The sequence below is a fragment of the Ochotona curzoniae genome, unplaced genomic scaffold (assembly GCF_017591425.1).
Source record: "Ochotona curzoniae isolate NIBS_2020 unplaced genomic scaffold, NIBS_Ocur_1.0 scaffold_3890, whole genome shotgun sequence".
NCBI lineage: Eukaryota > Metazoa > Chordata > Mammalia > Lagomorpha > Ochotonidae > Ochotona > Ochotona curzoniae.
The window spans coordinates 8,477,422-8,765,779 of NW_024467115.1; positions in this window are offsets into that span (position 1 = coordinate 8,477,422).

The following is a 288,358-nucleotide window of genomic DNA, read 5'->3' on the forward strand; positions in this document are numbered from 1 at the left end:
TTCTGTTTCATACCCAAAATGACTATAACAACTAGAGTTATGCTTAAAGGAAGCCAGGATCCAGGAGCTTCTTCCATGTCTCCCACATGTGTGCAGGAGCCCATCACTTGCACATATTTTGCTACTTTCCTATGAGCATTAGCAGGGAGCTGGATCACAAGTAAAGCAACCAGAACTCAGACTGGTGCTCATATGGGATGCTGGCACTGCAGGTGGAGGCTTAACTTGCTACATCATAGTGTTGTACCACGGACATATATACATATATACACATGTGTGTATATACAAATATATGTGTATGTATATACATATTTAAGATTTATCCACTTTTATTAGAAAGACAGATCAGACCCATGGATAGGAGAAACAGAAAAATCCTCTATCCACTGGTTCACTCCGCATATGGCTGTGATGGCTGGAACTGAGACAATCTGAAGCTAGGAGCCAACAGCCTCTCCCAGGTGTCTCACATGGGTACAGGGTCCCAAAGCTTTGGTCCATCCTCAATTGTTTTTTTCTGGCCACAAGCAGAGAACTGAGTGGGAAGTGGAGCAGTTGGGTTACCAATCTGTAGAAAATGAGACTGTAAAATAGCTGATTCCAATTTGCTGATTACCCATAATGATAAATTCTCATTGAAATGCTACTGCATGCCGTGTAGCAGTTTCATTTCTGACAAAAATGAGCATAACAACAGAACAAGACAAAATATCTTAACATGCTTTACAAATGTACACTTTAATACATTCTCAAAATGTTTTAATAATGTGGAAATGAGTGCCAGTTGGAATTTTGGCTGCTCCACTTCTGATCTTGCTTCCTGCTAATACATTTGGGAAAGCAAGGTGTGATGGTCTGAGTCCTTGGAACCTTCAACTGACGTAGACCATCAGCCTGGAATTCCAGGCTCCAGCTGCTGCCTGGTGCAGACTTGGGTGATGTATTCCTATTTATTTTTATTGGAAAGTCAGATATACAGAGAGGAGGAGAGACAGAGAGGAAGATCTTCCATCCAATGATACACTCCCCAAGTCTCCGCAACACTGCGCCATTCTGAAGCTGGGAACCCGGAACCTCTTCCAGGTGTTCCACGCGGGTGCACGGTCCCAAGGCTTTGGGCCATCCCCAACTGCTTTCCCAGGACACAAGAAGGGAGCTGAATGGGAAGTGGAGCTGCCGGATTAGAACCAGCGCCCATATGGGATCCTGGTGCGTACAAGACGAGGACTTTAGCCCCTAGGCCATGGTGGTGGGCCCTACACTATTTCTTCCAATAGCTATCACTCATGGTCATAGTAACCACTGTGTCAGTAAAAGAATGCGCTAAGTGTCACTTTGGAGATTGTGAAGAGAAACTATTGCTCCTGTCCATTACCCCATCATTGCCTAGCATAAGTTATTGACAAGTATTTATTTTAATCTGTCTCTGATTCTAGTAGCAATCTCAGGGTCCTTCTTTTCTTCTTTTTGACTTCCTTCTTGATTTACTGTAATAAAAACCAATGTTGCACTGCCTAATACAATTAGAAAAAAGGTAAACTTGAATAATTAAATTTATAAAAATTTGTGTTCTTATGTTCTATCTTTATGTTAAAGCAAAAAGCCAATTACAGTTTTTTGCACTCTTTTCTTTCTCATCCTAGAACATCTCTTCCCTCAAATGGCAGTAATAACCTTGAGCAGGGAGCAATTTTTGCACTGGAGCCTGTTAAAATTAGGCAATTGGATACACACAACACAGGATCTTAAAGTCTGACTTGGTCACAAATTCTAAACAGATCAATAAATGCATCCTAAGTTTTGTAACAGAGATTTTCAGTATTTGACATCAGCTGCTCAAAATTAGCAGAGTATTGCTAATGCCCAGGAGAAACCAGGACATGACTTGGAGAAAAAAATTAGAATTCCCAAACAACAGAAAAGTAGGAAAGGACTTTTCTTAGTGGTATTACATTGTATTTTGTATCACAAGAGAATGGTAATTTAAGTAAAGGATAATTTAATTAAGGCGGTAATTTCAGTAAAGAAGTGAACAGGGGGCCCGGCGCGGTGGCGCAAGTGGTTAAAGGTCCTCGCCTTGCACGCCCGGGATCCCATATGGGCGCCGGTTCTAATCCCGGCGGCCCCACTTCCCTTCCAGCTCCCTGCCTGTGGCCTGGGAAAGCAGTTGAGGACGGCCCAAAGCTTTGGGAACCTGCATCCGCGTGGGAGACCCGGAAGAGGCTCCTGGCTTTGGATTGGCATAGTATCGGCCCGTTGCGCTCACTTGGGGAGTGAATCATCGGACGGAAGATCTTCCTCTCTGTCTCTCCTCTCTGTATATCCGCCTTTCCAATGAAAAAATAATAAAAATAAATCTTTAAAAAAAAAAAGAAGTGAACAGGACATGTTGAAAAAATGAGCATAATTTTTGTCACTGAAAATATCTATTGCGACATGAATTGATATGGAGCACATTACTGAACTAAAAAGGTAAAAATTACATATATTCCAAGCTTGAAACCCTTCTGGGTTTAAGAAGTTGGGAAATCTTATTGTTTCCTATTTCAACAGTCTTGGCAGCCTGGAAGATAATGGAATGCAATGCCAATCTAACTAGCTCAGATAATTTGCTAAAACAAGGAAGTGAAGTGGCAAGTGAGGTTAAAAACGAGAAAAAAAAAAAATGGAGACGGTTTAATCTATCTAAGTTTTGGTTGATATTAGTGGAGGACAAAGGCAATGAAGTCAAAGTGAAATGAATCAATCACAAAAATGTCCTCTCTTATATTAGGAAAACAGTATGGAAAGTGTAACTTCAATAATCCAATCCATACTGTTTTTATTGTTGTTTGTTTGTTTGTTTTGGCTGTATCCCATGTGTTTTAATGTTTTTTTATTTCAGTTTTATTTATTCCAAATAATTTCTTTTCTCTTGTTGAATTCATTGCTGGCTCATGGATCACATGATGGCATAATTTTTCCCAAAAGACTTTTGTGTTTCCTTTTTGTCACTCATGTGTTGGTTACTCAGTGGTACATTTTTTTCATGGTGCTGTAATTTGTTGTTGATGTTTTTGTTATTGTTGTGGCTGTTCTAACTCATACCACTTGTTGACTTTGTTTTATGGCTTCTAAATTATGGAAATGTGAAGTGATGGAATACTGGGGTCTGTCATATACAGATGTGAAGGTATAATGGAACATGCAACCCTGTTTCCAGATGAAAGATGGATTCCCAATGAAACTGTTGGACATGTGTAGACAATGGGATGGTGGACTGTCTGACATTGTCTGTATCAACAATGTTGGGTTACATTTAAATGAGAGACTGATAGAATTATGATTCCTTATAAAGGACTACACCATTGGAGTAAAATGGGGAAAATATGTCAGGAGGTGAAAGTTTGCGGGGGGGAATCCCAGCCTATACAAAACTGTACCACATAATTAAAAATATATTTTTATATATGTATTTATATTTTATATAATTATTTATATAAATTTCTGTATATATAAAGAAAACAAATGAGAGAAAATCAGAAAGATGAAGGGAATAAGAAAAAGTAAGAACTTGATTCTATTGCAGTAAGAATGCTCTCAGTTGGCCTCCTGGGCATGTACCTGGAAGTTTAGTGAAAGAAGACTTTCAAATTGATTAAATTGACTAATTTTACATTAGCGTAAAGCAATAATTTCCCTTCTCCCAAGAAAACAATATATACAGGAATAGCTCTGGTCCCATGTGTATCTTAAATGAAAAGAAAATGCATTTTCCTCACTTTTTACAGGTGAGTCAAGCATGGATTTTTAAAGAGTGCCTAGAGTTAGGATGATTAATAACTGGTCCGTGGCAGGTACTGATAATGAGTGGAGATTTAGTCATAGGTGATCTTGATCTTCAGCCTTCCATTGCTTGGTCTTTCTATTACATCATGTTAGTTTATTGTTAATGGTTTCAACAATATTCCAAACTCCAATTCCCACCTCTCTGTTGCAAGAATAAGTCAGATATAATTTTTAACTTCATTGGTAGGTTATTGTTATAGTGTTTGCTTTTTAGAATAAAGAAAAGAAATGAAGGCAAGCATGAAAAAATAGATAGTGCTAAAGAAACAAATGTCAAACATAAGGAATACAGGTAAAAAGATGGAAATATGCAGAATACAGATCATCTGAAATGAATTATTCCTACTTTACTTCAAGAAGAGCACTCAGAGTATCTGCCTTGGATTTAAAAAAATAGGATATGGATTATTAATGCAGAGTCAATTCCAGTTATTTGGTGGAGGCTTTCTGGAAGACTGTGTTGAGAAAAGTAAGCGACACATGTTAAGATTAGCAGGATAATGTATCTGATTGATTGGCAATGTCTTTGGTGGCCATGGAGATAAATGCAAAATTATGAGTATCACAACTCTTCTCAACTACGATTTATTATAATTTGTGTAATCGCTTTTACATCATTCAGTGAATTTTCTTGTTTAGCTGAGGACTAGGACATAGTAAACAATCTATGTATTTTTCGATTAGCTTCTTTTTAAAATAATGTTTCTCATAGTAAGAGCTGAGTAGATATTTTATGAGAAACATATGTAGCAATCAAAGATTATAAGTTACAATGATAGGAAGGCACAATAGAAAAAAAGACTATTATCCATGAAGTATATCTCTATGTAGATATATTGGCTGGAAATGGAAAGGAAGAGAGATCCCTGATACCAAGGAATTAAGATTGACATCCCCTACCACTAAGTGGTCAGATGAAAAACACCATTTAATTATAGTATTTCAGAAAAGTTCAATGCAGTGTACATTTTGAAAGTTTTGGGGGTTGAAGTCAATTAAAAAGTACAAGAGAAAGAGGTTAAACCTGTGGTTGATGTGGTTGTAACATTCAGTGGCATGTGGGTCACATTTTTGGGTGGAAGAAACCATCATCCAAGCTTAGCATTCACTGGAACTTGTGGCTTTGAGATCTGAACCCAGCCTCAACTTCTTGGTGCTGTGTATTTGCTTTTTGTTTTATTTCCCAGCAGTAAAACATGTGTGCATGGTTGAGTGTGTGTTTGTGCAAGTGTATAGATTCTAAAATATATAAAAGTCATTACCAAGATAATTTGGGGTATATATTTTAATATGTTTTAAACATCTGAAAGTAAATAAATTAGCAACAAAATGTTAATATTCCATTAGAATATATGAATATTTATCAATTTAAAGGGAAGATACTTAGAAAAAGATAGTCCATTTTTTATCCAAACCGAAACATTTATAAGCAAATAGGTCACAAATATTAAAAAATTTTTCAAACTGTGAGCCAAATCAAAAGCTTGCATTATTTTCCAATATTCAGAATTCTTGGGATCCCCAAGCAATAGACCATAAAACCACTGCTGCTTAGAGAAGAAAATTTTAGATCTCTGATTCTTGCTCTTGTTCATTCATCAAACTGTACTGAAATCTGTTTTGGGTTGGAAAATATATAGGGCCACCATGCAAGTTCTTGAAGCCACCTGGGAGAAATGATTAAAATCATGTGGCTCAGCTCTTCAAAACATGTAGACAAATTGATATGACTATCCCTTGGGAAGAAAACAAATCTACAAGAATGATGATTTGCAAGTGTTTTGGGTGTTGCTGGATTTTCAGTGTGTATTCTGTAGTGCAGCCAGATCTTCTCATCTGAAGGTTTGTAGTGTTAACCTACGGGGGACCTGAGACAAACGTGTAGAATATGGACACCATTTGTCTGTAGCTTTATGAGAGCGTTTCCCTTTTAAAAGTAAGCCTCTGGCTTTTTCACTCTGCCCATTGTATTACTTTACATTTAAAAAACAGCATTTCCACTTAATATGGTAAAGAAGAAATAGTCTGGGCATCAGGATTAGGCAACTGATTCTAATATCTACTAACTGAATTTAATAAAATTATACCTGGTACATGGTATAGATGACTATTTATTAAATAAGGAAATGGATGAATGAGCAAAAGAAATTAACCTCTCCTATCTGCAATTGTTTTCATAAAAGTGAGATGCTAATTTCTAATTAGATGTGAAAAGTTTGAACTTTCATATAATCTGATATAATATTAGTTTTTAGGTCTTGTTGTTTTGATCTTACAGCTTCAGACCATTTGTGTAAAAGTTCTAAAGAGGAATAAAATGTCTCTCAGTATCTGCTGAATTTTTATGTCATGGGGCCAGATCACTAGGCATGTGGTACAAAGGACAAAGAATGAATTCTCTTTTCCTGGCTAAAGGATCTTGACAAAACTGTGATAAATTAAAGCATACATTAGACTTTGTTGTACAGGAAAGTTAAGAATTCACACTTAGAATGGCTCCTTGCCAGAGTTTAGGATGCTCAGTATCATTCTTCTGTGCCATTGTGACATCAAGCTACTAAGATATCCTGAGAAGTAGGGAATTTGGAGTTTTGCAATCTTACTTTTGAACTTCATAGCATTCTATAGAATCCACAATTAAGATTAACAAAGAAGAAGTGTGCTTTGGTCTCTATAGGCACTGCATAGACCAATTTCTGCCTATTTCTGACTTCCCTAGAATACAGGTATCCATTTCAGAAGCTTGCAAGAGAGTTCTGAAGAACTTAGAGCATGCTTGATACTACAGAGCTTCAAGGGAGTAATTATATCCCGGCAGGTTATTATTTAGTAATATATTGCCATGGGAGTTTAGGAAGCATATGTCTGCCTTATATGTTCTGCATATAACAAATGAACATCAATATTATTGATATCATTTTTAACATGACTGCTTTCTGGTTTTTCAGCTTCTACATGCCCCTGTGGTTCCATTTTCTGAATTTTACTGCTGTCTCTCCATCTGAGATTTTCAATTAGTCCTTTACTTGGATTCTAAGGACTTTCTGTCTGGCTTTAAAGTCTCTTTTTCATCCAATTTTATCAATTCTTGTCAGCCCAACTTATAATTACAGTACTTAACAGCAAATGTCTGCAATAAGTAATTCCCTCTTATCCACTGTTGTAAAATTTGGAGATCTAATTTCATGATCTCTAAGAGCTTGTGATGAACCTTTCTAAAAGATCTGCTTATGTTGAATTATACAGCCACTAGAATAAAAATAATGTCTGCTGAAATAAGAGACTTTTGTGACTTACAAGAACATGGTTTGACAGATGTTTGGTGCAGTTATTAGGAGACCACTTGGGAAGCTAGCATCTCACATTGTGCCCAGGTTCAATTCCTGGCTCTACTACTGTTGCTACATTTTTTTTTTACAAAAGCATACTTCCACAAGGTCTCTTTCTGCCATTATAGGAAACCTGTATTGAGATACAGGTTCATCGTTTTGACCTGGCCAACCCCTGGCTGTTGCAGCTATTTTGAGGAGTAAGCCAGCAAATGGAAGATCATTCTCTGTATCATTTTCTGTCTCTTTGCCTTTAAATAAATGAAAATGATACAATGCAGAATATGCTAGTGTGTTTAAATAAAGGGCAAGCACTCAGAAAGAGGGCTTGATCACAACTACACACATGGAAAAGAAATGACCATCATATGCATATGCAGGTCAGCAACATCTGCCCAAAGACAGTCCAAAGAACAAGAAACTGGCCATCCACTCTATCGTATCCTATTTCACAATGTCAGAAATGTGGCTAAGGCATAAAGGAATGCAGATGTGACCCATGATAAATGATCACGTTCTTAATGCCATCCTTTCAGTGAGATGGACACATTCTCTTAACATTTAAACAATGGACAGAGGTAATTCTGCTAGCTTGTGGCCATCCTCACCAATCAAGTTTGTATAGTAAGAATGTGGAGAGAGCACATTGTCATTAAGACTTTCCCATCCCTGTTAAAAGGATTGCTCCTGGGAACTCAACAAATGTTTGTTATTTAACTTCCTTTTTTTTTTTTTTTTTTTTTTTGATCACTTTTACTTGACAGCCCGAATAGCCCAGCTTTCCTCAGGCATCTAAGATTTTGCTTGTGCTCTTAAGCTCCCTTTAGAAGATGGTGAACCTCCACACTGATCACCAATTACCATTCTCCATCTAGTGGCAATCTTAGTCTGAGAGATGGAAGGACAATCTTGGTAGCCCTCAAGAAAGCTCCTAATCCATGCATTTGGTACAAAGCATGCCTGCTACCTCTTAAACCCTTTCTTCTTTTGTGTGTACTTTAGTGTGCCGCTGCGATAACAAGCTCGGGGCTAGCTGAGTAATAAGACAGATACGAGGCTGAAAATGCATACAACATCATTGATGGTATTTTTTCTGATTGCCTGACATTGATAGTATTATGATCCCCTAAACTCAATAATCCTGGAATTACTGTGTCTTGGTGTTAAAACACATGGCATTGGGCCCGGCGGTGTGGCCTAATGGCTAAAGTCCTTGCCTTGAATGTGCCAGGATCCCATATGGGCGCTGGTTCTAATCCCAGCAGCTCTACTTCCCATCCGGCTCTCTGCTTGTGGCCTGGGAAAGCAGTTGGGGACGGCCCAAAGCTTTGGGACCCTACGTCAGCCGTTGCGCTCACTTGGGGAGTGAATCATCGGACGGAAGATCTTCCTCTCTGTCTCTCACATGGCATTAGTTTGGGGCTTCTTTTTTTTTTTTGTTACTTGCTCTCATAGTTAAAACAACATAGCATTAACGTGAAAGCACAGGCTTTGCTAGGTAAACAGAGAAGGATTGTCCAGATCCTTAGGCCCTGGCTACTGACATGGAAAACTAGGTTTCTAGGTTCAGTCTAAACAAGACCCTTCCATTGGAGCCATTTGGCCTGTGAGCTAGCAAATGTGTGCTCTTTCTTTCTCTCTCTATCTCTTCTGCCAATCTCTCTATCTCTGTTTCTATCGCTGGCTCTCCACCCCTTCCCACCCATCCCTCTTTAGGTACTCTGTCAGAAGTTACTAACTAAATCTTTATAATGTATAGTTTGTTTTTAAAAGACTTTATTTACTTTGTATTTTATTTTATTTCCATTAAATGAACACATTTCATGTATTTCACAATATTGATTTAAGAAAGCAGTAATATTTCTCACTCTACCCTCCCTCCTGCCCATGTTTCCCACCTACCCTTTTGCTTCCCTTTAATTATAATTTTCACAGTGTCATACTTTCAGTTCACTTTGCAACTATAAGCTAAGCATTCTATTAGATAAAAAATCAAACAAAATCAAGAAAAAACCCTCTGTTCCTCAAGAGAATAGATAAGGGCTGTAAACAGTAATCAAAGCTTACTGTTACAGGCTATACCTTTTTGGTATGATGTGTAGTGCTTAACGTAAATCAAGGAAAACGTATTTGTCTTTTGCAGATTGGCCTACTTGATTAAGGATAATGCTTCCTAGTTGCATTCATTTTGTTGCAAAAGACATGATTCCATTCTGTTCTATGGAACAATATTCCATAGTGTATACACACTACATTTTTTTAATCTAGCCATCCATTGATGGACATCTGGATTGAGTAGATGTCTTAGCTAGTGTGAATTGAGCTCTTATAAACACAGGTGTACAAATAACTCTCTCTTGTACTTCCACTTCATTTGGATACATTCCCAAGCATAGGATAGCTGGTTTGTATTGGTAGATCTATTTCTGCAATCTCTTGCTTTTGTGGAATTCCAGCCCTACCGATTATTTAATGCTGTGTGAGTGTGATCATTGCTGTCTCAGTTTCCTTATGAGTTTTGTATACAGATTAAGACAGTCAATGCAAAGAAAAGAACTTGGAATTTTGACTACAAGCTTGCAATAAATATTGTGGGAGAGAAAAATGTGACAGAAATAAATTTGATTATTACACTTCCAGGCATTTGTGCTACAAGAAGAAGAAGAAAAATGTGCCAATGTACATATCCTAATTTCTCCTTGTATTTTTTCATTTTCAAGGACTAAGCTGGCATTTTGATATCTATCTCAATGTTACATATATTGAAGTTAACATGATTTATAGTCACAAGGTCTGATAATGTGCTGACAATGACAGTAATGTGTTCTGAGCCTTTAAACTGGCAGACCAGATAATCTAGCTGAGCTGCCATTGGTTACTTGTTTCCAAAGACCTCTCTGTTGGCCCATACCGCCTCCAATGAAGTATTCACTAACCTCTAGTAAAATGAGAACATATGGCATAACATTTCCAAAGCCAATTTTTGAATTTAAGGAATGCTCTGTAGTTTGAGATCACATATGCACATTTTTGTTTTCAGATTAGTGTTATTAAATTTGTTTTACTTTATCAAAATACCAAATCCAAAGTCTTTGCATAGCCCTTCCTAGCTGATCACTATCCAATATATTTCCTGTCTACCATTCAAACAAGACTCATTGTATTCACCAGTATTTGTTTGATCAGAACCTTCACATTCTGTCAAATTCTCGGAGGCTCCATGTTTTATGTAACCCTGCCATCTCTGTTAAATCTTTGTTGCCATCATGCCAAACACCAAAAATACCATCAAAGCTCAATGCTGCTGGGTGAAAGGATTGCTCTTCTCAACTAATGTACATGCTGCAGTTTTCCATTGACCGTTCTTTGAATCATTCGAAAGAAGAAATCAAATTGGGAAATTTTCCTCTCCTTTGTGTTTCTTTCTGGAATAGCCTCATAGCATCATTTTGGAGGCTGTTCGTTTGGGTTTAAATTCTAGCCTACATGATGGGCTCAAATGTCTTCTCTCCTGTCACTGACTGAAGTGACCCACTGGGTCAAGTTTCTCCTGCCTGGGTTGTTCTGTACCAGGGGGAATTCCTTCAGGACTTTATATTAAGATTCTGGCAAAACCATTTCACCAGTGTTACCTACCAGAATGTCTAAAATGAGCAGTAGATGTAGTGTGAATATTTTTCTAAAAGGTGCAAATGTCTTTGCACCAGGCCTGTCTTATTGATTTGACAAATCTACCAAACTTCAGCCAATAGACATAACAGGGCAGGTACAAATCTGGGTAAGTCAGTACTATCTTCATTTAGATCATTTTGCATAGAAATAGTGCCTGAAGTCCCAACACCTGGTTCTTTTGAATTTTCCCTGGGTAAATTACTCAGTTTGTCTAGACTATGGTGATTTTATACAGAAAATGAGGATTACAGACCTTACTGCCTATGTAAATTAAATAAATTATTATTTATTAGGGTATATATGTGGGAAATCCTTCACACATGGCAGATATTACGATTGTAATTACTAACTTGCCATATGTCCTCCTAGGAGAGGAGCCTATGGACATGCCTGATTGACTTAAAATGTCCTGTGAGAGTATTCTCTGACACCATTACTTTTAAAGAAACATATAATGCCTTCAAAGAGAAGCTGTTATAATTAACTATGTAGGACTACTATACTTATTTTAAATTTTACCCTGAGGAATTTCTAGACTATAACAAATAGAAGAAATTTCGGAATACAACACATACATAATTCAATCAATTAGTTATAATAGCGGCTTCACTATACTAGAGGCATAAAATTGGTAACAGCATTACATCAGATGATGGGATATTGTAAGCTAATAGAATGGAAAATTATCCCCATCCTTTTTTTGCCTTCTAACCCTTCAAGTGGCAACAAAGTTCAAATGCCGTCTCACACTGCAGCTTTAGTTCAAGTCATGGCTCAGTCTCAGAGAAACAGGACTGACAAATCCAGATGTCCATTAGTCATGGAACCATGGAGACAGACCCCACTGGTCAGTTTGTAAGCTGGAGGCAGCTCATGAAATTGTCTTGCCACCATGTAGATAAACAAAGCATATGTATGTACTATTCATTTTGAACTGAAGATAGACTGTGTCTGCTAATTTGAAAGTCAAACAAATTTAAGAGTGAAAGAAAAGAAAATACAAACCTCAAGAACATAAGGAAGGTAGACTGTAATGTAGAAGAAAGTCTGATTTTTGTGGGAGTGTTACTGTCTTTGATTATTGTATGGGTGGACCCACACTGACTACAATTATGTCTAGTATTTTACACCAGCAGATTGGACTAGCCAGAGGCTTGGAACCTTGTGGATTTGTGGCTCTTCAGATGTGCTTCTGTATTGGAATGTGCTTATGTTTGCTTTTATTTGTTTTTAATAATAATTTAAAAAAAAACTTAAAGAAGAGTTTCTGCCTTGTTAGATTTTCTTTGGAATCCCAGAAAGGGTTCTTGAGGGCTCTGTGGCTCTTTTGTGATGATAAACCAAAGCTTTGAACTTGTCCCAGTTGGAATTCCAGACACTAAAAAGACCAACTTTAATTATTATTATTGTTTTCTTCAGAACTGAGCCCCTTTCTGATTTTCAGGTTTACACTAATAGTCTTCTAAACACTATTTTCTCAACTAAGCTAGGACTAGAAAACAAAGCTGTGAAAACTCACAATGAGGTTTCAGAAATGCCAAGGTTTAGCGTCTCCATGGAGTGACCTGTGGCATGGGAGATTTTACCGGAGGGAAGCATCAATAAAAACAGGGTGTGTCATGAATGAAAAGTTTCACAAAGTTACTGACAAGATTATTACCCTTGGGAATATGGGAGCTGAGATAAGCAAGGATTTTTGTGAGAAAAAAAAAAATGCATTACAATGTCTGAGTCTCCAAAGTGAAACAAATTCAGACTCATAGAAACTTAGATTTATAAGATTTTCAAATCCAACCTTAATCTTTAAAAGAACTACCTAAGCAATATTCCAAATAGATTACTGACTTCTGATGTCCATCAAAAACTGTCAATCTGCTACCTGGCAAACTCTGAGAAACTCACCAAAAGAAGTTTTCATGGAAAAAATTTATTTGCAGCACATCAGACGTGGAGAATAAGTTCCAAAGCTGGACCTTCATGAGCAGAAGAAATTGATATATTTCATTGTAAGGGGGGGGGAATGAATATGTAAGAGGAGAGGTTCTTCATATTCACATGTAGGAACTGGGGAAAGTCCACACAGGCATGGTTCAGAAGTGTGTATCATCTGTAAATATGTATGGTTAGCAATGCTTAAGCTATTTCTAGAGTAGAGATTTTATTATTAATATAAAATGAAGGATGATTTTTGGATATTTCTTATTTTAAAAAAAAACAAGGCAGAATGATAAGGAAAGAGCAAGTGCCATAGACATCCTCCATTCCTGATTTCTATCTCCTAACTATTATGATGACCAGGGTTAGGAAAGCAGAAGCTAAAAGCCACAAATTCTATCCATATCTATGGTATGAGTGGCAGAGGTCCCCACACTTGAACCATCATCTCCTGCTTTCCGAGGTACATTGTTTAGAGTGGAGCTGCACCACAAGCAGAGAGGTTGGAATTCTGATATTGGATACTGCAAGTAGTTGCTTTACCTGGTGTGTTATTCTACTGCCCTCCATCTGGACACATTGGGACCCATCTAGGGTAAGGTTGCTCTTGTAATAGACTGTGGACCAGTTCAGGTGCCTAATGATTGCATCTCTCACTGAAATATGAGTGAGAACACAAAAGACAACTGTGAAGAACATCAGCTATTTTATGGGTTTGAAATGCAAATGAAGCACACAATAAAGAGTAATGTTTTGCTTCTGATTCAATTGCGCGCAAAAGTAGTGAAGATGGTTCAAGTACTTGGGCCCTTGCCACCTGTGCAGAAGACCTAATAAGGTTCCAGATTCCTGGTTTTCCATGTCTGACTATTGCAGCCATTTTGGAGTGAACTAGGAGATGGAAACTATCCCTGATTCTTTGTATAAATTAGACTTTAAAATAAAAAAAGAAAAATCTTGAAGAAATAAGGAAAGAGAGACAAAAAGAAGAAAGAAAGAAAGAGAACAAGAAAAAGAGAAAGAGAGAGAAAAAAGAAAAAGAAAGAAAATAAGTGAAAGAAATGAAGGAAGGAAGAAAAGAAGAGTTTGACAGAACATTTTAGTTCACAGTGCCTCAAACATGATCGAAACTTTGCCCCACTAATCATAGTTGTGTCTTACGAAGTCATTCCTTCTTTCATGTTAATGCCTGGGAATTAATGAACATAGTAATTATTTTGAAACATTTCCTAAGTTTTCTTCTTGTCAAGAATCCTAAATTTATCCAATAATTCCTGTTTTCTAAATTGAATTAACCCAACATAGCATTTATTGAATCTGACCATTAACCACCCTCTGTGATTGGATCCCAGAATATATAGGTGATCTATGATTTCTAATCAAAGGAGGGGGGGGCAGGGAGGGAGAAAGGAGGGCATGGTGGAAAAAGTGGGGATAGAACGGGAAGTATTGCACTGCTCTAAATCTGCATTATGAAATAGTTTAAGCGTTTTCACTTTATATAAATGCCTTTTTGAAAAGCTGATTTTAAAAAAGAACCTATATGTGACAGGGAAAGTGAGTGACATGCAGTCTTACCAATGTATTATATTCTAATCCATAACTAGGTGATTTGCCTGAGGAATTTTAGAAACCTCTAAGAAATTGCTTTTTCCCCCAAAAAAATCAAGGTCAAGTATGTCATGGAAAACAAAGGACTTATGTAGAGCCCATTGATATGAAAAGCAAGTTGCATTAGCAGAAATGAGTACAAATATTATTACACTCCCTATCATAACCTGAACCCACCAGTGTTGTATCAGACATTTAGGGAGTGAACCAGCAAATGGAGGGTGTGTGTGTGTGTCAGAGAAAGAGAGAGAGAGACTTTATCTTTCAAGTACATAGAAGAAACACATTTATTAAAACAAACAAAAAACTGGGACCAGTGTGATGGCAGCAATAGATTACGATGCTGCTGGCACCAGTTGCAACCCACATCAGAGTGTTTCCTGTCATCCTGGCTACCATACTTTCCATCTAGCTCCCCCTGCAAGGTTACATGGGAAGTCAATATGAGGAACCAAGTACATAATCCTATCATCCAGGAGGAGATCCAGACAGAATTCCTGGCCCTTGCTTCCTTCTGACCTAGTCTTGGATGTTGGAATCATTAGGGAGAGTGAATAAACAGATGAAAGGTAGTCCGCGTGCTCTCTCTCAATCTCTCTCAGTCTCCCTCCATGTAACCCTGCTTTTCAGATAAATGTTTAAAAACTGTGACTCTTGTGGATGATTACTGAAATTGAGATTGCTTACTTCATAGAATTTATGAATGTTATTCATACACAATTGTCTATATTATATCATAGAATCAGATTAAAAATGATAAATACCAGGATTTAAAATTAAGATATTGCAAGAAATAAACATGAAACATCTTCATTAACTCATTAAACCCATTATTTTGTGTGTTTTTGCTGATCATCCAACTTACCAGACTTTCTGGACTCCAGGGATGTCCATTGAGTAGCCACGGACTCTTACCATCTCTTTTAGCTGTTAAATAACTTGGCCATTAATTTAGACCTAAAAATAACTCAAACTTAGGACCATCATAAAAATTTGTTGGCAGTTACAAAACAACACAAATGAGAAATTATGTTACATTATTAGCCTTTATAAGATGTGAAAAATGTGTTTTCTGAAACTAGAAGACAAACTTAGGAGACTTTTGTGGATGAAAACGATGCAACTTATTGGAAGCCATCAATGGGAAATTGAGCTGGAAGAAGAACAGACAGAAGCGAAGTTAGAGTCTTTGTTAAATGAAAGTACACTGCTTATTAGTCTGCATGATATAAATCTTTTTGAAGGGAAGTAAGTTCACAAAAATAGGACAATGTCTCTTGTTCTTGAGACCATGAGAAAAGAAAAAAAAAATGAAAGTGTAATTCTATCAAATGACTGGTGAGTACAATAGGCAAATGATATTCTGCTAAAAGAAGCAATGGATTCCATCGCGATGGTGGTAACACTGAAGGAAAATTCACAGTGAACAAGAACAGATAAACAGTTTTAAAATAAGCCTTTAAAAATCACTTTATGTAAAAGAAACCATAGAGAAGTATTTCTGATTTCCATTATTCTGTTACTTCTTCTAAGGTGAAAATGTCTTATAGGCATTTCTTACAGCTAATTGAAGTGATGTGCTTGCCAAACCAGAAGAGGAGAAAAGAATAACTCCTAGGGAGAGAGAAGGAGGGGGAGGAGGAGAAGGTGTGAAGGGTGTTGAAGTAAAGGAATGCTGTTTTGGCATCTCTTCCACATCAGTGACAGCAGGTGCCACAGAGGAAAAGACAACCAAATAAAAAGCGAGGAAACCAGGAGAGCAGACACAAAGAGGGAAGCAGATCCCCCTGCCCTGGGTCTCATTAATCTTGTCAAAAATACTTGCTGTTGAGAAATGCTAATCTCACTACCCAAAGTAGCCTCCCTCACAAGAATGTTTTAAAGGTCTGGTGTATCTAATGACCGAGCCATTTAATAAATTACTTACTTATGTTACTATAAAAGCCAGTTCAGCAGCTGTAACCTCCATGTAAAGCACTAAATCCTTTTACCTGACTTTCTAAAGGTTCCTCTAAATCATATTTAGTGACAGAGTGAGGTACACAGGAATCAGGATTTAGTGGCAGGGCATACTTCATGCTGTTTCGGGTAGGTCAGGAAGTCTGACTTGGATTTCTTCCCAGTAACCTGATCTAGGTGAATCAGCAGGTTATAAATGAAGTCAGTTTCTAAGATCTCCTGACTTTCTTTCACTACCAGGAACTTTGTAAGAAGTTGGTGAGAAACAGAAAAAGACAAAGAGATAATAAATACCTTTGACCAATATTACAAAGTCATGATTTCTCTTTTCCTGAAACAAATGAAATGGAGCATCATTTTGTACATACTAAATACTTGTATAGATTCATAATATTTTATTCCCATTGTCAGACCAAAACAAAAAGCTTGAATGACTGGGAAGTGTCTCAGAACTTGCATGCCTTTTCAAATCAACAAAGTGTAAGAGCAGATTGTGAGTTCCTCAAGGATAGGCTCTAAGGCTCACCTATTTTTCTGACTCATAGTATAAAAAAAAAGTCTGTAACACATTAAATCACAACAGAAAAATAAGTAAGAAAGGCAAATGAGGGCAACAAAAATGTATTGAAGATCTTTTCTTTCCAGTCTATTGCTATGCACAGCATCAGTTTGTTCTCACAGTAACTGTTGCATGGATGAAGAAATTCCATCCACAAGGTCACAATAGCAAAACTAATATTAGTTTTTTTTATTTCAACTTTGATTTGAAATCTTGAGCTGTTGTCTCTGGAAGGATATTTGAATATAACAAACCAGTCTGTGTCCTTTCATCATGTCTTACTGATAATTGTCTTAGGGTCCTACGTAGAGCATAGGTTTGGATCAATTCATGGAGTATTGTAAAGTTTCCTTTTCATTAATTATCAGCTAAAAGGCTTAAATTGTCACAGTATGGTAAGTCTAAAACCTGTATTTATAAAAGTCACAAGGTTGTCTCAAGCCCCATGGGTGTCACTGCCCTTCATTGTAAAAAATATAAAAGTACTTGCTTGTTTGAACATCATGGGCACATTGGGATTATCCAACTTTGTGGGATAGCATAGAAAAATAATATGAAATACAAAGCAACTTTCTCATCATATTAAAATAGCATTCCAATAACAGCTCATAGATATTATAATAAATCTCCATAGGCTAGTTTATATAATGCATGCAAAGCAGCTCACAGCCCAGGGTTTAAGTGTAATGCTCATGGTAATTCTATTATCATAATTATGATTAAGATTCTTGAGCTCCTATTGTCAAAAGTCTACTAGCTTCAGACCACATGGTGTTAACATTTGTTCCTATTTTTTTCTAATAGTGATAATTTCATTATTTCTATTTAGTATTCTGTGAATGTTACTAGGCAGTTAACAAATGTAAGCTGTAGATTGTAATAAAGTTACTGCCGTTACAATGTTCAACTTGGATGTTTATAAATAGCTTGGGAATGATGACCCTGTTTGTGGCAAAACTCTAATGGAAGTGCAGCTTCTGTATGCTTACTTTTCAACCCGCTTAAATCTTCTTGAAAAACAGAATATAGAAAACTGTAGAACCACAATTTTACAATAAAGTGCCACGTTTATGCATTACCTTTGTCTTAACCACTTTCGGGAATATTCACTCTTGATCTCTCCTGAAATGTCTGATTTTATTTTTTATATTTGTTGTGCATCTGTGATGAGGACAGGCAGGTAGAGGTTAGGTTCTGTGGTATCCAGAGGCTGGAAACTGAATCCCCCAGGTTGTTGCAGTGCAGGTGTGGTGCAGACAGCCAAGACCTCCACATTTCCTCACTGTGCCCTAAACATGACCTTAACTCTGGGATGTCACTGTGAGATGCTGTTGCTAGCTGTGTGGGAATAAGCAGCAGGGATCTATCGGACTGCTCCCGCCCGTGTATTCACAATTCCAGTCTTTCCTAGTTGACCTAGAGCCTCTCAAGTTTTAGAAAGGTCTGAGTGCCCATCAAATTCACTCTTTGCATTCACTACATGAAGCAGCAGAAAAATGAATCAGATTCATACTCTTCTTTCCAGTCAATCTTCAAGTATTTTGGAAAGAATTATTTTCATCCAAAATACTTATCCAGCCACATTTTGACATTTACTTCTCTTTCTTTATTCTTATAAACCCATAAATAAATATAAAAACATGTATGTGAGTATATATATTGAAGACTATTCAAGTGAATAAAAAATGGGATTAGAAAATAAGGTGCCCTTACCACAAATTTTTTGAAGTACCTTAATGTATGTGTATATATAAGAAACAGTCAAGCTGAAACAATGGCCTGTCACCCCAACATACTGAATTTCTCTTGCATTGCTTAATCATTTTTCATTATTCCATGTATTTGCCAATTATAAATCCGATTGTGATAATAAAGCATCTTTTTGACTTCTTTAAAGAGTGCACATTCTTTTCTCCATTTAAGATAAATGTAAATGCTTATGTAATGCCTAGGCTTTGTGAAATTTAGGCAGAAAAATATTTTCAGTTTTTCCCTTCTCTGTATTTCAGGATAAAATGACAGAGATTGACCAAACCAGGAGCTGTCAATGTTTAATGAATGCAATTTCCTTTAGTAATATTTATTGAAACAACACAGGAAGGTCTTATTCTTTTTAAAAGATGGCATGTAAATTTAGTTTTAAAAAGTATTTTTCAAAGATTTAATTAAATTCAAGTCTCATGTGGTATAATTTAATTTTTATGTAATGCCCCCTCTTCTTAGCAAAGAAGGTACCATTTTAGGGAAAGAGCTAGTTGTCAAACGATGTTTTCTGTGATAAGACTCCAATATGCCTGTGAACTCCCTGCAACTCCCTCTTCGTTTTTTTGGATAGCTGAGTGCTAAAAGCGGGAATGAAGGGACAAGACCTCTGGTGGATTTAATGTGCTTCTTAGAGAATCAACAACAGCAGGCAATGATTTGGCAGAGATAAAGTCATTCCCCATTGATCTCTGCTCATGGGTACGTCCCCAGAAATATGACCAAAGAACAAGAATTCCAATTATAGAGCTGTGTCAATGCCATCACTTTGCAGAATAATCACACACAAAATTGAAATATGTGTTAGCTTGTTTTGAAAATTCTAATAAGCATTTGGGTAAGCTGTTAGCAAATCATAGATTTCAGGACAGTACAATTTATATATTTGGAAAAGGTGAGCTTTTATCTTATTTTCAAAAGCTTGGCAGCTGGTTTAGCAATCATCAGAACACTTGGTGTTACACATAGTGATATGTTTTGGTTTGGGCTTCCTGGGCTACAAAGGAGGTATCCAGAAGCTGAAGTACTTTGTAACAGACTTGCATGAACAAAACAACACTTCTCTTACCATGGGCACCAGGTAAACATGTATTTTTTCATCTTTTCGTTTCCTTCATTATATGTTCTCTCTAGACAGATATTTTCATTAGTAACTACATTTCAAACTTTCTACCAAGAGTCAAGCCTAAATCATTCCTCTTTAAATACATGTGATTGATACCTAATGCGTAGGTATGGGCCAATATGATCCAATGGTGCTATTAAGAAATTGTTTTGCTCATATTAAGTAAGAAAAAGCAAGACAATATTGGTTGTGCCAGATCAAGTTTTGGTTGGTATGTGCTTATCCTTTATATAACAAGTATATTTTATAAGAAAAAAAACACAGGGGAAATATTTTTATTTATTTTATTAGTTGTACAAAAGCCATGTTGGCAACGGAAGAACCAATAAACCAAAATTGCCCCATGTGGTTCTTATTATGGAATCAAATAGTAATGTAAAATGCAAACACACACCAATCATAACCCCATCTGGCTGAAATAACAGGAAAATGTGGCTCCACTTTCATTAATAAAAGGAAGCATACATTTCATAATGTGTTCAGATCTGGCTCTAAAGTCACTTTCACTTAACGGCAGCATTTGGTGCCACTGAAGAGGCACCGTATCTACTGATATGGGTTAATGTGATCTACACGGCTTAGAGATAGTAGTCCGTTCTGACTGTTGCAGTAGCATGAACAGAGCACTAAGAGACTAGAGCAACATGTATTTGACTTTTGGTAGCCAGATGACACTGATTTAATCATCGTTCTGGCTTACATAGGCCTTCTGATTGCCATGAAAACAAATCTAAGTTCTGAAACCAAAAGTAGTGCATAAATAAACACTTTCTCACTCCCTTCAGTGCTGCCTTCAGGTTATCTCTAAGGACATACGAGTGTGGCTGATATCCACAGACAATATGTACTCATTTGGGGATTATTCAGCAACACAGCATATAGTATGTCATTCTACGGATGCCAAAGAGTGACAATTTGACCTGCAAGGCATTGATGTGTAAGGATACTAGTTTTTTACTAGGGACAAGAAAACAGCACTCAGAGTCAAGGTTGCTTCTTTCTGTGGAAACTTGCTTTTTAAAGCTGATTTTTTTTTGATAATTTGCATTTAGGGTCTTTTGGTTAAAAACATGTTTGTGAATAAATGGCTAAATGATCATTTTATCCAGAGTTTAGCTATAATACAATCATTTTCCTGCCATGAATTTGTCCTAGAGAGAAGATGAAATGATAAGTTAGTTCTTGATATATTGTTCTAAATTACTCTGAAATTTATGTATGACGTGGATTAATTTGATAGGAAAACAAAGTAAAGGACTCAAGTTAAACTAGTATTCTTGATTTGTAAACCTATTAAATAAGTAAGTTTTATGAAAATCTGTTTAAAATACAGAGTCAATACACAAAAAGAACTGATATTTATTGAACTTTTAAGCATTGACTATGTGATGCTTAACATAATGTCTGTAAGGAACAAAATGAAGAATTTAAACACTAGTAATAACTAATGTAAAAATCCACCCACTTATGTTAAATAATTATTTGCAAACTATTTAAGAGAATATTAACGCATAGAACATATAATATATGTAATTTCTCTCAATTAGTGGCAAAAAACAAAGAGAGAGGGAAATAAATAGCAAAATAAAATAGTATCTTATTGGAGTATTTTATCTCCAGAAGCAAATTATCTAATACAATCAACAAAAGTTTTATCTGCCATTAAAAACAACACATATGAATAAAATATTCATTTTTGAAAAATTAATAAAATGTTTTAGCAACATCCACATGTATTGAATGTATTCAGAATCTATATTTTTGGACCTACTTATTTGGTAAATTAATATTGAACCAAACACTTTACTGGACTGAAATAGCCCAATCAATGGATACTGACAACTCACAGCAGATGATGCTAGATCTGTTCCTTTTTTTTTGTTTTTAAGATTTATTTATTTTTATTGGAAAATCAGATTGACAGAGAGAGGGAGATACAGAAAGATCTTCTGTCAGCTGATTCACTCCCCAAGTAGCAATGGCCAGAACCAAACATATCTGAAGCCAGGATCCAGGAGCTTCTTCCAGGTCTCCCACATGCATACAGAATCTTAAGGCATTGGGTCATCCTCAACTGCTGTCCCAGGCCACAAGCACAAAGCTGGATGTGAAGTAGAACAACTGAGACATGAACCAACTCCCTTACTGGATCCTGGCACATGCAAGTTGAGGACTTTAGCCACTGGGCTACCACACCATGTCCTAGATCTGTTCTTCTAAAGATCAAGGATTAACTCCTAATTTGGTGATAAAATTGTGTTTGCCTTTTTGGAGCCTTAAGATGTCAGGAACTACTGGGGACCTTATAAAGTAACTTTACTGGCTCCCATCAGGATTTTTATTCTCCCTTAGTACAAGCTATAGATTTTTAAAAAGCCATTGAGATTCTAGTTTTGGCATTAAGAGGCCCCAAACTTAGTTTTGCTCCTAATAACTATGATGTCATACACCATTACCTTTAAAACCCTAATGAGAGATGAAGCATGCTGATTTTTGCTTTCTATCTTAGTAAAGTGTGGGTCACAGAATTCTCACATATGTTTTTCAGGATTTATTTATTTTTATTGAAATGGCACATTTAGAGAGAAGGAGAGACAAAGATCTTCCTTCTGCTGATTCACTCACCAAATAACCTTAAAAATCATTGATGAGTCAAACCAAAGCCAGAATCTGGAGCTTCTTCTGGGTCTCCCACATGGATGCAGAGTCCCAAAGACTTGGACCAACCTCCACCGCATTACCAGAGCATAAGCAGAGAACAGGATTGGGAAACAGAACAGCTGGAACATGAACCGGTGCTCATATGGGATGCTGGTACTTGCAGGTTGTGTGTTAGCCTGTTATACTACCAGACATGTCCCTACTTTTTGCATATTTTTAGAAAGAATAAATGAACAAATATCTCTAAGCCTAATTTTCCTTATAAAATATTGATGCCTATAGTGATAGAGAGTAAAATGATACTGTATGTGAGGCATGTGGCAATACTTAGATGGGGTTTTAAAAAAACTGTTTGAAATATTTAGACAAAGAGAGAGAGAGAGAGACAGGGAGAGAGAAAGCTCAATTTTGTATTAACTGGTTCATGGTACAGATGACAACAGCCAGTGTTAGGCCAGTAAAAGTCAAGAATCATGCATTCCTTCCAAATTCTCCACGTGCATGTTAGGCACCAAATCACTTGGGCCATCTTCCACTGCCTTCCTAACATCCTAGCATCACCAGCAATACACTGGACAGGGAGTGAACAAGACTCAGATTGGCACTCTTCAATGAGATGCTGGTGTCATAAAGAGTGACTTAATCCACTGAGCCACTACACCATTCAACATAAGTGGGTTTTTTTAAAAGGCTTGATACTTACTTGCTTAATTGGTCATCCATTTATGTACAAAATAGTTTTATCTGATGTATTCCTTGTTTCTACCTAACGATTTTATGTACTAAATGTCTAGGAGTCTTTGAAACACAATTCAAACAGGAATGCTTCCAAATAATTGGGGAGAGATGTACAACTCAACTTTTTCATTGCTAGGGACATTTTTTCCTCTTGAGATGCGGTGACTACATCATGTACATCCGCATGAGTAAGAGAACAGAGTAGGATGGAAAGGAAAAATTGGTCATTTTCATTTTGCATTACAGAGAAGCTCACAACCACAGAAAGAAGAGAGGAACATAGAGGCATTTTGTGAGGGAGGTCAGTAACATTACAGACATTGAGAGAGAAGCAAGTCAAAGCTATCCCTGCAAAACTCATCTGCCTGGAACTGATGGCTTTATCACAGCAAGAACAGAGGGCCCATGCTTTCTTGACCAACTTTGGGCACTGCACATGTGTGTGGCTCTGAGCACTCTGTGTGGAGGGGCCACACTTCCTCCTCTGAATGGCATTGCTTCTGTTTTTGAAACCCCAACTACAGCAGCATACTGCCTGGCTAAGCCACTATAAAGGAAAAGCAGAACCCGTGCTAGTCTGTCAGCACTGTGTTTCCATCTACAATGTTTATTTCTCTAAATCTTTTAACAATTAAAATACTCTCAATTAGTATACAAGTATCTTTACAATTTGCTATATTCTTTCAACTTGCAGTGTAACATTATTTATTTTAACTTCACTTTACTCTTGATGTGGTGCATGTATACAATTGACCACAGAACCTGTTATAACATTTAACAGCACGCTTCCTTCCTTTCTCAAGCTATTTTCAATCACATGTTTTACATTTTCGTTGGATTTAGATATGTTTTCAGCAGATAGACAGTAAAACAAACAGAAATAAATTGATTTAGGTAAACAGTGAGGATGTAACATGAGGCAAAAGTTCAATTTGCACTTTTCATGTTTCTCTTATCCTTTTTTTTTTCTTAGCCAAAGAATACAATGTTCATTTTCACAGATTTAAATAATCTCAATAGGTGATGAGCATACTGTGACAGTCTGGTTTTCCTTTCATTTGAAGTAGTGTTTTCCTCTTTTGTCTGAATTACCACATTATTATAAAATCTTTTTAACAAAGGTTGTGTGTGGAAGTGGATGTAGGCCATACTACAAAATATTCTGTTTATTTAAAATACAAAGCCTAACTATCAACACCACCAACAAAAAAAATCTTTATTAAAAACAAGTGAAGAGTAAGTAAACTAAAAAGGCCTTTTAAAACTTTATTTAATTTTTGTTTAACATCTCATGTACTGAGTATTCATTTGGGTCATATCAAAGGCTGATTCCATTTCTAAATGCCCATCAAAAATGGCATGGAACTCAATATGATCATTAGTTATTCCAAATAATCTATTATAAAGTGTTTTAAGCAAATAGAAAAGTGGTAGATAAAATTGGACGAAGATGCCTCCCCTAAGATCTCCATGTTTGAAATCATTTGTATTCAAAGATATATGGTTAAAGCTATAGAATGCCCTTGTATATGAATATTTGGATGTTTTGCAAGTTCATCCATTCTCAACAAATACAAATTGAAGGATTTACTTTCTCCATTACACTTGGGGGAACATAGACCAGAAAAAGGTTAAGAGGCTTGTAAAAACATGCAGGTGCCATCATGAAACCCGAGGTGTGACCAAACCAAACCACGACAGACATTCTGTTTAGTATTGCCCACTCACCACTGGACACTTCATAAGGAATCCTTTACAGCAGAAGGATGAAAGAGTGACAAGGAAAGAAAATCAGCTCAGCTGGAATTCTACCTTTTCTAGTATTACCTCCTTTACTTATATTGAAGTCCTTAGTAAAGTAGAAGCTCTGTACATTAAGTTCTAGGGTTGTGCATAGCAAAAACTACTGAGGTTTCATACTTACAAACTCTGAGGTCAGAAGTGGAATAGTGGTATATAGAGTCAAAAATAAGCCTCAGGAAGGGGAGAGAGCATCTTAAAGATCTGAGTGTCAGCAAGCAGAAAATATTTGGCCAGAAGATTCAGAGAATGAAATAATGAAAAGAGAAGAGGAAATAATAATCTTTCCCCATCCTCACACCTATTTCTGAAGTTCCTTCTGAATCAATCCTTCATTTATTTTGAAATGTGGAAGCAGCTCTCCAATGGATTAACCAAGGCACATAGTTTTTCAAATGAAGATTAAATGCCTAATAAAATGGGAATGCTAATTATTTCTGCTATAATACAAACTCCTGTGTGTTAATACATCAATATGAATCAAGATCAATAAAAATGCAGATTATGGCCCAGCTTTGTTGCATAGTTAGTAAATTCCAAGCTGGTATCCCATATGTGCTTGAGCTTATGTCCAGCTTCTCCACTTATAATCCACCTCTCTGCTGAGTCTATGGAAAGCTGTGGAAAATGACCCGTGTGTTCAAGCTCCTGTCAACCCACATGGGAGACCTGGATGAAATTCTTGGCCTTGGTTGCAACCTGGCTCAGCTACTTCAGCCATGTGGGAAGTGAACCAGCAGATGCAAGATTCTCTCTCATCCTCTCTCTCTCTCTCTTCTGTCATTCCCTCTCTCTGTAATTCCGACTTTCAAATGGAATTACAAAGATAGAAGGAGAGACATCTGCTACTTGGTTGGAGTAACAGACAGAGAGGAAGAAGCAGGATAAGACAGTAGGATATAGAGACATCTTCCAACCACTTGTTTACTCTCCAGTGACCTCAATGTCCGGAGCTGAGTGGATCATAAACAGGAGCCAAGAGCTTCTTCTAAGTCTCCCGTGTAGGTGCAGGTACCCAAGGGCTTGAGTCATCCTCTTCTGCTTTCCCAGGCCATAAGCAGATTGTTGGATCAAAAGTAAAGCAGCTGGGCTACGAATTGGGAACCACATTGGATGTAGGTGCCACAGGAGGTGGCTTAGCTTACTATACCATGGTGCCAGTCTCTGTAAGTAAATCTTTAAATAATAACAATAATAATAATAAGAAGAAGAAGAATGAAATTATATACAAAACAACATAATTTCAATAAATAGGTTAAGGCCCTGTAGCTTAATAATAACGGCAATAATTTTCAGGGTTTATGTATGTGCCAGTCACTATTTTAAATGCAATCAAATGGAGCCAAGTCTTTTAATGCTTAGAACAGTCATATGAATTAGAAATTTCCATTATGCTGTTTTTTATCAGGAAGAAAATGAAGTTCTAGAAGCATTAGTGACTTATTTAAGAGCTCATAGACAGCCTCAGAATCGTCATTGGGGATCAGGTTATTTGGCTCCAGAAGCTGCTCTTTAACCCATGACACCAAACATATCCTATGTTGCTAGACTGAAAAATGAGAATCCTAAATGTAGCCCAATTTTAGAATATCTTTTTTAGAATATCTTTTTTAGAATATCTTTTCCTAACTATATAGTTCATCTACATTGCTTAGAGGCAGTATATTTTTTTCAAACTCATGGTTTTCTCTGGCCACTGGCCGTTGCATTTCATTTTGATAGTCCTGCTAAACCTTGATTTTCCATCTCTTCAGTCAGGAGCTGAATTTCTGTTTCAGCCTCAAAGGTAACAAAGGCTTAGCATATGTTCTTCCAAAGATCTATCTAGTTTCATGAATTAGTAAATAAATGAATGGGTGACTTACACACAAAATAGCAAAATGTTTATAAACCCAGTTGGACATATTTTTCTGGGATCAGAGCTTTCACTGAAATGAACTCTATAAGGAGGTCATGTAGGGAAATTACAGCAGTGTAAGTACGGAGCTGGAGTAGGAGTGTACGTTAGAAGAGTTAGGGGAGTTATTATCCGAGAGCATTATTTCTCTACCTATGAAATCAGAGCAATATTATGATTCTATAAACTGTAAGGAAATTTTAAAATCCTCAAAGCATTGTATTTCTGCCACCTGATTTTACTTGGGCATGTGAATATGAAGTCTTTCTTCTCTGTCACTCTCAACCTTTCTGGCTTGCTCCCTTTTTCCTTCAGAGAAGAAAAAATATTCCCAAAGGTACATTATTTCTCAGAATCTCTCACAGCTGAAATTGTTTACCACAAAGAAACCCCAAACCAAGTAGTGACATATCCCTTGTAAAGTATTCACAAGCCATTCAACCAACATTAAAACTGCAAACTGTGTCTTTGCTCATCGGGGGATATTGCAATGATTAAATAGATGTCTATGAAGTTCAGGGGGTGAAAGCAATATTACCTCATTATCAAAGCTGGATATTTTTCTTCAAATAATGGGTAATGAGAGAGCCATCTTTGGTCCTTGCTGTGCATGTGGAAATCTCTTGGACATCAATGGAAACTTTGCATGAAGAGCTGAACATGAACTGTTCCTTTTGCTTAGTTATTTATTTGATTTATTAAATCTTCTTGAGCCTCTGGAGACAGAAATATAACTACAAATAATATGAACGTTCATCAATCTCAGTGTCTTTCCCAATCTCACAGTTGGGATTCTCCATATCAATCAGACAAAAGCTTGGATTTAGCTCAGCTTATTAATGAAACTAGTATTCTCATTTTGCAGTCCTAAACAGAATTACGTTTGTTAACACATTTTCTCTCTGATCACTCTCCAAAATGCCTCAGGTTTTCTAATGTTTATTTTGTTTTTCTAATTCCTTTTCTGCTTTTAAGGGTCAATTGCACTACAAAATGAGGAAGGGATGATGGAGTCTTTTTTTCATCAAGACTAAGCCTTAAATCTATTTTCCTTTGGAAAGTATGACCCAGGGCACTAAGCAAAACTAGCAGAGAGAGACATGCTAGAAAATGCCCTTTGTCACATACATCCAGATTACTTCCATAGACAAGGTTATTAGCCTTAGGTCTATTGAAACAGAAAGCATTGGCTACCAAAGAGTCAGTTGCCTATCTAACACTTCTTCAACCAAGATCTGACATTTCCAAAACATTTAGAGAAAAGTCAGCTTTATGGGCACGCCATCTGTGGAGTTAAACAGATTCCATGCTTAACAGGGCTCTGTGGTTGATTTAATGTTTTGATGTTCACAGTCCTGAAAGTCCTAATAATTTTTGAATAAGAGGCCTTGCGTTTTCATTTTGCACTGGGCCCTCTAACTTGGATAGCCAGCTCTGTTTAACCATATAATCTACTTGAGAAATTTTAGTGATGTTATAGATGTCCATTTTATTTCTAAACCAAAGTTCATTAAAACATAAAAGCAAATGAGTGTGTCATTCTGTGATCCATATTTGCAAAGTTGATTACTAGATCAAGTTCTTGATATACAGCATAGCCTTGGAACGTGAGATTTCATAATTAGTTTTCTATTAAAAGAAGAAATTAAAGCTGCTGAATCTTTTTATAAGCAATTCACTTGTCTCTTATGTTTATTTGAGAGTTTCTGAAACAGCAGGCCTCCTATCTATGCTTTATTACCCAAGTGTTTTCAACAGCTAGGGCTTGGTTGGGCTAGGCTGAAACCAGGAGCCAAGAACTCATTCTGGGTCTTTCATGTGGGTAGAAGGGATCCAACTCCTTTAGCCATCACCTGCTGCCTTGCAGAGAACACATTACCAGAAGTTGAAATCAGGGGTGGAACCCGGATGCAAAGGCATTCTGACATGGAGTGTGAATACTTCAAGGAGCATTTTAACTGTAGCCTTAATCAAAACACTTAAAATGTCTGAGATGCAGGATGGGTTTGATTAAAACTACATAAGTAGCAAATGTTGGGGTCAGAACTTGAACCACAACTCCAGCTTCTGATGCCCAACTCCTTTCTGTATGGCACACAAGTCCATGAGTGTTTGCCTTCAATTCAAGTTGTGACACAGATTCTTGAAAGATACCTTGCTGCAGGTTTAGTCTCTGGGGTTTGGGAAAGTCTTGGGATAGATTTTATCTGCCAACATTTCAAATGTCAAAGGGGAATCTAATTGATCTGAGTGTGATTTCCTACGTGTGAGAGGATATTTTCAAACCACGATAGAACTGGATATCTCAGAGTCGGTTTTCTTTGTTTTAAACATCACTGTATGAATGTTCTTTTGGACAATGGAGGCTGTGCCTTGAATCCTCAGAACACTTTATACACAGTGAGTCATCAGAAAAACATTTATCAAAAGAGGCTCCCTCTTTTCTCTGCTGAGGTCAGCTTTAATGGTGTTTTACTTTTCTCATACTGTTTTAAAAAAGGTAATTTCAAATTTTCATCTTGTAATCATCCCTTTTCAAAAAGAGATTTCTTTCAACCTGGCCAGTTGTTTCATGTCATCAGTTTCCTTTCTCATTAAAAGACATTGTCAGCATGCGATCATCTGAACAGAAAGAAACCCCTACCAAAGCTCGTTCTTTTTATTTTTTTCTCTACTCTTGAGAATAATATTTTTTAGTGTTGGCTGCCCTTATAACAACATCCTTAGATTTTTTTGTCTTTACCTCGAAAATCTTAGTCTTATTTCTCTTTCAAAATTTAATTTAAATACATTCGTACAATAAATGTTTGATATAGTTCACTTAGCTACTGTTATGCTAATCGTGTCTTCTGTCAAAATTCAACTTGGTCCTTTTTAGTGTTTTAAAGATGCATTTATTTTTTTTTTTAAGATTTGTTTTATTTTTATTGCCAAGTCAGATACACATAGAAGAGGAGAGAGAGAGAAAGATCTTCCATCCAATGATTCACTCCCCAAGAGACCGCTGTAGTGGCTGGTGCTGTGCCAGTTCGAAGCCAGGAGCCGGGAACTCTTCCAGATCTCCCACTCAGGGTGCAGGGTCCCAAAGCTTTGCGCTGTCCACAACTGCTTTCCCAGGCCACAGGCAGGGAGCTGGATGGGAAGTGGAGCAGCCGCGATTAGACACAGTGCTCATATGGGATCCTGGTTTGGTAAAGGCGAGGACTTCAGCCACTAGGCCATCATGCCAGGACCCAAGATGTGTATATTTTTATTGCAAGGTTAGACATATAGAGAAGAGAAAAGACAGAGAGGAAAATCATCTGTCCGATGATTTACTCCCCAAGTGACCACAACAGTAAGAACTGTGTTGATCTGAAGCCAGGAGCCAGGAACTTGTTCCAGGTCTCCCACGCAGATGCAAGACCCTAAGGTTTTAGGCCTTCCTCGACTGCTTTCTCAGAACACAGTCAGGGAGCTGGATGGGAAGCAGAGCAGCTGGGATTATGACCGGCGCCCAAATGCGATCCTGGTGATATGTTCAAGGCGAGGACTTTTGCTGCTAGGCCACTGCGCTGGGCCCCAACTTGGTCTTTTTGAAGAGTGAACAATACAGTGAAAAGGCAAAATACAATCACCAATATGAACATCATAAGGAATATAGAATTAAGTGTGACTTCATTAAAAAAATCTTACACTAGTAAATAATCATTGATAAAATAAATAGTCTTTAAAATATTTGCTCTCATTTATCTTCAGCTAATTATATTGTGGGGGTTCAACAAATGGCTTTGAACTCACAAACACGTTATAGTTTTCCTTTCTGTTTGCTTTCAACCATGTTTAAGAATTGATTTAAATACATGAACAAATGAATCCATAGAAAACAAAGAAAGTAAGAGTTACTCAAGATTTTTATTGGGTGAAAGCTACATACTTTTCTAAAAAATGGAGACAGAGAGGAAGAAAGAGGGAGAGAGAAAGAGAATGTGGTAACAGGACAAAGAGTCTTATCCACCTATTTATAACAAGCAGGGATGCCTCAACCAGGGCTGTGTCAAGACCATGGCCAAGGGTAAGAACGGTAAACTAAATCTAGGTCTTCTGTGGAGGTGACAGCAACTCCATTTACTGAGCTGTCAGCACTTCCTCTAAGGATCTGTGTTGATGGAAACCTGGAGTGAAGAATGAGAGCTGGGAATTGTACCCAGGCATTTCGGCGTGGAAGCGTCTGTAGCTATTAAACAGTGGTTTGAATCATTGTCTTGGATTTTCAGTGTATAAGAAAGTTATTATTTTCCCACTGAGCAAAGAATACAATAATTTGTAGTTAAATGCGTGAACCATTCTTCAAGAAGATACAATCAGCATCCTATCCCCTTTCTTAAAAGAAAAAAACAAAACAGAAAATGGAGTGTACTGTAATACAGACACGCAATATTCGTAACTTTTTTGGAGTCCACCCATCTGTTTCATCATTTCATGCCTTGTTGTTTCATTTGCTCCTCATTCATGAGAACATAGGATCCAAAAGTAATACAAGTTTAGTTTCTGGATTATTAAGTATATGGAAAGTCTTACTGAAGGTCAATAGACAAAGAAAACATCACTTGCTAGACCATGGGATATCATCAGAGGTCTGGCTTTGAAACCAAGCTTATGCTTGTCCTTTGAATTTAGGGCTGGGATAAGTGTTCTGAAATCGTATATTCTTTACACAATGTGCTTTCCAAATACATACAGATAATAAGTATAAGTTTCCTTTTAAAAGTCGGCTTGGTTGGGCCTGTCATGGTCGCCTAGTGGCCAATGTTCTTGCCTTGCACGTGCCAGGATCCCATTTGGGCACCGGTTCTCATCCTGGCAGCTCCACTTCCCATCCCGCTCCCTGCTTGTGGCCTGGAAAAGTGGTTAAGGACTGCCCCAAACCTTGGGATCCTGAGCCTGCATGGAAGACTCAGAAGAAGCTCCTGGCTCCTGGCTTCAGATTAGCTCAGCTCCAGCCGTAGCCGCCACTTGGGGAGTGAATCATGCAAAGAAGATATTCCTTTCTGTCTCTCCTCCTTTTTGTATATCTGCTTTTCCAATAAAAATAAATAAATCTTTTTCAAAAATTGTGGCTTAGTTAAGGGTTTTCATTATCTAGTGAGCACTAGGAATGGATTCTTTGTAAGTGACAGTAAATCAATGGGTGTGAGTATTAACAATGGCCAAGTTTGTGGGCACTCATCTTCCAGTGAACAAATATATCATAAATTGATGCCTATCCATGTGAACTTGGATATCATTCGACCATTACACCTCCAACTTTCCTCTATCCAGTGGTGATGAGAATTCATCACATACGGCCATTGTGAGAATTACATGAGAACTTTTCAGAAAACTTGTGGAAAAACTGGAATTAAAGGATGTTTACTTTGTCACCCCAAAATTTCAAAATCCATTCATGAGGATGTATTGAAAAAGTGGAAATGTATTTTATGAAAAATTGTGTATGAATTCCAAGTTTTATTACTAAAATAAATGCCTTTAATTCCATTTACATGCATTAAAATAACTTCATATACGTAATTATGCTTCTAAAATCTTTAGATAAATTCATAACAAAGGGTGTGAACTTAATAAATTCTGTAACCTAAATCACTTCTGTGACACTGACCTGTTAGTTCAATAGTTTGACAGATTCATTCCTTCCCTAAGATAAGCGAGTTAATCAAGGTTGTGGAGAAGCTCTCTGCCTTATACCATCATGAGTCTTGTTTTTTGTTTTTTTAAGATTTGTTTTGAAAGGCAGGATTACAGAGAGAGCAGGAGAGACAGGTAGAGAGAAAGTGATTCACTTCAAAAAGGGCTGCAATGGTGAAGGTTGGGCCTGTCTGAACTCAGAAACCAGGAGTTCGTTCTGGGTCTCCCACACTGGCACAAGGGTCAAAAACCTGGGCCATCCTCCTCTGATTTCCCAGGTGCATTAGAAAGGAGCTGGATCAAAAGTGGAACAGTGATGACTCTCACTGGCACTTAGGGAAATTACTATTGCAAGTGGCAGCTTCATCCTCTGTGCCACAGTGCCATCCCTGAACAATATACTTCTGATGTATTTAAGCAGGAATATTCTGTCTGTGATCTGAAATTTAAGTGGCAGTTCCAATAACTGTCACGAGAAGTTTTGTTGCTTTTAGCTGCCAGTTGATTCTGAGCTCTTCTCTTCCTCATCTTCACAGCTGCATTTCCAGCCAGGTCTTTCTTCTTCCCCTCAAATTCCCAAAGGCATGGTGCATGAATGCACTACATGACAAGTTTGGGACCATGCCCTTTAAGAGGCAGATAAATTGGCATACACAATCCAGGGGTCATAGTTGTAAAGGCAACACTGATTTGCTCCTGGAAGCCATTCAAAGGGTTCCAGAGCCTATCCGCAAAGACTGTGACATTGTTGTGCCACATTAAACGCCAGCCTGTGCACTCTTAATGTGTTTCGCAACTTCAGAAACAACCAAAACCTCAACTGCTTCCAGGCTTTTAATTTCCTTTTGTAACCATTGTTAACTGACTCTTCAATGCAGAATTAAAAGCTAACCCTCAATCTTACTCACCCTGCTAGATCCTCTCTACTCTGTCTAGTGCCACTTCCAACACCCGTTTGAAAAATAGCCCTTTATGCCTCGTTTCTGAGCAGAGAGCACATTCTTTTGGGTAGATTCTCTCAGTATGATATGATCTGTCGCTGTGGTCAACCCCAAGGTCAAGCCTGCCAGAGGACTCAGCTGTGATTGGAGCCATGGGAGAATCCGAACGGTTTGATGGATCATTGTCCCCAAGTGTACCTTGCTGCAGTCAGGGACTTCCTCTCAAGTAGAATCAAGCCATGCTATCTCTCAAAGAGTCTATATGCCTTCCTTCTCCAGAGAACAAAAAGAGGAAAGTGATATTTTGCCCCAAATTAATGCTAGCTGTACTGTAGCTGTAACATGCATTCTGCTCATCCAAGCAAGAGAATACAACTGTCTGTAAGCCAAAATGCTGCTTCATAATATTTATATTGACTATTCTTCCCATTTAATCAATGTGTCCCTCCTTTCTCATAGCAGTCCTACACTATCCCCTGTATGTACAGAAATTTCACAAGTTCCCCAAAATCTCAGTGGACCTTTCCTATCCAAGTTGTCTTCCATGTCTCTGACTCATGGTTTTCTGAACTGGCTTCATTTCCCCCCACCCCCTTATTTACTCTTGTTCTGATTTGAAAGAAAAAAAGAGAGAGAGGGAGAGAGGACTTGCATCAACTGGTTCACTCCCTGTCACTCACAACAAGCACGTGTCACAAGTGGTGGCAGAGACCCAAGTACTCCAATGCAGGTTCTCATCAACAGAAGACTGGACTGCAAGATGAGGCCGAACAAAAACCTCATCCAAGGTACTCTATAGGATATTGGCTTTCCAAGCAACAACTTAATCTGTTGCACTAAACTTGCTCAAAAACTGGTTTATATCAAAAAGGATTTTTTTTGGGGGGGTCAATATCTCAGGGCTTTGCTGTGGTGACTGGTTATTCAGAAAATCTAAACTGGGTCACACTGTGAACAACTATGCATTTCACAGATTCACTATGGAACATTTGCATTTCTCATAATTAATCATGGAGATAAAATATTATATTCTGAATTCTAGAGATATTCAAGGAATTCAAAAGAAAATTATAGGGCATGGAAATAAACGCATCACAGAGATAGACTGTACTATACTGTGGCTGCTGACAAAAGACCAATTTCAGACATTTGAGAATGGCAGGGGATATGATAGAATTAAAGTGCTGGTTTAAATAAGATCTGAAGCTAAAATTTCATATTTTAAAAATGACAGTGCTACTTTTTAATACCATAAAAAATAAAATTTTGTAAAATTCTATCTGAGATTTAACAATTAGCAACTTTGGGAGTTCTTATGTCTGACTTAAGTGCAGGGGATTGAGTGTGTGATAATTTGGAAGGAAAAGGTGTTAAGGGTTTATCCTATTGGCTTAAAGATTATGATGAAATGTGGAATAGAGGAAAAGTCATGGGCTATTGAGGTAGACAGCTTGAGACAGAATTCCCATGCAGTTTACAATAAACCAGGTCTTATACAGGGAACATATTTTCTCTGAATATGATTCCTTATTTGTAATAAGGGACAATTGTCATATATAACTTGGAAGACTTTTAAGATTTTGTATGCAAAGGGCCAAGTACTTTTTTTTTTACCCACTGCAAACATAATAACAGTAGCTCTTACTTTTCTCACTACATCTCTATAAACAAACCCTGCATTGGGAGCAATCAGAGTTGTTAGAAAGTACCTGAACTACTCAAGAATTCTAACTAGTCTTTTTAATAGTTTCAGAATCATTAATTAACATAACAGAATCATAACTCTATGCAGTTATTTTAGGCAACTAGAAATTCATCTTTGCAGTTGCACCTGTACTTGGCACAACTCACTGCATTTAGTAGATAGTGAACAAACGTTTGCTAAGCTAATATGTTGGCAGTACCCATGCAATGTACAGGCTAACTGTTGCTTTAACCAGAGCACCCATAAGCCTCAAACCAATGTGGTATGCCTGAGTAGTAAAAGTCATAGGGAAACATCAGGTTTTTATTTTCAGTGAAGAAATATGTTTGCATGCATGTGTATGTGTAAAACTAAAATGTTCTGGCATAAAGCAAATATCCAAGGGGCAAACTATGAGAAGGTTATTTATTTATTATAAGTTATGGATGAGTTCTCAGGGCTCCCTCATAGCATGACCATGTGTTAGAACTATGATGAAAAAAGGTCTGAATGAACATGTGGGAACAACAGGGCTGGTCCTGGTCAGTCTGCACATGTTTCTTAACTATCCTTGTTGGGGGCAAGAAGGTGATTTCTTGCAAGCCTATGTCTTCCATTGCTGTACAGTATTGCAGGCCTGACTGTCATATTTGAATATTAAATTAGTGAAGGCAGAATCTACACAATACCAATGGTATTAGTCATGTCTGCTGGGGCATCCAATACCAGATGTCACTTTTCTGATCTCTCAGGCTGAGCCTTCACTGTTTCTGGCACATCACAGTTCGCATCTGAGTACAATTTAAGTTGTAACAATGCAATCAGCATGCCTAACTCTTTTTTTTTTTTTTTTAGCTCTGCTCCTGCTATTTTGGGACTGAAGCTATGAAGTTCCTTTGCCTACTAATCTAGGAAGTTAGAGATTATTTCCTTAGGTTTCCTTCCCCCATTTCTTTTGAGAGAATCAGAGAGTCTGTTCTCTGCTGTTTTACAAACATTCATTTATAAGATTCACAGCAACATTGCAAATAATCATTCTCCAATAGAAAGTAATAATTTATGTTGGGAGAGGAGAAAAGAGTTTTGATACCACTCATTTTTGCACCTGTGTACTTCCTGGGAGGGAAGAACTGATTTAAAAAAAAATGAATGTGTGCCATGAATTGTTTGTGCTTATTTTCAAGATTTGCTTAAAGTATTATAATTGAGAAACCACCCATCTGCTCTACCTCTTAAATTGAGTCTAATTCGAAAATAGGAAAGGGACATGAATGCAGATCTTCTCATAATTTGTAAACATTAAGCAATAAAGCTGAAACGAATAATGTCAAGCCCAGAAGTGTTAAGTATAGTGTGTGGACTGTACTATACAATGCACTATTTTTTCCAGAACCATGCATTTCAAAAAGAAAAGGCAGGGGAAAAAAACATTTTCACTCTCACTGAAAGGTCAAAGATAAATTCTTCTATGTAATTGATGGTAAGGTTATGGAAATCATAGCATTTCTGCCTTCCGTTTTTACCTAACTGCTCTATTAAAGTCCTTCTGGAACACCCAATGTCTTCCATATCCCAGGTTCACCCAGTAACATTTGCAAGGTCCATTAGTTCTACTGTAGCTCTCTGGTTCTGCGCTGGTCTTCTCTTGGAAGCCATGTCAGCATATAGTCATTTCACTATGGAGCTCTTTCTATCTGAGGGTTCTGGAAAGTCTCTGTTTCTGTTTTAGTTATTCTCATCAGACCTAACTCTCTATTCCAACATCTGCTGCTGAAATAGTCCCTTTGCCTGAGTCTTAGGAAGACACAATGGGACCTTTCCAATTGGGTTACGTGAGGAGAGTTTAATAAGAGAACATTCTAAAAACATGTTGGCATGATTTGAGAAACCACAGGAGAGTACATAATACTCTGCAGTGTGTAGCAGCTCAGTGCTGTTAACATCGGATGGGAAAAGGAAGGAAGAGGTGGGAAGGTGACTTTTGACTGTGGAGAAACAGAGGACAATGTGAAAGGGATGCTCAACAGATACTGACACTTGAGAAACTAACATAGCATTTGTCAAGTCAATAAAAAGGCAGTCAGGTTGTGGTTAAATAATTCAACTTTTCCAAAGTAGCTGAATCTAACAGCCAGCTTCTTTTTCTTTTTCCAGCAGGGAAAAAAAAAGTGGGGGGTTAGTTGGTATAAATAGAATAGATAGGTAAAAACCAACTAAAGCTGTTTTACACACTTCTTTAACATCCTTCATCTCTTCATACAGTTTCAATGGAGTTCTGCTTCTGGTTAGAATGTTGAAGAATATGAAACATCTTCATTGGCACCAAAACAAGAATCACCGGATGAGTTCCACATTCCTACTAATGAGGAGCTCTAGACACAAAGTACCCAAAAATAACTGAAGTTTAATAAAACCTTTAAAAAGATGGAAGAACAAACATCAGAGTATTGGTGAGGTTGGAAGCAGTTAACAGAAACAAAATAGGCTTTGCTCAAGTGAAAAACTGGGGCAACCTACCCCAAATCTATGGACTGCCAACTGGACTTGATTTGGAGGAAGCGGCAAATTTAGAGATTATTTTGCCAAATGGCAATCTCTCAGAGCTGCACTATGCGACACTTTGGTAATGTGGAACTACCCTTCAAAGCCTTTACTTCTGTAAAACTCATAGCATCACAGGTTTCCAGCTCTCTGGAGATTTGCATTCTAAAACTATTCAGTTGTGTAGTTTTGCAGTCGCATTATGTGTCATATTTTACATCAAGTTGTCATGAAATCTTTGTTTCCGTATCAGGCAGTGTGGGAGACTTGTAGTTTGAAAGTGAAGCAGGTCTTGCAGCTTTTAGGTTTGGCAGTGTTTGTTCTTAAAGCTGTCCTGGAGAAAGAGGACTGATATCACTTTGAAAGCATCGAATCTTAGAGCAAAATGAAGCATAATCAAATATTCATACAAGACCCCATCTAATTCAAAGTCTGATAAGATCAACAACATTTTGCTTTCTTGCTATGCAGAAAGCTAGAAATGGAATGAAAAGCAAAGGAGGCATCATATTAGGATTGTGGTGCTAAAGTACTGGTACCATAGAGTAATTAAATTCAACCATCTCCCAAAATAGCTAAATACATGCCAAGGTGAAAGTCATTAGCCTTTTAAACTATTTGTCCAAAGAAGGAAGCATGTTTCTAACCAAGAAACTAAAATTTCAGACAATATATGTCCTAAAACAATATGATCTATATAGGTGTACAAGATTTTTTAAACTACTACTACTCCCACTATTTTTAGACATAATATCCAACATATACTAGAATATTTAAGACCTTTTTTGAAATTTAATTATTTTTATTTGAAAAATAGACTTTATAAGAGAGAAAAGGGAGAGACAGAGAGAGAAGCCTTTTATCCAGGGGTTGATTCCCCAAATAGGCCACCGTGTCCAGAGCTTGGCTTGTCCAGAGCTCCTTTGTGATCTTCCACTTGGGTACAGAAGCCACCCTCTGCTATTTTCCCACCATAAGCAGAGAGCTGGATCAGAAGTGGAACAATACTGCAAGCCAAAGGTGAATCGCTGCTGGTCTGGATGAATTATCTGCCTGATTTATTGTTGGATTTGTTGGCTACTATTTTTCTTATTAAAAAGTCAGATATACAGATATGAGACAGAGAGGAAGATCCTCTGTCTGCTGATTCACTCCTCAGGTAACTACAACTGCCAGTGATGTGCCAATCTGAAGCCAGGAGCCAGGCACCTCCTCCAGGTTTCCCATGGTGGTACAGGATTCCAAGGCTTTGGGCCATCCTCGAATGCTTTTCCAGGCCACAAGCAGAGATCTGGATGGGAAACAGGGCTGCTAGGATTAGAGCTGGTATCCATATGGGATCCTGGCATGTGCAAAGTGAGGACTTTAGCCACTAGGCTACTGCACCTGGCCCAGCTAGTATTTTGTTGAGAATTTTTCCATCTATGTTTGTCAGGGTTAACAGCCTGTAGTCTTCTTCATCTGTTGTGTCTCTTTTTGGCTTTGGTATTAAGGTGGTACTTGGTATTGACGTGGTATTGGCCTCCAGAAGAGTTTGGTGGATTGTCTTCCTTTCTATTGTTTAGAAAGCTTGTGGAAGAATGGGATAAGTTCTTCTGAAACATTTGGTGGAATTCAACAGTGAAATGTTCTGGTCCTGGGCTTTTCTTTATTGGGAGAGAATTAAGTACTGATTCAATCTCTCTCCTGGATATATGTCAACTTAGATTTTAATTTATGATTGAGTTTTGTTATGTGCATCCACAAATATATCTATTTCTTCTAGATTTGCAGATGTGTTGGCATATAGTTGCTTGTTATAGTTCATGACTATTCTATGTCTGTCAGTTGCTGTCTATAGATCCAACAAATGCTGTTGGAATCATCGAATATCATTTTGCTCAACTGAGAAACAAGACCCCTCACCTTTTACCTTATGAAAGAATTGGCTCTAAATGAATCAAAGAACTAAATCTGCACCTAGAAACCATCAAAGTATTAGAAGAAAACATGGAAAGAACTCAGCAAGACATAAGCATCGGTACGGGCTTCTTTGAAGTCACCCGGAGCACAAGCAATCAAAACCAAAGTAAATAAATGGACTTCATTGAACTAACTCATATATGTAGAGGAGGAGGAAAGGCAGAGAGGATGATCTTCTATCCAAAGATTGAGTGCAAAGGTCAGAGCTATGCTGATCGGAAGCCAGAAGCCAGGAACTTCCTCCAGGTCTTCTATGTGGATACAGAATCCCAAGTGTTTGGCCCATCCTGAAACTGCTTTCCCAGGCAAGAAGCAGGGAGCTGCATGGGAAGCCAAGATGCTGAAACTAGAACCAGTGTCCATATGTGATCCTGGCAGCACATTCAAGGTGAGGACTTTAGATGCTAGGCTACCATGGCTGACCTGCTAATAGGTTTCTATACTGCAAATAAAACAATCAACCAAGTGAAGAGGCACTCAACCAGAGTGGGAGAATAATCTTCACATGCTCCTTAACAGTTAAGGACTAATATTCAGCATCCACAAAGAGCTTCAGATACTCAGCAAGTACAAAATTAATAATCTTCTGGAGAATCAAGATGGCGGAATTGGGTAAGGACACATTTAAACAAAGACTGCAAACAAAGAGCCATGTACCAACTACAATAAGTGTAATCAAACTGTAGACCTGTGAGTGATACAGCTTAGAAAACTACTCCAAGGAGAAGAATCTGATAACCAGAAGTACAATAACCAAGAGCAAAAGAAGAGAAAAAGGCACTATGAATATTACTGAAGAGGCCTTGCAAAGGAGCAAAATATTTGTCAACCTCAGAGCTGACTGAGGAAGACATCAAGAAAATGAGGGATACAAAACTGAACACACTTGTTATAAAGCTTCTTATCAACATAGAGAAGCAAGTAAAGTAGTTGAAGGAATTTAAGGAATATGTTACAGAAAATAGCATAAATGAATCAAATGAAAGTTGATATATCAGAAATGAAGAATACAGTGGAGCAAATTCAAAATAGAATGAAGGAGGCAGAAGAAAGAATCTCAGAATTGGAAGATATTTCCTGTCACCAGGGGGAAGCAAACAAAAAGCTGGAAGCAGAGCTGAGTCAAGCTAAAAAAGAAAAAAAGAAAAAAAAGTATAAAAGAATTGAAAGACACTACTAACGGCCTAAAATAAGAGTTACAGGAGTCCCAGAATGTACAAAAGGAGAAGTTGGGTTACCAATGTGTTGAATTAACTAATAAGGGAAAATCTCCCTAATCTAGAGAAAGAATTGGGAAACAAGATCCAGGAAGGGCACAGAACTCCCAACACGCTTGACTAAAAGCACTCTTCACCAAGACACGTGATTATCAAACTCTCTTCAGTTGAACATAAGGAAAAGACCCTTAAATGTGCATGTGAAAAAAAATCAACTGACATATAAAGGAATGCCAATTAAACTCACAGGAGACCTCTCACAGGAAACTCTACAGGCCAGAAGACAATGCAGTGACATATTCCAGATTATAAAAGAAAAAGATTTTCTGCCCAGGATAATGTACCCAACAAAACTTTCCTTTGTGCTTGAAAATGAAATAAAAATCTTCCACAGTAAAGAAAGGTTAAAAGAATATGCCTTTTCCAAACCTGCCGTACGTATGATACTTAAGATGCTCTCTTGACAGAGAAAAGGAATAGCACCTATCAAAACCAAAGAAAATGTGAAGAACATAACAGTAAAATAACAACAGAGGGTTAAATCAATGAACAACCTGTTGCCAAAATGGCAGGACCAAATTACCACCCATTCATAATAACCCTAAATGTAAGTGGCTTAAACTCATCAAGCATCATAGATTAGTAGACTGAATCAAAATAACAAAACCCATCTATTTGTTGGCTGCAGGAGACACATCTCACCAACAAAGATCAGCAGAAATTATATCTCATAGATTTAGATTTTTTTTTGTTAGTTTCCTCTCTTCAAAACACTTTCTTCTAATTAAATACTTCAATGACTCAGAGTAGCATCATTTTCTTCAAGCAAGTTCTTGATTTTCTTTTTTCATTTCTTCAGCAACATATCAGTTCATTCAGTAACATGTTATTTAACTTCATGGCATTGTAAATTTTTTTATTTTTCTTCCTATTGTTGACTTTGCATTGTGGCTTTTCATTTAAGGTGATATATAATAATTGTAATGGACACTGTCATACCCAGATGTGAAGACACAATGCAATATGCATCTCTACTTCCAGAGAAAAAAAAAATGGATTCTCAATGAAACTGTTTACTGTATCTTGACAATAGGATGCTGAACTCTTAGCCATTGTCCTTTCCCATAATGATGGACATATGACTGTTTATGAAGAACTGTACTATAATAATAATATAGCAGAACTCAGTGAGGGGAGAGTAGTTTTGGGAGGAGGTAAGGGAAATATCAGGGCCTATTGTACTGTATCATAAGATGATGATGATGATGATAATAAGAAGAAGAGGAGGAAAAAAATTGTAGAAAAAAGAAATAATCTTGTGAGGAAATGAATAGGCATTTTTCAAGACAACAGATTCAGATGACTAATGGACATTAAAAAATCCTTAGGCTTAATAGCAATTAGGGAAATGCAAATAAAAACAGCAAGGAGGTTTCACATAACTTTAGTGAGAATAGCCTCCATTCAGAAATCTATTAACAATATCTGCTGGCAAGGGTGTGGAGAAACAAGTACCTTGCAAGATAGGGTGGGGGATCAAAGTTGGAACTAAGTACGGACCAGAGAAAGCTCCTCTCCTGAGTCCCGAAGGAAGTTTACTATTCCTCTGTTTCTGAGGACCTCTCAGGGCTCCTGCAATGACCATCATGGTTACTCCAGAGTCCCCCAAAATTAGAACAGATAGACAGAGACCAATAATGAAAGCTTAGAACAGACAGGAAACAATCAGCTTGAACTCCCATATACCTTACTAGGTAGGACACCAGGATTAGTTACTCCTCACTAAGGTATTGAAGATTTCTCTGCACATCCCTCATAAAACTGTTCTATTCCTCAATTGCTAACATATGGCATGTTTGAGTTATAAGCCTGTTTGGACTATCCTAAAATTTGCCAAGTTCAGTAAAAATCGCACTTCAATACTACAAACTGTTAAATATAAAAATGAAAATAAACACAAGACAGCTAAATAGTACCCTGTAACCATTTTAAGTTGTATAGCAGCCAGTTGTGGATAAACTAAAATTGAAATGTCAATGAAGTAGTCACAGGATGTGGTTAAGAACTTGCATTATCTAACATACTGGTCACTCAATATCATATCAATTAACTTCGTGATGTTGTAAATTGTTGTTGAAGTTGTGTAGTGCCTTTTCATTGGAGGGGATGATATTTTGCCAGCTCTACTTTCAGACCAGGGATGGTCTCCCAATGAAACTGTTGAATTTATCTGGACAATAAGATACTGGATTCTCTGAATGGCCCATGCCTGCAATGAAGGAATCATGACTGGACATGAACTGTACTACTGTAACAAAATGGAGGAATCCAATATGGGGGGAGGGCTTTGTGGAGGGCTGAGGGGAATCCCAGAGCCTATGAAACTGTGTCATAAAATGAAATTGAAAAAAAAAAAAAAGGAAAAAGTGCCTTACTCCACAGTTGATGGATGTGGAGACTAGTTCATTCACTATGGGAGTCAATATGAAGAGTGCTCAGACAACTGAAAATGGATCTACTGTATGCAACAGCTATCCCACTCCTGAGAATATATCCAAAGGAGGCGAAATCAGTATATGATAATGTGAACTGAAACTCTTTCTTGCAGCACAATGACTAAAGAAAGGGTGATAACATTCGCTCTATGGAATACTACTCAGTAATAAACAAGAATGAAAATCTATCATTTGCAAGAAAAGGGTTCCACCTGGGGAATGCTATGCTCAGTGAAATAAGTCAATCCCCCAAAGGACAAATAGGATATTTTCTTTCTGATGTAATGCAACACTCATGCAAAATGCCAAGCAAATAGATATACAGGTGAACATGTATATGCATATGTTCTCATAAATTAAATGCATAATGGAGACTAGCATACCACAAAGTGATGACACATTACAGTGTGCATCTCTGCTCCTGAATGAAAGGAGAATACCATGTGAAACAGTTAAATATACCATGATAATATGATACTAGATCTTCCACCTTTTTATACCTACTATGCCATGATACATTTAAATATTAAAAAGTTAAACTCTTAACTATTATTAAAGAAATATACTGCTGTGATAATATGGGAGGAAATGATGAGAGTAGAAAATGGGAAATGCTAAAGGGGAGGGGAAACAGGGTATTGCAATACTACAAAACTGTATCATGGAAAATATAAAAATACAGAGGAAGGTCTGGGCCTTGGGGTTAGGGGCGGCTTGCAACTCCCTACAGTGTGACAGCTGTGGGAGGTGCCCCTGCTGGGCTGGATCCAAGGCTGGGGACTCAGGCCAAAGTCATTGCTGAGAGGCAGTGAACAAGTCTTTGGCTTTCTCCAGGCCCAAGAGAGATCTTCCCCCCAGGGTGAATATACCATGAGGGAAACTTGGAAACTGGATTAAAGTCCTAGCTCCACCCTGCTGGTAAACCTTGTAGCAGGCCATGTCTGGGAGGGGTCCAGGCCTTGGGGTTGGGGGTGGCTTGCAACTCCCTACAGTGTGGCGGCTTTGGGAGGTACCCCTGCTGGGCTGGATCCAAGGCTGGAGACTCAGGCCAAAGTCACTGCCAGAAGGCAATGAATGCGTCCTTGGCTTTGGGCAGCCAGTGCATCAAATGGTGCTAGGTTCTGCCTGCTTGCCACCCAACAGCAAGCTCTGTGGTTTTTATGATATGAAATTGCTGCTTAGGTACATCCATGAATAAGGCCAGTTTTTTCTAAAGATTTATTTTTATTATGTTTTTATTGGAAAGGCGGATATACAGAGAGGAGAGACAGAGAGGAAGATCTTCCGTCCGATGATTCACTCCCCAAGTGAGAGCAATGGCTGGTACTATGCCAATCCGAAGCCAGGAGCCTCTTCCGGGTCTCCCACGCGGGTGCAGGTTCCCAAAGCTTTGGGCCGTCCTCAACTGCCTTCCCGGGCCACAGGCAGGGAGCTGGAAGGGAAGCGGGGCTGCTGGGATAGAACCGGCGCCCATAGGGGATCCTGGGCGTGCAAGGCGAGGACCTTAACCACTTGTGCCACCGCGCCGGGCCCAAGGCCAGTTTTAATGTAGGTGATAGATGAATTCTGGGTGATTCGCAGTAACAGAGTCATGAAACTTTTGGGCAAGCATGAGGACTGAGACCTGATGGTTTGGAAGAGAGTGTCCATAAGATCTATTTGGGCCAGACTGATTCACTAGCTAAATTAGGAATCCTAAGATGGGCTGTTAGCATAGAGCATCACTGGCAGCCACACATCAGTCCACACCAAAGCTGTGGATGGTGCCTGTCTGGCAGGGCTAGGTACCAGTACTTGACTGGGTGGTGCAATAGTGGACTCTTCTCATTTGGCAGGGTCAAGACACTGGCCATCACGTGAGAGAACTTGGTGTGGGGGGTAAAGTCTGTGCGGGAAGTGTGGGCCAAACCCTGTGGAAATACAAGTCCTGTAGGTTAGCTCGCGAGCTGGGGTGGCGAAGGGCTAAGCTAGGAGTGACCATGGCACCTGCCATCACTTATGAGCAAAGGAACCGATGGCAATCTGGGCAAGTCAAGGCAGCGCCACCTGAAGGTGCATCCTAAAATAGGATGTGGGGTGGACCGAGCTGCAACTGGAAGGGGGCGGACTGGGACTGGGAATGGGTGGGAGGCTGGGTGGGGCTTTTCCCTTTGTTTATCCCCTGACCCCAGATACAAGGAAAAATGATATTAGTGTGGAAACAATGATGTGACCCACTTTCTTGTAGATCTTGACCCTTTGTACCCTAATCAACTAAGTAAGTTTATTTAAATAAATAAATAAATATACGGAGGAGGAAGAGGAGGAGCAATGGGATGAGAGGAGAATAAGAAGAGGAAAAGGAGGAGAAAAGGAAGCAATGGAGAAAAACAGGAGGTGAGAAGAAGTAGTAGAGTAGTAGCCAGGACATACACTGGCACCTATCTCAGATGCCAGCACTAAAAGGCAGATTACCTTGGTATGGTCACCGTAACAGCACCAAAGGGATTTTTAAAAATAATCATTTATTTGAAAGTCAAAGTTGCACAGAGAGAGCCAATGACAGAAAGACAGAGTTCTTCCATTTGCTGGTTCGCTGCCCAAATGATACAACAAAGAATGGGGCAGGCCAAGGCCAGAAGATCTGAGCTTTTTCCAAAATTCCCATGTGGCTGCAGGGACCCAAGCTTTTGGGCCATTTTCCTCTGATTTCCTAGGTACGTCGACAGGGAGTTGAATTGGAAGTGGAGCATCTGGTCTCAATTTAATGGTCATATGGTGTTTCTTGCAATGCCGCTGTGTTAATTCCCCGATACAACATTCACATAGCTTGAAAATATGATTGGTTTTGTAATTCATAGAGCAATCATAAAAGTGGAGCTACGGCAATAGTAGAAATCAAGTTAGAAATTATAGAGATCAAATATAATATTAGAAAAGTAATACAAAAAATAAGATGGGAAAGTAAGAAAAGACAAAAGGGAGTACAAACAGAATAATAAAGTCACTGTGATTGCCTTTTCTACACACGAAGTGTAATGGCTTAAACACTGGGGTGAGAGTTGCAGTACACCTTGTCAGGCTGTGCTGGTGATGCCTGCATCGTGTGTCAGAGTGCCAGGTGGAGTTCCAGCTGCTCTGCTTGGAACTCAACTTTTCCTGAGACAGAGAGTTATCAGGTAATGATCCAAGGACTTAGTTTCTAGCCACTCAAAGGGCAGACCTAGACTGAGATCCTGGATCCTGGCTTGGGCCTGGCCTAGCCCTGGCTGCTATGGGCATTTAAAGAGTGAAAAGTGATGGAAGATCTCTGTTTCTCTCTGTCTTTTACTCACCCAGCATTTTAAACAATTAAATCTTATTTTTTGAAAAAAAAAATGGATTATGTATTATAAATAAAGATTGAAATTGTCAGTTTCTGAAACATCCATTATGTTATAGGATTTTTCCCATTTTATCAGAAATGCAACAATTTTTTTTTTCTTTTTATTGACTGCATTGTATTATGTGACACAGATTTATAGGCACTGGGATTCCTCCCGCCCCTCCCTATACCCTCCCTCCATGGTGAGAAATGCAACAATTTTTACAATTTTTTCAAATTTCTATTTGGGGTGAAGTTATTAATTAAGATGTTATTTGTTATATCTGCTTCACACATCAGAGCAGCTGAGTTTAAAAATCTACTTTGGTTTGAAACTCTCACTTCTTACTGATATGCATTCTAGGAAGCAACAGGTGGTGATCAAGTACTTACGTCCCTGTACTCACAGAAGAGAGTTGGATTGGCTTGCTGACTCACTGCTTCCGTCTGACCCAGTTCTTGCTATTGCAATCATTTGGGGACTGAACCAGAAGATGTGAGATCTCATTCTCTCTCACCCCTACTCCTTCACCCTCCGATGGATAAAACATTATTAAGAACCAAAGTTACATTCGTAGAAGAATTAAAGAAATACATGTTCTCTCTGCTATAAGACAGGCTTCATGTAAAATACAGGGTCAAAAGTTATATAGTTAAGCATGTATATACATGTATTTATCTAGAGGTTCTGTATAATGGGGCAAGTATACTATGATGTGGAGATACACTGCACTATGCATCTCTACTTCTGAATAAAAGATGGACTCCCAGTTAAATTGTTACATGTATCACCCTTAAAATGCTGTGCTTTATGCTATTATGTACACCTGCAATGTCAGGATACACTTAAATAGCAGAATTATGAAGTTGTGATTATTGTTGAGGAATCAAACTCTTTTTACAATGTAGGAGAAATCAGTAGGGAGGGGTGGTAAAGGTGCAAGGGAGAATCCCTGAGCTTAAGGAACTGTATCATAAAAAATAAAGAATTAAAAAAAGAGAGTTTGACTAAATCAATATATACACAATAATTAAGACATAAAGGCATGAATAATTTAAAGAAGTTACTCTCTATAATTTTGATTCAAAAAGTCAATGTGATTTCTCACCAAAGATACAGCATACTTTTGGCTTAACATTGACATACTGGAGTGGAAATTTATTTAGAAATACAACGAACCTGGATGATATAACAGTGGAAAAAAAAGAAAAGTCAGAAGATTAATCATCTGATTTGAAGACTTAACATAGAGCTAACTATTTAGGATACTATGATAATCACATAAGAATAGACATGTCAATGCAATGGGATAAAGACAGGGTCCCAAAATAAAGTCATATGTATGGCTCATTTATTACTTTTTTGGAAAAGGAAACAGATAATGTAGTCACAGAAACAGTTGCCTTTCTTTTAAGCTTGTTTAGAAGTTGAAGGGATCACAGATGCATATGGTATATTTTGGGGGGGTGGAGTAGTTCAGGAGGGAATCAGTGGGAGAGAAAGTAATGTTTCTACCTTCCATTCTGCGCCTATGGGAGCAGATGGATCGCCGCTCCATGTTGCCAGTGTTCATATAATCTTAGGAGGATGGAACAAGAAATCACTCCCCTTCCTAAGATCCTGGTGAGGGGAAGTAAATCCTGGGGAAGCGATCACTTGGTTGAAAGGCTGATGGGATCTGCAAAAAAAGAACAGAGGGAGTATGGCTTCTAGCTTGTAACCCTAACCTACCTACCTATCCGTCCATTTCATTCCCTTGAGACATCTAATGTATGCCTCTCATGAGTAGGAGAACTTACACTCAGTGACAATGGCTGTGCTCCTCATATTTTTTTTTTATCATTACTCTAAAATGTTGGCTTCCCTAAATAGAAGTCAGCAATGTAGGTGGTCTAATTATAGAACCTCTATGCTGAGGCCAGATCACACATCCATAAGATCTGGTCCCTCAGATCAGAGACTCTAACATGTCTGAGGTCAACGTGAGATGAAAAGATAGGCTGCTTGCACTCATTAAAAGCTACTATAATGGGCTTCCCTTCACAGCAGATACTGTGACCTGGTTCAGAGGGCCCAAGTGTACCAGCTTTTTTGCCACCTGCCCAGCCTAATCCAAGCCATAGAGTGGCTGTAGAAGCGTGGCCCAGGGTGGCACATAGTAGCAGCCCACTAGGTCTCCTGCCTGGCTTTTCACCAGCTCTGGTGAAGGAGACCCTCTAGGCCTCCTTGCCTGGCTTGGTCTGCTTTCAGCCACAGCTCAGAAATAATAGTCTTGGAACAATGGTTTCAAGGAAGTAATAGCTTTTCAATGAAGAGTACTAAAAAACATATTCATTTTTTTTTTAAAAAAAGAATTTCAACATATTTCTCTTATTTGTCATTAACAAGAAATACATATGGATCCAAAAGTATGAAACATAAATGGCAAATAAGGACATGAAAAGTTGCTTAACACTGTCATCAAGTAATACATTTATAACTGAATGCTCACACATGCATCTAATATATAACCCGTAAGAGTGAAAAAAATGTGTATTTTTAGAGAATGGTTTGAACATTTTTTATAGTATTAAGGAAGAACTTATTCCATAATTTAGTAATTTCATTTCAAATATTCATTTATAATTGCCAAAATCTAGAATCATCCAAATATCCATTAGCAGGTGGATGAATCAACAATAGGGATTTATTTATAATTAATGGTGCATTCTTATTGAAAATCAAGTGAGATTAGGTTGTCTTGGCTCTACTTCAAGTCTTATTCATTTACAAACCCAGATAAATGGGCTAGAGTAAATTCATAGAAGGAGGTATTTCAGGAAAAAATGTATGGCTGAGGCGAGCCTAATGGACCTTGCTCAGTTAGAAAAACTAGTGTTCTGGGTCCTACTCACTGTACAACAAAGGCATTTTATGGCTTTTCAACAGAAATTTTATAAAAGTGTGGCTTCAAAAAACAGAAGGTATGCTAGCAGATGGTGCCTGCTACATCATACTGAGGAAATGACCTTTAAGATTTTCTTTCAGCTCCATTCCAAACTTAGAAAAATATCTGCCTTGAGTAGATCATTATTTATCTCAGATTTGAAAAGAGTTTCTGACCCATGCAAGGAACGATGTGTAAGAAACTCTAGACAACATAATATATGTCTATTCCTTCTTTGAATATTTATTTATTTTTATTGGAAAGGAAGATTTACAGAAAGAAAGAGAGACAAAAGAGAAAGATCTTACATCTGTTGACTCACTCCCCAAATGGCCACAATGACCAGAGCTTAGCTCATCCAAAGCTGGGAGATGAAAGCCTCCCTCGAGAATCCCACATGGGAGCAGGATCTTACAGCTTTGGAGCATCTTCTGCTGCTGCCCAAGGCTACAAGCAGGGAGTAGCAAGAGAAATGGAGAAGCCGGGACATGCACCTGCACTGCCCATATGGGATTCCGGCACTTGAAGGTAGAGAATTATCCAACTGAGCCCGTATGTCAGACTGTATGGGTTCAAATGTTATCTCTTCCTGAAATCCAACTCTAAGCCTCTTTCTAGACTCCTCTTTGAGAATATCAGCTGAGCACTATGCATCTCTGCATACACACCCTGATGTCCGAAAGGATTCAAGCTATTTAGGCCAACACCTGTTTCTCTTCTCGGGTCGCTTAAAAGAGAAACCCAGTTACCAAAACCAGAAATCCCTGATCATTCCTTGCATGTAACTTCTCTCCCATATCCAAATCCAATCAGTCACCAAATTCTAATAATCCTATCTCCACAGTAGCTCTGAATGTTTCCTTTATCTAATCTCATTTAGTCTGCTGCCCGCATTTCTAGGCAAGACTAAATAATTGCTCTTGTTCTCCCACCTTCACTCTCTCCCCAGCACCCTCCCTTATTTTCAGTTTGCAGCTAAGGCTGTTTCCCAGACTGTAACACTACCATGTTAATCCTCTTTGAGAAAACTGTTGCCCTAAGGATAAATTCAATTGTTTAACTACACCTTTCCTGATTTGGCTTCTGATGTTCTTTAAACTATCTTTCGTTTTGAGCTCAGAGTCCCAGGATTTTGCTTTCTAGAAGCAGCGAACAACTTTCACCAATTAGTTGAACCTTGATTTTGGCTTTGGGCTCTTTCGTATGCCTTCTGGAGCCCACATTCTTTCATCCTAAGCAGTGCTGTGACTCAAGAAGACAGAATGATGTGTTTCTCATGGGCTGGTAAAACCAGTCAACCACTTTTATGATTATGGAATGCCATTTTTATGTATAACTATATATATTTGAACAATTCAGTTATACCAAGAAGTCTACAGTTCACCTTTTTTTATAACATTGCCATTTTCTCTGCTCTAAATTAGAAGAAACAGTGAAAATGGAAATCATTTTTTGAGTTTAGTCTAGAAACTCTGCTTATAAATAATTTATACCACAATGGTGAGTAATTTCAAAAAATACACTAGGAAAATTCCATCTTTGTTAGAAATACAGTGAGAACTAAATACACTTAAGTCCCATTGACTAGAATTTGTTCATTTTTTCATGCTGACCAAATTTGCTTTTCAGCTATAGTCTAAAATACCCAGCCAGCTTTTCTATTAGTGTCAATCACAGGAGAAATCAGTGAATTAATGTTGCTAGATCCAATACTATTTATTGCCGGAAATTCTACAAAACTTCTGCCTTAATAGTGTACCAGTAAAATGGCATACATGGAGAGAAATAGATGTTTTTTATTAAATTAAAAGCATATTAATATTTGTGTCCCAAAAGTTGAACCTTTAGTATATATTAAAAAATATATTTAGCTTTAAATAAAGTACATTTAGCCATTTCCCTATTATTTTAGTTTTTTTTTAAAGATTTATTTTTTTATTATTTTTTTATTGGAAAGGCAGATATACAGAGAGGAGAGACAGAGAGGAAGATCTTCCGTCCGATGATTCACTCCCCAAGTGAGCACAACGGCCGGTACTATGCCAATCCGAAGCCAGGAGCCTCTTCCAGGTCTCCCACGCGGGTGCAGGTTCCCAAAGCTTTGGGCTGTCCTCGACTGCTTTCCCGGGCCACAGGCAGGGAGTTGGAAGGGAAGCGGGGCTGCCGGGATTAGAACCGGCGCCCATATGGGATCCCAGGCCTGCAAGGCGAGGACCTTAACCACTTGCGCCACTGCGCCGGGCCCAAGGCCAGTTTTAGTTTTTTTGAGATCATTTCCAAATTTGGATATCCATTTTGGTTTTGTTATATTATATACAAATTTCCAAATGTTTTTTCCTTGCAAAAAAAAATATCATAATATTATCATATTGTTGTGCCCTGGGAAAGCAGTTGAGGACAGTCCAAAGCCTTCGGACCATGACCCACACAGGAGATCCAGAAGAAGCTCCTGGCTCCTGGCTTCAGATCAGCTCAAATCTGGTTGTTGTGGCCACTTGGGGAGTGAATCAGCAGATCTTCCTCTCTGTCTCTCCTCTTCTCTGTATGCCTGACTTCAAAAAAAAAAAAAAAAAAAAAAACAACCTTCAATTGTTAGGTAGCTTTCTGTGCTTCAAATTGTTAAAGAAAATGATTACAGGTGGCTAAGCATCAGCACCAGATTCCAATAACCTTTCAAATTGCAACTCCAATATTAAGTATAGTAACATTCAAGTACATAGCTAGTGTATCATCAGTGCCAAACACAACCACAACTCCCAGTGCACAGCTGACCCTCCCCTAGGTCATCATGAATTAAGGCAGTGATGCCAGGCCTTCAAACCACCACGAAGCTTTGGACTGGTGGGATGCTGTTGTTAGCCACTGAAACCTAGATCCAAAGAGAAAATTTGCTCCCATTTGAACACAAGGGTGGTTTAGTCGGCCACCCTGAGACCCCGTTTTTAAGGCTACAATTAGTTTCCAAATGACCAAAAATAAAAATGTGATGATTTTCAGTTTAAAGATTATAATTCCCTTTAATATTTGACCTTCATCTGTTCTTATTAAGCATAGAGAAACAGCCAGATAGCATGATTAACAATTGTTGAGTGTGGTATCTAGGAATAAAATGGTACACTATGCTATGCTTTGGAGAAAGCAGTATAATAATATACTTCCCATGTCAGCTATATCATAAAATTAGACTTACTGGTTATATGTTATTGCAGATATTTTGGTTGTAGTAACTCAAATTCAATAAAAAATGATGAGTTATTCTTAGCCTTTGGACAAAACTATACGGAATTTAATTTGTACCAGTCAAATGAAGACACAAAATGTTCTTGGGGAAAATTCTGCTATATTATACAAACATGCAACTCTCACTGACATATCTTTGGAAATCCATTCAAGCGGGGAGAGGGGGGATTGGCTAGGAGTCAGTGTTGATAACACTACTGGAATGAAGTAGAGTGTTCACAATTTGACATAATAATCTTAATTGTCTCTAGGCCTTCATTTCCTCCCTAAAGGTCAATATTTTCATTTTTGCAACTTTTGGCTAAGAGCATTGGCAAATATAGGGAAAGGAGGAAATTTGATAGACAAGAGGCCATTTGAAATGAATTTTAAATTACTTTTGATGGTTAGCACATGACCTCCCACAGTCATCAGAACTGGAGGCCAAGGTGACTTTCAGTAAATGGAATAGGGTATTTTTTTTTTGCTTCCTGAAAAGTCAGGATTATGTGACCTTATTAATTGATCTCATTACAGAGCTACTGACAGACAGACATATTGGTGGCTGCCAGTAGGTATGCGAGTTAAAATTTGTTGGACGAGGAAGGAATAATAGATGAAGTGGGGAAGCAGAGTGATGAACGGGCCCCTCGCACAGAGACCAGCTGGGAGGGGGCAGGTCATGTCCATTACTGCTAAGCTGACAAAGATATGAGTGTCAGCAGTGGGAAAGGTGGCATCCATCAATCAGCTTCTTCATTATGGCATAGCCTTGTGGTCTGTGGGTGAAAGAAGGAGGCCAGTCATCCCATTTTCCTCAGGTGGCAAATCTCAGCAGAGTTTATCATTCACATTTCCAGAAGGGAGAAGAATGTACGTTTCCTTATCTACCTTTAGTTATTATGTCTACTCTAAGGAAAACTCGACTGGTGGTTTAATGTCTTAAATTTTATTTTCAAGTGTTTTTATTTTGAGTAAAATATTACATGAATGTCATCTTTCATAATGTAAAGCAGCGACATTGTAAACTTTTCTAAGTGGACTCGAGAGTCTCTTATGACGCTATGACTCTGTGCCAGGCGAGTGGGATAGAGGGACTTTTAGAAAGTCAGCTTCTTGAGATTAGGGCCGAACTGGAGTGTAATGCCCAAATATTTAAAAAAGAAGGCATTAAGATGGGCATTGGTGTAGTAGCTAACATGCCACTAGGGATGCCCACGTTCCATTTTAGAGACTCAAGTCTTGGCTTTGCTCCCAATTTCATCTTTTTGCTAAACCACACCCTGGCAGGTACCAGGTGATAGCTCAAATACTTGGCTCCTTTACAATCCAGGTGAGAGACTCAGATTGAGTTCCAGGCTTCTGACTTATTGAGCCCCAACTGTCTCTCTCTCTCTCATACACACACACACACACACACACACACACACACACACACACACACATCTTTCAAATAGAGAAAATAAAAAAAATATCCAAAATAGAGGGCATGTGGCAAATATTAAATGGAATATATCAAAATCATAAGAAATATTTCAGCATGTTGTTAAAGATCAAGCACATGTACTTTCTGACATTGCACTTGGTATCTCTTGTTGCTTTTTCAGGTGCTCTTTTTGCTAGGTGTACCTACTGAAAACACAAAGGCAGCAAGGCAAGAAACAGCAGCAAATCAAAGATTTGGCTCTTGAAATAGTTACTAGCTATACAAGGGATGAGGAGTTTCCATGAAGTCTCAAATTCCAGTGAGGACATGATGAAATTGAGGGAATCAGCGGGATGTTTTTCTTTTGGGGAATATATCCTTTTATCAGGTATAATACTGAGAGACTGGTTATCTCTGCTTAGATTTCTTGAAGACAGAATGCACTCTATTTTAGTACACAGCACATGTCTGGAAGGCAGTGATTTAATTAATGTTGAACAAATAAGGTTACATTTTTGTTGTTTTGATTCATAGGTCTTTCTAGTGAAGTGTGGTTTCTAGGAAGCTATTTTATTTTCTCCATATTTTAGGGGAGAAAATGTGTTAATAGAGGGGCAGATACTTGGCTCAGCAATTCCAATGCCACTTGAAAAATTCTTGTCCAATATCTGGGTGCCTAGTTGGAGTCCTGGTGCCTTACTTGCTATCCAGCTTCTGCTAATGTGCATCCCGGAAGATATGAGCTGACAGCTCAAGCACTTGAGTCCATAGCACCGGGGAACTTTTGGCCTTCTAATTTCTTACTACCCCAGCTCTGGCAATTGTAGGCAGTGGAGAGTGAATCCCAAGACATAAGATCTCTTTCTATCTCCCTTGTATATAAAATGGGGGAAAAAAATACAGAGAAAGAAACATGACTGTAGAAGACTAGAAAACTAATATAAATATAATTGTATTTGAATTTTTTCTATAATTCTTTTTAAGAGACACACATTGCCATTTTAAATAGCAACATTTTAAGTGAAAATGTGGTCACATAGATGTTAGAACTTTTTTAGAAATTAGTACAGAAATTGGTTGACTCTAAGAAATAACTACTCTAAAAAAATAACTAAGCAATAAATGTGAAGGTGGGTGTTATTGAGTGGAAGTTTCTTTTGACTCTTACTGACTTGAAGTTTAAGTATTTTAGATTCTAGTTATATTTCCATCTATCTTCTATTTGGGGATTTATAATATGCATCACCCATATTAAATACATAGTAAGTATTTTTTAGGTTGTTGGGAACATTTTTCTCAAATGTACATGGCTTGAAAATAAGTTCTCTTTTAAGCTATTCTGCTATATACTAACATAATAGAAACCACTCAACTAGCTTGCATGTACTAAAATACATAGGAAGTACAACAGATTCTTTGGAATAGTTAGAATTCCTCACATCTGAAAATGTATTCCTGTTTAAAATGTAGGGTACACTTGTTCCATGCATGTAAGTTTCACTTCAGTGACTTACTGCTGATTTCAGTTAACTTGCTCAGGTAGAAGTTTTCCATTTAATAATGATGGGTTTGAAAAAACAAATGAATTTTAGTTTAAAAGAGACTCACTGATAATCGTGTTGAGGGAGAAGATAAGTGATGAGGGGCTTCCACTGCCGTTGAGTACTACCGAACTGCATGTTCTGTAGTGTATCCTTAGCAGGTGAATTCACATGCTTTTATCTGTTTCTTGAGAATCTACATGGATGTTAACATAGTTAATGTGTTGAAGTGATTACCATAGTGTCTGGAACAGTTCTTATTCATGCATACTAATGGCTTTATTCTTGCTGTCACTGTTAATTTTGTTGTCATTACAGTTTAGCTTCTAAATAGCTCAAATGTATTTAGTGTTTTTTATTATAATTATTCCATAAAAAGTATATTTGATGGAAATTTTCTTTTCATATTTCTCCATTCCTTCAATTTTCGCTCCGTTTTTCACTCCTTCCTTCCTTTCCCCTTTCTTCCTTCCTTGTTTCCTTTTGTATATCCATATAATCAACAGATTCTTAAAATAGTTATTATATGAAAATTCAAAAGTCTCTTTAGGTAGGGCAAATAAAAATTAAATATTGAAGGATTCATTGTCTGCAAACACTGCAGTCTTTCCAAACCCTGGAAATACTATCTTGTGAATGAGCGCTATGTACAACACTAGTATCTTGTACTCCTGAGAGTACTGTTTGCATTGAGGATTTTGACCATAGTGTAAAACTCCATGACTGGTTGACAGTAGGACTTCTCTCAGTTTTTCTACTGACCTATAAGAGCACCCACTTTCTTAATTCCTGAAATAAGTAGTAGCATTTTTCAAACATGCATGTGCTTCTCCTAATATATATAAGATATTGACATAATGGTATGCATTACAATAAGCTTGCTGTCCTCTGTGTTGGAGGCGTGTGTCAGTCCTTGCCAAGGAATCCTTGTCTCCCTCTCAAATTCAATTTGACCACAATTATTTTAGTGTTTATTGATCTTTAAATAACATAAATGTGAAAATGTAGAATATCTTTCCCCAAGTAGTTCAGCTCTCAATGTCTAGAATTGGAAAAAAAATAGAATATGGAAAAGAAAGCTTAAACGCAATCTGAATTATTTTCGAAAAAGTTTTTGGCTTGGCAAAAAGCTAAATGTTTGTTGCCAACTCTCTTTCCTCATAATTAAAAAAGAAAAAGCATGAGTGTTTCAAGGGAAATTTAATCCACATGCTTCGGATTCATTTGCACTTAAATTGTCAAACAATTTTGTATTCATAAGCCTTTATCTTCTTCCCTCCTCCAAAGGTTGAGTTTTTCCAAGAGTACAGAAACACTCGAAAACTCAAGAATGAAATGAGTTTTAAATTCAGAAACCAGGAACATGCAAATATGTGTATATCTCACTTGCTCTTGGGAAATGAAAATACTTTGGTGCTTTTGATCTTGACTCCAGGTTTCAATGCAGATATTCCCTTGCCATGGAAATAAATGTTCTTTTCTTCCAAGAAAAGTACTTTTGGAGTTCAAAGTAGACAGTAGAAAATGTTAAATGATCATTGAAACAGGAATATTCCAATTATTTAAATTATATGTAAATGTGATCATTGGTAATACTACAGTCACAGTCATATTTTGTATCCCCATATTTAAATATTATGATTTCCACAATTGAATTCATTCGCAATTATCTTTTAGACATGAACTTAACAACATAAAAAGTAAGGTTGCCATTGCCCATTTCCCCCAAAAGTAATGTAAGACACACATTTTAAAAATCCTCATTCAAGACTGAAAATCTCCCAGAAATTCTCATATTCTCATATTGCTCATAAAAATATATACAATTCAGTTCAGATATTGAATATTCACTGAAATGGAATATCCCATTTTAGAACACAAAGAACTTTCCTTTTTATGGGAAAGCTACAATAGTTACTCCCATTTGAATTTCTGGGGAAGTACTAATTCCAAACACTTCCTCCTTTATCATGAGATCAAACCATTTGGATGGCTAATTATCATGTACTCAGTAAAACTCAATCTGTTGTGTTAATTAGTAATGTAAACACATTTTAAAAGTGTGGAGACAAAGCAGAACTAGACAACTGGGTAGGTGAGAAAAGATCAAAGATCCTTCCTTATAAATTGTGAAGGTAATTAGTGTTTGTCTTGTAGTTCTTCTCAAGGGGGTCTTTCAAACCCAAGCTTGGGAAATCTTGCTTAGGAAAGAGGAAGCTTTGCAAAAACAAATCTTGTCAATCTACCACACCTAACTTGAAATTAGTAGAGTGAGAGAAACAGATACACCCAAAAGAGGAAATAATAAGAAAATAATAATGAATTCATCTTGAGGAACCCCTACTCTTCTTAGAGAGAGTGAGAGAAAATTACTGCAAAGAATTTGACAACACAGCTTTTTTTTTAATGCAACCCTTTCTCCACCACCCAAGGCTGACCATATTTAACTTCATTTGAAAATAATCAGGGCATTAAAATGTCTATCTCAAAAACATTACAGCTCAGTTTTAGGAAGATGCCCTATACCCAACAACATTTTCACATGTAATTCACAACACAATGCGTCTTTTCTAATTAGAAGGAACATGCATGTGGACAGGGAGCTCTACTTTCTAAGGTTCTTTTCAATGACTGACTAACCAAATACAAGGATGAGTGGGTAGAAGCATTCTAAACATTTTTAGAAACAGGTTGATGTAATACAACATTGTTCTATTAGTTAAATATTACATACACATGTGAAGCCGTTTATGTCTACTTTATAGACTCTATTTCCATTTAAGTATATGTGATTACTATTATCTACCTTTTGGGGTTATGTCCAGACTGCAGAAGAGTTATATAAGCTTCCCAGCAACATGGCGGTTACTTAATAAATGACTGAGGTCCATAAATTGCAAGGAGTGTTATCACCACTTTCTCACCGTATTGCTATATGCCAAGTAATATTAAAATTATTGAGGGTAGGCACAGTGGCTAACCTAGTGAAGACACTCCATGGACCACCTGTATTTCAGATCAGCCCACTTCCTGCCAATCCATCTCCTGTGAAGCAGCAAAAGGCAGCCCTAAGCTCTCTGGCCCAGACCACCCATGTTGGAAGTCCTGGTGAAGTTGTGGGCTCCTGGCTCCAGCCTGATTCAGCTTTGGTGTTGTGGGCATTTAGGAGAGAATCAAATTATGTATGTGTTTCTCTCTGTCACTCTTCCTTTCAAATAGAAAAGGTAATTAAAATAAAATAAATGTCTTTGTCATGCACCATTTAAAAAAATACAGCCCAAGATTTAGTATCCTTTTTCTTTCATCATTGTTTTGTTTTTCAAGTTTTATTCATATTGTTGTATTTTTCATTGTGTGTTCTTGGATATTAGTCACCTCAACTAAATCAAGCAGATGAAATAAAAATGATGATTACCATATTGTAACAGTGAAAATAATAGTTTCTAGTATTATCCTTTAAGTTTCCACTGACATTCCCACTCCTTTTTAAAATTACAACTTATTCTCTTCCACTTCTAAGCTTGCTTGTCATATCGGTAGGGGCAAATGTTTTCATTCTGAGTAATTAATGATTCGAATGGAACTATCCACTTTACCCAGAGTATTCAAGTAAGATTTCCCATGCTTGTAGCTTGGTGGAGATGGATCTGTTACAGATCTCTAATGGGATTTGTGTTAGTTTCAACTATATATTTTAATGTAAGGTTGCATTGTAAATGACAGTCTCATCCTGAAATGTCCCCCATGAAACTCAGGAGTGTAGAAAAACAGGAGGCAATAAAATAAACCAAGAAGTGATTCTTTTAACATGGCGTTCTTCTGGCTGGATTATCTGGCATTGGACCTGTTTTACAAATTTCTAGTTATTACATAATGGGTATGTTAAAGTTTTTTGTATTTATTATAGAAGCTGTTAGAATAAAAATAAGTGAGATGAATAATTTGTAATGATTTGTAATTTGTAATGATGATAATCTGTAATCTCACTATATGTTTTTTTCTGCCACTCAAACATATTCATTATCCCAAAATGTAGTATAATACATATGGACAGTAGTTTGAAGTCTCCTTTCCTCTTTATAACTTGAATAAAGTAAGAATATACTTCTTGTCACTAAGCAGAGAAGCATCATCTTAATGATCTCATTAGATGGATGGAACACTGTCTATTAAAATAACCTTTGCTTAGTACATGTGATGGAAAAGCTACATATTTGAGCAAAAATCAAAATATAGTATTTGTGGCAAATAAAACAAATTAATAATTTTAGTTTTGTTCTTACCAACTAACTACTTTGAAAATCCCTAACGTTTGTTATTTTTCCTCTTCTCCCAGATAAACATTGTAAATAAAAACACATACAAGCTATAGGCGCATCTTGCAGCAACTTTGAACTCCAGGAAAGCCTGCTTTGTCTTGTTCAACATTTTCTCCCTTAACGCTCAGCACATTATTACTAGAATATTAGTTCTTCATTAAACAACACACAAATGAAGTTATATTGCAGTTTTGTCAGGTTATTTTGCCATTATGGAAATAAATGAATTGATGTTACTTCTGTTTAGCCCCTATCTGCTACGTAGCAGTGTTCTTTAGCACATGGGCCACCTGGATCAGACTGCCATGATGGGGAGTCTTAGAGCTCTTGGGCTATCCCCTAGACCACAGATATAGAATATCAAAATTTAGGAAAGTCTAAGAATTACTATTAAATGGGACCAACAACCCTCTGAGTTGCATGGAGCAGGACAAGATGGGTAAATGTCTTATGAGCGGTACGTATGAGTCTAGTCTGGTCTCTGTTTTCTGAAAGGCAGTAGCATTCCTTTCATGGTTAGAGAATGGTAAACATCCAGGGAGACCAAAGACATCAAGTTTGAAGGTCAGTTCTGTTAAGTGTGGAAGCAATTTCACTCGGGTAATATTAATCAAGAGAAGAAAAATGAGAGGCAACCTACGTTTATAAGTTTCTTTACACTCTTAGGCTCTCTTTGTATTTGTAATATCGTTTGAGACGCCAATGAAAGTTATTAAACTATTCGCTGATTATGAACAAGAAGTTAATACATTAAGGATGTTTTCTTTTATGCTTCTGATACATTTAAAAATGCACCAGTTTGCTTAAATGTTGTTCCATCTTACAAATGTGCTAATCACATCACTGCCTAATCAACCTGACAGACACAAAAACCAATCTTATTAATTTTTTTTGAAGGAAGATGTGAAAATTAATATGGCATTTGGTGCTGTTGGTTCCAATTAAAATCAATATCTGTTCTGATTTGTGCCTCTGGTCTCTATGACAGCAAGGGGGCTGGCTAAGGGAATACATCTGCTCCTCTCCCCAAAGGGGCTCCAAACAAGTGAATGACCTGCAGTGTTTATTATTAAGTTTTCAAAGGGAAAGTTGTTTTGGTCTAATTGAAGCAATAATATGAGAGAGGTTATTTCTGGTCAGTTCCCTGCTGTTTTCACTCTGGAGAATATATTCCAGGTGTTCACCGCACTGCACAGCAGTGGCGTGCTGCCTTCCCTTGAGGTTAGTCCTGCTAGTGCCAGCGGAGCAATAAACTCCTGTTAGTAGTTCTAGCCAGTTGGGACCTCTCAGAGACACTTTTTTTTTTAAAGTTAAATTCATAGTAAACCAGATGGTTAATAACCTTATTCATTTTCAAAAGGTCCAATTATCATGGAATAAAGCAAGATTTTATAAATCTCTAATACATTCAAGAATAATTTACTGTATTTCCCTGTGATGCTTATGTTGCTTTGCTGTACCTTTCAAATAAATATTGTTTTCTTTTACATTTAGGTTAATAAATGGCTCCGTTCGAAGAAATACTGAGAAAAAATATAATCTCTGTAATCAAAGTATTGGTCATTATTTATACTTAAGCATTTACTTTATTTCTTTGGTATTGAAAAGATATTCTAGTTCCATGATTTTCACATCTCCTTCACAGACCACAAAAAAATAAATGTAAATAAAAACTGAGGATAATAGTTAATCATGTAGACTTTAAAACTGAACTTGGGATATAAGAGCAAATGTTCACAATGTAATATTTGGCTGTGATTTCTATTATTAAAGAGTTAGGATGGTCACAAACAAGAGGATGAGGATTTGACTTCTTCATTTACTACTCAGCAAAGACATGTCATGAATATATACAATTATTTTAAGCAATTTCCCTCAAAATTACAAAAGTAAAAGCCATATGTAATTTAGTGGAAGTTCATCTTGATTTTAAGAATTGTGTGTTATAGTCCCTTAAAAATAGTAGAACTTCTATGAAATTTTCAGGCATTCCATAGTGGCGATGACAGGAACAAAAGATTATTTCACAGCTGAAATTCAACTTTCTCCCTGCTGCAGCAGAATTTTGGATTTTGATTTTGCTTATTTTCATGTGTGAACCTAATATGAACCCTCAGACCAAAATAGTCACATTATGAACATGGGCTGAATTTCAGGCTAATCAGGGGAAATGCCTGGGGAGGGTGGTGGTAGTGATGTCGGCTGCTCACCCGCTTAATCACGCCGACTTTGTGAGTGCAGGATACTCTCGGAGGCTGAGTGGTAGCGATCTCTCAGTTCACATTCCCAGATGGGAGTCAAAGGTCTAACACCTAAGGTCCTCTAAGGAGGAGCCCTTGGTTGGAATAACTTCGTCTTTCCAGAAGGAGAATAATTAGCAGCACCCAGTGTCAAGGGCGTTGTATTTAGAAAGCACTTGGGTTCTTTGGATGATGTTCAAAATCTTCTGCAGAGGGATTACTGCTGCCTTTCACTGACTTCACAGAGAGAGCAGAAACTGCTCCGGAGACTGCGTGTCAGGCAAGGGAAGCTGACATGTGCATTCCTCTCATTATTCTTTCCCTACCCCTCCAAATACCACACACATAGCAACGCTCAATTAGAGGAGAGCAGGTGAGGCGCCCAGATTAACACAAGAGGGTCCTGGTGGAATTCCTGAGGGTAGGCTGGAAATGAATTGGGGATGGATTGGAAATGGGGATGAAGAGGGAAGGCACAGACTGCCTGAATGGAACAGCAAGTCTCACAACATCGTTTAATAAACATGAAAGTTTGAGTTTACCAAAGATTTAAATTCTCCAACAGGAAACAATACACCAGCATGCTGCCACCCTAAGTGTTGCCAAATACTATTTTTGTGATATTATGGTCTCCATTTGAGGAGATTTTTTTTCCAAACAAAGATAAATAGATTATTGGTGTAGCTCAAATGTTTAAGACAATGGAAAGTAGAAAACATTATTCAATTTTTAGGGTAGGGACCATTGTTATTGGAATATGCTTAATACTGTTTAGCTTATAAAAACTGCACTCATATTGCAAAGCTATTTGTCTGCTAGTACTTAATAGTCATAAAGGAGCTGATGGTGTGATAAGAAGGAAAGTATCTGTTACTCCTTTTGACCTTTGTAAAACCTCACAGCAGGTGACAGAGCAACCCAAGCACTCACTGCCAATCTTAATAGACATTACTGCTGAAACTTCACGATGTAATGTCAAAGTCATTGAACTTTTGAAGCTAGCATCTATTGTTCATGTCAACAAGGTAACTAGGAAAATCATAAAATCAGCTGTTGAGCGCATGCTGTTCTATGTTTTCACGTGGACTTACATCAAGAAAACCATGTATTAGATAAAAACTTGCAGGTTTATTTGAAAGGTCATTTATTTTGCGCTGAGGCACCATAATTTTAACAATAAGACAAAGATAAAATGCATGCAATACTGATTATAAGTTATCTACTTAATTGTTGTTAGAATGCTCTTCAAGATCATACAAAAACCCTGTGCAGTAATGAGCTTCAATGATCACTTTACTGGAAACATTTCAAAGAGATTTATAGTTAATTGACAGAAGGTGAGACAAAAGCTAATTTACAGTATTGTTCTTCAAAACAAGAAAGGTGACTTTGAAGTATTTGTTTACTTACAACCCTCCTATAAAGCAAGGCGAATTATTTCTTTTTTCAAATAAGGTAACTGAGTCATAAAATGATTTTTTTTATTCAGTATTAAATGAGAAGCTTTGATCTCTTTTGTTTAAAACAGTTGTTTAATTATAATGTTTTAAAGAAACTTCTATCATTGGAATAGTTTTCTGAACAAAAACCAAATGGTCTTAATAAAACGATAACTCCTGAAAGCATTTTCCCCTACAAAAATGAACTAGTTTAGTGATCAGAAAATGTTGGGTGTACAATTTTATCAAGTTAATATCTGTAGTTACTATTGTTTTTGGCTGATGGGGATATGGGTGACAAAGGCAGCCTCAATCATTGTAGATAAATTTGAAACCAAGGTTGAGAATAAGAATCCACTTACCATCACAGAAACTGTCTTACAATAGATACACAGGATGTCAATATCATTTTTGTATCAGCTATAAGTAATAGTACTTCACGTTCGTACATTGACCAAATAGTTTAAAAATTTTTAAATATATCTTAGAATTCTAAGACCATGGAGACCAAGTGGTCAGAACACTTGATTTTACAAAGAAAGAAGCTGAAATTCTTAAAGTCAACTGTCTTTTCCAAAGTCATGGAGACTCAGGGTGAAAGGCCAGGCAGCTTGGGTTGCTTTACTTCATAACTCAATGCTTCTTGATAGATGTACCTTATTTGATCCTCATGACAGCCATCGGATATTGGAACGGCTGTCTACACTGGCTTTGTGAACAGGAGTACGGCTGTTAGGAAGCTGCTTCTCCTATCAAAGCTTAAGAACAAAACTTTGGTTTGAGACCTCTTTTTGTCTGAGGCTCTTGTGCTATTTCAGTGATCACCAATTAGATCTCTTGAAGATCTATGAAGTCAAAGTTGTGTGTGCTCACTTGTAAGCTCCAATTGCAAGAGATCATCATGCTGCCGGTCTTAGGGGTAAAAGTGGATGGGAAAAGTTGTTTTGATTATGACTTTCTCAGACCCTAAACCTGAAGCGATCATTCTGACATGAAGCCAGCATTCTGATATGAAGCCATTAACACTGCAGCTAGTTTTATTCAATCTTTTACTGCATTATTTACTTTGTTTCTCAACTATTTAACTTATTTATATTTTCTGGCCCTGGGAGCTTTCTTATTACTTTCAACAAAAATCTTAAGATATTCTCTCTGATAGTCTATTTATCTTACTAGTTTCCCTTCATTTATTCATTTAGTAAACATTTATTATGTTCTTTAAAGCACTCACAGGAGGCTCTCATGAAGAGGAAAAATAACAACAGAGAACCTGAGACATAAACCACATAAACCTAGGAGAACAGCGAGCTGAAGGAAATATGGCAGGTCTGTGCTTGGCATGTAGAAAGACAGACAAAAAATATGGGAAAGTGTAAGTGACAGCCGAGGAAATCAAAAGCTATTTGTCCTTACATGGCTTTAGGTGATCTATTGGAGGAGTCATTGAAGCAGTCACAAAAAAAGGAGAAAAAGTTGTATTGCAAAAATACCTCTTTTGACCACTTTGTAACAATAAATTGGAGGGGCCAAGAGCAGAAAAAGCAAGATTATTTAGGATACCATTGAGAAAATCTGTTGATAGGATTACTGCTTGCATTGAATTCTTTCCAAAATCATGTTTGGATCTAAGACTATTTACTCTGGTGTCATTTCACATTCTCATAAAGACAGCAATAGAGAATCACCCTATCATTCTGAAGGCAGAACTTCCTAGAAATGCAGTGTGTTGCAGGATAAAGTGCACAGGCTGCAAAGAAAGAGCAATTTGTTCGTGTATGCAGTTTTCACACACATATTGAACGGTTACATTTCATCTAAGTTGCTTCACACAGTCCTTCCTAAGAATGAGGATCTTAATACCCATTTCCCTGAAATGTTACAAAGAATAAACAAAAAACTTTATGGAATATGTATTCCAAATACCTAAGTATGCATCTCTAAATCATTAAGTAAGATACTTAAGTCATTATCTCCCACAAAATGATGCCTTGCTTTGAAAGAATTATGTGCATATTAGCATCTTCAAGATAGTTATTCAAGTTATCTTTATTACAAATGTTTTAGTGACATACACAGCTTGTTGCAGCTGATGGTCTTAGTACTGTAACTTTGAAAGCAATTATTTACTTCCTTCCAGTTTCAACTCTGGAATAAGCAGAATTCTTACTGTCTTTACACATAGCTGTTCTAGCAACATTTATCAACCTAGAAAAGTGACTTTCTTTTGCTAAGCTGTTGGTCAGTTAAGCTGGAAGACAGGAGAGACTGCCCTAACACAGCTGTTGCCTCTAAGAGGAGCAGAATTCACTGGGGAGAATACCTTTTTTTAAAGATTTATTTTTATTATTTTTTTATTGGAAAGGCAGATATACAGAGAGGAGAGACAGAGAGGAAGATCTTCCGTCCGATGATTCATTCCCCAAGTGAGCGCAACGGGTCGATGCTATGCCGATTCGAAGCCAGGAGCCTCTTCTGGGTCTCCCACGCGGGTGCAGGGACCCAAAGCTTTGGGCTGTCCTCGACTGCTTTCCCAGGCCACAGGCAGGGAGCTGGAAGGGAAGCGGGGCTGCTGGGATAGAACCGGCGCCCATATGGGATCCTAGGCGTGCAAGGCGAGGACCTTAACCACTTGCGCCACCGCGCCGGGCCCGGGGAGAATACCTTTTTAGAACGATTTTGTGACAGTTCAAGCGCTCTGTGCATTCTCTCTAAACCACTCTTATGCAGTCCCACATGAACCAGAAACATGAGTGAACCTTATCTATCTTATCTCACAGAGCAGTTCAAATACAAATTCAGATGATGAATCTACAATCTATTATGAAATGAAAGAAAATTCATCTTCAGAAGAAACCTGAATGAAGAGATGATAAAATCAGGCTCTATTGGCTTTCCACAATGCTTTCTTTATCCCTTGGGTGAGTTAGGTTCCTTTGTCATCAAGACACTGTCCTTCAGTTGCTGTCCCTAGCGCCTGCAAACCCAAAGCCACAGCCCAGGCTGGACTAGACCTGGATCCCCTCAGAGCTCATTAACGTTAAAACCGGGTTTGTTTACCTAAAATCCTCTTTTCTACTTTCTAATACAATGGTTCTATTACTTGCTATGTGATTTTAACTGAACCGTTAAAAGATAGCGGTGGCAAAAAACTATAAACAGCATGCATGGAAGGGAAGAGATTATCTCTCTAATATGAGTTCCACTAGAAATAAAAGACTTCAAGGAACAAAGAGCGAAAGTTTGTTCCAGGTATCGATTGGCAACAACTTCATGTGAAGGCTACACAATTTATTGGTTATTCAGTAATTAAAACTAGACTGAACATCTACATTTGGAGTGGGGAACTTTCATTTCAACAAAAAATAAAGCATATGTTATAACTTATAATTAGCATGAGAAAATAAAAATATGCACTGAACTTCAGTTCATAGCAAATATTTTATTAAGAAACAATGAAAGCATTCATTAGGGAATAAATTATTTCTCTTATTTTCCAAATGAGAAATATTTTTCCCTAAGTATCAAAAATATTGAGAGAATAAATTTTATACTCATGCTAAATAGATGCTACTTAATTAAAGTACGCATATATAAGCTGAGTCCTTTCCATGTGCAATACTGGGATTATGACCTGGGACACAAAATAATCTCTACCCCAAAGAATTCCAGTTTCTGACTGGTTGAGACAAAGCCTATAATGAATTAAGAAAAAATATGTAGACAAATTAACTACAAGGAAAAATAAAGTGAAAGGATCAGGGTTCACAGGTTTTAAGACAGCACCATGCAAATGCCTCATTAAAGTTATAAGACAGCATGGACTATCCCAAAATCTACCGAGTTCAGTAAAAATTATGCTTCAACACTACAAACTACTAAATACAAAAATGAAAATAGACACGAAACAGCTGAATAGTATCCTATAGCCATTTTAAGGTGTATAGCAGCTAATTGTGTACATACTAAAATTGAAATGTCAATGAAGTAATCACAGGATGTGGGTAAGAACTTGCATGTTCTAATCGTATTGGCCACTCAATACCATGTCAATTAACTCCATAAGGTTGAAAACCGTTGTTGATGTTATGTTGTAGCCTTTAATGGGTCGTGGCAATACTCTGCCAGCTCTGCCTTCAGACCAGAGATGGTTTCCCCAAGAAACTGTTGAATTTATCTGGACAATAAGATGCTGGACACTAGGCAAAGTACGTGCTTGCAATGAAAGAATTATGTCCGGATTTGAACTATAATACTGCAATAAGGTGGAGGAATTCACCATGGGAGGAGGGTAGAGGGAGGGGTTGGGGAATCCTAGAGCCTATGAAACTGAGTCAGAAAATCAGGGGTTAAAAAAAAAAAAGCAGTCATGGATGGAACTCATGGGAGGCTCTTACTGAGCTGCATAAAATATTCTTCTGTTGGAAGCAAATGAGATATTCCTGATTAACGGATAACACAAATCAAGCTGTACAGTTGTGAAAGATCCTTAATTTGTTTTAGGAATGAAGAGAGTACACAGGGATAGCCAGATATATAGTCGATGGGAAGATAAAATAAGAAAAGTTTAGATCATAGCCTGGAGGTATCTGGATGCCCTCTAAAGAGTCAGGATTCAATCCTATAGAAACTTGGAAAACTATTTTGGATTCGAGTGTGTCCACTTCATTAAGAAGAGATTGTGAGAACTAAAGATGAACTCATCTTCTAGGGAAAATGTAATTTGACATGTTCTCTCTAGATGATGACGTGTAGAATTTTCTTTCTTTTCTGTATGTGTCCCACCACCTTCTCTTAGTTGTTCCTTCTTCTCAAAATTTCAAACTGAATTTAATAGTCTTCCCTGACATTATTTCTGACATTATTTCCTGACATTATTTCTGTTCTCAAAAGTGATAGAAATAACATTGACATAGTATGCTTCCAATGTCCGGATACACTTACCATCTTGCCCTATAAAAGCACTGCACTTGTTGCACAGCCCCTGTTTTCGGTATGGCTCATTTATTTTTCCACTGACAGGATATTCTACTTCTTGTTCTCACTACTTCTTGTTCTTTTGGTTCTTGATCTGAAATAAAACAGTCCCTAAATTTACATTTCTTCTGCCCAACTACAGTTCAGTATTCAGGAGTTTTGTTGTTGATTATCAGACTTTTTCTGCCAAACCATGCCCACAATCCAGTGCCCACTAACGGCATCAACCTAGCCAGGGCATCACTAGCCCCTCTTCTCACTTCCCACCCTCCAAGGCCAGGGCGCCAAATTTTCCTCACTGAATCCCTTATCAGTAATCAAAGTCTTGTGATCTGTGAGGAGAAGGATCTTGTTGCCAGTCTTCTCCTCACTTATAATTGCGCCCCAGTCATATTGTTAGGTGTTATATGATTATATCCATAGTGAATCTTTATAACTGGGAGGGTTCTCTGATCAAATGTATTATCTCTTGTCAAGTCTTAAGTGTCTCCTACTTTTTGCATTTCCTAATTATTGTTAGAAAGTATAGCATCCATATAAAAGAGTCAGTGTAACTCTAGAATTGAAAACTGGAAAGTTATTTCAAAGCTAATTAGCAAAGTAAGAATTTTGTAGTACCTGAATTAATAGGATGATCAAAGGGTATTTGGTCTGCTTCTAGGCTTGAGCGTATCAGCAGTTTAATTCTTTTCCATTAGCTCGAACAGGGAAGTAAACATCTGCCCTTCTCTGTCCTATAACAGGCTCTGTGTCGAGGTGACTTATTTTTCCTCCTGTTCTGTCATCACCTTGTTCCCAGCCAGAGTTCAAATTGTACTTAATCATGGAACATGCCAGGAATGCAAACAGGAAGAAAAGGAAAGCAGGTCAATTGATTGTTGATTGGTCTGTTGGCTAATCTCACAGGAAAAAAGATCTCCCATACTTTTTCAGGGATCTAATTATGCAACCAAAATTAGGATAAGAAAAGGGGGCAAGGGAGTCATGAAAAATTATCCTCTCTAGGAAATAAAGCTGAAGGACAATTTTTTAAAGGTTTTAATCTTAATTGCATTGTCTCCCTCCCACTGCTAACTGCTGATTTTACAATCTGAAATTCCACAGCAGTTAATTAAGCATATTTCCTAATTCAGGCAAGGGGAGGTTATGGGTTCCCTTCCGATGCTCTTGAATGGAGATTTCCTAGGGGTGATGCCGTGGAACCTGTGTTCTTGGTAAGTTCTGCAGCTAATACAAATGATAGTTATGGTAGGAAGCAATGAAACAGTTCAGAAGCATCACAGTTATATTCCTGTATAACATATATTGCTATCAATAATAGCTTCTTAGTGTGCTTGAGGTGCTCTAGCAAAATACCAAAACAATTACTAACAGCACAAATTTATTTCTCGCAGTTCTGGAGATGGAGAAGTCAAACATGCAGACAGTAGCTGATTCACTCCACTGAGGGGCCACTGCCTGGTGTGTAAGCAGCCACCTCTTGCTGTGACCTCTCATGGCAGCAGGAGGGAGGAAGAGGGGGCTCTGAAATTTCATTTCTAGGCACACAGATCCTGTCCCGTGGGCTGTGCCAAATCCTTCAGCAAAAGTTCCACCTTATAACACCATCACCTTGGAAGTTGAGAGTTCAACATATGAATTTGATGGCGTGGGAGGGCACAAAGATAATAATAATTTATAACACTTCCTTTTTAGATTTTTTTTTTTTAGAATCAGGATGTGCCTTACAGATGAGTCAATTGTGCTGTTGTTTTGTTTTCCAGTTACAATTTCCATTTCTCAGGACAAAATGAAACAATTAGATAATCTGAATGAGGTTCATTTGGTAAGAAAAATTACTGAAAAATATGTGAGGCTCTAGTGAAGGAGCAGTAAATAGAATTTCCAAATATTTGCAAGATTCAGAAGAACAATTTTATTCTTCTTTAAATTAATGAGCTCTTAAACCTACATTCTTACACTAAACAGTTCTTGTAACACTTATGATTTATACATTCGTGACTTATTTTATAGCATAGCCAGAAACCCCAACTGTGCCTCAATGAAAATGTCAATAATATTACTATGATGTACTGATTTTTATAATTTCTAAAATTTGAAGCTAATAAAATATAAAGCTGGAAAGTCTTGATAACAGTTGCAGAGGACCCTGAGCTTATTTGCTGATGGTCCTCACCAGATGTGAAAGTGGTACGGTTAGCCAGGCAGCAGTGGCAGTGAAAGGAAGAGATCTGATGACAGAATTGTTCCATAGGCTGTGTCCTGTTTCATAGGCTGTGCCTTGAACACCAGGGAAGGATTCTACTTCATAGCATGTCCAGTTGAGTTATTTAGGGCAAGACCATAACATCAAAGAACATGAAGCCTTAGTCCTCCAGACTAGGCCATAAAGCATACACTTTGAAAAAAGAAAAAAAAAAATCTTCCCACAGGTTGGACCCATGATTTAAAGAAATCTGTAACCTTCATGCTTAAAAAGCCCAATAAGTTACATAGATTACCTCCCATCGTATCTTAAGACTCCCAAGCAAATGCAAACCAAACAAGATGCATGTCAATTTCAGAGGTCACCAGAAGGACATCTAATGCATGCCAAATTATCTCATTGTGACTTTTCACAGCCTTTGCCACAGGTAAATTTCCCATCTATTTAAATGCTTTGCTGAAAAATGAGGGTTTGTTTTCTTTTTAATTTTCCCTTGAGAGAATAGGAAAACAGCTGTGAAGTTACCTGTAATGGTATTTATGACTGTGTTATTTTCTATTGCAAGACTCTGCAAAAGAGCTTCAGAGATCCATCTCAATTCAGGTTTTCTTCCTTTTAGTTTTTGTGGAACTGAATGGTTAGACATGTAGGAGTATTCATTCTATATTTAAGTTTCATTTATCTAAACTTTGAAATAGCAGCAACAGGATTAAGTATTAAATAAAATGAAAATAAAATTTGTATTAAGATATAATTATTCATGCTAATAGTGAAATGTGGTGCCCAACCATTAGGCCATAGACCCATCTGTTGAACATTTGAATTTCTTCTTGGGTAGGAAGAGTTTCTAGCCAAATTGCTTTTGTCATTTTGAAATGCAGTAAACAGATTAGTCATTAGCATTACGTCTTGTCTTTTTCTCGCAATTTTCTCATTCCTGTGGTTTTGCATTTTTTTTCTCATTTTCTCTGATAATTATGACACCTAACTTGCATCTTACCATTACTGAAAAATGTATTCGTTGCTTCCCCTTCTACTGTATGCTTTTAAGAGACTTACTTACAGATCCTTTTACTCTTGTAAAATACTGCCTAAAACTAGCATATTGATAAACACTGAATATAAAATAATAATGTTTTTTAAGCAGTTAGGACAGAGGGAAGGCTGAGTTTAAGTTGTTCCCTGAGTCAGGAATGAGCCCAGCCAAGTGTTAGCTGTTTTCCACAAACTCAAGATGCCAGACACAGCAAGTGAGCTGTGAGCTCACAGCAAGTGAGGCCTGTATTTCAGCGAGGGATGGGGCAGAGAGAAAGTGAGAGCACAGCTGAGAGATAGAGCAAATAGAGACGGAGATAACCAAAGGGTTAGCTGGAGGAGAGAGAGGACAGCAGGAAGAAGAATCTTTACAGCCTAGAGGTAGGTCTGGAGAGTGCCAGATCTAGGATTGGCAGCTGCAGCCTTAAAGACCCCAGAATTAATGCCTCAGGGGTTTGGTGCAGCACACAGTTTAAACCTGCAGGTCACTAAACTTAATTAGGCCAGAGGGCCTTATGGGGTTGAGAGCTAGGAGGTTTACGGTAGTGCTGGTTAACCAGGTATTCAAGGGTACTGAGATATAGGGGATTTAAGGCAGCACGGGGGCAGCAGTCATTGAAAGCATTCAAGGTGACATTGAGAGTCCAGATTGGTGGGGTCACTGCTTGAGTCACCCCTTACAACCAGAACCTTCAGCTTGCTACTGGAGGGAGCACACAGAAATTCTCCCAGCTTTCTCACGAAGTGGATGTAGAAGCTCCACCTTTTCCCTTTATGGTTGAATTAGTTTGGAGGGGATAGCTGGGGATGGGGAGGAGTACCGGAGGGGGTCGGGGGTGGGGGAGAATACGGACAGATGGGAGATCTTTATCTCCTTGAGTAATGGGATTCTATGAGGTCAAAGAACCACAACTCCAGGCAGAGTGGTTGGACACCAACAACACATACTGGAGGGCCCGGTTTGAGTTTCAGCTACTTTGTTTCTGATTCAGCTTCCTGCTAATATTCACCCTGGAGGCACAGATACTGGCTGCCATCCACCACGTGGGAGGCTCAGATGAAGTTTCTGCCTCCAATCTCCAGTCTGGTGCAATCTTGGTCGTTGTGGGCATTTGAGGAATGGATCAGCAGATCGGAAATTTCCCTTTGTAGCTCTCTACCTTTACAATAAAATTAAAATAAACATTAAAAACAACAACAACAAAAAAAAAAACCAACAAGCCTACAGTTCAGATCCTTACAGTCTAGCAAATTTCAGATTGCCTATGAAGGGATATGAAACTACCTGAACTCAACAATGAGTTGTTTGTGGGTCATCAGAGAAGCTGCTTGTGGTCATTTTAAGTTTGGTTCTAAGGTTTCCAGGGCGAGTCAGGGGATGATAGCAGCTTGCTCTGGGTGACAAGCTGCCTGGGAGAGCTTATGCTAACTCCCCTCTTGTGAATTTTTACCCAGTGTGAAATTGGTGGTTCAATTTTGATAATCTAAAGAATGGTTTCAAATGAATGGGGTGCTAGATTTTCTAATAGCCCTGCCGAAACACAAAAGGCCATCCTGCTATACTGTGACATTTTTTTTTCCCTCCTCCAAATGGTAACTTAGGAAGTGAGCCATAAACTCTATGTGCACAAGTGTACCATAAAAGGCCCATTAACTAAGGTGCAAGTGAAATGGATCTGACTACCATGTGTCTAGCATGCCATCACAAAAGGTGCCACTTAATAGCATTCCTGACATCACCTTGAACCCCCAATGAAAAGGGAAAATGAGAAGAAGTTGGGGGGGGGGTAGGTTTTATTCTCCCCACCCTTAGCAAATCAAGGAGCATTTTGTCTAAAGGAAAGCAGTCGGGAATGAAAAAGCAACAACATGATATATTTTGGTCTCCTTCCAGAATCAGTGAGCATTGAGGGTTCTAGCCAAAATGTAAGAAACTGTATCTGAAATGGTGGAAAAGCAGGGATTGTGCCAGCCCTTACCCACAAAGTTACTTAAGATGAGGATGAGGAGTTCCTAAATGATTGGCACAGTGAGTTGCCTTTATCAATTAAAGGTTAGAGAGCACACTGGATACGCCTGGTCATTGTATCTAGTGCCAGAAAGGCAGCATTTCACATGGGAGAGAGTTTAAGGTCTGTGAAGCACAGCTAATGAAAAAGGAGCTTTACATACAAGATGTTGGGTCCAATGTGCCGGAGAGCAATCTTTGGCCCTAAGCCCAGGCCAGCCATGGATGATGTGTCAGTCATCACGTAATTTGCTGATTATCAATGGTTATCTCTCCTCCAGGTTAAACGGCACCTGATTTGAAGTGATACTGCAATGATAGTGAGTGCTTTTCACCCTCTGGACAGTTGCTATGAAATGACGCATTTGAAGACACACAATCCTGTTCCAAGGGCATTAACTGTGTCCCATTTGACAGCAAATTTATTTTTTCCCTTTGATATCCTGTTATTTTCACCCCCCCACAGGGATACAAAGGGGGAGAAATGTGGAACACATCAAGAAGAAAATATACAATACATCTGAAATCACGTCTCTGTGCTCCATGAAACAGGGTGGAACTGTAAAAGGGTAGGTAACTGCACTTTTAAGTTTAACAAAATCAATTAAGTATATGTTTCCCCTTTCTTTCAGGTCACTCGAATAGATAATTTTTTTGGAACACACATTACTTCTTTTAAGTAACAATTACTCATTAGGATCACTTCCTCAAAGTGGGGTGAAATTTATGACCCTGAACGTGACTTTTCTCCTTCATTGTTGCATTACATTCAACATGCATTTAAGGACATTACAAATAAATTAAAAGCAAATTTTTAAATATTCTTTTCCCTTCTCTTTTTTCTTATATTTCTGTTGTTATTGTTATTCTTAACAAATTTGGGATTTATTTAGATCATACAAAACTTATGGACAAACTTTCTTGGTGTGGGCAGTGTTGTGTACGCCCCAGTGAAACCAATGTTGAAACCAATGTAAGTTTCATTTCGAGTTCATACCCAGACTGCTTAGAAATGATCTCAGATAAAACTTAACTAGCTTTTTCAATCTAAATGAAAAATTTGAGAACCTGCAAGATTAAAGTCAAACTTTTGACTCAAATAGTGGATTGAATGTGCCTTTACATAGAGATATGTAGAGAACAGAAAATTCATTCAAAGTCTATGAAAGGATACACAGAAATTAAACAAAAGCAACAGGACAAAATCCTTGAAACAAGAAAGCAGGTGACAGAAAGGTAATGGACATCAAGTCGTTTTTGGGAAACCACATTGGTGAAAGCAGAAACAGTTGAATTTATCTTTCAGAACTACCCAAAGCTGAGGGACTGGTGGGATCAAGCTCTCCTGGCAAGAAGATCATGCAGAGGATGAAACAATAGTCAACAGGTCCACCATCTCCAAAGATGTTTCACTTATTGAAAAATATCAAATAAATGAATGCTTTGACGAGAGAACTAGAATAAGAGCTGAGAAGTCTTGCTCAGTACTGGATTTTAATCACTATGCATTTAGATATTGTATCTGTGTGTGTGAGAGAGAGAAGAGTCTTAATTACTAATGAAAAATTAATCATAACATTTTAGAAGTCATCATGTGCTATGAGTAAGTTATACAAAAATAAAGGAATTCATATTCAAATGTTTAGATGTTTGAAAAACAGATTTTGGGGGTTATATATATTGTCATAATATGTGCTATATACATATATGTATATACACACTATGCATACATATAATACATATATGCTTATACATGATATGCATACTTATATACATAATACATATGTGTATACATATATATAGGTATTATTATTATTATTATTATTATGGGATTGATTTGGGACTGTTTGTTTCCTGGATCTTGGTGCTCTAGAAGAGCTCGTTTACATGATGGCAGAGGGAACTGATAACTGCACAGCCAGCTACAAATGGAGGTTTAGTGTGAGATAAAGTTTGAGAAAAGAGCCAGTTCTAGCTTGGCATTCCCTAGTTTCCAGTGCTGTAATTCTAAAATGAAGATGGAAGAAGAATGCATCTTTCACACTGGAGAATTTATTTAATGTCCTCATCAAAGACACTGACTATGGGAGGAAACTAACTAGTTATTGATAACATTATTTTTGTTTTCTCAAGAATGTATTTATTTTTATGGGAAAGGCAGATCAGACTAATGGAGAGACGGAGAAACAGAAATATCTTCTGTCTGCTGGTTCACTCCCCAAATGACCACAAAGGTGAAAGATGAGCTGATCCAAAGCCAGGAGCCAGAATATTCTTACGGTCTCTCATGCTGGAGAAGGGCCCCAAGGCTTTGGGACATCCTCTACTGCTTTCCCAGGCCACAAACAGGGAGCTGGATGGCAAGTGGGGCAGCTAGTTCATGAACCGGGGCCCATATGGGATCCTGGCACTTTCAAGATGAGGATTAAGCCATTGAGCCATTGCGTCGGGCTCTATAGAATTATTTTCGAAGCAAAGTATTTAATATTCATAAACCAAAGAGTATTCCAGGGAAAACTGTTATGAAACTATATATATATTCTTTTTTTTTTTAAGGGGGGAAAAAAATTTTTTTTTTATTTGACAATCCTTACAAATTTAATTGGGGTAAAAAGGGTCAAGGTCTAAAGGGGGATATAGAGGAAGAAGCCCCACCCAGTCTCCCGCCCACCCCAAGTCCCGGGTGTGGGGCGCGCTCCGAGATACTCGATCAAGTGGTTCCAATAGTTCACCATTCATGGGTCGTTGCCAGTCTCGCCACCCCAATCATGATGTGGTCATTGAAGAGTTCATTGATTGACACAGTCCCTTCTAGGGTCTCCGTTTGCCCAGTCTCTGCTGCCAACAGATGGCTGAGGTTGTTGCTTGATTTGTCCTGTCTTTCCCTGGTTAGGACTCCGAGTCCGGTGTCTCGAATGGGAAGATCCTCGAAGAAATTTTGAGGTATTCCCAGTCCAGATTCCTGCTGTTTTAGTAGCATAGGGCCCGTCACAGTCCACTGCCCCGGTCAGCTGGTGGCTGCAGTTGCTGGGCCGGTTCTGTCTCCACCCGTGTCCTCTTGCAGTCCCGCCTGGTTCCACCCTGGACGCATTTGTCCCTCGCACGTACCAGTAGGAGTTGCAGCCCAGTCAGGGCGGCCCACAGTAGCCTCAACCAGGCCCACCTCCTACCCTGGCTTGCCGGTATATATGGCATACTAGCCCAGTCTGTCCCCAGTACCCTTCTGTTCATATTCTTGCCAACAGGTGTTGCCACCTACTTCCATCTAACTATCTCCTCCTACCGTCCCTAACGGATATTGTTGGGTGTCTGTCTAGCCACCCCAGCCCCTGTCCTAGTTCCCATGCCCTCTCATGGGAGGTGATGACCCACGAGGGAGGAACCCACTATTTCCCTCCCAGGTCGCTCCCATTCCAGTTATGCCCTCTCCATTTGGCCCTGTGGTTCAACTCAACGTGTCTAACCCTTTGTACCAGCTTCCGCCAACTGGTGCTACAACTAAGCCCCAACAACCCTCACCAACTCTGATTGTAGCTTGCTCCAGTGGGAATAGTCAGCCCAGCCTGGTTTACACCCAATCTGGTCCCCATGAGGTGTACAGGCGCTGTGTCCCTGCCTGGTCTAGTCTACTCCCCACCCAGCTCCCGTTCCTCAGTGTAATTTGCTGTTCAGCTAGGGAACCTCCCCTTTTTCTCCTGTCAGCTCTGCCGCCTCCTTTCCTGGTTCTCACATGTGTTGGTTGGGTGCTGCGGCTGCATCCGGCTCAGGCTACCTCACCTTGGCATTCCAGCTTGTGTGTTGCTTTTGTTACGACCGGACCTGGTTCGACCCACACTCTGTTCTGGCGGTCAGATTTACCAGTGGATGACATGAACAGATTCAGCCTGGTCTGCCCCCGACCCATGCCAAATGCATGCCAGTGGGACTCTTTCTATGACCTCTTGGCTGTTGCCTTGCATGTTCCTTGCGCTGACCTGCAGGGTCTGTGTCCTGCCAGAGGAGTTGCCTGAGCTCCTCCATCAGAACCCCTCCATGTGCCAGGTTTCGCGCATATCAGTGGAAACTATATATATATTCTACTACACTCTGGGCATAACCAAATTCTGGGATTTTGAAAGTGAATACATAAAAAGAAGTAGGTAAAAAGGGGTTTGGAGGGTTGGGGGAGGAAAAGCACCGACAAATGATCATGAGAGGATGTGAACAGCAAAACTGCTTGATGAGAACATGGTCTTCCTGGAGAAGCTGTGGTCTCAAGAGAAACCTGGGCAACATCAGGGAAGGGAAAAGATTTGTATTTGTGTGTGTAAGGAGTGAGGAATGGGGGCAGAGGAGGGGTAGTGATCAAACACAGGTGTGCAAAAAGATTCAGAGCCTAGACCTACAACTGCCACTTGTACACTGCGTTAATCATGTTTCGTAGACGATTACACTTTGCAAATCTTACACAGTGTGATTACCCATAACATCTGGTCTAGATACTCAGATAAATTCCTGCAGTCCCAGTTTAATTAGTAATAGCATATTCCACACTTTTCATATGCCTTGGTGAGAATAATAAATTATATGATGACCATAGTTCTAGGGTACTTACAGTAAAAAAAAAAAAAAATGAAGTAAAATTAGGAAATAATGAGTGGCAAGGTTAAGTTAAAAGAGGTAAAATTTCTACCAAAGATGACTTAAAAGAAATTCTGTGAGTCTTTTTGATAAGAACCAAGAAATAAAACAATGAATCATGAGTTCATGAAAACAACATGTTCTAAGCAAATATTAAAGTGCCAATTAAAAGTCAGTGATAGTGATCTAGTTATAATTAATTGCATGTTTTACTACACTGCATCTTACTCCAGGAAACACTCCTAGAACAATTGTTATAACTACTAATTTCTTAAATATAAATTGCTTTAATTTTTTAAGTTGAGATTTCAGCTTATTGATACCACATAGAATAAGGAATCAAAAGTCTTAAACAAAAATATTGCTATTATTTTTTGCATAATATTCATTATAGTCATGGATAATTTATATGTTAGCTGTATCTCATACTGCAGGACTAATAGAGAAAAAAAGAAAGGTTCTTTTTTCTCATTTTTAAAAAGATGTTTGATGATGTTTACATAATTGATCAGGGTAGGAAGGTTTGAGAGTTAGGGGAAATGGGTGAGACCATTGTTTCCAATTTTTTTTTCCCTCCTCCTGTGCCTGGGTGAAGCACAGATTTTAAGGGGAGAAGCCACACAAAGCCTCCCTACTGCTTCAACCGATATACGGGGAACAGCCACCTGGATGCCATCCCAGGGTCCCTGATGTGCAGGATGCTCCAACGGTTCTGCTTAAGTGGTTGAATAGTTCTGCAATAAATCTAAGGATGAGAAAATCCTTCCAAATTCAACTGGCTGACATAGTCCAACTTAGAGTCGCCATCCACCCAGATATTTGCTGTCATTACTTGGCTGGAGAAGTTGACCAATGTGTTATGTCCTCCTTCCTCTGCTATGATACCAGATGTCTTCTGCAGGCTCCAATAGACTACCATATCCTCCATGTGCACCTGGGTATGCCTTCCACTGTTCTATCTAAGCCACTGAGGAGGCCTAACTCTGACACAAACACTCCGTTGTCAGACCACAGCTCCTGCAATTCACCCCATGATTGGGCTTCTGTGTCTAGTGATTCAGTTGGAGGAATCCCCAACTGAGGTAATCCTAGTCCTGACTTTTATTTGTATGTGGTCTGGCTCAGTTAATCCACCACATCAGCCTATGCATAGACTTGGGTAATTGTAATTGCTGGGTCAGTTCTGTCTCCAGCCCCATCTCTCACGCAAACCAATGGATGCTGTGGCACAGACCAACCCAGCCCACTGCACACTTGAACCTCATGTACACCAGCAGGAACTATAGCCTAATTGGAGCAACCCCCAACAACCCCCAACAGATCCATCCCCCAGCCCTGGTTCCTGTGCTTGCCAGTATGTGCAACAGACTGGTCCAGTCAGTCCCACATCCCATTCAGCTTTCATACAGAACAATGGGTGTTGGAGCCTAGTTCAATGCAACCTACTACACAGCCCAAATTTATGCTGGCAGGTGCCACCACCTATCTAGTCAGGCCCAGCTCATGCTGGTGGGCGCTGCCTAAACAACCCCATCCAGCGCCCATCCTAATCTGATCTGTTCTGCACCCCATCCTGTTTCTCAAATCTGCCATTAGTTGTTATGAACTAGCCTAGCCTTGCCTGTGCCTACACCGGACCCACAGGTATGCCAGTGGGAAATATAACCTGGCCTGGTCTGGGTTGCTCCCTGCTTTAGTTCTAGCACCCACCTGCAGGTATCACATGGTAACAGAGGAGTTCAAGAGGGATTACCTTTTAAAGTCTTTGGTTAGGATCAAAATTCTAATTATATAGCAGTCAACTCAGATAAATCGATAAAGTAAAAGATTACTCCCAGATATATCAATTGTTACATTATACTGTGAACTTTAGTCAAAATTTCCTCGGCTGTTAAAGTATTCATGGAAGGGTAATCTGCTCAACCTGGTTCATTATCAATCTTCAACATTATCAATAATGGAAATTAAAAATGCCTAATCCAAAGAAATCTCTCAGATCTTGACAAATGAAGACAATTGTTTACCAGAGTTCTATACCATCAACTTATTATAAAATCTTTTCCGTGTTAAAGGGAACAGTTTTTGACAGAAATCCAAATTCATACTGATATTTTAATACGTCAAAGTGCATTTTTTTCTTTGCTAATTTCTTGTTTGCAGTTTGTAAGCAGCGTCAGAATCAGAGGTGCCAAAAATCTTTATAAAAAAAATGTTCATTATGAAGTCCAAGCCAGGTCCAGTCAGAAAGAGCCAGAAATTTCTAGGCCAAGGCTGAAGATTTAAAAGGTTCAGATAGTTCGGATAAGCTTTGGATAAGCAGCCAAATTCTGGAAGCATATCTGAACTTCCTCCAAATCACAAACCTTTGGAGGTTTACTTCTACTTAGTCCAAAGCCACTGGAATAGATGACAGCTTCTTCGTAACTTTACATGAGCAATAATGAGTATGAGATTATCTGAGGCGCCAAGTCACGCCATCCCCTCATTGTTTGGATAATAAAGTTCAGAAGTACTGAGGATAATCTCACTAGCGAGACAGAAACCAACTTTTACTTATCATCCTTGTGTTCACTTCCTTTTTAGCTAATTAAACCTTCAGTCTTCCCAGGAAATAAAATTTTGCAACCTCCATCATAGTTGGCTTGTTGGCGTTGTATGTATCTTTCCCAGTTTGTCTGCAAAAACAGGAAAAGAGAGGTGCCACTGTGAAGACTCAGAAAAACAAGCTATCTTTTAAGTTAAAACATTTTTTTCATTTGCACGTGTCCAAGGATAGCTGTGGCACTGATTGCAAAGAACGCCTAGATCTTTTCTGGAGACTTTGGAGAAAAGGAGAGGAGAAAAGGGAGCCTGATAGAAGATGAGAAAGAATTTTTAAGAACTACAGGGCAAACATTTCTATGGATCCAGTACGGGGTCCTTCGCATCACTGTAGGCAAGCCTCCACAAAGCGAGAGTAGGAGGCTGCAGAGCAAACAGACAACATTAAAGCAAACCTGTTTTCAAGATTTAATTATATCCAAGACAAAAGGGAGTATTTTTTTTCTCATCACCTTCCTGTGGAATTGGAATCCATGATCATGGGTAGCACCAACATACTATTTCTGGTTCACTCAAACATAATGAATGAGGAGTAATGAAGAAAATATGCATGAGTTATTTATATACTCATCTTTATTGCAGCTCAACTCACAATACCTAAGATATAGAATGAATCCGGATGTCCATCAGTGGATGACTGGCCAAAGAAAATGTGACATCGATACACAAGAAATACTATTCAGTCATGAAAACAATTAAATCTTATCTTTTGCAAAAAAAAAAAAAAAAAAGGATGCAACTGGAAACATTTATGCTTGGTGAAATAAATCAGTCCCCAAAAGGACAATTACATATGCTTTTCCTGATGTGTGTTAGCTAATACACATAGTACCCCAAAATCATTTAGCCTAGAAGACTGAAATTACCATTTAAGACTTGACTGTTGTTTATAGCCTTTCTCTATACTCTTGGGAAACAATTTTTTTCTACTTGCTATTTGCTTAATTCTTTACATAATGAATGCTAAGTCTGTGGTTGTGAAGCAAATTGGAAGTATACCATTGTAAAAATCAGAAAAAAAAAAAAAAAAGAAAGAAAAAGAAATGAGGAAAGATCAAGGTGAGCAGGGAGTGTGGACAGCACTGAGGATCAGGAATGACTGTGCTCCTTTGCTCAATACCGATAAATAAATAAAGAAGAAGAAATGAATCATGGGATGAAGACTTTGATGCAGCATTATGAATCCTGTTTCAAAAACAGCCTGTAGCATCATTCTGCTTACTATATTTCTAAAGAAGTATGAGTGGAAAAAGTGAGAAAACTAGATTTATAGACACATTTTCATACAATTAGCACATTTAATCTATCACTTAGAATTTTACATATGGAATCTAGTAGGGAATTGACAAATGTTATACAAGATAACAAACTGCCAAGCAATGTGCTAATGAAACAGATTGAGTGGGAATAAAGGAGTGGAATAAATAAGCTAAAATTAGAAAGGAACTCAGCTGGATGAGAACATTCCTGTTTTCCTGCACTTTTAAAGCCCTGTAATTTCTGGCTGATTATTCTATACAATACTAAGGATTTGTTATATTTTTGGCCCATTATGTGCCTAAAATCATTTGGTTAATAGTATTTAAGTCTACAAACAATGGCATCTTGGAATATAAGAAAAGTATATCTTGTGTAATAAATAGATTTCAGAAAAGTAGGAAACCAGCTTACTATAAATTGAATAGCAACAAATTGATATTTGAAAGAAGCTTTTAGAAAATTCTATTATAGACTAAGTACTTCTTTGTGGCATGCCCAATTGTGTCTTGATATTCCTCTTACTTTTGATAAGTCTAATCCTTTAGAATTTGGGCTTATAAAGAATGTGATAAAATTTAATGGGTGTAAAATATAAGCATTATTATATTATTGTAGATTTAAGAACACAGTTTAATATTATTGAGAAAAAAAACATTCATTTAAGAAATTAAACCTAGGGCCCGGCGCAGTGGCGCAAGTGGTTAAGGTCCTCGCCTTGCACACCCGGGATCCCATATGGGCGCCGGTTCTATCCCGGGCAGCCCTGCTTCCCATCCAGCTCCCTGCCTGTGGCCCGGGAAGGCAGTCGAGGACAGCCCAAAGACTTGGGACCCTGCACCTACATGGGGGACCTGGAAGAGGCTCCTGGCTTCGGATCGGCATAGCATTGACCGTTGCGGCCGCTGGGGGAGTGAATCATCGGACGGAAGATCTTCCTCTCTGTCTCTCCTCTCTGTATATCTGCCTTTCCAATAAAAATAAATCTTTAAAAAAAAAAAGAAATTAAGCCTAAAATTTAGAGTATAAGACCACAAGATAATATTAAATTTTATTAGGAATGTGTAATAATGAGAATTTATTGAGGGACTCTGTAACACACCAATTTGTGAGGTGAGCTGATAAGTAATAATTGGATTTTAGATAAACATCAAAATTGGAAGATGACAAATTTCAGATTTGGCCAATGCATTGCAATAACTATAATAATTAAATATCAGAGATATTTATGTCTTAATAATAATATGTAGGTTAGGAAATTTTGGTGCTTAGAAAGTTAGTGAAATTTTTTTTTTGTAAATTCAACTTCATATTTTTAAGTTATGATACACATATGCCATTGTAATATTTTTTAGAATTTATTGCAATTTTAGCTGGACTATTTCTAGAAGGTACTAAGTTTTTTATGACTGGCAGAGCAAGAGAGAGTCGGTTTTCTTTTCAGTTTATGTATTCACTTTTTATTTATTACAATGATAGAGTGACAATAAGAAAGGGAGAGAATGAGGGAGATATCCAGGGTTTCACTTCCTAAATGTCCACAACATCCACAGCCAGAAACCAAGGCTGCCATTTGGGTCCCCTGTGTGGGTGACAGGGATCCAGGTAGTTCACCCATCACCTGCTGTTTTCCCACAATGCTCCCTAGGAGGATGCTGGATGGCAAGCAGAGGCAGGGCTATTGAAGGCTGTGGTGTCCCGAACCAAAGCTTAACCTTCTAATCTCAACTCCAATTAAGATCTTTTTATTTTTATAATTCACAACAGATAATATGATTAACAAGAGTATGGAAAGTGAGATTGAATATCAGAGGCCTTTTTCAAAGGAGTGCCTTCATTGTTTGGAAAATTCTAATAACAGTAACAGTCGTTGCCACAATGAAATGGAGGCGTTCCCATTCAGTTTCCCAATCTCCCGAGGAACATTCTGGTTCCCTGCACTACCCTCAGCTCCCAGGCAGCAATTCATGAGCTAGAGAATGCTAAATGTGAACCTCTTACTGAATTTGTCTCTCCACAGTAATGGGAATTTCAGATAAAGTAATAAGAGTCAATAATAGGTCCTCATTTTGCTCTAATTTCCCGTAACAGTCGCAAGGTGATGGAGACATTTCAGTTTCCAGGAAGAGGCACAGGAAGAGAGAGGTCAAAGGGAGAACAGGTTGCTGTTCTTTTTGAGTTACAGCACAGGAAGTGGATAGGATCACATGAGGCTGCCTCTGCCTGTCAAATTATTTAATGTTCAAGCTGAAGAAAACGTATAATGTGATTCAACCCATTCATTTTACAGCTTATTCAATGGAGGCCTAGAGAAGTTAAGCAATGTTTTTGCAGAGCCAAAAGAGATACGTTATTCACTAAGGATAGAACCCATGTCCCTGAAACTTGTGCTTCTACATCATCTAAAATGTATTCCTGGCCTACCTTTTAGGAGATAAGGATATCTAGAAAAACTTCTTACTGGTCAACTCCTTATAATTTTTAACAAGTTCAGATTGCTGGTAGCATTTAGTGACAGTGCTATTTTACTGTGTACATTTTGAGTAATAGCTACCCTCCTACACAAGTGTGTTTTTATTTTACTTTGCTTTAGATTATTTGTGAACCAGAAAAACAGAGGGAAGGATAGTGATACTTTTTGTTCAATGATAAGGTCAGCATCACATAATTCATTTAGTATTCAATTAAATTGATTTTCTATTAAGGAAATGATTACAAAAGATGAAGTTATTTTATTATAATTAAGTTATTTGCATTGTTGAACAGTGTATATGTATCATGTGTGATTATAATTATTTGATTTATATAGTATATTTGGATCATTTTTGACTTAAAAATGAATAAACACATACTAAGATACAATTGATAAAAATCCGTGAATAAACTTCTATGCGGAGAAGTATATAAAGGCTAGAATGTTAAGATGCAAACTTATTTCTCCCTATTTTTTCTCTGTTTCTTACTCTAGCGAAAGTTTATTCAGCTGTTTTTGATGTTATAAACTACTCTTTCTAACCATCTGTTGAGTTTTTTCTTTTATAATAATAGACTGATCCTGTACACACAACATTTGGATATATAATTATTTTGACTTCTTGCTGATTACATATAAAGAGAACTTGGGCTTCAAATTCAATGAGCATATCAGGAATATTGACTCTCACCATCCACCCGACTGTGATGTGAATTTCTTGTGACTGTTTTCTTTACCCTTTCTGTGCAGACAGCATCATTCCCTAAATGCACCATTGACGAACCAAGTGCCAATGAACCCAGCAGTGAACTGACAGTCACTTAAGCAGCACATGATCCAAAGATGTTTGAAGAATGCCAAATGCTTCTTTTTTCAACGAGCTCATTTCATCCAAGGGGGAAAATAATTTCATTTAAAGATTTATGTTTATGAACATGTTATGAATGTTCTGGATGTTCCCTGTAATGTTTTTGCGAAAGATACAGCTGTGTTTTCAAGAATGATGAACCAAACCGGCTGGCCAAGGAGACCGCTCGGTCCTTAGTGGGCAGATTTGAGGGATGCAAGGAATTGGCTGAACCCAGGAGAGGAATTACATTGGCTTGGCAGTGCAATCTGCTGATCTTCCACCTGACAGGGCTCTAGAGTGCTCCTCTTTTTTTCAGAATGCTTCCTCTCAACTCCCCGGACCTGCTATGCGTCCCCTCCCCCAGATGGGTAGGGAAAATAGACCAGCTGCTTGGGATAATAATCAGGAAAATCATTCCTAGGAGCCCTTCCCAACAGTTCAGGTTGGAGGCCAACCACCTGAAAAGGTTTCTAGCCAAGAAGCACTCCTCACACTCTCTGGTGACTTGCTCTCTGGAGCTGGTTGAGAGCAGAAGGCCAAGAACAGCAGAAGGCTGTCCCGGGGAGAGGGAGTGATGGACTCCATGGAAGGAGGCTGAAAGAAGACTTAGGCTTCTACAATGAATTTCTCTCCCTTCATAGGGTTTAAGTAGTTAGCTGCCATTTTAGTAGAAATGGTTATGATGTCACTGGACTAGTCTCCTGATTTTAATTTTTAGATATTTCCTAACTTGATTAACTTGCATGGTTAAAGCACGCAGTTAAGTAAACAGAATAAGTCAATGCCTAGAAGGATCTGTCAGTATTCTCCAGAGATCTTTGTATTTATGTGGCTGGAGCCAGCATCTGCAAATCTGGCCTAGTTATACCAAGCGATTGTTAGAATAACAGAAAAAGATGGTCAGATATTCAGCATATGAAATTCGCTATCTTGAATTAAATAGCTTGGTATCTTTCTGATGGCAGGTGACTTAGCTTAGATTTCCCCCAAAAACAGATCCAGAGAGAATAGCATTTGTGTGTGTTGGTAGTTAAAAAAAAAATGGTGAAGAATGAAAATAAAAAAGAAATTTATTTTAGTGCAAATAAATTTGAAATCGATGCACTTTTTTCACAATACACATTCCCCATGAATATTTTTTGAAGATACTTTTGAAATAGATTATTTTGGCAAATGATCACAAGGAATAGGAGTGGTCAAATGGGGAGAAAAAGGAGACAACTTATGAGCTAATTAACAAGCTGATAACTCCTGTGCCTCTACCTACTGGTGATCTGAAGATCTTACATGCCAGAAAGTCTTGAAGAATGAAATTCAAAACTGGCTGGGGAGCAGAATGATTTATTTATTCACTACTTGCACAGTGCAAGGTAATGGACTGGGTCATCAGGTTTTCATTGGTTAGGGTCTTCAGGTTTACATGCACAGAAGTGCTGAGAAGTTCATCAGATATTTTATAAAGTAGAGAAGTCCTGGAGGAAAGACAAAGGAGTATGCTGCAGATGCATGCGCTGTCTGACTATAGCCTTGTGCCAGAACGCGCTCAGCAATGTCTGATGTTCAAATGTGCATCCACAGTGTGAGAGGTGGTACAGGAAGTGTCACCAAACAATGAGTCCCGCATTACCTGGTGAACAGATCCACAGTTCATGAATCCTACCCCCTGAGTTTGATTGCTGTGTGCCTTTTCCTTTCTTCTCAGACACACATTTATTACCTCCGGCTCTACATTCTATCCTGACTTTTAAATCTGAATTTTTAATGTCAGTTGGAAAATAAAATTAATCATAAAACCATCCCTCAGCTGACTACCACCAAATCCATCACTTCTCTCTTCCAGGATTCCTATACTCCATGTCTGTCTCTGGGTGAGTTTCTGTTCTCTGTTTCATTGCTTCTTCATTTATACACTGGATCTCTTTTCTATCACCTATTGGAAGTCTTTACCCTTGTGTTCTCTTTCCAACATCATTTTTTCCCTTGAGAATTGGATTATCCTTATCTGTGTACAAACATACCATAAAATTTACAACATCTATAATAACACCAACCTTCCATATCCTTGTGTCTTTACCTAAATAGTGGACTAATTCTCTTTGCATTAAAGCTCATTTTTACATGCCTGCTGTCCTTAAGGTTTTTATTTAGCTTCAATATCATCTTGAGATTTTCCTGAACACAACTACCAAAATTCTACATACACTTACCTATGTTTATGTTTTAGATAACTCTTCCTCAAGTTATTATTATGTTTGTTCTTATTACTCCCGTATACAAACGCTTATGTATTTGTTTACTCTTTTCCATCATAATAAGAAAACTGCGTAATAAAGCCATAAATGGAGGGTACTGTGTTCATTATATCTGGAATAACTGGTACCTACAACAATAAACAATAGAGGAACATTATTTATATACTTTGATCAAAGAAATGGGTCAAGAGCAAGCTTCACTGAAAGTATTGCAAGTTTTCATGGTAGTAATCTATTAGAGGCAGTCAACATACTCAACAGCTTCTTTTATAAAAATGTATCTATTTGCTGAAACTATGCATTTCTATAAATAGAAAAAATAGACCTTTAAATTGTCATACATATTTTATTCTTTTATTTATATGTGATTAGAGAAAAAAAGCACATACAACTAGTTGAGTTTTTTAAAATTTATTTTTATTGCATATTGCAAAGTCACATATACAGAGAGACTGGGAGGGCTGTTCCTCTGAAGTTGCCTAGGATATCACTTTTATGCTGTAATCACGGCTTCTCAAAGTTTTATTTCCGATCAGCACCACTGTTTCCTCTTCTACCTCTAACTCCTGTTTAGGTCTAGTGGTGGACAATCTCTAAACCTTGTCCTTACTCAGAATATTTTGCTCATCTGCCCTCTCATTAATGTTTGAGAAATTCTGACCAGCATTTTCCTCTTAAAAATACTATTTATATTTTCATGTGAAAGACAGAAAGACAGAGACATTCATTAATTCACTCCCTATGCACCATAAAAATGAGGGCTGTGCTAGATTCCAGCCAGGAACCCACAACTCAATCCAATCTCCTATTTAATTGGTAGGGAGACTCAAGACCTTTGACTTCTATCTTCTGTCTCCCAGTGTGCATGATAACTGGTAGAAAAGCCAGGAGTTGAATGAGATGCTCTGATATGGGATGCAGGCATCTAAATGAGCATCACAACCACTGGAACAAACATCTGCCCCAATGAGTAGTCTTTCTTATCACCAAAAATAATAAGATCCAAGAGCTAAAGAAGTGAATGGGAGAAAGAACATCAATACTTTTAACTCGCTTTAGTTTTGAGTACTCAGACCAACTTAATTAGCTAGAAGGGGCTCCGTTTGCTTTTAATGTTGGCGTTGGCTAGTCCTCACTGAAGTCTAGGGTCAAAGCTCCTGATTGGGCGGATCCTCTAGTTCAAAGGTCCCTCAGTGACTTCATGGGAACAGCGGAAGAATGGCATGCTTGCACGTTTGATTTCATTTTGCATGTGAGCCTATCATCATCCAATTTTGACACGGATTGTATCTAACAGATGGTACTCCACTTTGACATAAGTAGATAAAAACCCTAGGAAAAAACAGTATTTGTATCAACAGAGAAACCGATAAATTTCAGTTCATTACATTGGTCATTTATTTGCTGAATTCTGTACTGAGCAAATATTAATTGAATCCTTATATATCTGAATCACTGTGATAAACACTGAATATAGAAGATCTTACAATATCAAACCCATCCAAACCAGATTGACATTACTCAAATAATTGTCAATTAAGGCATTTATGCTAAAGTCATTTATTACATCAGATTGCCTAAATTGGACTGGATAGGAAGTGCTCAAGAAAGGATTTTGTGAGGGACCAAGCAGGGGAACAAAATCAAAGAGAGCAGTGCTTGCAACAGCGGGGTATTATTAAGGAAGAGGAAGGAGATGCAAGAAGAGAATGGGGGGCGGAGGGGAAAGGATAAAAATGAGGCTGTACAAACATGATGAGGCAGATCAAGCAGGATTTTAGACTGTTTAGAATTTGTGATTTATCTGAGAATTCACTGTATGTTCAAAACTATGAGGGAAGGGAAGCAATAGTGTGTGTTTTTGAAGTTATAAATACAATGAGATTTTGCGGTACTTATCTCAAAAAAGGACAATTTAGATGATAAGATCAAGACAGGGAAATATTTTTTAAATGTCCTAAAAATAGAAATGTAAAATAGATTAAGATATATGAACACTTCCAAAACCTTAAGGACATTTCTGTGACATAAAATATGTGACAGTTTATTCATGCTGCTGTGCTTGAACATTATGATTGCTTCCATTTGTGATTATTCTAAACAATGGTATTACCAAAACTTTTTCTATGTTTTCAGGTACAACAGAGCAGCCATTTTTCAAGAATGTGTTCCTAGGAATTGAGATTCTGGGTAATATGTTTGTATAAGAAATTTTCAAAAGTTCATGAAAAATGCTTTTTGAGTTTTTATATATAGTATTTGAAAGAGAGAAAAGGAGCTGGAAGAAGATAAAGACAGGGTAGAGAGAGAGGCATAGAGGATGAAGAGAGAGAGAGACCATCTGGTAGTCTGATATGTCACTCTTCCAGGGTGGGCCAGGCCATCAGGTGGGCTCACTGAGTTTGGCCATCTGAGCGGCAAGGATCAGTTACATGGACTATCACCTACTTTCTCCCAGAATGTGCAAAACAAAAGGAAGTAAAACACAGAAAATAATTGCAAGTGATATAGATGTTATCCTTATAATACATATCTCAATAGGCAAGCACCAAAAAAGGAAAAACAAATAATCTTACTTAAAATAGGCAAAGGGCTGAGTAGAATTTAGTGTCTTTCAAGTAATGGCCAGGTATTTGAAAAAGTGGTCAACATCAGTACTCCCTAGGAACATTCAGATCAAAGCAAATATATGTATATATATATATATATATACTATTATATACCTATTATCAAAAGGACAAAAAAATAGCAAACTGAAGTGGTTATAGGGAAAATAAAACTTCTATAAACTATGGAAATGTGTAGTCTATAATGGATAACAATATGTAGATTACTCAGATTGAAAAAAAAATAATACCTTATGATCAGTAACCCTACTTTCAGGTATCCCTCCAATGGAAATGAAATTGGATTCTTAACAAAATATCTTCTAGCCCTTATTTATTGTAACATTATTCACAATAGCCCAAATATGGAAGCTACTGAATATTCCATTAATGGATTAAAGGGGAAAGAACATATTATTTAAATAATATTCAATGGAATATTACTCCTATATAAAAAAGAATTATGATCATTTACAATGGAACTGTTTAATTTCGGAGACTGTATGTTAAGAGATAAGAACCAGATACAGAGTGATGGGTACATGTGGAATCACAAATGGTTAAATTCATAAAAGTGCAGAGCAGAGTAGGGCTAAAGGATAGGGAAGTTGGGAAGATATTGATAAAATAACACATTTTATCAATTTTATGAATTTTCAGTTGTGGAATGAATACATTCAGGGACTCTAATGTACATTATGGTAATTATTAAATGAAAGAGCACAGAAGATGAAAAAGGTGTCATGGCCCCAATAAACAGATGATGATGCTTTTTGGGGACCACGATGTTCTTTCATTGCTTTGGGACCTGGTAATCACAAGAAGAAATACAAGTACTATTTTTGGCCAGTTGGTAAGGGTTGCCCGTTACAAGCGAGGCTGACTTAGGCTTCTCACAGCATGGGAATGACCTTAATATCTGCAGGTCTTCAGAAGTGTTAAGTCAACATCTGCGTTAGAGAGTGCCAGGCCATTCCCATACAGAGTAACAATGATATCAATTTTCACTGGTCAAAACACAGTTCCAGTCTCTTTTTTGAAGTAACATAAAGAGGAAAATTTGATTTTGAAATCTTGAAATTTATTTTGGCTTTAATCTACTCTGGTTTTAGCAATAAAATTGGAATTTACTCTGATTTCAAGGCTCCCAATCCGCACACCCCTCCTCCTACTTAGCCACAATTAAAATTCTAGCCAGCTGCCCACTCTAATTATTACCTTATTCAGCACAGTAATCTCTTTGGTTTTTACAAAGATTTTTACCTTGATGTGGTATCCAGGATGCCACAAGTGTCTAGCTTATTACATTTGGTGACATTTGTAAACTATATGATTCAGTAGAAATGGTTCAACTGTGCTTTTCATAGGATTAACTTTATGAGTTCATTCTCTTCCCCTCAAGAGCTGGGACTTCGTGGGACTTTCTCCTTTCCGCCAGTTCATTCCTTCTTTGAAAAGACAGGGGCTTGCTCACTTGAGATTGCACTTCTTTCATAAAGAATGCGCGAATGTACTTAAATCTTGCCATGGATGTGGCACAGGACAAGCAATACATGAGTGCTTATGACTCCGATGAGAACTGTGATTTCCAGTGAGCCCTTTGTTGCTCTGTACATGATCCAGGGACAAGAAAGCTTCAGCAACAAGCATGCACTAGTTTTGTGACTTTCTTCCTTAGTCAAACCATGGATGTTCTCAGATTTTATTCCAAGCATTTTTTCTGTATCTCATTTGAGGAAGTTTTAGATTAGCTGAAAATATGTGTAAACAACTTTGATTTTTTTTTTCTGTAATTAGTGTAATTTTTGCACTCACTGTTCCACTGGTTTAAGATAAAAAGTCTGTACATCAGTGAGCTGTTAGGAGATAATGTTGTTCATAAGTTTTCTCATTAAAAACAAGTTTCAAACAACAAATGAATTACAATAACAATATAAGCCGAAGATGTCTCACAAGTCGATTTAATGGCAAAATTGCAGTATATCTTTCATTTACAACATACAAAAGTTTCTGGCTGCTTTTCTTGTTTCACTTCTGTTAAGTCCTTTAAAAAACACTTCTGTAGAACTATGTCTCTTTGCTGACTGGTAACTTTAGCTGTCAAGATACACCAGTCTCTTCTTATGATTTGGGATAATATCTTATTCTCTCTTACGTTTAGAAACTTATGATTGGAGAAATGGCTCAAATTCGGGGACTTTTGCGTACAAGCAAGAAATAATCAACTTCAAAAGCACCTTTCCATTTAAGGTGTAAGGGAAACCATCAGGGTTTGTTCTGCTGTTTCCTGGCATGTTTATTGTCCCAATTAATTTCTAAGAGTGTGAGGTCCTAACAGCAGGGATTAAACAAGGCATTTTCGAACTAAATTTTTGAGTCAGGGTCTTTTATTTTACTTTGTTTTATTTTGGGGGAGAGAAGAGAAGGAGCTTGGAAATGAAATCTATGTTGCTCTGGGGATGGTTTTTTTCCCCGAAACAATTTCACATAAGCCTACTTTATTAAAACCCCCCCACACACATTCACCTCTGGTTTAATTGCCACTAAAATAATCATCTGGCAACTCAAGAGTGGGCGGTATCGAGGGTCACCAGACCCCCAGGGAATGCAATAGAGCAATAGCATGGCACTTTACCAACAGTGACCACGTTTTTTTTCCTCTTCTTCCCATCACACCTTCTTTTCCCTTTCCTCACTGTCCTCCTGACACCTTACGACTATGTTCCCCAGAATTTCTACCGACAGTTCATTAAAACTTTACCAAGTCACCAAGGTTTTGGAAAAAAAAAATAAATTTTTAATCTTCTTTTATTTCCCAGAATGAGCCTGACCAAAGCATTCCTTTAATCCTCTGTATGAACTTTTTTTTTATGGGACCACACAGCACATTTCCCCTGAGATCCTATCTCTTGTTTGTCCTCCCATATTTTTCAAGATAATCTTTTAATCTGATTTACCCCTCACTCTTTTTTCCATTTTTTTCCATCACCTCCTTCCCAAATTCTTTTCTTTGCTAGAGTGAGTCTCTCTCCCCAGGTTGTCATCATGCTTTGCTGATTCTGGACAGGGGATGGAATGGAGGGGATATAGAGCTACAGAACAAAGATTTGACATAGGACTCATGGGTATTACCAGAAGGACTAGGAATGGCAAGAAGTCAGAGTATATTGCCAGAATAAACAAAGTATGAACCCTGGAAAATGCATTTTATGAAAAAAAAACTCTGAACATGTTTCAAAAATGTTTGCACCAAAATAAACTTATCTTTTAATTCAGTTCTCACAAATTTTCTAACATGCCCTTGTAAAGGTATATGAGGACTAGATTAAGACAGTTCAGGAAGTTAGCAGCAGGCAGGACTTTGAATAGCCCTAAGAAGTCAGTATCTAAGTGGTATGAGCCTTGGGTAGTTACTAGTATAGACAGGAAATGTTAGAGTGTGATCCAATCTCAGACCATGGCCGTTCGTGTAACGGTTTTCCCGTGAATGAATGGGTTGTCATAGATCTCAAAAACCAGCTAACAGAACTTTAAAAAGGAACGTGGTTCTGTTTCCTTGCTCCACACTCCTCTACTAACAGTCTCTCCAACTCATCTAAACGGATAGAAACCAACAATTCTGTATTCACTCAACGCCCTGCCAGTAACAGTTACCTTTTTTGGCTATACATAATCTGGAAATGTGCTATACATTTAAGTTTATGCCACTATTTTCAGTATTTCTCTATTTCCTGTATATTTTCATGGAGAAATGTTTTTTTAAGAGAATCATTTCTGAACTATCTTTATAGCTCCTCGCCAGAGATGGCAAAATGAGTCATTTACGCAGCACTGCCTCCTTAGGATCCTCCTGCAGTAACTATTCTTTCAAGCAAGACGCGTTTCCTGTGAAGCTCTGGCTTTCCCTCGGCCTTCTAATAGGCTGTCCAGGAAACTCAACTGATTCTGACCAGAGAGGCACTAAGCTGACACATTGACCACCCCGGCACACCGTTCAGCACAGCCGGGGAAGGTACGTGTTCCTCATGGTGACATCAGCTACCCTAAGAGTTTGGAGAGAAATTTCTCACTTTCTGTACCAGAAATATGGAAAGATCAACTGGGTGAAAGAAAAAAGCAGAAGCAAAGGTATTTCTGGCTTGCTTTTGAAAATGGGTACTATTGCTAATCCGGATCGTTACAAACACCTGAGATGTCAATTTTTCTTTCTAATGAACTGAATCCTTAGAAAGCAAGCTTCTCTCTCGTGGAATGGTCCCAGCACTCCACCAAGCTGCCTTCTATGCTGACTTCCACACAGAGAGGTTTTGCTGATGTGGATGGACCACTGTGGCCTAGGGACAAAACCAAGACTTCTCGTTTGGTATAGAGCTGTAGATCAGATTGAAAGATGTAACAGCAGAATGTCAGCATGTTGGTCACATTACTCCACCTCTTCCCTCACGCTTTCTAATTACACTGCAGGTGTCCCACTTGACATCGCTCAGTCTAAGAGTTGACATAGCACAGAAAACAGACTGATTTCTTTTAAGTTCAAAAATATACAAACTGAGGCTCAGAAAGATAGCAGATGATTTCAATCTCGGGTGCTGATTTTCAATGGAACTAATCAGTACAGACAATTTGGATACAGCAACGCCTGGTTTAGAAGACTGTGGGAAAGGAGCATTAGTGCATGCGTTCAAACATACATGCATGTGCACCTATTCTTTGTGTGCCAGAAGTGATTTAAAGAAGTTATTGGGTGCCCAGCACATTGGCCTAGTGGCTAAAGTCCTTCTCTTACATGAGCCAGGATCCCATTTGGGTGCCGGTTCGTATTCAGGTGGCCTAACTTCCTATCCAGCTCCCTGCTTGTGACCTGGGAAAGCAGTCAAGGACGGCCCAAAGCCTTGGGACCCTGCACCCATATGGAAGACATGGAAGAAGCTCCTGGCTTCTGGCCTCGGGTCAGCTCAGCTCTGCCATTGTAGTCATTTGGGGAGTGAATCATTGGACGGAAGATCTTCCTCTGTCCCTCCTCCTCTCTGTATATCTGACTTCCCAATAAAAATGAATAACTCTTAAGAAAAGAAAAAAGAAGTTATGGGTGGGCAGGAGGAAAACAGTAACTTTAGTTACAGAATTTCAAATGGCTATGTTGTTTTGCTGTTGTATCTTCCTGTAGGTGGCAGCACTAACAAGGCTGGGGTGAGAGAAGAAAGGCTATGATTCAGAGCCTGAAGAATTTCAGTGGCCAGATTTAGACTCCCAGACCCACAGAATGGAAAGGGACTAAATATAATTTCATCTATGATAATTATTTTTATATTTAGCAATAAAAATTTTACTGATAAACACGGTGAATATAGCAGTGTTAAGCAAAACACACCAAATCACTGAATAGCACCTAAACATTCAGATTTTAGAATGAATTAAGTAGTACTAAAAATAGCACTGAAATTAGAATTGGATTTGATAAAAATTTAATGACCATTAATAATGAAATTGTAAACTTGTGATCCTGGCCATGAAATTCATATATATATTTAAAAGGCAGAGAGAAAGAGATATGTGATTCATTGATTCACTCCCCAAATGAGTGTGACCGTGGTGGTTGGGTCAGAAGTCAAGAACTTAATCTGATTTCACATAGGTGCATGGGGTGCAAGTCCTTGGGTCATTATTAACTGCTTTTCTGGGCATATTAGCAATGAGTCAGATCAGAAGTGAACATCTAAAACACGAAGTGGTAGTTATATGAAATCTACAATGCGGGTGATAGTTAATCTTTGGGTCAGAACTGTGGCACTATGAAACTAATTTAATATTAGTAAAATTAAATATTACAATTCAGTTTTAAAATAAAATTTAAAAATCGTTGGAGAGTTTTTTTATCTACCATGTAAAGTTCTGATTATCTGCAGTCTATCGTCAAGCAGAGGGAGTCGCATCACAGCAAACCTTTGACATTTTGCTCATCCTCCCAATAAGTAACAAGTGTGGGTGTTTTCTTCATTTACATACTTGGAAACAGAAAGTGGAATATATCACCAAAATGCAAATAACAGCTAAGAAATCGGCACTGAGGTGTAAATTCTGATGCCTAGAGACAGTTCTGTACTCATTTGCTCTCACCCCTGCCTACTCCACTAGAAGCGTAGTAAGGATGCTCGATTGAATTGATGAGTTTTAATATTTCCAGATATCCTTAATCCAGATAATCCTCCCCAATTCCACAATTGCACCTTTTCTGTACTCAAATCACGTTTTGTTTTTTTTTTTTTAAATTATTATTCACAAGGCTTCAAGGAGGAATCGCTATTTCCATATGAAGTTACTGTGAATGGTACTAATGACCGTCTTGATTACTTACTGGCCTCTAAGGGGAAGGGATACCTTCACTTTACCACTAACTTGCCATTACTTACTTTATTTAGTCTTTTAGGTGATTGTTTTCTCATCTGGTAAAAGCTGAACATCTACACTGCTCAGGGTTACTGAGAGGAATTTATTTTTCATATTAGATAACTGATCACCTCCTATTTCCCATCAAATAGAGAAATTCCATGAATTTCTACCCATTACCCTTTCTAGAACAACAATAAAAAAAAAACTATACACTACGCAGTTGAACTATGTTGATGCATACTCAATCTGTAGGAATTTTGAGTCTGAATACCCTCAAAGAAAGCATTTTTGTGGTATTTCTTCTGGAAATATTTCAAGACTGAGCAATGTGGTAATATTTCTTTTTGAAATACTACATTTTTCTTTCACTTGTGGCAGAAGGAAATCATGAGAAAACTGGCTCTCTGAAAAGACGCCTCTTCTCTCTGGCAATGTTTCTGCAGGCAAGTCAGGAAATGAACAGGTAATTATGCTTTGTAGAGGTGCTCTACGCTCACCCATTCTTTTGACCGATGAAACATAAAGTGCCTTGATTAATTAATTCAGCCAACACACTTTGAAATTGGTAGATTATATAATAGAGCTCTAACATTCCCAGCATTTTGTCAGTCCTGGGAATAGCTACAGCAGTGTCCACCATTCAAGTAGTTGGCGACTTTGAACAAGATTTATTTTGATTGTTCCTTTAGTGGGCGAGCTATGGAGCAGGCAACTGTTAGGTATTTGAATTATGGTAAATTGTTTATACCTTATAACAACCTGCCAAACAATTATTCAACCTTACCTCACAGAGGGTCAAGGATCTTGATATGCCTGGCTCAGTTGCTTCATAGAATGAGAACTATGCTTGGACTCTTGACCACTTGGGAGATCTGGATGAAGCTTCTGGCTCCTGCCCTCATCCTGGCATAGTTTTCGCCACTGCAACCATTCTGGAAGTGAATAAGCAGATGAAAGATCTCTTTGTAACTCTTTCAAATAAATTAACAAATTAAAAAAAAAAAAAACTTGTGACAATCACAATAATCTATAAAGTACCTGTGGTAGACCACATGCAGCATGATTTTTAAAAAAATACAAAATTTAAGTTAGATGGTAATAAAAAACAAGGTGTAATTGCTTTCCATTTAGGGTTGAACCAGCATGTCTGTAGACCTGGTATTAAATTTATAAGGATAGAGAGAGAACAAAAAAGATACTCTTACCTGTACTAAAAATGAAACTTAAGGTTCCTTTTCTTTTTCTTTTTAAAAAAGATTTATTTATTTTTATTGGAAAGGCAGATATACAGAGAGGAGAAGAGACAGAGGAAGATCTTCTGTCCAATGATTCACTCCCTAGGTGAGTGCAACGGCTAGTGCTGTGCCAATCCGAAGCCAGGAACCAGGAGCTTCTTCCATGTCTCCCACATGGGTGCAGGGTCCCAAAGCTTTGGGCTGTCCTTGACTGCTTTCCCAGGTTACAAGCAGGGAGCTGGCTACGAAGTGGGGCTGCCAGGATTAGAACCGGTGGCCACATGGGATCCTGCCGCATTCAAGACTAGAACTTTAGCCACTGGGCCACCATACTGGGCCCCAAGCTTCCTTTTCAAGGTAAGATTTATTTACTCTTACTTAAAAGATAGGTTCAACTACAGAAATATTTAAAAGTCATCGCTAAGACACTAAAGAATATTTTGAAGAGGAAAAGAGCCAAGGTTTGAGTGCCACAGACCAGCCTTTGTCCCCTTCAGTCTTTGCTGAAAAACATGTGAACTAGATGCCCCGTTGGAGCAGCAGAGCATCCATAGGATGAAAATGTTAGAGGGCTCCTGGTCCAGTGTTTGATTTTTCTTCCTTGTTTCCTAAATTTAATAGCTTCACATTTATGTTCTTCGGCTTCTTTTGGCCTAAGCATTGCTGTGCTTCACTTTGTATTACGGAGGAAACTGTCCAGAAATCCTCAGCCAAAATCCACTCTGAACATCTTCTCAGGTTTGCAAAGCTGTGTCTAACTTGCAGTTCAATCATTAATATCCTATGTTAAGTTCAAATTCACACTAATCTTCATTTACAAACTTAGAAGTTTCATAACTGAAGTTATTTTATGTACACATTGTCAAACTTCTGAAACACGTAACAATACAGAATAAACTGTGAGATATCAAAATAAGGGATACCATATTGGAGATTTATATTTGGCCCTAAGATCAGCCAAATCAATAATCAGAAAGTTAGACTTTAAGTGGACAAAAAGGTATTCCTCCAAACATTTATGATTTCTTGTGTATCAGACATTGCATATGTCATCCCATTTAATCTTTTCATTAACTAAAAGGGAAAATATTACAATACTGTTACCGGCAATCAAAACTAAATAATTTATCCAGCTCATACTGTTGATGGATACGAAATTTATATGCAAGTCTTTTGGTCTCCCTTTATGGCTCTGTAAATGTGGCTCAGAAGAAAAAAAGAGTAACCAAAAACACAATTTCTTTTTTTTTTTTTTCTTTTTTTTTAAAAAAGATTTATTTCATTATTTTTATTGGAAAGGCAGATATACAGAGAGGAGAAACAGAGAGGAAGATCTTCCATTTGATGATTCACTCCCCAAGTGAGCGCAACGGTCCATGCTATGTTGATCTGAAGCCAGGAGCCTCTTCCGGGTCTCCCACGCGGGTGCAGGGTCCCAAAGCTTTGGGCCGTCCTCGACTGCTTTCCCAGGCCACAGGCAGGGAGCTGGAAGAGAAGCGGGGCTGCCGGGATTAGAACCGGCGCCCATATGGGATCCCGGGTGTGCAAGGCGAGGACCTTAACCACTGCGCCATTGTGCCAGGCCCAAGAAAAATTTCTAAGACATCCTCTAACAAGTTATAAACGCACCAAAAGATATAAACGCAAAAAGATATAAACGCACCGTGGTGTGGAGGTCCCATTTTCCGCCTTGCAGATCCTCCCAGAGTCACTTTCTTTTTCACTTCATAGTTTGTATATAAATCCAAGAGAAGGTGTCAGTTTTTAAGGCATAATATTGACAAGTATATGAGAATGTCCCCAGGACAGTAGAATATATAGTAAAGTCATTTTGAAAATCATATGCAAATAAGATGTTTCTTATAAAAATTACATTGTTTTCAGCTGATTTTGTTAATAGTCAACCACTTCTGAGGCTATACCCCTAGATTTCTTTGATGTTGTTTGTTAAAAATTATTTTATTCTCGTTGTCAGCTGGATTACACCGTCAGAATTTCTTTAGTGAGGGAGGAATAAGTGGACAGATTGCAATACTTTATACTTTGTGTAAAGCACGAAGTAAAGGTTTTTATTTATTTTTTTCCTATTCTTTCCTCTGTAAGGGCTTTGCCTCACTGTGCAATAACCTCCAGTACTGTTATGTGCTTTGGGGTCACTAAAAGAGCAGCTAACCATTTGACACAGTGTTTGGATTCTCGCCCCCACACAACAGACCCTCATTACCAAACTGTTAATCACTGCCCAAGAAACAAGTCCCGTGACAGCTCTCAAACCCCGACCCCAGCTAGATCTTTCCACACTTGGTATCAAATTGCATTGTAATTACAACACTGGGACTGAGTAGTTTAATTGCACGAAAGCGATGGGAGGCCTTTGTTTTTCAGCTTGCATTTCCACGTATTTTAAATTACTCAGTACATGTATGTACATCCTCATTAATTTTGAAGTGTATCCTCGCAGATGCACACATACGTTAAACTCGCACCTGAAACCTCGATCTCTTGGAGTTAAAATTGCATTCCTGGGAGCTCCAAACAGCCAGTCTGAGTGTGCCTTTGCTGTTAGAGCAGTGGCACAACAACCTATTTAACAGAAAATTTTGTGTCATCAACAGTTATTTTATCTGACACCAAACAGCCCACCCACCCAGTGCACTCACGGAAATCATGCAGTGCGTTGATCATGTGAAAATAGCCAAAAACTAGGGAGGTAGAAAATAACTTAACGTAACAACCTGCCTGGATAATTTCAGTGTTTCTGGCAGATTTTTATTTTCTAAAGTTCAGATTTTCTAAAACTTCAAGCTTTATTAAAAATATAGCTTACTCTAGCAAAAATATGAAAACTAAAGAAAATAACGTGAAAAGGTCACTGTGTAATAGTCATTTATTAGAATAGTCATATGGGGAATTCCTTTTTTACTAGATTTAATTTATTTCCTTTATTTTTATTCCATCATATTGAAGGCATTCGGTGCAACATGAAATTGATTACATTATACTATTTAATGTTCACCAAACCATCTTGAATCTATATTCATATGTGTGGAATATTAATATATAAATACGTATATATAAAACAGTAATGTCTGGTGATGATCAGTGCTGGGTTCAGTGGTTGTATTGCTGTAGATATTGCAGCTCTCTCATCAGTGGTACTAATCAAGAGCCTGTTGATAGGAAATGACAGACTTTAAGTCAGGCAGACTTAATATTAAAATCTAACAGAACGTGCTGCCTGCAGGTGCAGTGGGAATGGGAGCTCAACACGACCTCTAAGTGTTTCTCTCACTTTCTCCAACGCCCTCAGTTTCACCTGGCTTTCCACTGTAGCTGGTTGTCTCTCTGGAGCAGGCATGATGTGAGCAAGGTGTGAGCAAGATGTATCCTGGCAGTGGTAGAGCATTTCTTTCTTCCACTGCCAGTCCCTGAAAAGGACTTGACCTCTTGATACACATGCTGTCATCCAAACCGTGGTTCTGTGCTAGATAATTCAGAGCAACCAATGTCTCAGACTCCGAGAAAGGCTTACTCCTATAGCTCTTGGCAAGTGTCAATGATTGCAGTCTTGGCAAGACACTAGGAGCTGGAGGAGAGACTGTTTCTACAATAAGCACAACTGACATCTTCCCCCCCTACTCACTCCCTGCCATTGCCAACCACTGAGGAATTAACATCATGGCTAGTACTAAATATGAAGTCTACAAATTGAGAAGATTCCCATTTTTTGTACTGTGTTTTCCTATTCATTTTCATCACAAAAATGTAGCTGGAATCAAGTCAATTTTCTTAGCATCCCTAAAACTCACTATCTTTATCCTTCCCTGTAGTGTGCATTCAATTTTTATTCTCCATTCTCTGAGTATTAAATGAATATGCTTTTTTAAATCCAAATATTCAAATCACTTGTTAAGATCTCTCATCTACTAATTCACTCTTTACATGGCCACCATGGCCAGAGTTGAGTCTATATGAAGCCAGGAGCTACAAGCCTGTTCTGGATCTTCCTCACATATGCAGAGTCCTGTGGATTCGGACCATCCTCTGCTACTTTCCCAGATCACAAGCAGGGATCTGGATGGGAAGTGGAGCAGCCAGGATATGAAATGGCACCCAAATGTGATTCTGGTGCTTGGAGGCAGAAGATTAGCTAGCTGAACCATTGCACAGGACCCAAGTCACATGTATTTCTTTAAAGAAACAATTCAAGCTTTCATCCAATATAATCCCTTACACAGCTAGTTATAAGTATGCTTATAATTTTTCTTCTCTCTTATAATACTGTATTAAAATGTATTTATATGTCTTTTGTGCCCAGAATAATATATATATATATATATTTGTTTACATCTAGATAGGGGAAAGAGAATGAATATTCAAATCTGACTTTAAGGATTTGAGAACTACCACAAATTGTCTTGGATTTACCCATCTTAGTTCCAGAGAAGTGTTTGGTAACCATCAGTGTGGCAAACTAACCACGTAGGACAAAATGAAATCAGTAACAATATTACTTAAGACATCCAATGCTGAAGTGAATAGACAGTAAAGAGTCAAACACAAAAAGAAATTTAAAAATTTTTATGACTTATTAAATATACGACAGCAACTGTCCAAACAGTTTTGAAAAGCAAATTTTCTGAGATATAATTTAAAACATTTTTCAAACAGAAGTTGTAGCATCATTAGTTACCAGATTGCTTTTGCTTCTGGTTCAATTGCATTAATCCTTAAAGTAATGAACAGAGCCTTTTAGCCCTAAGTATCCATGAACTGTTTAGATTCTAATAATTAAAGACAATCTTCAAAGAAGAAAAATATTATATAATGTTTACTTTCATTCTCTCAGTTTAAAAAAGAGGCAAAAAAAAAAAGGAAAAAAAAAAAACCCTCAGTGAATTAGCATAAAATTCAGTAGTAAAAGAACCCCTATCACTTGCCCTAAGTCTCTTCCTCTTACATCAAGCTGACATCTCACGTGGCATGTTACTCTCACAGATTGTTCTACTCTATTTTTAACTTAATGGTTTTGTTCACTAACAGTTATTGGTAAATAATGAACCTTGTACAACTTGAAGTATCTAGGTACTAGTCCTAGTTCTGATTCCCATTCCATCTTCCTGCTCCTGCTCACTCTAGCAGGCAGCAGGTCGTGGCCCAAGTAATTGAGTCATTACGTCCATGTGGAAGACCTGAACTGAATTCCCAGTTCCCGGCATCAGCCCAGTCACACTCTGGAATTTTAATGTAAAGAAATGAGACCAAACTAGGTTCTTATGGTCCACAAGGGACAGAAATTATCTTAGCCTTTGGTCATAGGAGGAGAATTTTTGAAACATAATGACAATAACAGTCATGTTTATTTTTTAAAATGTGAGATCATTTTTTTCTTTTGTTAATATAATAAGCAAGTATTGTTATTAGCTTCACCATATATAAGTAAAAATGGAGGCTTAAATTCATTGAGTTATGCCTCATGCTATTACTAATTATCATAAATGTTTGGATTTTAAGTAGATTTTTTTAAATCCATATCAGATTTCCAGCCCATTCCTTATGAAATATTCTCAAAACATATTACAGAAACGTACATGAAGTCACCCTTTATAAAGTGAATAAATTTATCTTTATGTTTGCAGCAATAGAATGCTTTTATGTTCATTATCTCATTTGACATCCACAGTAATTTCATGAATTAGACAAGAGAATTATGATGATTTTCATTTCATTAACAAAGAGACAGGAACAGAAAGGAAGACTGATTTAATGAAGGTCACATGATAGCTGTTTGACAAAAATGGATTGACCATCAATTTTCTTATTCAAAACTCAGCAATTGAGGCTGCTAGGAAGGGCGAGTTATGAGTTGAGCTTATCATCTTCCAAATACTGGTGTTTTTCCTCAAGCAATCCTAGAAAAAAAAAAAAGTTTTAAGAAAATCAGGCATCACAGGCACTTGGAGATGGCCAGAACTCTGGCAAGTTTCAGATAATGTCCAGACAATCAGTCCAATAGTTAAATATTTGTTCCACAATGGCTTAAACATGCACGTGAATTAGGCAGACTAAACCAACAACATTTGCTTAATCAGCACTTTTAAACTCCTGCCTTGTAGAGATGTTGTTTGGAGGATTAAAATCTGCCTTTCCCTTTGAGGATTTACTCTATATAATAGAGATGGCTGGAAGCCATTAAAGCAAAAACAATCTGTGTATCCTCAAGGCAGAATAAAAATGTAAGTTCATTTTAAGCATAACACTGTATGAAGCTATGCCGTGCTTTTTTTGATTAATCTCCATGTGTATGTTCATTTTGAACAATGTTAGATGACAGTAGCTTTTCATTTAGCAAATTAATTTCTGCTTTATTTCAGTGGGGATAGAAAGTATTAAAATTTGCCCTCTTGTGAGACCTTTCCATTTATAGAGGCTCTGTTTCCAAGAAAAGTCTAATTTGGAATTATGTACAATAGATATTCTGGTTCTAAAACACAACACTTCTGTTTCAACCAGATCTCTTGAATGTTTCAGATGTGTGGTAGCCATGATTTTATTGAAAACAATTAAAGATTGAGTTTTAAAAATATTTCCATGAAAAGAGGGAAGTATGGTTTTACAGTTGCTTTTAAAACAGGATGCAGAACCAACAATGTAATACAGAATTTTATAAATTTTCTTCAAATGTTGGTCTTAATGTTGAGTTGATGGCAAAGGGTTGGAGGGTAGATGGGGTTGTTGGCATAAAAGAAGGCTGTTGCAAACTTCTGTGTACGTGGTAGTTTTATTTCCCTGGAGAATTCTCAAAAACTTTGTTTCTGGAGCTAAACTACAATTTCCACATTGTAAATAATCCTTGTTTTGTTAAAGCTTAAATTATTTTTATTAGTTGTTCACCTGGGATATAAACAAAATTCAAATTAAAACTATCAGATAAGCAAAACAGCTGTTACAATGAGGATTTTTTGTTTTTTTTGGTCCTTTCTATGCATGCTGTCTCCAGTCCTTCCCAGCTAGCATTTCTTTTATTTAATCTCTCTTTCACTTCTCCTTTGCTTTATTAAAAAATAAAATGGCAGTATTCTGAATTATAAGAGATACTGAGCAGAAATCCGTTTCCCAACACAGGATGGTATTTCTGATGCATACTAGCGTAAGTTTGTTTGAAGATCTTTGAAATCAACGTCCCATATAGATGTAAGATCAAGTCCCAAGTGCTCCACTTTCAACTCAGCTCTCTGCTAATGTGTCTGGAAAGCAGCGGAGGATGGCCCAAAATGAAGTTCTTGTTCCTGGCTTTGGCGTGGGCTAGCTTTGGCCATTGTTGTGGTTTACCAAAAATTCTTATTGTGTTTATGAAGGAATACCCACCAATAAAATCCTGGTAAACAGTTATGCAAACATTTATTGTGTATAATAATCGAATTTCTTAAGTAGGATGGCACATATTTGATTATAAGCAACTGGAAATACCCACAAAATTTATATTATTGCAATTATTATATTTTATGATGACTATTAATGTCTCAGTTCAACCTGGATACTAAAATGGTTAGGTAACTGTATACCCCCTCCAAAATTATGTAAATATTTAAGTGCTTTTATCTTCACATCTTATCAGGAAGAGCACTTATCAGAGATACTCTATCTCGTAGTCGTATTACAATACGACTAACAAGGAAACTATGAAGAAATGGTTCTGACTCATTTCCTGAAGACCCCATGTAATTTATCTGTCACACACATTGGAAGGAGCATTCATCATCGCCTGCTGCTTTGTGATCTGCTGTAGGTGTAAGGGGCCTCAGTTCTGTGGGGGAGCATGGGTTCAACAACTCTTTCCTAGTACAAAATTTGGTAGTTCCAAGATTTTAAATATAGCTAAATGTGTATCTTAAAATACTTTGCTTGATATATTTCTATGTAATAATTGATAAATGTTAATAAGATTTAATTAATAAATGTAAGCATCAGTAATAAAGAACAGGTCTCTATATAAAACAATCCCACATTTTTACTGCAGGCTAGTTCTGCTGATGTGTGTCTCTGGTCAGGTCAAACTCCAAAATTAATTGGAAATGAATGACCAAGCTTATGATTTCTCAGAAAATCACATTCCAGAAATAAAATACAAAAACTTTTCCTCTGAAAATACTGAATTTGCACATCTATAAAAAGGTTATAAAAATATTTTAACAGTATTGTGAATGTTACCTGGTTTTAAATGTGACAGGTAAAAGATTCATCTGGTTGGGCTAGTGTTGGGGCATGATAGAGTCTCTGAATAGGGAGATAGGCATCCCATACAGGCAGTGGTTCATGTCCCAGTTACTCTACTTCTGATCCAACTCTCTGCTAATATCAGAAGAAGCAATAGATGGCCCAGCTCCTTGTCTGTTCCCCCACCCCAGCGTGTCTGTGGGAGACCTGAATGAAGTTTTTCTTTGTTTAGACCTGGCCACACCTGGGCCATTGCAGCCATTTAAGGACTAAATCTGTGGATGGAAGATCTCTCTTTGTCACTATAACCCTGACTTTCAAATAAATTAAAAAAAGAAATCTTATAAGAGACACTTATGCACGCAAGTCTTTACGATCCCAGAGCTGACCTTCCAGTTGGAATTCTAAGGTGCAATCTTGACTAACCCACTTGCTGGGTCAAATCAACATGAGAGAGCTGGCCAAACATTTTCTTCTTGCATTCCTAAAATAGTTTGAGGTAACCTCTAGAGATCCAGTATCTGAGTCTTCAGACTGTCTTGGGAGCGGGAAAAGGAAGTCAGAACAAAGTCATACATATTCCAATGCAAAAGTAAATAAACATGGTTTTAAGGGTGAAAAAAAAAAAGATGATAGACAAGAACAAATATGCCCTTAGAACTATAATGGGTTTGGTTTTAAAAGCTTTAAGGCAACAAGGGATTTTATATCAAGATGTGACAAATTCCTCACAGATGGGAAAAGATATAAAAATGCCGCTATGTAAGCATTCATTGTAACCAGAAAGGACTTTCTCACAAAATGACCATACACACTGTGTGGTGAATGATAAAACAAATAGATAGCTCCTGAAGAATACACTGCTGTATTCATCTAGAGACCAAAGCCACCAGTATAATCTCCTTAGTGCAAAATATATATATATATATATCTTGGTTTCAGAATGCCTACACAGATATATTTTATTCATCTGTTTGTGGGAATAAATTTCCACACTCATACTCTCGAGACAGGAGACTTGGGCACTCACCCAGATAGCCCTATCTGCTTCTCCTTGGAACTGCAACTTCCTTAGATGACCATACCCTGCACCTCCTGGGGAGCACTCCATGGTGTTCCTCATTCATTCTTCCTGCCATGCCTCAATGGCTAATTAGGATGATTGCCTTGTTTCTTGTAACTGCAGTAGTAGACCTTACTTTATCTCCCTGCTTATTGCCAGGTCATTCAGCCCCACAGGAGGGCAACAGATATCACACAAAATTGGAGATAAATATATGACAAAAAAAAAAAAAAACAATTCTCAAAAACCTCTGAGAACAATGGACATTAAGAAAAGAACAAATTACCTGTGAGGGTCACTAGGCACCATTCAGTGCTATTTGCAGAGCACTGGCTCAGAGACCAGCTAGTTGATATAAACGCCATTATTATTCTTCAATGAGCATGGACATTAAAGTTTATGAACTGAAAATTACAAAAATGTTTGCTTTTCATCACTGATAGCAATCATGATTGGATTTTGTATATTTTTTATTTTGTCTAGATGTTTGGTCACACACAGTTTATCTTCAACCTTCTATCACTATCCTCAGTGAAAAGTTAAGGAGTGGTATGGAATCCAAGGTTAAAAAAAAATGAAATGTAAAAAACACAAAGCTGAGGACATGAACACTTGAAAAGAATTGACTCAAAGAGGATCAGTCTGATTAGGATGAGACTAGGAGAGAATCCATGTCAAAAATCTAACCACTGGAGAGAGACAGAAATTGAATGGTTGAAAAAGTCTTATGAAAAAGTAAGTTAATTTTTGGAAATTTGAGAAACTTTAATAAGCCTTTAATAAATATGTCACATTGTCACTTACACTTTCTTACGTTTCTACATTTAATATTTTGAAAACAGAATCTGTATACCAGCAAACATCTTCAAATATATAAGAAATTAATGGATTGAAATAGTTCATTTTCAGAGTACAAGATATGTATTCCCATGGCCAGCATGATAGCTTAGCTACAAGTGCCAGCATCCTGAGTGGGTGCTGGTTCGTGTCCTGCTTGTTTCACTTCCCTTCCAGCTCCCAGCTCATGGCCTGAGAAAGCAGTGCAAGTTGGCCCATGTACTGAGCACTGGTGCACTCGTGTTGGAAGCCCTGATCAGATCAGATCAGATCGGCTGTGGCTCTTGTGGCCTTTTGGGGAGTCAACCAATGGATGGAAGTTCTCTCTGTCCCTCCTTTTCCCCACAAATCTGCCTTTCCAATAAAAATAAATGCATCTTTAAACAGACACCAGATATGTATTCCCTTCTTACTGAAAGGGATAGATTACAGTTTAAAATTTGCAAAAGCCACACATGCATATGTATAATGATATCAATACTATGTTCAAAGTTCATAAAATCAGATGCTACTGTGTCGTCAATCATTTCTCTCCCTCCTTTACACAGAGTCCTTTGCTTTTTCCAAATGCTTACCACTTTGAGTCAACAAGTACTGAAACACTCAAGTATTCTATGAGGCTGTTTCAAAATTTCCATAGTTATTTTGACTTGAATAATATCTATATATGGAACTCACATGTGACTAAGCCTTGAAAATGCCATGTCTAATTCTCTGTCAATACATTTGTTTGGTGATAGCCCCAAAGCTGGCTGCTGCATTTCAATCAACTCGTATCTCTTACCCTTTTCCTCTAGTAAAAGACTGTCCTTACCACATGTTCTACATGTAAACAGTTTAAAACTATTGAGCTCACATCTTTTCAAAAGTGCTATCCTGGATACAAGTATAGGTGAGTGGCTTTTGACTCCTGGCTACTGTGTCAGTCCGCTCGGGAGTGTCTTTCATCTACCCATATCACAACATCTATTATAGTATATTCTAGTTAGACATCTATATAAATTCTTAGATATTTGAAGATGTTTACTGGCTGCTTGGGGAGTGAACAAGCAGATGGAACATCTTTCTCTCTGTCTCTCTGCATCTCTCCCTTTCTCTCTCTAACTTTTTCAAATAAAAAATCAATAATAAATCTTAGGAAAAAACCATGCCACTTGGGATGCCGGTGTCCCATATTAGAGTGCATAGGTCTAAGTCTAAGGTTTCACAGTTCCAGCTTCCTGCCCATGTGTTTCCTGGGAGGCAGCAGATGACTGCTCAAGATGACAGATGCCTGCTAGTTCCTGGCTTCAACCTCTCTCCCCTGCCATTGTGCTTACTTGCCAGAGTGAACCAACAGATTAGCATTCACTCTAATTCCTTTCCATTCTCCTTCTCTCTCATCCTCTCTCTCCCTTTCAAATAAAATGGAAATAAATAATAAATTCCCATTCCATTTAAATTGCAGTACACTAGAGACCCAGCAGAACTAAATGACACTACTCTCCCAAAGTTGTCTACTACATTTTTCCACTATAGACAAAATGCAAAAATAATAATAATAATAACAATTGATAACCTGGTATTTCTCTAGTCTCTCCCAAGTCTGTTGTATCTTTTATTGGAAAAAGAAGAGAACAATCAAATTCTTCCTTGACCCTGTCAAGAACTCATAAATTGAGGCAAATTTAGTTTTTCTCAAGTTCCAAGTATGTCTGCTTAATAAAATGGAAAGAATGAATTCTGAGCTATTGAACAAAAATCTTGTTATTTTTTAGTGATCTTCAATGTTTATGAACCCTCTCTGTTAATGCTCTTCTGAAGTACTAAATCAAGCACAAATTACCAGATGTATGACTCAAGGAGTGCTATAAAGTATCTGATAATCAATCAAATCCTTTTGAGCCCTAAACATGCTTCTCCCAAAAAACAAACACATTTTATTATTGTTAAAATTTCCACTTGTAGTTTACTGATGATTTTTATTTCTCATGCATGAAAACAAACTAATGATTGTTTTTGATTTTATATCTCATTAAACTGGAAGAATTTTTACTTTTCTGCTTAAGTTTAGAGTCCATTTAGAAGAATTTCTCTGTATTTTGCCAAAAGAACATTGGGGAACTGCTATTTCTAATTAGATAAATATTTATTCAAAACTTTCCCCCACATTAAAAATTCCCAATCTTTCTGAGACTAGAAAATGACCTTGACTTCATTTTGTGTTCTATTTATATTTGAGCCTCTCCTGGAGCTTTTGATATTATCATGGACACACGCCAAGTTAATCATGTCAGTATTTCTAAGAGCAACCAGTAAATAGGTATTGATGAAACAAGACTTGGGGGCAGAGGGATATTATGACCCAAGGAGAATGAGAAGTAAAACTTCATTTTTCTTTCATCTTAATTGATAACATTTTCCACTTCAGTGTTTCACAGAAATCTATTTCCTAGTTTCCAAGTCAAAACATTCTAGCTCCTTCCCATACATGTGTGAGCACCTTACGCTATGGCCCTCTTTGGTTTAGATACTAACCTGTTAGTGTGTTCTGGGAGGAAAAACTATTCTTTGTTTTCAAGAGGTTTGTTCTCAAACAGTAATAACATCTAGGGATGGTCAAACCATCCCGTTTTGAAAATAAGAAACAAATATTTAACAATGATCACTAAGAGTATTGGCAAGGGCATTTATTTCACTGATTAATGAGAGATATTCATGAAACTGGCCCTTTTTAATTTTGTTTCTCCCTTTTTTTGTGAAGACATGAAACTATAGCAGCAATCTTGTGACTACTTAGCAAATTTAGTAGATGGATAATAAGGTAAAATGCTGAGAGATGAAGGAAAGAATGAAAAATCTGAGTCACTGCTACAACTCTGCAGTGGCCTGGCTTCAGAATCCCTCCTCCAAAAATTATTGTTACATGAGTTGCATTGAACATACTTTAATACAAAATTCCTATAGTTTTAGAAAGTGAAAAGTTTAAAAATTAAAGATACTTTAAATCTTGCTTTGGTTGAAAATGGAAACTAATTATCCTGATGTTATCTGGCATGCAGTTGAATATTGCTTGAGTTGATGACAAGAACCATCAAGATGTTTCAATTATTAGTTGCCCTTAAGCTTGGACAAAGTTGAGATACCTCATCAGGGAAATGCGTAGTTGAATCAGGTATGTCCCATGACCTTGTTATCCTCATAATTCTAAGCACTGTCCATGTGGGTTCTCCTACTCATGTAAACACATCATACTATATAAGTTAAGAAGAAATTAAGATGAGTTTTTCTTGATATATATTTTTTATCAAGTAACTCAAGACTGCAAAAACAACACAAAATTTAAAATGACATAAACCATATTAGGGTGAATTCTTATGAGAAAGCAGATATTTTTAACCTTTTTTTTTCCTTTTATTGGAGCTTCTTTTCAAAATCAGTAGTAAAAGTATTGGGGTATTTCACAATTTTCCTTTTGGTAAAATACGTATTCAAACTACTTTAAAACAGTGTTCTAGGGCTCAGATCCTGTGATAAGCAGCCTGTTTGAATGCCTTCAGTCCATACCAGAGTAGATTGTTTTAGTTCTGATTGGTCAACTCCTAAGCCAACCTGTGCTATTGCACATTTGGGAAGGCAGCAGATAGTGCTGCAAGTTTTGTGCTCCTGGCTTTAGCCCCAGCACTTGTGGACACATGTGGAGTGCACCAGAAGGTGGAAGCTGTCACTTTCTGTCTCTCTGTTTCAAATAAACTTTTAAAAAATAGCAATGTACAGGATAAAACAACAGCATTTTTAAAAATTGAGGTTCCAATCATTTCCAATATTAATTCTCAACTATAATGAGTAGAATACCTAAGCTTTTTGTTACTTATTTGAGAAGTAGAGAGATGATGAGAGTCCATTTCATCTGCTTGTTCACTCTCCAAATGCTCCTGAAATAGCCAGGGTTGGATCTGCACCAATGAGGAACCAGAATGCAACCTACATCTCCCACATGGGTAGCAAGAACGCAATGAGTAGCTGTCACTACTTCCTCCTAGGATCGTCATTAGCAAGAACCGGATGTTAAATAGTAGAATACCCTGATGTAGGATGTGGGCTGCCTACTTCTTTTTGCTAAAATGTCTATTTGTTTGAGTAACTGACACAGACCAGAGTAGAGACCAATAATAGTTAAAGAGATCTTACATCTGCTGGTTCACTTTCAAAATACCCTCAAATAGGTAAGCCCTGGGAGCTGGGAACCAAATCTAGGACTTCAAAATGCATGGCAGGGACTCAATTACTTGAGTTTCAACCTGCTGTCTCCCAGGTGTGCAGCAGTACAGTGCTAGGTTTAACAGCAGAAGCAAGGTTAAAACTTATGTACTCCAATAAGTGCAGTTAGCCACCTGAGTAACACCTTAACCACTAGATAAAATACTCTTCAAACCTATAATCTTCAATTTAAAGTTAGTTTACAGATATCCTTAAAACCTGATTTATTGCATTAGTTATTCAAAAGTTTGGGATATTAGGTTATTTCAAATGCTTTATTTGTTTTTTAAAGATTTACTTATTTTTATTACAATATTAGATGTACAGAGAGGAGGAGAGACAGAGAGAAAAGATCTTCCCTCTGATAATTCACTCCCAAGTGACTGCAATGGTGGGAGCAGAGCCAATCCAAAGCCGGAACCTGGAGCCTCTTCCAGATTTCCCACATATATATAGGATCACTAAGCTTTGGGCCATCCTCGCCTGCTTTCCCAGGAGACATGCATGGAACTGGATGGGAAGTGGGGCTGCCAGGATTAGAACTGGCATCCATATGGGATCCCGGCACATACAAGGCAAGGGCTTTAGCCACTAGGTTATTGCACCAGGCCCAAATGCTTTATTTTTGTAAACATAATTACTGTAACCAAACCAACTATATAAATATCCTTTAAATATATATTTTTGTCTCATAATTCTGTTTTTAATTTTTTCAGTTTTGAATAATAATACTAAAAGGAGAAAGGTTATAGTTGGGACTCTAAAATCTGATATACAACAAATATGTGAAACATCTCTCCCACTGTGATTGAAATTATATCATGCAGTGACATTTGTTCTTTGGCTGAACTGACAAAGATTTGGTTTTGATACAATATTTCTTTGAGGTTGTCTTGGTTTACTAATACTAAGTACATGTTATCAGAAAAAATGTAGATGCAGAACTCAACATGAAATTCAGTGACCCTCTGAAAAAATGAATGATAGGCATTCTGTTGCCTGAGTGACATGTGGAATTCTTCTTAGAAAACGTCTGACTGATTATTTTATACATAGGATATCTTTAGAACTCACATTACCTTGTAGGGTCTAGTCTCATTGCCAATGCTGACTTTCCCTATAGGAATGGCATTCAAAATTTAAGAACAAAAGAGAAGTGCATTTCATGTTCTTTTTAAATGACAAAGAAAAAGTGATGAATACCAAACAAGCAGGAAACAATTAGAACAAAGAGATCAATATACTTTTGTCTTTCAAGTCCAATAAATAATCTTATCACATACATAAGTCAATCCTCAAACTCAATTAAAATTTGTTCAGGGGTAGGAATATGCTAGTCAGATGTGGGATGTTGAATAATGATTTTTAAATCGAGCTGGTTATCTACCCACTTTGAAATGTTGAAACACATAATATGGGAAGAATTAAAATCCATAGGGCAAGATGGTAGAATAAGGTGAGGACAGGTTAAAATGAAAGGAGAAGGATTAGCCAAGAAAGAGCAGAGAGACTGTAATCCTGGGAAATAGAAGACAGCCGGCCAACTGCAGACAGCAGAGGGACACCTGGAGACCTGTAGGTGTGAGGAAGTAGCAGAGACAATGACACAGTGCTGCAGTGAACAGATACTCCAGCAGCAGTTGAGCTCCACTGAGGCAGGGTCTAAAAGGTAGATCACTGGGAACTCAGGAGGTGAGCCCACTGTAAAACCGTGGGTCTTGTTGATATTTAAATCCAATCATGAGCAGAAGCAAAGTGGCAAAGCCCTAGTGCATGGATGTGGGGATAGGGTGGATTTCAGGCCCAAATCCCATCCAGTGCCACATTGGGTACCATTTTGACTTCTGTGGTAAAGGCTCTGAGCATGGCACACAACAGTTTACTATACCTGCACTGAGCCAGGGAAAAACAAACTCCTGAATCAACACATTGCACTGGTCCTATCAGGTGAATAACACTGACTTGGCATCCCAGGAGTTGCAGCTAAAATGTATCTGGGTTGCCCCCAACAGACACCATGGGCAGCTCTGTGATTGAGGTTAAAGTCACAATGGGTATCTCCCTAATTGCAGATAGTGCTGGACCTGAAATTGGCAGAAAGGCTGAGCGAACAATGCTATGGCTCACATGGGGTAGAGAGTGGTGACCTGGGAGCCAGCGCTCCAGAGGCTATTACAGAGGTGTAGTGCAGGAGTTCAGGACTAAAACTCACTCAGGGGAGTGGCATAGTGACGACAAATAAACCGGGAACTTAAAGGGATCAGTGAAATCAACCTATAGACTTGTGGGCGACACCGCTGAAAAATCAGCCTCAAGCAGAGAAACCTGCTCATCAGAGTTGCGATGGCCAGAAACGAAAGAGACATAGGCGCAATGAATGAAGTCACAGACACCTCCCTTGCAAAGAAACAAGATTATGTCAACTTCAGAGTCAACTGAGGAAGATGAGAAAGTGTTGGATAAAGAATTTTTTTAAACTTGTCGCAAAAACTCCTTAAAAGTGATGAGAAGCATACACAGGAGTTCAAGGAATATGTTATACAGGAAATAGCAACATTGAAACCAAATCATACTGAATTACTAGAAATAAAGAATGCAATAGAGCAAATTTAAAAATTCAGTAGATTCACGGAGCATTCCACATTGAAAAAAATTTTAAAAATTTAAATTTCAGTGGATAGCCTCAATGAGTGAGGTAGAAAAAAGAATCTCAGAACTGAAAGATAATTTTTGCAATGACACTGCAACAATCAAAAAGCTGGAAGAGAAACTGAATCAAGCTAAGGAAAACATCCAAGCATTAAGGAACACCATAAAAAAAAAAGCTAGGCATAAAAGTTATGGGAGTTTTAGAAGGTGCAGAAAGAGAAAGTGGGTTAAAAAATGTTTCAATGAAATAATATTTGAGAAATTTCCTAAAATGGAGAAAGAATTGGTAAACAAAATATATAAGGGACACAGAACTTCAAATGGAGTTGAGCAGAAGCAATCCTTGCCACAACAAATAATAGTCAAGCTCTCTTTGGCTGAAAATAAATAAAAGATATTTAGATATGTACATAAGAAAAGTCAATTAACTTATAGAGGAATGCTGATCAAACTCCCTGCTACCTCTCACGGGAAACCCTATAGGCCAGAAAAGAATGTAGTGACATATTTGAGATCCTAAAAAGAAAACGTCATCAGGCCAGAATAACATTCAGCAAAGCTTCTCTTTGTCTTTGAAAATGAAAGAAAATATTTCCAAAACAAACACAATCTGAAAAATTTTGCCTCTACCAGACTTGCCCCATAAATGTTGCTTCACAATGTGCTACAGAGAAGAAATAAAATAGCACATGCCAACTCCAAAGGAAAAACATGTATAACATATCAATAAAATCACAAAGAAAACCTAAGTTATAGAGGGGACCTATCGCTCAAATGAAAGGATCAAATCACTACCTATTGATATTAATCCTGAAAGTAAATGCCTTAAACACATCAATCAAAAGACTTAGATATGCAGATCGGATTAAAAAGTGAGATCCATCTATTTATTTCCTACAGGAAACACATCTTACCAACAAGCATATGTGGGAAAACTGGAAGTAAAAAATAGAAAAAGATATTACAGGATAATGTAAAGGAAAAATATGCTGGTGTAGTCATTCTAATACCAGATAACATGGACTTCAATGTTAAAAGCATTAAGAAAGCTAAAGAAGGACACCACGTAATGATCAGGGGACCCAAGCAGCAGGGACAAATTATCATAATAAACGTATGCCCACTAAAACCAGGGAACTCAGCTGCATGAAACAAATATTAATGATTTAAAGGGAGAAATAAACTCCAATATACGAATAATGGGGGATCTTAACATCCCACTAATCTCAATGGGCAAATTGATCGGTCAGAAACTCAGTAAGATAACAACAGAGCTCACCCAGACAATAGAACAAAGATATTTAATTCATATCTACAGAACCTTTCATTCTACAGTCTCAGAACATACTTCTTCATTAGTACATGGCAACCTCTCTGATTGATCACATTATGAGACACAAAGCAACCTTTAGTAAATTAAAAAAAAAATATGAAAGCATATCATGAATCTTCTCAGACCATCTTTGAATGAAACTGGAGGTCAACAATTCAAAATGCTGTTAAATAAATAATGTGATAAAAAAGAAAATTAAAGAAAATACTTGCCTGAAATGAATGAAGACATCAACACACAAAGTATCAAAACTTGTGGGACATAAGGCAGTAGTAAGAGGAAAGTTAATTTCAATTAATGTTTGTGTCAAGAAACTAGAGAGGCATCAAGTAAGCAGACTAATCATACAGTTGAAGGAACTAGAAAAACATCAGCAAAATAATCCTAAGATTAACAGAAAAAAAGAAATAATCAGAATAAGGGAGAAATGAAACCAAATAGAGACCAAAAGTTCAATGAATTGAAGAGCTAGTTCTTTGAGAAAATCAACAAAATAGATTCCCATGAGCCAACTAAGCAAAAAAAAAAAAAAAAGGAAAGAGGAGAAATAAGTCAATAAAATCAGAGATGAGAAAGGAAATATAACAACAGATACCTCAGGCACTGCTAAAATAATGAGAAACTATTACAAGCAATTATATGCCAACAAATTAGAAGACCTGAAAGAAATGAATAGATTTCTAGACACAATCTACTGAAATTGAATCATGAGGCGATTAATAATTAATAATTTAAATGCACCTATAACCAGAATAAAGATTCCATCAGTAATTAAGTCTTTCTCAACAACAACAACAAAAAAGCTCTGGACCACATGATTCACTGCTGAATTCTACCAAATGGTTCAAGAAGAACTTACCCAAATCCTTTACAAGCTATTCAAAACAATACCAAGGTAGGCAACCCTCCCAAACTTTTTCTATGAATCCAACATCTCAGTAATACCAAAGTCAGATAGCAATACAACAGAGAACTACTGTTGGAGACCCAACAGAAAACTGCACAACGACATTTCTGATGAACATAGATCCAAAAATCCAGAAGAAAGCACTAGCTAACAAGATCCCACAATACATCAGAAGGATCTTTCATTTGGACTAGGTGTGATTTATTGTAGGCATGCAGGAATGGTTTTAAGATATGAAAATCAATTAATGTGATATGCCACATGATTAATTAAAAATATGATCATCTCAATACATGCAGAGAAGGCATTTGATAAAATCTAACACACTTCATGTTAAAATCCTTAAACAAGATAGGCATAAAAGGAACATTCTACAATATAATAAAGGCAATATATGAGAAAACCCAACACCAGCATTGTACCAAACAGGAAAATACTGGAAGCTTTTCCACTTAGATCTCAAACTGGAAAAAGATGTGCACTTTTACCACTGACACTCAACGTAGTATTGGAAGTCCTCACTAGAGCTATTATGCTAGAAGAAGAAATTAGAGGAATTTAAATTGGATACAATGAATTAAATTATTCCTATATGCAGATGACATGATTCTATACATGGGAGAACCAAAAGACTCAATCAAGAGACTATTGAAACTCATAAGAAAATTTGGCACAGTAGCAATGTTTAAAACTAATGAACATAATGCACATAAATTGATGGCCTTGGGATGCATAAATAACTCCATGACTGAGAAGGAACTTGTGAGTACAGTCTCCTTTAAAATAGTGGAGAAGAAAAAAGAAAGTAGTGGAGAAGAATTTTAAATACCCTGGAATAAACCTAGCCAAAGGTATGGAAGACTTCTATGATGAAAAGTTACAAAAAAAAAAAAAATAAGAAAGTGAACTCTAGTCCTATATTTATTTCAGTACAATCTACAGTAGTGAAGACATGGAGACAACCCAGTTGCCCATTGAAAGACAGATGGATAAAGAAATGGTGGTTTATCAACTCCATGGGATACTACTTCAGCCATTAGAACAAATAAAATTCTACCGTTTGCAACAAAAGAGTCCCAAACAGAGACCACTATGCTCAGTGAAATAAGCCAATTCCAAAAGAACAAACATCATATTTTTTTTCTCTGGTAAAAGTAATCAAGGATTTCCCTCATGGGGAGATCTTCTGACTTGTAAATTTAGCTCAAAGGTTCACAGGCCTTAGGCTTTCATATCATCTACTGACCTAACCCTTCGGTTCAATGAATAGAAGTCTCAGCTGAAGGTTTCCCTGACAAGACCTGAGACATTAACTTTTACTATGAATATTTCATCACTACTTGTATGCGTTAAGATGATATCTCTCTTTATAAAGATCACGCATGTGGTACCATTTCTAAATTAAAGCTGAAGCCTTCTAGGAAACGGACAGTGCTTAACCAATGATATACCTGACTTCGTTCCAAGCCAAACAACATACAACATAGCCTTTTGATTTTTACCCATGCCTGGGGCTATTTGAAAGTATTAGAGTTAATGTGCAATCAGGTAAGTAAACCCATATTACATATCTGCAATTTTCATCCAGTAGAAAGAAAATATTACATTACAAGCCTCCATAATTGCACTCAAATGTAATCAAATACAAAAGTTTTAAGATCACAAATCCTTTGAGTTACAGGATCTTTGTCTATACATTTCCCAGGCTTAGAGCTGCAAAAAGAAGTTAAAATATTTCTCAAGGCACAAAAGAAGAGTAAGATGGCCTCGTATCGTAATTACCAGCCCCAGGCTCCAATTCTTTCATAGCGCTGTCTGCAGCGAGCACTTATATGTTCGGGCAACAAAGGCCTGGGCAGGGATACATTTTCAAAACATGTAACTGTGAGCTAGGAAAACAGTGCTCTGGAACTAAGCGAAGTTTGGTTTGAATGTAAGGGGAAACCAATAACGTAGTAAACATGAGTTATAATTTTTTTAAATTTCTAAGCCAAGAATACAAAAATAGGGATTCTTACTTAGAAACAAAATAGAGACTCTGAATGAAAAGATCAGTCTGAGAGGACTCGTGGAAATGATGAAAAAGAGACCACTTTTGAAATTTTAAAGTATATTTTGTTAATAGGAACTACTAGTTTAACATAGCTTCCTTCCTTTCTTCCTCTCATTATATAGATATACAGATATAGATGAGAATATATGTAGATAGAATACATAGATACGAAAATATAGATAGTATATATGGATAGATCATTGGGGGAATTGAGAACCCTTGAAACACTGCACGTGTGGATAGATATTTTCAGATAATGTTGACTGCACTTCTTTCACCCTTTTCTGGAATAGCTAAAGAGAAATAGACTCAGATTGTGTAAAGAGATTGGCACATCAGCTACTACAAAGCTAAAAAACAACTTGCCTGAAAAATTTCCTCTTCATGTTCTCTAAATTGCATGAATTAGAGAGTAATTTAAGTTTTTCTTTTTCTTTTTCTTTTCGGTTTTTTGTTTGGTTTTGCTTTGTTTGTACTAACGGGTTTGAAATTTTCCACTACTAAAGAGCTGGTGTTATTCTCATACTGTGATGATTGCTATGAGGAGTTGTACGAAATAAACCCTTGTGCTATGAAGCCCTACACTGACTGGGGATCCACACTTCCAGCCCTGCTATTCCATCCTCCAGCAGCTGGACGGCATGTGCGAGAACCCGTGGCCACTATGGGCACTCCTGAGGAGAAGGGAAGTGCTGGCATTGAGATAAATCCTACAAAATGTCATGGATTTTATCCCTGAGCATATCTTGAGTCACACGGTAGGGCACAGAGCTCTTTGCAATGGTGTCAACATTGAAGCGGTCTTTTTCTGGGAACACAGAATTTGCTGATGGGGCCTCCTGATTGGGCACGAAATGAGAGGACAATATCTGAAAGAAAGGGGAACTATCACAGTGTCACCTTGAAGCAAAGTTGAACAGCTGAAATTAAGAACAAAGTGATGGATTGAATAGCAGATTGGATCTAGAAAATAAGAGAGATAATGAACTCATTACATATTTTCCAGAGTAAAGCAGTAAGAAAAAAATTGACTAGAAAAGTAGAACAGGAAGCCAGAGGCATGAAAGACATTGTGTATTGATCCAATGTAACTGGAATCATAAAAGGGGAACGGAGAGATAATGAAGGGTGAATATCTGAGCAGACAATACTGAGTTTGTCAAAACCAGTCACTAAATATAGATTCAATAAATATAGATTCAAGAACCTGAACAAGAGAACAATGAGGATTGCTATGTCTACATTATAGCAGTATGGTAAAATCTGAAGTCTGGAGAACATTTTTTTTTTTTTCAGAATTTTTTTCAGAATTTTTTTTTTTATTCAGAACTGCTGAGCTATCAAAACCACTGGAGAACATTTTTATAGCAGGTAATACTGGGCCCGGCGGCATGGCCTAGTGGCTAAAGTCCTTGCCTTGAACATGCCAGAATCTTATGTGGGTGCCAATTCTAATCCTGGCAGCTCCGCTTCCCATCCAGCTCCCTGCTTGTGGCCTGGGAAAGCAGTTAAGGGCAGTCCAAAGCCTTGAGACCCTGTATCTATGTGGGAAACCCAGAGGAGGTTTATGGCTTTGGCCTGCGGATCGATGCACTGACCATTGGAGTCACTTGAGAGTGAGTCATTGGATGAGAGGTCTTCCTCTCTGTCTCTCCTCCTCTGTGTATATTTGACTTTCTAATAAAAATAAATAAATCTTTTTTAAAAATCCAAAAATTGGAAATAAAGAGATGTTTGTATGACGTAAAAAAATTAAAAGTGAGACACCCAACTTAAATGCATCTTAAAATGTTGCAAGGAAAGCCTGGAACAGTGGCTCAATTGGCTAATCGTCCCCCTTCAAGCACCAGAATATCATATGTGCATCAGTTTGTGTCTTGGCTGCCCCGCTTGCCATCCAGCTTCGTGCTTGAGCCTGGGAAAGCAGTAGAGGATGGCACAAAGCCTTGGACCCTGTATTCACGTGGGAGACCTGGAGGATGATCCTGGCTCCTGGCTTGAGATTGGCTCAGCTCCAGTTGTTGTGGCCACTTGTGGAGTAAAGCATTGAATGGAAGATTTCTGTGTGTGTGTGTGTCTGCCTTTCAAAGAAAATAAATAAATCTTTAAAAAATTGTTGGAGGAAGGTCATTTCCAAGTTAGCATTATATACCTAGTAAGTAGTAAGATGTGTCCAATAAATAATAAAGATTAAATTAAAATATGTGAAGCAAATGGAGTGAATTAGTCTCTAGCTGACAAACAGTATGGTAAATATCAGAGATATTAGAGGTAATACTTTAGGCAAAAACAAAAAGAATTAAATTATTGTAAATCAACAAAAATTAAAATAGAAGGAAAGGATGACAATGAGGGGAGAAATAAAAATGAATAGTGACAATTCCAAAAAGCAGCAGAAACGTGTACAGTAATAAGGCCATAAAGCATACAAATCACAATGCCAGGTTGAAATAGATGACATCAATAGTCCAAAAGGTAAAATGCAATTAAATGAGTAAAATGTTGATGTTGTCTGGAAAATTATGAGTGTTATTTAAAGTTAGATATTCTAGTAACTTCTAAATAATAAAATAAGTGCAATTAACAAGATAAGGCACAATGATAATACTAGATATGTTAATCTAAGAAAAGATAAGAAATAAAAAGTAAGGAAATAGAAAATAAGCAGCATGCTGATTGGATAGATTGAAGATCATGTATATGAGTAATTACATTAACTGTGAATAGAGTAGTAACTTAAAAATTTAATGATGCGTTGGGGTGAGAATTTGGTCTATTGCTTATGGCTTGGGAAAACAGTGGATGACCCAAAGCCTTGGACCCTGCACCCACATGGGAGATGCATAAGTAGCACCTGGTTCTTGGCTTTGTCTTGGCTTTCTCTTGGCTCAACTCCAGCAACTGTGGCCATATAGTGAGTGAAGCCGGATGGAAGATTTTTCTCTTCTTTCTGTAAATCTGCCTGTAAAATGAGAATAAACAAGTCTTTTAAAAAACATGTGAGAACAGTGACTCATCCTTATTTGTAAAAGTTAATTTCAAAATTGTTTTATATCCCAAAAAGCTAAACATCATTATTAGATTCCCTTCAGGGGAAAAACTTAGTAATTAATATTTAAGGGAAAATATGCTTCAGGCAAATCACCAAAGGATGCTAACATTGTTGTTTTAAAATGTGTTGAATGACGTCTAGCACAATCGCTTAGTGGTTAAATATTTGCTTTGCATCCACCAGGATCGCATATGGGGCATATGGGCGCCGGTTCTTGTCCCAGCTGATATACTTCCCCTCTGGCTCCCTGTTTGTGGGCTGGGAAAGCAGTCAAGGATGGCCCAAATCCTTGGGACCCTGCACCTGAATGGGAGACCTGATAGAAAGCTCCTGACTCCTGGCTTCAGATCGGTAATTGCAGCTACTTGGGGAATAAACTAGCAGATGCAAGATCTTTCTGTATCTCCTCTCTGTATATCTGCCTTTCCGATTAAAAAAAATAATCCAAAAGAAAAGTGTTCAGAAATAAGATAATCTCACCTTATCCTAGCAGACTGTTTGCTGTTATGAGTATAATCTCATCATCTGAAATGTTCTTTGCTTATTGAAAAAAAAGTAGTTTGTAAAATTACTGATCATAATTGTGATAAGCAGATGATGAAACAGCGTAACTGTTGCTATCATCGTCTAGCATTGTGACTTCAGATGTGATACAGTATGAACATGGTTATTACCTTTAAATAATTTTTAGTATAGGAATTTAATGTAAACATAACCCATGTCTTAAATGTAACTTGCAGCTTGCAGACAATAGAGGGTTTCAAAGAACATCAGTGACTGCACTACACAGACATTCTATTACACTCCAGAAAGTGAGACTTTTGTAAGAAAATGGTTCTTATTTCCTAAAAAAAAAAACAATCTCACTGGGAAAAAGTAGGGAAGATTATGTTAAGAGCAACTTGATAAATATATGTAAATGTAAATTCTTATGAAATCCTGGTTTTTATAATAGCCCTCAGACATTTTGGAAACATTCAGGAAAATCTAAATGTTGACTTATTAGGGATAAAACTAAAGACTCAATGCTAGCTTTTGTAGATATAATTAATAAAATGTGATAAAATAGAACACCTTAATTCTTAGGAAAGTGAAAAGGAGTGATATTAATGAATTTGTATTTTATTTTCCAATAATTCAAAAGATAATTTTTTTTAAGTCATGAAAAAAAGCAAGAATACGGAACAAAGGAAGGATAAGATGAAGAAACAAAAAAATAGAGGATGTGAGTGAAGGGGAGTTTTAATTGTAATGCTGTTTGTGACAATAAATTGTATATTTTAAATTCTTTCATATTTCTAAATGTGTGAATTTTTCTCTAATGAGAATTTGAGGTTAAAAAAAAAATCCTTGTGAACCTGGGCCAGGAGAACAGCTTATTTTCAGAAAGATGCTGCACTTGCCTACAGGGAGATGGTATAATAATGCAGACCAAGCCCGAGTCAAGATGAAGCAAATGCTTGCAAATGGTATTTCAGCAGGCCCACTCGAAGCACACGCTGCAAGCAACTGCGCTCCACAGAGAGGGGTCTAGTTTTTCTCAAGTAGTTTTCTCAAGTAGTTTTGGCAAAAGGAAGAGGTTTCCTCACCTTTCATTTATTTCTGAACCAATTTTACAAAATCGACTCCAATATGATTTTTCTTTTAAAAAAGTAGAAACTTTTTAGGGTCCAGAGGTAGATACTCGAAGTAGATATTTTATATATTTTGTAAAAGACTAAGGAGAACTGTCGAATTTTTGCTTGTTAAGGGCGTATGTTTTCTAGTATAAATTGTCGAGGTATATTTAGCAGTTTCATCAGGAACCCTCGTTTTATTTGGAGTAGAGATGCACATTGTGTGGCTTGCTATGATACACTTAAATAACAGAATGTTGGATTTAGACCGTTGCCAGGGGACTACACTATTGTGATAATATGGGGGAAAATGGTTGTGCAGGGGAGAATGCGCATGGAAGAAGAGGAGGTGGAAGCAGGAATCTCAATATCTATAAAACTGTATCAGAGGAAATAGTAATAACACTAAAAAACCATTCTTATGAAATCATCTGGAAATAGATGTTTTCTCACTTTCCAGTTTCAATTATTATTCTGTGTACAAAATAATTATGTTTATATGACAAATCATAATCTTACTTTTTGGTTTTAACAAGTGTATACAGTAACTGGTTGATAAGACTATTCAATTCTAAAAATTATGACCTAGTATAAATCTTATACTTTGATTTTTTTTTTTCTAAAAGAAGGGTTGAGACTATTTTCAGTCTCTCAAGTTCCAAATTCAATCCATCAGTTTATCCATACATGGTTCTTTGGACTTTCCTGACTGAAGAAAATAAATTCCATTAGAGGACATGTTGTACACAGCTCTATTGAATTTGGGGGGGGGTCACATATACACATATACATCCTAGGGCAGAACTTGGCCCAAGGATTCCGTATCAATCAATTGATGTCTTTGCATGCCGAACGATGGAAAAATACTACCACTACAAAAGCAAAACAAATGTTAATGACAGCCCTCCAAGAGAAATCAAGAAGAGTTCTAAAAGAAATATGAAAACACTGCCATGTCATTACTGTTCCACTGGAGACTGGAAACAATTCAAATTCTAATAACTATATGTTGCCATAGAATTTTTTCTTGGGTAGTGCAACATTCTTACAGAGTTTGTAGATACAGCCATTTCAAGCTTTGGTTTGTCCTTCTGGAATGTGTCCATCTTTGGGTTTCCCTTTGTCCTCAGTGCCAACTAATTTATTGAAAGTTTGTTTGCATGTTTTAGTGAATGTAAATGCAACACTAAATGCAGAGTTTGTTTGGTGTCTTGTTTTTTCCCAGTTATTTTCCCAGCATTGAGTATTCCCTGGTGGAAAGCACCAAATAACCCAATCAATTACTGTACTAAAGACACAATGATGTTTTTATCTCTAATTTTCATCTTTTTAAAACTTCAATCCACGCCTGGTTATAATTTCAACCAAATACTACTTCTTTATTGTATAAACAAACATCATGATGAATTCCTCTTCTTTGATATTATCTAAGATGTAATTTATTGTTTGCTTTCAATGGCAGATAATGATAACTGTTTTGTCAAGGTTGACATATGCAAATGGCCAAGCTATTCATAAATGTTCATAAAATGAATATTATCATAAAACTACCATCAGGTCAAGAAATGTACCTTTTCCAGGCTCCAAAAGTCTTCTTGGTTTCCCTGCCCAGTCATCACTCTTTGAAAGGTAATGACTAGTCCCTCACCAAGGGTTGCTAAAGGCAACCCAGGAAGGTTTCATTTTTAGATTTCATCTCTTCCTTTCAACTTGGCTGTTTAAGTGCAGAAAGCCTTAAAAATAAGCTGATTCCTCAGAAATAAGAAATAGGAGTGCAGAATGTCAGCCTCCTGCTTGGCGTCCCTGGTCTCTGAGCCTTTGGCCTCTCAAGTTCTGCTGCCTTGACAGGTCTGAGCTCCAAATACGCTTTCCCACAACCTGGGATACAGATCAAGCCTGGGATTCCCAGTTAGGGCTTGGGCTTTTGGATCCTTGTTTATCAACCACAAATGCTTAAAGGGAAAGAAAAAGTAGCGGTGAATGCTGGACTTATATTAATGCATTTCCTTTTGTCTATAACCTTAAATCCTGAAATCTAGGCTACCTGGTTGCTCACTATGAGTAAAGAGCCTTCAAAAATATTATTATATTCATCTACAAGTAAATCATTTTGCTGAACAGGTTGACTTATCATACCCAAAACTGCAAAACTCTTCTTCATCTCTTTTCATCCAATTGCTTACTAACTTCTTTGACTCTATTGCTCTTGGAACAAAAATAGTTGCTATTGTCTTCCTGGTTTCTTCACCAGTAATTATCGCCTTACCTTCTTTTACTCAGAACAACCTCTTGTTATGTTACTTCCTCTATTATTTTTGTTACAATCATTTGTTCTATCAGCACTCATGTATCTACAAATTTTTCCATCTATTTATAAATGAAAACCAGTTGATATATTGATGCAATATAGACATACCTATCTGTTTGGAACTAAGAACTTACCAAACATGACTTGCCCTGTTTTATGTGATATAACCTGATCTAGTATATTCCAACACAGTTCTATTTTTGTTTTATTTTTTAAAATACTGCAGCCAGGGAACTAAATCGATTTTAGTGGTCATTAATTTGTTGTTGCTTAAAACTTTGAACTCCCTAAGGTTATGCTACCTATTTGTTTTATTCATATCCATCTGTACCCTGAACTCAAAATAATTCCAGGCGTTTTGTAGTTGATTAATCATTGTTTGGAACCTGAGGAAACCTTGTAAGCATACCCATAGGCCTTGATCGGTCCAGTGAAGACATTGTACTCGAAACAAATTGCTAACTGAATTAGAGCTATTTAGAGTCATTATAACCCAGTTATAATGAAAATGTAGTTCTGAAGTATTATACTAGTAATTTTTCATTCTTACACAAATGCTCTAATATGTGTATATATGTGGTTTTAATTTTCACATGAGTTTATTATAACATTAAATTCTAAGAAACATACAGTGAAATGTCTATATTTAACTAGTTATAATGTCTTTGTAAAACCACCAGCACAATGAATATAACGATCAGTTCCATCAGTCCTCAACATTTCCTTGTGTTCCTCTGCAGTGCACTTTGCACTTGCTTGAACCTCCTCACTCTTGGATAATAACTTATTTATTTATTACTACTGAGAAGTTTGAACTATGTAGGCTTCTATATGATGGAATTACTCAGAATAATTATTCAGGAATTTATCTACATTATTGCATATATCAATAATTCATTCTATTACATAAATGCACTATAATCTTTTTTATCCATTCTGCAGTTGATAGACATTTGGGTTGCTTCCAGTTTGGGACAATAACAGACAAATCTGATATGAGTATTTGCACACAAGTCTTTGTTTAAATGACAGCTGAGATATGGAATCAACTAAGATATCCATCAAAGGAAGACTGGATAATCAAAATGGGATATATATACACACTATGGAATATCACTTGGTGATATTTTAGTTGCTCTGAATCTTTATTAATAACTGATTATTCTTTAGTTATTCCAAGAGACATGGAATTTTTAAATAGATAAAGAAACATTCAATGTTCCAATTGCATATAATTACCATATACTTTTCAAAGTGCACTGGTAAGCCTGGCACTTGGAGTGGCCATTTGGCATAGCAGTTAAGCCTTCAATATAGGGATACCCATATCCCATATTGGTATGCCTGGTTCCAGGTCTTGGTTCTCCTTCCCACTCTGCTTGCCTGCTAGTGTGCACTCTGTGATACAGGTTTTGGCCCAAATAAAACGATTTCTGCCACCCAAGCAGAAGACTTCAGTTGGGTTTGAGACCCCTCTGCCTTCACACTGCTCCCACTTCATTCAGCCTAGCCCATGTCTGGTTGTTGTGGGTCATGTAGTAAGTAAACGGATAACCACTCTTTCTCGCTTCCTCTCTTTGTCTTCCTTCCTTTCAAATAAATAAAATATATTTTCAAAGCATGGCACTGCAGTTTTATAGATGGGATGTTAATATGCTACTCTAGCAATATGAATTTGGATAAACTATTTATTATTTCAGAGTCTCAGTTTATACTTAGTTAATTGAGGGATATTAATTCTTAATTTCTAGAGATGTTATGAACTCTAAAAAAATGAAAATGTTTATCATTACTCCTTTTCATATTTTTCTGATTCCTTTTAATATATAAATGTATATGTATACATGGAAACTTACAATAAAATTGAAAAATATATAACTTTACTCCATATTAAATAACAATTACATAGTGATACATACTGCTTATGTTAGCATTAGAGATAGTTGACCTAAACAACAAGTTAACAAACACAGTTTATGTGACATCAAATTAAATAAACCCTTATTTCTCTTTCTCCTGATTAGAATTTGAGTTTGTACCCTTACATGATAGGTTAAGTCTCAGTCTGAGATATCAAGCATCCCATATGGGTGCTGGTTCATGACCCAGCTGCTCCATGTCCCATCTAGCTCCTGAGTTATGGCCTAAGAAAGCAGAAAAGGATGGCTCAAGTCCTTGGGCTTCTGTATCCATATGGGAGGCCTGGTAGGAGCGCCTAGCTCCTGGGATTCGGATCACATCAGCTGCAACTATTTTGGATGTTTGAGAAGTAGACCAGTAAATAGAGATATCTTTATGTCTCTGGTTCTCTCTTTGTAAATACAGCTTTCAAGTCAAATATATATATATATAAAAAGAACAGTTGAGTTTGAATATAGCAAACTTTCTGGCATATAATACTTTCTTGAATAATACTTTGCTGGAGATATCTAAAACAGTAGTAGCTTATCTCATTTAAAAATAAAATATTTATACCATGCTTTTCAAAACCAAATTAAAATTATTGAAATTGAAAACTATGAAGTGATACTTATATAACTGATAAAATCATTATTACCTTATCTTTGATAGATTGCAATTGATCAATATTACAGTACTGTTCAGGGTTTAATGAACTTTTATAAAGAACATGAGATGAAACTTCGTAGCAAAGAGAAAGTATGGGTCTTACACTACCAATGTACACAGTTTTAAAAGAACACACTATTCTTGGCAGCCACAATTAAGCTCACCATTCTACAGATCCCATAAATTTTGACAATTTGTAAATTTATTCTATTTTAAGTAGTAATAGGCCATAAAATACAGATGTATGGTTATCATCAATGATTGACCTTAACAGTTTCTTTTAAAATAAAGCCAGCTTTTGAACTCTTTCAATAGTTTTTTTTATTTTGTCACATACATTCCATCATTCATTTTTCAAATTTCTCTCTTATCTTCAATAGTTTCACATAACGATTTTTAAAAAAGATTTATTTTTATTTTTTTTATTGGAAAGGCGGATATAAAGAGAGGAGAGACAGAGAGGAAGGTCTTCCGTCCGATGATTCACTCCCCAAGTTAGCGTAAGGCTCGATACTATGCTGATCCAAAGCCAGGAGCCTCTTCCGGGTCTCCCACGCGGGTGCAGGGTCCCAAAGCTTTGGGCCGTCCTCGACTGCTTTCCCAGGCCACAGGCAGGGAGCTGGATGGGAAGCGGGGCTGCTGGGATAGAACTGGCTCCTATATGGGATGCCGGGCATGCAAGGCGAGGACTTTAACCACTTGTGCCACCGCGCCGGACCCCCTTCCATTTAATGCCTATGGGAAGAGATTTCTGTGGGTCTAACTTTCCTTTTATTTCCAACTCCCCAAATATGGAGCATTTCACTAGTAATGTAAGCGCAGTCAGCAAAGGGAGGATTTCTAGAGGATGAACTGATAGTGTGCTGTTTCTCACCATCATTCATTTGTTTGCTTAAGTTGTAGCTACACATCTTCTTGAGGATTAACAGCTCCAGAGTAGACATATTTTCATGTCAATAGCACTTAAACTGTGGATCCAGGCAAAGCAAGGACCTTGCCTTTTAAATTTTAAGATGTTCCTTATTTATGGCATGCATGAAATAAGACTCAAGAAGGAAAACTTTGCAGGTTAATTATGGCACAGGTATTGTGTGCTGCTGATTATAAAAGATTATAAAATGTACTCTAACTTCAGAGGTTAAAAATATATGTAGGAAAACATCCAACTTAAAAGCAATGAAATAAGATGGTTCAAGAAAACGCTTCTATGCAAAATTAGCATTTTGTTGTTTGAAGTTCGATGAGTCACTTACGATCTCTGTGCTCCTCTGTCTTTTCCGTAAAATTGCCTTTCAGTCAAAGGGATAAAAAGAGCATATAAAGCTACACATTCAAGTAATATATTCCTGTTACTATCTTAAATTGAGCTCACATAGTCAAGAAATTGGAGACTAATTTAAAATAGAATAAACACAATCAGCAAATTATTAACTACAGTTTCATCAAAAGTAGGCCAAGGCAGACAAATAGAGCAAAGTGGAAATCTTGGCAAACGAGTTCAGTTTTCCAGAGGTAAACCAGAATGAGAGTGAGAATTCTTGGTGATAAGAACAGAGTAAGCAAAGGCATGGGGTGGGAATAAGTGTGATAGACTGGTTCAAAAGAAAGAACTGTCGGTATGATATACAAAAGCTGCGTCTGAGTTTTGAGCGTTATCAGTTGTGAATAATTCCTCCTTTCTTGGCTTCGTTTTCCTTGCCTGCAATGCTAGCTTTAGAGTTCATCATTTTAACAACCTCTTCGACGTCTAAAATTTCCTATAGCCTTGCATACGCAGGGAAAAAAAGTGAAACTTCTCAAAAAGGGATTACGTTGAGAAGTAAGTAAGAAGACAGACTATTATGCCTTAATGAGAATAGGTTTCTTCTTTACCAACAAGGGTAAAATTGATGTTGTTTATTTTATTCATATTTGTTATTCTAACTTTTCCCATGCTATTTGTGAAATACATAAATGTTCACCTTTATACATATGCACAAATATAACATATGTAGATAAAAGATAAAACAAATTATGAAAACAACTATAATGCAAGAAATTTTATTTACAGATAGAACTTAAAATGATATGTTGTTTTCCAACACTCTAATTGAGTGATTAAAAATAATATGCATATACATTTCAATTTTAAAAATACAAAAAGTAAAAGCTAGCAATAGTATCTAAAGGTTTGCATTTTAATTGTTGAATCAGTAGTCAGCTTAGAGACTAGCAGATTTTTAAATTTTTTTTTTTTAAAGATTTATTTTTATTATTTTTTCATTGGAAAGGCGGATAGACAGAGAGGAAGATCTTCCGTCCGATGATTCACTCCCCAAGTGAGCGCAACGGGCCGATACTATGCTGATCCAAAGCCAGGAGCCTCTTCCGGGTCTCCCACACGGGTGCAGGGTCCCAAAGCTTTGGGCCATCCTCGACTGCCTTCCCAGGCCACAGGCAGGGAGCTGGAAGGGAAGCGGGGCTGCCGGGATTAGAACCGGCGCCCACATGGGATGCCGGGCGTGCAAGGCGAGGACCTTTAACCACTTGCGCCACCGCGCCGGGCCCAGATTTTTAAATTTTTTAAAAAAATTATTTATCTGAAAGGCAGAATTACAGAGAAAAAGGAAGACAAAGAGATTTCCTGTCTACTGCATCATGGGCAATGATGGCAAGAAGGTGTCCCTTGCTTGCAGATTTAGTTCCTGTGCCGGCCTGTTCACCATGGCTTCAGGTGCTTTTGCATAGACTAGATTGAGTTTCCCCAAAATTCCCATATAGGATCTCTAACTTCCATTGTGACTCTATTTGAAGGTTGGTCTTTCAGGAAATGACCACTGCTAAGTGAATTCCTAAGGATAGAGCCACAATTCGTTTGGATTCTTGGCTTTGCAAGAGGAGAAATGATCTTCTTTCATCTCTGAAACCTGTATATAATCCAGAAAGACAGCCTTGACCAGAAATAAACCATACTGTCACCCTGATCTCCCATTTTCATCCTCTAGAAATTTCAGAAAAGAAAGTACAGTTGTTTAAATCACTCAATTTTTGTTATAAGTTTTTAAGGCAGGCAGAGTAAAGTGATTAAATTTTCTTCTGGGTTTGTCTACATCACAGATACCCCATCTGATTCCCTCAAACTCTATGGAGTTTTGTGCTAAGTAAGATTTTCCTCAGTCATTCTATTTTGCAGGTTCACTTGAAATAATTTCCATGGCTAGGGAAACCTGCATAAAAACAGTTCAAGGTACTTCAGCATTAATTTATTATAGATTTAGAATCCAATATTCAATGCCATTATTATTCTTAGTAGAGAATAATAATTTTGTGAAAGCTTATTTTGGCCATATGTTTAGCTGGCTCCATTCATATAGCTGCACCTCCTTTATGCAATCTATCAGTAGTGTAGGCAATGAAAATGTTTGTTTTCATGTTTTCTTTTATTTCAACAAAATTTGTTACTTTACTGAAGTAGTTCTAAAAATCTTAATATGAATCTATACTGTGTAAGATGATCAAAGTTTAGTTCCATGACATGCATCCAAAAAGCATTTTTCCTTCATACTTTAAAATTACCTATTGCCAAACTTTCCTTAAAAAAAGATCAGGTTGTTAAACAGCTTACTTTTCTCTGAACAAATTATTCTTTCCTTTTCTTAAATCAGGCAAACATAATAAATTTCTGTTACAAACTGGCTAAAGCTAAAATGTGGTATTTTTCTAAAAGTGGGCTTGAAGGATTTAATTTAAACAAACATAAATTGATTTCAATTAGTGATATTTATGATATAAAATGTTCTTAACTATGTTGAATAGTAAATTACTGCTTTCACTTTCCATGAAATATAAATAATAGTGAACATTCTGTTCAGTGGATAAAATGTAGCTGAGGGTGATGAGAACAGAGTGCCTGGATCCAACCTGGTTCTTGAGCATCAAGTCCAGATTTCTAGTAAGTGATGTGCACCCCGGGAGGCAGCAAGTGCTACCTCATGTCAGAGACCTAGTTTGAGTTTCTGACTCCTGACTATAGCTTGACTCAGCCTCAGCAGTTGTGGACGCTTGGAAAATGAACCAATGGATGAACAATTCCTCTCTTTCCTTCTTCCTTTAGAACAAAATTAAAAGGGCCAGGCGGGGTAGGCTAGAGGCTTAAGTCCTTACCTTGCGTGCTCCAGGATCCCATATGGGCACTGGTTCTAATCCCAGTAGCCCAGCTTGCCATCCAGCTCCCTGCTTGTGGCCTGGGAAAGGAGTTGAGGACGGGCCAAAGTCTTGGGACCTTGCACTTACGTGGGAAAACCAGAAGAGCCTCCTGACTCTTTGCTTTGGATTAGCTCAACTGTGGCCATTGCGGCAGCTTGGGGAGTGAATCAATGGACAGAAGATCAGCCTCTCTGTCTCTCCTCCTCTATATATTTGACTTCCCAATATAAATAAATAAATAAATGAAAATAAATTTAAAAAATGTATATATGGTCCACGATTGTATTGACCTATATGTGTATGAAAAGAATTGTGTATCCTTAGTGTGAAAGCTGTATTATGCATGTACTCAATTATTGACCATATTTGACGTAAGTGTAAAAAGATCCTCTTTCCAATTGAAATAGAGAAACTATCCTTGTTCCTCTTTAAAAAAATTGCCTTATCTGACCATCACAGAAATAATATTGCTAATGAAATATGACCCTCAAATAAATGATACAAGCACAGGGAACAATTAAGCAATAAAATTTCAAAAATTAAAAATTTTCCAATGTAATTGTCTTGCAATCTGCATAAATCCATGCCAAGTCACCACATAAAAAGTTTTTTTGCTTTTTACAATGAAAGTTGTCCCTACCTCTACCTTGATTTGCTGGGAGGATTCGTTGGCTGACGCCCACTATTGGCACATAGTAACGAGAGAAGTAATACAGGTTGAAAGGGCTGATGTTGTCATCCCCCCTTCCTCGCCCTGAAGCCACCTCAACCTTCACCGATTATGTGTGCTCTCTCCATTAGAAAGAGACCCAATCATTTGAACATAGATTCACCATGCACTGCCTGATGGGGCTGATAATCATCAACAAAATAGCTTATAGAATGCTTATTGAATACCTATCATTTTGAGTATCTATCAAGAGGCAATTAACAACTCCAACACATACACACACATGCGTGTACTTTTTTTCTGCTTTCATCACAATCCAGTGTGGAATTCCAGTTATCATCTCCTGGAAAGTAAGAATTCTCTGTAACCCCATTTGAGAGACTCTGGTCTAAACTTATGAGAGAGACTTTAGAAGTGAGTAGAAAATGTTGCAAAGCTAAGTTTTTCTGGTGCAAAAGAATCAGAATCCTCACAAAGTTTTTTATAATACTCATTTTACAATTAAGCTTTTTTTGTAGTTGCATGACAGATGTCAGACTTGGGCAATAGCTATGTGAAGAAGACAGTTTTTGGAAGAGGCCAAGCTTTTTAAGTAGGGAACACAATGCTCTTAAAGGTGATAGTTACATAAACAGGTGATATAATGAAGGATTTTTTTCATAATGAAGCAAGAATGTAAGGATGAGGGTGCAAAGTTAGAAATTTAGGATTATCACAAGGGCTTCCTTATGAAGAGTTTTACTTCCTGTGTCTTTAATCTTGACTGTAAAAATAGACATCAAAAATATAATAATTATCTCTCTTTAGTTATCCTACTTAAGTCAGTAAGCCTGCTGTATGTGTGTAACCCTATGAAATGATATTGTGTGAATAAGAACAAAGCAATCAGGCCAAGTGTGGCTTCCTCCAGTTTTATTCTTTCATTGATTTCTAGATAGAGGAAAGATTAAGCAACTTATCCGTCAGAGTAGGCAACTATGATCCAAGAAAACAGTGGTTCAAATCAGCAAAGAAATAGAAGTCACTGAAGCCACTGGTCTTGAACAATTATGGATAACCCTTCAAATTTTTCACTGGGGCCAGGGCCAGGTGGAGTTACATACAGAGTGCTTAAACTCTCCATTATGTTGGTATTACTATGCATGTCAGTTATGCTTCTCTGACTGAAGAAATTCATGTTTAATTGCCAACTCCAGGGCATCTTTTCCAAACCATATTTTGTTGAGTCCTCCACTTCCTCCTTGGCACAATTATCCAATTAAAATTTTCAACTCTATTCCCTCCCACAGATGCCACACTCTGCTCATTTTATGTTTGTCTATGTAGAGAATTCTTGCTCAGCTTCCTCTCAAAATCCATACTTCTTTTCCACTGTTTTTTTTTTAACTTTTCTATTTGCAATATGTTATACAAGTGAGAGACACAGAGGTCTCCTGTCTGTTGTTTTACTCACCAAATTGGCTATAACAGAAAGGGCTGGGCCAGCTAGAAGCCAAGAGTCAGGAACTATACCCACATCTCTTTCATCAGTGGGAAAAACCCAAGAAATTGAGCTAACCAACCTGGCGCAGTAGCTTAGTGACTATATCCTCACCTTGTATGTGCCAGGATCCTACATAGGCACTAATTTGCAGGCTAGCTGTTCCACTTCCCATCTGGTTTTTTGCTTGTGGCCTGGGAAAGCAATATAGGATGGTACAAAGCCTTGGGACCCTGCACCAGCATGGTAGACCTAGAAGAAGCTCCTGACTCCTGGCTTCGGATTGGCTCAGTTCCAGCTGTTGAGTTCACCTGGGGAGTGGATTAGCAGATGGTGGGTGCGGTGGGGGTGTCTTTTTTTCTGTATCTCCTCTGTATAAATCTGCTTTTTCAATAAATATAAATAAATCTTTTTAAAAATTGAGCCATCCTCTGCCGTTTTCCAAAAGCATAAGCAGGTAGCTGGATCAGAAATGGAATAACTACTATGTGAACTGTTGCTCATATAGGATTCTGGTAGCTTGATGTGCTGTGCCATACTGCTACTCCCATGCCCACAATTTTAATGTTAGTTTATTCCAGACCACCTTTAATAATCCACTTTACATCAACTTCTCGTAGAATCCCTCCCTCCCCCCCCACTTTACTATTCAGTAGAAAATGAAATCAATTGTGCAGGAAATTGTTATGGAATTACTTTTGATGGCTTATTAAATTACTAAACAGATGCAAAAGCAAGCATAGGAGACCGGAAGAAACGAAATGATGCTAAGCCGCAGAGCTCGAGACCAAGGTCAGCTCAAAGAAAGTTGATTAGACATTCCACTCAGTTTATACTCTGTGGTGCTAGGTGCTTTAACTGCTGAACTGCCAGGAAGTAGCCACCATTGTTAGGACTTCCCTGACAAGGTTCTTCCATCTTAGCACCCCAGATGAAAAATTGTGAACAGGGACAAAATGCCTGATCCTTCTGGAAGCCTTACTTTCCATATATACTGATATTAGGGGAAATTTCTCAAGAAAAACAAACGAGCTCATACAAACCAACACTCATAAAAAATGAATTAGTGAATACACAGCAAGCAGAGCATCAGAATCATTGCTGTATAGTGCCTATAAAGGGTAACCACTGCAATAATTCTTCAACTACGTAGATTAGTCTTGTCACATTTGTTTTGAGCTATCTGTTGGAATTACTGATGGTATTGCATAAGGTTGTAGATCATTTGTTCTCATTGCTACAAAAAAATCCAATTATATTGACATAGAAAAATTTGTCTCCAGTTTAACCATGTTTAATAAAATCAGTGTTCCCGTGAAAATTCTTGTGCACGAGTTGCAGTAAATAGTGTAACTATGCTTTCGTGTGGAATGTATTCAGGAACAGAATTGCAGATTCCGACATTGCTTGCTACATGTTTCAGTGTATGTGCTATGAGCACATGGCTACACATTTTAAATTCACTTTAAGAACTAAACATCATATCAAACTTTAGTATAAAACTAAATTGCACTTTCGAAAGAACTGAAAGAGAAGAATTAAAGATTCAATAAGAGGGACACATTCTGAATCTTTTCTGTTTTTTGATTTCTGAGCAACTGATCATCAATGCTGCTTTGTCCATGTCCAACTTACCAGCCTCATTTTCTTCTCCTTGTTACCTCAAAAATTTTGTCTTACTTATATTTAACTAACTGCAATTTGAATATTCTTTCTTTCCAGATCGTTCTGGCTATACCCTGTTTTTGGTGTTCCATTGTGCAAGTACCATTTGATTCACATGATTTCTCTTAACCAGACCTCCCTACCCATCCTCATGGGTATTCTGTCATGCAATTAAACATTTCTACTATTTTATGAACCATATTATATTATGCCTACTTGTGTATCTCTGAGGTCCTTGATGGCAGCAACAGTTTTATTTCCTATCGGAGCTCCAGGATTTAGAAGAATACCAACATAAAGTATATGAGGATAGTCAATAAATATTTATTGCATAGATAAATTATCTCAAATTTAGAAACTTGGATTACAGCTCCAGGTCTGCTTTTTATTATCTACTTGAGTTTTGGCAGGTTGCTTATCTTAACTGGACCTTGGTTTTCTTACCTGCTAAAAAGAAGGATCATAATATCCATCCCAATGACAAAGGTTGTTAATATTAAATGACATGATGCACTCGCATAGTCCCTTATAAAGGTATATATACACATTAGCATATTAGATTATAAAAGCAGATTGTGTATATTGGTGCTTACATTGTTTTTATATGTCTACAGAACAGTTTCACTTCATATTTCAGTTAGATGGATCTGCTTTCTAAATCTTAAAATTCTCATAGTATTAACTGTCAGACATGGTGCTTAATGTACAGTTAAGCCAATTGTGTAACTGAGTATTGCATCTAGTTAAATTGAAACTAAGATTATTTATAATTTAAAATATATAGGGTTTTTAATCTGATATTGTTTATAGATACTAAATCTTTAGATTTTATTATAGTTAGAAAACAGTAATGTATATTGGAAGAAACTAAAATCCATACAATATGATACTTCTGAAAAGGTTCACACTGTGTAAAAAGTCCATTTGTGCCCATTTACCACCTGATACGTAACACAAGCTTAATTTTGTATTTCTCATATAGCTGAAATACTCATTACAATGAATATATTTATAATGTAAGAGCTATTTACTATTTCTCTTACCAGCCAAGTTGATCTTTAACTATTAAAAGCAAATATACATCCATTTTACTGGAAAGAGCCTAATAGAAACAGGATACAACCATAAGGGAGAAATGCAAGGTAGCAAGTAGAACAGAAAAGGATGAAAAAAGAACCCAATAAAACCACCAGAAATCTAGACCTGAGTCACAAACTGAAGTGCTTCATGCCACCACACAGGTGTTTTCTGAAAGCGAAGGCTGCAGGGATTAGGTGCAGGCGTTGGAGCTCCTATAGCAGTGATTGTGGCAAAGTGACTCGTGCCTAGCCTCAGAAGGGCACGCTCCATCAGCTTGAGCTTCTGCTGATGGTCATGCAGGGATAAGGACAGCATTGCCAGAACTTTTTATTTTTCGCAAGACATTACAAATGCCTGTAAAACACGCATTTCTAGATTTTTGATGTTATTTCCATTTGGACAAACAGTACAGGCCAAAAAACACAGCTTTGGATAAGCTCAGGTTTCTCTCTACCAGACTGCAAAGCTGAGGCCCACAAGCAGCAGAACAAATGAGCATACCCTGAATACAAGTTAAGCATCAGCCAAGAAGCCTGTGACTTGTAAATTAAGAGAATGCATATTGTAGAGGCTTAGTATGGTATTGTAGTTAATAGTAATCATCTTGTGTGTTTTGGGATATATTTTTTATCTTCTCATTTTCCTAAGAATATATAACAATTATAATTCATCCAAGAAAAAATCATTTAATGTAGCACATCTGGAAAGGTTAGGAAAATGTTACTTCAATGCCTATCAAGAAACTTACAGCAGTTTACCCAATTTCACATAAAACTAACTCTGTTGTCCAGTTATTTTGCCTTTGGTCTGTTGCATTTGTTAATTCTTTAAATGAAATTTTCTTCTCTAGTCTTAATCTGGTTCATTTTTTACAGACTAACATTTCCAGATGTCCTTTCCTTTTACTCCTTAAGTAGGGTTATTTGCCATTCATATACTTTTGGGATGATATTTAGTGCATATTCTTCTCATAACCCCATTTTGGATAGATGACACAGTTCTTCATCTGACATAGTTCTCCATATTGAAGCTACTATTTTTTATTTCTTCTTCTTCTTTTTTTTTTTTTTTTTTTGCAGTCTACCAAAAAACATATGCTAAGATGCTGGCAGAAAGAGGCTATTGTTTATTAAAAGCTTCATTTACAATGTGTTAGGATATCTTTGTTGCTGAAAATATATTTGTTCTGGTTGAAACAGTTGCTTGGTCTTCATTATTACACTAGATTTTCCATTAACTTAGGAAAAGTGTATAGAAGGATAAATATTGTTTCTACAGGCATTTACACATTTAATCTCTTGGTAACCTGAACACAAGTGAGAAGTGAATCAACTTCCACAGGCATTCCAAGAACCTAAAGAAAGCAACGGGTTTGTCACTGATAAAACTTTTGCCTTTTAAAGTTTGACAACTTTGGAACCTCTGATAGACCTGGATAATCTTTAAGGACTGGCAGGAGAGTTAGATGAATCAATTCCTTCTTTTCCACTTCTTATACTGTAGAAAAATGCACAATAAGGATGTGAGTTCAGCTGCTGCTTACTGGAACCCCATATTGAAGCACTGCTTGGAGTTCGAGTTGCTCTGCTTATGAGTCTGCTTCCTCCTCCTATTTGCTTAGGAAGGCATTGGATAATGGCATAACTGCTTGGGCCGTAGCCACTTATATGGGAGATCCTGATGGAATTTCTCTGGATCCTAGTTCTGGCCTATCTCAAGACCTGTGTGTGGAGGCCACTGGGGAAGTGAGCCAGTGGCTGGAAGATCTCTTTCAATTTCTTCCTGTTACTTTGTCTTTAAGTAAATAAATAATCTTCTAAAAAAAGAAATTAGAAATGAAAATTTTTTTAAATTCAGTGTCAAAAAATGACACATTTGGCTTCTTGCTCCAAGGGATATTAAGGGTTAACATTGGTAATTTTCTAAATAAAACTTGTCTTTAAAACAGATTAATGGGAATCTCCAAATAATATATTTAGAGGAAAAAGTGAGGCCACTGTGATATACAAAACACTGCATATCTTGTTTCCCAAGCCAGTCTGTATGACATGCAAGCAATTCAAGACTTTTAAGAAGGTGTTATATCAAATTGAAAATTCTGTGTTCAACGATTTTGGCGAAAGATGAATTAAAAAAATATTCAAGTCCCTTTACTAAAAGAAATTTTGGAGTTTTTCAATACAGTAATATGTTTTGCATCTCCAAGAAAAAAAGAAAAGCTCTTAACAGAACATTTTACAGTGTGAGAAATACTGCAAAAAGCGAAACATAGGAAACAGCCTAAGATGGCAACAAATAACTCTAGACAAGAGAATATATTCATGAATTGCTGTGTATTCATTCAGTGAATTATAATAGATTTAAAAATGAAAGGAATGTGGATACACTCAAAGGATTCTTCCAAACAAAAATAAGCAAAAAAAATTTTTTTTAGTTGCAGGTTCTGGCATTATGCTTAAGTTGCCCTTTGGAATGCTGGCGCCACACATCAAATGCCTGATTCCAGTCACAGCTTCTTAGCTTCCTATTAACAGGAAACCTGAGAGGCAGTAGGTGATGTCTCAAGGACTGGGAACTCTGTCACTCATGTGGATGATGTACAGTAAGTACTGGACTCTTGGCTTCCACCTTGCCCGATGCTGTTATGTTGTGAACATTTGGGGGGATTAAGAAGCTCTTTGTCTGGTTTTCTGTCTCTACCATTCCAATAAAATGAAAACAAATAAAATGATAGGCTTATGTACATCATAAAACTTGCACAGAATACTATACAATTCTTAAGAACACATTCTCTTTTTAAATTATTTTTCATGATATAGTTCATTAGGCTCAGGGATTATCCTTCCCACCCTCCACTCCACTGATTTCCTGTATATTAGCACAACAGCGTAGTCCTTCAACAACAGTCGCAAGTTCACCGTTCTGCTGTTTAAGTGCATCACGGCATGGTAGGTACAGACAACGGGCAAAGTCAAGGATTTTATTGTCAAGATATATTTAACAATTTCATTGGGAGTCCTCTGAATAAAAATGGACTTCCAAGAATAGACTTATTTAGAATTGAAAAAATGCAAATTTATATGTGTATTTATTATTGTGTACACATAAGTATATTTTAATGAAATCTATAGAATAAATAGCCAACGTGTGTAAGGCATTAGAACTTTGGGGGACATAGAGGAGAATAATGTTAGGATGGCTGACACACTGATTTCAGCTGCATCTGTGATATCTCATTTCTGAAATAAGCAGCAGGTTCGAGGGAGATCACTGCACTGATTTTTATGCTGTATAATGAATTTTAATTTTTAACATCCAGTTTCTTTATTATTTATTTGAAAGGGTGTGAGAAAAACACTAATTTTCCATTGTCAATTTACTCCCCAAACGGCTACAGCAGCTAGGACAGGTCCAGGCTGCATCGAGGAGCCTGGAACTCAATCCAGCCCTGCTCTGTGCATATTAGAAATCTAAGTCCCTGCTACCTCTCAAGGTATACACTGGCAAAAAGAAGGAGGTGGGAACAGAGCTGTAACTCAAACCTGTGCATTCTGATATGGTATACAAGCATCCCACTCCAGATCCAAAACAGTTGCTAACCTGCCTATTATATCTTTTGTAATAAATTTGAGAAGTCAAACTAATGCATATTTGTCCCAATTTAGTGAGGTAGGATTATTGACTAACACCAGCAGTCTAAATAGAGAAATTTGATAGCAGGCCTGTGACAACAGTACCCCTCCCCCGCCCCGCTGCTGCCATGTGTTTAATCTCCTTGTCCACACAAGGTGTGTCTCCTTTCCCTGTTCTTTTCAGAATATCATAATTATATGGTGAAATTATCCAGGCCAAAATAACATATTACTCAGAGCCTTTGTAGGACCTGAGTCTTGCCACGTGGCCCATTTTGTTCAATGCAATAGCCTGACACCCATCCATTAATGGCAAGTAAAACTTTCTGTGCTCAGCGTCGGAGAATATTGTGAAGAAATGATCCCCTCATCCGGAGATTTGTCTCTGTATAAGATACCGTGCCCTATAAGCCTAGTGTGTGCTCTACTGTTCCTGAAAATAACAACACTTGAAGTTTTATACTTGCCTCCTTTTTAAAGTTAACTTGGAATTGCCAAAATACACAAAAATGTAATTGATCCATACTGTTCTGAGATTTTAAGTGGCTCTTCGTATTCCCCAAAACACTGTCTCTGATTTCATACATAAACCTTCCCTTTTCTCTTTAGTTGAATAAAACCCATTTCATATAGCATGACCTTGACCTATCTTTGTTATTTCCAGCATACCCAGATTTTTTTCATTCCGACATGTTTGCAATTTGGGGAGACAGTGTATACTGACATGGAGATTTATTGCTTGGAGCTCCCCAGTGGAGTCAGTGGCGGGAGATAAAATTTGGTCACAATTCACATGTGTTTGAAATGAGCATTCCAAGCAAAAATGATTAATTTCTCTTTAAAACCCAAAGGATAAAATACCATATCCATAAGCAGCCCTACCACTGCATTCATTGTGTCTCTTTTTGGTTCACTTGCTTCTCCTATTTACATTTTCATCAGTTGTGTTCCATTTTTTCAAGCAACAAATTATCAAGTTAATGTTATTCAGGGGTAGGACTTAGAAGTTTCTTTTAAAAATTTAGCCTGTCAGTGATGCTTTTAGAAAAATAATAAAATATAGGTGAAAAGGTGAAAAGGAATTACCATAAAATGTTTATTAATGACTACCATGTCCAGTACGCTTGTGTTGGGAATCTGAAACTGGAGCCTATATAAATTTCGGGTGTGTTTCCTTGTCGTTTCACTCACAAAGTCCAGGAGCTCAGAAATCCTGATTTCCAGTTCTGACGCTGAGAAGTCTTCATGCTTGTGGGTTGATGTCAGAAGCTTCTCCACGGGGGCCTCTTGTGTTTAGTATCTGATCAGTATTAAAATATTTGCCCTCTTCTTCACCTCCAGGTGTACAATGGAGATAATTAAGGTCTCCGAGACAAATAAAAATGTGTTTAAGAGGCAGAGTCAAAAAGACTGACAGAGAAGACTTCTGTGTCCATTCATTACACTATACCACAAAGGAACCATGTTATAATTAGAGAGACTAAATCTAAAACAAACCATTTTAACCATCTGTAGCCTACACATTAGAAACACTTAGAAGTATAGGTATATATTTTTACTCCATATAGACAATTAATATGCATGGATAATTAAGACAATATGTTGCAAGGTTTTTATTTATGAATTGTTAAGTAAAAATGCTATTCTATTAGCATTTGTAGTGAACTTAAAACTTTCTCCTGAGTTTAGTAACTTTAACTTAAAGGGGAATGTACAAAAGCCAAAACACTTCCATTCAGTTTTCAAACTCCACACTCTCAGTGCAGTCCTGACTGCTGGGGTTGCAAAAGTGCACATGATCTGGTCCCTGTCACAGGGCATCGCTACATGCACAAGTAAACTGAGTTTTGAAGGGATTAGTCGTAAGTGATGGGATTGCTGTTTGAAAGTAGACAGTCTAACTACAGACTCCGTTGGCTTAATCACTACGCATACTGCCTACTCTCCCACACACGAGAGGCTCAAGAAACGTTTTGAGGAGATGACTGAAACTGCTTCTGGTAAAGTAAACACACTATTTTTTCTTTCTTTTTTTAAATCTACTTGGGAAATAGCTTGAACACTGTGAGTATTCATGAAGGAGATTGTCACCTCTGTAAAGACAGTACTAATACTCCTTGGCCATCATTGAGCTGTGGTGTTTCAGCCTTGAACAGAGTGTAGACATTGGGACCCTGTCTTCTTAGGGGTAATCTGAAGCTCCAAATTACTGTAAGGCTCCAGGAGTGGCTTAAGTACTTTTCCATTCTGTTTTGGGGAACCACTGTCAATAGTTTGTTTTTTCTGTCCTTGTCCTCATTCCCATTTCCCACCACGACCTTCAGACTCCCTTGGAAATGCTCAGAGAGCTTTTCTGGGCCAACGATTCTTCAACTTGGTTGTCCTTCCCTCTGCAGAGTCTCCCCTATGTCTACTTCTGGTTCAGAATGAGCTCCAGCCAGCAGGCTGTTCCAATTCCTCCCATCTAGGAAATATTTAAACTAGATAGGTTTATACAAAGGTTATGATTTATTATAACTTCACATATTGAGTCACCAGGAGGCTTTGCTTTTAAAAATGTTGATAACTAGAGAAGACATGCTGAATACAAAAGGATTAATGTGCAACTTGAGACTTCTAGAATATTAAAGACTTATATAATTTTAGCAAGAGATGTTTTCATGAGCACCAAAAGAATAATAATTACCTTGAAAGAATAAAAATTGCCTTATCCTGTTTAGAGATGCTAAAAGATTATCACAATTTGCAAAGCTAGAAAAAAGCATAATTGACTTAGCTGTCTGACACTTTGCCATTTTTTGTTGCAAATTAGCTTCTTAAAAATTCACTTTGTAGATAAATTCCTAGGATAATATCCAATTAATTTGCAGCAGCCCTGTGGCATAACTGCTTAAGCTGCCACTTGTATCATTAACATCCAATATTGGAGAGGCAGTTTGAATCCCATCTGCCCCACTTCTGATTCATCTTCCTGATAACGTTTTTGGGAAGGCACCAGAGGATGGCACATGCGGTTGGGCTCTTACTACCCACGTGGCAGGTCCAGATGGATTTCCTGAACCCTCCCAATGCTCTGGTCTAGACCTGGCTGTTTTGAACATTTGGGGACACTTGTTCTGCCTTTTAAATAAATAGGTCTTAAAACAACAACAACCCCCCCAAAAAAAAAACAAGATAGCTTGGAAAACCATTTTAAGTTAAAGTACAAAAAAAAGTGAGTCTAATTCATTAACTTCAGAGAACTACATAGATGTCCAAGACTATAATAGGCATAGTATTGAACTGTAAGTAGGACTTCCTTTCAAAGCACACTGTGTGAACAAAGAGCTCTTTGACTATGAACTCAGTACTGTTCTGGCAACTGCAAAAGAGCCCATATCCACCTCAGTGTGGAAATGGACATTACAAGCTTATCTGTTCAAAACCTCCGTGTCTTTGTAACTTGTGGTGTGATTTTTGTTTTGCTTGTCTGACTTCAGGTGTAAAGTGAGGATGCCAAGCAACATCTAAATGGTTCATTTCTGTAAGCTCACCAGAATCAAGTGAGAAGTCACTGTTCAGTAAAAAAAAAAAAGAAAAAAAAAAAAAAAAAAAAACATGATTTTCCCCTTTAATGTTTCAAAATTCTCACCAGTTTCCATATAATCATACAGTTGTTGTTTCCACACTTAATCATAGTCTATCACAACCATAGTGATTTCAGCTTGGTAATTGTTATACTCACAGGCGTTTCATCATGCTGGGAATGATAAGGAAAATAATATTAGTATTAGTTATTTAAATTACTCTTGCCAGGACTTTACTAATATCAGAGCTATTTTGGCTAGATACCAGGACAATTGGACAAAATGTTAGCCAAAATGTATGTAATGGCAGAGGTTTAGTTATGATGCTGAAGAAACATAAATCAGCTCAAGTTTACTCCATTCTTCATTTTTCATTGAACAATATAATAGAACTGGGATATTTTACTGTTTAAATTAAATTCAGTGAAATCTCAAAGTCAAGTAGTAATTTCAATATTATAAACATTATATAAACATGCTTAAAAAATGTATTGTTATTTTTATGATATAGTTTTATAGGTATATTCCCCCCCACCTTCACGCTCCCTCCTTCTTTTTCCCCCTCACATCCTGTTTTCCCTCATATTACTATAAGTTAAGTAACAGTCAAAAGTCCAACATTCTACAATTTAACTGTTTCATGGCATCATTGGTATAAACAATGGCAGAAAACCTAGTATGATTTTTTTAAGGTGTGTTTAAGAGTTTTATGAATGTCTTCCTTTTATTCCAGAGTAGAGATGTGTACTGCAACATATTTTCACTTACTGGTATGCTAAACTCCATCATACGGTATATCCATGAGAATAAATGTACTTACATGCCTACCAATGTATCTATTTAATAAATATTTTGTATTTTTGTATTGCATTTTGCATGAATGTTGCCTTGTTTCAAAGAGACCATATGACATTTAACTTTTGGGGATTGTGTTACTTCACTGAACATAATTATCTCTAGTCAGGATCACTTTGTTCGAAATGGCAGAATTTCATTCTTTTTAATGGCTGAGTAGTATTACATGGAGTAGATGTACCACCATCTCTTTATCCACTTCTTTTGACAGGCATCTGAGTGTTTCCATGTGTTCACTATTAGGAATTGCACTGAAATAGAGGGTTGCAGATCCCTTTCTCACATGTAATTTTACTTCTTTTATTCATGGCCAGGAGGTCGGTAGCTGGGTCATATGGCAGCTTGATTTCAGTTGTCTGAGCACTCCACATACTGACTCCCAGAGTGGCTACACTAGATGTGCTCCCACCAGCAGTGAGGAAGGTTATTTTTATTCACATATGCACACCTGCAAATTTTGTTAATAGTCTCAAAATGTAGGCCCATCCGACTGGAGTTAGGTGGAATCTTGACGTAGCCTTTATTGGTATTTCTGTAACAGCTATGGAGCCTGAGCATTTTTTCTTGTGTTAATCATCCATTTGAATCTGTTCTTTTGAAAAGTACCTCCTTGTTTCCTTTGCCCATTTCTTCACAGGGTTGTTTCTTTTAGTCTCATTGAGTTTTGGGAGCTCTTTTTAAACCCTAGAGACTAGTCCCCTAGCTGTTGTGTAGTCCGCAAAAGATCATTCATCCACTCTGCTGGTTGTTACTTTGCTTTTTTAAGTGAAGGAAGGAAACTTTCAGTTTCCTTTGCTATAGAGAAGCCTCTTATTTTGATGTAGTGTGATTTGTTTATTTTGACTTTGACTGCTTGTGCTTTTGGTGACTTTCAAAAAGAAGTCTCTGCGGGTCCACTGTGATAGCATAGAGGCTGAATTTCTTGGCTTGCATGTCTGGGATCCCACATGGCTGCCAGTTAGAATCCTGGTTCCCCCATCCAGCTTACTGCTTGTAGCCTGGGAAAGCAGTCAAGGATGGTCCAAAGCCTTGGGAATCTGCACCCATGTGGGAGACCCAGAAGAGACTCCTGGCTCCTTGCTTCAGATTGGCTCAGTTCCAACCATTACGCCTCTTGGGGAGTTAATCAATGGACAGAAGATCTTCCTGTCTCTCCTTTCTGTATATCTGATTTGCCAAGGAAAATAATACATAAATATTAACAAATAAAGTTTTTTCCTATACTTACAGAGTGCTTTTATGTTTTCCTCTAATTGTTTGACATTTTCTGGGTGCAGATTTAGGTCTCTGATCCATTTAGAGATGATTTTGTATAAACAGAGAGGTGGAGTTCTTGTTTCTTACATTTGCAGGCTACTATTCAATTGTCCCAACAAAATTTGTTAAAGAGATAAACCTTTTTCCTAAATTATTTTTAGTTTTTTTGTCAAAGATTAGTTGCTTGTCCATTTGTGGGCTCACTCCTGGGATTTCTACCTCATTCCATTAACCTTTTTTTTTTTTCTTTTGTACAGGTACCAGACTGTTTGATTACCACTGCCCAGCAGTGTATTGTGAGGTCTAGAATTGTGTTTTCTCCAACTTTATTTTTATTCCTCAGCATAGCTTTGTCTATTCATGATTTCCTGTGTTTCCAAATGAATTTTTTTTTACTATCTTTTCTGTTTCTGAGACTGTTGTTGGGATTTTGATTGGGATTGCATTGAGTCTGTATATTACTTTTGATAATACAGATATTTTGATGTTCTTGATTCTGTCTAATCACAAATATGGTAAATCTCTCTTCTAATGTTTTCTTCTATTTCTTTTTGAAATGCTTTATCATTTTTTCATACAGGTCTTCCACATATGTAGTTAAGTTTATTCCAAGGTATTTAATATTCCTCTCTGCTAATTTAAAGGGGACTGAAGTTACAAACTCTTTCTCAGACGTAGAGTTATGTGTATATGCTAGGGCCATGAATTTATGGTCATTTGTTTTGTAGCCAGGTACCCTGCCATACTCTGATGAGTTCCAATGGTCACTTGATTCAGTTTTTTAATTCTCCTGTGTATAGAATCATGTCATCTATGAATAGAGATAATTTTAATTCCTTGTTTCCAATTTGGATTTCTTTAATTTCATCTTCTTGTTTAATAGCTCTAGTGAGGACTTCAAAAACTATAATGAATAGCAGTGTTGAAAGTAGACACCCAGCAAAGCTTTCTTTCATCTTTGAAAATGAAATAAAATTCTTCCACAGTAAAGAAAAGTGAAAAGAATTTGCCTCTTCCAAACCTGCCCTACAAATGATACTTCAAGATGTTCTCTTGACAGAGAAGAGGAATAGCACCTACCAAAACCAAAGGCAAACGGGAAGAACATCCCAGTAAAATGACAACAGAAGACTAAACCAATGAACAGCCCATTCCTAAAATGACAGGACCAAAGTACCACCTATGTATATTTAACTCTGAGTGTAAATGGCTTAAGCTCAATCTAACGTCATAGATTAGTAGACTGGATTAAAAAAACAAAACCCATTTGTTTACTGTCTGGAGGAGACACACTCCAACAAAGATCAACGGAAACTATATCACATGGGTTTTGTTGTTTTCTGTTGGTTTCATCTCTTCAAAACACTTTCTTCTGATTAAATCATTCAATGACTCATAGATCATACAGTGGCATCATTTTCTTCAAGAAGGTTCTTGATTTTCACTTCTTCAGCTACACGTTAGACATTTAACAGCATGTTGTTTAGCTTCTTGGTGTTGTTAATTTCTTTTTTCTCTCGGATTTGATTTTGTTTTGTGGCTCTTCATTTAAGGGAAGGTATAGTAGCTGTGTAATGGAGACTGTCATATCTAGTAACATGTCTTTTAACTTCATGGCATTGCAAATTTCTATTTTTCTTTCTATTGTTGATTTTGTACCATGATTTTTCATTGAAGGGGATGTACATTAGCTGTGAAATGGAGACTAACAACCAGATGTGAGGATGCAGTGTGGTATGCACTTCTGTTTCCAGACAAAGATGGACTTACAGTGAAACTGTTTATATTATATTTTGACAGTAGAATTCTGGACTCTCTGCCATTGTCCATGCCCGCAATGATGAACATATGACTGAGTATGAAGAAGTAGATGTTAGTAATGATATAGAGGAACTATTTGGCGGGGGGAGGGATTTTGGGAGGGGATAAGGGAATATGGAACTGTATCATAAAATGATAGCAATAATAATAAAATGTGAAAAAGATCTTATTGGAAAAGCTTTAAGTTTTTCCATATTCACTAAGATGTTGGCATTGTGTTTTTCATGGTACTTTGATTGTGTTATAGAATATTCCATCCATGCCTATTTTGCTTAGGAGTCTTACCATGAAGTGTGTTGGATTTCACCAAATGCCTGCTATGCATCTATTGAGGTGATCATGTTTTCCAATTTGCTAATGCGGCATATCATTTATTGATTTGTGTGTCAAACCATTCCTGCAGGCCAGTGATAAATCCCATCAGGTTTAGGTTAATGATCTCTCTGATATATTGTTGGGTTCTGTCAGCTAGTATTTTCTTAAGGATTCTTGCATCTATGTTCATCAGGTATATCAGTCTATAGTTTCTTAACCAGTTGCTCCAGTACTAGTTTTCCCATCTTTATTTTATTTGTTTACTCTTTGTACATTCCTTAGCTCTGGGTGTCATGAGTTTCACTGTGTATTTTACTACTACAAGAAAGAAAGCTCACTTTTCAACCTGACCTTCCATCAGCCATATGCACAAGAAGAGAACTCTTCCTAAAAGAACAAATTAGTTCCCAGTATTGGGACACACTGGTTAAACTCTTGTGATGTCTGCAACCCATTTCTTTGGACTTATGATGCATTTAATCATTATATAATAAAAACCAGGATGAGAAGCTTCTGCCAGTCAGTATCTAAAAATTCCATAGTAAATCTGGAAATAAAGTGGTGGGTGATATAAATTAGGAGATCGCATTTCTGCTTCGAGTTTAAAAGGCCTGATCTTGTTTACTATGAAAACATAGCAAGAGTGGGTCAGAGAAAAACTCAACGCATGTCCTAGTTTGGTCCCTTAGGCACAAATAAGATTCTTGTTGGCTCTCTCAGGTTTTTTTTTTTTAAAGATTTTATTTGTTTTTTATTGGAAAGGCAGATATACAGAGAGGAGGAGAGTCAGAGATGAAGATCTTCCATCCAATGATTCACTTCCCCAAGTGGCCGAAACACTGGAGATGAGCCAATCTGAAGCCAGGAGCCAGGAGCCTCTTCTGGGTCCCTCATGAGAGTACAGAATGTCAAGGCTTTGGACTAACCTCGATTGCTACCCCAGGCCATAAACAGGGAGCTAAATGGGAAGCGGGGCTGCCAAGATTAAAACCTGTGCCCATATGGGATTCTGATCATGCAAGGAGAGGACTTTAGCCCATAGGCCCCCATGCCAGGCCCAGCTCTCTGAAATTCTGAATGAAAATATGAAACTTTTGCTTGTTTCTTATTGTTAGAATAAATTTGACTCACTTCACTTTGAAATATGAAATGAAGAGCAAATTGTCTTTTAAATTACTTTAAATATACAAATGAAAATGTTTTCTCACAGCCAGTGTTGTGACATAGCTTACTGTAGGCTTATGCCAACATTCCTTATGAGTACCAGTTTAAGTCTTGGCTAGTGTGCTTCCACCTCAGGTCTCTGCTAATGTGCCTGGAAAAGTAATGAAGGGTGATTTGAGTGATTTGACCCTAGCTATCCAGGAGGGAGCCCTGGTTGGAGTTCGAGGCTCCTGGCTCTGGCTTGGCTCAATCCTAGCCTTTGTAACCATTTGGGGAGTTAGGCATCACGTGGAAAAATTCTTTCACTGTAAAATAAATAAATACATACATACATAAACAAATAAATAAATAGTTAACAGAAAATGATGAACCAAAATGTTGCGTTACTTTGGAAACTTCACAAACCCAGCAAGAAAAAAATGATCTTTAACTCCTTTTAAGTGATTTGTAATGTGATGCAGCAAGAAACACTTTGACTAATTAATTACAATCATGTTCCACTTTGCACTACTAACCAGAAATGTCCTGATTTCACTGCCACTGAAAAGCACACAGCAGTCCCCAAAAAGTAGAAATAGGGACACTGAAGACCTACCTTTAAAAGAGTTGAACAAGTGGAGAAATACTACCTCATAAATTTCATCCAATCATACTTAACAGCCACCTGGAGTTTATATATAGCAAGCAACTGCTGCTTTTCATTTGATAAATATGCTTCTATCAACATGTTGGGGTCACTAGAATTCCCCTGGAGTAAAAATTGGCTTAGCATGCTCATTTCTTCGTTCTGAGAGTTTTAGGAAGTATTATATCCTCATAACATTCTCTTCAGAAAGGAAGGTCTATATAAACGTTATATTCACATTAAATTCTGGCATCTATAGAAGAAATGTTACAGCTTTGCTTCAACTTCACAAGTTAATGTGGATCTGTAACAGGGTAGTGATTCATTTGATGTGTAATCATCATCCAGATGAAAGACATCTGACAGTGAACAAAGGAAATGATAACTAAATTTAAGTAATTTTTAAAAAAATGTTACTTATTGTCTGATATGTTGTGTACTCATATGTATACATCCATAAAATTCATATGCAATGATTATTTTAAAAGTATTGCTTCTTAAAGATATATTTGTGCACATTAAAACAAGTTGAAATGTTATGTGATTACAGGAGCTATTGATAATAGGGACAAGCAATATCATTGGCACATAGCCACATAGTCAACAGCTTAGCTGAATTTGCATCTCATACCACATCCATATTTTTAAAAATACGATTTTACCACTTTTCCATAAAATTTCCTGCAATGTTTTTATTGCTTAGAAATTTTATTTATGTGTTTTCATTTTGCTTGATGGATAGGGAGATGCATTGAGAGAGAGGAAGAGAGAGGGAGGAGACAGACAGGGATTGCTTCCATTCCCCAGTTTGCAAAAGCGTGCCATACCTAGAGCTGGGTAAGGCTGAAGCTTGGAGATCCAGTCCCACTCCAGGTTGTCCATGTGAATGGCAGAGCTCAAGTACTTGAGCTACATCCTGCTGCCATCTGGGGTATGCATGATCAGGGTATTGGGTTTGCAAGTAGAGCCCAGACTTGAACCCCAAGCTCCATGGTAAGAGATGCAGATGTTCTATGGCTTCTCGGCCTGTGTACTAAACTCCTATATTGAATCTCTAATGTTAACTTAAAATAGTTGTTTAAAAGCACAGATGCCTACACCAAACGCCTCTTTGCAAAGGAAAAACATATTCTCTCTAAAATGTCCTGAGAGTCTCCAAGTAAACCCTGTTAACACTGAGATGTTTTCTCAATTCTCAGTTGTTTCATATTTAAATGCATGAGCATTTCAACCAAATATTTTCATAGGCACTGCCCTTTTGCCTGTATTTAGAGTAGCTTCCTTTAACAAATATTTTTGTAACAAAACACTTGTCAAATAAATTGTATCTGATTTCCCTGAAGTTTCACCAAATATAGATGCTGAGAAATTACAGACTTTCTAATTCCATTCCATTCCCCATACAGAAAATAAATGTATCCAATTAAAAATAAGATACCTATCAACAAACTCTTCCCATAAGTCAGATGTCCCAAAGGTGTTATATACTTTCACTCTCTACTGGCAGAAATGTGGCAGAGTGATTAAGATGCTTCTCAGAATGACCAAATTCCATATCATAGCATCTGGGTTCAAGCGCCAGCTCCACTCCTGATCTTAGTCTGCTACTGGTTGTGCACCCTGGTAAATAACAAGTGATGGCCCAAAGAGTTGGGTTAATGTCACTGTCGTGGGGGATGGAGATTGAGTTCCTTGTTTGAGGATTCAACTAGTTTAGCTACTGTTGATATATGAGGGGTAAATCAATGGAAGAAAAACTCTTTATTTTTCTGATTCCTATAAAAAAAATACGACATAACAACATAACACAAACACACTGTGATATCTTTCTGCAGTGTGTTCATGCTTTTGTTACTTTTGTGCAGAATCTTCTTGTTTCTAAAATATTGTCTTAAATAATTTGTATTCTGCTAAAAGCTTCAACCAATGGCTGCTATTTTTCTTGCCACATTATCTGTCTCATGCTTTGAAAATTTCTAGGTACCTATGGGCAAACCATAGACAAAATTTAGTCATTAAAAGAACCAAATATTCTTAAAATTGAATTGATGATAAATCATGAAGAAAGTAAACTGCTATGCTGCAGATTTTGAAAACAAATGATTAGTGTTATCGTCACAGTTTAGAATTCCAATTTATCAAACATTTGTGGATTTTTGACAACTATAACATTTATTTCCTTTGATAGATTATTAATAATTTATTCAGATGAAATGATAAATGCATACAATAATCAATTGCAAATGGACCAATACTTGATTTAAATAAAAATCCTTGCTTCAAAAACAGATATTCAGACAGTCCTTCTAGGGTTATAGGAGTAAAATTATTTTTAACACGATCTTCCTAAAATGATGACTTTTGAGGTTGCTGCTGCTCAATTTGTAGCAGATTTAGCTGTCTTTTTTTAAACTTCCCTATTTTTTAATTTTAATTTTTTATGATACAGTTCCATAGGTTCATGGATTTCCCCTTTCACCCTCCCCATTTGCCCTCCCCTCTCAACGGTTTTTCCCTACATGTATTCTAGTTTTCCTGTAATTTGTGACATGACTGTGGACTTTGCAATGAATGTGACCTTTGCGTGACTATGGACCTAGTATTGCTCTGAACAAATAAGCACACATTTTCAGCTCTTGAAATCATAATTTTTTATTTGTGCTACTATGCTACACATTTAACTTCTCAGTATATATTTCCTACAGATGTGTTAGTATACGTAGCTATGATTTTCCATGTTTCTTAATGACCCTTCTTGGACCTTTGTTGCTTTGTACATCTTACAGGTGGGTTCAAGGCCTCCATTGGCAAATAAAAGAGCAACGGACTTATATTTTAGGTAACATTAGCAACAGCCAATACACATGTACATATATGCACATAGCATCAAGACAAAAATAATCGGTTGCTCATATCTAGGCACCTTGCCCATTCTCTTGGAACCTGGGAAGGATAAAAAAAGAAAGAGGGAGAATGAGATTACTATCAATCATCTTTCAGTTTATATGTTATCTTAGCATTTAAGACAGGGCTTGGACATAGAAATCAAACCAATATCTTCTGACTTATTTTTATGCAACTATTAATAACATATGGATAAAAAAATATTTGGACATAAGCCAACAGCATGCAATGCAAGAGCCATAAGGGAACCCAAACCTATCCATGCAAACCCCAATAGATGATTATCATTCAGAGCAACAAACATTTGATCGCGTGATATTTAAGGACCACTCATTTTGAGCTAAGCCTTACAGTATGTTTGAGGTAAAATGTTGACCAAAATATGATCCCAGAGTAACTGTTTATTCAGTGGTTGAAATGCCTCTCGGGATGTTCACATGTGATATGACAGTACCTAGGTTTGAGCTTCAACTCCACTCATAATTCCGGCTTTCTGCTAACGTACATTCTCGGTGTAACCATGATGGGTGAAGCAGGTGAGTGCCTGCTACCTACATGGAAGACCTAGATTAAGTTCCTTTTGACCCAGTGCCGACTCCTGCAGGTATTTGGGGAGTGAACTAGCAGAGATATCCTGGTGTGTCTGTCTCTCTCCTTCAAAAAAACACATACAATGAACATTTTAAAAATATGATTTCTAGTCTTTGGATATGTTCAGCTTGTAAAGCTAGCAATTTCTAAAGACCATTCTCATATTTAGTTCCTTTTATTCCCCACACTCACTCACAGGGCACAATGAACATCGCTTCTGCTCATGTAGTTTTTTGTTTTGTTTTTGTTTTTAAGATTCATTTGTTTGTATTCGAAAGTCAGATATACAGAGGAGCAAAGATAGAGAGGAAGATCTTCCATCTGTTGATTCACTCCTCAAGCAGCTGTAATGGCTGGAGCTGAGCTGCTCCGAAGCCAGGAGCTTCTTTCTGTTCCAGGTCTCCCAGGTAGGTACAGGGTCCCAAGGCTTTGGACAGTCCTCCACTACTCTACCAGGACACAGGCAGGAAGCTGGGTAGGAAGTGGGGCTGCTAGAATTAGAATCAGCAGCCATATGGGATCCAAAGTGTGCAAGGCAAAGACTTTATCCACTAGTCTACCACACCGGCCCTGCTCATGTAGTTTTAAGAATGGGTGTTCTTCTCAGGAGTGGCAGGGCGGGCCATTGCTGCAATTGACTTTCTCACTTAGCCTCTTCACTTGGTACCGCTCAGCAACTTCAAGAACAGCCAAAGCCACAGGAATGTCAGGGTGATTATTGGCCAACGTCAAACTTACTTTGAAGCAGAGATCCTTTAAGTTCAGGAGACAGATTTACCTTTCTTAGGGACTTAATAGAATTAAGCAAATCAGCACTTCCTGCTGAAGGCAGGCTGTACAGCTACCAAGCTAGCAGTATCATTTAGAAAGGACATGTGTTTAAAATAAAATTGTTTCTAACATTGAGTCTCAAATACCTGCTATTCTGGCTTACTTTTTTTTGACTTTTAAGATTGCTGTCACGCTGTGATGACTTTAATCTCATTCTTTGAAATTCTCCCCTTTACTCCTCCCTTCCTCTATTCATCTATCAAATTGAATTTCTTCTAATAAAAAGAGAAATAGAATATATTCACAATATCTTTGAGGGTCAATCTGGGTCAGTTTCTTTTCTTCATCATAAGACATTTGCACTCCATTCCAATCAGTGGTCCCGTTATTCTTCCTGTTTCGAAACAAGAAACACTGGTTTCTTCCCTGCTTTTGATTCACTTAAATTGCCGACCTCCATGTTATGTCATATTTTTCTAAGAACTGATTCTTGGGGTTTTTTGTTTACTCTACATTCCCATGTTAGGTCTCCAATATGAGACTTAATGGCCTCCTCTCTGTAGAGTGAACACAAATTTCTACATTTATACTCCTGATGTTACAAGCAGGTGGAATGGCTTAGGCTTATGTCACCTCTGTTACCTATTAGGAAAGCCTGTGCAGATTATTTAAGCTCTCCATGCTTACATTTTTAATTTAAAAAATAAGGTTAATTGTACTAATTATGTTTTGCGGTTCTAATGAATTACATGTAGATAACTTAGAGAAGCATTCAGTTGTTGGTACTTTCCCCTATCTGCCTCCTCAGGGATATTCTGTAGAAAATAGAGTCAGGTTGAGATACCAGTCTTTGATACTCAGTGTAAGGAAGCTTTCAAAAATGCTCAAAGTAACACTGTGATATTCACAAAGTGACCAAGGTTATTAGTTTGCTTGATCTGGTATTAATGGAAAGTAATAATAGTAGCTTATAGTAGTCAATGTTTTTCTGAACATTCCTCTACAGATGTTGAAACTTTTCAAAAATGGTGTTGCTAAATATCACTGTTGGTTTTTAAATGATTATCTTATATATGGCAAATTCGATAGAAAATACGATCTTATATTTTTATTTTGTGAGTGATTTATAGCCAAACCCTAGGTATATAATTAGTATGCTGACTTTTTTTAAGATTTACTTTTTTTTTCCTTATTGGAAAGGAAGATACACAGGAGAAAAACATCTGCTGGTTCACTCCCAAAGTGGCCACCACAGTTGCTGCTGCTGAACCAATCCAAAGCCAGGAACCAGGAGCTTCTTCTGGGTCTCCCACATGGGTGCAGGGTCCCAAGGCTTTGGACCATCCTCTAATGCTTTCCTAGGCCACAAGCATGGAGCTGAAAGCATCCAAGGCATGAACTGGTGTCCATACGGGTCCTGGTGGATGCAAGGTGAGGATTTACCCACTAGGCTATGATGCCAGGCCTTACACTGGCTTTTTATAATATAATTTTTACTGAAGAAATACTTGATCAACTCATTGACCAATGTGGTTAGTCATTAAAATTCTTTATAAATATTACATAACTTCTAAAATTTTTTTAATTTTCATTTTTGATGATGTTACATTGTTGATCAGAGTAGGCACGATTGAGGGTTAGGATGTGATTATTGTTTTCAAATTTTCTATGTCTTCTTCCTGTACCTGGAGAAAGAGGGAAGATAAGGAGAGAAGTCATACTCAGCCTCCCAACCGGCCCAGTAGCCGGGGATGGGAAGCAACCACCCAATTTTGTCCTGTGGTCCCCATTTGGCACATACTCCCAGGATTTCGCCCAAGCAGTTTCAATAGTTCTGAAATGCTGTTGATCTCATTAATCAAAGGGTGAGGGAACACTTCCAGTGTCCATCGGCTGACACAGTTGACCTCAGATTCTCCATTTGCTTCAAATTTTGCTGTCATCAGACCTGATGTTGGTTGGTTCTTGTCATGGCCTAGCCTGTCATTACCTGCTCCCTCCACCTCTCACTGATGAGTACTGTGATCCAGCCCTGCAGGTCGGCCTCCAGCCCCAGTTTTAATATGTACCAGTGTTATTCAGTGATGGTTGATCAACTCCAGTCTCCCACTTGTGCTGGTGTTTCTGACCCTTAAAATTTGTCCTGCTTCCCCCTCCAAAGTGCTTAGTCTTATCACCCTTGCTTACCTTCAAGAACAGTGGCCTTGACTATGGACTTCCCTCAGTAGCCATTCCTCACCTGGACATGAACCCTCAGATCCCTGCTCACCATCACTTGTGTCATACCCTAGACCCCCTTGTAAGCCTACATGATCAAGTTCCCAGAGTGCAAAGCTGGGTGACCTGAAGGCTTTTCCTGGTGCCACTGGCACCCAGGCCATTCAAACTAGGGTTTCCCATGCTACCACTAGACCATTACATAACTTTTATGCACAAAATCTGGCCTCTTTATGCTAATGTAGAATTTTTTAAAATATATGGAACTTTTTGAACCAAATTCACTAGTAGAGAATTTATAACACACCAGCACCAAGTTAATGTCAAGATGAGATGTTGTAAGTATCTTGTGACATGTCCAAATGTAATATATTATTCAAACAGAGCTATAGTTTTGAGTTTTGGTGTGCTCATGTGTGTGTGTGTGTGTGTGTGTGTGTGTGTGTGTGTATATACAGGCTTGCACAAGGGAAAGGGAATCAATTTTAGGAAATCCAAATTATAATCATCGCTAGCCCAGTTCTCCATGTCAATTCTTCAAGTTTTTCCTTTATTATCTTCCTCATAACCTGTTAATAATAGGAAACAATAATTACATTTAAGCACTTAGGGTTTCTCTACATTTCTTTGCATATAGATGCTTTACTCATGCCTTTGGTCTTATTATGAGTTCTGGGATTTTCTTCTGAAGTAAGTTGATAGAGTCACTTAATTATGGGTTCTATTAGTCTTCACTGATAATTTCTTTGCCTCTCCATCATCACAAGGGGATCGTAAGAGTCCTGAGAACAGACACAATAACATTCCTATAGAAACACGTATCAGTCCTTCACTGCGCTATGGAAAATTGTTGATAAATGATGCTTGAAGCTACAAAAGATAATTAGTTATATTTCTACAAATAATAACAGGAAAAAACAGTTGGAATTCACTTGGCTTATTTGGCTCTATTAACATACAGATAGAAGTTGAAGACCATATTTATTAGAACAATTATCAAGGTAATATATTTACTGTATTTTTCATGTGAATGTGTAACACGTGAGATAATCAAATGCCTGCCACTTTTGGTTTGCATCTGTAAGATATTCCATCTTCGTGCTCTGAACAGTAACAAAGTTACTGGAATAATTTGAAACTATTCAAGTTTTTATTATACAAACATTCTTCAGTGATTTCATATAGAATTAAATACATAAGATACAAGACCAGTCTATAAGACCATTCTTGGCACTCACTGTGGAGAATTGCAGTCCATATTTCTTCCATCTGCGTGGTTTATAAAAAGACATACAGCCTTGTAATGGGGAAGTTCCATTTAACCTTGCTGTCTCTTAAGCTAGTGCTTGGTGATCCTTCGGGGACCTGAGGAGCAAAGCAGGACCTGTGGAAGCAGCAGGCAGCTTTCCAGGCGGGTTATTTAAACCATTGGATCCTGGCTTGACATATCTTGAGTTTTATCTGCAATGCCAAATATTTTATGTTGCCAAAGGTGAGTCTCAAGTCAGGATATTTTTCCATTTATAATATGATATGATATGATATGATATCCATAAATAATATCATATCATATCATATCACTCCATATCAAAACAATCTGGCAGGGCTAGATCTCAGTACTCATCAGTGGGAAGTGGAACAGGGAATGGGTAATGCTAGGCTGGGCCATGACAACAACCAATACGCAAGAGAATCAGGTCTAGGGACAAAATATGTTATTACTGTACTAGCCACATTATATAGATATAGATTCAGTAGATATTCACTAGGTGTTTGTTTTTGGTTCAAAGCAAGCGCTTTAGAATATACTGTCCTTTGAAATCTTCTCCATAGCTGAATTTAAATATCATAGACAAATAGATGCTTGATGAGAAGCACACATGAGCATGACAGTCATGATGTAATTTCAGACTAGAATGGACAGAGCCAAAAAGGCAGTCTGTTAAAGAATGGAAAGAAATCTCTTGGTCAGAAAAAAATAAAAAGAGTAATCAGAAATATGCATGAAAGATTCCATAACAAAATAATGTGAGTGAACTCGAGAATCCATGTGTTGAAATGTGGATGATGTTAGTCCACATGCCTGGTGCAGTAGCCTAGTGGCTAAAGTCCTTGCCTTGCAAGTGCCAGGATCCCAAATGGCCCTGCTTCCCATCCAGCTCCCTGCTTGTGGCCTGGGGAAGCAGTGGAGGATGGCCTGAAGCCTTGGGACCCTGTACCTGCATGGGAGACCTGGAAGAAGCTCCTGGCTCCTGGCTTCGGGTTGGTTCAGCTCCAGCATTGTGGTTACTTGAGGAGTGAATAAACAGACAGAAGATCTTTATCTCTGTCTCTTTTCCTCTCCGTATATCTACTTTTTCAATAAAAATAAATCTTTCAAAAAGTTAGTCCACAAGAAAGAAATGCTAAAAAATAAAATGGTAGGTAATTTTAACTGAAGACACCTTTTTATTAATATATAATTTATAGACCATACTATTCATCAGCTTAAATTATATAATTCAATCAATGGTTTCATACATAAATATTTCATAGAATCCTTGGGAAATGGAATTAAAACACAAATTTAGTTTGGTATGCAAAAAATCCTTGCATATGACTCTTAAAAATTCATTTTAAAACTCATACAATAAAAAACATACATGTTTTTAAATTTTGTGCAAAATAAACATTTCTCAATTCTGCTTTTCATAAACATTGTAAAGTATCTGTGCTTCTACAGAGTTTTACAGAGGAATGAAATCCAAGACTTAAGGGGAATAGAATGTGCAAGTGGATTTATCATTAGGAAATATTTATCAAATCCGAAGAGTTCAGATTACATACCATTCATTCATACTATGAGAAGGATACATTAGCATTTTGGGGATTTTCATGAGATTTCTTCTGTGTGGGCCAGATCTTTAAATGTTAATCAGATCACTCATTTGGTAACCCTAAATACAATGGGAGGAATTGGATAACAAGGTGGCAGGGGCTCATCAAAAGACACAAGACAAGATATACATAGTTCGTGTAATGAAGAGCAGAAGCAACATAACATTCTTGGATTTCCAAAGATCTCTATTCTCAGCTGGTTAATACTCGTGTTCCAAGAAGTGATATAGATAAGCAGCCAAACTAAGTTCCTCCCTGGGCTATATCAGCAGAAAAGTTCAGGGGCAAGTAAATCAAAGTCTAATGTGAGTTATAAAGCCATAGACTTGAGGCAAGGTGTAGACCCATGAATTTTGTTGTAACATAGGGATTAGGTCCTGTTAAGCCATGGTATGTTAAGCCTCTGGTATGCATTGATAACTCATATCGTCAATCCTTCCTTCAACTTTCCTGAAAAAAAGCTCTAGTATTTTAGTAGGATAACTCAACATTGCTGAAAAATAAATGCTGAGGCCTATTAAAACCCTAGTGCACTACTAGCTCTGAACCAACACCGATATCAGGACATACAAGATGTCCCTTCTGCCCTCTCCTAAGAAGAGGGCCTTGTGGAACTCAGGTGGTCAACAAACTTTTTTTTTTAAGATTCATTTAGGAGAATCAAGATGGCGGAATAGGGTAAGCACACGTTTGGACAAACGGAAAAACATTTTTATCAGGATGAAGCAGAGAGGACATATTTCAGGAAATGGGAAAGGGCAGAACAACAGCAGAGGGGTACCTGGAGACTGACAGACACAGGAAAGCAGCAGGCACAGCAGTGTAGTGTTGCAGTGATGGATACTCCACTAGCATTCAACTGACAGCCATCAGAACTCTACCAGCAGCTGGAACACAACCAGCAACCAGGTGGGAAGGGACTTTCACTGGGAGCTTGGGAAATAAACCCAAAGAACCGTCCATCCTGCTGGCCTGTTTGATTTGACCAGGAGCAGAGACAGAGCAGCAGGTCTCAGGTGGGCATTGTGAGAACAGGGTGGATTTCATAGCCCTGTCAGCCCCCATAGAGTTGAATTGGGCGCCATTTTGTGTAAGGAGGAAAGGGCAAGGGAAAGGATTGCGCATGTGCTGAGCTGGGAATGAACTCAATTCTGACTCAGGGAACTGCAGCAATGTGGCATTTTACAGGTTCCACCCATGACAGGTCTGGGTAGCCCTGGGATCTGACAGCCAGCAGAACAAAAACCATAGTGGTGGTATGTCAGGCGCCATTTGCGCACTGTGGCAATAGCTTTGGAACTGCAGGGGACAACAATGAACTGCACATGTGCTGAGCTTGCGAGAACTCACTGAGCTCAGTGCAATGCACTGGTCCTGCAGGAAGATAATACTGACTGTGGCACTGTACTGATCAAAATAAGCCCGTGTGGCACCCAGACCTAACGTCCAACAGGTTCCAACAAGATCAGCACCACCAACAACCTAACTATATAGGATACCTGGGGTCTCTCTAATCCTGGGACGTGCTCCAAATGAAAGTGGAAGGGAGGTTGTAGAGACAACGGTACAGCCTCAGCACGGTATCACAGGAGGTGGAGAGTGGTGAGTCAAGAAGCTGGGGCTGTGGAGACCACGTTGGAAATCTGACATAAGAACCCAGAGCTGGAACTCACTGGAGGTTGTGGCACAAGTGGCTGCAAGCAAAAAGTTGTGTACCAACTGCATTAAGTAAAATCGCATTGTAGACCGGTGGGTGACAGAGCTTACAAACCTGCTCCAAAGAGAAAACTCTGCTAACCAGAAATACAATGATCAAGAGCAAAAGAAGAGACAAAGGCACAATGAATATTAGTGAAAATTCCCCTGCAAAGGAGCAAAACCCTATGCCAACCTCAGAGTTCACTGAGCAAGACATTGAGAAAATGGGGGACACAGAATCCATGACTCATTTTAAAGCTTCTGATAAAAAATGAGCAGCTCATGCAAGAGTTTAAAGAATTTAAGGAAGCAATAAAGCAAATCAAGGCTGGTATATCAGAAATTAAGAACAAAGTAGAGCAAATTCAAAGTACAGTGGAGAGTCTCCAAAATAGAATGAAGCAAGCAGAAGAAAGAATCTCAGAATTGGAAGATATCTCCTGTCACTAGGGGTAAGCAAACAAAAAGCTGGAAGTAGAGCTGGATCAGGACAAAAAAAGTATTCAAGAATTGAAAGAGGTCAAATATAAGAGATATGGGAGATATGCGAGTCCCAGAAAGAGGAGGTGTAGAAAGAGAAGCTGAGTGTGCAAATGGGTTTAATGAAATAATCAAGGGAAATTTCCCTGATCTGGAGAAAGAATTGGGAAACAGCATCCAGGAAGGGCACAGAACTCCCACCAGGATTGATCAAAAGTAATCTTCATCAAGACACATGATTATCAAGCTCTCTTCAATTGAACATAAGGAAAAGATCTGTGCACTTGAAAAAAATCAATTGACACATAAAGGAATGCCAATTAAACTCACAGGAGATCTCTCATAGGAAACTCTACAGGCAAGAAGAGAATGGAGTGACATTCCAGACTCTAAAAGAAAAAATTTGTCAGCCTAGGATAACATAGCCAGCAGAGCTTTCTTTCATCTTTGAAAATGAAATAAAATTCTTCCACAGTAAAGAAAAGTGAAAAGAATTTGCCTCTTCCAAACCTGCCCTACAAATGATACTTCAAGATGTTCTCTTGACAGAGAAGAGGAATAGCACCCACCAAAACCAAAGGCAAACGGGAAGAACATCCCAGTAAAATGACAACAGAAGACTAAACCAATGAACAGCCCATTCCTAAAATGACAGGACCAAGGGACTACCCATATATATTAAACTCTGAGTGTAAATGGCTTAAGCTCAATCAAATGTCATAGATTAGTAGACTGGATTAAAAACAAAACCCATTTGTTTACTGTCTGGAGGAGACACACTCCAACAAAGATCAACGGAAACTATATCACATGGGTTTTGTTGTTTTCTGTTGGTTTCATCTCTTCAAAACACTTTCTTCTGATTAAATCATTCAATGACTCATAGATCATGCAGTAGAATAATTTTCTTCAAGAAGGTTCTTGATTTTCACTTCTTCAGCTACACGTTGGTCATTTAATAGCATGTTGTTTAACTTCTTGGTGTTGTTAATTTCTTTTTTCTCCCTGATGTCTGTTTTGTTTTGTGGCTCTTCATTTAAGGGAAGGTATAGTAGCTGTGTAATGGAGATTGTCATATCTAGTAATATGTCATTCAACTTCATGGCATTGCAAATTTTTATTTTTCTTTCTATTGTTGATTTTGTACCATGACTTTTCATTTAAGGGGATGTACAGTAGCTGTGAAATGGAGACTAACATTCAGATGTGAGGATGCAGTGTGGTATGCACTTCTGCTTCCAGACAAAGATGGACTTACAGTGAAATTGTTTACTCTATCTTGAGAATAAGATTCTGGACTCTTTGCCATTGTCCATGCCCACAATGATGAACATATGACTGAGTATGAAGAACTACATGTTAGAAATGATATAGAGGAACTAGTTGGGGGGGGGGGATTGGGGAGGGGATAAGGGAATATGGAACTGTATCATAAAATGATAATAATAATAATAATAAAATGTAAGAAAAAAATAAAATGATGTTCCAAAAAAGATATAGACATTAAAAATCAGAAAAAAAAATATTTTTTTTTGAAAGTCCGATTTACAGAGAGGAGAGACAGAGAAAGATTTTCCATTCATTGCTTCACTTTCCAAATGGCTGTGGCTGCAATGGCTGCAGCTGAGCTGATCTAAAGCCCGGAGCTTCTTCCAGGTTCCCCACACTGGTCCAGGTTCCCAAGGCTTTGGATCATTTTCTACCGCAGGTTACAAACAGGGGGCTGGATGGTAAGCAAAGCAGTCAGGACATGAACTGGTACCCATATGGGATCCTGGCACATGCAAGGTAAGGATTTAGCTACTGAGCCACTGCACCAAGCCCAATCACAGACTTTTAACTCAGACCCACGACAGCAGATACAGTGTGTCCCTAAACTCATTCTCTGGTTATTTTAACAGAACCAAAATTCATAATTAGAATGGACAAATTCGTCAGCAATGCCTGCATCACCATGTATCCCGAGCCGAGCGGAGGGACTAGGGTTGAAAAGAAGACAACACGCATAGGGTCATTCATGTAAAGAAAATGCCGAACGCGTTTATTGAAACTCCAGGCTGCCTTTTATGCTCTGCCTAGTTCCTCCCAGTGCTTATCCAATCCTCAAGCAGCCGCCTAAAATCCCCTGGGGACATAAATTGACAAACAAGAAGCAGGAACTTGTGTTTAGGCTGGGCAGCAAAATGTTTCATGCCAAGATTGCACACCTTGTTACACCTCTTGAGAAACAAGCTAAGTTGTGGAGTTAACCCTTGGCAACCGGGCCCTGCACATATTTTGAAGCTAGTAGACTCTCCTTAGTTGTTTCTTGACTCGACGAGTCAGTTATTTTGTTTGAAAAAGCTGAAGGAAAGCCATTAGTACTACCTCTACTGACAAGATTGTAAACCAAAAGCAGGAATGCATCCCATCCCTAGAGTGATTTCAGAGATGTGTGCTGCAATCTGGGACTTAAAAGATGCAGCGTGTTGATTTCAACCACAGCAGACAGGTCATCTATTTAGCTCTCTGCAGAGCACATTTGGAGCTTGGATAATAACAATGAATTATCACAAGATTAACCAAAAGCTGACTTCATTTACAACTACTATACCTTGTTACCTAGGTACTGGCTGCTACTGATCTGGTAAATACTTTCCCTCCATTTCTGTCCACAAGGTGTGTCACAAGCAGTTTATTTGAAGGTGTAGAATCAAGGGATCAGAGTCAGCAGATCTCACGATGCATAAAGTGGCAGTGCAGATAGAGATGCTATTTAGAGTAGTAAAAGGCCCTATACTTCCCTCAACTGATGACTGGATGAAAAAATATCACTCAGCCATAAAAAAGAATAAAATCCTCTTTTGCAACAAATAGGTGCAATTGGAGGCCATGGTGCTTTGTGAAATAGTCCAGTGCCCAAAGGATAAATACCACATTTTCCTGATGTGTGATAACTAACATATAGCAAAAAAAAAAAAAAACCCAAGCATAACACAGACAATACTAGCATCTTGAGATTAGATTATTGCTTGTAGCCCCTTTTCTGTATTCTTTAGGAACACTAGGTTTTCTGCTTACTGCTTGCTAAATTCTTTATTGAAGTAAAGGGATAAGTTCATGATTAGAGGGGCCAGTGCAATGTTTAACAATCTAATCCTCTGCTTGTAGCACTGGCATCCCATATGCATTGCTTTGAGTCCCAGCTGCTCCACTTCCCATCCAGCTCCTTGCGTATGCCTGAAAGAGTAGCAGACGATACTTCTAGTGCTTGGTCTGTTCCACCCATGTGGGTGGCAAGGAAGAAGCTCCTGGCTCCCAGCCAAGTCACCATGGGTTCTGAGCTACTGATAACGAGCTGAGTATGACCCACCAAGCCATAAAGTTGGGCCTGTACAGTAATCCTCTATGTCCAAAGGAAGTAATGAATATAGAGCCAGCTGGTGTGGGCACTCAAGATGCAAGTTACATGAAGGAACAGTCAGAATGCCTGTTGTTCCACGGTTGTTACCGTGCTTTTTCTCTCATAGCCTTAGTTCACAGCCTTAGCGAAAGCTCACTGCAATCAGTTACCAGAGGAAAGTAAGAATCAGGCCTAGACATAGATGACTCAGCATGATAAGCAAATACAACCTCCAAACAGACAAGTAATGCATGACAGCTCCTCTCTAGAATATCTGAGAAGGATCATGGTTCATGGAATTCTTTAGTGGGAAGAATTACTGGTGGTTATATGATTAACAGAAATTCCTTTAAGTGATATCCTTAGGAACCTCTATCAGGAGCAGATACTCCCTTCTGAAGAATTTACTTTGGACGGTTTATGCCCAGGGAGAAGCATTTTTGTGCTTGTGACTAGACACAGGCCAGGCAGTGGCCTCTAATCTAAAGAGAGCTTGACTCACTGCCCGTAAGAGGGGCTCTTATTTCACCTGCTTGTTGGACATGTTGCATGTGTGTTTACTGAGTAGCTGCTGACTGACTGCAGTTGATCTTGGGCGGAGAAGTACTCTGTAGGCACTGCAAGCTGAAGTCCTGGACCCTGACAGAACCCCCTTTTCAAGAGATTCTTGCATTCTAAAGCTTGCCGGTGTGAGTACCAGTCCTGCTGTGAGCCACAAGTTCTCTTACCTGGCTGTTGTTCTGACCGGGAGTCCTCAAGATGCCAAACGATTGTTCTAAGGATTATCTGCCAAGTACCATCCCTCAAATATTCCCACCATACAAAATAGTTCATACCAATTTTTTAAATTATGTCAAATAAAATTTTCCCCGACTTTTCCTGTTTCTTGATGAACTTTTTGAAAAGTGAGGCACAATTTTTCTACTTACGAATTTCTTCGAAAGCTTTATACTTGAGTATTTTTCTACATCTCTATGAAATTTGACACTAAAGCAAAAAAGTGAAAATGAAGAAGGAAGGAGCATATAGAGAAGTCTGATGGGAGCTGGTCATTTTTCTGAGCTTCCCCTTTCCTGTCCTGTGAAGCATATGTCAACTCCCATTCCATCCTCTCTTTAGCATACAGTGAAACAACAAGGAGCCTTGCAGTATCTATTCCGATATCTAAAGAGAAGGTTCAGAATTTTGGAAACAGCTAAGCCTATGTTTCATAATAGGTGTTTCCTCATAGACTCAGTTTTTAACCTTGGCACTCAAAGTCATGAGGCAGCCATTTGGGCAGCAGTTAAAACAAATGATGCATACCTGACATCAGGATTCCAGGGTCTGATGCACAACTCCATTTCTTGTGACAGCTTCCTGTTAACACGCACCCACCTGGGAAAACTGATTGAACCCCTGACTAAGCTTCAGCCCGACTCAACCCCAGCTATACCCTCGTGGCATTTGAGGAATGAATCAGCTGATGGGAGCTCTGTCTCTGTGTGTGTGTGTTTCTCTCTGCCTTCCAAACCAGATAAACAGATATCATCTTTTAAAATTAAGAAGTTAGTGCATATTTTTAAAAACACACCAAAAGGAAAAATTGTGTGGATACGTATTTTCCTTTTCCCACATTCCTGAATAAACCATGATGTATTAAAGATTTCTTGCTTCTGATTATTTTCTAATGTTTTTTGTGATTTCATTTTATAGGGAGAGAAAAATAACTTCACTTTTTTTTTCAAAATGAAACAATTAAAATTTAAAACAAAGTTTAAAATAATTAGAAATCAATGTTGATGAACTTTCAAGTATTGTCATTAATTCTCTAACAAATGGGAAAATGAAAATTACTAAATCCCAGTTCACCTAGCAGTAGAAAAGATTAATAAAACACAAAAAAGTAAAAACTTCCCCAGAAGAGCCAAAATTTTTCTGTGACTCTTCAACTAGTCAAACAACCTTCGTATTCTTTTCATATTGGAATAGAAAAGTTCAGCTATGTGCTATTTACAATAGTTGAAATAATATAGTATAAAAATAAAAATACAAGATGATCAAAGATTTATCTGACAAAAACAAAATAATAGAAAGCAGTCCTGTGGGGTCAGTGGTAAAAGCCTACATCCAGAGAAAACTTCACAACACTAAAAATGCCCTTTATTAAGCAGTAATTAACAAAACAAGAAAGCAAAATAGCTAAGACTAAAAGGAAAATAGTATTTAAAAGAAAAATTTGCAGTAGATTAAAATCAGGGAAAAATAGAATTAATGAAACCATTAATAATTGACAATAAAATTAAAGTAGATAGGTTTATAGAAAATGTGATTAAGCAAAAAGGGAAAACAAATAGAGAGAGGTATTAAAAGAAAAAAAGAACAAAACGCATAAGAGAATACAATGCAACTCCTTATGTAATGCTAACAAATGTGTAATATTTGCAAAAAGGAAGACAGTCTTAAATGATAGAAACTAGTAATGAAAGTCTATTAAAAAATAGAAAAATCTGAATTGGATAATAACAACATAGACATAATGAAAAACATTTCAAAAATTATTCCAAATTCTCCCAGGGTTATTTCACTAGTGAATTATTTGAAACTTTAAAGGGACTAGTAAACTCAACGCTATATAATTTGTTCCAGAACATAGGAAAAAGTATGGAAAGCAATCAATTTTATTTTGTAAATCAATGATGATTCTGACATCAAAATCTGACAAACATTATAACAAAACTCTAAAACTACATGCAGACCTCTCTTATGAATGTCAATGTACAGATAAATCAATATTAGGAAATCTGTGGGCCTGGCATTTATTAGTTAGCCAATAAATGCTTCACATGTTACCAAGAAAAGCAATGGTATTCAGAATAAATTTCCTCGGTTTCTGGGCCCTCCATCTACACGTTTACTTCACATATGAACACGTCTAAATTTCATTTACTTCTGCTTCACAGAAAAATCACAGTGTTTTCTTAATTCAGAAATAAAATCTTCCAGCTAGGCTCTCTATCCCATTGTGCAGGAAAATCCAGATAGCGATCAGTCAGTGAGGTCTGTGTCTGCTACCCTTGTCACTTTCCACGAATTTAAAGCATTTCCATCCTATTCATACACCACTAATTTAGTGAGACCTTACAAGCTATCAGGTGGACTTCTGATTCACAGATAATGCAACTCTTGCCTTCAAGAAACTTTCCCTATAGTCAGAAACCAGCTCAGTTAGCAATAGTAGGGCTGTGTGTGAAATACTAAGGCATGGTGATTCACCAAGAGCTCATGGGGGAAGAATCTGCAATGCCTCCTGTCCAGCCAGCATGTCTTTATCAGCACTTCACTGACTTCTAAAACAGAGTAGTTTCCATTTGTCACTTCAGTTTTTATTTTCCATTTATCCTTCCTTCCACTGCCCCCAGAAATTCCCCCAAAACTCCCTGACTAGGATCAGAAATAAATTTTGTGTTGCAAAACCCAACAGAGACATTTTATTCCGTGTAATATTTTTACCTCCTTGTAGCATGTGATAGCTATAGATCATTCTCCCGTTCAAACTCCCGTGTCTGTAAACTCTTCTGTTTTTACTCCTTTCGCTTGGGGCTTTCTTATCTTGTCTTCTTTATGGACTCCTAGGCTTCCACTTAGTTCTTTATGATGAACAAACTGCATTTCTCAGTAACACTTGCTGCTTTTATCATCTCAGTCCACATTCTTTCTGTCTCAGTACATATTCTAATTCACCTAGTTTTAGTTTCAACCATTTTGTGTTTGCTGGTTGTACCTGCATACTCAACAAGTATTTCTCTTGGGAGGGCAAGAATTAAAACAGCATTTTTCTACTGACTCTCTTCATATGAGTGTGCAGGTTGTATTCTCAATATATCCAAGATAAACTCAGTGTTGTCTTAACTCTTCTTGCTCACTCTACTTAGTCCATGACTATGAAAAGCATCACTCGTGCGCACCACTACATAAAATAAGCTCTAATCCTTTATTGATGCCTTTCCATCAAACTTGGGAATCACCTCCCGATTCCTACACGTCTTTAGGATTGTTTGAGGTTTTCTCCTCCCTTCCACGACTTAAATCGTAAGTTCAGGACATCCACATTTATTAACTGGATTATTAATGAACCTGCCTAAACTACCCCTTTGCTATTTTTCTTACTATTATATTTTATTTTCAAAATTGTACTAAGAATTTTTTTTAAAAAATAAGTCTGCTAATACACCTTTCATGTAATTTTTTCAATACTTCAAGATTTGTGACCCATCACACAATTTCTCATGGCATAATTCCTAATTATGTTTCTTGTATCATGTCGGTATAGTTGATAGTTTGATCATTCTTTTCACTGTTTCTTACCACACAGGAGATGTCCAGTCTGACTAGAACCTGAAAATCAATCTGCACTTGCAACTGAATATCCTCAGCTAACTCCTACCTGTCCTTTTTCACTGATCTCTCATGACTATGTCAACCACCCCTCTACGTTAGAACTGATGTCTCCATCTCTCCGATAAAAGCCTTCAGGTAATGATGTATCTTGTTGGAAGTCCTAATGGCCTGTGCCAGTTAGATCTGATGACCCAGGCTGTTTAGGCAATGTTCTCTAAGCATAGTATGATCCAGGTATGCCAAATTCTCCTAATTTCAAATAGTTTCCTATGATATGAAACTTGTTTTCCAGAATTCAAGTATAGATTATAAAGACATGTGGTTTAAAATTCAACATGAGACCAAAATTCGAATTCTTTGCTATCTCTCTCTACAAAGTAAATTAATAATAAGCCAGTCAGAAGCAGCTGTAAGAAGGTCTTATTGAGCAGGACATCATTGACAGAGAACTCTTTGTGTTTTGAAACCCAAGTTTTATATTAAAGCAGATGTTCCTGATCTGATCTAAATTTCTATGCATAAAGTTTGGTCATTTCAGATTTCTACACCAGGACAGATTTGTTTTTCAGAAGTAATTTTGTATTTTTGAATTAGATTCCTCATGGTAATTAATTAAATTGACCTTCTGGTTCTTCACATTGAATTTTGCTAGAGAGATTTGTTAATTTGGTTTGCATTCCACATTCCTTCCACTCAGACATACTAAGAAAAATGAATGACTAAGTCTACAGGGCTGAATCTAGATTCTGAAACATAGTAAATTAGGTTAAAAAAATGAAATATTGTGAGGCACTCGGATGGCCTTTCCATGTGACATATCCTTTGACTCTGAGTCTGTTTCCAACTTTCCTTTTTTCAGCAGAAATAGCATCTACCCTGTGAAACGTTGCCTACAGCATGATTTGTTTCCTTTCTCATGTACTCTCCCTGGACTTTTACTTTCTCCTTCCTTTCAATTTCCTGTTTATGTGTCTTCAAACATAGTAACTTCTGGCCTGGCACTTCCTAGATAGTCATAAACATTCATCTAATTGACTAATTTAGCTCTTTGAGTTTTATATAGTTTATATATATGTATTTCCCTTTTTCCTTTTAACTACTAGATTTAATATAGAATAAGGTACTTTTTTTTAGGAACCAAGACTGATGTTATCTAATCAGACTTTTACAATTCAATGGGGAAGTTACTTTAATTCTGTCCAGAGCTATATGTTTTAGAAACTTTTCATTGCATCTAGTTAATTATATTATAGTCATTTTCAGCAACAACTAAGCACACAAGAGTCCATAGTGTATTTATCCAGCAGTTCTGCAAAAAGGATTTAGATATGACTGTTGCCACTTTGTTTTGTCCTGGTTGGCAACCATAAATGCCACTGTGCTCAACCTCTGCTATCATTTTTGTTTCTGAGACAAGTAACCGTGTAAAATAAAGAAGAGAAAGCCTGTGAGTTCTAAAAAGTTTTGACTGTGTAAAATACTCTTGTAACCTGCATCTTATTGAATCAATGCATATCCTAATGGTTGCTCAGTAGTTTAAGAGGTGTTTGAATTATTAGGTGAGGGAAGTCACTGTAAAAGTTAAGCAAAATAACTAAATACATCTGAAGCCATATAATTTAATGTATTAGGAACAGATCTTCTGAAAAATTTTAGAAAGTTATCCAATATCCTTCTGACCAGCATTTTAAGGCACATTTTATAGCTGAAACCCTCAACTTAAATGTTTAAGCTGTCCATGGAGGGATAAAGAAATAACATAATGTCAACCTTAGCCATCAAGAAAATGCTTTTTTCTTTAGTGCATCATTATTTCCCAGTAAGTATTGTAATTGAGAAGAAACTTCTCTTAAATGTGCTAAATCAATTAATTACCCACATACACTTGCCTTAACATCCTGCACCACTGAAACAACTTCCAGATGTCACATTTGCTAATGATTCTTTGGCCATCATGTTTCAATGAGACTACTGAATCCTCAGCTAAGAAAGTAGAGAGGTACAGGTCATACTTATCAATAAAAGAATCATTCTGACAATGAGCTGGGTGTTGGCATGGGCACGATGCACTTATTTGTTATCTCAGGTAAATAGCTTGCTTATTTTTTAGTCTTGATCTCATCTGTAAAAATGAGGGTAATGATTGGTGGTGTGTATTAATAGCAACAATGAAAATAAGGAATTCTGTGTTTTGCAAAGAGCTAGATGTGTGCTTGGTAGTAATGATACTTTGATGTTCTCCATGTTATTGCATAAGAATGGCCTCATTAACTCATTTTCCCATTGAGAAAGTGTGTATGGCAACATGACACTTTGTTTGCTATTAAATTCAGACTTTTTTTTTCATTTGGAGTCTAATGCTTGTTTTATTTTAGCACTTTTTTTAAAAAAAAATGTTATTCTAACATCTCCAATGAATTAGATTGCTGAAGTCCACTGTTGTGGAGAATCTGAATAGCAACATGTTTATCCTAACAGTAAGTGTTACTCATTAGAAGTCATTTTACAAGATGAAGAGGTACATTTGGAATTGCTTTGCTGCCTTTAGGTTTTCTAGAATATTTAAAACCATATTACCATTAGTTGAACTTATTCTCAAGTTTTGTGCATTCCACTAACATAAAACCATGAGGCAAATTTGCTTTTAATAATTTTCTTCAAGCTTTGTGCTTTATTAGAAGTAACTCATTTACAGAAAAACTTTTATTTGGATTGGTGGTGAGAATAAGTACATAGTTCTCAGTGACTTTTATTATTTATTATAAAGTCATTTGGCAGGGTGTTGTGTAGGCAACCAAATGAAATAAAAGATTAATCAGAAAGACCAATCTTTTTTTGATTTGCAGAGTAACAGAAAACAGAAGCCTAGCCCTGTTTCACTCCCAGAAGGTTTACTTCAGTATGTGCCAGTGATGGAAAACATCGTCTGCCTATAAAGCAACAATTAGGGCTGGTTTCCATTGACTCAATCAGTCAAAAGTAAAAATACAAAAGACCAATATAAAATAAGCCTTCTTCCGTGAGACTTCCTTTGCCAGAAACGTGAACACCCTTAGATATGTGTTTTTCCTGCTTTTTACCAACTCTTAACTGGAATGTTTAGGCTTAAAAGTTCACATTTTAATTACACTATTAAATACAGAAGAGGAAAGGTCAGAAGCCCTCTCCACTCCCCAGTAATGGCAAGTTCACACAAAATACACAAAGGACTAATTTTACTTCTTAATAAGATGATCCTCAAAAAGAAGCTAAGGAATAACTTACGTTGTCTTTTGTAATTCTGATTTCTGATGTGTGTCTCTTCTTAAATGATGTAAGGTATCAGAGGGAAACTTAGCCTACTTGCAGTTTTCAGAATTCTTGAGATCAGTATACCACTCAGAAAAGGCCTGTTGACATATACAGTGTTGTCCACTTATACCCAAAGGCAGAGTAGCAAAAAGCAATATTTTACTATCAATTAGTGCAAGCTGGAACTTTAATCCACTGTGAAAAACTGTTAGGGAAGGATAACACTTTGACTTTTGAATAAAGATCAAATGATGACTTTTTTTTGGAAGAAAATAGCTGTTGATAACTGTTCTAACTCAAGAAGTGTTATTATATATTGATTAATAATCAAATATTTATTATTTGCACACACACAATGTGCTAAGATTTTATAGAATGAATTTAGAATAGAAAGGAATTATCTTCCTGGAATTTAGGATGCAGAAGGAGAATAATCATTGACAAAGATGGCTTTAGTTAAAGCAAATTCTCATTTATGGTGGACCAGTCACAACTGTGAGGGGAGGGAAGGTAATGAGATGATACTTAAAGGGCTTCTCTTGCTTTACCATCCTCTCCAGTATATGTAGAAGCTAACATGTGATTAAGATGTACTTTTTATTACCAGAATTGGCGTGGTTAATAACTTTTCAAATAGGATGAAATATTCTCCAAAAAATCAAATAATCTTATTGTTGTCTAAGAGGACATAAAAATTGTCTTTAAAAATTCTTCTTCTATATCACCTTTTGTAGAATACTGTGCATGATTCTTAATATTTAACTCTTAAATAAGCCCAGGTGAACATTTACTGCTGTCTGATGACATAGGGCCTGTGTGGTTATATAGCACTTTTCTTGGTAACTTGAATAGACCGCATTTTTTTGTGTCTGTAGATTCTCTGACATTAAGACTTGATGTCGTGAATATTTGTGTAGTCTAATTTTAAGGAAAGAAATCAAGGCCCGGCTCAACAGCGTAGCAGTTAAAATCCTCACCTTGAACATGCCAGGATCCCATATGGGCACCGGTTCTAAACCCTGCAGCCCCATTTCCCATCCAGCATTCTGCTTGTGGCCTGGGAAATCAGTCAAGAATGGCCCAAAGCTTTAGGACCCTGCACCTGTGTGGGAGATTCGAAAGAAGCTTCTGGCTCCTGGCTTCAGATTGGCTTAACCATTGTGGCCATTTGGGAGTGAACCATTGGATGGAAGATCTTCCTCTCTGTCTCGCTTGCTCTCTGTATACCTGCCTTTCCAATAAAAATAAATCAATGTTAAAAAAAGAAAGAAACTAGGAGTGAAATAAAGGGAATTTATAGTCTAGTGAAAATAAGAATGAAACAAAGAGAAATAGCTAGATGCCTTAAAAATGTCCATAATCTTCAGAATAAAATTTAACACTTATTTTTCTACTTTTTAAGACATTTATTTTACTTTTAATGGAAAGCCAGATTCACAGAGAGAAGGACTGACACAAAGACCTTCCATCTGTTGGTTTACTGCCCAAGTACTGCAATAGCCAGTACTGAGCCAATCCGAAGCCAGGAGCCAGCTGCTTCTTCTAGGTCTCCCATGTGGTTACAAGGGTCCCAAGGCTTTGGACCATTCTACTGCTTTCCCAGGCCACAGCAGGGAGCTGGAATGAAAATGGAGCAGCTGGGACATGAATCAGTGACCATACAGGATCTTGATGATTGCAAGACTAAGATTTAGCGACTAGGCTACTGCGCTGGGCCTGATAATTTTTTTTTGGAAGAGATATAAATAATTAAAAAGATACATGAGAAAATTTCTATTGTCATTAGCCTTCAAAAACAGATAAATCAAATCCAAAATGAGATATGCTTACTTTAGCTAGAATGACTATTATCAAAAAAAAAAAAAAAGAATAAAAACAAATGCTGGAGAAAAGGAGGTAAAAGGAAATCCTTACATATTCTTGTTGGAAATGCAAATTTGAACAGCCATTATGGAGACAGTATGAAGATTCCCCAAAAAACTAAAATAGATCTACTAAATGACTCAGTTACCTTACTTATTGCCTGATATCTGAAGGAAATGAAATCAGTATGTATAATAGATAACTATATTTCCTTTGCTATAGCACCACTTATAGTTGTCAAAATATAGGATCAACCTAGGTGTCCATCAATGTTTGAATGAAAATATGTGGTATATGCATGCAATGAAATATAATCCACCCATTAAAAGAATGAGATCTTGAAATGTGCCTCAAAATATATGGAACTGGAGATGTTAAGGGAAGTAAGCCAGACCCAAAAAACAACCATGTGTTCTCTCTCACATGAGCAAGTTTTAAAAACAGTAGTCTGTCTGAAACTATGGAAGTGAAGACTCGAGCCTGGAAAATGCGAGGGAAGAGACGACGGAGAGGATCACACAGTGAGCACTGACATACGGTCAGAAGTAACGGGTTTTAGTGCTCCACAGCGCAGTGTGACAGCTGTGGCTACAAGAGCACGCGGTACCCCATCGAAAGAACTGCAAGAGCTCTCAAACACGAAGAAAATTAAAGACCTAGAAAGGCTAGTTGCCTTGTTTCATTCATTCATGCTGTGCATTTTTGCTGAAATCTGACAACAATGCAAACTACTGCATTTTAATAAAACATTGTAATACATTTTAAGGCTCATCAAAATATAAGTAGAATAAAGAATGAGAACTGTACCTACAAGCCTACAATCAGAAAAAAATGGGGCCTTGTCGCTTTGATTATAATTCTAGTGATTTTGTTTCATGATTTTTTTAGCCTCTTTAAATGTGTTACTCACTATAAGGGAAAATGCTATAACTAAATTACCAAAACTATATGATGTGATTTTGAATCGTAATGAAGCCTTGGGGTGCAAAGGTGACATCTCACACGTCTCACAAACCTGGTCCTCATTCAGTGCCTAAAACATACTCAGTGCCCCATCCATGTTCACCAGATTCTATGTCTCAGAATTACTCACCAATGACACCTAAGGAATTTTTAGGAAGTTCATGGAAATTCACCTTATCTTGATTCTGTTTTCCATCAACCTTTTGAAATCCCACCAAATTATATACAGCATTATACCAATACTATGAGAAATTCCAAGACAAAGTAGCATATGGACTATTTATTGGAAAAGTAAATTTTAATATTCACATGCTTCACTGTTTCTTAAATTGTATGCTTTGAACACTCCTTATGAACACCTAGATCCAAACCACAACTCCCTCTGTTTCAGGATTCGACAACAGCAAATTGGTTGTTCTTTTGTGCCTTTTCCTATCCACAATATTTAGTCACCTGTGACATAGCAAACTAATCCAAACGATCTCTCAGAAAATATGCTGAGCAATATTGATTTCCACATTTGGTATCCATGATTGGTTGGAAATGATAAACAGTCTCATTCACGTTTAAGTGATTAATTTCCTGATTTGTTCATCTTTTTTTCATGTAACTTTCCCCACAACAGATTTCAGACATTTGAGTTTTATGCATTAAATACTACCAGACTTACGCAGTCATCATCCCACTCTGAAACTTCATCATCCTAAATTTCTAAGTCTTGTCATACAGCAAAGATGCTCCATCTATTTGACCAGCTGTTAGGAATATCTATACTGGATTTTCAAATATGCTGTAAATGCTTGCCTTAGATCAAATTATAAAATGCCATTTCATGCTTAACTTTTGCTTAAGAGAAAGGTAAAAGGAGTTTAAGAAAATTAGGTGAGTAGGGTAAGAGAGAAAGGCAAAGCAGGAGCTGTGTCGGTTCATTAAACAATTTGAATAAGCTGTAATTTTAACATCAGTAAGAACTGAAACACTTTTGGTTGAAATGTTACCAGACATGCCCTGCTTTAAAACAACACCCAACACGTGTTCAATAGCAAAATTGCTGTTTTGCTATTTGTATCCTTATGTTTTATTTTATAATTTCCCAATGCTTAAGCTGGATGATGAGGAGGATAATGTATTATGAGAGTATTGCATTTATCTTCTGCAAGTTACAAAGGAATACAATTTTTAAAACTGCAAAACCTTCTACTCCAACTCAAAGATGAAATAGGATTAGGGGCAAAGATAGATCCATGTATGGAGACAAAGATATTACATAAATTTATTTGGTTCTGCTGTGAATTGCTTGTGGTTTTTAATTTCCTTATGGGTACCTACTAGCAAGATGCTGAGTCAGAGCCAATGGTAAAACCAACTGATTTAGTAAATTCATTCCGACTTTTGATCAAGACCAATGAAATCCAAACAATAACAATTATTACCTGACTACATTATTTGGCAGTAATTTGGTTGATTGGGAGAATATTATACCCAACAGTGCAGAAAAACTGAGAGATTACTCCCTCAAGGATTAATTAGTGGGATACTGTCTGTAATGACTAGATAAGACATGAATCATTCTTCAACTGCTCATTTCTTAGGTAGAACCACTCCTACGTGTGAAGGCTCACATTCCTTTCAACATGCTATTCTTAGGGTAGATACAAACCAAGATGCTAAATCTTATCATTCTTGCCATTGGCTGCCATGTTCAAGGTTTATTTGAACATTATCTGAACACCAAGAATTCAAGTTTCAGTAGTGTTCATTGAAGACAAAAGCATTACAATGCTAGAGCAGAAAAGATATAGATTAAATTGCCCAACAGTGGCTGCCTGCCATCTTAACAGTATGGATGCATGTATTTGTAGGACTTCAGCTATCGCACATATCCGTGATTGGTAGGAAATATTTGTAAATATTTGTACTGCGAAGGACAAGAGTAGGACTGGAAAAGTCTAATTGAATGGTTTTCTCTGCTGCTTAAAAATGTAATTTTTATCACTTTCAGCATTATTCTTACAACTGTTTCCTGGAAAGAAAGAATCCAGTGCCAGTAATAAGTATGCTAATTACTCATTGGGCCATAGCCCCAAAATCTTTAAGCAAATGCTGCATACTTTTGTTCAGTCAGGAAATGTGCTAAGACACATTTCTTCTGGCAGCTGCTCTTACTACAAGAAAGAGAGCGAATCCCAAAAGGTTACATACCACATGTTTGCCTTGATTTAACCTGTAATTTTTGTTTGGTTGTTTGTTATTTTTTGAACATGTCATTGATACTGTCTCAACCCAGATGTTTTGAAGAATTGAACTTGCATTATTTTTAACATATTGTTTACTCAATACTATGTCAATTAATTCCATAACGTTGTATATTGATGCTGAGGTTTTGTTGGGGCTTTTAACTGACCGGAACTTTTCTGTGTTAGCTCTACCTTCAGACCAGAGAAGGTCTCCCCAAGAGGCCACTGAACTTATCTGGACAATAAGATGCTGGACTTTATGCTAGGTATATGCTTGCAATGAAGGAATCTCAACTGAACTTGAACTGTGGTTATACAGCAAGGTGGAGGAATCCACTATGGGGGGAGGGGTATGGGAGGGGTGGGGGGAATCCCCAGTGCCTATAAAACTGTATCACATAATACAATGTTAATAACAATAAAAAAATAACAAAAAAAGATATACCAGATTTGCACTTTTAAATAATCACAGTTTTGTAACTGCTAGAGGAGTCTTATTCAGGTCCTGGTTGCATTTTCAGCAATGGCTGTCAGAAGGTAATGCATTTCAAATGGATTTCTTTGGTGCTTAGACTGCAGCTACTCTGGAGAGCGTTTAATTCAGATTCAGGAGTTTTGTTTTTATTTGTTGTCAACTGAGCATTATCAATCAATGATGAAGAAGAAATGTTCAACCTGCTAATACCCATAGTGAACCCAAGAAAGCACAGCTAGCTAGCCTCTTCTTTAGGACCTTCCTATAAAGTAATACTGGTCTTCATATTCAGATCCATTGCACAGATACCCTCATTAGTTTCAGGAGACAGAAAACTAAGCACTGCTGTACAACGCTCTCTTCATTTCCTTTGCTTGAAACTGGTATAGCCGTCCAAATGAGGCAACCAAATTAATGACAAATGCCAGAAAAGGTTTTCCAAGTCTAGTTTTCTTGCTCAATGTGTTTATAAAGAGGGTCGTAAAGCAAAATTAGTCCTCATTTCAAAGGACTTAATGCATTAATGTATCAAAGAAGATGTGTAAATATTTTACAGAAATGTCTTTTATGGCTTCCACTCTTTTTTTCTCGTGGGAATAAGGAAACATAGCTCCTATCCATCATGAAAAGTCAAAATTTATTTACAACTGCATGGATTTGGGCCAAGATGCCTTTTCCTTGGCAAAACGTAGGGTTGTGCTTTCACTGTGGAGTTGCTCAACATACAATTTTCATATGGTTGAAATGAATGCAGATTTTTCTATATATATGTAATAACCATTGACAAGTTACATTTTTCCAATTGCTTGAATTCTTTACAAATTATCATAAAGGAATATTAAAACTAATAACTGCCATGAAATTGCTCTTTTTACCTGGATGTTTGACAGTTTTCAAAAGAGTAAATTACAAACCTGTCCTTAGTCATTTTTACCAGCATCATAGGTGTTGTCTTCACCATTTCTAGAGCTAATGGGTCCTAGGAATTTTTCTAGACCCTTCAGGAACAGTATCTCACGTAAGATTCATAAAACTCATGTACGGTAAATAATATTGTTCTATTTTACAGGTGGAGAAACTCAGAGCTGCAATTAACAGCTAGATCTACGGGCTGGAAAATATTTGCAGTGAGTTGTCTTTGAGGAAATAAGATAGGACCTCTCTTATTTTATGGAGACAGTTTAGTCCCATGAAGAGAAAAACAGGTCAAATACATTCCCCAACATTTGTTCTGTTAAGTCACTTGATGGCATCTGGTTGTGAAATGCTGATAAAATATAGCATGAGTTGTATGAGTCACAACCAGCTTTATAATGTTTCACATCACTAGCATACAGAACACAGAGTGGTACTGACAGATTGGAAGTTTTGTGAGTAGTTATGGTTCACTAAAGACTGAATTCAAATAAAGGAACAACAACAAAAATAAAATTTGCAATTGTAGAGGAAAAACTTCTGGGGATGGCACTGTAACTCAACAGGCTAATCTTGCACTTGTAAATACGGGCATCCCTTAAGGGTGCCTGTTCATGCCCCAGCTGCACCGTTTTCCACCTGACTCCCTGCTTATGGCCTGGGAGAGCAGCAGAAGATGGCCCAGGTTCTCTGGGATCTGCATCCAAATGCAACACCTGGAAGAGGCTTCTGGCTCCTGGTTTTGGATTGGCTCAGCTCTGGCCGTTGTGGCCATTTTGGGAGTGAACCAGTGGATGGAGGATCTTTCTTTTTGTTTCTTCCTTTCTCTGTAAACTTTGCCTTTCCAATATAAATTAAAAACAGTAAGAATAAATAAATAGACAAAATCTCAGTTAAAAACAAAACTGCCGAGAGAAGGGAAAGATTCATAAGATTGAAATGATTTTGGACCCATCTGATTGATGCCTGAACTGTTCTATTATATCTGAACATTTTTTGTAGTTCTTGCAGCTCCCACATGCTCTTTCCTCTTCTGAGGTAATTGGTTAGTCCCTCTGAATTTCAATATCTTTGTCTAGTGGATTTATTTTGTAATACGTATATGTTGTTTCACTTCTGTACATTTTTGCATACATCTGTTTCACTATGGACAGCTGATTAGGTGACTGATAAATATGAGCTGTGTAGCCCAGGATATGTGTAACTGAAATCAATTCTTTCCTCTCCCCCTCCCCCCCCCATTCTTCTCTTATTTCTTCTCTTGGTGAGAATTCTTTTAACAAAGAAATCATGGCACTTACTTATTTAGAAGATTGAAAGCTTATACTAAAAGAAAGATGAGTATTATAACTCACCCACAAATAAGCCTAAATGCAGTTTGCCAACTTGTGGAACTCTTAGTACCATTTGTGTTTATATAACATCATTTGCAAAGCATACAGAATTGTGAACTGAAAACTTAGCCTGTTGTAGATTTATTGAATTTTAAGGCCAAGTAAAGGCTTGAAGGCTGGATGCTTCCCACTGCTGTGAGAAATAGTAACATCTCATTTGAGACATGCTACATGTACAAAATACATGTAAAAATCACAACTACCAAGAAAAAATGCAGAATATTTCACTAATATATTTTTATCTTGATTATGTGTTGAAATGATCACATTTCAACTATATCAACTTAAAATTCTGTATCATTAATTTAATGTTTACTTTTAGTCCTTTAAATGTACCTACTAGAAAATATAATATTACACATGTAGCTCACATTTGTTTATATTTTTATTGGGCAACACCTTCCTAAATCAGCTTTGCTGCAGTTTGCCCACCAAAAATAATGCACTTATATTTTTACTTTATTTGAATACTTTAAGTACAAGAACATCAGTGGTTTCATGTTAATTCATTTTCAGATAGTTTTTAAAAACTATGATGAAGACGAACACATCTTCAGTGAATGTACTTGCATGTAACGAAACCTGAAACACAGGCTGAGCCTTTCATCTGGTTTCAGCAAAGAGAATCCTCTCTTCATAACTTGTTTAGTAAACAAGTACAAACAAGGTACCAAAGAAACAAATAGCAATCATACCTGAATAGATGTGTATTGGTGAACTCTGTTTCTCTTCTTTCTCCTCCTTTTTCCTTCCCCTTCTTTTTCTCTTATCTGTCTCCCTCTCTTTTTCCTTTTATTTTGGGAGACAGAGATCTCTCTCCCACTAATTTACTCCCCCAATACTGAGAATTGCCCAGACTGGATCAGCTCAAACCTAGAAGACAAGAATTCAGTGCCAGTGTCCCGGGTCTCAGTTACCAGGGATGTGACCTGCTGCCTTCCAGGCTGTGCATTAGCACACAATTTTGTCAAGAGTAGAGCGAGCACAGAACCTACACTCTTAGACGGGATATGAATGTCATGAGTGACAGCTCAGCTGTTAAGCCAGATGTCGATGCCTAGCAATCAAACAGCAAACTTGACAGGTAACATTCACTCAGGTGGCAACTTCTGAAAGCATATATAACATCCAATCTGTTGATAAAACTGCTTCTTTTCTTGTCATCTCTGCCCTCAGATAAGAAATCCTGTCTTCAGCATCTTTCCAGCCTATATATCATCAAAATCAACAATGCTTGCTATTTTGTATGTGAAGCCTTTCCACATACAAATGAGTCCATTCAATGCCTCGTTGTCTGGCATCTTATATGTATCAGCCCTCAAAAAAAATATTATTTTTTTTTCTTTCATTATTTTAAGATTTATTTATTTTTATTAGAAAGTCAGGTGTGGGCCCGGCGCGGTGGCGCAGTGGTTAAGGTCCTCGCCTTGCATGCCCGGGATCCCATATGGGCGCCGGTTCTAATCCCGGCAGCCTCGCTTCTCTTCCAGCTCCCTGCCTGTGGCCCGGGAGAGCAGTCGAGGATGGCCCAAAGCTTTGAGACCTGGAAGAGGCTCCTGGCTTCGGATCGTCATAGCATCGGCCATTGCGCTCACTTGGGGAGTGAATCATCAGACGGAAGATCTTCCTCTCTCTCTCTCCTCTCTGTATATCCGCCTTTCCAATAAAAATAAAAATAAATCTTAAAAAAAAAAAAAAAGAAAAAAGAAAGTCAGGTGTACAGGAAAGAGGAAAGACAGACAATGTCTTCCATTGATTGCTTCATTCCCCCAAGTGGACACAACGGCTTGAGCTGAACTGATCCGAAGCCAGGAACCAGGAGCCGCTTCTGGGTCTCTCACGCGGGTGCAGGGTCCCAAGGCCTTGGGCCGTCCTCAATTGCTTTCCCAGGCCACAAGTGAAGAGCTGGATGGGAAGTGGAGCTACTGAGACACAAACCGGTGCCAATATAGGATCCCAGTGTGTGCAAGTCAAGGATTTAGCCACTGGGTTACTGCGGTGGGCTCTCTGTCATTGTTGTGTGGTAGAAGTGTTATCCTCCTGTCTGTGCCTTAATCCCCTTTACATAAGAGGCCCAGCTATAGGCCTTTATGCTTCTCACAGCCTTTATTGGAGTGGGTGAGTTTAACTATAACGATAATACTGAAGGTAATGAACAATATGGAAAGAGAACCCCTGTGAAAATATGCAATACAATTATAAGCTCATCATGAACAAGAAATATCTGTTGGGCATTTTAGCCCAAATTCTTGAATAGACTTTAAATTCATCAGAGTTAATAATTAATTCCTGAACTTTCCTTTCCTGATGTGTTCTTTCTTTGACTCCTGTTTCAGCAAATGTCACTAACTGCCCCAGGCAGAGATGTACACCTCAACCCACATCTTGAACTGAACTTCAGTCCTATTGATGTACCTCAGAATCCTTCAGCTGTTTCAGTCCTCAAAGTTAATATATCCTTGTTCCTGTCTTTGTAGCTGAGTCTGAGCTGCTACAATCATAAACTTAAGCATACTACTCTGCTGCTTAAAATTTAAATTCTTCCTACCAGTCTAGAATCTCAATTTAGAAAGTGTTCTTTTTTAAAAATAATAATGTAGCCCATTTATATTTCTTCAATATCAGCTCTCATCCTTCTTGATGTAAATTGCATGTTAATACTGTTTTGGCTCTTTTCATCTGCTAGTCTCCTTAACTTCCATTGCCTTCACAGAATGTAGTGAACCCCTCTAGCTTAAATATCCCCACTCTCTTCAAAAGCTGACCATGCAGCATGTGTTTCTGTACAGTTGTGTATAGACCTGATCTATAATCTACTGATCCAACTGATGTAACCACAGCGCTGTTTGTCTAACTCTTCTGCTGGAATGTGTACAGAGGTTATGCCTCATTTGACATCGCATCTATCCTTTTGAGCACTCTCTGGCCTGTGAAGAAACATAATCAATATTTTTTTTTTGAAAAAAGCACAAAAGAGTTGGAGGAGGTGATGCAAGAGGAAGCTAGAGCAAGAAGAAATAAATAAAATTCTTGTTATTTTATTTGCTTTCAAATATTTAATTTGTGAAGGCCATTACCCAGCTACCATCTGGCTGCTGCATTTTGCTATTGATTTAATTATATTCTTCCTTAATTAGAGTCACACATTTTTGAGGAGATTGGTTAAGCACAATAGCCAGTTTTCATAAGTCAAGCTTACGCTTCTGGAGAACGAACATCTACTGATTTTGACTCTGCATCAGCATCTTGGTCTTAAAAACAGAGAAAACCGGCCCACTCTTAAGTATTCCTCACCGTTCTTTACTTTCTTGGAGATGCTAATAGCAAGCAGACATCAATTGATCCATCAAGAAGTCAGTGAATAGTTGTGCACTCAGCCTTGTGTGAAACACTCAGTAAACACTTAAATGAATATGAGTCCCGGAAATCTAAAACCTGTATTTAAGAAACTTTTGTGTAGTTAAGAAAATAGAAAGAGTAATTGTAGAGAAGATGTGTTAAAGTGTTGTTTCTGATCTCATAACATTAGAAAAGTTTGCAATCTTCCACTTTTTATTTGAATAAGAAATATCAAAGAAACAGCAACATCAGCTAAAAACTCAAAATGCGTAAGTGCAAAATATTACCCTAACTGCCTCCCTCCCCCAGAAAAACCCAATAGAGTTAATGAGGTAAATGTTTACTCTCTAAAATTCCTCACTTGGTAAAGGTACAGTCATGAAGGCTTGCTCTGTTCTCCCTACTATTTACATGAAAAGTAGAATGCCAAATACAGGGCAGCCTGCAATCACTAACTCAAGGCATCTGTCTCAGCCAAAAACATCTCACTGCTTGAGAGCAACAGCCAAGGTGTTTTGGTCAGGCACTGTGAAATTGCTTTGGCTGATGGCGCTTTCTGAGATTCCAGCGAAGAAATAATACCCTGACTTGCTGCTCCACCACAAGAGCTGCTAAGCAAGAAATTGTATCAAAGATTTCAAAGCATCCTGTCATATTCGTGCTCAAAATTTCAAGCAATGCAAGCAAACGAAGTATAAATGCTTTATACATTTTTTTAAAACCAAAGACAGAATTTTGTTGATATACTGAATGAAAAAATTGGCTGCTTTTATTTAGAATAGGTTGAGGCAAATGAAAACTCGCATTTGGAGGGTGAGCATTTTACTGGATAAACATTGGCTTTATTTAGAAACCACAGGTGATCCTCCTTCCTATATGGATTGCTAACATTAGGACTGGAGGGCAAGGAATGATTGGAGAAGGAGAAAAAATAGAATGAGAATCAGAGAGTGTTGCCTGATGATACAATATTGCATTAGTTACTAAGTTGTTTTTTAATGAGGCTGATACATTGCAAATACCTTATTTTCTTCTTTCAGTAATGTACAAGTCCAACAGTGATACGAAAGAACTCGTCTCTAGATACAAAGACATGCTTCCTTTGTGTCCCTCTTTTCACTGAATGAAATGATGCAGGACCGTGTGGTGGGGCAATAGACATTGCTAGAGTCAAGCAGCATCTCCGTAAGTCTGCAGCAGGGTGCTTCACCTTTCCAGGCCCCATCAGTAACATCGGGAGGATAACATCCTCTGCATGAGGTCATGAGAATTCAACAAAGTGAAAACTTGGTACAATGTCTGACACGTTTTACAGTTATGCTAGCTATCTGAGAAAGTGGTTGTACCTCTCCTTGCATTCATTTCTTGGATTTTGTGTATAGTGTGAAGTGTAAATTAAACTCAAAATTCTGCAGCCTTCATACTTCTTTTAGCAAAGAAAGGAATGCACTCAGAATTCTTCCTGAGGATATATTCCTTCAACTAAGCACATCTCCATAACACCTAAGAGCTCCTATCACATAAAAGCATACTTGTGCAAACGCAAAAGAAATACTAATTTTTAGGTATTTAAATCAATGTTTCTCAAAATTCATATTCTGATTATCTTAGTTTAAAATGAGTATTTTGAAAAAAAAGTCATGGATTTCAATTTTTTTTCTAACAAAATAAGCTTGTCTTTCAGTTCCATTTTTTCTATAGGCTTTTTGAAGCCCCTTCATATTACTAGTTGGGAAAAGAATATGTGGATTTTTCTAAAGAGAGTAGAGAAAATGGAGGGACAGACATTGGTGACAATATAGAAAATAAATTAAACATTAAAGTTTATTCACTCTTTTACACACTGGAAATAAGAATTTAGAAATATTTAGAGGTGAAAATGGATGCTAGAATTATTACATTTCATTTTTCCTATCACTTACCCCCCTTCATTCCTACCCTGCCTTGGACATTTCTAGCAGCAGGGGAGTGGACCAGTGGATGGAAGTTTCTCTCTTTCTCTCTCCATATATACATGACTATATATATATGTGTGTGTGTGTGTGTGTTTTCAAAAATATTGTTTTTTCCCTCTTGGATTCTGACTAGAAATTGGTGAAATGTCTTACTAGCTCTTAATTGTTTGCCTTGCATTTTTCCTGCGAACATTTGCTCCTAATGATAATGCTGCTTAATGCTCATAGCCCCTTTCTTCCTTCTTCATGTATTTAGAGCCATTTTTACTGATCAATTCAAGTACCTTTGAATCAATCAGGCATCTTTCTGAGTGTTTAAAAAAATTTTTTTTAAGGCTCTTCTTTAGAATTCCATTCCCTCTTTATTGTCATCCTTTAACAAGTACTTTTGAACAATAGTATTCAGACTTGTTTGTGTCTCATATATTACTAAAGTCTGTGTCATACATACAGTAGATGCTCAACCTTAAGAAGAGATACAAGTGTAACCAAGCCCCTTCTCATTTCAAAGTACTACGGCCAGTGCCAGTAACTCAGATCCTCATCTTCAAGAGAAATCCTCAGTTCCAGAAATCTTTACAGACAACTCAAGAAAAATGTTTTTGTTTCAATAAGACAGTATTTTTATTTATTTTTTTAATTTATTATAGTTCTATTCACACCAACATTGTCATATAGTATCAAGAAGACGCTAGAAAAATACAGCCCTTGAGAACTATGTCATCCAGTAGTCACCACCACTGAAATTTAATTACACAACTTAACTTTAATACAGTATTTATGGAAATCCAATTAAACTTGTGCTAATTTGGCTTAGGATTGTGAACTCTGTTCTTATATGGCCTGCCAAGAGTGAGAACAGAGGGCAGAAGTACACCCAAGAGAGTCAGAGAACATAAAATCCCATTGTAAGAGCCTTGATTTTATCACATAGCTCACCAGGTACATTTGAAGAGATGAAAAAATACGTGTTTACAATTTTAATGCAATACTTTATTTATAGGCATACTTTAATCTGTCCATAATTGAACTATTGCTTTTTATCTACTTTCCAAATAGTTTTAGAGCAGAATTAAGTATTATTATCTCCATTTTGCAAAAGACTGAAACATATGAAGATGAATTTGTGCAAGGTCACACAGATTGTGAATGCTCAGGATAATATCAGACCCTCTGTCTGACAGGCCACCTAACTCACCGTCCTTGGGTCTTTCTACTATTCTATTTTGCTGTGAGACAAATTGCACCATTATTTATGTCTATATATCATTGACCAAAAACAGTAGGTAGCATTAGTAAGCAGCTGCAGTTCCTAATATATTAAGCAACCTAAACTATTTTCAACCTTTTTTTTTTCAACCACATTTTATAAAGGTGATTTGTTAAGAGTTCCAGTGTTTTCCTTAATTCAAATCATAGGGAATCGATTTTTGCTTCTTAAAACCACTGTACATATGCTACTGCTCTTCAAGTCAAGGGACATTTGATGACTGGAGAGACTTGAGGAAAAGTACAAACATGTCTTCCACCTGACATGTATTTAGTGCATTCTTCTATCATAATATATGTTGATAAATAATCATTTCTACTGCCACCTGGTCTTGTAATTATTTCCCTGATTTCCTCTTCCTTCAATTTTTTTTTTTGGTTTCAAAAAACTGCTTCCCTGAAAATGAAGAAATTAATAAGAACGCCATTACCAAAAATGCTAATGGTAAAGGCCCTTTTTAATAACTCATCCTGTACTTGGGATCTATGTTACTGCTTTGCACAGGTGTCTTGGTCTATGTTTTTCACTCTCTATCTTCATTTTTTCCCCTTGAGATTGGGTTGACACATTAAACGAGTTCATGATAAGATAAGAATAATCTAAGAAAAGTATTTTTCTATTGACATTTGTGGACTGATAGATGATAACAATTTTTTGTTACTGATGATTTTTCAATGTGTAGTCATTAGGCTACTTATTTCATTAGTATCTGGGATGTTTACTTAAAATATTCTTCTTGGGTCCAGCATGATGGTGTCGTAGATTAAGCTGCTGCTTGTGTTGCTGGCATCATGTATTCACACTCATTGAAGTCCTGGATGCGCCACTTCCAATCCAGCTCCCTAGTAATGTGTCTGGGAAAGCAGCAGAGGACAGTCTCAGTGTTTGATCCTTTGCATCCCTGTGCACGAGCAAGAATTCCTAGCTCCTGGCTTCAACCTGATCGAGTTTATCCGCCCCCTCCACCCCCCCACACACACACTTCCATCTCTTTAACTGCCTATCAACTCAATAAAATAAATAAAACAATGACACTTGAATCTTTACATCAGGCATCTGAATTAGAATCTCTCCACAGAGGAGTCCCAGGGATTTGAGTTTGATGAATAATTAAATTAAACTATGAAGGAAATAGAATGTAACACTCAGTTACAGATAGAAAACATGGCTTGCAGTTATGGCAGGCAACATAAAGGCAATGCACAAAAACCAAATTACACCTCTCTGAAGTCTCACCGATGGCTTCTTATTATCCAACTCTGTGATTTTTTTTTTTCTCACCAAAGAGAATAGGAATTCTCTTCAAATGTAAAATCCTTCTGCCCGGAGCATTGTGCCGATGTGCTAGCTTCAAACACCTTGCTAAGTTCAAGACGATATGGACAGGTACAACCTTGTCTTTGGCTCAGTGATCTTCTGTCAGTTGGGTAGTATCTGTGGACAGTAGTTGATGGAATACGACAGAAAAAAACTAAATGTAATTTAATACAACACACATACTCAGCCCAAAGTCCAGCTCTGATCCTATTTGAAGACCAAGCTGCCTCTCTGGCCACGTTGGGACACCTGCATCCCAACCCCCACCACTGGCAGCCTCTGTGGGAAAATTGGCCAAGTAACTGCTAGTTTCTCTAGTCAAAGAAAGAGGTCTTCAGATTCCAGAGCTGTCAGTGGTTACACCTTGTCTGAATCACCAGGCAGGGGGGCCAGGAGAGTGTCGAAGGTCTGAAGGAAAAGATACACAAAAATAGTTAAAATCAGTTTGAGAGCATAATCCAGGATTTATTTTTTGAAATAAAAACCTGGAAGGGAAAAAATAAGTACATATTAAATTATTAATGACTAAATATCACTTAGGGATTTGACCATATTTTCCTTCCCAATATAACAATGTTACGAAGCCAAAGTTCAGATATTTAGAGAGACTAATTGAAAGTGAAATGGAGACCGTTAAGCATTTGATTAGCTCCTGTCATACTGATTCAGTCTATAATACTGGGTAACAGTAACATTAGTGAAAAACAATTGAAGTAAAATAAAAATAAATCTTGCTAAAGACAACAGCAACATAGCCATTAAATATGCTAATGAAACAATCTTGATGTCACAAAATAATGCACTTGGTAAAATCATCAAAGTCAAAATAGTAGTAAGTTTGTCTACCTGGTGATACATGTCATCTCTCCAAGGCTAACTGGAGTTAAACAACACTTTGAATATTTTATTTTCTCTATAAGATGTGAACCAAGTTCCAAACTATTCTTGAGTCTCAGAGTGAATACATTTTTTTCTAGAAGTCAGTTTTCTATGCGAGATGGTGGGAGTGACGGATGCCACTCTGTTTCCCACAGCCCCCAGGCCTGACTGCTCTGCATCCTTGAGATTGACTGATTTACCATTATCTTCCATCTGTTTACCACTATCTTAGAACTTAAGCCTCTTAGGTCAAGGACCTTGTCTTTAGTGGTTTATACTTTCTCAAGCAATATACTCCTCTGCAAATAACTGCGCTTGGTCACCCACAAGACACTTCAATCAGATTTTCTCATAAAAAGGAAAGTTATTTAAAGAGTGCTTTATAAAATACAACAGAACACTCATTGAGCCTTTTGCTAAGAGTGCCATCAGTACACACAGACTCAGGCACAGGAAAGCTAAAGTCACAATGAAAGAGGTTTAGATGTTTCTTAGAGCCCAGATTATGGTCAAAGCCCCACTGGGAAAACCCCCAACTCAGATAAAAACTGGTAAATTTTTTAATGATTCTTATTTGGGGAGAAGTGGAAATTAAAATTTATTTTTTAGTGAATTTACTGATATTGGAGTATTACATATATATTATACCTTTGTTCACTAACAGACATTATAGAACATACATTTGAGTGTGTGTGTGTTTGATGAAGTTTGTGTTCCTCTAACTTACCGGTTTGTTGTAGTTTCAAACTTGCTTGGGCATCAGAATCGCTATAAAACATTCAAGAAATTTAAAATCACAGCAGCCAGATTTCAGAACCTTGCTTACATACTACTGGGACCTGGACATCTGGTTATTATGTACACAACTCTAGAAGTAAATCAGATTTGTTCTGCTGACCGGAGACTCCTATGGTTGCCCCATCAGTAAAATGGATTTCCACAGAAAGAGCTGCCCTGTGTGTGCTTCTTCAAAGTATGTGGCATCCCTTTGGTGTGTTTCCCAAGACAAAGACCTGAAGCCCCAGACATAGAAACACTTCTGTACCCAGCCTGGTCTCCTTCCCAAGAAATGATTGATTAGTACTTCTAAATTAATGGCTGAAGTGTTATCTCTGCCTTGCCCTTTGATTTTAGATCTGAAACCCCAACTGAATCTTAAATTCCTAATCTTGCCTCTGTCTTTCCCAAATCTCAATAAAAACAGAATAAAACATAGAATTGGGGCCTGATATGATAGATCAATTGGCTAATCCTCCACCTTACACGCATCAGGATCCCATATAGGCTCCAGTTCATGTCCCAGCTGCTCCACTTCCCATACAGCTCCCTGCTTATGGCCTGGGAAAACAGCAGAGGATGGTTCAAAGTCTTGGGACCCTGAATCCACATGGGAGACCTGGAAGAAATTCCTGGCTCCTGGCTTCAGATGAGCTCAGCTCAGCTCAGCTATTGCAGTCATGTGAGGAGTGAATCAGCAGATGAAAGATCTTTCTCTCTGTAAATCTTTTTCTATAAATCTGCCTTTCCAATAAAAATAAGTAGATCTCCAAAAAAAAGAAAAAAAGAACTTAGAATTTTCATCTAGATGAAAGCACCTGTGCTAGGTATCATGCGTTTACTCATTGTTCACTAACAACTGTCTGGTATTAGGATCCTAAAATGAGTTGGGAAAGATTCCTGATTATAACATATTCATAAATTAATGAGAGGGACGAAAAATTACAGATCATGATACTGTGTATGACAAATGAGAACACCATATGTTGCTGAGAATTTGATAAGATTCATACCTCACATACAGCTTGTTGAAGTGTGAATTGCTGTAATCTTCCAGCAACCAACTTAATTACATATATTAAGAGTCTCAACATGTTCTTGAGTTTGAAGAGTTCATACATGACATACTATGGGTCCATTGTATGAGGCTTAAGAGGGAGGTCATGAGCAGATTTGTAATTTACAAAGTTTACTTTGGCTTCATGTAAGGAATTGGTAGAAGAGGTGCAAGACAGAGTAGAGGGATTAATGAACAGGCTATTCCAACAATCCCACATTCTCTAACCTGAGAAATAATCAAAGCCTGGAATAGAGCCATGGTTTTCCATGCCTTCTTTAGGCCTAATATGTTTGTTATATTGAGAGCACTCCCTAAGTGTTACCTTCCGAGTACATCCAGCAAACAGAGATGGGCTACTCAAGCTAAAGAATTAGGAAGATGTTTACCATTGTGATGTTTATAGTAGCAAAAAAATTAAAACACACACACATAATATCCAACATCTAAGCTATCCTGAAATAATTTATAATGCATCAATTTGATAGGATGTATATAATCATTGAAATAGTCTTTATAAAGAATTTTAATGAAGTGGGTTTAGTACTACATGGTGTGCACTATTATATGGTGTAGTGTTAAACAAAATCCCAAAGTAAAATTTATCCAAACATGTAAGTTCACAGAAATCCCTTTTTGCCTTTCTTTGTCATGTCTACGACATTTGAACTGCAAAGAGAAACTGGTTACTCACAAACAGGTTGTCTCACTATCCTTTGCTAATGAGCATGAATTGGTTGATCGTTAGCTTCTTTGCTACAAAAATACTTTTTTTTTTCCACAACAAATAGAAAAAAAATCCAATAGTTCTCTGTGCCTCTGCTCACTTGATGTAACAGTGACTGTCTTTGAGTTTGTTTGTTGAATTGATTAGTTAATTATTTTTGCTATCTTCCATCATTTTATGAGTGTTCACTGTTTTTCCTTCACTCCGGCCTTACTCTGCTGAGTGTACATGTAGTAGATCTCAGAATTGTGGTTTCCCCAGCCTACACTTCAAGCTCTTTTTAACCAGGATGGATTACCTACTATGACTGAAACATTTTGGAAGAGCTAACCCTTTTGCCTTGTCAATACTCGAAGGAGTTCAAACACTGTTCTGTGGAAAGCCAGTGGGCAAAACACAGCTGGCAAGGCCTGGACAGGGCCTAATGTTGGTATTTGAAAGCCCTTCCTGGGGTCTTTAAACATTATTTTTCACATCCTGAGGATTCACTGAAGATTTCAAAAACAGATTGTGATTTGAAACTGAAAATATCTGAAGATTTCAGAGATAAACTTTTGGAGGTTGGTATACTCTAAATCAAATTTTTCATCCCAGACACTCACCTGAACTGGCATGATAGACTAGTGCATAAATGTCAGCCTTGCATCTGCCAGAATCCCATATGGGCTCCAGTTCATGTCCCAGCTGCTTCACTTCCCATCCAGCTTCCTGCTTGTGGGCTGGGAAAGCAGTCAAGGATGGCCCAAAGCCCTGAGATCCCGCACCTTTGTGGGTGACCTAGAAGAAGAACCCAGCTCCTGGCTTCGGATTGGAGCTAGCCATTTGTGACCACTTAGGAAGTGAACCAGCAGAAGGAAGATCTTTCTCTCTGTTTCTCCCCCTACCTTTTTTGTGTAATCTGACTTTCCAATAAAAGCATATATATATATATATATATGTTACTGAATTTTTGCAATTCTGAAGATAGAAAGAAAATCTTACAGACTTTAGAGAGAAAAATGTAGATTAAATAGGAAAACAACACTTGACACGTTAACTGGACAAAACTCTATCTTCTTTAAGACACTGAGATTCAGAAGGTAATGAAGCTGTTTCTTTAATGTTATAACCTAAAACAGCACACTTAACAAATATTCAAAATGCAGTGCAAAGTGATGACATTTTCAGATTGGTAATGAGTCAGAAAGTTGTTCTCTTAAGAATTCATTCAAGTTGGGCCTGGCGCAGTGGCGCAGTGGTTAAGGTCCTCACCTTGCACACCCGCCGGTTCTAATCCCAGCAGCCTCGCTTCCCTTCCAGCTCCCTGCCTGTGGCCCGGGAAAGCAGTCGAGGACAGCCCAAGGCTTTGGGACCCTGCATCCACGTGGGAGACCTGGAAGAGGCTCCTGGCTTTGGATTGTCATAGTATCGGCCCGTTGCGGTCACTTGGGGAGTGAATCATCGGACGGAAGATCTTCCTCTCTGTCTCTCCTCTCTGTATATCTGCCTTTCCAATTAAAAAATAATAAAAATAAATCTTTAAAAAAAAGAATTCATTCAAGTTTAACAAGAAAAATGAGCCAAAACACAGAATTATGAAGTAGACTACCAGAAAACAGTGGTGAGCAAAAGATTAGTGAAACAGTATAAAACTAATATAAAACAACAAATAGAAGTGAATCTGGAATTAAAATCTCAGATGATTTTAGCATAAGGAAGTGGAAAAGGGCCAGAAATAAGGGCTTTGATTTCTAATGCTCTTACCTTTTGACAGAGAGAATATAAGTCCAAATAAATGAATATACAAGCAAACTTAAAAAAAAAAATTCATGGACAATTATACCGAAAGATTCTCATTTTGGCGCAAAAATGGTTAAATACACATAGTATGTGAGGGGTTTTTAAAAGATTAATTTCTTTAAACGAGTTACAGAGATGGGGAGGGGAGACCCCAGTGCCTATTAAACAATGTCACAAAATAAAGAAACAAAACAAATAAACCTACAGCTGAAAAACATTAAAGAGAGAGAGAGAGCCTGATTTGTCTCCCTTCTCTAGTTCACTCCTCTGATGATCACAATGACCAGAGCCTTTATGATCCCTTATGCCCAAGATTTTTTTTTTTCAAAGAGAACATGATGCTTAGATCTGCCTTTCAAAATGATATAATAAAAAAATTATGGTCCTTCCTTCAGTAAGTTCTATGGACACAATAGAGAAGGGAGAAAGCACTGCTAATGGAGTCAGCTGAAGCCCTAACTGGAACCTTTAGGAAGTAATTAGGTGTAGGTGAGGTCATGAGGATTAGTGCCTTTTAAAAGAGACATCAGAGAAAGACCTTCAGAACCACAAGTGAATCCTCTCCAGATACTGGCTATGTCAGCACCCTGATCCTAGACTCCCAGACTCCAAAACTGCAAGCGAATCAATCTACGCTATGCAAGTCATCCACTTTACTGCATTTTGTTAGGACATTCCAAGCGGACACAAATACCAACATAAACCAGTTAAAGACCAAAAAAAAAAAAAAATCTGGGTTATCTGACTTTACTTATATAAGTTCATTATGGATGAACTTATCTAGATGCAAATTCATATATCAAATATGTTCCATAACTCATCAGGCACAAATAAAAGCTTCAATAGAATAATGACAAATAACAATAGAAGTCTTTAAGTGCTGAATTCTCTGGTAACCTCCAAGTTGACTCTAATCAAATGGAACAGTATCTAAGCCGTGTCATATACTGTAACCTCATAAACTCTGTTCTTGGCCAAATTCCCAGTAGCTCCTTTCTCCCAGGTTTTTGTGTGAGACCCCAGGGACAGTCCCCTTAACCTGTACAAAACCACAGTAAGCACACAGCTCTAAGGAGTTGTTGCCAACACGTTTTCTTTTGCTAGTTTTTACACAAATATAAATGAGAAAAGGTATGTCCCAAAGGTGCAGCTACTGCCAACTAAACAGAATAGGAATCATTCTAACAAAACTGCCCTGCAGGGCCCGGCGCAGTGGCGCAGTGGTTAAGGTCCTCGCCTTACGTGCCCGGGATCCCATATGGGCGCCAGTTCTATCCCAGCGGCCCTGCTTCCCTTCCAGCTCCCCGCCTGTGGCCTGGGAAGGCAGTCGAGGACGGCCCAAGGCTTTAGGACCCTGCACCCACGTGGGAGACCTGGAAGAGGCTCCTGGCTTCGGATCAGCATAGCATGGGCTGTTGCGGTCACTTGGGGAGTGAATCATCAAATGGAAGATCTTCCTCTCTGTCTCTCCTCTCTGTATATATCTGCCTTTCCAATAAAAAAAAATAATAAAAATAAATCTTAAAAAAAAAAAAACTGTCCTGCATACCACTGAGCTATCAGTCACGTGGTTCTCCCACATGAAAGAAAGGAATTTTTAAACATGGGACTCTTGATTAAAAAGTAGTCATTTTTAAAATCGTTTTTGCTTTACTCTTTGCCCTCTTTTTATTTCTTCTCACTGGTTTTTTTTTTCCTATTTTGTAGTGTTTCTTCTCTCTGATTCGCGTTCATTCATTTTAACAAATCCATCTCTTTTGGCTAAAAAAATATTTTCTCCTCATACATTAATAGCAAACCATACAGAATTGTTAATTAGGAAATATAGGTGGCTGTGTTTTATTTTTTAAAAGTTTTTGCCATATTTCCAGGAAACATTACTTTCTCCTATTGCCTACAGAGCTCCAGATATTTTTCTTGCATTCTCTGCTATTAAAAAGATGACTTTACACAGGCCACAAGAACAAGATTAAGGGCCAAGGATAGAAGAGAGCAGAGAAGAAGAGGAGGTGACAGAAAGGATGGAGGAAAAAGGGAAGTGGAGATGTCTTGCCTCACCAGAGGATGTCTACTCCTTGGTCACATGTGGACTTGACAGATCGTGTTTGTCCATTTGCACTGTGCCCTGTTATGGCCCATTTTCTTTGTGTATCAAAGTCAAATATATGTGCTTATGAACATTTTTTCATATGACTGATATTTGCTTTAAAGATATTTCCTGAATCTGGGAACTTCAGCATGGGCCACTACTTAATTGCAATACACTGAAGGAAAAATAGTTCACAATATATATAATGTGTTTATTTAAAATAAGGCATGCAAATTTAACATTTAAAAGTTTTATCCTTACCAAACTCAAAGCTTGAAGTTTAAAATTCCAAAATGATTTAGACTTTGCTTTCCTGCCAACAAAGATACTGGTCCACTGAAATCTGCTTTGGAGAACACAGATTCCCAGATTCCAAGATCCAACATTTGTCATTCACTTGACCAACTGAATTTCTTGAACTAACTGTTGCCTTTTGCATTGGGATAATTATTCTAAATGCAGAAATTGTAAATTTACATACTGGAACAGCATATATGCTGTTGGTAGCAAAGCATGCAGGCTACAGTGCTGGTTTTCCATTCAACTGTGTGAAAATGGACAAATCACTTCACTCCATTTTCTCATCTGTGAAGTGAAACTATCATTTATATCCACTTCTTAGAATTAGAGATTCATGGAGTTACCACATTTCTAAAGCTCAGAACAATTTTGGGTAGATAAATAATAGTTATAATTTGGTTATTCTTGATTAAATGAATGATTTTATTCAATTACCTGACTCAGGCATTATTTTGTATCTCTGTTCAATTACTAGAGGTCATAAAATCTTTGCTACCTCTATTATATATAATAGCCCTGTACAGATTTTGAATAGCAAAATAAATAATGCCTTGTAGTATGGTTTGTGATCAAGATAAATCCTATAATATTTTTAAAAAGAAGTGGCAGTAGCCAGTGTTGTGGCCCAGTGAGTTAAGCCACTACTTGCAAGGCCAGCATCCCAGATGGGTGGTAGTTTGAGTCCTGGCTGCTTTACCTTGGATCTAGCTTCATGATAATGCACCTGAAAGTGCTAGCAGAAGATAGCCCAGCTCATTGGGACCCTGCATTCATATATAGAATTATATATCTTATGCTCATGTATAGAATTATTTTGTTATCCAATGAAGTTGGAATTACAATAGCCTACTTGATATGTAGGTAATAATATACTCCTAAGTAAGAACGTGTAGCTGGGTGACTAATCCATGGCCATTGATTTGGCAATACTATCTCAAAACCTAGTTTTTCATGAACTTGGGGGAAGGTTGCATGTTTTTAGAATGGCTGACTCAGAAGATAGACTGCTAGCATTTGAAGCCAAAATTTGCTATTACCTGAGTGGGTTCAACTCACATATTTAACCTTTCTCTTTACTCTGTCCTTCGTTGTAAAAGAGGAAAAAGCTAAAACTGTGCTATTGTATACTACAGTATCTAATATATAATATTATATGTATATATATATAATTTAAACCATATATTATATATGAGAAACCTACAATATTTCCAGACACATGGTACACAGTCAAAATATATTAACTTGGGTTGTTATTTTTCATTTTTTTCTGGTCCGATTGAGAGAAAGAGAGAGAGAGAATCTTTCATCTGCTGATACATCCCCCATATATCCAAAACTGCCAAAACAGAGTCAGACCAAGGGCATGATCCAAGAGATTCTTTCAGGTTTCTCACATGGATGCCAAGCACTTGAGCCAACCTCTGCTGTTTGCCTAGGTGCATCAGCACAGAGATGGATTATAAATAGACTCAAATTGGCATCCAAACTGGGGTGTGTTATCAGATCTTATCATATCATAGCTAATGTGGTCAATCCATAAAACACTACTTAGAAATTATTTTCAGTAGGACATTTTTCAATGACTTTGTAAGAAATTGCATGTACTCTACACTGGCATGGATGGCAAGCCCCATTTCTCTCTCTCTCTCTCTCTCTCTCTCTCTCTCTCTCTCTCATCTTTGAGCTTTTATAGCTCTCTCTCTCTCTGTCTTTCAGCTTCAATAACCTAAAGAATAAACCAGTTACTCTAAGATTCTTGGTTGTACATGTGTCTGTACACAAGACAAGAATATTATGGGGACTTTTGTGTTCATGAAAGTGTGAAAATTGGGCATCAGGAGACTAGGAGATGCCAAGAATCTAATTTGACATAAACAGTTCTTTATTTTGTTGGAACAGAGTGTGGCAAGGGTTAGCTTTCCTCTGGCCCATCCTTACTCACTTTACAGTGTGGTTGAAATAAATACTCCTTTCTGTTGCTTATTCCAGTCTAGATTGTGCAAAATCCTTCAATCTGGCAGGGAAAGGCAGTTCAACCCAAATAATTCTTTTCCCAAGTTTTCCTGGGATTCACCCCAATAACACTCCCTAAAAATGCTGCCTGCCAGGCTACATAGAAACACTCGATATTTTAGTAATGAAGGAAACTGGTAGGAAAAATAGGCAAGAAGTTATTAAAAAGGGCCCATTTGTAGATAAGCATGAAGATGCAAAATTGCATAATTAACCAAATGATGCTCTAACATATCAGGGAGCAATTCGATCTCTGAGTACCTAAAATTGCATTAAAGTATGACAAAAAATATCAACACCTTAGTTTGAAGATTGAAGTGCCTATTGGGTTTACTGTATTGTGACATTACAAAAAATAAAATTTCTATATTCAAACGTGTTCTGCTTTGAGGGTATCAGAAATGAAAACTAAATATACTTTTTGTTGGCATGTTTTAAAATGTCCTTACAGCATCTTCAGCAGTTTAGAACCAGCAGCAGCAATTTTGTGCAGCTCTCTTGAAAGCTTTCAGCAGTAAATCTCTAACAATGTCCACTGAAGCAGCAGAGGTCATAAATACTTCGTGAGAGCAATAAAATAGAGCAGAATTTTGGAAGTTCTAATTTTAGTGGATGTAACTGCACTATAAAAGGAAGGCTTCTGGGACCAGAATAAACGCAAAACTCTAAGTGAACTGCAATGCTACCCATCTGCGAGTGTTCAATTACCTCCAGTCCCAGGTGTAGTGCATTATCCTAAGGCTGTCCAGTGATTAAAGGTAAGAACATGGGTAAAATCCAAGGGTGCACTGAACATAAATGATGGCTGGTAATTGTCAACAATTTCTCTAGAAGTTTGATTGGATCCTATTTGTTCATGTTAACCAGGCCCCAAGTTCATCAGATTGTCCATGATCCCTTGCTGGCATGCGCAGATTTTCCAGTAAGAGGAGCTCAGGGGGTGAGAAGACTCTGGCTCTTCATTTGCTAGTGAAGGAGTTCACACAGGATGAAAACACAGAGATAATCCCATTATCTAATTTCTTTCAGGTTTGCTCAAAGGATAGGTACTTACTGAATCCTTTATCCTAGAATTCAACTGATTTTGAAATAACATAAAAATTTAATTGCACTTGTGATTTCATGATAGTCGTTTGTTCTGTTTACTACACATTTGCTTAATATTTCTGTACATTTAAATCTAAATCTTGGAAACTCCCAGAGTGTCAAGGATATATTTGATGTCTTAAACTCTTCCCCTCTCCAAGCATGTATGCACTCCTACCTGCAAAAAAATCACTATCGAGTTTGAACACGGTTAGCAATTACTTAATAGTTATAGCCTTAACTTATTGTGACTTTAGGAACAAAAATTCCATGCTCCTTCTTTTCTATCAAGTTGTTGAATGCTCTTCAGGCTCCAACCTAATTTTGATTGGTGTAGTCAAAAAAACAGATGATTACGTTATTGAATGAGGGTGGCAGGATTAAAAAGTGACATCTGAATAACAGATGAAGAACATTGTCATGAAAGCAGGCCCAAGCTTCCAATTTTTAATCAGCATTTGATTGTGGCCTATTAAAATACCAAATCACTCTGCAATTCTGTGCTGTGTCTTCGCAGCTTAAAATAGTCACTGTGAAATAGTCATTCCACCCCAGTTTTCCCATCTGAAAATAATAACACAATGTACCTTTTGTCATTGCTTCTAATTTTTTGGTTTTTATGATTGTGTAACTGAAATACCAGTCTCTTGCACATAAGGGTCACCTTCTAGTTTATTGGGAAAACAAAAAATAAATAAAATAAAAATAAGAGAGTTTGTCTCATGTCAACTCCTGAGTCATTGACTGGGCAACTACTGTCCAATCCTATATTTCCCTCAGCCTTGGTTTTTTGCACAACTCCTGGTCATTGCTCTGTTCACCTCTGCTTACCCTGAGATTGGATCTTCCTGGATATGACAGCACCAATTCCAGAAGCAGTGGCCACACCTGCTATCAGTAACCTGCCATTTTGCACCTATTAGTGTCCATCCACACATACCAACAAGAAAGGCATGTTATAGATTCTGTTGAGGAATCTGTTTAATTCCCTCCCAGAAGCTAAATAAACAAAAAAGTGCAAGTAGACACTCAGGTTTATTGATTTTTACCCACAGTCTTTACACAATCCCAGCACTCAGAGGATGCATTAATCATCCCACAGGGCATTTACAAATGCCTATGCTAGCAGGAGTTGGAATTAAGAGGGCAATGTATAGTAGATTATGCAACTTATGAAGCCAATGTGGTATCCTGGATGGGTATCTGTTGTTTTTGTGCAACCAACATTATTCCCCTTATACATGCTATAGGAGCATGAAAGTCTTTAAGTATTAGCCATCCCCACTTTCATCCCAAGTGGTTTAGGTGGGGCTGGCCCAAACCCTGGAATCAGAGGTGAGCTCATGACCTAGATCTGGACAATTGGTATTATGTTCTGGCCATAGTTTTTGATTCATTACTCCACTCTATCAGAGTAATCCCAGCAATGTTCCTGGAGCAACTACAGAAGACAGGGTGCTTTGTGTGTCTTCTTCTTTTCCCCATTTTTTCCTATTATTATTCTTTTGTATTGCAGTTTCATTGGCTCTGGAATTTCCCTTTCTCCCTTCAAAATTTCCTCTCCTCCAACTAATTTCTCCTATATTATTACAATAGTATGATTTTTTTATAAACAGTCATAAGTCCATCATTGTGGGCATGGACAATAGCAGACAGTCCAGCATCCTAGTACCAAGTTATATTTAACAATTTTATTGGGAGGCCATCTTTGATATGGAAATAGAGCTGCATACTACATTGTAATGCAAGCTCTGCATTTACTCCTATTCCAAAGCAGCCCAGTCTCTGTTACACCTTCACAGGACTCCAGACCATGAAGATGTCAGCAATGGTCATGCACAACCCCTCTCTCCAAGGTCCTGGCATCAGTGTGAAAATCTGTTAGCTACTTGTCTCTCAAGTCATAACATCTTCTGTATTCTGAATCAACATATGAATTTTGTTTAGTTTTAGTTTTAAAATGTGTATCAAAGCATTGACATATCAGGAGCAAAGAATTCCATGCCTATTTAAATATTCCTTCCAGTTTCAGGCTCTTCCTTTCAGCAACTAATTTTAACAGGTTTAAAGTAAATACAAGACTTAATTTGATTAGAGAATTTTTAAACTGCCTGGATCTCAATGTCTAGAAGATTGCTGACTTTATCCTATTCATTTTACCGAGATGAAAATCCCTTTCCTCCATCTTATAGCTAAGCACATCTTGATATACTACCATAAATCATCACCTGTTTGGTTTCATTTCCTTCCCACGTATCACCTGTACCTTTTCTAGATCTTAGCATTTACAATAAAATCTACCTCTGGCTCAACTTTACCTCCCAAAGTAAAATTTAGTCTTTAGTTGCGTAATTGAGAACTTCTTGACATTCAATCTTCTCTTTTCATGAGATTAAACCATCTCCTTCCACCATAGCAGAGCTAGAGCCACCAGTGGCTTCCTTCATCCTTGGTGGAGCTGGAGTCTCCGGTGGCTTCCCTCTCTTCCACGGGCTCTAGGATCTTGGGACTCTTTCTCGGAACTGTCAGAGTGGGCCTGAGATTTCACAAGTGTTTTGGTCCCAAAGGTGACAGGGGAGGGAGGAAGGAAAGGCCTCAGTCTACTGTGGTGTGCCCATGGGGTGTGCCTGGAGTCTCAGGCATTCACTTGTGTCCCAGGCGAGAAGAGAGGTAAGGTCCCAGACCTGCATGCATCCCAGAGGACCAAGTCTGGGAACACATCTACGATCTTGGGTCTCTGGCAGACAAGCAGAGTTCTAGGTCAGCATGCCACCCCACTAAAAGACTAGGCTTGGAAAGATTGGGCTGGGGAACCCGAGTATTCCTGGGCACATTAACTATGGATTTCTTAGGGAAGTGGATATGGGGATATAAGAGAGGAGGGACCAGTGGAAGGCTATATTGTAGGTGGGAAATGACTTCCGGGGGATTTTCACTGACAAGGCCACCGTACTTGTAAATAAGAAGAGGGCTGAAACTGAGTGATTTGGAGAGGGACCTCAGAGGACCTTTCTGGGTCGGACTGATGCACCCACCCAAGTGGGAAGCCTGAGTTAGGCTAGTTAGCATTGCTCACTGCTAACCACCACCCTCTAGTACACACAAAATCGAGGCCTGGGGGCCTATGTGGCAGGGCTAGATCACAGTACCCACCAACAAGAAGCAGAACAGGAAAAAGGTAAAGTTGGACTGGGCCATGACACTAAGCAACATGTGAAAGAACCAGGACTGGGGGCAGATTCTGTGGAAGATATGTGGACCCATCCCTGTGGAAGTGTAATTTCTGCTGATTTGCTTAACAGTTAGGTGTGGGGCCAAGTTCAGTAGCCTAGTGGCAAAAGTCCTTACCTTGCACTCACCGGGATGCTGTATGGGCTCTAGTTCATGTCCCGGTGGCACTGCTTCCCATCCAGTTCCCTAGCTGTGGCCTGGGAAAGCAATAGAGAATGGTCCAAAGTCTTGGGACCCTGCAACTATGTGAAAGACCCAGAAGAGGCTCCTAGGTTCTGGCTTCAGATTGGCTCAGCTCCAATCATTGTGGCCACTTGGGGAATGAATCATTAGGTGGAAGATCTTCCTCTCTGTATATCTGAATTTCCAATAAAAATAAATAAATTTTAAAAAGAAAAAAAAAAAGAGCTGATGTGGTGACAGGCTAAACTACACATGACCCTGGAACCCTCCAACACTCATGGGAACTGGGGTTGGGAACAGGCTGGGCAAGTCCAGGCTGTAACATTAACAGGTATACCCAAGAATAGGGTATGGGGTGGATTGGGCCACAACATCCAAAAGCTCATACAAACACCAAGATGAAGGGGACAGACTGGGTCAGGTAAGGAATAAGCACCCATCGCTTGAGTACAACCTGAGTCCAAGAATGGGCTTCATGGGAGGACTTGGGAAACTCCCCTGTGGGATGCTGTTGGTTAGCATGTGATTCAGGCCTGGGTGTTGGTCAGGCAGGGCAGGGTAGCTCCACCTACTGTCAAGTGTGTGTGGTGGTTCTGGAGGATGGTGGACCAGGCAGGACTAGGCCAATCTTAACCCAGTGGCATGTGCAGGAGCCAGACTGGAGTGTGGGTCATGCTGCGCTAGGCTATCGCTCCTACCAGTGTGCATGAACCACACAGGAGGGGCAGACTGGGCAGAGCTAGGCTGTAACACTCACCAGCAAGAATTGGGACTGGGAAAAGGATGGGTCAGGCTAGGATGCAGCATCTGATGGCAAAGGCCAAGATGGGGGATAGGCTATGCCGAGCTGGATCGGAGCAACCACCAGTATGCTCAAGGTCTGTGGCTAGTGAAGCTAAGTGGATGCTCCACTGGTGAGTACAAGAGCCAGAATAAGGGCAGTGATCTGGGCTGGATATTTTTGTGGTGTTCCTCAGCAGGGGTGTGCCAGACTGAGCTAGACTCCAGCACCCGCTGGTGTTTTTAAGAACCAAGAAGGGTTTAGGACAGATTGGACTAGGTCTTGATTCCTACTAAACCACATGAGAGCCATGTCAGGGCGTGGACAAGGTGTGGCTGAGCTGTAGGACCAAAAAGTAAAACCTGGAATGGGTGTGTTCTGGTTGGGCAAGGCCACTGTTCCTATCAGGACAGGTGGTGGACTAAGCAGTGTGGGTCAAGGACCTATTGGTGTATAGGAGATCTGCTACAGGGAGGAAACTTGGTAGAGGAGTTTGGGGAACTCCTCTGCAAGGAAGGAGTCTCTGCAGTTTAGTGCAAGAACCAAGGCTGGTAGTAGCCCAAACCAGACCAGGTTATTGTATACACCGGCATACATGTGGGTCAGGTCTGGGGAAAGGCCAGGCTGGGCCACTTCATAACACCCTCTGGCAGATCCAAGAACCAGGATGGGGTGCAGGACAGACTGGGTTAGGCTGCAACACCAGCCAGTTCACATTAGGGTCTGGCCAGACTGCAGCACCCACCAGTATGAGTTGGAACTGGGAGTATACTGTGCCAAGCCAGGCTACAGCACCTGCAGGCAAATGTCAAGATGGGATGAGCCATGCCAGACTGGGCCTCAGCACCCTCCAGACAAGTGAAACTGGGGTCAAAGGGAGTGAGAGCCCAGAAGGAAGACTGCGGGGGGCTCCCCTGCTTGGATACTGCTTCCACTGGTGAGCATAAGACCTGAGATTGGTGGCAGACCAGGCCAGACAGGGCTACAACGCAGGTTGGCCTACATGTGAACTGGGTTAGGGGGAAAGCCATACGGGACTAATTGTATCCATTTGTGCATGCAAAAGGCCAGAGTAAGAGAAGGCTGGTTGAGCTTTGTTGCAGCATCAGCTGGCAAGTTCTGGCACTGGGGGCAAATCCTGTCAAGCTAAACTACAGAACCACCTAGAGAATACAAGATCCAAAACTGTGAATGTGCCCAGTAGGGAAAATGTGGGCACCTCTCTGATCAGTTGTAAATCCCACTAGTGTGCATGAGAACCAAAGCTGGGGGTGGGGGGGTGTGGCCTGAATAGACAGGTGGTAGCACCTACTAGCATGAGTGTGGGCTAGAAAGTGGTGTTGGTTGGGTTGAGCTAGGCTTGAATGCCCATTGATGTATGCAAGAGCAGAATGACATGTGGGACAGACTGGACCAATCTGCTGCTTATACTTACAAGCACAAGAACCAGGGATGGGGTGGGCCTAGTGGAGGTTATTGGGGAGTCTGACTAAGCTGCAGCTTCCACTCGTATATGTGAAGGCCAAGTTTGTGGTGAGCAAGGTTAAGCCGGGCCACAGCATCTATTGGTTTACTGAAGAGATGGGGTTGGAGACAAAAATGACACAGCAATTGGCAACTACCAATGTGTTTGTAGGCTAATGTGGATGATGGACAGAGCCTGTCCCCAAACTGGCAAGCACACACAAGAGTCAAGTCTGGTATCACTTCAGACGAGGTTTCTTTGGCGACCACACCCCTCCCAACTTAGAATTCTGACCATGGGAAGAAGCATAGGATTTGTAGTCTGACCTTGGAGTATTTGTGTCAGAACTGCCCTCCTCAGTGGTTTAGATGGAACAGTGGATGGCATACCCAGATGCACATGGAGGATATGGCAGCCCACTGGGATCTGCAGAGAACATCTGGTATCATAGTAGAGGTAGGAGAAACAGAACAAATTGGTCAACTACTACCCTAGTCAAGCATAGACAGCAAATATCTTGGTGCATATTTTGGTGATTATGTCAGCCAATGGACCTTGGAAGCAGTTCCTTATCCTTGGATTGTTGAGATAAACATTTCAGAACTATTAAACCACTTAAGCAGGACCCTCAGAGCATGCTCCATATCAGGGACCTTGGGATGACATGAGGTTGCCATTTCCCATTCCTGAGTACTGAGGTGGTTAGAGACCGGGTGGGGCTTCTCCCCTTATCTTTCCCTTTCCCCCAGATACAGGAGGAAGAAAAGGAAAATTTGAAAACAATGGCCTCACCCACTATCCCCTAATCCTCAACCCTTCCTACCTTAATCAACTATGTAAACATCATCAAATTATATATAATACATATATGTATTCATAAGACAGATGAAACCATATACATTTTCCACTCATGAAGAATTCCATGTTTCTGTTTTTAGATTTGAGGAAATTCTTCATTTATAAAATACAATATATAATAAAATAAATAATCATTGCCCTTTTATCAATGATTACTATTGAATAAGTTACTTATTTTCTTTCCTACTAATGTGCTGAATTCTTCTAATGGTTTTCCTTGTGTTATGCAAGTTCTTTCTTCTTAGAATAAACTTCATATGGTCACAATGGATAATTATTTCAATGTGATACATTCAGCTTCTCAATATCGTATAGAATCATTCTTAAAATAATCATAAATGAGGATGCACTGTATATTTTAGCTTATTTGAGCTTAACTAGTATAATTATATATATTTCATAAAGTGAATGTTATACTAATATATTTTCTACATTTTGTAACTTCAAATAATACAGAGAAAATTAATTCCATAAAATTTCTAAGTAAAAGTTCTTAAGAAACCAGATTCAGATACTAATTTCAATAATAAATCTTCATTTTTATTAATGCATCAGCATGGAGGTATTGCAGTCACATTAGAGTATGTCTTTAGCATATATAATTTTTACATTTATTGGCTTATTTTGCTTGCTTTAATTTCATTTTATTTGAAAGGCAGAGAAATATAGAGAAAGACAGCAAGACACACAGATTTCCCATCCATTGTGTCATTCCCCAAACTTCCTCATCTTCATGGATCATGCTACACCAAAGCCAGGAACCTCAGAACTGAATATGGATCCTGCATATGAGTGGAATCCAGTTTATCTTCAACCAGAAAGTCTTACCTGAAGGAAATCATGAAAAATATCAGTCATTTACTGCTTGTATCAAGCTGCTTTCCAATCCATCTCTGGCTGGGTATCCATCGTCCTCTCTGTCCTTTCTTTTTTCTTGTTCAAACTTTGCTTTCCAGAATCCTCCCTTCCCTTGTCACCTCATTGTGTTCATGGGAAAACAACGTTCTGATAACTAAGTGTACCTTCTATTTGCATTTGCTTTTGAAGGGAAAATCTCTATGACCAACTCATGTAACTGCCTCCCTGCCCCTTAAGAACCTCCCTTATTTTTTTCTCCTTCCTTAAAAAAAAAAAAAAACCGTTTAAATGGTAGAGAGACATAAAAAAAACAAGGAGAGAGACATCTTCTGTTAACTGGTTTACCCCTCCAAATGTCCACAACAGCTAGAGTTGGATCTGACTGAAACCAGGAGAAAGTACTCCACCTTGGAAGTACTGGTCTCTCACGTGGGCGACACTGGCCATCCTTCATTGTTTTCCCAAGTAAGTTAGAGCAGGAAGCTGGATCAGAACTCTAGCAGCCAGGATTCAAGCCAGCACTTGGATCTTGCATGCTGGCATCACAAGAGGTTCATAAATCACTGTGCCACGCTTCCTAATTGCTAATATTGACTTCTCATCAAAACATAGTTCTGATGCATTTGCATTGAGCCTGAAACACCAGATATCCACAAACAAGATGCTCTGTATTTAGGGTTTTTTTTTTTTATCACTCCCTTTAAACAGCATTTGGTATTTCCATTCCATCATGTGGTAGATAATTCATTCAATATTATTCTGGAAAAATGTGACAATTTCCACTTAAGCTTGTAAATATATCCTGAAGATTAGATGTAGAACTATGAATAAAAGCCTTTCAGGGAGCAAAAAATAACTTAAATATTGCCGTATAAAAAAAGACTAGAGCTATTGAAGACAAACTACTTAAGATAACTTTATCCTGTCCTATTTTGTTCACAGCACATTTTTTAAGGTAGTAGACTATGTGTAAGAAGGATGGAAATAGGATAAAATACATTAGAGGCAATTTTATTTCTGTGAACATTTCACATATTGAATTTCACTGAGTCATAGTGAACAGTGGAGTAAAATAATATATACAAGAAATAAACTTACAAAATATTCTATCTTAGGGTTCCCAAATGAGATTTAGTAGACTTTTTTGCTGTCTTCACTGACAATTTACATGGTGTATACAGCAATGTTTCTGAAAATGCAAATATTGTTTTGTCTCCTCTGTAAAACTTTGCTCCAAAGTTCAATTTTCTTGACTGATGGTCCCACACAGTTTATCTTACTGGTAAATGTAGGATGAATTAAGAATCATGGCATACAAATTTAAGTATTTCCATCTCAGATATATCTATCACATATCTCTGGATTCATTCCTAAATATAGCCAATACTGCAGTTTCTCATTGGATAGCTCTATCAACAAATCCATCCAGGAAATTTAAGAAAAGGTTTTGAGTACATAGTAACAGACAAATCATCTTAATTATTAATACAAAGTAATTTCTATGAGTAAGCATGTATCTCTATGCCCTAAATATGACATGAAAAAGAGATATTAAGTGAGGTTAAAGATACGAACACCTTGAGACCCCAGTGTCTTCGAATGGAGTTTCAAGGGAGGACCTAGGCCCATAAGTAGTATTCTGGCTTTGGTTTTCTTTTTTAAGTTGTTTCCTTTAGTTGACAGGTTTTTCTTTAACTCACTCCTCCCATCGTGAGAACAGAGGCATTTCACAACAGAGGGCAGAAAAGGAGTATTGAGAAGCAATCATTTACCACTTCCCGGCCTTTTGGCTAAGATCAAGTGAAAAGCAATCATTTAAGCTTTTGCCAAAATAGTAATGTCTCTTCAGACATTGGTCTAACTCCTTACTCAAAAATCCTTGGTTTGCAAAACATAAGATGGTCTTCAATACTTAACATCGCACAGATATTGATATTGAAAATGACCTGAGGAATCCAAATAAATTTATATACTGTTCTAATATTTTTAAAATTACCTTAAAAGGAGAGAAATAACTTTCATACATGTTATCTTGAAGCAATTTCAGTAGCATTAATCCATATCCTTCTTCTGTGGACTTTTTTTAATATCTTGAATCTTGTTTTTTTGATCTTTAGCCCTTTAATAGCCAATAGACTGTCACTAACTTTATAACTTCAAAATATATTTAAAGAGTAAGTGAATGAATATCTGAATTTGTAAATCCAAGAACTATTTTTCTGCTTTGTCTTATAAAATCCTAAGGGATATCTTATAAAATTTTTAATTATTTTCGCATATATATATTTTAAATTTTATGATAAAATTTCTTAGGCTCTGGGATTTCTGGTATCCCCTCTCCAGATTTCACCCCCTCACACACACACACACACACACACACACACACACACACACACACACTGATTTCCCCTAAATCATTATAGTAAAAAAAAGACCTTCATAAGTCCATCACTCTGCTATTTAAATGTATCTGAATTTGTGGGTACAGACAATCCAGCATCTTATTGTCAAGATACAGTAACAACTTCTTTGGGAGTCCATCTTTGATTTTGAAATAGAGATGCATGCTGCATTGTATCTTCACATCTAGGTATGGCACTCTCTTTATTTGGAGATATCTTAACAGTTTTCTAAATTTCTTATGGAGCAAAATTTGTTGAGATTTGACACTGAAATTGCCTCTTCATCTTTACTCCTACCCCCACCCAAAACCAACTCTATAAACCTGTGACTTGATAATTGCCTTTTACTCTCAAAATAACACAGATTAGATACGGATCATAAAACCAAAACTCAGCTACATGTTGCGGGTTGGATTACTAGATGGAATCAGAATATATTTTCTGTGGCATGCTATTTTTGTAGCGAAGGAGTCAAAATACCTCTGATGCATAGCACGAGCTTCAAGCATTCCAGCCCTTCCAGGCATTTCTGTGGCTTGGCATTGATAAATGCAGGTAAGATATCAGTTGTGGTAAGTGTTAAATTACAACAAACACGGTCTTTTCCAAGAATATAAGAAATGCTATAACAGTTTCCCTATTACCGTGGAAGGAATGCCTGTCAATCAGCAAGTTAGGATTTTAAAGCAAGTTCTTACCATTGTGTATTTTCAATGAGTGTAAATTTTAAGCCAAATCAAAATAAAAACAGTAATAGAGGAAGTTTCCCTTACACTGTCAGAAGTCTTATGTGATGAACACCAAACAATGTACATGGTGATTTACTGTTCTCTTTGCTCATTAATTTCTTAATGCTATTAAATGTAAGTCTGAGAGTATTCCTGAAGAGTAACTAAAGGGCATGTGCAAAAAACTGCAGAATCATTTTCATGGTAGACTTAACAAAACCATGATGGTTATCACTTACAGAATTTTAAAATATACACACTAATATTTTAAGCATATGGTTGAATCATCAGGATTTTTAGTACGTGTATTTTCTCATTATTTTTGCTAGCTTGATTATGTCAGATAATAACATGATGAATTGTATATATTGGAAAACAGTTTAAAACCTATGACAAAATAAATTGTGTGTCCTAATTGATCATTTAACCTAAAATAATCCTTAAAAATAAAAAAAAAAGCTGCTGATTTTTTTAATGCTCATATGATTTAGTTTTTCTGGAAAAAATTCTATAGTTCTCAAATGCTGTGTTTTGTATTCACATTACAATTTGTTACACTCTGTGATTGTCAAAAATGAAATTTGTGTTTTAAAATGATGTGTTTTTTTTCCAGGTTTTAGGTCTTTACTTACAACTAATTTCCTTCGCATTATTTTTTCCGCATTTCATGACTAATTTGAAAATATTTATGTGACTTTTGTCATAACGACTAGGACTATTGTTGCATTTCAAACAATGGGGTCTCCGCATTTATATCCAGATAAAGTTAAGTTGTGCTGAACTTCTTTTTCCTTTATAGGAGAAGCATTTTAAAACAATTCTAAAAGGTTTAAATTACTCTCACAGAAGGAAGTCCTTACACATCATCAATCATTTTCCTTTGTTTCACTTTCCTGTGAAGTCCTTCTGTACCACTTTCAACCAACTCCCTGTGGATATTTTGACCTTAAGGCAACTGCCACCATTCTTATAGCTACACCAGAAGACATTTATTACAGTCAGATCAATGCAAAACTGATGCAGTTAAACCATTTTCTAATTAGTTCTCTCTCCAATTAATCGCTGATGAATGCTTTCCACTAACACAAATGTTGTGACCAACTGATGTTTTGTTCTTTTGTTTTTATTTTGACAAGGACAAATTGAATTTCTCTTTACCCACGAATACACTTGCAACCATCAAAATTACTTACATTTGCACTGGTAAAAATGCTCAGCCCTGTAGAACATTTAGTAATAAAGGACTGCTATGTTGGAAACAGTAGAAAGACAGTTACCACATAGTCTAGATTCAGCCTTTGTATTGAATATTTCCATTAGCAATGGAGGAGATGGTGGTAAGTTGCTAGTAATCAAATTGAAAATGTGAATCAAATGAGACAGGATAGGTATTAGGCAATGAAACAGCTTTCTAACTTCCAAATCATTTATGAGGTCCTATGAAGTCTGATGGAACCCTAATGATTCATTGCCTCCCAATATTAGAACCAAGCACTTGGTTTCCGAAATTAGGAAAGAGTCCGGGTCACTCAGACATAGTTTTGACAATGCCAAAACAAGCTTGGAAAGAAACAGTCAGTCTAACCAATGACTTGGCAGCCTAGAATCCCAACAAATATGTTAATTAATGTTTGTTTTAATACTGAATATAGTCAAATCTTTTTTATGTAACACCAATTCATTAAAGGAGACACTCTCTGAAGAAGAATAGTTGGGCAACAGAGGTTAAAGTGTCAAATGAGTCATTCTTCCTGAAAAGTAATAAAAGGAGGCTGAAACTTTTTGATGGAGTTTCAAAATGAGAGGAAAGAAAAAGCTTGCAAAAACACACATCCTTTTACGTTGGACATCAGCATTCAACAACATTTGTAAAGTCAGAAAGAGTCTCACAACTTCTAGGTTCAAATGCTATAAAATATGAATATGTTAGCTGAAATTTGTAAGAGGCCTTTGAAGTTTTAAAATAGTAACATTTTAATTCAGCAACTAAAATCCCTAAAGAAGTGAATGATTTCATGTTAAAGTTAATTTTTGGTTTCTGGGAATCAGCATTAAAATATATTTTGAATAACCCTTTTTTCTCTTAAAACATTTGTTGCTCTTAATTTCCCTAACTTGGTCATCGTGTTGAAAGATGTATAAACTTGGTTGATACAATTCACATAATGTGTAGGCATCCTACTAATTCCTAGGTGTCTTCACTGTAGTCCAAACCAAACAGCTATAGTAAATTTACACATGCTTGGTGATAGTTCATTCTTTTGTGAGTCCTATTAATTAATGGTTCCATGAAAAGCAGGATAAAAAAAATCATGAGCCAGAAAATGCAAGTGAAGAGCCACAGCACTTTCACCTAACAGGGATCATGTTGATAATAGCAATGATCGCATATAAATAAACCACTTAATTACTGACTCACAATGTGAAAATCTGTATGCTCTCTTTTATTTAATTATTAAACAGATCATGATGCAAATATTCCTCCCTTTAATAAGAACATTTAAGTAGTTTGTCCAAAATCAGTTACACAGTTAATGTGGGTCTGAAACTCAGACCTTGATCTTATTATTCTGAAAGCTTATGCTCATTATACTGAGCAGCCCTGTCTGAAACATAAAACAAAATGAAATTTCAGTTAGAGAAAAATAGGATCTGTCCTACCAAGCACATGTGATGTCCTCCTTTAAACTACACTCTCTCATCCCTACCTCACACCAAACACAGTGCTAAAAAAAAAAAAAAAAGAAGAAGAAATAAGAAATATACTTTAGAGAACAATTACATAGTGGAACCAAATTAAGAAAAAATGAGACAGTGAAGTGTGGCAGAAACATAGAGAGGGAGGATGTGGGGTGTGTGTGTGTGTGTGTGTGTGTGTGTGTGTGTGTGTGTGTGTGTGTTGGGAGGGTGTGTTCTTATCAATTCTTTTTCTTATCTTTACTGTAAGTAGCCACATTTCTATTGAGAGCTGACTAGGTTGTTCCAATGATAAGCAATGGTAAGAAATGAAGATTAAGAGAATGGAAAAGCAAGATAACCTGCTTACCTAATAGTGACTTTGAATTTATATAAATTGTCTACGGCCTTTTCATTTCTTCAATGTGCAGGATTTAACCTCCCTGTGGTTTCTGGACTCTAAAAGCAATGCATTCATGGCTTTGGTTTTTATCTCTCCACTATCCTCTACCAACTCGCATTCATTTCCGTCAGGGAGCAGAAATATCACTCCAGCTCCTTCAGAGAGAGCATTTAATTCAGACACACAGATGGGTGCACAGCAACATTTTTAAGGATGCCTTGACATCTAACCTGAACTAGCGTGGGTTGATGACAGGTTGAAGAACATTAAAAAAGGAAAATCTGAAGTAACTGGTCACACCCCTCTTCTGACTGTGATTTTGTCTCTCCAATTCTTCAAACCTTTGCCGTATGACTTGCTCCAGCCAAACAAGTTCCATTTTCTGTCCAGTAGCTCTACTGATTTCTCTCTAAGTGTGGCAGCCAGGTTTCATGTCTGGGCAGTCAGAGAGAAGCTGTAAAGTTCTCAATGATGTTAACCTCAGAGATGATTTACTGTTTCCTATTTGTCTTCTCAGGTTACCTGTTTAGCTTCTACATATCGGAATTAAGGTCCATCCCCGATGGGTCTGTTTAATGGCTCCTGATAGGAAAGGAATGAAATGACAGAGGAATATGAAAAGATTAAAAGCAAAAGCTGTTGGGGCCTGAGCCACAGTGTGACTTCCACCTGCAACAGCAGCATCTCATGGGGCACCAGCTCCATTTCCTGTCCAGTTCCCTGCTTATGGTCTAAGAAAGCAGATGATGAATAAGACCTGAAGCCATGTGGAGACCCAGAAGAAGCTCCTGGTTCCTGGTTCCTAGCTTTGAACTGGTTCAGTTCCTGGCTATTGCAGTCACATGGGGAATGAACCAATGGATGTGAGATTCTCTTCTCTCTCTCTCTCTCTTTCACTCACTCCACCTATCTATCAACTTCTCTCTGTGTTATTCTACCTATAAAATAAAAATAAATATAATCTCTTTTAAGAAAAATAAATCTATTAATCCATTACTGGTTTATGAATCCAAACACAACATGAAATTTAAATACTACATATTAAACAAAGAAGATTTCCCACTTTCACTGAAAAGACTGTAAAAAGTGTACAAATCTGAAATGGGGATACAACAGCAAAAATTATGAACTAATCATGATGTTAAGAATCCAAGCCCTGTAATTTAAGCCATGATGTGGAGTATTGAATGGAAGTGAGACAGTGGGAATAGTAGGCATCCTACATCTAGACCCACAGTAATCTTGAAATTTCAAGATTATCAAGTATATATTAAATACAGTCATGCTGATCATATTTAACTCTACTCCATGGGGTATATCCACACTGTCGAGCAGTGATGCTCTCTCTTACCAGTTTCGCCATACAAGAAGTCATTTCTTTAGGACAATGACAAAGCACACTCCTATTGATGGAATCCCCAGGCTACACATTTAACTAAACCACATGTGATATAAGCACATTTTCTAGATTTTTTTCCAGGGGTCATGAATGACATATCATGGAATCTGCCCTGAGAAATGTACAAGTGAAAATTAACTCCTCTAGGTTTTTGACTTGTTAACTTTATAGGATTTATTGTTTATCTATTTACATATTGTGGAGGATAATAGACTGATTTTTATTTGTTATTTATTCATGTCTAAGGCAATCCTGGCACTGCCAGAGTACTACTGTGCTTGACTTCTGTGCAGACAGTATTAGCTATCTGTTTATTACAAAGCCTTGTTGGAATCTTTGCTTTTCACATATGCTATTCTAGAATTTATTCTATCCTAGCTAGTATAGGATAATCTAGAATTTATATCATTTTAGTTAATATTCTTTTTTTAAGATTTATTTATTTTTATTGGAAAGGTGGATATACAGAGAGGAGGAGAGACAGAGAGGAATATGTTCCATCCAATGGTTCACTCGCCAAGCGGCCACAACAGCCAGAGCTGAGCCAATCCAAAGCCAGAAGCCAGGAGTTCTTCCAGGTCTCCCATGCTGGTGCAGGGTCCCAAAGCTTTGGGCCATCCTCGACTGCTTTCCTAGGCCACAAGCACGGAGCTGGATGGGAAGCAGGGATGCAGGGGTTAGAGCTGGCGCCCATATGGGATCGCAGCGCATGCAAGGTGAGGGCATTAACCACTACACTATCATGCTGGGCCCTTTTTAGTTAATGTTCTAAAAGAAGTTTTAGAATAGTTATATCATTCTAGAATTCATATTCTAGAAGTTTATCTATTCTAGAATTTATAGCATTTTAGTAAATAAATGAAATTTTTATTGGTCAACACAATACCTGGATTCCAAGCCTAAATCAAGAAAAAATCTTCAACTGCTTGTTCTATATTTATGATAAAAATCTAGAGAAAATTTAGTTATGGAAGGATATAGCAAAAATGAGTAATCTTCTATTCTAACTAGTTACTTTATTAGTTTTCCTTGCACTGTCAAAAACTATAAACACCAGAATATGTTAAGGCTCCCTGTATTGCTACTTTCATTAAATTTTACCTTGGTGTTGTTCTCTCAAAATATACAGAAGGCAAAAAGTTAAAAACAAAACAAAAAAAAATTCAGTGGCTAAGGAAGGCTAATCCACTTCAGCAAGTAGACTCAGATATCTACAAATGCATCAAACACAATAGAAATTTATTTCTCAGCCATACAACATTTTCTCCAAAAGAGAAGTTCCTTGACCAAGTTATCTCACCCCTGGGATTATTTCCAAAGGAAATGAAATCTGCATATGAGGAAGTGATCTGTAATCTTGTATCTGTACAACACAATTTACAATAGTAAAGACACAGAAACAACTCTATGACAATCAAGAGGAATAGATAAGGAGACTTAGGTCCTTGAAATCATATTCCTCCAACTGGCAGAAAATAAAGAGCCCCAAGGAGCACAGTTCTTCTTAAAAGTCTTTAGCCAACACAGGATGCTTGTATAGTATGTTCACTCTGCTTAGGCCGTAATAGGATTGCCGATAACTTCAGTGAGTGCTATACTATTATTGACAGCTTCCTATTGATAAATCTATACTGTGAACAAGCAGAACAGAATTTTATGGACAGGTGCAACAGACTCTGCCATTGGCTTAACCTGCCACATTGCCAACCCCAAATTTTTTTAATTAACTTCTTTGAAAGGCAGAGTACACAAAGACAAGTAGACACACAGAGAGAAGTCTTTTATCCACTAATTCACTTCTCAAATAGCTAAAATGGTGGGCACTGGACCATGCTGAAGCCAGGAGCCAGGAACCAGGAGCTAGGAGCCAGGATCCAGTAACTTCTTCTTGGTCTCCTACATAAGTGCAGGTGCCCAGGACCTTGGACCATGTTCCACTGCTTTACCAGAAGCGTGAGCAGGGAGCTGGATTGGGAGTGGAACAGCCAGCATTTTGAAGAGGATATTGACAGTTTCTTTAAGACAAAGGCATGAAATTTCTTCCAAAATAAGTTGAACTAAGTTTTTTTGTTTTTTTTTTTTTTTTGTCTTAAGAGCCTGGTATATATTTTCCCCTTTTGAGTAATGTAAAGTATGTAAGTGATCATGATTTTGCTGATTATTTTGTCCAATCACAATTTTTCTTAATCGTTCCAGTTTTGCTTTGACTAATGGTAAGTTTAGAATTAGATTATGACTGAAATATAAACATTTTGCAGGATCTTAATACTTGCATAATGTAAAAATAAAATTTGTATGTTTATTTTACAGGTAGTACATAATCATGATGAAATATTGAGTAGGACGAAATGGCCATTTGTGGGAAATCCAAAGGAAGCTCCTGGCTCCTGATTTCAACCTGGTACAAATTCAGCCATTGCAACATTGAAGAAGCGGACCCTTGGATGGAGGGTCATTCTTTTCTTCTCTTTCCCTGTCTTTCCTCAACTCTGTAACATTGACTTTCAAACAAATAAATCTTAAAGCAAAAAAGAACACACATTTTTCCCATGAACTTTTGAAGTCCTCATGTTTATGCTTAGTCATATTTGTTTATGAAAGTTAGACAATTTAAAATTTTTTTTCTTTGTCTATATTCCAAAACAGATTAGTTTTCTATTCCATTCACTAAAAAGAAATCTTAACTTCATACTTTGTTATGGGGGCGGGGAGAGATTAACATAATGCAAATACTTTCCTTGCTTTCTGGACAATTGAACTGTTTACACTTTTTCCTTTTTTCATCATCTCTGGGATTTGCTTTGAAATTTATCTCCAGGAGGAAAAAAAATTTCCATTTTATCAAGATATGCAGAAGTTTCATTAGAGTTCAGTGACTTCATCTAATCCTCTTAGTTTCTTCTCAATCAATATCTTTCCCTCTTATTGGTTCCTATTTTTTTTTAATGTGTTAATTCCTCCTCATGTTTTTTCTTTGATTATCTGTTTGCCTAGTTTTTCAAGAATTTACTCTTCCTTTGATTCAGTAGTTCCATATTGCTTCCATTTTCTAACATTTAGTTTTATTTCACTAGTGTATTCATTTCCCTTTACCTGACATTATTTGTTGGTTTTTCCTACTTTGCTTTAACAAGGGGTGAGTTTATTTTTATTAATACAAGTACTAAGAGTAACCATTTTCCTAAATAGTTATTTAGTTACATGAGTAACTCCCAGGCTATGAGATGAATATTTTTGTCACTGAAAAAATATTCATACATTTAGACTTGAATTTTCAGTTGCTGTTTGTGTTTTTGTTTGTGTTTATTTCCAAGTGGCAGATTTGTTATTTTTGCATTTTATTATTACTTCTTGTTGCAATATAGTGTGAAAGTGTTATCTGTATTGTTTCTGTTTCATTATACTAATAGTATTTATAGATGAGAAATAATTTAATCTTGTGAATGTTCATTGTACCTATAAAGAAAGGCACATGATTTGTTTTTTAAGCACATACAAGCTTTCTCATATTAGTTGGAATGCGTATCTTTTGTTTGATTTATTTAGGTAATCATTCAATATTCTTAAGAATCTTTGTCTACTAAACTTGTCAAGGAGGGTGAAAAGTGAATGGAATTAATCAGCGATGTGTTTGGTATGTCTTTGCACATATCTGATGTTCATTTTAGAAATGCTGATGGCACGTTTTGGTGAATATATATGCATACATGCCATATTTTCAAAGCAGAATGAAGTGTTGATCATTAAAGGGTTTTTTTTTTTTTGTCCTCATTAATGTGTGTGCCCTGTTTCCAACCATTCCACAGAGAGTAAGCTAGTCGAATTTGTATTGTATATTGTTAAACAGCCTTTAGTTTCTGGGTCATTTTTGTGTTTAAATATACTGTTATCATAATAACCTTTGTGTGTAGGGCCTGGCACAGTGGCCTAGTGGCTTAAGTGCTCACCTTGAAAGTGCCAGGATCCCATATGGCTGCCAGTTCTAATCCTGGCTGCTCCACTTCCTGTCCAGCTCCCTGCCTGTGGCCTGGGAAAGCAGTCGAGGATGATCAAAAACCTTGGGACCCTGCACCCGTGTGGGAGGCCTGAAGGAGGTTCCTGGCTTCTGGCTTTGGATCAGTGCAGCACCAGCCTTTGCGGTCACAAATCTTTTTTTTTTTTTTTTTAGTTTTTTTTTTAAAGATTTATTTTTATTATTTTTTATTGGAAAGGCGGATATACAGAGAGGAGAGACAGAGAGGAAGATCTTCCGTCCGATGATTCACTCCCCAAGTGAGCGCAACGGGCCGATACTATGCCGATCCGAAGCCAGGAGCCTCTTCCGGGTCTCCCACGCGGGTGCAGGGTCCCAAAGCCTTGGGCCGTCCTCGACTGCTTTCCCGGGCCACAGGCAGGGAGCTGGAAGGGAAGAGGGGCTGCCGGGATTAGAACCGGCACCCATATGGGATCCCGGGCGTGCAAGGCGAGGACTTAACCACTTGCGCCACCGCGCCGGGCCCGGTCACAAATCTTTTAAAAAAATAACCTTTGGTATAAATCTCCTAGGGCTTGGTTTCAATCTGAGAAAGCTTTTGTGTAGTGTTAAAGTAGCTTATTCATATGCATTTATCGATGTAATTTGTGTGTTTGTTCTTAGCTATGTAAGCATACTTCACAGCTTTCTGTTTTAGTGTATTTTACCTTTCTCTTACACTTTTTCATTCTGTTCAAGCAATATTCTTCTTAGCACTGAAATTTTGCTTATTTGTACCACTTTAGACATACTCTTAAACATGGAAGCACATCATGGAATGGAGACAAATACATATTTAAAGCATTTGTTTACATGTGAAGAGTAAAATATGCCTGTAGAACACAATATTCATATACATGCAATTATTTTAAAGATATCTCTGCTAACCAAATAATTGCACATTGTGTGCATTACAAATGGCCAGAGAGATGAGTTCATGAGAGAGCAACACGTGGAGTAAGCTTCAAAAATCATGATTCTTATTCTTGTTCCAAATTATACTAATAATAATACTTTGGAGAATGTCATTAAAGTTCTGTAATGGAAGGATAATATGCCTGCTCTGTTTCCTTTATGATAGAAACAGGCGCAGTGTGTTCAGCTAGAAGAGAATCATTTTAGTCCTGACAGTTTTAGCAACAATCCCAGATCCCTGCTCATGTTCCTAGGAAGCAGTAGACGATGGACATGGAACTTAGGCCTCTGCTACCCATTGGAAGCCCTGAGTGGAATTCCAGGGTCCTGGGGTTGGCCGGGCCCAACTCCTGCAGATGTGCAGTGATTTGGTGAGTAAACCCGCAGATGGACTCTCTCTCTCTCTCTCTCTCTCTCTCTCTTTCCTTTTAAGTAAATAAAATAAGATTTTTTTGTGTGTGAAAAAGTCAGTATTATGAAAGATCTTTTTTGCACTTGATCTTAGCCAAAAGGCTGAGAAGCGATGAAAGATCTTCTTATTTAATATACATTTGAATGTAAAGAATTTTTACAAATACCATTCTTTGCTTATTGTATTTTCTCAAATATGCATCTCAAACAAGAAAATTGGATCTCAAAATCATAATCATGACTTTAGGAACAAAATCTGATTAGAAACCCAGGTGTTTGCTAATTGAGAAAAAATTGCATAACCTCGCATTTTGTCAAATCAGTAGCCTCTTGCTTTTGCCCAATCAGCAGCTACCTTGCCAGCATATATATACTCTGCATAAATATTTTTTGTAACTTTTAAGTAAAAGCAATGGAAAGAAACAATGATCAACAATGAGAAAATGCCCTTGTATCAGTTATGAAATGGCAGCAGGTGGCCGTGGACTCGGCAAGTATTAGGATGGAAGTCTCAGTAATCAGCCTGCATAAAGAAGTTCTATATCTCCCAACAGGAAAATAAGTTAGCAAATACCCTTCGTACAAAAAAAGAAGTGGGGAAGTGTAATGTGAGCTTAGCGGGTATCTGGGCTCCAACGTCATCCCTCTGTCCTTTGTTGTGCCTCAAAATAGAAAACAAAGGCCACCGGCACCTCCTGGGCAACCATCTACATCTACATTAATTTAGAATCTCAGTTCCACTGTCACTTAGGAACCTCATGCACATAAATCATCTTTGCTGTAATGTTACTGTAAATAACAGCTCCCTAGGTGGTTGTTGGTTCATTAACTCCTTGCGGTTTATAACAACACTCCATTGCATGATGCTGGGACCTCAGAAGGGATCAAGACAAAAAAAAAAAAACTAACATGATCCCACTGTACACATGACTGCGTATCACATACAAGGCGAGGTTGTTCTTTCAGGCAAATATAGCCCATTTTTCAGAGGTATGTTAACCAAATCAGTCGCAAATATTTACAGTACTTTGCAAAGTAGCACATAAACAAAAAGTTAATACTTTAAAATTTATAAAATGCTTCCAATAAAATAAAAAGTGGGGAATTTTTCTACAGCATAGAAAAGAAGCAGCAATTCCTTACTGTCTTCAAAATGTATTTACATCTATTCTGTTTCTTTTCAGATCACCATAGTAAATCTGTCAAGCATGCGTTAATACCGTTTCACAGGTTAAAATATTGAGGAATAGAAACTTTAGGTTTGTTTTATGCACTGAGGGAATTACAAATATGAGGGCCCATTATAAAAAAGATATCTCTCTAAACCATAGAGGACTTTTGAGTCTTATAATGCAGAACCCATCACACCATTTTAAAAGTAAGCATATTGGAAGCTCAAGTAAATATAACACAAAGCACAAAGAAAGATTTCAGTTATTATCAAGAGTTAAAATAAAATAGATATCAAATTTTATCCACAAGTTTCAGAAGTTATGAAAAATGTGGTATTTTATTTTCTAAAAATAGAAAGAATTTTGAAAAAAAGCTATATCATCAAACATATCTCATAAATTGTTCTGGATTGGATGTAATATGCAGGCAATAAGTATTTATTTAATGAACAACTTTTTATGTAATAGCTGCATTACATATGGCAGGTTAATATTTTCTAACTTCATATATGCTGATTGGTACTATTTTTTTAAGATGTATTTTATATTTATTGGAAAGTTAGGTAAGTTAGATATACAGAAAAGAGGAGAGACACAGAGAAAGATCTTCCGTCCGATGATTCACTCTCCAAGTGATCGCAACAACAGCAGCTGGGCGAAGCCAAAGCCAGGAGCCAGGAGCCTCTTCTTGGTCTCTTGAGCGAATACCGGGTCCCAAGGCTTTGGGCCATCCTTCACTGCTTTCCCGGACCACAAGCAGGGAGCTGGATGGGAAGCAGGGCTGCCATGATTAAAAATGACACCCAGAGTCCGGCGCAGTGGCCTAGCAGCTAAAGTTCTCTCCTTGAATTCACAGGGATCCCATATGGGCGCAGGTTCTAATACCGGCAGCTCCTCTGGGACATTGTACCCATGTGGGAGACCTGGAGGAGATTCCTGGCTTCTGGCTTCAGATTGCCGCAGCACCAGCTGTTGCAGTCAGTTAGGGAGTGAATCATCGGACAGAAGAGCTTCCTTTCTGTCTCTCCTCCTCTCTGTATAACTGACTTGGCAATAAAAATAAATAAATCTTAAAAAATAAATAAATAAAAATGGTACCCATGTAGGATCCTGGCGCATGCAAGGTGAGAATTTTATCCACTAGGACACAGTGCAGGGTCCTGGTACCATTCTTTTAATCTAGCATAACCACCGGAAGCAAATAGAAAAAAATACATAATAATAGCTTTGACTCCTAAACAAGATAGATAGTAGAAAAGCAGTTTAGCATACATGAAATTTTCTGGATACCTGGAATTAAGAAAATTATCTTTATTATTTTTTTGATTTGGCTAATTTTCCTCGACACTAGATAATTATCTAGATGCTTTTTTGGTCTTTCTTAAGTTGTTGCAAATATGGTACTGGTTAAGTTCCTTAATCATTTGTGCCAATTTCTTACCCTGGCTTACTTTTTTTTTTTAAGATTTATTCATTTTTTCAGATGTACAGAGAGAAGACAGAGAGGAAGATCTTCCGTCTGAGTTGGTCTACTTTTCTACGGATAGAAAAGTAATAGTCAGAATCACACGTGAGGCAGTATTGTTTTTCAATACTCACCTGTAGCTGCACCTGCTTCTCATTGATAGCTATGTCAGGCATCCAGCCACATAGATCACTTAAAAAGTTGCAGAGCACTTCTGACTAAATATTGATGGATGGATTGGATGAGCTTTGTGCACTCTGACACCTGTGAATGACACATTCACAGATTTAATGCAATGCCAATTCTGCAATCGACTGGAACGTAAAATATTTTGAAATTTGAGCTACAGAAGAGAAAAAACAAGATGTTGGAATTAAAAAAAAGAAGCTGTGAATGGAAAAGGACCAGGACAGCAGGGGAGTAAGGTTGCCACGTATAATGAAGATTTAGTGCTTCAGCAATAAATCTCATTCAGCTAGAGAAGCATGCTGCCAAAACACTGTGCAAGAAATACCCCCAAGGTATCCAACAGGGTCTTTTTAAACGCTGTTTACTTCTCATTGCATATTTGAACGCAGACAGTTGGAGTTCAAAGAGCACACATCTGGGTCACTGTGCAAATCCCTACTCTCCTTTAAAAAAATAAAATCCGTGTACTCTACCTACTCCGGACTGACTCTACTGTGGAGTCTGCCAAGGAAAACGATTCCATTTTGGAGTACAAAAGCCAAAACACAAAGTGGAACCAACCCACAGGAGTCATGCTCTACTACTTTATGTATCCAAAGAAAGAAAAATATTCAAAGCACAAATTCTCAGATTACTACTCCAACAGGCAAATCTACCCAAGGTTTTTTTTTTTTTTTTTTTTTTTTTTTGTATTACCATTGTCTTTTCCAATAAGAACCAGACATCTTTAGGAACTCATGAGCTCCAATGCACCAGCTACTTCTGCTGAGCTTAATGTATAATTAAGCTACATAATCACAGTTTGACATGCCATATCATTTAGATTATTTTCAGGTTCACCAGGGTAATGTAGAAAGAAAGGTTTTGTAAACATTTAAATGTAACCTGTAAAAGAGAAAGATTTTTTGGTTATACATTGCTTTCATCTCGTTTTCTACTTTAATACTTAAATATTTTACTTTGATACCTTAATTCAAGAAAATAAACATGCTTAAATCTCACATTATTCAGTTCTTAATCCCATTTCTTTATAAAGCTGGTTAAAGAATATTTTCTAATTTCATCAACTCTGAGTTTCAAAAATAAACTTTTTTTAGACTTACTTATTTTTATCTGAAAGACAGATTTACAGAGAAAAGAAGAGACAAAGAAAGATCTTCCTTTCACTGGTTCACTCCCCAAAGAGATGCAATGTATAGACCTGAGCTGAATTGAAGGAGCCTGGAACTTTCACTGGTTTCCCACATGGGTGTATGATCCCAGGGCTTTGGGCCATCCTCTACTGCTTTCCCACGACACAAGCAGGGCTGCCAGGATGGGAAATAGATCAGCCAGGATACAAGCCAGTGTCTTTATGGGATCCTGGTGCTTGGAGGGGGAGTTGTAACCAATTGAGCCACTGTGCTGGAGTCCTAAATTTTTTAAAATTGAATTCTATAAATCAAAATCTTGCTCTGTTCAATCAAAGTGAAACTCACTATGGAAACTAATACACCTACAATACACTTATAACCAATATTACTTTGGTTAATTAACTGATCTACAATCATTAAAACAAGAAAGTTGCCAATATACAATTGTTCATACCTAGAGAATCTTCCAGTTCCAGATTCCAAATTTTTCCTGCTCTTAGACAGTTTTCAATTAATTCTGAAACAACTAAATTTATTTTCTGCTATAGCAAAGGTCAGTGCAATGTACTAACGTGGCATTCTAAAAGTTCCAAACAAAATAGGTCTATATAGCCCCAGACCTAATGGCCAGCAGCTCCAGAATGCCACCAGTAACATACCAGGTACCATTTTGTACAGTGTGGCAAAGGCTGTGAGACTGGAGACCAAAAAATGAGCTGCTCATGTGCTGAGCTAGGAGAGAACTCACTTCCAGTTCACTGCATTGAACTGGTCCTACAAGTAAAAATAAGACTAACTTTGTCATCCTATGGGTTAAAATAGATCTGTGTGGCCCTCAGACCTAATCACCAGCAGGCTCTGGCAAGATTGGCACCACCAACAACCTGATGTCTCCATAATCCTGGGAACTGCTTAAACTATAAATTAAAGAAAGGTTATACAGACAACAGTGCAGCCACAGCATGAGATCACAGGAAGCTGCGGCTTCAGAGACTGCGGTGAAGCCTAATACAAGAATCCAGTCCTGAAACTAGCTGGAGGGAGTAGTACAAGTGATGGCAAGCCAACAACTGGGTACCAAAAGCAATCAGTACAATCAAAGTGTAGATCTGTGAGTGACACAACTTAGAAACCTGCCCTTTGGAGAAGAATCTGCTAACCAGAGGCACAATGATCAAGAATAAAAGAAGAAACAGAGGCACAACAAATATTACTGAAGACTTCTCTGCAAAAGAGCAAAAGTCTTTGCCAACCTCATAGTTAATACATTGGGAAATGGGAGATAAATAACTTTTAAAAACTTGCTATAGTTTCTTATCAAAATCCAGAAGCACATGAAGGGCTTTAAGCAATATGTCAGCAGGAAATAGAAACGCTGAAACAAAATCAAGCAGAATTATCAGAAATGAAGGACACAGTTGAACGAATTATAAATTCAGTGGATAACCTCCACAATAGAATGAATAAGGTAGAAGAAAGAATCTCAGAATTAGAAGATATTTCTTGCCACAGTAGGGTAACAATAAAAAAAAAGCTGCAGGAGAAACAGAGTCATACTAAGGAAAGTATTCAAGAATTAAGGAACACTGTTAAATAGCCAAGTATCAGAGTTATGAGAGCTCCAGAAGGCACAGGAAGGGAAGCTGGATTTTAAAATATACTTAATGAAATAATAAAGGAAAATTTCCCTAATCTGGAGAAAGAATTGGGAAACAGAATACAGGAGGGACACAGAACTCCCAAAAGGGTTGAATGAAAGTGATCCTCACCACAACACATGATAATCAAGCTCTCTTCAGTTGGAATAAATACTATTCTTCCACAGTAGAGAAAAATTCAAAGAATATGCCTCTTCCAGATCTGCCCTACAAATTATATTTAAGAATGTTCTCTTGACAGAGAAAAATAATAGCATCCATCAAAACTAAAGGCAAATGTGAAGAACATCCTAGTAAAATGAAAACAGAAGACTAAATCTCATAATAAATAACCCATTGCTAAAATGGCAACATCAAATTACCACCTACTCATATTAACTCTGAATGTAAATTGCTTAAACTATCAATCAAATGTCATAGATTAATAAACTAGATCAAAAATTAAAACCCATCTCATCTATTTGTTGCCTACAGGAGACACATATCACCACAAAGATGGGCAAAAACTCTATCTCGTGGATTTTGATGTTTTTGTTTTTGTTTTTGTTTCTTCAAAACATTTTTTCTCATGTTAAATTCTTCAGTGACTCATATATCATAGTGTAGCATCATTTTCTTAAATAGGTTCTTGATTTTCTTTTTCATTTCTTCAGTAACATGATATTTAACTTCATGGCACTGTGAATTTCTATTTTTTCTTCCTGTTGTTGATTTTGTTTTGTGGCTTTCATTTAAGGAAATGTATAGTAACTGTGTAATGGAGACTATCATATGAGAGACACAATATAGTATGCATCTCTACTTCCAAATCACAGATGGACTCCCAATGAGACTGATAAATATATCTTGACAATGGGATGTTGGGTGTCTGCCATTGTCTATGCCTGTAATGATGGACTTAAGACTATTGTAATTATATGTGGGAAATCAGTTTTGGGAGAAGGGATCTGTGGAGGGGATCAAGGAAATCCCAGAGCCTATGGAATTTTTCATAAAATAATAATAATAATAATGATAAATGTACATTTTATCTATATGTTATATATATCCAATTTAAGAATAAAAACATACAAAAATAAAATAAAATAATACATTAGCTGGTTTAATGTCATTACAATCCTGTGAGGTAATGTTATCATTTGGTTTCTTATAAAGGGTCATAGCACAAAACATAGTGCCTTACTTAAAACAACAACCATCCTTTAGTGCTTAATTCTCTTGGTTGTCAGTGCTTCTGGTCTTGGTTGATATCTTACATCATCTTTGATCAGTTATCTGGCTGGCTGGTCCGACACAGGCGTAGCTGTAAAGCGTTGTCTCAGCCCCACAATATCATTTGCTTTCATGAAGGCCAGACCATTATTGTTCATAAAGCAGTTGGGTGAGGTTTAGACAACATAAAGTATTTTTATTTTTTTAATTAATTGCATTGCATTATGTGACACAGGAATCCCCCCCCCCCCATGGTGGATTCTTCCACCTTGTTGCAGAACCACAGTTCAAGTTCAGTTGAGATTCTTTCATTGCAAGCAACATAAATATTTAAAACTTCTAAATATGTAGATTCTGCCATTGTTGTGGCATAGCTCATTAAGCTGCTAGCTGTGACACTAGCATCCAATAGGCATGCTGTTTCTATCCTGGGTGCTCCACTTCTGATCCAGCTCCCTGCTGATTGGCTTGAAAAAGCAATGGGAAATTGCCCAAGTGTTTGGCCCCTGACATCACTCTGTGGGATACCCAAAGAAATCACCTGGCTCCTGACTTGGGCCTGGCCCAGCCCTAAATGCTATGGCCATCTGGGGAGAGAACCGACAGATCAATCTTTCTTCCTTTTTTCTTTGCTGACTTTCATAATAATAAAATAAACAAAAAAAATATCTTTTTAAAAAATAAAACATGAAAAGACTAGGTTCGTAGAAGGCACTAGCACATCTTTCTCATTCAGTCATTTCTATGGTCTAAAGCAGATCATTGTTGGCACAGGTTGCAAGATAAGGAAATAATCTCTTGAAGACGGGAGCTACAAAGTCACATTAAAAAGGTGAAGGGTGGTCAGAGAAAAAAATGTTATGTCAGTATTTACACTCTGCTTTAAGTAGGTGTCATTATAACCATGCCTTTCCTGCAGAAAAGGAAACAGAAGCAGAGTCACTTAGTAATTTACTCCAAGTTGTTTAGCTAATAGTTTTATCACAAAGTCCTGCTCAGAATGTGCTGTCAAATGAATTTACCAACATATTTCTATTTATTTATTTATTTTTAATGAGGGCCTGGCTAACTCTCCTTTTGCAAGAGCCAGTATCCTACGAGGGATACTGGTTCATGTCATGTCTGCTCTGCTTCCCATCCAGCTTTCTCCTTGCAGCCTGGAAAAGCAACAGAGTATGGATCAAAGCCTTGGGAGCTGGCACCCCCATGGGAGTTCTGGCTCCTGGCTTCTGACCAGCTCGATTCTATCCATTGTGGACATTTCAGGAGTAAATTAGCACATAGAATATCTTTTTCCGTGCCTCTCCTTCTCTCTATAAATTTGCCTTACCAATGAAAATACATATTTTAAAGTATTTTTTTAAAAATATTTGTAGGGCCCGGCGCGGTGGCGCAAGTGGTTAAGGTCCTCGCCTTGCACGCCCGGGATCCCATATGGGCGCCGGTTCTATCCCGGCAACCCTGCTTCCATCCAGCTCCCTGCCTGTGGCCTGGGAAAGCAGTCCAGGACGACCCAAAGCTTTGGGACCCTGCACCCGCATGGGAGACCCGGAAGAGGCTCCTGGCTTTGGATCGGCATAGCATTGGCTGTTGCGCTCACTTGGGGAGTGAATCATCGGACGGAAGATCTTCCTCTCTGTCTCTCCTCTCTGTATATCCGCCTTTCCAATAAAAAAAATAATAATAATAAAAATAAATCTTTAAAAAAAAATTTGTAAATGAGAGAATGGTTGGTACATATCACCAAAACATCAATGGGACTTAATAATGCATTAGATTGAGAGCAGAGAATCAAAAATAGAATACAGAGATTCAGGAAAACATTAAGAATTGACAACATTTATTGGTGACATTATCTCAAAATATGAAATATAGGACCACGACTAAGTCCTGGCAAGAGGTAAGAATGTCTGTAATTAAAATACACATTTGAATACTCAAGACTGAGCTACTGTTAGATTATTCATGTTACGGGTATGCCTATAGGGATACTGGAAGTAGAGTTTAATTCAAGAGAATGCCATCTGGTGAAAACTTAAATTGAGCTCTGAAAACTAGATGGAAAAATAAGAATGAAATGGAAGTTTAAAGAAGATCAAGAGCAAATTCCCAAAACATACGGAGGCAGTGCAGAGGAAAAGGAGTCTCCCAGGAACTTTCAGGTAATTAAAACTAATAAAACAGTACTGAAAAGAAGACCGGGTGGCATATCTTTCTAATAACATGACTTCAGCTGAAAATTATTGGAAATATCTTTAGGTAAAACAGAAAGCATCCTTGAATGATCAGAGAACCATTGTAATAATAGAATTACAACTCTAGGATTTAAAATGACAGAGAATCAGGAAGGTAAGCATAGCATTTTAGGTTACATTCTCCTGGGATTGGCTGATCGTTCGAGAGGAAGTCTCTGAAAGAGACTTGGTGCTTCTGCAACCACATGACTGAGGAAGCACCATAGCTGACAGGGTTTAGTAATGGGTGCTAATGAATTCCATTTGCATTGGTTTGGAACCTCATAAAGCTGCACTGTGGGTATAGAAGTAAACCCAAACCACATATGGCTTACCATAGCGCTGCTGTTTGTTTATAACCACTTACCTACAAAATGAGAACAAGGAGATATATTGAAGGTGCTAGTATCACCAAATACGCCACAATGCCCAAGCCTCTGATAGAAAGGTACATTTAGATCCCTATCGTGGGGGCAGGTTTTGGTGCAAATGTTGGTACACCACATCAGAGTTCCCAAGTTCTGATCCTGGCTTTAGCTTCTGATCCCTGCTTCCTGCACATTTTCACCCAGGGAGGTTGCAGTTGATTGGTCAATTACTTGGATTGCTGTCACCCACATGAAAGACCAAAATTCATTTGCTAGTTTCTGGCTTCAATCTGGCCCAGGCCTAGCTGCTGCAGACATTTAGGGAGTGAACCATTGGATTCACATACTCTGTCTTTCCCTATGTGCTTGTGTGTGGCCTTCAAATAAACAAATTGAATTGATGAAAATTTATAAAATTAAAGATGACAATTAATTGTATTTATTATTTATAAAATTATATTTTATAAATGTAATTTATAAAATTAAAGTTTACCTTTAAAGAGGAAAACATCTCTTATTGTGAGATGCTAACATCATCTAGTCTTTACATTGTGTCAAGAAAATAATTACACATGTGATTCTATGCATATTCGAAAATAACCAAGCATAGCAGAGGACAAGGAAACAGAAAAAAAGCCAAAGTTTCAACCCATGAAAATAAGACTGACACCAACTTCGGTCCAATAAAAAGTATTCTTTTTTTTAATCACAAAAAAGTGTTCAAGAGGTAAAAGTTAAGATTAAGTTGATCCAAAAACTAAAAAAATTATTTTAAAAATCCAAACGAATAATCTAGAATTTAAAAAATAAGCAAAACTAATAGTTCAATGAGTAGAGGCTGGCACGGGTCTGCAGCATCCTGGCATTGGTGGGATATTGTAGCCATTGTAGCCTTCTGGCATTTAGCCAATAGGTTGAAGATCTCTCTATCTCTCTCACTGTGAAACTCTGAATTTGCAAATAAATAAATAAATCTTATTTCTAATGTTTCAGTTCACTAGGTATAATGAGTATTTAAAACAAGAGATGTCGCCATAACCTTGAGAACTGAATACAATTAAAATAAAATTAAATTTAAATGTCCAGTTTTTGTAATGATGTAGAATGACAGTATTCACATACACTTTTAGCCATACAGGAAAAAGATGACATCACACCACGCTATGCAAAACACCAACCTGAGCTACCAAAGTGTTTTTACCAACAGGGGACCCCTGCAGAAAGTGAGTCTGGTCCCTCTGCTAGAGACACTGTCCCAAGAGACATTGATCACAGTCAAGGAAGCTGTGGAAAGGCAACATTACAGCACCCGATTAAACCAGAACTGATCCTGGCCATGAAACAGATACCTCAGGAAAATCATTTTCAAAGTAAACATCTGAAACTGGTAGAGACAACTGATTTATCAGATGTACTACTCAATACAAGGTTACAAGAACTTAAAAGAGAGAAAGGCAGGTAACATGATTCTTTCAAACAAATACAATAACTTTTTAGCAACAGATTTCAAATACAAGGCTACCAGTTAGGGGCCCGGAGCAAAGCCTAGGGGCTAAAATCCTCACCTTATATGTGCCCAGATCCCATATGGGCACCAGTTCATATCCTGGCAGCCCTGCTCCACTTCCCATCTGGCTCCCTGCTTGTTGCCTGGGAAAGCAGAAGAGCACGGCCCAAAGCCTTAGAACCCTGAGCCTGCATGGGAGAACAGGAAGAGGTTCCTGGCTACTGGCTTCGGTTTGACACAGCTCTGCCATTGTGGCCACTTGGCGAGTGAACCAGAGGACAGAAGATCTTGCTCTCTGTCTCTTCTTCTCTCTGCAAATCTGTTTGTAATAAATCTTTTTTTTAAAGTATCAGTTCAGGGGCCCGGCGTGATAGTGTAGCTGTTAAGGTCCTCGCCTTGAATGTGCTGGGATCCCATATGGGCACTGGTTTTAATCCCAGCAGCTCCACTTCCCATCCAGCTCCCTGCTTGTGCCCTGGGGAAGCAGTTGAGGATGGCCTAGATCATTGGGACCCTGCACCCACGTGGGAGACCCGAAAGGAAGTTCCTGGCTCCTGGCTTCGGATCGACTCAGCACCAGCCATTGTAGTCACTTGGGGAGTGAATCATCAGACAGAAGATCTTTCTCTCTGTCTCTCCTCCTCTTTGTAGATCTGCCTTTCCAATAAAAATAAATAAATCTTTTTTTTAAAAAGTATCAGTTTGTAGCCAGTAGATTAATCTGCTTATGTCACCACTATTCCATTCTATGTGTCCTGAATGCTCCACTTTTGTTCCAGCTCTTCTTATGTGCCTTGGAAGGAAGCAGGATGTGGTCCACCTGCTAGGGCCCTGTTAGTCAAATGGAAGCCCCAGATGGAAGTCCTGGCTTAAGGCTGAGGCAACTCTAGCTACTGTAGTTATTTGAAGGATGTACCAACTGATGGATCAGGCTGAGCCACCACTTGCAAAGATCATACTTCATTTAAGGTACAAGTTTATGTCTTACCTATTCTTCTTCTTCTGATTCAATTTCCTACTAATATACTTAGGAAAAAAGTGGAAGATGAGACTAGTCCTGGGGCACATGACATGTATTTGGGAGACCAGAGTTTCTGGCTACTGCTTTTAGCCTAGCCCGGACCTCATTATTTTAACTATCCTTCTGTGGCTCTCTCAACATAAATACACACACGCATGCATACACACATACTTACAATATATACACACCTATGTCAGTCTGTCTCTCTGCCTTTCAAGTAAACAATATTTAAAACTAGGAATTCACTAAGTAAGCAGTATGGAGTACAGCCTCAGCAGGGGTTTGCATTGAAGTACAAGCTGTGTTAGGATGTTCCTTGAGGCTCCTACATCAGAGGTCTTGGGACCTTGTCTTCCTCAGTTTCGGATTTGGCTTTCTAGTAAGGTATACTCAGGAAGGCAAGAGGTTATGGCTCAAGAGGTTATTGACATCCTTGTGGAAGACCCATAATGAGTTCCTGGTGCCTGGTGTCAGCCTAGCCCAGTCCTGTTTGTTCTGAGCATTTCTCTCCTCCTTTCAAATTAATGCAAAAGAAAAATCTCAATAACAAAATATATACAGTGGAATAGAGAATATATGAACTTAAACACAGATATTTTTAGGCCTGGTATGATAACCTAGTGGCTAAAATCCTCTTCTTGCATGTGCCAGGAAACCCTTAAATGTGCCGGTTCGTGTCCAGGCTGCTCTGCTTCTCATGCAGCTCCCTGATTGTGGCCCGGGAAAGCAATGGAAGATGGCACAAAGCCTTGGGACTCAGAACCCATAAGCGAGAACCAGAGGAAGCTCCTGGCTCCTGGCTTCAGATTGCTTGGCTCTGGCCAATGTGGCCACTTGGAGAGTGAGCCAGCAGCCTGCAGACAGATCTTTCTGTCTGTATCTCCTTCTCTCTTTGAATCTGCCTTTCCAATAAAATATAAACAAATCTTTAAAACGACAGATCTTTTCAACTATCTCAGAAAGAGTGTAAAAGCAAAAATAATGTAGATAGATTGTAAGACCATTGAGACATCAGAAAACAAGCAAATATTTTAATCCTTGAAGATGAATAAAATAGGACAGACATAGAAATGCCTACTCAAAATCAAAGTGAGGTGGCTGGCACAGTAGCTCAATAGGCTAATCTTCTGCCCTATAGGGTCAATATTCCATATGGACTCCAGTTCAAATTCTAATTACTCTTTTTCCAATCCAGCTCCCTGCTGTCACCTTCAGAAATGAAGAGGAAATAAAGACTTTCTGAGAGAAGCAAAAACTGAGAGATTTATTCATTGCTTAAAGGAGCCCTATATCCAGAAATAAAAGAAAGTTTATGACCATCATAAAAATTTGTGAAAGCATGAAACTCAGTAGAAAGAAAAATATGCATGAAAAAGAGAATAATCAAACCTTATTAATATAGTAGATCCCAAGACTAAAAAGATGAAAAAGGCAGGAAGAATACAACAGATATCGAAAAAAAAATTTCACAGAATGACAAAAAATCAAGAGTTAAGACATCAGTAACACTGCTCCCCAGCTACAAGCAATTACCTAGATTGCCTGTTGCCTAGGCAAATGCTACATTGCAGGGAGAAATGCAGCCAATGGTTGGCTGGTGTTCTCGACCTGATTCATGTGCATTCTGTGTTAACTATAACAGGAGATAGGGTTGGGGAAGGAGTGGGCCACTAGCGCCAGCTTATTGCAATCCAGACCACTAAGACTCTTGATGTGAACAGAGCTGTAGCCATGGGCCTCCCTAGGTAACCACAACACCATCTGGTACATACAAAAGTCATGGTTTGGGAGGAACCAGGGCAGAGGCGTAAAGAGCAGGCCCAGTGGGACTCCCTGGGCTAGGTTACAGTACCTGCTGTAGCACCAATGGCATTTCATGTCAGCAAGCAGCATGCCCCTTCATCTCCTGATGGCCTCAGACACATCAGACTCTCTGAATTCAGGAACCAAAGCCAATGGGTGTGTGATCTGAGCTTGGCACATGGGTACATGACTACTCCATGCCACACTGCTGACTCCTGTGCAGATAAGTCAAGTGTATCACATAGTAATGATGAAGACACAGGGAACATGGGCATTGACACCGCATAGAAGTTCTGCTCATGAGAGTGATCCGTGAGATGAGACAGAAAGAGTCCTGAGCCTCTGATACAAAAACTGTACATCCCTAATCAGAAGGAATTAACTACAGAAGATGTGATGAATCTGTTCCCCATTAACAACCTTTGGGGTTAAGAACCAAAAGCTCTGAGGGAAGAATGAGGGTGGTAGGTTGTTAACTTACATTCATGAACTGGAAGCCACTCTCTCCTGCTGTTTGTAAATCCCACCCTCCTTTCTGTCAATCAGTGACTCTTCCCCTAGGTGTACTTCTTCTTACAGGGCATCAGGGGCAGTATCATAAAAACCCGCTTCTTTCCAAGATCACACAGACTGGCAAATGCAGAAGGGCAATCTCTCTCATGTTGATGTATCAGAGTGGAAGGCAGAAACATTTCCCTCTCCTATATTCCTTCCCTACCAATTCTTTCCACCTCTAAACATGTCCATGTACCTGTAATCTCACCTTTTAAATAAGCCTAAATTGCATTAATAATAATAGCAGCAACAATACTATTAGAGCCAGCCTTATGACATAATGGATTAAGCTGCCACCTGCAGCATTGGTAGTCCAAAGAGTGTCAGTTCAAGTTCAGGATGTCCCACTTCCAATTCAGCTCTATGCTAATACTCCCAAGAATGCAGTGAAGGAGAGCCCAACAACTTCAGCCCCTGAACCTAGTGAGAAATTCGGAAGAAGCTCTTGGCTGCTGGCTTCTGCTTGGCCCATTTCCGGTCATTGTAGCCATCTCAGTGTGAACCAGGACATGGAAGATATCTCTTTCTCTGTAACTCTACTTTTCAAGTAAAAATATAACAATATATAATAAATATAAATAAAACAAACCTCAAAATAATAATAACAACAATGGGCTAAATTCCCCCAATTAAAAGTTACTGGCTTTGGAAAGACAAACAAGACCCAGCAATATGCTGGCTACAACAAACATACTTCACCAGTGAAGACACATGTAGAAATCAAAAATAACTAAGTAAAACTGACATTTATATTCAAATTAAATAAAAGTATATTTTAAGAAAAAAATTATAGGGTTTGGCATTGAGGTACAATAGGTTAAACCACTGCTTAATAAGCTATTGTCCCATAATAGGACCTGTTGATGTTCCAGCTGCTCCACTTTCAATTCAGATCATTGGATTGTGTCTGGGAAAGCACAGAAGAAAGATGGCCCCTGACACCTATGTGGGAAACTCAAATGGAGTTCCTGCTTCCTGGTTTGGCCTCAGCCATTGTAGATATTTGGGGAAATAAGCAAGGAGATAAGACACCTCTCTCTCTGTCACTGTTTCTTTCAAGTATTTTTAAAGAGGCAATAAATTTCACTGTATAATCAACAAGGATCTGCTCAGTATGAAAAGATAATGATTTAAAAATTTTATGTTTAATTAATATTGCTAAAATGTCCATTCCACTCAAAACTACTCTCAGATTCTAAGCATTCCATAGAGTGCATATTCTTCATAGAAATAGAAAAAGAAATCCTCATATGAAAACACAAGATCCCACATAACCAAAATGGTCTTGTGAAAAACAGCAAAACTAGAAAAATCACAATATGTGATTTCAAGATATATTATATTACTATGGCAAACAAAAAAGTTAGCCATGTGCATAAAATAAAATTATACACCAATGAAATAACATTTAAATCCCAGACTTAAACAGATATATATATATATATATCCACCCAGCCATTTCCCAACAAAGTCATCAAAAACACACATTGGGAGAAATTACAACTTCTTCACTAAAAGATACTGGAAAATGTAGATGTCCACAGTCAGAACACTGAACACTGACCACCCCTCTTCTCAGAACAAAACAACTCAAAATGCAGCAGAAAACTAAATGTAAGACTAGAAACTCTAAAGCCACTACAAAAAAGTAGGGGATATTTGGAGATGTTGGTATAGGCAATATTTTTTATATGCCCCTAAAATCAAAATGCACAAACAGAATTTACCAAAGTAATAAGGTTTTACATGGCAGAAAGCAAAATCAATAGAGTATACAGGCTGTATAAAAACAAAACAATTTTTTTCAGACCACTCATCTGATAAATGACTAGCAACCAGAATACGAAAGAAACTCAGAAACTCAACAACAGAAATAATCCAATTAAAATATGGGCAAAAGATTTTAATGGATACTTTTCTAAAGAAGAAATACAAATGTTCAAAAATATATGAAACATGTTCAACATATGAATGCAAATGAAAAATTGCACATTTTCATTTCCACTTAGAATGCTTATTTTTCAAAAGAAAAAAACAATTGATTAATCCTGCAAAGATGTGGCATAAAAGAAACTCTTACACCATTTATGACAATGGAAATCAATACAGTTTCTATGGGGAAAAGTATGAAGTTCCTCAAAAAGCTAAAGACAATCCCACCAGTGACCATGTTATTCCATCCATAGGAAATAAAATCAGTATACAAAAGAGAGCCCGTCATTCTGTGGCTACTGCAGCACTATTTATAATTGCACAGATTTTTCATCAACATGGATAACGTAAAGCAAATGAATAGATAAATAAAATGTGATATGTATACATGATGGAATATGAGATCATGTAAGAGAATGATCTCTTATTAATTGCAGCAGAATGAATAAGATGTTGAATAAAATAAGCCTAAAATACTTAAAGTGCATTTAGCGATTGGAAATAAAAGATGAATATAAGGAGGCTGAATGAATACCAAGAATCAAATACAATTAGAAATAAACGAGGGACTTTAGTTCAGAATAACTTGTATATATAGCATGAGTAAAAGAAAAATTTCAAAGAACGTGAAGCCATCCATTACCCTGCTTTGTTCAGTATGCCTCATATACAGGTATTGAAGTATATTATGCTGTGCCCATAAATCAAATGTACATATGGATAGAGTTGTAACATAGCAGGTAAAAAAATCACCTATAATGCTGACATCTCATAAGGGTGCTTGTTTGCGTTCCAGCTGTTCCTGGGAAAGCAGGATAAAATGGCTATGTGTTTGGGTTCTTGCCACCCCCACCTTGGCTTCGGCTGGCCCAATCTGGCTTTGCAACCATCTGGAGAATGTGACATTGACTGGAGGATGCTCTCTGTATCTGTATCTCTTTCTCTTTCCCTGCAATTCTGACTTGTACAATAAATAAGTAAATAAATGAATAAATAATTTTTTGTAAAAAATAATAGTAGAAAGTTTTTTTGTAAAAATCGTAAGGCCATGGAGGCAGGTGTTGTGGTGTAATGGGATAAGATCACTTCAGATACCCATAGAGCATATCAGAGTGCCTGGTTTGAACCCAGCTACTGTGTTATGGATCCAGTTTCCAGCTTGGGAAGGCAGCAGATTACTCTCCAAATACTTGAGTGCCTGCCATCCAAATGCATGTCCAGACGAGTTCTTGTTTATTGGCTCCATTATGACCCCACTCTCGCTGCTGAGGATATTTAGAAATAATCAATGGATAATCTCTCCCTATGTTTCTGTCTCTCTACCTCTCTCCTTTCTCCCTGCGCTTTAAATAAATTAATCAAAAAAAAAAAAAAAAAGAGCAAGGCTGAGTCTGACAAAATGTCTCAATGGTAAAAGTTCACGTTGAGAGTGCTAGGATTGATACGGCCACTGGTTCATGTCCTGGCGCCTTCAGTTTCTTCCAGCTCCCTGTTTGTAGCCTGAGAAAGCAGTAGAGGATGGCCCAAGTCCTTTGGTATCCTGCACCCTTGCGGGAGAACTAGAAGAAGCTCTCGTTTTCTGCATTTGGATCAGCTCAGCTCTAGACATTGTGGCTTTTGGAGGAGTGAACCAGTGAATGGAAGATTTTTCTGTCTCTCCTCCTCTCCGGAAATCTGATTTGCCGTTCTAATAAAAATTTTAAAAATAAATTTAAAAAATTTTAAAACTAAATCTCTTTTTTAAAAAAGCAAGGCTACTAATTAAAGGGAAAAAAGAAAGAACTCACAAACGTTGAAGAAAACTTTGGAAAAACTGCTGCACTGAATGAGAGCTGACACAACCTACAAGGACACTTCAGAAACTTCGTGAAGAAATGCAATTAAAAGACAAGTTTATTGTGGTGTAAAAACATTTTGGAATCTATGTATAGTTTTTTCGTGATATACATTTTCTATGAATTTTTTGAAGATTCCCCATACACATAGCTTTTCATTAAACTTTTCTTCACTTCCAAATCCACAAACTTTTCGAAATCAACTTATATGTAGAAGGATGTCTGTGCGAGCTGAGAGGCTAACTGATATTCTCATCAGGAGATTCCTCTCTTAACTCTTTACTGACATCTCTAGTTTCAGTGACACGGGAACCATCTTGGTTTATACAGTGTAGGCAAAATATTATTCAAGTTTTAACTGAACTTTTATACCACCATGCAGTTAAAAATGTTTCTCTGCTGAACTCATTGAAAAAAGGGATTGTGTATCTATTAAAAACAATTGCATTAGTTATATTCAAGAAAGTGAAAACAACGTACTTATACTGAATCTAGAATAGTGTTGAACTTGACCTTGGAAAGGTGTTTGATCCATATCTCTGCCTATGCAGGCATGAAAAGCATGCCTGTATAGGTACTTGGTATTTGTATCAGGTATGCTATCTGAAACAAAATGATGCAAACCCCAAAAGCCACTAAACTTTTCCAGCAAGAGAGATCCAGCCAACTTCCTTCATAAGCCATTTTAGTTTCTCCCAACTCTCATGGTTTGGGCATACTTTTTTACATGTCTCATGGTCTATTTAACTTTCCCTGAAATCTGGAAAACCTCAAAAGCCCGTTGACAGCAAGGATTTTTTAAAGTCTTTCCTGAGACAGCCAAAACTATAGCTCATAGTCTGCCTAGAAATCTTGATTTTTACAAGCAGACTGGCGATATAGATTTCCCTCCTACACTCAATTACATTCTTTCATTTCATTTCAGCTTTAGATATGAGTTCTAGAAAGCTGACTTTGACGAGATGAAATGCTGTTAGGAACTAGAAGCCAGTATCACGGAAACACCTCACCAGAGCTACATTTAATTAAGAGGACTCACCCTAACAGAAAAAGAGCAGGCGGTTTGGTAAATTGTCCTCCAAATGTTCTTATCCAGTTACCAGCACAGCACATGGAGTCTTAAGCAGAGCGTTTGGTCCAGAGTACATAGCTTCTGAAAAGGTGAACACATTTGCCTGATCCCTTTTCACAGTTTATTATTTAACCAAACACCAAAATAGGGAGAGCAACACAGCTTGCAAGTTCAGGAGAGACTTTAAGCAGCAACTTTATCTAGTTTGAAATGTGCTCCAAGGTCACATGGGGCAAGCCAGAGCCCAGCTGACAGTGTGTCAAAAGGCCTCTGGCTAGAGAAAAAAAATCACTGTTAAGTTCACAAAGGTCGAACATCTTTGGAAGTTGGTAAATTAGAACAATATGATACGTCTTGTCAAAAACATACTCCGCTTTCTAACTTTGCAAAATTATTTGTGGCTTCTATTCCTGGCAGCAGAAGAACACGAAGCTGAATCAAGTTCAGTTCACGTCAGTGCGGTGGATCTTACGGTTGGTGGTGTTGATGGTGGTGTTAAAAAAGAAAAATAACAGAAACACATACCTAAACATAAAGACATCAGTTCTTTCAAAATCCTGGAAAATTGGTCAAGCCCAGCAGCATGTACCTGCCACCCAATTCACAGAATCGGGACGACATTGACTGACCCAGAGAATTATAAAAATCCAAACTAATGTCACATTATGCACAATGCTGCCCAATGACCAGCCCAGTTTGTTGCCTTCACTTGCTCTGTGTGTTTCTTCCTTTCTTCCTTGCTTCAATCCTGGCAGAGACATACCTTAATAATGGGTCAATCCTCAGCCAAATGTGTTCAATTGAAGGCCACCATGGGAGAATGGCAGGATATTGTCTTTCCAACAGCAAGCGAATTGCAGGCAGCTTAAGGCAATATCCATTTCACTATAATGCTGGTTTATGTTACAGCCCTTTTCAAACTTCTAATTGCCCTGTATTGCTGACATTTATAGACATGCCCTATTTTAAATGAAAACACAACACTGAGGTCAAGAGGAGGTTCTGGGACAGCAGAGACCCCAGGTGAAGCCAAAGGGGGAAATGACTCTAAAACTTCTAAATGCCAAACATGTTTGAGAAAAAGAGGGAAAAAAAAATAAAGTCTTAGGCAGAAAAAACATGAATCATGGCCCCATGGTATAAATTAATAATATATTTAATACTTTTATGTAAACATTCAATGGTTGGATTATATAATTTTTAAATGAAAGTAAATATTATTCATTTGGCTTGGTAAGTCTGGTAAATCTCAGCTTCTATGGAATAACTTCGAATATGATTTTTTACCCAAGTTTCACTTTTATTTGTTAAAAGAAAATTCACTCAGCTAAACAGGTTTGTCAGCTGCTTTTGGCAATCACTACATGTTATGAGTCTTTCAGATCATTCTAAAAGTCACGTGAATATAATAATATTTCACATTTGCACAGGACTTTTCACCTAATATCTCATGACTTTTTATGAGCAATAAATCATTTGTTCCTTTCTAAGGAGTTTTGAGTGCTATTCTAACAAGTTCTCCCAGGTATCCCCAAAAGGAACTCAGTGTACATATAGTTCATAGTCATTTTCACTTACATAATCACACATTCATTCACAGAATCACTGAGTTCTAGATGCACATTGGAAACAAATATGTGCGTCATTTGCATACATGTTTAACACTGCATGACCTTCATATGATATAAAAGAGTATGAAAGAGCTTATACTCCAGCTGGGTTCTGGTTAGGAAATCCTAAGATGCTTCTCTAATTTGCCAGAATGAATTATTTTCAGTACCATTTGCTTCTTCTCCTAATTTACATCTCATTGAGAAATAAGAAATTAATGAATACCCAAGGTCAATGTTTTCTCTTTCTATTCAAATTATTTATATGTACAGATAAACATAAGGAAAAGTACCATTTGTACTTTTAAAAACCTTGCTTTTGCTATGCAGAGAGAAAAACAATGCTACTAATTTGGCATACACATCATTTTCTATTTTAAATTTTTATGGTTTAATAGAAAATGTATTCACTCTTTAAAGACATAAGATCATTGTGTATACACTAACTTATACCTGACTTTTAAAATTTCATCAACATATTATGATTATTTGCCCATGTGACTAAACTTAATGTGACTAAACTTAATGAAGTCCATATAATGACTATATGAGTTTTGTGTTTAATTCCACTTCAAATATTCTTCCAGTGATTCAGGATTGTTATTACTCTACATCTAGTCTACAATTCAAGTTCACATGTAGAACTAAAGAGCATAACTCACATCAATTATATCATTTACAAGCATCAATTACAAGATCAACGTAAAAGATAGTGTCAACATAGTTTTTGTTTCAATCCCTTTGCCCTGCTGATTAAAAAACAGATACAGATGGAATAACTATAAATCTGTGTTTAGGGAACACATGTATTAACACTGCACTGTGACTACAATGGCCAAAAAGAACAGGAAACAGAGCTGTACAGGCAGAGTGTTCGTACATTGTGAAAATGAAGTTGGTCTTAATATGAAATCTATTGCCACAAACTAAAATTTTGTGATAAGTTTCAAAGAAATCCTCAGGAAAGAAAATAATTCAGGAATAATTTGCAAAACACATAGGGTAATTAAAATATATTCATATTGTAAAATATCTATTTTTTAAAAAGAAGATATGAATACATAATTTTAGGGCATGAGGTAAACATACTGAAAGTGAATAGTAAACTGGCAAATACAAATCCTCTTTTATCAGTCATTTAAATAAAATTCAATAAGTTAAGCTTTCCAATCAAAAGACAGAGAGTAGTAAAATGGTTAGAAGCATAATAGCAAAAGAACACATCAAAGCATCTAACACTATCCTGCAGACAAGTGACTTCTCTGGGTTCAAGTTAGATACGGATTGAAAATAAAAGAATAAAAACATTTACCTTGCAAACAATTATGAGACACATGGAGTAACTACAGTAACATTAAACAGGAGAGTTCTAGTAAGAATTGTTACCAAAGACAAAGACAATAAAAAGTTAAAAAGTGTGAACTTATCAAGATGTGACAATTATAAACACATACTCAACTAACTGCAAATTCCCAACATATATGAAGCAAAAACTTGACTGACGAGAGAAATACAAATTCAACCACAAAAGTTGCAAACTTAAATGTTACTTATCTTTTTCAAAAGTTCTTTTTACTTATTTGAAATGCAGATGACGGAGAGAAGAGGGAGAAATAAAATGAGAAGTATCATTGCATCTGTTGGTTTACTCCCAAATGGCTGCAACAGCCAGATTCTTGGCTGACGCCTGGAACCAGGAGCTCTACCCTACCTCTCCTCTGCCTTCCAGTGATATTAGCAGGGAGCTGGATCAGAAGAAGAACAAGCAGGATTAACATACCAGCACTCTGATGTAGGATGCAAATATCAGAGAAACAAGCTGAATCCCCTGTACCACAGTACAGGCATCAAGTATGTTATTTTCAGTAGTGTCATTCTATTAAGGTATGTGCTTAACCGTTTCGTTGGTAGTTCCCCTATTATTCAGGAGTTTCTTCATTTCCCAGTATGCTTATCTCTATTTTATATTGTTCATCTATAAGACTATATGCATATACTTGTTTACAAATACAGTTGTTTATTTTGTATTTTATTTGAACGTTGTCTTATAACAGTGAACGTGTGATATTCATCATTTTGGGACTAACCTATTTCACTAGATATTTTGCCCTTCCCTATGCTGACAGTGCTATGATGCACTTACATAGCAGAATATTAAACTTGTAACTGTTACTAAAAGATTATAATCCTGTGATAATATGGGAGAGGGAATGGTGGAAAAAGAAAATGGGGAGAAAGAAAAGAGATGGGAAGAAGGAATCCTTGTGCCTACAAAACTGTATCAGGGAAAAAATAATAATAACAATCTTTAAAAGAAGAGGAAAATGAAAGTGTGGTAAATACATAACGCAACAAAAAAGAAGAGTTGGTGAACAGTATAAACCAACTGAAGCTAATCATTGGAAAGTGCAGAAAACATGGTTCTGAAGTACACAGGAAGGATTTTAAAGAAAGGCAATATGCTGAGTTACAAAGCAAGTCTCAGTGCATTTGAAAATTTTAAATCATAGAACGTGTTTATTGCACAGACACAAAAATCAGTAAAAAGATTTCACAAGGAAAATACAGAAAATATTTGTTATTAATATATAGAAAGGTATGGTAAAATCTGTTTTAAAATGTTGGTCACAAAATTTATTTTAATTTAAAGTATTTTTGAAGTACCTCCACAGCTTTTTTTTTCCTAACATGCATTTCCATAAACAACTTAAAAATTTCCTATATATGCAACACCCCCACAACCCCCAAATTATAGCAAAATGAACCCAGCAGCATAAAGAACGCATTCTATGGAACTCAGTATGGAGAGTGCTTATATTAACAACAGCAAAACAAATAACCCTGTGAATAAATGGATGAAAGAAATGGGTAAGCATTTTTCAAAAGAATAAATCCATATACCTAACAGAACTATCAGAAAATGTTCAGGCTCCCAAGTTATTAGGGAAATACAAATGAAAACCACATTGAGGTTCTACCTAACTCTATTGAGATTGGTCTATATTTGGAACTTTACTAACAGCACCTGCTGGCATGAATGTGGGGGGAAAGGAACCCTCATTTATTGTTAGTGGGAGTGTAAGCTAGTACAGCCATTATGGAAGCCAGCACAGAAAGTGCTCAAACAACTGAAAATGGATCTACCAAATGACCCATCTATCTCATCACTGGGAATATATCCAAAACAATGAAATTTGCATACAAGAGGCAACCTGCATCCTTATATGCATAGAAGCACAACCTACAATAGTAAAGGCAAAAAAAAAAAAAAAAGATAAAGAAACTGTGATGTATCTATTCCATGGAATACAACTCAGCCATTAAAAAGAATAAAATCCTACCATTTTCAACAAAATGGTCCCAGCTGGAGACCATTATGCTTGCTGAAATAATTCAGTCCCCTCCTCCAAATCATATGTGTTCTCAGGTACAAGACAACATTCATGCAAAATATGAGATAGATGTACAGGTGAACAATTGCATATATTTAGATATATTCTCACAGATGAACTGTAGAATGGCAACTAGCATACTGGGAAGTGAAGATATGATGAAGTATGCATTTCCACTCTTGAATAAAGAGAGGACTTCCAGTGAGACAATTGAATATGCCTCTATGATTTGATGCTAAATTTTTTGCCTTTGTAGGGGAAGTTCAGGATGGAGAGGGGAAGAAAAAGAGAGAATCCTTACAACCACAAAACACCTACAAAACTGTAAATGCAAAATAATAAAAATAACTTAAACAAGACATACCTGGGGCCCAGCAGCGTGGTCTAGTGGCTGAAGTCCTAGGCTTGAATGCCCCAGGATCCCATATGGGCGCCGGTTCTAATCCCGGCAGCTCCACTTCCATCCAGCTCCCTGCTTGTGGCCTGGGAAAGCAGTCCAGGATGGCGCAAAGTTTTGGGACCCTGTACCCATGTGGGAGACCTGGAAGAAGTTCCTGGATCCTGGCTTTGGATCCACATAGCATCGGCCATTGCGCTCACTTGGAGGGTGAATCATCGGACAGAAGATCTTCCTCTCTGTCTCTCCTCTCTGTATATCCGACTTTCCAATAAATAAATAAATCTTAAAAAAAAAAAGACATACCTATTGGGGAGAAAAGCAAAATACATTTTAGTAACATGATCTTTTATTTAGAAAATCTTGAAAAATCCACACATGAACACATATTGCATATGTGCTAGCACATGTTCACCAAAGTTGTTTGTGAGTATAAGATGGATATTACATCTTTCAGTCTGTGTCTATACACAAAAGCAAAATTAAGAAAATTGTTTTGAGCTTGGAGTTGTGAAATAGTGGACAAAGCCAATACATGCAATTTTGGCATCCATGTGGGTATTAATTTCTGTTCCAGCTTCTCCACATCCCGCCCATCTCCATGTTCACAGACTGGAAAAAGCAGAGGAACACAGTGCAAGTATTTGTGCCAAGGGACACCCACATGAAATACATGCAAAACATTCCTAACTCCTGGCTTCAACTGGGCTCATCCCTACCTGTTGTGGCTCTCTGGGGTCGGGGGGAGTGAATCAGTGGATGAAAAGTCTTCTCTGTTTCTCCCTCTCTAAATATGTCTCACTGATTTCCAAGGGAGTAAATAAATAAATAAATATCTTTCTAAAAAGAAAGAAGGAAAATCATCCAATTTGCAATGTCAACAAAATAAAATTATTAGGAAGAAATTAAACAAAAGGAATTCAATTCTTATGCACTGAAAATTGTAGATTGCTGTTAAAAATTAAAGACATGAATAAATGAGAATACATGTTATATTCTGATATCTTGTTAAAATTATAATACTTCCCAAGTTGATGTTTATATTCAGAGCATTTTTTTTCAATATTCCAGCTATTTTTCCATTTAAAAGTTGGGCAAATTAATGCCAAAATTCATATGGAAATCCAAGGATATTGCGGAATAGAATAAAAAATTCAAGGATAAGCATATGGTATATGCATTCCACTTGCAATGGCAGCATCCTATAGGGGCACTGAATCAAGTACCTGTGTTTCTTTCCTGATCCAGCTCTCTGCTAATGTACCTAAGAAAACAGCAAGTGCTTGGACCCCTGCCTGTACCCATGTGGAGACACTGAAGAAGCTCCTCACTTCTGACTTTGATCTATCACAGCCCTATTCGTTGTAGCCATTTGGGTAGTTAATCAGCAGAGAGAAGACGTCTCTGTCTCTGCTAATCTTTGTAGTTCTGACTTTCAAACAAATTGTTTTTTATTTTTAAAAAAATGCAAGGACCATAAGTAGAAAAATTATTCTTGAAAATTTGAACAAAGTTGAATGATGCAGGGCCTGGCGTGATAGTGTAGTGGTTAAAGTCCTTGCCTCGCATGTGCCAGGATCCATATGGTTACCGGTTATAATCCTGGCGGCCCCACATCCCATCCAGCCCCCTGCTTGTGGCCTGGGAAAGCAGTCGAGGATGGCCCAAAGCCTTGGGACCCTGCATTCACCTGGGAGAACTGCAAGAGCTCCTGGCTCCTGGCTTCGGATTGGCTCAACTACAGCCTCTGTAGTCACTTGGGGAGTGAATCATCTGCCTCTCTGTCTCTCCTCCTCTCTGTATATCTGCCTTTACAATAAAAATAGGTAAGTCTTAAAAAAAAGTAGAAGGATGCACAATTCCTAAGAAAACTACTACAGAATCACAGCCATAAAGCTGTGGTGCAGGCATAAAGCTAGACAACCAAAGAACTAAGATTGTATCTACGGACAAATGATCTTCAATAATAATGCTAACAACATTCAATGCAGAAGAGTAATCCTTTCAACACATGGTGCTATGACCATTGCATGTTTCAATGGGAAAGAATGGATTTCAACTTCTGCCTCACATCATATGTAAACGCTAACCCAGAACAGATTGAAGATGTAAACATGAGAGCTAAAACTGTAAGCCATTTACAGAAGAAAACATATGCTGAAATCTTTGTGAGTTTACAGAATCCCAGCCACTAAGTCCCTCAATATTCTAGCTGGAAGCAAAATAACCAGGGAAGCCAGTAGTGTGGCTCAGTTCGAGTCCAAGGACTTCAAAAGGGATAGTTTCATTTTGATGACAGAGCTCAAAAACTTTGGAGATTGCTATCTCATCTCTCAAAGTTCAAAGGACAAAGACTATGAAGTCCTAATGTGCCTCTCTTCTGACTCTGCTCTATCCAAGTCCCCAACAATTAGGTGATGTTAGCGCACACTGAGGGTGAATTTTCCTCACTCAGCACAGTACGTCGCACAAAGATCTTCCAATTTCGCCATGATTGTAAACAGAATGAGGTTATCATCAGCTGCATTGGCCTGGTTTTAGATTTCCCAATGTCAAGGATTGTAACCCAAATTAGCATTTATTCTTTAAATTATCTGGTATTAGGAAATCTGTAGCACAGAAATATCCAGGGATACTGTTTTGCCAACTACCTAAGTATCTCTTAGTCAAGTCAAGCTGGCACCTGAATTTTTTTTTAATTTATTTTTTTATTTTGACAATCTTTACATAGTTAATTAGGGTAAGAAGGTTCAAGGGCTACAGGAAAGTAGGTAAGACTAGTATTTTTTTTCATATTGTTTCCTTCATGTTTAAAAGGTGGGTATTGAAGGATAAGGCCCACCCAATTTCCCACCCTCCCCAGGTCCCGGATGTAGGGCATGCTCTGAGTCTTGCTCAAGTGGTTTTGATATTTCAACAGTTATGAATCGCTGCCAATCTTGCCACTCCAAGCACTATGAGGTCTTCGAAAAATCCACTGATTGACATAGTCCATCATACCTGAGATGGTTGGTTGACCTATTCTGTTTTCTCTCTTTTCTTGGTTAGGGTTCTGAGTCCAGCATTTAGATTAGGAAGATCTCCAAAGAAACTTTGTCTGAGGTGTTCTCAAACCAGATTCTTGTATGTACAGGGCCCTGCACAGTCCATCGCCCTGATCAGCTGGTGGTTGTAATTGCTGGGTTGGTTTTGTTTTCACTCCCGACTTCCACTGGAACCAATGGGTGTTGCAGTCCAGCCTGGTTCTGCCCAGCACATTCTCGGCCCTCGCATAAACAAGTGGGAGCTGCAGCCTAGTTGGAGTGACCTACAATAACCCCCACCAGGCCTACCCCCTACCCTGGTTTGCCAGTATGTGTAGCTGTAATCCAGTCTGTCCCACACCCCATTCCACTCCAGCCGCTGTCTTAGTTTTGTGTCCTCCCATGAAAGTGGTAACCCAAGAGGGATGAGTCCACTATTTTTTCCCAGGCCTCTCCCACTCCCAGATTATGCACTCTCCAGATAGTTCTGTGGTTTGACTTGACAGAACTAGCCCCCAGTGCCAGCTTCTGCCAGTTGATGCTGTGGCTAAGCCCAAACAACCCTCACCCACTCTAATTTTGTTTGCACCAGTAGGAATAATCAGCCCAGCCTGGCTTTTCCCTGATCTAGACCACATGAGGCACACAGGTGTGGTATCCCTTCTTAGTCTGGTCTGCTCCCATCCCAGCCTACGCTCTCCTACAGGAGTAGCTGTTCAGTCAAAAGGAACCCTCCCTTATTCCCCTGCCCCTTTCCTTCCTTGTTCTCACGCTGGTTGGGCGCTCTGGTCCCTTCCGGTACAGGCAACTTTACCTTGGCATTCTGTATTGTGCACTAGTCTTTGTTGTGACCGAACCTGGCTCGACCCACACTGGTGCTTGGATTTGCCAGTGGATGACATGGACAGATTCAGCCTGGTGTTCCCCCAACCCCTGCCAATTGTATGCCAGTGTGTAGCTTTCCATGGCCTGTTCTGGGAGTTTCCTATCATGTTTCTTGTGCTTACCTGCCGGATCTGTGTCCTGCCAAAGGAGTTGCCCAGGCTCCTCCATCAGAACCTCTCCCAGTGCCAGGTTTCATGCCTACCAGTGGGTCCATGAGCCAGCCCTACTCAGTCCACCTCCTGTCATAGCAGGAACAGTGACTTTTCCTGACTGGCCTTCAACCCAATCTGGTTCTTGCTGTTGGATGTTTCAGCCCAGCCATGGTTTGTCCCTACCCACATATGGCTCACACATGGCTCAGTAGAGGTTTGAGACCTAGCCTAGTCCATCCTACATCTGCCCTGGTCTTCCAGGACACCAGAGGGTGTTGGGGTCTGGCCCGGTTCGGTGCATCCAATCCAGTCCACACTTGTGCCAAGGGAGACTACAACCATTTCCAGATCAGAATGCAGACCCCATTCCAGGTCACACGCCTCTTGGCAGGAACCTCAACCCAACTAGGGTTGTCCCCTTAGCTCCCCAACCGGGCCTGTTCCCAGCCATAGATCACTCACATGCCAGTGGTTGCTCTGACTCAGCTTGGCACAGCCCCTCACCTGTCCCGACCTCTGCCTTAGACACTGTGGCTTAGCCTCCCTGGCTCATGTGACCCAGTAGGTACAAGAGCCTAGCTCGGCATGACCTGTGCTCCCTCCTGGTTTCTGGTTTTGCTTGTTGGTTAAGGTTTGCTCAGTCCTGCCTGATCTACTCTGTTCCATTACCAGTTGACACCTTAGCCGGCTGTTGGAGCTACTTTTCCCAGCTTGTCCGATTCCCAGGTCTGGACCACATGTTCACCAGCGGGAGCTATGACTCGCCAAGGGAGTTTCCCAAGTTCTTCCACTTAATCCGCTCCCAGACCCAGTTCTCACACATGCCATTGGGTTTAGGCCAGTGCCCGGCACAGTCTGGCCTTCCATTTGGCCTTGTATGAGCTGGTGAATGTTGCAGCATGGCCCCACCCCACACCATAATCAGGATGCACAATCGGGTGCTGCTGCCCTGACTAGTCCAGACTATTGAGGGTTCCTTTACCTGTGATTGATAGCAGGCTCCTAGGTCACACCTAGCTTAGTCCATCACCACCCCAACTCCTGAGATAACCAGTGGAGCTAGAATTATCATGGGATGTGGCCCACACATCCCTCACAGAATTTACCCCTGGTTATGGTTCTTGAGTGCTAGTTAATGTAATGGCTTGCTTAATGTGACCCTTCTCCTTATCCATCGTCATGTCAGGTAACATGATATAATTCTGCAGGACAATCTCCAAGCCATAGCTTCTGCGTGGGCTGGTGTTTGGTGGTCAGCATTGTTCAGTGATTTCAAGTTTTACAAAGGAAGAGTTACTGCCAATGGGACTCTTTACGAATGCTTCACATCCTAAAAGCACAATGGGTTCAACCTGGAGTTAATTAAGCAGCGACTCAAAGAACCAAAACCCCAGAGCACCCCAGCCAGGCGGCCAGCAGGCAGAGCCTGGCACCAAGTGGTGCACTGGCCCCCCGGGAACAGCTCATCACGTGCACATGGTGGCTGTCGTCTGGGATCCAGGCATGAGATGCCCAGTCCTGAGACCCACCAGCAGCAGCAAGGAGGCTGCTGGAAGTTTAAATTCCCAGGCCCAAGGTCGCGCCCCTCCCAAATCCCATTCACTGCCCAATGAAGGCAGCGGGTGGGTCCCAGACCTGCCCAGTCACGGGAGACCTCCCCCCTCGGTCTACTCACCTCGAAGGGAGCAGCCCCCAGAGCCCAGGCAGGCCCGGAACAGCTCACCACGTGCACATGGTGGCTGTTGTCTGGGATCCAGGCATGAGACGCCCCGTCCTGAGACCCACGTGGAACCTAAAATTAACCATTCATTGGTTAAAGAGTTTTTGTGCTAAAGGATACTAACCAAAGAGAGAGCCTACAAATTGGAAGAATATGGTTGCCAATAATATATCTGATAAGATTCTGTTGTCAGGAATATACAAGGAATTCTTAGGTTTTACATTATAATGTTTAAAATATTACATATAAAATATATAAAATTACTAGTTTCACAATAAAAATTACATAAATAGCAACTTTGGACAAAGGAGTTAAATAAGTATTTTACAAAGCAATAAGCACATAGAAAATATTCAATATCATTAGTTATTAGAACAATATAAGTCAAACTGTAATAAAAACCACTTCATACCAACTGTGATGACTAAAATTTGAAAATAAAGAAAAATAAAAGTAAATTTTAAAACCAGTCTTGGCTACAATATAGAGATTTAGAAACCTTACATACTGCTAAGTTGAACATAAAATGTTTTGATTACTATGGAAAAGAGTTTGGCACTTCTGCAACAATTGACAGTAGAGTAACCACATGATCCAGCAGGTCTTCTCCTAGTTATGTACGCATAAAAACTGAATATTGTGCTTATACAAAACCTTACAAAATGTTCATATTCCCAGTATTCATAATAACCAAAATATTAGTTTAAGACTTCATGTATTTGAATATATGTTAATGTAATTTCTACTATAATTAAAATTATTGATTGTTAGAAATATGTTTTATTGATTTCTGCTATGATTGTAAAACCTACAGTAGAATTTAACATACAGGAATCTTATAGCACATTTTCAATATCAGAAGAAAAATGCAAAGAGAGAGGCAGGAGAGAGGATGATAGAAAGTGATCTTAGTTGGCTGTTGGATGGCTTGATACACTGTGTTTGCTGCTCTGGAGAGCTTAGAACAGGGATCCTGAAATGCACCCAACTCACATCTCCCATCTTGAAACAGCACTTCTACCATTTGCAATCAAATGGTCCCAACTAGAGACCATTGTAGTCAGTGAAATAAGTCAATCCCAAGATGACAAATATCATATGTTCTTTCTTATATAAAGCAACCTTCATGCACATACAAGATCAATAGCCCTTTCAATACAGTTTGTGCTGCATTTCAGGGATTTTGAAATATTTGTTTTAATTTTCATTAATTCAAAAAAGTTTTTTCCTTATTAATGTCCTCACTGACATACAGAATAATATAACTTAAGTTTTTTTTCAGGAAAACAATGTGAAATCTTTAACATAAGGAAAAAATAAAAATATTAGCAAAGAAATATATTTTTGAATATGAAAATGATCAATGTTGACAAGATTAAGACTTATTGAGATCATCAGATGCTTTAGTTACTTGTACCAAAAAGTATGTTTTTAGAAGTAGGATAATTTAAAAACATCACTCTAAAAAGGAAATAAAGGAAAATGAAATGTTAATGAAATTGGTGACATTAAAATAACAATTAAGAGGCAGGAAAAATATTAAAAAGCTAAACTTATTTTTATTATAATGAGAGAAAGGAGGAAGTATTAAATAAGTAGGACCACTTTGAAAATAAGGCAAAGGAGTATTATATACCTTTGTTAACTTATTACTGTGTTTCTTTATAAAATATTCACTTTTCTTTATGGATTGCTTCATTATTCAAAGTATAATAGGTTGCCATGGGACATTTTAACTTTTCATATGTGGGCAGAATTATAAAACCCAATTTTTATGTTCCACTCAATCATGTCAGCATTTTTCTTTGTATTTGTCATAAAACAGACCAGGCAAAGAAAGAAAGAAAGAAAAAAAGAAAGACAGACCACAGCCATCAGTAATTGTAGCTTTGTGTGTGTTAGGATTGCCATGAATCTAAGAACAGAAACAGACTGCTGAAAGATATGTTGTATTGGCATCTCAGTGTCAAGATTGCCTTGCTATTTGTTGTATGATTTTTCAAATGGTGATTTATTTTAATAGTATAATCTCATTTCCACTTGAATGTGATGGACCCAGAAAACTCAGTATAGGGTTAGTACCTTCACTCTGTGACAAGTGACATTTTTCACTTATCAATGTCTGATAAAATGCTCAAAAGCCATACTGGATGTGAAACAATTATTGCATGTGATTTTTTTTTACCCATTTCAGGATATCAAACTGTTCTGTAAATTTAAAGACATGATTTGTCTATTTCGTTGGATGAGAACATGTCAAAGCGTACTTATGTCTAAGATAAAAATTCCATTAATTAAAGATAAAAAGACTTAAATACAGCATTTTAAAATTAATGGTACACTATTATTGAGAAAGAGTAGATGAAAAGTTACAGTTGCTTATCAATGTAAGCTTAATCGCCATTTATTATAATTAGCTCTTGCTCTAGCAGTTTATAAAGACTTCTAATATCAATTCCTTTTAAGAACAATGAAAATCCTAAAAGGCTACATCTCTTTTCAAACTGTCTGTGGTATAAAATTGACTAAGATAAAATTAACTTTAAATATGAACACTTTACTTCTTCACACATCTATTGCCCCCTTTCCCATAATTATTTGAAAGGAAAATAAAATTCACAGCCTTTATCCCAAATTTCCAGTGCACTTTGAAAGGTTAAAGAAAGCCAATGGGAAGAAAGGAACCCACAATGGTGAAATTTATTGGTTATAAGTTTTCCTTGTTTGGAAAAGACTGCATTATTAATTCTGTTTTAACAGTGAAAAAGACAAATATGTCAAAAAATTTAAAAATTTAAATAGATAAATGGCTTATAATAAAATCAACTATTTTAAGTCAATAACGTAAGACATACAAGAAGGACTTAAAGCTGAATATTTCTTTTCTAACAATCAAGATTTCAGAGAGTCTGAGTATCAAGACAAAATATGGAAGCATCGAATGAGTACAGCAAATGGTTCAGAAAACATTTTGGGATAATCTTAAATCTTTATTTGTAGTGTGGCATACCTGATTACACAGTTAGAAAAAATCGTGCACTATATATTTAAAAAGAGTGAGTTTTTAAATTTAAATGAAAACTTTTCACAATAAAACCACTCTGATCCCAAGTGGCTGACATTGCAAACATTTACCAAGAATAATTAATAGCAACATTACAATTTTTGAGAATTAATTAAAGAAGCAAAAGAACCTTTGTGAATCAGTGTAGGCTAGACATAACAACAAATAACTTAAAAACTACAAAATAAAGGTATAACACTTTACTATAGAAAATTAGCATCCAACATGAGAAAGGTGGATGCAAAATAGATCCCAAAAGAAATATTAGTTATCTTGTAAGACAGATCTGAAATCCATGCAAACATGCTCATCAAAAAGTCCTCAGAAAATATGTAAAGGTTTCATAATTTTTCACTAACATGAGCTTCTAACTATATTTCCTCAAATTTTTAAAGTACTTTCATGTGATGTTTATTGTATACATATGCTATATACACTAAACTACAGATAATTTAGTATGATAAAATAAAAACAAATAGAAATCTCAATATAATACATAATACTATTAATGTTAAGTACTATGTGATACTGTAGAGAGATATAATAAAAATATTTCCTCATAAACATTCATCTGAGTCCTAATCTTACATTAAACAACCCCAGTAAGCTGAAAATGACAACTGAGAGTGTAGGGATGCTCATCAAAAATTGCTTGTACACAGTGTCAAAGCAATTTTAATATTCAATAGTTTCATCTATACTGGTTTTACACAAATTGAACACACTGTAAATTATCTCAATCTTTGCAAATTTATGCAGTTTTCTTTCAGGGTTAATATGTGTCTTATTTACAACCATTTTATGGATGGTTCGTTGGACTGTGCTGAAGATGCTCCATAGGAAATCCAATTGCCATTCTCAACACTCAAAGAGGCCAAATCACAAAGCTGGTAGCTGTAGGTGAATCAACTTTTGATGAAACAAACTAAGTAGACAACACAGTACAGGAGGAGTAAGTACAGGAAGGCTTCAGTTAGGAGTCAGGAAGGGACAAAAGATGTCACATCTCATTCTTAGTCCATGCAAACCACCTGCCTTCCAGTGAGGGGAAGAAAATAATGAAAAACAGCAATGCACTCAAATACAGATGATATTCAGTGGCACCTCTCTCTTCTTAGTACTCACTGAACCAGACACACATAAGCAAACAACCATATCTTTTTAAGACTTTATTGTTGTAGAACTCTTCCAGGTTGGCAACAGATATAGGAAGAAGGTCCAGAGGCTTCTTATGTACCTCCTGCTCCTACATAATAGGAGGTACATAATATAATATAGTTGTTGCAATTGCTAATTCTATTTATGAAACATGGCATGAGTCATTCTCCAACTCAGTTACCAATCTATGTTTGCTCCTCTATGTGTGAGAAAATTAAAGTTAATATTGAGGCTGATATTCTTGCTGTATGTTACAACAGCTTGGCTTAAATAGTAGTCGAACGTTACATTTTGTTCAACTCATAATCAAGGGTCAGCACCTTTCCTGAATATTTTGAAGTTTGGTCTGAACCTTGGCTTACTACTTGAGACTGGAAAGGAGGTAAACTTTGCTGTGGCTGTCGTAATTTTGGGCCCTAACTGTTCCTTCCTATCACTAAATCAAATGCTTCATTCTGGTGTCTCTCATGTGATGCAGGTAATGCTTTCAGTCTGAAGAGTTTCTACCTCTACATTTTCTTACATAGCAAGTTAAAACATCAAACTCAAAGTTCAAGCTTTCTCTGCTGGAATTAATACATTGTTAAGTGTTTGGCTCAGCAGTTAAGATGCCTCGGGTGATATCAGTGTGCCCAGGTTTGCTGTGTTTCTCCAACTCCTGGCACCAGCGTCCTACAATGCAGATCCTGAAAGGAAGCAGCAATGGCTAATGCAACTGACTGTGTCCTGTCACAAGTATGGGAGATGGGGGTTGAATTCTTGGCTCCCATTGTGGGGATCTGGGGAGTGAACCAGAGACTACAAGTTCTTCTTTACAATCCTTCTGTTTGTACAAACCTCTCAAACAGGTGAGTAAATGTTTTAAAATGAAATAAATAAAAAACATCCATTCTTTGAAAGTAACTGCATATTTCTATTTTGCTTAGTTTTCTCTTGATTTGAATATAATACCTTTAATCTTCATCAACGGGAGTGATATGCCTGTGTTCTATTTTCCTAGCTTTACTTTATCAAACATTTCAAATACAAAATTTAAGAAGCAGGTAAAATTTCCTTATGGAAGTAAACTGTTTTATCTTATATTAGTAATCCCATTTACCCTAATACCTGGTAGAGGGAAATGGATTTGGAGCCAGAAATTAATGTGTCTACAGATTCAATATTTAGAGTAAGAATGTCAATGAGTATAGCCCTATTTTATTTTCATTTTCTCTATAAAATACAATCGCAAATGATTCTTAACTATTCAAAAGGCTAATGAAATCATGCCTTTGGTGACAAGTGTTGTGATGTAGCAAGTAAGTTGCTGGTTGAGATATATCAAAATTAATATCCTGCCTCTTCTTACAATCCAACTCCCTGCTGATGTGCATCCTGGGAGTCAGAAGACGATAATTCAAGTACTTAGATCCCTGCTATCATGTGAAACACCTGGATTTAGTTCTGGGCTTCAACCTGGCTCTGCCTTGGCTGTTGTAATTTTTTTGAGGACTGAACCAGCAAATGCAAGATCTCTCTCATATTTCAAAAACACAAAAATTACTCAGCATAAAAAATTATCTTGGTTATTATTGTTTCACAAAATGTCTGTTGTTCATATGACACAAAAAGCCCTTCTGAGTCACCAATATTACATAATATCTCACAAATTTGGTTGAGGTTGTGACATTGCTTGGAATATTTTTTTGCCTCTTCCAGCTGCTCCATTCTTTCCTGCTTTTTGAACTCTATGTACATTGGTATCAAAGAAAGTAAGCTGAACATCTCACACTTACCTACACAACTAAGCCGTGAACTTCCTAGTGTCAGAATGCTCTATCTTCTCTTTGTGTATCTCTAATGTCAGTCACCTGGCAGGTCTTAAATTGTCAGATACGAGTAATCAGGCATGAATGAATGAGTGGACAGATGTGTCGATGTATGTAGAAAAAATAAAGAACTAAGATCGTCTAATTTCATTCTTTTCCTTCTAATGAATTTGTTAAATACATAGAATTGTTAAGCAAACAATTAGTATTGACATTTTTTCAGCAAGTATACATTATCTGAAGCTATTATTTACCCTATTACAAATACACCACATTAACTATATTTTAATTTGGGAAGAACTAAATTTTATTGTTCACTTCAGACTGCAGGTAAATAATCTCATGGCAAATGCAAATGAGAAACAGAACCACATCACATTAATCCATGTTCCCCAGCTAAGCAGAGCAGGGGTGAGAATAAAGACTTCTGGGTGGAGAAGTCTGTGGAAAACATCTGCCAGTAGTGTTTCAAAGAGTGAAGAGGACACTTACTTTGAGTGTTGTAGTCAAAGCCCCTCAAAACACAACATCAATGGAGTGCTGTTTGTTTTTTCTATAGTCACGAGATCAAAAGCCTGTGCAGCAGTATGATCTGTGCTTTGTAAGTAGAAAAGGTCTATTCAGAGAAATGGAGGAACACATCTGGAAATCTGTGTCTATAAAGCTGCTTGAAAACTTACCACAGAGCAGCAATAGGAGAAACATCTGTGCAGTGTGCAGCAGACAAGCAGAGGCGGGAGCTGCAGGGAAGAGAACCACGTAATCAAGACAAAGATGGGGGTGGAGACAGGCTCCCCTTGAATGACAAACTCCCCAGATGTCGTTTTTAACCACGTGTAATGAACAAGGACAGTTTTCCCTTCCAAAGTATTTACATTAGCAGCACCTGCTCCATGAAGAGCAAGGCAGACGAAGAATACAATATGTTAAGGTAATTATTCAAAGAGATGTCCAAATGTCACTAGAGACCACAATCTTCATGTAAGTTCACTGTGAAGTTCTAAATACTACACAATAGCTCAGAGAGATGCAATTCTATCCAAAATATCTTACATAGATTAAGTAAAGGTTGTCTTAAACAAAAGCTATAAAAAGTTATTTTTCATGAAAAGCACAAATTTAGCAGTAAAAAAAAACAACTCTTGCTTTTATATAATTGAGAGAGCATCATCAAATTAGTTTTAAAAATACTATTGGGCAATTGAATGTTCAATGGACTTTCTTTAACAATATACATTATAAATTATTTTCTTCATTCCTAATGTGACAGCTTCACCATTTTCAATGAATTAACTCTGATACTCAATCAAAAAACAGATTTTGATGAACTATTCATTGTATTCTATTTAAAATATATTTCACACTGTGAAACTATATTAGAAATACATACTAATTTTGTTATCTATGAAATTTAGCCTGCAAAGATGGTGTTTTGAATGTTGAAGTTAATTAACAAGTTGTCACTTTACATTAGGTTCAAGTCATCTAATGCTTTCATTGTGTCTTCAGGCTGTGCTTATGCTGCAAAATGGAACATAGAAGGAATCTTGTACATGTTTCATACTGAAAAAGATTTACAATTGAGGAAAACACATTTTGTCAGAAACCACCTTAGCTTTCGCATTGGGTCATTTCACTTTAAAAGTTTGCTCGGTTCCTTACATGCGTCTCAGTTGACATGTCCAGAAATTTTAAAAAATAAATAAATTTTAATAATTGAATTAAGGGCTTGGTGCAGTAGGCGAGTGTCTTAAGTCCTTGCCTTGCACATACTGGGATCCCATGTGGCCACCTGTTCTAATCCCGGCAGTCCCATTTCCCATGCAGCTCCCTGCTTGCGGCCTGGGAAAGCAGTCAAGGACGGCCCAAAGCTTTGTGACCCTGCACCCATGTGGAAGACCCAGAAGAGACTCCTCGCTCCTGGCTTCAGATTGGCTCAGCTCCAGCAGTTGTGGCAGCTTGGGGAGTGAATCATCAGATGGAAGAGTTTCTTCTCTGTCTCTCCTCCTCTATGAATATCTGACTTTGCAATAAATATAAATAAATCTTTTTAAATATTTGGATTAAAATTTAGGAAATTAATTTTAGCTACAATTTTAGCTACCAGCATGTTTGTCAAATAGATTATCTAGCATATATAATTTGCAAATTAGTTTTTAATGTTGCATCATGTAATCCTTTCTTTACATTAAAGTTTTAAACCTCACTTTGTGAAAAATAAAATGGAAGTTCTGAAGACAGCGTTGAAATAGTCTTCTAGTCTCAAATTTAATGCTTTTTCTCTAAATATGTTCTAAGGATTTAAAACTGCTACCAGTGACAAGGGGAGTAGTTCACAGCTACATTCTGTGCATATAAACTTTCTAGAAAATAAAAATACAAGCTATCTACATTTGTAACACATAAAATCTTGTGAAGGTAGGTGTTATTTTTCTTAAATATCTCATCTAGGAGAGCAATTTGCCTGATACAACACACAGAAGAGATGCAGAGTGTGCATTCAAATGCCAGACTATGGAAATGTCTAGTAGGCTCCGGTCCACACTTGGGCAGTCTCTGCACTACCAAGGATATGGGTCGACACGGGATCTCGGAGAGTCATCCACCTGTATATCTCGCTCCACTAGTTGGTGCATTCTAGCAAAGACACCAGAGGGAGTTTTCAAGCCAAAAAAAAGATTTACTTCCAGCAAAAAAGAGCTTTCATAATAACGTCCAAGTATGTCATTCCAGGTGTGGAGGAAATATCTCATTTCTTTCACGGGGACATGAACACGTAAAAGGGGAGTTGTTCTTATCACATGCAGGGATAGGTGCAAGGTGCAATTCAAAAACATGATCCGACATAGGCAGTATGTTATAGTATTAAGACCTAACACCCTCCTCAGATAGCGATCTTAGTACTGTATAAAACAAGCTTACTCTACCCTGTACATTACAAACATTCATGGAATTTTAAACAAATATGTAGGTAGTGCTAAAGCTCACAGAGGAGGAGCTCATATGTTTATATTTTTGGAAACTCAGCAGATATTTCTGATCCTTAGCCAAAATCAGAGCAGTGAAAATAGCAACAGTTTTATTTCAGTTTAAACAAACCATGCACCCCTAAGCGTCCCCATTACCTTCTCTGAAGAATTGCACTGTTTCCAGCTCCTGGTAAATATCAGGTGGATGTCCCTTTTGCCACCCTTTAAAATATAATTATTTGATGAAAGCTTCTTGGGTTGAAATGCTGAGTCACATAGTCACAACCTTCATGTTTTCCATCTTCCCCATCTCTCCTTCTGCTAAGATAGTTTCCAAATGTTTATTGAGTCCACATCTTATTTTTCTCTCATTCTGCAGGTCCCAGTAATCTTTATTAGCTCACTTGTGTGAGTCTCTGTTTCCTAATTTGTGAGGTAGAAATAATGATATTTCACAACCTTATTCTTGTGGTTAATTTATGTAATATGCATAAATTGCAATATGATAAAAGCATATAAGATCCCTAGAAAAATATCCTAATTGCCATTTGCTATTAGTAAGAATGCATTCAGTGAATATAATTTGCAATGGATGATACAATAATAGATTTTGAAGTATTGGAAAGACAATTGGGGAACATTATAGCTTTTTTTAAAGATTCACTTTATTTTTATTGCAAGGTCAAATAAACACAGAAGAGGAGAGACAGAGAGAAAGATCTTCTGTCCAATGACTCACTCCCCAAGTGACCACAATGTCCATTACTGTGCCGATCCGAAGCCAGGAGCCAGGAACTTCCTCCAGGTCTCCCACACAGGTGCAGGGTCCCAAAGCTTTGGGCCATCCTCAACTGCTTTCCTAGGCCAAAAAAGCAGGGAGCCTGATGGGAGGCGGGGCTGCAGGGATAAGAATTGGAGCTTATATGGAATCCCAGTGCATGCAAGGTGAGGACTTTAGCCCCTAGGCTACTGCACCAGGGCCATTTTAAAAAGTTATTTGTATTTGAAAGACAAATTTACAGACAGATAAGGGAGACAAAGACAGAGGTTCCATTGGTTCATTCCCCAGATGGCCACAAGGACCAGAGCAAGCTGATCTGAAACCAGGAGCCCGTGCCTTCTTCCAGGTTTCTTATATGGGTGCAGAGGTCCAAAAACTTCAGCCATCTTCTGTTGTTTTCCAGACCATAAGTATGGAGCTGGACTGGAAGTGGTGCAGCTGGGATATGAACCTGGCACCTACGTGGGCTGTTGGCACCTCAGGCAGAGGATTATCCTGATATGTCATGGTGCATATAAATATCAGGTGCCTAACCTACACAAACCAGTGCACATCATAGAATGCCAAGGTGAGGTGAGCCTTACCAGATGTGGTTGCAGTGCCCAACAGCACAGTGAGAATCAGGGGGGAGGGGCAGAGCCGGCAGGGGGAAAGTGGGCTCCCCTGCTGGACAACCACTCCCACTGGAAAACGTGAGTTGGGATGGGGGCAGACCAGACCAGGCAGGGTCACAACATCTGTGGGTCTCAGGAGAGCTACATCAGCTACATCAGCAAAGGACCAGGTTGGACTGACTGTTCCAACTGGTGCAAGCAAAATTAGAGTGGGAGAGGGTTGATTGGGCTTTGCCGCAGCATCAGCTGGCAGAGGCTGGCACTGGGAGCTTAATCTGTCAAATTAAACCCCAGAACAACCTGGAAAGTGCATAATCCAGGGGTGGGAGTGGCCTAGTAGGGAGATAGTGGGCACTCTCCTCTTGGGTTATCACTGTCACTGGAGAGCACATTGACATGTATGAGAGCTAATGGGATGTGGGATAGACTGGACAAGCTGCATACTGGCAAGCATGGGAACCAGGGAAGGGGACAAGCCTGGTGAGGGTTATGGGGAGTCACCCCAACTAGGCTGCAGCTCCCACTGGTTTGCATGAGGGCCGAGTATGAAGTGGATAGGATCGAGCTGGACTACAACACCCATTGTTTACGTGGAAGACAGGGCTGGAAACAGAATTGACCGAGCAATTGCAATGACTAGCATGAAACAGAATTGACCGAGCAATTGCAATGACTAGCATGTGCATAAGCTGATTGGGGCGATGGACTCTGCTGGACCCTGTACTGGCAAGCTCACACAAGAATCAGGTCTGGAATCACCTCAGACAAAGTTTCTTTGGAGATCCTTCCAACTGAACTGCTGATTTCAGAACCCCAACCGTGAAGGGACTATGTCAGCCAGTAGATTCTGAATAGATTTCATTGCGATTGAAACAGCGAGATTGGCAGCAATTCAGAACTGTTGAACTATCAAAACTGTGCCTCTCATCGGGGACCAGGGATGGGAGGGAGTCTGGGTGGGGCTTCTCCCTTTATTTCTCCCCTGACCCCAGGCACAGGAAAAAAAAAAAGATATTAGTGTGGAAACAATGGTATTACCCACTTTCCTGTAGCCCTTGACCCTTTGTACCCTAAGTAACTAAGATTATCAAAAAAATAAAGTAAAATAAAATATATACATATCAGGTGCATAACCAGATAGGCCCATGTCACAGATTTTTAGTTGAAAATGGGAAAAGATACAGAAACTTCTTGTGATGACTGAGCATTTGGGTCAGCAGGTATGTTGCTTTCTGGAATGCCTGTGTCCCAAATGAGAGTACCAGTGCTCAAGGCCTGGCTCTGCTCTGGGTCCCAGTCTGCCTAGACACCTGCTACCCTGGACAGTTTCTGGCTCCTGGCTTTGTCCTGGCCCAACTCCGGATGTTGCAAGCACTGGTAGGTAGGGTGAACCAATAGGTGAAGATCCTTGTCTCTGTCTCTATGCTCTTCAAATAAATAAAAATAAATACAAAATACACTTCTAGGAAGATAGAGAAGTTATTCATAGAAGTTAAACACATGTCTGCCTTGTGACCCAATATTTTCTCCACCATGTGTTTTCTAAAAAGAGAAAATGTAGACAGAAACATTCATAGAATCTTTTATTCACGATAGCCCTAATATGTTTTAAATAGAACATCTAATTTTAAAATTCTTTCAGTTATAAAGAGAGGAAAAAATATTGATGCATAAAAGTGAACAAATAAGTTTCAAGAATAGAGTGATAAGAGAAATTTTTATGTAAAAGGATGTTGTTTTTCTGTAAGTCCTGGAAAAGACAACCTCATCTATCATTGAAGATCATCAGCGTAAAAGTCACTTTTAAGGCAGCAGTTACCAAAACTATGTGAAAAGACAAAGTTGGGCATGGCTATATTTTAGTAATTTTCTATATTTCAATAAAGGCTTATTTTATAAACATATAAAACCTGTTGTCAAACGTATTGAGGTATACCTGATATTTCAGCATTCATCATATATGCTTTACGGTCAAAAATAGCTAAGAAAATATTGAACCCAATCCAAAATCTATTGTCTTTTTTTTTTTTAAAAAAAAAAAAAAGATTGTTATTTTTATTGCAAAGTCAGATATACGAAGAGGAGGAGAGACAGAGAGGAAGATCTTCCATCTGATGATTCACTCCCCAAATCTCCGCAACGGCCAGTGCTGCGCCGATACAACGTCAGGAGCCTGGAATTTCCTCCAGGTCTCCCACGCGGGTGCAGGATCCCAAAGCTTTGGGCTTCCTCAACTGCTTTCCCAGGCCACAGGCAGGGAGCTGGATGGGAAGTGGAGCTGCCGGGATTAGAACCGGCGCCCATATGGAATCCAGGTGCATTCAAGGCGAGGACTTTAGCTGCTAAGCCATTACACAGGGCCCCATAATATATTTTCTAAAGTGTGTAAGAGTGAAGTAGACTGATGTCTATAACTTGCTTTAATGAGTTAATAAATAATATAAAATCATTTATACACTTTTGTTATATTTTCCACAAACATTTTGAAAGAACTTTATAAATGCACTTTAAGCAAATGCACTAGAATAGTTCAAATAAATTGAGGTAGTGATTTTTGAATGAATATTTACCTCATAATTTTTTTCAATATGAGTATTTGGAAAGTTTTTATTTTTAATTAAAATTTTGAGAGAGGACACCTGATTTCCTGTTCACTTCTTTGTCCTACATCTCTTAGCTTATAGACATCCCCCACATCTTCTTTCATACTCAAACTGTTATTTTTCAAACACGGAGTAACTTCTTCCAGTAAACGTTTGGTAATCAAATGCAGTAAAAGTGATACCTATTGGCTTGATCGCTGTCAAGAATTCTATTGGTGATGGCTGTGTGGGTCCAGGTGATGATGCAGCTTTATAAAGGGCATTAGCAGAGCCCTGATAAAATCTAAATCCAATGTAAAGAGCAACTTCCACCTTGGAGTTCAAGCTTTAGCTGGTGTGCTGTTCATCATTCCCAAGGTTCTTGCTCGTAGTTCTCATTTCGAGCTTCAGAGAACTTCAGTAAAATGTGAGCAAAGCGTTCTGGATCAACTTGTTTGTGTAGAAGTGTATACAGGTGAACTTTTAGTAGCAGCATGGTTAAACATACGAGACAGCCATTGTGTGATGCGCTGTGATCATCATCCGTATTCTCTCGGTGGAGGAAGCCGTGCAAGCAGGGACACTCTCTAGAAGGTTGAACTGAAACTTCTCTTGTATCATCCAGAATGATCCTGAGAAATATAGGTGCAGGATTTTTTTTTATCCAAGCTCCAAATTATTTTAGAAAAAAAAGTTTCCCCATTTCAAAAAAAGAAAGGAAAAAGTCATGATTTCTGAAATTATAGTTAAAGCGTTTTTAACTGCCCTCAGAGTATACACATAAAGCATTTTTTTAATCCACTAAACAGTGTGTTTTGCTTGCCTTTAGAGACAAAATGGAGTGTTAGATAAGCATAGGTTTCTTACTAACCAATTCATCTTTTGAAAGATAACAGAAAAAGTGATATGTATATATATATATATATATCTTAAAACAAGGCTTAATTAGTCTATTGCCTTCACTTTTACCTACTTATATACTATAGCAAAATGGATTCTACCATGGTGAGCTACAATAAGCCAATTTCTTCTTTTTAAGATTTATTTATTTTTATTGGAAAACCAGATATACAGAGAGGAGGAGAAACAGAAAGGAAGATCTTCCATCCAACGATTCACTCCCCAAGTGACTGCAATGGCCGGTGCTGCACCTATACAAAGCCAGGAGCCAGGAATTTCTTTCGGGTCTCCCATGCGGGTGCAGGGTCCCAAGGCTTTGGGCCATCCTTGACTGCCTTCGCAGACCACAAGCAGGGAGCTGGATGGAAAAGTGGAGAGGCCTGGATTAGAACCAGTGCCCATATGGGATACCAACCCATGCAAATTGAGGACTTTAACCACTATGCTGTCATACCAGGCCCTAAAATAAACCAATTACAGTGAAAAAGCCACTCAATTTTAATCCCAATTTCACAATTCACTCATACAGGTTTGGGGCTTCAAATTTCCTATCTATAAAGTTAGAAAGTCACTATCAACCTACATGATTATTGTGAGAATAGAAGCATAATCTGTATTACTATCTTGTGTCTGACACAAAGCATACTAAATAACAATTATTGCTTTTTTGAAACTCTGAACCTCAAATTCCATAAACTTGTTAAACAAAAGTTTATGCATATTCCTTACTAAATTTTATAGCAAATGAGTCATATTCCAAAGACAAGGTAGTTACTAAGGCAATGTGTCTTAATATACTCATGAAGTAATAGAAAGCTTTAGTATGTATTAGTAGTATTCTATGCTTTCTCTCTTTAGCCACGTTTTCAAGAAATAGCGTTTTATCCAACCAATCTCTTCCAAGAAGCCCCTAACAAAATAATTTGTAAGTGGAAGACTTATTTTTCATGTAGTTCATACTTTTTCACTATTGCTTGAGTAGTACATCTGTGTGTTGACTGCCTTGGTGATCGTACAAAGAAATACTCGGTATGTGCTCCACTTTGCCTGCAATTTCTTAGGTGTGAGGATACAATTAGTCATGCATCTTTTAGAGTGGAGAGTTCTGGAGTTTCAAGGATGCTGAACTTTGAAGCTTATAATACAGAGTAGAATGAAACAAGCATGAGTTTTCTGATTTTGCTATTTCTTTAAAAAATAGTAAAACAATTCTGGAAGTTATAATTTTTCAGAACTTCAAAAGAAAAAAAAACATCCTACAGAATCATGGTGAGACTAAACCTGCTCAACGACACTCAGTGATGACAATCCAATCATTTTTGGGGGATTTGGAAGAATCACAAGCTTATGGTCAACTGAGTGGGAAAATCCACAAGCGACATAGTAAGTCGAGTGTGTGGAGGTCCTATCTTACAGTAAGAGCAGGAGAACCCTATAGAAATTAAAAGCCTTTTAGTAAGTCCATCAGAATGATACGTTTTGGTCTGCAAAAACTATACATATTTTTCAGAATTCCAGAGCCATGGCATAGTCAGACATGGAGTGCTGACAATCTCCTTTTTACATAACAGAAATGAGAGTTTAAATAACATCCACACCAACCTTTAAAATGTCAACATAGGAACTCTAGACTTTCACCATTCAAAATTCATAGAAGAGTTTTGACATCTGTAATTGAGGCATAGCACCCAACTACAATACAATTTCACAAAACAGCTGAATGACTTTGTTTTATACTAAGACCAAGGATGGCTGCTTTTCTTCCATCTCACCTATTAACAAGATGAAAAGGCAGGCTGGTGTCATGATGTGGCATTTAGCATCCATCGGCAGTGCTGGCATCCCATTTGGGCACCAGTTCATGTCCTGGCTGCTCCACTTCCAATCCAACTACCAACTAATGCACTTGGGAAAACAGCAAAAAAAATGACCCAAAATCTGGGCCCCCAAACCCACATGGAAGACCCAGAAGAATACCAAGCTCCTGGCTCTGAGCCAGCCCAGCATTAGCTGCTGTAGCCATGTGGAGAGACAGCAGATGGAAGACCTCTCTATCTCTTCTCTCACCTCAATATCTTCCTTTCAAATAACAATAAATAAATAAGAAAGAAGACTCAGGAGAAAAATAGATGTGCGCATTAATACACTACTGGAATGACTCAAGGTAAATAGGCCACAAAAGTATATAATCAATAAATGTACAGTTGGTGAGGGGATGATACCTATTCATGCCCACAAAGTCTGTACATGTAGTAAGTGATAGAAATCACTCATGCTCCCATCAGAAGAGAATGCCCAACATAAGACTAGCTTAAGTCCTTAAGTGTTGATGCCTTTGGGGTTCTCCAACAGAGGCTCTTTGATTATGGGCAGCAACCCTCTGGATCTTGAACTTCTATTGACAAATGCCTCCCACATTGGGTCTTGATCTTCCCAGGTCTTTACTTGGAAGGGAACAATCATCTCTATTACTTAATATAAAGCCCTGCTGCCTTTCACAGGATTTTACATTAAATTTTTGATATGACTTATCTAACTGCTAAAATTTCTTAGTGCATTTTTTATCACTTCAGTAGTACTGAATTATCTAACTCAAAAGACTGCTTTATATGTTCACTCAACAGTCTTCCCTCAAAGTGATCTCAGATTCAATCTCTGTAAAGTATCTCTCTCCCATCTCCTCAGAATTCGAAAACAACAAATTTCAACCAAAAAGATCTCTGCCTGTACGCATGTGAAATATGTGGGCTATGTCAACCAGTGGATTCTGCAGCGATTGCTTCATGCTTGGAGGAGCAAGATTGGCAGCAATACATAACTGTTGAATTATCAAAACCACTTGAGCAGGACCCTCAGGGCATGCCCCACGTCAGGGACCCGAGATGGGTGGGAGGCTGAGTGGGGCTTCTCCTTTTATCTCTCCCTTTATCCCAGATATAGGAAAAATAAAAGCAGTAAGGTGGGGAAAAAAAAGAATTTCCTGAACTTCCTGATCTTTGTCAGTGAACAGCTTCAAGACAAAGTGAAATTAAACCTTAAGCAAGCGCATTTCCCTCTTTATTTGAGTTCTTCTTCCAGGCAATCCCATTGTGTCTAAATTTTTGCTTGAATGAAGAAGCTGGGACTATTATTCAACAGGGGAGGTCTTCTAAATCTTCTCAGAAGCTAAAGAGTAGTATGACGAGCCCCATTACGGACCTGTTTCTAACAGAAACGCTCTACTTTCTTCTGTTTTATGTCTTAGGATTTAAAACAAAGGGTTCTGCAATAAGAACAAAGAAGATTGAAAACTCTTGTTGTAGAGGAGCAGCCCCCACTGTGACCAAGAGACTTGCCCTGCAAAGTGCCACACATGGGATACAATCCAAATGCAATGCCACCACATTATGCGAAGAATGGACTATTAGACTAATACTTAATGACAGTGACTGGGGTAAAGGATGACAACCTGATTCTGATGCTGCATTTCTTCCTCCTGTGACAGAAAGAGTATGGGAAAGGATAAAGAAAGGCAACATGTTGTTTCTCATCATGCTTATCCTCTATCAAGTGATAATTTCTCTGCTAAGTTCTGAACTTTCTACTCTTTTAAAATGCTTTACATTTTTCTGGTTTCTGGAGAGCTGTCCTAAGGGATTGAAAACATGAGGATCATAGAACATTGCACAAATAGGGGGTTAAAAAAAAGGAATTGAGCTGAAATCTGGAAGTATGATGAAAACCTTCTTTACTCATTGTGTATGTGTCATTTTTATTGTCTTATAAATTTTAAGAATGATGAGTGCAGCTCATGTTTTCCAGACTACCCCAGCCTCTGGGTAGGATAAGGTAATGACAATATAACCATCAGTATGTTCTGGCTCTAGTTCTGCTCAATCTAGGCTTCTGAGAATTCTTCCCAAGAGTTAAGAGTTTTGTTACATGATATCTGAGGCTTTGGCACCTACAGCCATTAGCGTATTTCACTCTTTCTCCCAGTCACGATTCTTTAGTAACCTATTATGTCAAAGACAGCAATTACGCTACTGTAATTGCAAAGTCAGGTTTAATAAACTAATTAGAGCACCTTAAACAGGCTTGCTCAATGCCAGTTCGCCAATACCTGAAAAGATTCTGCACTTATAATTGTAGCTGGTTCTGAGTTGACTGTAGGCACTAAGTGACAAGTGCGGCAATGGATCCATTCCTGCAGCAGGCAACAGAAAGGCCAGATTGTGGACTGCTCTTCCCCCATGTGTGGGGTTTAACTGCCTTAATATTTTAAAATATAAAGGTCACTTTGTGGACAGGAGTAAAGGACACATAAGCTAAGTCCATGTTCCTGCCTCCACAATCATGTAGATAACAAAGTTTTTTATTTTATGAATACTGATGAATGACTAGCCATTTGAAATTAATTAAGTGTAGCCAAATACTTGTAATAACAGTAATTTATATAAATATTTATTTATTTAAAAGCTAGCATAGGCACACACACACACACACACACACACACACACACACCAGAGGAGGGAGGGGCAGGGAGGGAGAAAGAGAGGGAAAGATCTTTCATCCACAAGTAAACTTCCCAAATGACTGCAATGACTAGGGATGAGCCAGTCCAAAGCCAAGTATCAGAAATATCATCCATCTTTCCCATTTAGCTGCCAGTGAGCCAAGTACTTGGCCATCATCTTCTTTCCAAGCACATTATCAGGAAGCTGGATCGGAAGCAGAGCAACTGGTACTCATATCAACACTGCAAAGTGGAGCCTCTGTTCCACAATGTCAACGTCAAGTCAGATTATTTAATGATACAGATGATGGCAAAGCTACAAACATTATCTGACTTTTTATAAATGACTAATAATTTATATCATGCATAATTAAGTGCTATACTTTTGTATGTTATTTGGTTCTTTCGGATATTTCAGTTAACCAGTTTAAATATTCCAATGACTTTTCCTCATTTTTCAGCCTTTGATAGTCTTACAAATGGCTGTTAATCCAACTACACAGCTACATTATACATTCATGATCAAAAGAGCATTTGCTGTATTCCTAGAAACCAAGAACAGAAGCTGTACACGAGGTAGTGGTGAAATGATTTGGAATATCCATGAGAAAAGGCGATTGGACATCAGATTTGAAGGTTGCCTTCCTCAGACATTCCCCATATTTGCTTGACCATGTTTCTATCCAAGCACTTCAGGTAGAACTGAAAACCAATTCTGTATCTGCTGAGTTTCCAGTAGAGAACTGAAGAAATACATGATTGTTTAAAGGAGCAAATACAACTGCCAGCACCCTCCCTGGCCAACACACCAATCACTGCACCTGAAAAACCCCAGCAGTGTGGTAGAGATTGTGCAACAGAGTATTGTTGTAAGAGAACAATAGCTCTTCTTGTACATTCACCAGGGACATGAGCAACAAAGCAACTACTGGAAAGTCTGGTGAATCTTTGCATGCATCTGGAATTGATAGGGAGAAATGACATAGAACCATTATTTGTCTTATATGAATTCAAAAAGTCATCTTGTTGAGCACTTTATTTTTTTTTCCTAAAGATATTTGTACTTCAGCATACTATAGCTCTCTCTTGCACACAGATGTACATGATGGATGAATGCAGCCAGGGTCTATGGTTTCAATGTTCTCACTCTCAAAAACTGAATTATCCCAAGATGCTGCTAATTACAAAATAGTTCTTCTAGCTGAAAGCTCACAGCAACATAACTCACAGTGGAAGGAGGGGACTAAGGGACAGTATTATTATAATAATATTGAATAATTGAATATATTTAGCTCTTGCAGAACTGTTCAGTTTTTAAAGAAAAAGGCAACTAAACCCAGGCTGGGAAGGAGCTGTACAATTAATTAAGAGAAAAAACAGTACTAGAACAAAACAATTTCTTCTTTGCCACATTTTCTCTTTCACAGAAACAGTACATTTTTTCCTTTCTGCCATTTCACCAAGAATCAAATATTATATTTATTTTATATAGGACTGTTTTATGTCACATTACATTGATTATATCAACTGACCTAAAAAATAACCTAATTCATTTTCCTACCCAAACTAATTATATCATTATCAATGTTACTGGTTATTTATTGATATTATCTACCATTTTTCAACTAACTAGATATTGTGGTGGGACTTTGAGCATGAAACTAATTTCTCAACGAACCATATTGTTCTTAATACTCCCTGAGCAAGTATGTTGGCCAATATTACATAAGGATTAAGTGCTGAGAACTGTTCAAAAGAGATCTTTCTGAATCTATAATACCATTTTTTCTTTTACTAAATGGCTATTAGCTTTTTGCTAACATCTAATTTTCAGAGTTTTTAATTGAATATGTAAGTGTACTTTTCTTACTTTCTTTTTAACTCTTGGAAGAATTGTCTAATGCCCTAAACAATTTCTGGTTCTGCATCCATTCCTGCGCTCTCAGGCTCGTAGATGAAATAAATTGTCATGTTTTATAAGAACTTCACATAAGCAGCTTCAAACTACCTTTCCCCCCACACACACACACAAACTTTGGCTGGTTTTGTTGGCCAACACTGAAACAATTCTAAACACCCTTGCTTCCCAGTAGAGACTCTATTGGCATGTGAAGTCAGAAACATCTAACCTATTTTGTAGTGATGAGCTGCCTTGGCCATTTCAGACCATTTTAATCCCTGACTCCATCAGCTATTAAACAGCAACTGTGCCAAAAGGTGCCAAAATGTGCCCCACAAGTTTGCATCCCCACCAAGAGTGATGCTGCTCCAAGCTAAGGATCACAGGACTCAGTGTTACAGTGTTCCATAGATAGCAGACAGCTCCTTTATAGCTGCAAAAACAGTCCTGGACTTTCCATGCAGACTTCCATCATTTGATCCCAGCCCCAAGAATGCAAGGAGTAGATAGCATGCTGCCATAGGTAAAGTAAAATTTAAGTCACTGCTTTGGGGCAGAGGCTGTATTAGGGCAGTGGAGTAGGTGAAAATATCAAAATATGTGGAAGAATGTTCAGTCTCCATCTTAAGTCTTAATCATCAGGGGGAGGGCAAGAAAAGAGAAAACATGGCAGAAGAAGGTATTGTAGCAGAATTGAACAGTTTGAAGTCCAGCACAGGCTCCACCTGGCTGGCTGCCAACTTTCCACATGCACTTGGCTCATATAAGGCCATTCTCTGTCTGGAACCCAAAAGTCCTCAGTCTTTCCAATCACTCCTTGGTGACCTAGTAACTGCTCATCATCCCTGCAGAAAACAGGCCAACTGTCTACTTTCATGTCTGGTGTAGCTTATTCTTGAAATATGTCACTAGGCAGTCTAAAACGCTTGATGCCCCGTTCAACACATTTTGAGTTATATTTTTGAAAGAGAATGTTTGAGCAATGACACACAAATTGCATGCACAAAGCAAATTAATTATTTGCAGATACGTAGTATAATTATATGAGTTTATGCTATCCATCTGTGAACCTTGGTCTCCCCTGGTGCAAGTGCTGCTTATAATAAAAAAGGGTTTAATAGCTTTGAGAAAAATGTATTGTGCTTACATTTGCATGAGAGTCAAATCTGTATTATTTGATGGCATGCATGTGCTCATGTGGATGGGGGTACCTCGAAGGGCCAAATCATCCATTCCCTGACATTCAAGAGGAAGAGCTTACGACAAATACTGAAAGATGTTGTCAAGAAAGTGTCAAAGGCACATGAAGAAGGGCTTCATTGTTTAATACTGTCCACCTCAAGAACTGTTTCTGTCACCATTCTTCATCATTAACATTGCAGCATCACTGGATATTTTCTCTAACCTAAAAAATGACATGGCTAGGGTGTCAATCATTTCTGCACTCTCTCTAAACTGAGGAATATCATTCTAGTTAATCTTTCCCCTTGAGTTTTACTTTACAAAATAGTGATTTTTAACAAAATAGTAATTTTTAGCAAATCTCATGACTTTCCATATGCATTTGTTTTGCTTTAACTTGATCGATCTTATTTGAAAGAGAGGGAGAAGAGGAAACAGAAACAAATGCGGAGAGATAGAGAGTTTCTATCCACTGATATACATGTACCAATGAGAGACAGTGTTGTGACAGGCTGAAACCATAACTCAGAGCCCAATTTGGAAGTTGCACATGGGTAGCAGGAATCCAAGGACTCGACCTATCCTCTGCTGCTTGACTAGGTGTACACTAGCAGCAATTCAGTACCACAAGTAAATTTGAAAGCTGAACCTAGGCACTTTAACAACAACAACAACAAAAAAAAAAACGCGAATGGGCTCAGCATGATGACTCAATGGCTAAATCCTCACCTTGCATACACGGGGATCCCACACAAATACCAGTTCCAGTCTTGGCTGTTCTACTTCCCATTCAACCCTCTGCTTATGGCATGGGAAAGCAGCAGAGGATAGCACAAAGCCTTGTTACCCTGCACCCACTCTGAAGAAGGTTCTGTCTCCTGGCTTCAGATCAACTCCGCTCCTGCCATTGCACTCACTTGGGGAGTGAAGCAGCAAATGGAAGATCTTTTCCAGTGGGTGCACAGTCCCAAGGTTTTGGGCCATCCTCTACTTCTTTCCCATGCCACAAGCAGAGAGCTGGATGGGAAGTTGAGCAGCAATGGTATGAACCAGCAATCATATGAGATCCTTGCCACATGCAAGGCAAGGACTTTAGTCACTAGGCTGTCATGTGGGGACTACAAATATTTTTTTTTATTTATTGTTGCTTACATTATATTATGTAGTACAGTTTTATAGGCGCTGAAAATTGGATATCCTAAGTGATTTCTGAATCGCTACACCAAGTTGCTTCTTTCTCTCTCTCTCTTTCTCTCTTTCTCTCTCTCTCTCTCTCTCTCTCTCTCTCTCTCACACACACATACACACACACACACACACATTTTTTATGATAAAAAGTCTGGGAATGTGAGTTTGAAAACAATCATCTCAGAGTCCTTCTCCTTTTATTCATTCATTCATTTGAATTGGCATCTTGGCAACTTCTCGTAATGTATCACACCTATATGTGTCCCCGCCATGTCCAAGTGTCTTTTTGTCAGTGTACAATGATGTATGAACTCGCTTGGGAAATGTGCAGGATATGAAAAAGAGTAGAAATGGAGGGGACAATTGATACTTTGTACTAGATATGGGGAAATGATCCCCAGAAGATGTGTCTTTTGGCTTTGTGTTTAAAAAATAAGAAAGAATTCCTAGCCAAGGGACACTTTCGAAGTAAATATGCAAGTTCACATGCTGACCCATAGGTAAAAGGAATACAATGAAGGGAAAGTAAAATGTAAGGAGCAATGGATGTTGCAAGTATATGGTTTTGTTTTATCATTGTGATCACATACCCTGGCCCACATTTTACCACAAAAATCCCAAGGCTCCTAGAAAATACTTCTGTCTTTAGTCAGATAGCAAATTGCAAAACCAAGATGAGACACCCAGGCTAGCTGACAACACAACACACACTCTTTGTTCATGTCACTCTCATCCTAAAAGAGGAGTCAGACAATAGCCAAAAGATGAGGTCCTTGATGGCACTGCTATGTGATTTAAACTCTCCTTCATGAACAAGAAAAAGTTGGGATAACATTTTAAGTCTCATATTGAGTGAAAAAAATTAAAAAGGCATTCTGATAGGTTGATCAGATATCTAAGACAGAAACCCTGAAAGGGGGTAAGGTAACAGCCTGGGTCAGATTCAATAAAGACCTAACTTGGAGGAACAGATAGATTCATCAGATTTTCACATGTTTTATCTCTAGGACTTCATGACTGCTTTGATGTGGGAATGAAGGTCTGCAAGAAGTCTGGGATCACTCCTAGGTTACCGTCTTAAGCAGAGCGGTAAAGAGATAGTTACTTACAGTATTATGAATCACGGTACTGAATGTCAGAAGAAGGCTGTTTGAACGTAAAAGATAAATGGATATGTACAGTGTGAAACAGACGTGTGCCATAGGTAAGAAATTTTCTGATTTTAAAGGTCACCGTAACAAAGAGTGACAGGAAAGAGGAAAATCCTGGGGAAGCACATAGGGTCAAAAAATTGTGGATCATCAACATTCTTAAGTAGAGAGAGTAAGGGAAACGAAGAAACTTCAAAGGATTGGTTCAGGGGTGAACAGTGAGCCAGGGGATATGGTTTCCAAGAATCTGAGACTGGAAGGCTTGAAAGAGTAAATCTGATGAGCACAGAAAATCACTATAGAGAAGACCGTTGACACTATAAAAGTCTGCACGCTTCAACAATTGTACCAGTGATAATATTAGCAGAAGTTCAAAGCAAGTGACTTGAGCCAAAGAATAATGGCAATGCATTAAAAATTAATGAGGGTCAAGAAATATAGACATATAGACAATGGATGAAAGTGAATTTTAAGAGTATAAATGATTTGAATTTTCTCTTTCTCCCTTTAGATAGAAATTTCTTTCTGATTCCTCAAGAACAGGATTTGACTGGCATTACTACATCAAAGCGCAAGGTACTTTATGGAGGATCCTGGACAAACCCTCTGAAAACCACAGCCCTGATGCAGACAGTGCCTCTCATTTGACTCCGTGTTCCCATCCCACACTACTGTCTTTAGTGACACAACAGATAAGCTCTTGCTCACGTGCCCCTTGAAGCCCTTCTTTTACTCCTTAGAATGAAGTAAGTGCACACTTCACTCCCATGAAAAGAGAGCGGGATGATGGAGTCATCACTCTCCAACAGTCAGTTATCTTCGAACATCTGTTTCCACATCATATATTCCTCCATATTTTGCCCTGGATAAATCGTTCTCCTTAATATGGGAAAGGTACAAAATAAAGGCTACTTAATTCAAACCATCACAAAGTAGGGGGCTCTGTAAATTTCAAGAGCAATAAAATTTCAGAAAAGATGGAAGTCTTTATACAGAGATCAAGAAGAGAGAATTGATCATGCTCTGTTGTCCTCCATATGCCTTTTTCTAGATATGGTGACCTCCCACCCACGCACACCAAAGGAATAGCCTCTGTCCTCACTTCAATGTGATTCAGAAAAAACTCCCCTGCCTGTTCCAGACACATACCGCAGTCATAATTTATTAGTGCACAACAGAGATTGATTTAAGGATATACTACTCAGCTATTAAAAAGAATGAAATTCTACAAACAAAACAGTCCCAACTAGAGACCATTATGCACAGTGAAATAAACCAATCCCAAAAGGACAAATATCGTATGTTCTCTCAGATACAAAGCAGCATTCAGGTAAAATATAAGATCAATAAACATCTAGAGAATACTAACATATTGAGATGTGTAGACACAATTAAATATGTATCTTTACTTCCAAATCAAAGATGCACACCCAATGAAACTGTTAAATATATCTTGACAATAGGATGCTGTTCTCTGCCACTGTCCATACCGTCAATTTCAGGGTACACTTTAATATCAGGAACTTGAGGTTGTTTCTGAAGGACTATACTATTGTAATAATAAAGGTGACATAAATGGGTGGAAAGGAGAGGAAATCCCAGAGCTGCATCATAATATAACATTTTTAAAAAGATTAGAATTTTAAAAAGGAATACATGGTAAGTTGCAGAGTATCAGCAAAAATTACATAAAATGTCATTCAGGATTTTGTTTTTTCTAAAATCTTTTCCTCAAAGCCAGATTTTCTTCTTTTTTCCCCTCCCTTTTCCTCCTGATTTTTTTTTCCTCCCTTCATCCACTGATTCATTCAAAATACCCACAGCAACTCTTCTAGAGCATGCTGAATCTGAGCATTGGAATTCAACCCAGGTGTCCTGTATGGCTGGCAGGAACTCAGTTAGCTGAGCCATCACTAGCCATCAGGAAGCTGAATTGGGGAATGGAGCCAGGACTTGAACCCAGGCACTTATAGGATGTGTTAAACCAGGATACAAATCACAAAACCAAATACTTATCTCAAGGTAAGTTGATTTTGGTGAAAAAAAAATTAAATTCATGTGTCTGAGAGGTGTTCAAGAAGTTAACAGAAAATATCTATTGTACAAAAAAATGCATAAATTTTAAAAAACTATTTGGACCAAAGATAAATTTATGTTTTATGTGTGTGTTTTTAAATTTTTGATATTTTAAATATTGTTTACATAATTGTGAGCCATTGATTAGGATGGGGAGGGTCAGGTACCAATGAAGGTGGGTAGGGCAAATTTTTTAGGATTTTTTTTCCCTGTGTCTGCATGGAGGATGGGAAGGCTTGCTTTCAAACTACATCAGCATCCGGGGATGAAGGATGTTCATTTCAAGATGCCTTAGAAGCCGTAATGTGGTGAAGAGAGTTCCAAGGGTGTTACTTAAATGGTTTTGATAGTTCTGATAAGTTGTTAGTTTCATTGCTCCATGGCCGAGAAAATATTTCCAAAGTCTATTGGCTAACAAAGTCCGCCTTTGTGTAGGCATGGACTCAAACACTTGCTCCAAAGCTTGGTCAGGAGAGTGATTCAACTTGCCTATCCCAGCCTTGTGCACTCCCCAAAGCAGCTCTCATGTGACCTAGTAGGTACCACCGCCTACCCGGTCCCATCCTATACCCTATCTGTCTCTTAGGAGCACCAATGGGTGCTGGAGCCTAGCCCAGTCAGGCCCACTTCCAGACCCAGCCCACATGCATGCCAATGGCTACTTCAGCATTTCCCAGCCTGGTCAGACCACAGCCCCAGCTCTTGCATTCACCAGTGGCAGATGGAGTCTGGCAGGTAGGTCCCTAGAATTCCCCTACCAGGCTTCTTCCAAGCACTTGGTCTTGCGTATACTTGCAGAAGCTTTGACCCAGCCTGGATGGCCCACCCACAATCTCAGCTTTTGCTGGTAGGTGTGACAGCCTAGCAACCCTGGCTATCATGCATGTCAGTGGATGCTGTAACCAGCCAGGCCAGTCCCCAGATATGATGAGTGATACAGCTTGAATTGGCCTGGCCCACCCCATCCTGATTTTGGGCTCCCAACAAGGCGTGCAGCCTAATAGGGGAGTTCCTGAACTTGCCCTACCAGATCTGTCACATCCCCAAGTGCCTTATGTGCTGACAGGTGCAGCAGCAGCCCTTCTTGGCATGGGTCTGCCCTTAGTCCTGGCCTTTGTGTGTGCCAGTGGGTGTTGTATCCTGGCACCTCCCCTCATCCTCGCCCAGCCTCCTCCCAGCCCTAGCTGCTGTGTTGAATTTCTTTCAGGAGTGTTATCTGGTCCATCCTGGCTCAGCCCATCACCACCATCAGCTCTCCAGGCAAGCCAGCATTTGGTGCAGTCCCACAGAAGAAAGCTCACAACTTCCCTACAGAATCTGCCCCAGATTTCAGCTCTCTCATTTGGTGGATACTGCAGCCCAGCCTGACATAGCCTACCCCCTACTCTGACAACCGAGGCCAAGAACTTCAGCCTACCCCATCCAGGCATGCCCTTCAGCTCTAACTTTTGTGTGAGCCAGTGGACAGCGGTTGATGCTATTAGCCCAGCCCGGTCTCTTATGTGGGTAAATGCCTTGTCCTGATACACACATACCTTCAAGTTTTCCCTCTCTAAAGCTCTCTGTCTAAACTTCCTTGTCTAATTGAGAATGTGATGGCCTGGCCCATGGAAGCCCTCAGAAGTCAATTTTCCCTTTTCAAACATCCCCTCAGCTATTCCCACTCCAAATTACATCTTCAAATTCCCTCCTAGGCAATCTGTATCCCATGTATCCAGCCCAGCATTCCTCACTCCCCTACCTACCTTAAAAAAACTAAAACTAAAGCTAAAACAAAATGCAACTATGGTGGCATACTGGTATAGTTAACACAAATTCGGCATTAACTAGGTCCAGTCAGTCATCTCTGGCTGCTTTGCTCTCAGCAGCGTTAACACTTTCCTAGGTGCAAGGCAAACTCAGCAACTGTCTGTAGCTGGGAGTCAGTCTTATAGGACTAATTATCTACTATTAATTTTATGAACACTGGATCTTTTCCACCAATAAATTTCACTAGAAAGTATGCACAATTCCCTGCATATCTAAATTATACCTAATTTAGAAACATCTCATCATAAGGAAAAATTACCCCATAATTGACTATTCTTCAATTTAGTCAATATTCATAAGGGAAAATGTGCATAATACTTAATCCTTTTCTTTTTTTTAATTCTAGCATAGTTTTTATACTTAATTTCAGAGTCACATCCCCAAAAGACATAACTACAGTGCTTTAGATACCATCAGTTGGAATTCATAGTAATCTCCCCCACCCTCCCCCTTACAATAGTGCTGTTAGGCCTGTACCATCCTCTGAAGATGCGGAAGTAGGCCGGCGTAAGACTAAATGTTCCTGTAGTGTAGCATTTGTCTAAACCAAGCCATCAGTCTCTGTGTTTTGCCAGACAGGGTGCTCAGATTCATTATAAAGATCAAATTATCCTTCTTCCCCAGTGGGTATATTTGAAATAATTTGAAAACGCCATCAAGAATTGTTCAATTGGATTTTATCATGGAGGAGAATTGCCCTTTATTAGAGGTTGTGAGCTTTATACAGCAGAAATGTTGTGCTCACTGCTCTGGAGGCTAGCCATGTCTGAGATCAGGGCACCACCAACATAAATTTCATTCCAAGAACTTTATTCTTGGCTTACAGTTGGCTACCATGACACTGTGTACTCACATATCCTCTTAATTCCCAGAGAAATGGCATGCTTTTGGATGTCTATCCTATATGGCAAGAAACCTGTCAGATTAAGGCCTCACTTTCATGACCTCCATTAACCCCGTTACCCCTTTATGAATCTTGTCATCAAATGCAATCCGTTTGGAGGTGAAGTAACATACAAATTCTCATTCCATTACAAACATCCTTTTTCAAACCAGAAGCTGAAAAGTTCTGGGAAATAAACATGAGAATGAAATACAGGGTTCACCATGTATTTTATCAAATGTTTCAGTTTTTAATTCTCTCTCTTTTTTTTTTTTGCCTTTTTAAAGATTTATTGATTTTTATTGGAAAAGCAGATATATAGAGAGGAGGAAAAACAGAGAGGAAGATCTTCCGTCCTATGGTTAACTCCCAATCAGCCACAATGGTGGAACTGAGCCAGTCTGAAGCCAGGAACCTCTTCTGGGTCTCTCACATGGGTATAGGGTCCCAAAGCTTTGGGCAGTCCTTAACTGCTCCCTCAGGCCACAAGCAGTGAGCTGGATGGGAAGTGGAGCCACCAGGATTAGAACCAGCGGTACATTCAAGGTGAGAACTTTAACCACTATGCTGTCACGCCTGGCCATTTAATTCTCCTTCTATGCCTTTCCTATAGCTTTCCTTCACTATATACCTGGTGACGGCTGGGAAATCTTTGGCTAGAGTTCTGCTAAGAGGGGAGATTCCAGAAATTTGAAAATAAATAAAGAATTGACTTTTGCAATATTTATAAGTGAATGTATGAGTGAGTGAGTGAGTGTGTGTGTGCTATGGATACCTTGTGACTTCTACAATTCATTAGGAGGTCAGAATCAATGCTGTGTTCATTATCGTACACGTAACACCTACTATAGGCACCAGCACGAGCTACGAGTTCAATAAACACTATATCAGCTAATTAACCTCTTGCATTACTGTGTGTGACCTAAGCTATTCTGTCCGGTAGCAAACAAAATTACGAGGCATTGCCTACTGTATTCAAAGAACTTCAACTTAATACAGAAGACAAAGCCCCATGTATAAACTTACTAGGAACCTATTAGACCATAAGTATCTTGAGATAACAACGCAGGATGATAAATATGAGGCTAGGTGTGAACAACTGTGCTTAATAACAGCGGCAGACAAGGGTGTTACATTTCACAAGCTGTAGCATCAGAACACTTCTCGTTCCCTTGTATCCAAAACAGAGGTGTCCATGTTACACAGCTATTTGCAGGGTTAGGACAATTTCAACCTTGAAGTAGAGATAGCTGAGCTTCTGCTCATGCCCCTACATGTCTCTTTGCTAATGATACCGAAGTCTTGATTGAGACTAGCAGGTGTCATGGTGCTTATTTACTTGCTCTCTGCCTCATCTATGAGGCTAAAATGCTTTCTGATATCTTTAATACTGACATAATAGCTAATAATATAAGCAAACTGAAAGACTATCCCATTGTCCTTGCATGGTATTGAGCAGAATATTAATGAGCCATACAGTTGGCCACGAGGTTTTGCTCCAAAAAATAAAAGGCAAAACATCTTAGAGAGCAGATAACATAAACTAAAAACCTTATTTCCATGAAAAGCTTTAAAAATATATCCAACATTTTATTTGGAATTTGGTTAAACAGAAAATTTTTTAAATAATTCAATATTAAAGCATAGCAGACAATTTTTGTACTTAAATGAAATTGCTTTATATTCAAAATAATTTTGCTGAATGCAAAATGCCTTGAAGAATCCACTTTCTTTCCAAAATGTAATAAAAAAATGTAAAAAAAGAAAACCAGAAGATAGGGAAAAAAAAAGAATCCACTTTGTTTAAAATAAAGCAATAGCTTTCCATCACTGTTCTTTATGGAAGCTTGCAGAATCACAAATGCTTGATAGATATGTAATTTTTAAACATAAAGTGATTTATACTGTATTTTATCCCAATGGAAAATCCATGATAATCACCTGGTTCTTAAGTTAGCTTCTTTTTAAACAGGTGCTAGAATAAAACTTGTGCCTTGCTTATATTTTTAAATTCTTGTAAATGTTCTGTTCACCAGGACATTTAAATCTTTTTCTGATCTTTTTGAGGGTTGATATTCCTATATGTCCACCTCTGTAGCATTTGATGAGTAAAGGGCACAAAACATAGTATTTCAATATTATTCATCCAAAACAAATTATTCAAATAAGTTGGATGCTAAGATCTTATATAAGTTACTGTAGCAATCATTACTTATGAGTTCCAATTTTAAGCTTTTATTTCTTAGAGCAACCTCATTGTTTTTGTGATTTATCTTTGTAAATATTTAAATTGTAGCTTTTTTAAAGACATGTACTTGCATGATTTCCATTTAGCATGATAAGCTTACATGCATATTTACAAATTTTAACACAAAATACATTTATGCTAGCAAAACACATTCATGTGTGTTTCTTTTGGTTCTAGAAAGGCCCTGCTTGTCATTGTTAATAGTCTGAAATATAATAATATGAAGCTTTTACCAAAATCTCCTTTTTAGTTTTACTGTTCACTCTAACAAAATTCTCAACATAAGATGAATGAGAACCTTAACAACACCAGTCTTCTTTATTGAGTCCCCATCTCCTCTGCTGTTCATTATTTCCGTCCATTCTCTTCAGTATCCTGGATGGCACTGGAACATGTTTCCTGGTTCAATTCTTAATTCTAACCATCAGTTAAAATTCACTAACTTCACTAACAGCTGAGGTATTTTCCCCCCTGGCCATTAATATATCAACTAGATGGAATCTATCCCAGGAATTTACCACTGCACTAACAAACTACTCTGCAACTACTTAATGGCACAAAACAACTATTTTATTTGACTTAGAATTTGGAGCTAACAGGTCCAGAAAGAGTTCAGATTGATGACTTATCATTGATCTTCTTGACAGCAGGTTGGATTGTGAGAGTAGCTGGACAACACACTTCTTAAGAAATGTAGTCACTCGGGTGTTATGCAGTTAGGTTCTCCCCGTGTGTTCTTTCTTCACCCTCGTTTACTCTTGCTCCCACTGCTCACTCTAGGGCCTCTCCCTGTGCTTGGACTTACAGTGTTCTTGGCATTGTACTTTCCGAATATTTGGAGCATGTATAGGGCAATTGTCCTCAACATAGGCAGAAGGCAGAGCTTCCAGGCTACTCAAGGATTTGACACAGCGTCTCTTTCTCCACATTCAATTACACTGCTGGCTCAGTGAAAAAACATGTCTGAATTTTTAGTGCCCTGACTTAGAGTGCCTTCCTCTTCTACTTCTCCAATTTAGGCCTCTCTACTGCTTTAGAAAGCATTTTTTATGACTTGTTTTTAGATAAATCTGATAGATCTATTGAGCCCCATCCCCATCAGACACTATGTATAATGGACATTTGCTAACATTTGATTGTTCATCATCGAGCTTGTCCCTAAGTGTTAGTGGTCAAAATTTATTAGAGAAACTAGCCACTTTGTAGGAATACTCGCCACTTTGTAGAAATCTTTGAATGCATTAGGCATCTCACACAAAGGAAACTATGATATTCAAGATTCTCCAGGAAAAAAAATGAACCGACAAAATGTGTATTGAACAACAACAACAATAATAATAATAATAATAAAAAGGAATTTACTTTACTGGATAGACTCACACTATTGTAGAGGTTTGGCAATTTCAAAATGTGGGAGAGTAGGTCTGTAGACTGGAGATTCAGGAAAGAATGAAAGTTTAAGTTCAAAGGCAAAAATCCTTTTAGCTCTTGGGAGTTCTGTCTTTGTGCTACTCAGACATTCCATTATTGGGATAATGTCCACCCACATTGTAGAGAATAGTCTTATTTACTCAAAGTCCAGTGGTTTCAATGCTTACCTCATTCAAAGCTCACTTTCACAGAAGTACTCAGAATGATATTTAACCAGATATCTAGACACGGCCCAGCCAAGTTAACACCTAAAATTAAAAATCACAGAAGCCAAGCAAGCTTGTTCCTCCTGTGTTAAGCCATAGAATGAACAAACACCTGATACAGGATCCACAAATCTGGTGCACATGTCGTGGTAGCTGAGTTCTAAGCAAGTCATTCAGTGACATCAGTAAGGCAGGACATCACATTCATCCCCGCAGCCACCGTGGCACAGTTGTGTCATCCAGATTGTTCCAGCGTCATAAACACTGCTATGGCTTTTGCTCCCCAGAATTGTCCCAGCCTCTGGCACACACCCCCCACCCCCGAGGCTAAGGCTTCTGGACACATAACAGATCGACTCACTGATTTTCAGAAAACATAGATATTGATGTCTGTTTTTGGGAATCAGGTTATGCTAAATACTGTGTAACATTATCTGCATTCATGAGGATCAAGAAACTAGTAAGTGAGAAGCATCTGAACAATTCCAATACAACAGGATGATAAACAAATCCCATTCATAGGTTCTTCATCAATATCAGTGCAATTACAAATGTTATTCTTGAGCATTTTATATATATTTTGAGCAAGAAATTCAACTCCTAGCATAATTCTCAGGACTGCATGGGCCAGAAATAGCCTATTTAGCTTGTAATCAGCAGGTCTAAAGACGCTAAGGGACTGAGGAAATTATACAATAAGCTATCCAGCTTACTGCTCAACTTTGTATTATTTCAATGCATACTTGAAATATTTTGTTCACCTACAGAAAAGAATATTACTTGTAAAGAAATTTGAGATAAAAATAGTCCATCTATGTTGAATGTGTCAAAACTATAAGTGAACCTTTATTCATTCAGATTAGAATTTAGGAAAAAACTACCAGTTACCCAAAATTTCCATCAATAATTTTCACTGCTAATGGATGTGGCATTTCTTCAGGCCAACAGTGAAAATGGTACAATATTAGACTGAGGTGTTGGTTACAAAATTTTGAGAGTAAACTTTGTGAGTACCCTTTGAAAGCATGAATGTTAGGGTACGTGAATTAACTATCAATAAATACAATTCAAAAAAATAATTATCTATGAATGAAGGTCAGTAGAGATTCAGATTATGGATAATGATTCTTTATTATATTTATTGTTTCTTATATAGCTAGCATCCTTTTAATCCTGTCAAAATTTTTGAAATCCCTATTGTTTATTTCCTAGGTGGTTTCTAAACCTGTCAACTTACATATTCACTTTAATGAAAATTCCATCTTTCAAATTTCAGGTAAAATCTAGCTGTGGAACTCTGTCATTTCTAATGGATACATATTTTATTGTACCTAGAGGTTTATCTGGCAGCTCTTTAGTAAAGTAAGGAGATGGACTGGTTCCAACAATATTTGAAGTTGTGAAATGGGCTGAAGTATCTGAAACACAGGAATAAATCAAAGACACCTTTCCATTTCCTGGTCATAGCTGAAACACTTTGTATTTTGGAGTGCTTGAATCTAAATGTGTATGACGGGGGATGTGTCATTGTTTTCTTCTCCTTCCCAGCACAGAGCTGAGAATGAGTAGATATCACATGATGCTAATTTTGATGGCTACAGATAACAAATAAGCACACAAGAAATACTGATCATGTGTCTGTATTGCACTACTACCTCTTTGAGAAACAGGGGGGAGTGGTATTTCAAAGCCCTCTAACTCAAATGTAAAACAAAGTATTTTGCAATAGTTCATCATCTTCTATTCAAGGAAATTTATATTGCTCCCAAGACACCCCTTTAATAGAAAGTGTATCTGTAGACTATCTGAAACATGAGGAAAAAATAGAAGGAAAAATTCAGGGAGGAAGAATGGAAGAAGTGGAAGAGTGGAGGAGAAGGACAAGAGGAAGAAATAGTGTTCAAACTGGCAAGACACCAAGATTTATGAATAGGACTCCATTGTATGAAATGGGAATGCACCATTTTATCTTGTGATTCTCTCCTTCTCTCTCTCTCATTCTCTCTCTCTCCACTGGCTCATCTTGTTTCTCTCTGTCTCTTCTCCATATAAGCAATCTACTTATCATTATGCCCAACCTTGATTAGATTTATAGTTTGTTTATCTGAAAGCTCAATGCTTTATTGCATCCAGAAGCCAAAATACGTGCACCTCTACAACCCAGCTGAATAAAACAAACTCATTTTGATCTTTGTGTACAAAGCCATCAGCACTGGTTCAAAGTGTAGCGCAGCCAGTTCTGGACAGCAGATGCAGGGTTCAGCTCTTCTCTGGGGCCCTTGGTTTCAATTAGGCTGTCTGCCAAGTGGCCCATGTGCCTCTGTGTGCTGAAACGTTTCTTTGAGGCAGCTTTTTTAGATTAGGAAATAAAGACTTCCCATGTGATTTGCTATATATACAATTTATGACAATTGATTTTATAGTTAAAATGCATACATTTTTTACATACTTCTCTTTCTGCAGAATAGCAGCCTTCTAACAAGAGAAGAAAATTAACACAATGTAAATATTACATTTCATTTATCTTTCTACTCTAAAATTTTCTCAAGCATACATTAAACAATACTTAAGGCCATTGAGTTTCCAAAATAAATTACATTTTTGCCTAAAAAGAAGAAAGGATGGTGAAATGTGAATATATATTTTCTATTTCTAGGAACTGCAAATAGGGAAAATAAGAGTATGGACCAAAAAGAGGTTTTTAATTATTTGAGTCTTACTTGCTTCTCTACCGAAGTACTGATGTTTTCCTTTCTCTCATTTGTGCTTAAGCTGTACACCTTCCGAACATTGAAGTGTCACCTTGTGACCTGGCAGAGGATACAAAGAAACTCACAGCCAAGTTTTTGTGTCTGGGTGATTCCCGACAGAACTATGAGCTATATGCACAGGCAGCTTCACTTAGGAAAAATCTAGAAACTGTAGAAAGCAGTTGTCTAGTTACTCTAAGCTATAAATATATATATCCATTCTGTTTCTATTCTGGGCAGTAACCATCCCATATACCATCCATGCTGTGCAAAAATCCAAAAACTATGATTGCAGCCTTCTTCAAACATCAAATCAACTTTGAAGAAGCTCACACACACAGCCTTGTAAAGTTAGGCAACGGGCATTTCAACTGTGAAGACCCAGGTGCAGAAGCAGAGCCACCTCTTAGCAAATTTTGGCCACTGTTAGTCAACCTCTCTGACAATAGCTGGGTGCCAGCACTAGAAACTGAATGATAACCAGTTATCAGTGGTGGCTTTGAGCAGGTCATATCAGGCAAATCACATTAAAAAAATGTAGTGTAATGTACACCACTTTATTGGAAAAGACATTAATACGAGTACTAACCTGTGATATATTTTTTAAAACTGGCATAGAGACTTAAAAACAAAAAGAAGAGATTGTACTATTGTGTGATTGTGCTAACATGGAGGACTCACACGTGCTCCATGAAGGTATTAAAATCTATCTGCTAGGGGATGCTTTGATACAACAGTTGAAACTGTCATGTCAGAGGGTGGGGGCTTTATTCTTGCTTTACTTCTTATTTCACCTTGAGAGGCAGCAACTGATGAGTCAAGTATTTCCGTTTCTTCTAGACATGAAAGAGATACCAACTGAGTTTATAGACCCTGATTTTATCAGGTCCAGTCATGGAGTGAACCAGTTAGAAGACACAGTCTGTCTCCCTAACTCCCTCTTTCTCTTTCCCTTCTCTTAAATAAATAAATAAGTATAGAATTAATTAATTAATTAATTAAATCTTTAAAACAAAGCGATAGCTGTTAATTTATTTTTTAAAGAAATCCCTCCAGTCCTCTATAATTCAACATGCTACTCTTGTTGTCACAGATCCTATTCCTATATTCTGACCTGTAACTCATTTGCACTTCAATGTTGGTGGTCCCTACAAAATCATCTCACTGGCTGATGGTATATGGAGTTTTCATCCAGCACTTCTCTGATCTTCTACTACTGCAGTGCTCCTTCTTCTATTGCAGTGCTCCAAGCAATTACATGCAGCAAGGAACAAATTCTGAACACACACTGCTGGCATCATCTTGTGAGCTCTGGTTGATCTTCTTCCAATCCTGTTTCCTGACAACTCCCCTGAATTGGCAACAGATGGCAACCCAAATCTTTGGGACGGTGCCTTAAACGTATGGGATCAGGAAGGGTTTCTGCCTTCCAGCTTTGGTCTGGCACAGACCTGGCTTTTGAGACCTTTAGAGGTTGAAAAAAGGAATGGCAGAGCTCTCTTTCTCTGTCGCTCATTTTCCACTTGCTCTCTGCTGCTCTGCCTTTCAAATGAATAAACAAATCTATACAAAACCAGAAATATAGATGAAAACACATTTAAATATTGGCCCCTTTTTGTTTGTGTTGTAGTGACATTATCATTGGTCCTAATAATTCATGGCATCGATTTTTCTTTTTAAAAATGATTTATTCATTTTTAGTAGAAAGGCAGGTCTATAGAGAAAAGGAGAGAAAGAGAGGAAGATCTTCTGCCTGTTGATTCCCTCACCCAGTGTCCACAATGGTCAGAACTGAGCTGATTTAAATCCAGAAACCAGGAGCTTCTTTCGGATCTCCTACATGGGTGCAGGGTCCCAAGGCTTTGGGCCATCTTCCACTGCTTTCTCAGGACACAAACAGGGAGCTGGAAGGGAAGTGGAGTAGCCAGGCCATAAAATGGCACCTATATGGCATCCTGGCACATGCAAGGCAAAAATTAAGT